General features: G+C 37.2%; 7 protein-coding genes and 9 long non-coding RNA genes across 18 annotated transcripts; 12 read left to right on the top strand and 4 right to left on the bottom strand.

The window, feature by feature from the left end:
• Positions 1 to 13,107: 13,107 nt before the first annotated feature.
• LOC123879990 lies at positions 13,108 to 17,390 on the bottom strand. The gene is made up of 2 exons (XM_045927840.1): positions 17,345 to 17,390; positions 13,108 to 15,185 (listed from the first exon to the last, which is right to left on the bottom strand). The coding sequence occupies exons 1-2, from the start codon at positions 17,363 to 17,365 to the stop codon at positions 14,262 to 14,264; spliced, it is 945 nt and encodes a 314-aa protein (XP_045783796.1). The 5' UTR covers positions 17,366 to 17,390; the 3' UTR covers positions 13,108 to 14,261.
• Positions 17,391 to 26,864: 9,474 nt separating this feature from the next.
• Positions 26,865 to 30,266, bottom strand: LOC123879969. Of its 2 annotated transcripts, none has more exons than XM_045927826.1 (3): positions 29,530 to 30,266; positions 27,344 to 29,197; positions 26,865 to 27,229 (listed from the first exon to the last, which is right to left on the bottom strand). In XM_045927826.1, the coding sequence occupies exons 1-3, from the start codon at positions 29,662 to 29,664 to the stop codon at positions 27,206 to 27,208; spliced, it is 2,013 nt and encodes a 670-aa protein (XP_045783782.1). In that variant the 5' UTR covers positions 29,665 to 30,266; the 3' UTR covers positions 26,865 to 27,205. The 2 variants fall into 2 exon arrangements, with proteins under 2 accessions (XP_045783782.1, XP_045783783.1); XM_045927827.1 differs by having other exon boundaries at positions 26,865 to 27,226; positions 27,341 to 29,197.
• Positions 30,267 to 57,302: 27,036 nt separating this feature from the next.
• Positions 57,303 to 145,600, top strand: LOC123879971 (D-dopachrome decarboxylase-like). The gene is made up of 3 exons (XM_045927829.1): positions 57,303 to 57,498; positions 61,928 to 62,103; positions 145,473 to 145,600. Exons 1-3 carry the CDS (start codon positions 57,391 to 57,393, stop codon positions 145,549 to 145,551), a joined length of 363 nt encoding a protein of 120 aa, XP_045783785.1. The 5' UTR covers positions 57,303 to 57,390; the 3' UTR covers positions 145,552 to 145,600.
• LOC123879970 (protein lethal(2)essential for life-like) lies at positions 62,133 to 138,923 on the bottom strand. Its single transcript, XM_045927828.1, has 2 exons — positions 138,708 to 138,923; positions 62,133 to 62,472 (listed from the first exon to the last, which is right to left on the bottom strand). The coding sequence occupies exons 1-2, from the start codon at positions 138,894 to 138,896 to the stop codon at positions 62,245 to 62,247; spliced, it is 417 nt and encodes a 138-aa protein (XP_045783784.1). The 5' UTR covers positions 138,897 to 138,923; the 3' UTR covers positions 62,133 to 62,244.
• On the top strand, positions 62,817 to 63,758 carry LOC123879975. The gene is made up of 3 exons (XR_006799126.1): positions 62,817 to 62,903; positions 62,982 to 63,033; positions 63,133 to 63,758. It is a non-coding gene; the product is annotated as an uncharacterized LOC123879975 (long non-coding RNA).
• LOC123879972 lies at positions 70,317 to 71,658 on the top strand. The gene is made up of 3 exons (XR_006799123.1): positions 70,317 to 70,403; positions 70,482 to 70,533; positions 70,633 to 71,658. It is a non-coding gene; the product is annotated as an uncharacterized LOC123879972 (long non-coding RNA).
• Positions 78,269 to 79,210, top strand: LOC123879979. The gene is made up of 3 exons (XR_006799131.1): positions 78,269 to 78,355; positions 78,434 to 78,485; positions 78,585 to 79,210. It is a non-coding gene; the product is annotated as an uncharacterized LOC123879979 (long non-coding RNA).
• LOC123879976 lies at positions 88,438 to 95,014 on the top strand. Of its 2 annotated transcripts, none has more exons than XR_006799127.1 (3): positions 88,438 to 88,524; positions 94,238 to 94,289; positions 94,389 to 95,014. It is a non-coding gene; the product is annotated as an uncharacterized LOC123879976 (long non-coding RNA). The 2 variants fall into 2 exon arrangements; XR_006799128.1 differs by having other exon boundaries at positions 88,447 to 88,524; positions 94,160 to 94,289.
• LOC123879980 lies at positions 104,120 to 104,754 on the top strand. The gene is made up of 3 exons (XR_006799132.1): positions 104,120 to 104,206; positions 104,285 to 104,336; positions 104,436 to 104,754. It is a non-coding gene; the product is annotated as an uncharacterized LOC123879980 (long non-coding RNA).
• LOC123879977 lies at positions 112,072 to 113,013 on the top strand. Its single transcript, XR_006799129.1, has 3 exons — positions 112,072 to 112,158; positions 112,237 to 112,288; positions 112,388 to 113,013. It is a non-coding gene; the product is annotated as an uncharacterized LOC123879977 (long non-coding RNA).
• Positions 122,122 to 123,463, top strand: LOC123879973. The gene is made up of 3 exons (XR_006799124.1): positions 122,122 to 122,208; positions 122,287 to 122,338; positions 122,438 to 123,463. It is a non-coding gene; the product is annotated as an uncharacterized LOC123879973 (long non-coding RNA).
• Positions 130,073 to 131,014, top strand: LOC123879978. The gene is made up of 3 exons (XR_006799130.1): positions 130,073 to 130,159; positions 130,238 to 130,289; positions 130,389 to 131,014. It is a non-coding gene; the product is annotated as an uncharacterized LOC123879978 (long non-coding RNA).
• Positions 137,573 to 138,649, top strand: LOC123879974. Its single transcript, XR_006799125.1, has 3 exons — positions 137,573 to 137,659; positions 137,738 to 137,789; positions 137,889 to 138,649. It is a non-coding gene; the product is annotated as an uncharacterized LOC123879974 (long non-coding RNA).
• A 1,638-nt stretch (positions 145,601 to 147,238) lies between the features above and the next one.
• LOC123879926 (probable 3',5'-cyclic phosphodiesterase pde-5) lies at positions 147,239 to 161,295 on the bottom strand. Its single transcript, XM_045927786.1, is given in 15 exon segments — positions 147,239 to 147,626; positions 147,950 to 148,142; positions 148,579 to 148,760; positions 148,878 to 149,036; positions 149,113 to 149,133; positions 149,136 to 149,679; positions 149,896 to 150,177; positions 150,313 to 150,518; positions 150,638 to 150,802; positions 151,081 to 151,242; positions 151,642 to 151,710; positions 152,127 to 152,272; positions 153,059 to 153,131; positions 160,488 to 160,558; positions 161,196 to 161,295. Coding segments are annotated over 14 exon segments (2,451 nt in total). The 5' UTR covers positions 160,557 to 160,558; positions 161,196 to 161,295; the 3' UTR covers positions 147,239 to 147,446.
• A 658-nt stretch (positions 161,296 to 161,953) lies between these two features.
• LOC123879933 (mitochondrial thiamine pyrophosphate carrier-like) lies at positions 161,954 to 170,116 on the top strand. Its single transcript, XM_045927796.1, has 5 exons — positions 161,954 to 162,345; positions 163,112 to 163,203; positions 164,045 to 164,240; positions 167,255 to 167,479; positions 169,815 to 170,116. Exons 1-5 carry the CDS (start codon positions 162,088 to 162,090, stop codon positions 169,947 to 169,949), a joined length of 906 nt encoding a protein of 301 aa, XP_045783752.1. The 5' UTR covers positions 161,954 to 162,087; the 3' UTR covers positions 169,950 to 170,116.
• A 99,416-nt stretch (positions 170,117 to 269,532) lies between these two features.
• On the top strand, positions 269,533 to 287,614 carry LOC123879924. The gene is made up of 3 exons (XM_045927783.1): positions 269,533 to 269,537; positions 286,535 to 286,691; positions 286,971 to 287,614. Exons 2-3 carry the CDS (start codon positions 286,559 to 286,561, stop codon positions 287,378 to 287,380), a joined length of 543 nt encoding a protein of 180 aa, XP_045783739.1. The 5' UTR covers positions 269,533 to 269,537; positions 286,535 to 286,558; the 3' UTR covers positions 287,381 to 287,614.
• The last annotated feature ends 744 nt before the right edge of the window (positions 287,615 to 288,358 follow it).

Consider the following 288,358-nt stretch of genomic DNA (forward strand, 5'->3'; position numbering starts at 1 on the left):
AGTATCAATTGTCTAGCTTTTATAGTTTCAGATTTATTGACAGTCAAAACTTCTAGTCTGTAATTCTAGGGTACTTCCCGAAGTCCTAGAAGGCTGAAATTTGGTATGTAGACTAGAAATTGCATACAAACTACAGGAAAATTAAGAAATTGGCAATGCCCCTCTTCTACGCCTCTTATGAGAAAAGCAAATCTGTAAATTCTATCGCTAGAATGCTGATATTTTCAGGATAAGATGTCCTTGGCAGATTCATTAAACGTACTGAGTATCAATTGTCTAGATTTTATAGTTTCAGATTTATTGACATTCAAAACCTCTAGTCACAAATTCTAGGGTACTTTCTGAAGTCCTAGAAGACTGAAATTTGGCATTAAGTAGGTATTTCAAGAATTATGAACAACAGATAAATTAAGAAATCGGGCCCCCCTTCATCCCCTCGTATATGAGATGCATATCTGTAAAATCTGTTGCTCGAATACTAAAGTTTACAGGATAAGATGTCCGTGGCAGATTTATCAAACGTACCTAGTATCTCTGTGTTTCCTGAAGTCCTAAAAGACTGAAATTTGGTATATCTGCTTCAAAATTGAGTTGCAAGATTCCACCCGAACAAATATACTTACATACGAGTATATTGCAAGTTGAATAAAAGTTTTTAAAAAAAGAGGTAACGATAGAGAGTGGGCCATGAAAATGATGTACCTACAAGAAATAGATCCAAAAAAAATTAAGGGCACCTACCAAAAAGAAGTGAAATCCCACCAAACCGTTTAATGTTCGTAAAACTATTACATGACATAACATATTAAACGTTAAAAGTTATTAAACGGCCAAGCCGTCTTTTTTTTTACCAAGATGTAGGGTTTGTAGAATCAGAGCTTGTAAGTAGAGTGATTTGTTATTTATTGTTATAAATGTGATATAGTCAAGAACTTTTAAGAGCTATATTACTTTGGACTTGGGATAGGTCCCATGGCCAGCACAAATCTAAGATCAGCTAGGGGCTTGGCTCTACTAGAGATCTCATAACTTTTTAACAGTGAAAACATTATGAACTTGTGAGTCTTGGCTAACTTTTTACATGAAATGTTTTTGGTGGGATTGCATATTTTCGGTGTTTAGATCGTGAACTCGTCAGTTCGATCGATAATCATATATTGTGGTCGCAATCACGCTCTAACTAAATTATTTATTTTGCCATTAGTTTGGATAGCTCTACGCGCTGAACCTGTGATTTTCACGTAGGTTTTGGAAGAGCATTCCAATAGTCCAATAAAAATATTTAAATAATATATATGCTTTTTTGAGTGATATTATATTATCAAAATTATTTCCACCTTCCTGTTTTGATACCTCGATATTAACTTGATCAACGTTGTCTATGTATAATATTATGTACAGACTAGTTAGCACATATTATAATAGACAATGTTGATAGGTTTTAAATATTGGGATATTAAAACGATAAAGTAAAAAGCCAATCAAGAGCAAGTCTTTGTGAAATAATTATTTTATTGTGATGTAACTACGAATTCACGGTTTTCAAATTTTCCCCTTTACTTGTTCAATAAAACATTGCTACCTGCCAAATTTCATGATTCTGTCATAACAGAAGAGAGACAGACAACAAAGTGATCCTTTAAGGGTTCCTTACTTCTCTGAAGATACGGTACCCTAAAAATGACCTTAAATGCTTTATTTTTATGGTTCGTATTAGTTATATCCTTGTGATATCTACAGTCAGCGTAGTGGAAATTAGTTACTATTATGATTTTACGACTTAGGACATTTTTTCTCTGACATTTTGGTGTTTGGATACTCGAAGGCTATTAACGTTGTCGAGATGAACAAACTCATGCTAAGGATACAGAAGAAATTACGTAAACAAGGAAACTGCATGTGAGAGGTCACGTTAAGCGTGATGTAAGTAAGGTCGGGACCCGGTAGGATAGCATCGTGATAATCGCAAGCCAGCACTAATTAACCCCCGACCCAAAAAGAGGGGTGTTATAAGTTTGACGTGTGTATTTGTGTCTGTGGCATCGTAACTTCTAAACTAATGAACCAATTTTAATTTAGTTTTTTTTTTGTTTGAAAGGTGGCTTGATCGAGAGTGTTCTTAGCTATAATCCAAGAAAATCGGTTCAGCCGTCTGAAAGTTATCAGCTCTTTTCTAGTTATTACTGTAACCTTCACTTGTTGGGGGTGATATAAATTTTTAATTTACACTTGTTTAACTACTAAGTACTTACATTCGTAGATGCAGGCAATTGTTATTGTTTATCTAAATAGACTAGACTCTAGACTTCATTAGTTATTGCTTCTGTGATATCTCAGCAAAGGACTAACTTGTCATTGAATACAAAAAATGCAGCTTGTTTCTTGCCATTCCTCGCAGGCACTGCTATACAATATTTCAGTCAGATTAGCTATTTTTAATCTAATATATAACCTAATTACCCATCGTTTCCAGTGAGAAAAAATTAAAAGACCATGCCAGCAATAATGATAACCATTGTAAGTGAAAGTACATTTTTACATAAACTAAACGGGAAGTGAGAAACATAGTTATTATTATTTGAAAATATTATAATAACTAGTAGCACCGATTACCCTTTTGAGCCACGGCAATTTGTATACGTAGTGAAACTATGTGAACGCGTTGTGAATAGAAGAATCCCCATTACTATGGCGTACCCGCATTGATGGCTGGAAGGCTTGCCATTGGTAATGATGAAGCAAGCACTTTTGGTGACCTAATGGAGACCAGCGGCAGCATTGCGAGTAAGGTACGAAATGTACGACATTCGTACTTTTTGTCTCACATTCGTACTTTCGTATGGATTTCGTTCTTGTTTTAGTATTCCTTTCAAAGATTTTTTTGTATAAAATCTTTCGTCACGCCTTTGTTATTATCTGCCAAAGCCACGATGATCCAAACTTCATAGCGGCTGACCGTTCCTCCCTGTGTTGGGGAAAATACGCAGAGAAATTTTCAGCTTTTATAAAATAGCGAAGGTCTGGCTCTCACCTGATCTTTCTCTATAATCCTAGAATGTAGATCAACACTACCTAGGTGCAACTTCTGGTTACCGACATGGGCTGTACAAATAATGATGCAATGTGTGAGTATCGGAAAACATCCATGATTTGCGTAACTGTGAGTCGATCCCATTAGTGTAAATCCAACGTGCTTTGCGGAAAGTTGTATGCTTATAGTCGCGGAAATAGATATATATACACACAGTTTTAAATGGCAATCGGGGTATGAGGCGGGTTGATGCCCCGCACACTCGACCCGTCGCGTACTATAGGTAGGAACATTGTAGGTATATTTTGTTGAAGTTGAAAATGAATCAGTGAAAACATGGTCATTATTTTTTATTGACATAAGAAAAATATTTACAATGAAGCAGTTTTATAACCATTTTTTTTAACATAATTATGTTTTTTTAACCCCCGACCCAAAAAGAGGGGTGTTATGAGTTTGGCGTGTGTATCTGTGTATCTGTCTGTGGCATCGTAGCTCCTAAACTAATGAACCGATTTTAATTTGGTTTTTTTTTTTTGTTTGAAAGGTGGCTTGATCGAGAGTGTTCTTAGCTATAATCCAAGAAAATCGGTTCAGCCGCTTGAAAGTTATCAGCTCTTTTCTAGTTATTACTGAAACCTTCACTTGTCGGGGGTGTTATAAATTTTTAATTTACACTTGTTATTTATTTTTTATTTTTAAGGAGGAACGAATAAAACAGATTTAGATAAAAATATGCTTAATATGTAAGACGTAAGTACAATTACTATGTACCCAAGTATAACAATTTCCACGGTATTGCAAAAAAAGGTGAATTAAATTACTTACCTTTTTTCTTAAATACGTTCATGTTCTTAAATGCGGCTGTGTTGCATAACATTTGTTTAACATGAATTGAATAGAGTCCATAAAAATAAATCGACAGAAAGTGGGCTTAGTTTTGGAGAATGACTAGGGTTGCCAACTTTTTTGGTCGAAATCATAATTCCGTACGACAAGAACTTGATGAGATCTGAGAAGGAGAAAAATCTCAATCTGGCTCCACTATTAGTTCATCTCACGAGGTTACCTCATGTGACATGTGAGAACCACTGAAACCACCCCTTTCGTCATATCTAGGAAGGGTTTTAACCCCAGTCACCATCTGAAGCAACTGGGATACTGTGGCAGTTCACTCGTAACCAGGATGCAGAAAGCGATGTTGCTAGGCTAAGCTAGGATAGTTCTCCGATTTCTAAACCAGTCGCCTAGTCTCGCATGCCGGTTTACCTAACCCTCCACCCGCTACAAATATGTACCTATTTATTTAATGTGTATGTGTGGGTATTTATTTTTATGTAGGTAGGTTTATTTATTGCATTCATATTATGTATCAATTTTCTACACGGTCTGGCAGTAAAAGATATAAGAAAATTATAATTTGGATAGGTTCAGTCTAATGCAATAATTTCTAGATGGTAAAATGAGACATACGCCAAAATCGTTTTACCACATCGAAATATAAAAACGGAACGGTATCACGTTATCGAACGGTATCAATTGTTAACTAACTAATTTTATTATTGAATAGACCAGGAGCGAGGTGAGCTACCTAGCTCTGAGCCCTTAGCATGGGTTTGCTTCTGGTTCTAAGGGAGAGACCCATACATTGTACTTTGGCTTACTTAGAGTTAAAATGAGACAGATTTATGTGAGAGATATATAAGTCTGTCTGCTCTAAAGATCTCAGCCCAAATCTCTAGCCTCACTACATAATCATGTGTTCCAATGGGATTTGCCACCCGCTAATTATACCTATTTAAGGGATACTATAACATTAATCTTTACACAAGTATCAAGAATTGTTTAAGTATGAGTATTGTGTGCTTTAATTTAATCTGGTGAACAATGCGTGAACTAATACAAAGATCGGCCGGACAGAAAAATATTAATTTATATAATTTAGACGATTATAAGACTGATTTTAGTCTCACGCTGACCACACGCGCACCGTCAGCGCTGATGGCCGAGATATATAAACTTATGGGAAGCGTTTTTGAAAGGCGCGTGGCTATCAGCGCGCACGGTGGTCAGCGCTGATAGCTACGCGGCCGCGCGCTGACCATTGCACGAGCGCCTCTGCCTTCTATGAGCGTTCTAGTGTCGAGCGGAGCGGATGTAGTCAGCGTGTACAGTCATGGCGAATCGCCGGTTTCTATTCCTTTGGGATAGGTAGTACAAAGCAGCAATAATTACCTAATACACTCCGCATTTTTGTCGTCGTCTATACAGTAAGGCGTTCAGTACAATACTGAAACGAGCCACCCTGAGCCTCAGCGCTGACGAACTACGCGCTGAGCTATGAGCGCTGACGGTGAGCGTGAGACTAAAATCAGCCTAATAAAATAAAGCAAAATAACGTAAGATGTATTATTATAAAGCAAAGGTAGTCAACCCTTACAATGACTCATGTTCCCATTTCAAAGCTACAGTTTAAGGTCGCAGCACATCGTATTGCAAAATTGCGCCAAAGCACATTATGTGGTGCGGCCCGCCTGCGCCGCGATGATTCATACGAAATATACGAAAGTGATGCAGGAGGATTTGTGAAATGCAGTGCATTGTGATGCAGCCCGCTCTTATGAGTGCGAGCCTTTAAATTCACATTTTACCTGCACCGGATGTCACGACCAGTCTCGATTTTTTATTGAGTTGTTTAACTGGGCAAGTAAAATGAAACACTAATTTATTATCCTCAGTACAATCCATACTAATATTATCCATGTAATAATAGTATTATAAATGCATAAGTGCTTCTGTCTGTCTGCCGGCTAAATTTTCATGGCCCATGCGTTCAAACAATTTTGATGAAATTTGATAGAGAGATAGCTTACATCCCATAGGTGGATATAAACTACTTTTTTAATATTGGTTCAAATATGATATAAAAGCTACCTAAACCGTCAACACATATCACCTGTTATTATAAATTATAACCTCTGAATTTTAAAAAATATTCAAAAATTAGGCTGTCAGTGGAGACTATCGAAAGAAGTTATAACTTAAAACAGTGGTTTTGGAATTTCAGATTAATTTAACTAAATATTATAGAACGCGCTTATCATAGATGCAGGCCTTACTTTTAGTTACAGATAGAGCATGTCGCTGACGTGAAAATTTTACCAATCCCAAAATTATCTGACACGCTTTAAGAAGTTTACACTTCAATAAAAACCAAAGAAGCCAATTAAAAGAGAAATTACGGAAAACATATCACTCGTAACTCGTAACTGATTAAAGAGTTAACTGCTAGAGAGGGGATGCGCTAACAATCTCGCCAAGTCTATATCGATAAGCTATTAAGCTGCATAAGGCGTTAACGAATTAGATAATGCCTATTGGTGTTACATAAATAGGTAAACTAGTAGAAAACCACATTACCCGATCCTACTTTGTTACACGTACTATGCGTTTATTAGGGTTCCGTACCTCAAAAGGAAAAACGGAACCCTTAAAGGATCACTCAGTCGATACTAGAATTAATTTCTCAAAATGGACTCTTTCAAGTAAAGTTTTTTATATAAACCTGTGAGGATGATACTGTTATTGTCGCAATTTAAATGCCATAAGCCTACGTTGATGTATTAGTTTACAAAAAATTGCGAAAAACCAAATTAAATTTGAATTTTGCGGGCAGACCCGTCGCTTCCACCTTAAAGGATCTCGCCAGCACATGCATAAGTCGGTATTATACCTCCAATAAAATTTTGGTCTATAGATAACAATCCCTGACTTATACAACCCATTTTGCTTTTATTGACAATAAAAGTTTAACCGTAGCCGTAACGTAACCTTAACCGCCTGTTATGCAATTGGAGCTGATACGTTAAGAAGAATAACAAGACAAAAGAAGAGTGACAATAAGATAACTAAGAATGTGAGGGTCAAAACTACCGTGCTAACGCCCCATAAATACTATGGTGTGTCATTACATAACATATACAACTTATCAAACGCTAACACAAGCTACATTCCCTTCGCAAACATCAATATCTCAACTAATCACTCATTCGTCCTAGACTACAGGCCCATGTTCAAAAATGGATGGGTCATATGAACCACCAGGTGACGTATACAGGACGATATAAGAGCATAAAATAATAAGATTCAGCACTATGCCGTCACTTGTAAGCTGTCCAACAGAGTGCTGGTGAGAATTCAAAAGTGCAGGTAGAGTGAGTACATTTTGGTCATATATTTTTGTACGGCGATTTTACCATCGATAGATCCATGAAAAATAATAAGAAAGCGCGCAGTGCCGTAAAAAAATGGTACGCCACAAAGTCAGTAAATTTTTTGATTTTCTGACAATTTTCAGGATAAATTTGGTCATTTAATTCTGTACGGCATTAGTTTCATACTGTTTCAATACAGCCTCTAATCCATTATTCCGCAACGCCGTACAAAAATCATGCGACAAGGGGAAAAAATTGAGGGTAGCAACCCCCTCTCTTTCCATGGTCCGGGGGATGATTTGAAACAACATAAAATTAATTTATTTTGAAAGTGTTTTATGCATAGATAATATTTTTTTACATGCCGTACATTTTCGTTGGTCCAAAGGTTTGTAGGGGATGTGGATATTATATACACACCCGTTCACTTCAGTTAGACGGCATAGTGATTTTATCATATTACCAATTGTTCTCTTCAAAAATATGTTAATGCCGTACAGTATCAGATGGCCATAAAGTACTACACCCTTAAAATGGTAGCGTCATTTTCATCAGCCTAAAAGATATGGTCTGCATTAAAATGTACGGCATAATTTTTTCCTAATTTATGTATCTTAATACTATTTAAAACAAGGGAAAAGCGTAGATAATTGCTATATTTTATTAATCTATGAATATTTAAACTTTTGCAATAATTTGAAAAATTTCAGTTTTTGTATTTCTCTATAATTTTTTTTTGAACAGTTTCTTTTGAACGGCAATACTATATAACAATAGTATTTTACACTATCATGTTAAAAAAAAAGGTGCCGTACAGAGTCAAATGATTTTACAGCTTTAAAAATCAAGTATACCATGAAATTAAGATAATTATTGATACACATTCAAATGAACACTAATTTTTGACGGCATTAGTTTTAATAGTACTTTTGAGTGCTAGATAATGTTTTGGAACCAAAGCCGTACTTTTTCAAATCACCCCCCGGACCACGGAAAGAGAGGGGGTTGCTACCCTCAATTTTTTCCCCTTGTCGCATGATTTTTGTACGGCGTTGTGGAATAATGGATTAGAGGCTGCATTGAAACAGTATGAAACTAATGCCGTACAGAGTCAAATGACCAAATTTATCCTGGAAATTGTCAGAAAATCAAAAAATTTACTGACTTTGTGGCGCACCATTTTTTTACGGCACTGCCCGCTTTCTTATTATTTTTCATGGATCTATCGATGGTAAAAATGCCGTACAAAAATATATGACCAAAATGTACTCACTCTACCTGCACTTTTGAATTCTCACCAGCACTCTGTTGGACAGCTTACAAGTGACGGCATAGTGCTGAATCTTATTATTTTATGCTCTTATATCGTCCTGTATACGTCACCTGGTGGTTCATATGACCCATCCATTTTGAACATGGGCCTGTAGTCTATCCAGCATTCGGCAAAAATCTCTTAAAATACAAATATCCAGCAAGACCTGACGCAATACTCCAACCATTTGCATGATCTACTCGTTAGCAGCGACCTCGTTGTCTACCATTGTTCCTTTGTGGCATTTTGAACTAATCCTATTTGTTTTTACTTGAACTCTACAGTGTATCTATACCTTTGTATAGCTAATAGTTTTAACCGTCGGACTAAGTTCCAAGTTTTTAAACCGTTTTATTTAGCTCTTTCCGCGTCATATTCCTCATTGCTGAGAATCATAACCTCTTTCCATTAATCACATAACTAGATGTTTTCTGCAGATTCTTCCGCGTGGACTTAGGTTTTTAAAAAGCCCGTGGAAACTATTTGATTTTCCGGAACCAAAAGTATTGGATGTGTGTGATATTCACCAATTATTTTCCTCTACATAACGCTCTAGAAACGGATTCAGCAAAGCTATGTTTTTATATTGAGGGATACGTGCTATGGATGTGAGCTGCGGATGGGGGCTATTGATGGGCGCTACGCTACGGTGGTGAAGCCTTACTTATCGAGTCGCACATCTAACTCCACATCTAATCTAAATCTATACCCGCTCCGCTACACCGTTTAAATTAGTAGAAACTGTCCCGTAGTTGCGTTGCTTTGACATCCTCACAGCATTGCTTCATAGCACAATATCTCTCTGGGAAAAGCAGTTTAAGTCTACTTTGATGCTAACAAAAGGCGTACACCAGTGGCTGTCATCTTCGAAAACACCGTAATGAAAACTGGTGGCACTAACACCATGACGCGAAAATTTTCGATACCAAGACGAGCTAGCCTCAAGGTAACTTATCACTTATCTCCTTTCAGTTACAAGATTTCAAGTCTAACACATTCATGCATAAGTGTGTATTTCGTGTACACAGAATCGAGGAAACAATGCAAATTACTTTGGCTTCCTGTCTTTTTGATTCAAGATTATTTTTGCCTTGGCCGAAAAGTTAGTTAGGTACCTGCTGCTAAAATTCCGTCTATCAAATTAGTCTCTTAACTGTGCATTGTTCTTTTCAGATACATTATTTAGATAAGAATAATTAATTACACACAATGTAAATTGTAACGAATTTGAAAAAACCGAAAGGTTTGTTCGTAAACAACCAACATGTTTACTTAAAAGGTTACCCATGCATTCCATAGTAGTTAAGTAGGTACTACTCATAAGATCAATATCTTAAAACTACTTACGTTTAATTATTTATACTCGTTTTATTCGAGTAGTGAAAGTTATGCAAATAACTCTGACATAATCTTGTGCGTGGGTTATATTCAGGCACTTAATGTACATGCGTTTAGGTTTCTATTGATGCACTAAACGTGACTACAATATTTATATAATGACCCTATTCGGTACAAGCTCTATCATTCTATAAATGATTAAAAATTTGTAAATAAGCAATTAATTAGTAATCAAGATATAAATAATGAAATGAATTATTCCAAAATGAATCTATGAATATTTAAAAAATAATGGTACTTAAACCATGTTTTCCTGATAATAATCTTTTGGTAGTTTTTAAAAATAATTTGTGGAATTTGAAAAACTAGCAGACAGACAGACAGATTAGATACAGTTTTGCATTTGCAATATTTGTAAGTAAAATTCCGTGGAAACTTTTTAATTTTGACATAAAATATTAAGGCTGATCATCTCCAGCATACGAGTTTTTCATCAAAATCAGTCAAATGAATGGACCATGACAAGCTAGAGATAGACAGGCACACGGTGTACATTAGTATACATGTATATATAGCGCTAGCATCTCCACCAGGTAGGCACACCTATCTACAAATGACGTATAACTTATAAAAGGATGATGAATTCGCGGCACACATAAATCATCAGTATAATATCTCTATGATCAGCATAATTATTCACCTGCCATGATCGCATTACATCTACGTCACGAACAAGTGTGTTAAGGTGCCCACGCACTTGAACTGCACTGCAGCGGAACTGCGCGTCGCGTCAGCGCCTAGCACGATATTCTCACCAGCCGCGCCGCGCGGCAGTGACGTACGCGCGTCGCGGCTGGAGAGAATATCGTGCGGGGCGCTGACGCGACGCGCAGTTCCGCTGCAGTGCAGTTCAAGTGCGTGGGCACCTTTACGGTTGCACGACGCGTACGCCATAATTACATCACACCAAACGTAACGTTACGAGCAAGTGTAGTTCTGCCTACGCTTATCTGACGTTATCAGTAATAATATTATGTTCACATAAGACACTCACTTCATGTGACCATTTACCTACTACTCATTCCATGTTACGAAACTTGTTTGGGGAATAAGTTTAAGTGAAATCTTTTGAAATGGCAAACGTAAACACACAGTCCAACCGAAGATATCAAGGAAGAGTTTTGCCGTGTTGGTATTAAAATATTATAGTTTAGGTTATTTTAAAGTTATAGGAATCCATTATTTTCCTGTATTAAAATAATGTTCATGGCACTGTTCTTTTTAAGATTAATAACAATAGTTTATAATAATAGTTGACTGAGTACTCAAATAAACAAACTCAAGCAAACAAGAAACGTGCCAACGGACCAGTTTTCGGAATTTAGTGATATTGATGAAAAGTTGTAAGTGTTACATTGTATTAGATTCTAGATGTTAACAAAAGGGCGTGCAGACTGCAGTAGTCCTGTAAGCCGTAAGTAACGTTGGTTATCGTCAAAGCTGAGCTGATTCCCGATTCTATGGTTATCGTGCTGAAAAGAGTTCGGTGTACGTCTAATAATTACATCGTGCAGACAAACACGAGAAAACTCTCGTATATAATCCAACTACATATATTATAAATGATAAAGAGTGTTCTGTTTGTTTCAAACGCGCCGTAACGGATCAATGAATCGACGTATTTGTTTTGCATGGATAGTGTAAGGTTCCCACGAGATGTTCAAAAACCCAACGCGAACAAAGGCAACCTCAATTACCTATAGTACAAATAATATATCTATATTTATAAATACTAATATTATAAAGAGGAAAGGTTTGTTTGTATCGCTGTACAAGTTACTTTGTCCAGTAGTAACATAGCTATAAATTATTATACATGTACCATCAAAACGCAAAATGTGTATTATTGATGCCAATAAATACACACACACACAGAGAGAGAGAGGGAGGCACACACACGCACACACACATCCACCCAATATGCGTCAATAATATTATGTTTTATTTTATTTATTTACACAGGACAAACTATACCTATTGACCAATACCGTATTTTTACAAATATATCTAAAAAGTTAGCCCACACAGGAAAGTTGGTGCGTAATAAAACATGTTAAATAATAATAGTCAGCTATTATATAAAAATGGTTGGTCAACCGCAAGCGTCCGTATAGAATTTGCATTGCTATTAATTATTATAAGTTATTGGTTTATCTCTTTTAAATACTTGTAGGTCTTTACATATGTATTTTTGATTATTTATTATTAGACCGGAGAGAAATAAGGCACCGAACGATGACTGTTCTCCGAAACGGCATATACGTATTATGCCGCTTTCGTTTAGTGCCCATATCAAATACAAATAAAAATAAAGCATTCTACCATCTCGGAATAATAACAGCACGTTTAATTATAAGACTACATCCTTATTACATCACAAATTCTTATATAAGGATATTAAAGTGACTCTAAAGAAATCTTGTGTAATGGTGAGCCGTCGGAACATAGTTTACATACAATCTTACTTTTGCAATTTCAATATATTTGACTCAGCTACCTGTTCATCTGTAGCCTTTAAAGTCCACACTAGTTCATAGTTTTTTGGGTTCCGTACCTCAAAAGGAAAAACGGAACCCTTACAGGATCACTTTGTTGTCTGTCTTTCTGTCCGTCCGTCCGTCGTGTCTGTCAAGAAAACCTATAGGGTACTTCCCGTTGACATAGAATCATGAAATTTGGCAGGTAGGTAGCTCTTATAGCACAAGTAAAGGAACAAATCTGAAAACCGTGACTTTGTGGTTACATCATAAAAAAAAATTAAATGTAAAAATTAAATTGTCAATTTTCAAAGTAAGATAACTGTACCAAGTGGGGCATCATATGACAGGGCTTTACCTGTACATTCTATAAAAATAGATTTTTATTTATTTATATGCATGATAGTTTTTGATTTATCGTGAAAATGTCGGAAAAATACCTGAGTACGAAACCCTCAGTGCGCGAGTCTGACTCGTACTTGGCCGGTTTTTTTTATATACAATCCCATTCCATCGCTGATTATCTGTACCTATCAATGTATTTTCAAAAATAATTTTAGACCTATTGCTAGCTACGTACTATCTCTACTAATAGGTTAATTTCTGGGTCGATTGCTCTATATTGATTCACGATAAATATCTTAATATTTATACATGAAATAAAAATGCATAGTATGTACTCATCTCCTTTATTTTCTCTAACCTGTATATATTTAAGAAAACATAAAAACAACATTGTACTTTATATCATAATGGTACCAATGAATCACGTTAACGGAGATATGAACTAACAGCGAATAAAAACATAAATAATTATTTTTGGTTCAAAACAACTGTGGCAATGAGAAGTTATTTAAGTACCCTCCAACCATGTCAATAAAAGTCTATACTTAGTTTCTTCAATTTCATTAGAAACTGTTAGTCCACTGTTCACTCCTCTTCTATTAAAAATATTTTCTAAAGCAGTAAAACTCTATTTATATTCATTTATTTCTATTTTACAGTAAAATGAAATTTTATAGCAACACTGCAAAATAGAAACCCTTTACTTTCAAATCTGGAAGATTTATTAGATCAAATGAACAATTCGTTCATCAATCATCATTCAGATATATTTTCAAGCTTTTAATGATGTTAGCCAGAATAGTTAAATTTCAATTTAACATCTAAATTCTTGATAATATATCTCATATTTACTTTAATCATTGTTTTATTTCTGACCATATTTATCCGAGGCGTGCAAGATCTTATCGCGTATCGTCCACGGTAAAATTTCTTTTGAATGATCATTCACTTGTGGTATAAATGTAATAAAATTACTGGTAACATTCCAGTGGGACAAAAATGGGAAATAACTTATCCCAACGTCTTCTTAACGACTGAATATGGTGCAATCATAAATCATTTGTAAAAATCAAATGAATTATGACTGAACGACATTTTCAAATTTTATCCTTAACTATTAATTTAAATAATAATCGGTAAGTAACATTTTATGCCACAGTTAACTTTTAATGGTGTAAAACATTTTTTTTTAAATACAACATTAAAAATCAACCGCCTAAGGCGCACGCAAAAGCCAAATTAACATTTGCAAGCTAAAATCGGAATTTCTCGCAATCGCCGTAAAAGAGAGCATTCGCGTTGGCGTACGCCTAAAGTGTTTGCTTGGCAAATACTTACCAGTATTATTAGTAGATAAAGCAGTCCATAACATTATTTACAAAAACTCAACATCAATATCTTGGGTCTCACCGGTAACAATTAAGTAACAAACGACTATACTGTAATTATCTCTATATGTACAAATAACATAGCCCGAGTGTAAACTACTTATCCCATCCATGGTGTTCGTGATGTTCGTGATGTTCGTGGTGTTCATGGTGATCATGGTGTTCATGATGAACAGAAACCCATACTGGCTTGTATACTTTTTTCCAGGCTGGGACTTGCGTAGTTTTCCATACGGGGACGTTTATTTGATGCCATTTTTCAACCCAAATTTTCTTTTGCACTGGCACCCACACTTCCGTTTTAACAGTTTTCCATATTTGCACTTTCTCTTCAACCCATTCCTCTTTTTTTTGTATGGCCCATTCTTGTTTCTTTTCCCATCGCCATATTTTTTTCCATTCTTCTTTCCATTCTAACTTTTTCTCATCTACCCATTCCTGTTTATGCTCTGTTTTGAACGATTTCGTCCACACAGGTTTCCAGATCAATTTTTTCCTCCATAGATCGTGACTCGTGTACTCCCACCCATGCTCGTCCTTGCCTAGGTATTTTTCTCCTGGCACACCCTCCTTTACCCATTCGGGGACGAATTTTTTATTCCATACGGGAACATGTATAGTTTTCGTTACTGGTACTTGAATGACCTTCCAAACTGGCTTGTATACTTTTTTAACATCGGGAACCTTGATATCTCTCCAAATAGGTACTTTAATTTCCTTCCAAATAGGCTTTTTGATGATTTTCCATGCTGGTACTTGCTTCTCTTCCCACTTTTTAACTTTCTCTGTTACCCATTTCGCAACTTTTTCTTTTTTCCACTCCTGCTTCCAAATTAGATGCTTTTTACTGACCCAAATTTTTTTGTACTCTTCCTTCCAGACTAGTTTTTTGTCCCAAACTCCTTCTGGAGGCGAGTGCCAGTCAGTGGGTGATCGCTTATCTCTTGAAACTTCAACATTTTCTTCATTTTCTTTAAGTGGAATGGCTATTGAAGCCACTACGGCAAGCGCCAACCATAACTGAGAAATAAAAAAGTAATAATTAAAAACAGTTCTGTATCAGAAACTATTCCCTAAAAGAAATTAAACTAAGATAAAATAAGTACTGTAACTAATCTATACTAATAAATAAAATTGGAGTGTCTGTCTGTAATTTCGAAATAACTACCTCATATTAAGCTCATATGGTTATTTGAACGATACCATAACTGAATCACACGTTTTTAAAATTTTTGTCTGTCTGTCTGTCTGTCTGTCTGTCTGTCTGTCTGTCTGTTTGAAAAGGCTAATCTTTGGAACGGCTGAACCGATTTTGACGGGACTTTCACAGGCAAGTAGAGGATTGACCAGGGCGTAAAATAGGCTACTTTTTTAACCGACTTTTAAAAAGGGAGTTGTGTTTTCTACCTATGTACACCGAAATCTCCGAGATTTCTGAACCGATTTGCGTCATTTCTTTTTTAATCGATAGAGGAACTTTGCGACATTGTTTCATAAAAAATTTGGAGTCCAACTCCTCAATCCTGATGCTGCAGGGGATCTGACCAATCCACGCGGGCGAAGCTGCGGGCATCAGCTAGTCTATACTAATAAATAAAATTGGAGTGTCTGTCTGTAATTTTGAAATAACTACCACATATTAAGGTCATATGGTTATTTGAACGATACCATAACTGAATCACACGTTTTTAAAATTTTTGTCTGTCTGTCTGTCTGTCTGTCTGTCTGTCTGTCTGTCTGTCTGTCTGTCTGTCTGTCTGTCTGTCTGTTTGAAAAGGCTAATCTTTGGAACGGCTGAACCGATTTTAACGGGATTTTCACATACAAGTAGAGGATTGACCAGGGTGTAAAATAGGGAGGATTTAAAACGGAAGTACGATTCTTCGCACATTGTAATATCTACTCATTTTGTATTAAAACACCTACTTATCTGAACACTGCCTAATTCAATATTTGCTTAAGTTTTATAATTTTTTCACACTTAACCATAAAGTTGTAAGTGATATAACTCATATACTTACAATTATATTTATAAATTATTATTATTACTGCTCGTATTAATTTTTTTTTAGTATCAACTACACCGACCACTGCTAGTTATTGTAGTTGCGATTATAAAAATATTAAGATATTTAAAACTGTGTTATAATCGCTTTTTACTTCTATTTTTTTCATTTAATTTAAATAATATTCATTTATGATAGAAATGAATACATGAACAATTTTATTTTAAAGTTTTGACTTCAACTGATATTCAGCAAATAAAATATCATTTCATTTCATTTCATTCACAAAACTGTTAATTAATCAATTGTTGAGGTTCCTAAAACAAAATATTTATAATTTAGCCTTTACTAATTTTATTAAAACTTATCCACCAACTACACATGTATTATAAACATTTCTTCGGTAAATTTTGATATCTGTAAGCCCTGTATAAGCCGTCTATAATGTTTACTACTAAGGAGCTTTAGCTTACACTGTATAAGTGCACTTTGCGTTCCAGTACAAGTATAAATAAATGTAGCTGCGGCTAAAGCATATCTTAACAGGGCTCTCTCCGTCACTTACTCCATACAATCGTAGTTCCAATTTCATTTGAATACTAAGCAACTGAAGTCCATGAAATTTTGGAGACATATTCTAGAAACCTCTGAATCTGTACCTGTGGTGTTTTAGATTTTTCTAAAATATGTAGTTTTAAAATTACAGGGGGTTCAAAGATTTGTATGTGAATTTTTAAGACCGCGTAACTTTGAAACCGAATATTTTAACAGAAATCTGGAAAACCACAGGCATAGATTCTAGAGTATGTCTGCAAAATTTCATGGACTTTGGTTGCTTAATATTCAAATGAAATTGGAACTACGTTTGCATGGAGCGAGTGACGGAGAGACCCCTCTTAATTGAATCTAAGCTATTATTTGGTCAGCAAAACTTTTGAGATCCTTTTTGATTCAAAAACTATCACTAGTGTTTCAAACATGAATTATTTCGTGTTAATTAGAGATGAACATCAATTCACTATTAATTATTTTAAAACGTATAAGTGTAGCTTATCCCTAGCTTATCTCACTTTTCTAATAAAATTGAACCTATGATTGTTTATACTTTTGTTTTTAAATCACTGTTTTTAGCTTATAGACAAAACAACAACACAGCACTAGTATGTCACCCACCGTGATCGCCAGCGTCCTCATTTTGAAAGCGAGGTGCACGCTGCCACGACTGTCTTCGGAACGCCCGCGCGATTGTATTTATCAACCAGCCCCTCTCTCATGTGTGTATTCCTTTGCTCAGGATCGTTTATGACGTTTTCTCAATCGTGACCAGAGGTAGGACCAACAGTTCAAAGGTATTATTAACGAGCCGATGAGGTAGAAATCGATACCACCCGGTTGCATGTTAGATCGTGTTAGTTATAATTTATATCCAATCATTAAAATAAAAATGTTGACAATGCTCATTACGTGTAACCAGCCCCGAACGGCTTATTGTTTGTTCTGATAATTAAGATGCAGGCTTTCACTCTGGCTGAGGTGTGCATATTATCAATCTATTTCGATTGTTAAGCAACAGGATGACTAAAATGGTAACTAGATGGGTGACCAGCTTTGGAGGTACAAAGACTGTTTTGTCCGTGCTACGGAGAGTACTTTAAGCCGTCGATCCTTTTTTTTATTCACTATAGGCAAGCGTTTGGCCACAATCACACCTGATCCCAGTCATAACATCTGATAATAACTCTAAAGATCAAATCGAAAAAAGTAGAGTTGCATTTTCTCTCTCTCGGTGGGTTCTCAAGTCTATTTTAGGCTTAACGTGCTCTTCGAGGCTCGGAAGAAATAAAAAGGCCCAACACATCTCATCACAGAGCTGATGGCCAGTGGGGCAGACGTATTCTGAACTGGAAGCGTCAGTGTCGGATGACCTTCTGCTAGCTCGAACGATGACCTGAAAAAGAAGGCAAGAAGCGGTAGGATGAGAAAGCCGGAGGAACCTCCAGCCGTGGATACACGCTCATTGATTTAATTGATTGGATTGGTGCAATCACATAACTTAAACAACTCTATACATTTCACAATGTGGCTTTTGTTAGCATCACATTTGCTATCGGGGTTAAAATATTATATAACGTGACCAAGTTCCAGTAGGTAATTAATATTCAATTAATTGTTCTGTAATGAATACTAATAAAAATCGCCTCGGCTGTCACCTTACTTATGATAAGATAACTTATGACAAGTGTAAATTAAAAATTTATAACACCCCCGTCAAGTGAAGGTTACAGTAACTAGAAAAGAGCTGATAACTTTCAAAAAGCTGAACCGATTTTCTTGGATTATAGCTAAGAACACTCGATCAAGCCACCTTTCAAACGAAAAAAAACTAAATTAAAATCGATTAAGTTTAGGAGCTACGATGCCACAGACAGATACAAACTTATAACATCCCTCTTTTTGGGTCGGGGGTTAAAAATGTTTCTACAAAACTTAAAGCTAGTCTTATCTAATTACAGTAGAAATCATGCCCGCATGGAATAGTGCCAAGAATATTGACTAGATTTCCGTGCAGGACAGCCAGGCTGATCCTTTATGCAAATAATCACAACCTACCTATAGCTATTTGACTTTTACAAATTTACGAAACTAGCGGTCCGCGTCGACTTTGCCTGGGCTGAAAAACACAACAAAGTAATATTTATTATATTATATAAACGAATTTTCTATAGAGATGAAGTGGTAATGATTAATCTCCACACATACACAAACTCACAACATTCTCACTTTTTCTTCATGTCAGTATACCTTTAGGTATGTACTCCAATTAACTAAGTTTTCCGCAGCCTAAATCTAAGCGAACGAAGTTTCAGGCGGTCAGCTAGTATAAAAGAAACCTTCCTTTTGGCTTTGCCGTAATCGAGTTAAAATAATTATTGAAATCAATTCACATTTGACGGAATTATGAAAAACACCGCTAAAAAAAACATACTCCTGGAATTGAGAACCTTTTATTGAATACGTCTATGAGAAAGGTTACTCTAGCTGTTAACCCAACTATGAGACACCAAACGTGTGGCACATAAAAATCGTAGGGCTTAACTTACACTGTGCAATACCAAATCAAATAGTCAACACAAACAGGTCAAGTTCAGTTAGTCAAATAGAAGAGCCGCCTTGAATACCAGTACATATCCCTTTAAGATTCATAGTTCATCCAATTTCGCAAGAGCTCTCGTAGTTGGGCTCCATGTACTTCGTCTGAATGACAATAGCTTTATTGAAAGGTGTAGTCATCGTTCATCGTTTCCGATACAGTACCGACGTATACGTCCGCTGGTCATAGGTCTCTTGCAGGAATTTCCACAGAATATGGTTTTGTGCTGCTTGTCTAGAAGATCCCATAGGCTTAAGGCGATCTGATTGAAACATACACGTACAAATACCTTTTATAATATCCCAAATTTTGAGAGCATGTTTCTGAGAAAGAGCAGTACTAGACTAAGGGGACATGAAATGAAGCTACAATATCAATTGTCATACACTTTCTGACCAACAGAATTATTCATATATGGAACAAATTGCCCAAGGATGTGGTTATATCAAGCTATATTAACCAATTCAAGAATAGACTGGACAAACATTTGGAAAACTCGAAGCACTTCTGATATAATGCATTAGCGAAAGCTGCTTGGTCTATTATAAATAATTATAATAATATAAGAACGCTTGTCTATTAATGAGGCTCCCAACAGGAGTCTTTCAATCCTGCATTTTTTGGTGCAAGCTCAACATTCAATCACCTTGAGACCCCCATGTCTCTCGGTCGGCTTTGTGACTTATTGAGCTATGTCAGTCACTCTGGATCCCCTGATTTCTAATTTCAACGGTCGCAAAAAACAAACGGTTATCTCTACATTTTTCAGGCGCACGTTTTACGCATAGCAGTATTTTGCAAATACCTACTTGAACACTTCATAATGGTTGAGCCCAATCTAATTATTTTTTCGTCTAAAATACAGAAGTGGAATGTGAATAGCGTGAATATGTACTTCGAACAAAAAAATTTTGATTTTTGGATTTAGATGAGATGATTAGAGAACCCCTGGATTTAGGTTTTTAAAAATCCTGTTGGAACTGTATACTCTTATAGAACTCTTAAATACTCTATAGAACTCTTCGGGATAGAAAGTATGTCACTCTACAGATCTATGTTAAGTCTCAATTGAAGGACAAAACAATAGACAAACACACTTTTGCATCTGTATTATTAGTAGGATTTTGAGAGCTTTTTGGCTATAAAAAAAATCGTTCCAGAAATCTTGGAGAAACTGATATTAAAAATCAGTAAGTATTTACCGGCTTTCTTACACATACTATTAGTCAGACTCGCGCACTGAGGGTTCTGTACTCGGGTATTTTTCCAACATTTTGCACGATAAATCAGAAACTCTTATACATATAAATAAATAAAAATCTGTTTTAGAATGTACATGTAAAGCCCTTTCATATGATATACCCCCCTTGGTATAGTTATCTTACTTTGAAAATTGAAACACGTTTTAATGTTTTTTGAAATGATGTAACCACAAATTCGCGGTTTTCAGATTTATTCCTGTACTTGTGCTATTTAAGACCTACCTACCTGTCAAATTTCATGATTCTAGGTCAACGGGAAGTACCCTAGTTTCTTGACAGACACGACGGACAGACAGACAACGAAGTGATCCTATAAGAGTTCTGTTTTTCCTTTTGAGGTACTGAACCCTAAAAACGGATAATACTACATTTTTTTCGAATTGTTGACAAATTTACCAACGCCAAGGAGATTACAAAACTTAATTACTTATTCGACTCTTGCACACTGCAAATATGTAAATTCGTTAGTCAATTATAAACGGTTTAACTAAAACATTATAATTATCTACCCGTACAAAATATTTTTAGTTATGTTTCTTAGAATAAATTTAAAGAATGTGTGATGAAAAAATTACATAACGAACTGTTGGGTGTAATAATTACTAAAAGATACCATCTTCACAGAAGATAAAACCATAGTAAAACTCTTAACATTTTACTGTTTATAGAAGAAAGATCAAAGAGCTATGAGCTTTGATCCACTAAATTGTCCTGCAATCTACAACAATATCGGGCGAGCAACATTACAAGTCCTCGATATCATAATGTAACAGCAGTCTAAATAAAGTTAAGTAACCCTATGCCTTTGCCTTCCTATCCACACAAACAGTAATTAACGCGTCTGCGTCAAGTGTTTCACATGCAAGCAAACACAGAGGTGCCAGTAGATACAAGCAGTTAAAAGCTAACAATATCATAGCTAATTCTGTCATAGATCATGATCTGTCTTTAGATTTTGAACAACCCCTTCTGATCAACCGAAGATTACTCATTGAGTTCCCCTAATTTTTAACCCTCGACCCAAAAAGATGGGTGCTATTAGTTTGACGTGTATATCTGTGGATCTGTCTGTGGCATAAACTAAACTAATGAACCGATTTTAATTTAGTTTTCTTTGTTTGAAAGGTGGCCGAGAGTGTCCTCAGCTATAATCCAAGAAAATCGGTCCAGCTGTTAGAAAGTTATATGGTTAAAGTAACTAGAAAAGAGCTGACTCTGTTCTAGTTACTGTAACCATAACTTGTTGGGGGTGTTATAAATTTTTAATTTACACTTGTTTTAGATAATGTTCAGTAATGCGTTTTGAAGAAGACAGACAAACTCACTTTCGCATTTATCTTATTGTGAAAGTTACGTGATGATAATTACACCATTATCTTCGTTGAAATTTCCATTCTTAGGTTTTCATATTAACCGGAAGGAAATAATTCACACGCTGCGGTACACGCGTTCAACACGCAAATGTTCCATCTTGTCCCTTTGCATTTGATTTCGGTTATGTAACACGTTTGTACTCTACCCAAGTAACACAAAAGTGCTGCATATCAACTGAATCACTGTCCACGTTGGAAACTTTAGCTCCAAAACATGCTATATTAAAGCTGAATAATATCTGAATAATAGCATCCTCAGAAGATATAACTCTGATTTGGGCACAAATTAAACAGCAACTAGCTGATTAACTGCGTTATAATAGCATTTAATAAGCATTAATAAAGGTAACATTCGCCCCAAGAGCTGAACATTGGCTGATAAAGAGAGTGTGTGTTACCTATTGTGCAGCTCAAACAACAAATAAGCACCCTTTTTACGCTTTTATGCAGTTAAAAGAGCACGAGCGGCGAAATTGTGAATAAATATTACTCCATATATTCTATAACATAACACTATCTCGATAATATTCTGCAGCAGTGTTATATTTGTGCACAAATATCATCACCATCATACAATGTGACATGTGTTGTGTACTTAACTGAAGTGCAAAAAGTTAATTCATTTTCGGTAAGTAAAACTTGATCTTATTTGTTACTAGTGCCTGAAATTTGATGGGGAAAGCAAGTTTATTGTCAAATATCATATACTTTTAGACCAAAATTTTCACGCGCCCTCGTAATATAACTGTTTCCTTGGAAATCTTATTATAAAATGCCAGCAATTTTTTTTGAATTAGACGATAAGCTTTTTACGTATTACTAATTAAAAATCTTTTTCAAATCCAATAGATATTTTCATAGACAAAATAAGAATAAATAGTAAATAAATAATAAATATTGTAATTTAGAACATAGAAAATGGTGGGCAAGCAATGTGAACCGTAATAATGCCAAATAAATGCTTTAAGGGCTATAATAAGGTGCTAGGGATATATTAATCAGCAAAAGGCTGATACGAGTAGTTCTTGTGTCTAATAAGTCAGCCATAGATTGATGTACAGCTGAATAGTTGGTAACATTACGCAAATACTTTATACCCAATGAACAGCTGTATAATCTGTCAAGAGTTAGCTATTAGGGGTCCGTGGTGAAAGTTTTTCATGAGCGAATAAGTCGGTACTTATTAATTTATTTCTTTCTTTCTTTCGTTCTTTTATCTTTAGTTTATAATACTTATTATAACTTTATTTCTCAGGTCAATTCCCAAGGGGACTTATTCGACATTTGCACTTCAAGTGCAAATGTATTCTGCTCTCAGCAAGAGCAACAAGCAGCAGAGCAGCTGGCACAAGTGATCAGCTCGAAAACCATGAAGACTCTGATGGCTAATCAAGCTTTAATTTTAGATAAATAAATACCATTTTTAAGCAATTTTTCCATTTCAATTTTCCTTTTCAGTTTGCCTATTCCGAAATAAATACCAGTGACAAAAGTCTGCAAAAAGGATTCTTAAAAACGTTGCAAAGTATAGGCCAAAACTCGTTTTTAGAACTCTTAAAGATTGGCCAATCGTATTTCACTAATTCTTATTCTTTTTTCTACATTTTTTTACAACAACCCCATTATTTACTAGGGTTCCGTACCTCAAAAGGAAAAACGAACCCTTATAGGATCACTTTGTTGTCTGTCTGTCCATCTGTCTGTCTGTCCATCTGTCGTGTCAGTCAAGAAACCCTATAGGGTGCTTTCTATTGACCTAGAACCATGAAATTTGGCAGGTACGAAGGTCTTATAGCACAAATAAAATGTGTTCTAAAACAAACAATTACTTACCTAGTAGATATTTTACATTTACAAAGTAAGATAACTATACCAAGTGGGGTATCATATAAAAGGGGTTTATCTGTACATTCTGAAACAAATTTTTATTTATTTTTAAGCATAATAGTTTTTGATTTACTGTGCAAAATGTAGAAAAATATACCCGAGTATGGAACCCTTGGTGCGCGAGTCTGACTCGCACTTGGCCGGTTTTTATAACGCTGATAATATAAATGATATACAAGTACGGTGAGGCGCTGAAAAAGAACTTTTCAGGATCTTAAATAACTCCATGAGCTGATTAAATGCCTACGGGAGTACAATTATTCAGCCCAAGTAAGGACAAAGGGTTACAAGTGAATAGCTTTATACCTGCTTGCTGTAATTTAACACAATATACGTCCACCCAAAGGGATCATGTGGGCTAGATAAGTGCAGTTATGAGAGTGCGTATAGCAGCTGATTAAAACTGTGAAAGTTCAACTATATGCAGCTTGAAGCGTTAATTGAATTCACGGAGTAACTGATAGCTTTATAATAATTCACATATGTTCAGTTAAAATGCAAACATTTGAAAGATACACTTGTGACCTTTTATTCAGAAAGTAGCTTAGTTTGAGTCCATAAAAATACTTTATTGTAGCTGACAGTACTGAAACTTGCTAAAAGCTGAATAACATGACCTGCGCACCTGATAGTAACGCTCGCAACATTACAGCGGTGAGGTGGGTAATTTAGGAAAAAATATTGTTTATTGCACACCACAAAAACACAAAAGGACATATTACAAAAAGATAAATTGTGCAGGAACCGTCCAGTTACAGTTTTATTATAATACTAGCTGTGCCTGCGACTTCGTTCGCGTGGAATAGTGAATGTTCGCCGTGATTCTTTAAATTGACATAACTTTTTTATTTATGTGAAGCTTACTACAATATATTAGTGAAAATTGTATCTAAATCGAATAAGCCGTTTCTGATATTAGCGTGCACAAACACACAGACAAACAGACAAAAAAAATTAATTACAATTTCGGGTTCGGCATCGATATAATAACAACCCCTGCTACTTTTTTTTATATATTTCCATTGTACAGACACCACTTTTCTACAATTTTATTATATGTATGGATATATTATGTATAGATTTGGTTGCATAGGCATTTTTAGTTCAGTAAAAGTTTTTGTTGCCTAATACCATTAAAGTCGGTATTGTCATAAATTATGTAATTGAACACCTACTTATACATACAAATTTTTTAACGCAGTCTAATTTTACAAAATATTTAACATTCTTACTATGTTCGCGTATAAGCATTAGTTCCATATGGTTTAAATTAAGTAATCTTTACGCCTACATACCATTTCTTACTTTTTAGTATCAAAAAGCCAAAACATTTTATTTACAACTTTATTTTCTACACCATATGTACTAGTTTCGTAGAATTAACAATTTGTTTGTTTTTATTATGTAGGTAAGTATATTCTTTTTTGATGCTGTAACCAAATGATAAGCCTAAAATTATGCGAGTACATTAGTTGAATGGCTTGTTACACACAACAGTCTTATTCATAAAAATTTGTAGAAGCTTTATTAGCTTGTTATAAGCAAAGTTCTCAAAAACATGATTCATAAACGTTCAATAGTGCTAAAAGTGTTCAATAACGGCTCCATAACTTATAACAGGCTGAACCCTACTATAAACCTTTATTAAAGAACAAGATGGCCGCCGTCTTGTCTTAACAGCTGATAATTTGTTTGATATGCAAGATTGAAGTGAGGTTATTTTGTTTTGGTTGATTCTAGTGTCATTGCATTGTAATTATTATTTGTACGTTATTTATTCTGGATTCGAGAGGCTGTGGTAATTAACCAGAGTTGCAAGTTTTAACTGCCATAAAATGTTAGGGACGTCGTGTAGTAGGTACCTAAAAGTTTCTACCTAATTTCGAAGTTTCTTTTCATGTAATCATTCTTTTACATAGGTATGTGATTTCTTCTAACGTAAGAAATATGGCGGTGATGCAGCTCAGTACCTAACTACATAAACCGAGAAGGATTTGGGTAAAAAAAAAGGGCTGGCTCATTTTTTGCGCAACGGATCAGCCTGGCTGTCAAGCGTGGAAATGCAGCCAGTATTCTTGGCACCATTCCACACGGGCATGATTTGTATAGTAATTAGATAAGGCTAGCTTTAAGTTTTATTGTAATATTTTCAATTTAAAAAAAAAGGATTTTATTCCATGAATGTCCAGGTACTGTATCTAAATTCTAATACATACTTTTACCTAATACATCTTTTTTTTTTAATAGTATAATAAATTCCTGTTTCCATTTTTATAATTAAATAAATCGGAACAAAACTCCGAACGATAATACCTAACTATCCTCCCAGAACTCAGACAATCGACCGAAATTCGAAAACAAATGTCACACCTGCGTCACTTTTCTGTGTAGAGCCCAGTTTTTTTGCAATTTTGTCTATGAATTCATCAGAACGACAACATAACAAAGCGAAACTAGCCTATAGCGAGAATTTAGTTGTGAGAGGTTTATTGAACTTTTATAAATAAAGAAAGTTATGAAACGTTTAATAGGCCTAATGAGCATTTTAGCTAATGAACGTTTTAAACCTATATTAAGGGATTTTTATGAATAAGACTGTTACACTATAACCGGGATGGTGTATAAACAACGATACAAATTATACTCAATATTGTAAACTACTAGTTTACATACTACTACAATATAAATAAATTCCAAGTTATATCTATAATTATAAATAATTAATTATCACACTATAATGTTATAAAGGAGAAAGTTTGTATGTGTGTGTGTGTGTATGTTTGTTACTCCTTCACGCAAAAACTACTGGACGGATTGTGATGAAATTTAGGATGGCAATAGATTATACCCTGAATTAGCACATAGGCTACTTTATAATCCGGAAAATCAAAGAGTTCCCACGGGAATTTTAAAAAACCCACATCCACGCGAACGAAGTCGCGGGTATCAGCTAGTGTTAATACAAATGCTAGCTTGCCTGCCGTTTTAAATTTCTGATTTCTGATTACCTTTTTAAAGGAGAACGGTCACGCCCCATACAAAAAAAAACCCAGGCCCGACAGAAACGAGACATATCTCATTTTTTTTGGTATATCGTGTATTGTTAAATTACATATATTTTATATTCTAAATCAATGGCTAACGCCAAAAAATATTGCCGTATGTTTTTGTTCAGGCGATACACAAAAAAATACAAAGTGTCTATTATCTATAAAATTCGCATATTTATTTTTAATTAAATGACAATACAATAGCTATAGGATGTATCTAAATACAGTTAACTTATATGATTAATTAAAATCGTGGCATTTGATGATTTATTGCATAATATTAAGTTAAATGTACAAAAATGGTCACATACTTACTGTCTACATGCTATCATAACGGCTCAGGTAGCCTGGCGGTGACAGAAACCAATCATTGGGTTTCAGGATTGAAACAAATAAAAATAAAACTAATAGGTATCTCGATATTATTGAATTTCTATATCTCTTAAAACATAATCCATACCCATTGCTGGGTGGTCAAAGTGATCTCGATGTCTAGCCCACCCTAGGTAATATACAACACTAATGACGTGTGCGCAACTTCCCAATGTCCTTTTACCATGATAGCATGTGCAATAATATTCCGTTATTGCGTTTCTTCCATTTACATTCTCATCAAACATAATATAAGTATAATATATTTTTGTCGTAACGTGTCGCGAATGGATTCTGCACCTGATTAAAGTATTATTGTTTCTGCCCTCTATTGCCGTTGGATGTCTATATAATTCCATATTATATACTCCCGCGGCTTTCAAATGCTCACTGCAATACGACCGTGCTAACTTCACGTGATAGGTGCCGATTGAGAATTTAATTAACTCTTCAATTGTTAATTGTGGAAAATGTTCAATATCCGGATCATTTCCAGTCATCCTGTGAAACGACACTCTTTGTCGGTTTAGATTATTTTCCTCCACATACTCAAATAATCGATTGGGGCGTTGTATATTTTGATTAATTATTTCAATGAAATCTTCTGTGTATGGACTGTCTCCGTAAGGTTCTTGAAAATAATTAATTAAAGCTGCAGCAATTTTAAAATCTTCAAATATATGCGGCACATGTTTGTTGAATACTCTGTTTTTAAAGATCTTGAAGTCGCGCTTGAATCTCCCGTTTATAGTTTCCACGACCCATCGCACCATTGTAATGAGTCGTGATTTATTAGCTTGTTCGGTGCTTAATTGCGTGTCTTGTGGTTGTTTGGTTGGCGGCATGTGAGCAACATAACCATATGTTTCTATTAAAGGTATTGAATCCCGAAAGCCTCGGTCCAAAATAAATGAGTCTCCTTCATGGAAAAAAAAGTGGAACGGTCCGTCTTCAATGGGTCCATCATGGTTTTGCAATATCATTTTCATTATATCAGCATCGGTAGTCCGTGCAGAGTACGGACCTGTTACATCCAAAATATATCCATCCGCGCACACGATCATGAATGGTTTTATTAAGTTTCTGAACTTATGAAGGCTGTAACTGCGGCGTTGAAATAAAAAGTTAGAACTTTTTTCTATGTATATGTAGGTTCCATCGAATGTAACTATTGCTTTTGGTGACTCTTCGTTACCAAACAAAACATTTGGTAAAACCCGGTTGCGGGCTATTACTTCGTCCCTGGTTATATGGTCTAAACCTAGGTGCAATGGAACAAAGTCAGTAATGAGACACTGCCTGACTTTATGTATTTTTCTTCCAATAGTTCGCTCGGTTATATTAAAAAGTGAAGCGATTCTATTATTCGGCTCCCCTGATCGAATTTTGCACAAGTAGATAGCCAAATCATTTCGTGGAGTACTTGAGGACCGATTAAGGCTTGGTATTTGACTCAGCAAATCGTTGAACGTGGCTCTGTTTCTTCCAGTCCAAAAGCTTAACTCGTCGTCAGAAACGTCATCTACATTGAACTGTGACCTTTGTTCCAAAGCTTGTGTATACATGTTGATGATGTCGCCAACACTCTCCGCATTCAAGTCGGTCATTTGATTTGTTATATTTTCCGGTATCTCTTCTATCGCCATGTGTAGTAAATGCCGTTGGCAAATGCGGGCAAGATTTGGTACGTAAAAGTGATAATAGCTAAGGAGTTGTACCTTCACCGAATTAGGCACTTGAAGCAGAGAACTGTTGTTGCAGTTGTCAATTAAACATCGCCGAGCCGTATTAGGTGCACGTCGAACGCCTTGTACATTTACAACAGCAGCTGGTAGGACAGGAGCTGCTGGGACTTGTCGCTCTTGATTAATTGCAGCGTCGATTCTATGCCGACACGAGTGGCAAATCGACCGAGTCCCATCAAAAGTTATCTGTCACAAAATATAAATACACAACATTAATATAAATACACAACGACTTAATCCCATCATATAGGTAGGTATGGTGAAATCAAACTAAATCTAATTGAGACTGCCAGAGCGCCGATTACCTGCGTCCTGCATGGACCGGTTTCGATAAGCGCTGGCAGATCGGCGCCGCGCCGATAACCAGTTTTCTACGAGTGTACGGACTGTATAATGAGTGATGTAGTCTATTTACCCTAACTAACAAAGGTATCTAACTATCAACACTTGACTTTACATTTTTGACACGCTTTTGTATTGGGAAAGGCTTTAATTACAAATATAAAAATGATACATACCTCACCACCAACGATGCGTAATAGTTGCTCTACGAAATCTCTTCGTGTTTCCAGTAATCGTTCATTGAGAACGTATGGACGACGACGGCGAAGTGTACGTTCACACGCAGCACAATTATTAATATTGTCAGCCATATCAACGAACCACTCACAATACAAAAATCAAGTCCAGTAAAGAGAAAGCCAAAAAACGTCGAAAAAATGTAGCCTTGAATACAAAAACGCACAGATCTCAACACAGAAAGCGAAGAACTGCGCCTGCATCTGCGCTGCGTCGGTGCACCCCGCGGCCCACCCCTACCCTACCCCCTCCGCTCCGCCACTGTGTTTTAATGAAAGAGAGAGACAGCATGATTGGTTTCTGTCACCGCCAGGCTACCTGAGCCGTTATGATAGCATGTAGACAGGAAGTATGTGACCGTTTTTGTACATTTAACTTAATATTATGCAATAAATCATCAAATGCCACGATTTTAATTAATTATATAAGTTAACTGTATCTAGATACATCCTATAGCTATTGTATTGTCATTTAATTAAATAAATATGCGAATTTTATAGATAATATAGACATTTTGTATTTTTTTGTGTGTCGCCTGAACAAAAACATACGGCAATATTTTTTGGTGTTAGCCATTGATTTAGAATATAAAATATATGTAATTTAACAATACACAATATACCAAAAAAAATGAGATATGTCTCGTTTCTGTCGGGCCTGGGTCACAGATGACCGTTCTCCTTTCTTATAAAGATATCAGGCTCTAAATCCCAGAAAAGGACATAGGCTATTTTTTGTGTCGGAAAATCAAGGAGTTCTCACGGGATTTTTAAAGGCCCATCCTTTTTCTTGTTGAGTTTCTTGCTGATTCTTCAAGGTAGGAAAGGCATTCCAAATCAGTGCAGTGGTGGATGAATTTGACGATTCAAAAGTACTTGTAAAAGTTTATTTGAATAAAAATATTTCTATCCTATTATATTAGCTGTGTGAGGTACTAATAACTACTTGATCATAACGTCTCGAGTTTAACAGGGCTCTCTCCGTCACTCGCTTCATACAATCGTAGTTCCAATTTCATTTGAATATTAAGCCACCAAAGTCCATGAAATTTTGCAGACCTATTCTAGAAACTTATATCTGTGTCTGTGGTGTTTTAGATTTTTCTAAAAATATGTAATTTTAAAATTACAGGGGCTCAAAGATTTGTATGTAAATTTTTAAGACCGCGTAACTTTGAAACCGAATATTTTAACAGAAATCTGCAAAACCACAGACATAGATATTAGTTTCTAGAATATGTCTGCAAAATTTCATGAACTTTGGTTACTTAATATTCAAATGAAATTGGAACTACGTTTGTAAGATGCAAGTGACGGAGAAACCCCTTTTAAATATATAAAACGGATGCAAAGATTCTGCAACCTCTCGAGTTTTTTAGAAGTCAGATCTGGACAATAAACAGAAATAGTATTGAAACAGAAATTACAATGTTTACCTATTAATATGGATGATCCCTATACTTACAAATATAGATAATTTTCAGGGGTCCGTACCTCAAAAGTAAAATAGGAACCCTTATAGGATCACTTTGTTATCTGTGTGTTTGTCCGCGAGTCATGGGTATCTAACTCGTAGAAAAAATGAGTTACAAAACTGAAATTTTGTTATTAATAGGGCTCTTTTGGGTAAGAAATCTTAAATATGCCTGTATGGTATGTTCGCTCCAATGGTACTTTCCAGGGACTATTTGAGGGAACACGGGTAAACAATACGCAAAGTGGACCAGAAATCTTAGAGAAATAATGATGGAATACATCTCGAATATAATGATAAATAGTTTAGGATTTAGGTTTTTGAAAAATCCTGCGGGAATTCTTTGATTTTTTGAAACAAAATGTAACCTATGCACTTCCCTGGAATGCGGTCTATCTATATCTCTGCATCAAATTTCAACAAACTCAGTCGGACCATAAGTAGATAGATAGGCAGACATTTTTGTATTTATAATTAAATTCAAATAAAAAACCGGCCAAGTGCGAGTCAGACTTGCGCACCGAGGGTTCCATACTCAGGTATTTTTTCCAACATTTACGGTATTTCACGGTATACATTTTCACGATTAATGTTTTTCTATAAATTACTGAGAAATAACTTAGACTGCCCCAGCTTACTAAATAAAATCAATTTCAGAGCACCAAAAAGATATCCCCGTCACGCTATTACCTACTCCTTTTGTACCTCCACGCACCCGAACTGTCTTCGGTTTAAATCGATCATCCCTCGGTTATGTAAATTGTGTAACAAATTCAGTCAGTCACTCGATATCAACATAAATCCACCTGGTACGTTTCGAAAAATAGTTAATAGTAACTTAATCAACCAATCAAACTAATAGTGTTAACAAAACGTTCTCTGTGTACCTACTAATTAATGGCAGAAATTTCACTTTTTTCAATATATATTTTTTTTTTACTATTCTTACTCCTAGGTTAACTTTACTTTACTTTTAGATTTATTCAATTACCATTGCACCTTGAATATTTTTTTTTATGTTTTCACTATTTCGGAAAGTTTTTAGCTACTTTTTGTATCATGTTGCTAATGTGATTAATATAATTGTTTCAATGTGCATGTAGTGTTTGCTTTAAAATGATTTTACATACAACGTCATGTAATTTAACTTTATTTAATTTAAGATCATTTTTGTAAAAATCGCTAGCGAACCTTATTAATAAAATAAAAATAAAATAAAATTAATCAAAAACTATATACATAAAAATAAATAAAAATCTGTTTTAGGATGTACAGGTAAAGCCCTTTCATATGATACCCCACTTGGTATAGTTATTTTATTTTGAAAATTGAAACACATTTTAATTTTTTTTTAATGATGTAACCACAAATTCACGGTTTTCAGATTTATTCCTGTACTTGTGCTATAAGACCTACCTACCTACTAAATTTCATGATTCTAGGTCAACGGGAAGTACCCTATAGGTTTCTTGACAGACACGACGGACAGACAGACAACAAAGTGATCCTATAAGGGTTCCGTTTTTCCTTTTGATGTACGGAACCCTAAAAATGACTGAATTAAGATTTCATTTCCAGACGAGGAAGGCACGGAGTAAGCTGTTAGTTTTTTGCAAGCTACAGCTGTCTATTATCATAGGAAACGCGAATCGCGGAAATTGCATGATCTGGTGGATCATCTCCACATGGGGTCAAAGGCCGGTGACCAGAGAAAGTAGTTAGTGCGGCTTCATCAACTTGCCGTTGCGAATTATGACGTCGTTTGAGAACAAAGATTATGAAATTTAAATGGCCAAGTATCCACACTTTGTTGTGGGCTTGTAATAGATAAGTAGTCTGCAAATATGTCTGTTTTCGAAATGCCTGTCTTTTATTGCTGCCTGGGTGGTGTGGCCTAGTTACAACAGCGCATATCAATCATTGTTGATATAAGTCGATAACTGGATGGGTGTCCAACTTTGGAGGATTAAAATTAGTGTTTACTTTCCACCTTGTCCCAGCGAGGACGTCCTTCGTGATTATTAAGGTATAGGTACTAGTTGATCCACCCCGGCTCTGCTCAACAGGAGTTTTTCAAAATCAGCGAGGGAATTTCTAGCAATCGTGAAACACTTATAAGCAAAATATTAATAGATATAACCTGAAAACTGACAGACTTTCATACAAACTTTCATCACTTACTTAACCCTCTGGGGTTGGAATTTCCAAAAATCCTTTCTTAGTGAATTGCTACGTCATTTTTGAGACGGGCATGAGACGGGTCTGCCCGCGAAATTTAAATTTAATTTGGTTTTTCGCAATTTGTAAACTAATACGACAACGTAGGCTTATGGCATTTAATTGCGCCAATGGCAGTATCATCCTCACAGGTTTATAAAAAAATCCTTACTTGAAACTTGAAGTTTAAGAAATTAGCTCAAGTATCGACTAATTTGTGAGTTATAGTCGATACTAGAGCTAATTTCTTAAACTGGACCCTTTCAAGTAAAGATTTTTATATAAACCTGTGAGGATGATACTGCCATTGGCGCAATTAAAATGCCATAAGCCTACTTTGTCGTATTAGTTTACAAATTGCGAAAAACCAAATTAAATTTGAATTTCGTGGGCAGACCCTTCGCATCCACCTTAAGTACTTATTAATATGTAATACATAATAATATATCTATGGCTAAGCGTTAATAGATCAGTCAGTCAGGATATGTCTTTTTATAGATAACTAATGGCTGAAAAAGTCATGATGGTCATAAATAGTAAAGCAAATATATAAACAAGTGTAAATTAAAAATTTATTACACCCCCGACAAGTGAAGGTTACAGTAATAACTAGAAAAGAGCTGATAACTTTCAAACGGCTGAACCGATTTTCTTGGATTATAGCTAAGAACACTGGATCAAGCCACCTTTCAAACAAAAAAAAACTAAATTAAAATCGGTTCATTCGTTTAGGCGCTACGATGCCACAGACAGATACACTGATACACACGTCAAACTTATAACACCCCTCTTTTTTGGTCGGGCGTTAAAAAGGAAATCACCAGGCTCTGCAATTATAAGTGTCACGGTCAGCTTACATGCGATGACTTGCAGGTATTAATGAATCAAAAATATAAGTTTTGTAATACGACTAGGTATTTTCTATCGTTATATAATGTAAGGTAGCTCGCGGCGATACACACCTACGAGTAAGTCCACTTAATAGTAGCTATACTTACACCTTTTAGATTGTGTTTTTAGAAACATAAGTGTAAATAGATTTATGAAACCTTTTGCCGCACGTCAAATCCTTGAAATAAGGCATAGGTAATTAGATGATAGATAACCTACTAATGTGAAAATTCAGAGCAACAATTCAGTATTTATTTATATACTAATATACTATCAGCCCGATCTCCTGATATACGTACCTACTGAAAGCCTGATGATTTAGGTCAGCTGTCCTTTATTTATTTTTTTACTAAGAGGGGTCTCTCCGTCACTCGCTCCATACAAACGTAGTTCCAATTTCATTTGAATATTAAGCAACCAAAGTCCATGAAATATTGCAGACATATTGTATTGGACATATTGTGTTGTACCAAGTTGTATTTAAATCCGTTTCAGCGTAAGCATGTACAAAAATTAAAAATACAATTTTGGGCTCTATATTAATATTTTTGCTAATGCAATTAATATTTTCAAAGAAAATGTCAGGTTACAGTTTTATTATATAAGTAATTAGTACTTATAGATTAAAGCTTATACTATTATCACACTAGTAAATTTTTCGGCCATCAACTCCCTGTAGTACCTAAGCCTACATACAGTTTTCCCGGAAGTGCTTAGGTAATTAGACGGTACTTTGGCAATTATTGCACTAACGGAAACAATCTATTAATAAACAGATTCCTCGATACGATGTCAATTGTTTGTCTTGAGTACACTTCGCATGGCACTTTTTCTCGCATTATCGTACAGGTGCAAAATTCTTGCAAACACATCAACAAAAAGCTCGATACAATACACACAAATCTACACGGATAAAGATAAACTACCTATTTGCATTACATTTTTTTGGAGAGAAAATATTGGAATATGGAGGATTGGCTAACTATTTCATGTTTGAAGCATATCCAATCTGATCTCGATTGATAATTATACCTATGTAAAAATAAACAAAATATATGCCTTTTTCGTTCTAGATTATGGTGAAATCCAAGAAGTTAGATCGAATACAAACAGAAAAGCGAATCGAATTCCTATGTCGTTTTATAACATACTTAGTATTATTATAATAGTATTATAATTTTATATGCTTAAGCTACCCTACGTTTTAAAGCTACGATTAAGTTATAAGGTTCATACTCCTTTGAAGTTTCTTATTTTATTTATTTACTTAGCCCAGTTCCAATATTTTACATCATCCGCGCAGTCATAGTAAAGCTCTCAGAAATTCTATGACGTGCGCAAAATGAGAAAACATTCGGCAATCATAACATAATATAAATTATTGACCTAAGCAGATCAAGGTTATACATACTTGTAAATGTAAATTAACTGATCAGGCAGGCTGTCAGTAGAAAATTGTACTTTACGGGTACAGAAATAAAAAAAAATCTTAATTAGACAAGATGAGGACTCAGGTATTTAATAAGATAACCGGTGTGTAATATGTCAACAATAAATATTACCACAAGCTTCTGTGTGAACGCTAGGAGTAGGTACTTTCATTTGAGTAGAGCATTATAAAGAACCCTGTAAACCCAAGTTTTTACTCCTATACTGAAGAGTGCGTGTACGAATTTTTTAGAAATCCAAATAAACCAGTTCTAGGAATCCTGTAGAATAGACCCAAGCATTACTTCAAGGCTTCTGTCATAGGTAGCCACCTAATTCCAATGTAGTTGCAAAGAATGCGAGATCAACTAACTAGTTTCTCTCTCAAAACCATTTATCACGTTTAATTTACTTATGCCTACTTAGGTAAAAAAAAGTTAAATAACCTACCTAGTATACCTTATCAGTTATCACGTAGCATCATACCATCATTATGTCACGTAATATTATGTTATTATACAAATCATTATAAAAATACTGAAGTTGCTACACGACATTTGTTTGTTTGCAGTAAAGTATCGAGTTCCCACAAGAATCAAGATCCTGTTCGGCCTGAAGTCCGATCAGGATCTTGATTTTGATTTCTCGATAACTGCGAGCAAAATGTCGAAAAAAATACCCAAGTTCGGATTCCTCGGTGCGCGAGTCTGACTCGCACTTTTTTTTCTTTTATTTAATTTTTTATCTTCAAGCCAAAATCAAAAGGAAGGGTTATGGTTTTAAGAGTCTATGTATTTAAGTCTGTATGTATGGAAGTATAGACATACACAATGTATGTTTGTATTTATGCATTTTCCTAAACTATTAAGACGATTTTGATGAATGAGGTGTCAATTGATTCGTCCCCCGAGTGAGTTATGCTAAATTTAGTAATTATGAACAGAATTATTAACCCACCAAAAACATTTCATGTAAAAATGTAGCCAAGACTCACAAGTTCATAATGTTTTCACTGTTAAAAAGTTATGAGATCTCTAGTAGAGCCAAGCCCCTAGCTGAGCTTAGATTTGTGCTGGCCATGGGACCTATCCCAAGTCCAAAGTAATATAGCTCTTAAATGTTCTTGACTGTATCACATTTATAACAATAAATAACAAATCACTCTACTTACAAGCTCTGATTCTAAAAACCCTACATCTTGGTAAAAAAAAGGACGGCTTGGCCGTTTAATGTTCGTAAAACTATTACATGACATAACATATTTTAAGGCCTTAAGGAATAGTTTGTTCGACAATTACTAATTTGTATTGTACTGCGTGATGGTCGCAGAAGCTATTCCGGGCTTAAATGTCATTTCAGATAAAAAATCCACGAACTGTAAACGGCCAAGCCGTACTTTTTTTACCAAGATATAGGGTTTGTAGAATCAGAGCTTGTAAGTAGAGTGATTTGTTATTTATTGTTATAAATGTGATAAAGTCAAGAACATTTAAGAGCTATATTACTTTGGACTTGGGATAGGTCCCATGGCCAGCACAAATCTAAGCTCAGCTAGGGGCTTGGCTCTACTAGAGATCTCATAACTTTTTAACAGTGAAAACATTATGAACTTGTGAGTCTTGGCTACATTTTTACATGAAATGTTTTTGGTGGGATTTCATTTCTTTTTGGCAGGTGCCCTAGATTTTTTTGGATCTATTTTTTGTAGGTACATCATTTTCATGGCCCACTCTCTATCGTTACCTCTTTTTTTAAAAGCTTTTATTCAACTTGCAATGTACTCGTATGTAAATATGTTTGTTCGGGTGGAATCTTGCAACTCAATTTTGAAGCAGATATACCAAATTTCAGTCTTTTAGGACTTCAGGAAACACAGATACTTGGTACGTTTGATAAATCTGCCACGGACATCTTATCCTGAAAACTTTAGAATTCGAGCAACAGATTGACAGATATGCATCTCATATACGAGAGGATGAAGGGGGACCCGATTTCTTAATTTATCTGTTGTTCATAATTCTTGAAATTCCTACTTAATGCCAAATTTCAGTCTTCTAGGACTTCAGAAAGTACCCTAGAATTTGTGACTAGAGGTTTTGAATGTCGATAAATCTGAAACTGTAAAAGCTAGACAATTGATACTCAGTGCGTTTAATGAATCTGCCAAGGACATCTTATCCTGAAAATATCAGCATTCTAGCGATAGAATTTACAGATTTGCTTCCCCCATACAGAAGCGTAGAGGGGTGAAATTTCCAATTTCTTAATTTTCCTGTAGTTTGTATGCAATTTCTAGTCTACATACCAAATTTCAGTCTTCTAGGACTTCGGGAAGTACCCTAGAATTACATACTAGAAGTTTTGACTGTCAATTAATCTGAAACTATAAAAGCTAGACAATTGATACTCAGTGCGTTTAATAAATCTGCCAAGGACATCTTATCCTGAAAATATCAGCATTCTAGCGACAGAATTTACAGATTTGCTTTTCTCATAAGAGGCGTAGAGAGAGGGAAATTCCAATTTCTTAATTTTCTTGTAGTTTGTATACAATTTCTAGTTTACATACCAAATTTCAGTCTTCTAGGTCTTTGGGAAGTATCCTAGAATTACAGACTAGAAGTTTTGACTGTCAATAAATCTGAAACTGTAAAAGCTAGACAATCGATACTTAATGCGTTTAATAAATCTGCCAAGGACATCTTATCCTGAAAATATCAGCATTCTAGCGACAGAATTTACAGATTTGCTTTTCTCATAAGAGGCGTAGAGGGGGGGAAATTCCAATTTCTCAATTTTCCTGTAGTTTGTATGCAATTTATAGTCTACATACCAAATTTCAGTCTTCTAGGACTTCGGGAAGTACCCTAGAATTACAGACTAGAAGTTTTGACTGTCAATAAATCTGAAACTATAAAAGATAGACAATTGATACTCAATGCGTTTAATCAATCTGTCAAGGACATCTTATCCTGAAAATATCAGCATTCTAGCGACAGAATTTACAGATTTGCTTTTCTCATAAGAGGCGTAGAGGGGGGGAAATTCCAAAGTCTTAATTTTCCTGTAGTTTGTATGCAATTTCTAGTCTACATACCAAATTTCAGCCTTCTAGGACTTCGGGAAGTACCCTAGAATTACAGACTATGAATTGTGATGATCATCAGTGAGGGACGAAAACGGCGTATTTTAGGTATCAATAAATCTGTAACCATAAAAGCTAGATATTTGATACTTAGTGTATTTGGTAAATTTGCTGAGGACACCTTATACTGAAAATTTCAGCTTTCTAGCGTCATCCAGACCGAAGTTATGACGGGTCGAAAATACGGCGAAACACTTCGAGAAAAAGGTACGTAGCGCCCCGGCCGCCGTTTTGCTCGTCTTGGCGGGGGCACTGCCGTGCCCCCTGATACCAAATTTCAGTCTTTTAGGACTTCAGGAAACACAGATACTTGGTACGTTTGATAAATCTGCCACGGACATCTTATCATGTAAACTTTAGTATTCGAGCAACAGATTTTACAGATATGCATCTCATATACGAGGGGATGAAGGGGGACCCGATTTCTTAATTAATCTGTTGTTCATAATTCTTGAAATTTCTACTTAATGCCAAATTTCAGTCTTCTAGGACTTCAGAAAGTACCCTAGAATTTGTGACTAGAGGTTTTGAATGTCGATAAATCTGAAACTATAAAAGCTAGACAATTGATACTCAGTACGTTTAATGAATCTGCCAAGGACATCTTATCCTGAAAATATCAGCATTCTAGCGATAGAATTTAAAGATTTGCTTCCCCCATACAGAGGCGTAGAGGGGTGAAATTTCCAATTTCTTAATTTTTTTGTAGTTTGTATGCAATTTCTAGTCTACATACCAAATTTCAGCCTTCTAGGACTTCGGGAAGTACCCTAGAATTACAGACTAGAAGTTTTGACTGTCAATAAATCTGAAACTAGAAAAGCTAGATAATTGATACTCAATGCGTTTAATCAATTTGCCAAGGACATCTTATCCTGAAAATATCAGCATTCTACCGACAGAATTTACAGATTTGCTTTTCCCATAAGAGTCGTAGAGGGGGGGCATTGCCAATTTCTTAATTTTCCTGTAGTTTGTATGCTATTTCTAGTCTACATGCCAAATTTCAGCCTTCTAGGACTTCTGGAAGTACCCTAGAATTACAGGCTATGAATTGTGATGATCATCAGTGAGGGACGAAAACGGCGTATTTTAGGTATCAATAAATCTGTAACCATAAAAGCTAGATATTTGATACTTAGTGTATTTGGTAAATTTGCTGAGGACACCTTATACTGAAAATTTCAGCTTTCTAGCGTCATCCAGACCGAAGTTATGACGGGTTGAAAATACGGCGAAACACTTCGAGAAAAAGGTACTACGTAGCGCCCCGGCCGCCGTTTGGCTCGTCTTGGCGGGGGCACTGCCGTGCCCCCTGATATGGCGCATGTTACGTCCAAAAAAGTGAGCGACTTTGAACTTGTGGACAAGGCCAATTGTCAGTGTCCACGTTTCAGCGTCATACGAAATCGCAGGTAGGACACACTCATTATTAGACTTTCGTCTTTAGGTTTTTGGGTATCGACGAATTGAAAACGACGTAATTTTTCAAATGCTGCCCAGCCTAGCTGTATTTTCTGTAAGCTTCCTTCTTGAAATTGTTTCTACCAAGTTGTATTACTTGTCCTAGGCAGTTGTACCTACCATTGACATTTTCGACAGGGATGGATTTCGGAATGACTAACTTCCTCCAATATAACTATGTCGTCTGCAAATCGCAAATGTGAGATGTATTCGCCATAGATTTTTATCCCTCGATTCCAGTCCAATACGTTAAACACGTCTTTTTCAGTTTTGTTCACCGATTGATCATTTGTAATCTATTTAAACTCAAAAGACTAAAACATAAACATTGAAAGGGCATGCACAAGAACAGAGATTTCTTAGAATGTGCGAATAACTAAACTTAGAAAATGCAGAGTAGGTACTTTTCCAAAGAGCCGGAGAAACTGAAAGAAAACAAAATATTACTCGTTCGCTAGACACATAATATATGTAACTTCATCTAGAATATTACAGATACCAAAAGTTGAAGGGTTGATTTTCGACTTCGAATAATATGACTATATTATGATATACTATGATAACTTTCGTGTTATAAAAAAGGGAAATACGCGTAATCTATTAAAAGCACGCGATTCTCTACGAGTAAAATTTAAAAAAATAGGTATTCTTACAGTAGCTTCTCGGTATATTTACATTAATATAATTTTTGTACGACAAAACATTCTTAGTTACAAAAAAAATCGGTGATTTTTACGACAGGCAAACTAGAAACCATAATCGGCTCGCAAATCCTACGCTCCGCCTCAGGAAAGTGGGAAAGTCATTTGTGGGAATAAGTGTAATATTTTATAACAAAATTCCGCATTCTATTTTAGACTTGCCTTTACACAATTTTAAAAAATTGATTAAAATTATGCTCATGAAAAAAAACATATTATACAATCGAAGATTATGTAAATGACAAAAAAGCTTGGATTTGACTCGCTTCAGCAATACACGGGGCTGCAATTGCTTGTATAGTAAAAGTATAGCATATTATTATTATAAATTGAACACTTGAAAAGAGCAACCGCCGAGTTTCTTGCTGGTAGGAACGGCATTCCGAACCAGTGGTAGATTATTTTGACGATTAAAAAGCACTTTTAAAAGTTTAATTAAATTAAAATATTTTGAATTCAAATTTAAATACGAGCGAAGTCGCGGTCACATGGTTCTCAACTGTAACGTCAGAACACATACTATAAACTTATTTATAGGTGACTAGAGGTTGCCCGCGACTTCATCCGCGTGGATTTTGGTTTTTAAAGATGCCGTGGGAACTGTTTGATTTTCTGGGACAAAAAGTTACCTATGTCAATTGCAGGAACGCAAGCTACCTCGGTTCCAAATTTCATGCAAATCGGTTAAGCGGAATTTAGGAGCGGGTATTTAGGAATCCCGTGGGAACTCTTTGATTTTCCGGGATAAAAAGTAGCCTATGTCCATCCCCGGGATATAAGCTAACTCTGTACCAAATTTCGTCAAAATCGGTTAAACTGTTGGGCCCTGAAAAGGTAGCAGACAGACAGATAGACAGACAGACAGACAGACAGACAGACAAACAGACAGACAGACAGATAGACAGACAGACACACTTTCGCATTTATAATATTAGTATGGATAAGGCTACATTTGTTATTATTTTGAACACACCTTTACGCTTCTCACTTACACAATGGACGTAACATGTCGTGGTTTTGTTTAGAAAGTACCTGTTAAGGATCCTTTAACACAGTACCTACCTACTGTTGCGTCATGACATTTGAACCGAAAACTAACCTACTTTTTGATTCGAGTGTGTAATACCGCTACTAATTTTTGTGACAATTAATAACTCGCAATAATTTTTTGATGCTTTATTTTTAGTGCCTATTTTGTTGTATTTACATAATAATATGCTGATTGCATATCATAATGCTATGTATTAATCATGTGTTTTCAAATTTGGAGGTTTCCAAAGCAGAAAACATAGGATATCAAAGTGGACTACATCAATAATAATAATTTTTTTATAAAAATGACTTTACAGAATGATTTCATTGTATTAGGTAAATTATAGTTTAGATTCCATATTTAATTAAAACTTCTATATATCGACAGACCAGTGCATGCTAGCAGAGTGATTCGCTAACTCAGTGATCAAAGAATTTTCATATTGATTATTTTGAAAAAATTATAGCCAGTGTCATTCGGGATGAAGTAAGAATTTAAAGACTCCATACCTGAAAATCTGTTCAGGCATTTAAAAATAAAGTAATAAAAATAAAATCATCTAATAAACTCAAGCAAAGACAGAATAGATTAGCGATATTACTCAAACGAGAAATCACATCAGTAGATACGTGTAAGCACTCTTTAAAATATTCTAAGGCGTAGTTATGCATATTTTTACAATAAAACCAATACTGTTGCATAATATGGCGCCATATGTAAATTGAGCTGAAATTTTTATGGTGGTTAAGGTTTTTAACATATTTTTATTGTGTAAGTTAATAGAATCACGAGTTTTAGGTGCTGTTACAAAACAATAGAATTAATAACTACCATCGACTTACGATTTTTCGCTACGATAACTACTAACTACCGACCAAAGTCAAAAAAAATCCATGCTGTTATTTTTCCAATATACCAGCATCACTATCAGATGTGCCCGTAACTTTGTCCGCGTGGATTGAGGTTTGTAATAAATCCGAAAGGAACCTTTTATTTTCCCAAGATAAAATAAAAGCATACCGTTCATCTCGTTCACGGGTAGCGCTGTGAAAATGTAGGTAGGTAACAGACCGTCAGATAACATAAAATGTCTCTCTGTGTCAAATATATGATACTTTGTGCCAAATTTTGTCAAAATCGGTTAAACGGATAGGAAAAGCTACGAGACACACTTTCCTACACTCAACGTTAGTATGATTGGAAGTATGGATTTAACCTTATATCTTGAGTTCACAATGTTGAGTATTTTCATTGGTATCTGTTGCGTTTATTGCATGCAGAGTGATTTAGCTATAACACAACAATGGCATCAAAGCGATTTTCCGCGATTATAATATAATTTCCTTGTGTTGCAATTGTATTGTGTTATATCGAGTTTATCGAGATAATGTATTTATACCTAGATTATTCACGACACATGTACAAATGCAAAAGATTGTTGTTTTTTCGTTTGTCCTTCAAACACGTCGCAACGGGCAACGAATCGACGAATTTTTTCTATCAACTAGTATATAGTATTATAAAATCAAGCAAATAGGATGATTCAATTTTCTTATTTAGGCACTTGCCTTACCGCGACGAGGAACCAAATTAGCTATCGACTATTTTCTCACTCGAATTAACTAAAAATTAAATTCAGTTTTTAGGGTTCCGTACCTCAAAAGGAAAAAAAAAAGATTGCGACGAATTGAGAACCTCCTCCTTTTTTGGAAGTCGGTTAAAAAGGAACTCTTATAGGGTCTCTTCGCTGTCCGTCGTATCTGACAAGAAACCTATAGAGTAGTTCCCATTGACCTAGAACCATTAGATTCGACAGGTAGCAGTCTTATAGCACAAGTAAAGGAAAAAAATCCGAAAATGGAGAATTTGTGGTTCCATCGCAAAAAAATACAGATTTGTGTTTCCGATATACCTAATTGGTTTACTAAATCACATAAAAAGGTGCTGTACAGTATTGTTATTTTACTGGTTTGAGATTTTTTATGTGATGGTGCGGAACTCTTCGTGTCCGACTCCGATTTGCACTTGGCCGGTTATTTTTTAAATAAGTCCTAAAATGGTACTTGAGAGGCGATTTAGTGTGTGCGTACATATACAGTGCACGCACGTACGACTGTTACGCAAAAAACTTAGAATAGGTATGTAGTACAGTATGTACGTTAAATAGAAGAGGGACGTGACTGAGTGGTGTTTGTAATGAGGATTTATTTAGAAATGCAGTGATAGGGTACAATCGGTACGTTAATCTGTTGGTTATTCTGTAGATGTAGTTTCAAGCTTTATCGAGAAAATGTGCCCGATGGTTAATCTTTCTAATACCCACTGCTAGAATATAAGATGACTTTCCGGCTTCCGCTTTTCGCGTTAGCTATTGGTACCTTCAAAAGAATAGTGAATAGGCACTTTCTGGGCAGGCGCGCTCCAGCTTAGGCATCTTCTCCTGTTTGGTGTGATTATAGTGAATCGCAAGCCTATATAGTTATTAAAAAAATCTGTGCCTAGTAGTTATTTGTCTCGTATCTTTTTAACCCCCGACCCAAAAAGAGGGGTGTTATAAGTTTGACGTGTGTATCTGTCTGTGGCATCGTAGCTCCTAAACTAATGAACCGATTTTACTCTAGTTTTTTTGTTTGTTTGAAAGGTGGCTTGAAACGAGCTGATTTTCTTAGCTATAATCTAAGAAAATCAGGTTTTTTCTAGTTACTGTAACCTTCACTTGTCGAGGGTGTTCAAGTTTGGATCAATGTAGCCTTGGCAGATTACAGGAAACAAAGACGTATAAAATGTTTCATCCACGTAGGTATAAAGTCTAATTTTTTATGTCTTCTTCGGAATAGTATTAGAAATCACAGAAAAAAGTTAGTTTTTATTGTTTGTACGCCATTCACAGGACATAGTTCTTCACGTTCGAATTTGAAATGATTTTTCCACGCTAGCGGCTAAAATGAACTTTTCCACGCAGATTTCTAGCGACAAAGAAAAACCGAACTTGTGAGATGAAAAAATCCTTTATTTTATCCTAGCATGAGGGCTAACATTATCTAGTACTGATAGAATTACAGTACGAATTATATTTTTTTACTATTTATTATCTTAAAAAATAAAGAAATGGGGTCCGGCAAAGACTCGCAATTATTGTCTGGTTTTTATTCATATCAATTCTTTTAAATGTAGCACGACTCCAACAGTTTATTGCTCGTTGGTATTTGCTGAACTAGTGGCATTTATAAAGAAAGTCGCTTGCGTAACTAGGTACTGAGCAGTTATGAAAGGAGATCACTTTTTGACCACATAAATACCACATTGTTAGGATCCTACAGCCAATTATTATATATATCTACCTACTGTATCTTAAACATCTTGGTTATTATTAAAGTAGCAATACGTAATATCTTTTATTGGTATACTATAAGATCGAAGATCATCAGGTGATATAATATTATAAATAGTACCTACCTCTTTATGCCTACAATTTCGTTCACTTATCGTTAGATTTTCATATAATATAAATTTTACATCGTATATATTTCTTTTTCTAATGTTCAGTCGTAAAACCTCAAAATCTTTCAAGCCGATTATACCCCGGAAAATACACTTTTTATGACCAACACAAGAATTGCAATATTATTTTGATATTACAGACAAAAGTTGGACGGGTCGGCACTTCCAATTTAAATAATTCTTTCAATAATATAATATTCGCCCCTGAATTTGGAATATATAAATATTTTAAGAAAAATACAATGTAATTGTCTATTTATATGCTAATGAAAATCACAAGAATAAATTACACAATATTAAAAATATGTAAACTATCAAAAATTAACTGTGAACCTTGTGTAGGTTTTTTTTTGTGAACCCGATAATATTAATTTTATTAGTCCTTGATAAGAATGTTTGATTATTATTTATTATTAATTTTCTGTTTATTCATTTATTTGTGTTGCCACGGTACTTACTTATGACATCGACGCAATAGTTGGCAAACCACCTCTTGCACACATTATTATTAGTAAACGTAATCTTTACTAATACCCATATTTTGGGAATTTACATATTTATTAAAAAATATCAAACTAGATATTTTTTATTTATTTTTGTCATATGTTTGTCCAATATAGCCTGATTGTCCCTTATAGGACTTATTGTGACGTTAGGTATAATAATTATAGCCGAAAGCATACGGGACGCTAAGACAAAGCCAACAGTACACCTGAAACAAAACCAGCCCAATAGGGGCGACGCTACAGTGGAGCATACAAGCTTAACCACATACATGTCTCGTCATCTATTAACCAGGAACAGTTGCTTCCTATATTCTCAGGGTTCTCTCATAACCATGAGCTTGTTCCTACCTACCTACACATTTGTATTTCACTCGAGAATTAGTTATTTCGATTCTCGTTACATTATAATTAGCTGCTCAGTAGGAAAGATTAACTATGGGTTTCTTTTATAAACTATACGATGTTGAAAGAGTGCAAAAGGGCATGAGAAAGGCGCACGCACGGTTCACCATGGGTCACCATATAGTGCCTATTACATACGAAGTATAATAGATCTTTGTTTTTCGGATTGAATATGCTGCGCACTGCCTACTGTGAGCCAGCAAGTAAGCGCGAATCTCAGTCTGAGCGTAAGTCCCAGATCTCGAAGAAATAAGTAAAGAGAGCGGGAAACGAAGTCTTCCAAGGGCGCCTCCTGTGAGGATGATGTTGGGACGCATGGGTTGGTTGGACTAGATTGGTTCATTCGAGGAGACCACATCTCCGCAAGAGTTTATGAGTGCGAAGAGGTTGTAGATGTGTACTGCCCTACTTACAAGTTAGCGAGCATTGGTGGTATTATGAACTTGTTAGTTTATAGGTACTGCGAAAGAAAATTTGACACGAAAAATCGGAATTAACGGAATTGTATATCGGATTGTATATCAAATCTTTGAAAAGAGCAACCGCCCCGTTTCTTGCTGGTTCTTCTCATTAGGAAAGGCATTCAAGTGGCAATTCAAGGCCAGTGGTAGGTGCAAACTTAGCTTGACCAAGTAGTACTAGGTAGGTACACGCACACATTTGAAACTTGCCCAAAATATGGTCGAGTGGGAATTTTTACGGACTCTTAAGATCCAGCTCTGAAATAGCCCCATATTGTAGTTTTTGATATACACATTTCATCAAGACGAGAAGAAGGGTGATGCCATTATAGTATATTTTATGCCACATCTAGTATGTGTAATGTATTCTGTAAATACCGTGAGAAAAACACGAACACGTACTTGAACTTATTATAAGCCATTGTCACTCAACATTGTTTCGGCTGATGGGAAGGCGATAGGTATCAAGAAAAAAAATGTGGAAAGCCTTATGCAAAAATCCTTACAATATTTTGAAAGGAACAGAAATGAAGCAAATGTACGGATTGTTTTGCCAAAAAAGCGCTCCTAGGTTATTTCGGCATGGTTCACTCAAAAGCGCTCTCGCCAACATAAATACTTCTGCACTTATTGAGACGGCAGGAAATAGTAGGGATGATGGCAAGACCTAGGGATCCCTGGAAACTGGAATGGGCCCTTATATGGTATGCAACGCATTGATACTTTGGACCCGTGGTATAACCGATACACCCAATAAGCGGCGCATATGCCTCTCTTATTGGAAGTTACTTTTTGCTCAGTTTGTTGTGGTGACCTTCTGGGCCATGGAGTCTTAGTGCTAAAAACTTTTCGCGAGACATTTTCATTGCTTCATCTGGTGACAAACGGACTGACTCATTTTTTGCTGAAAAGATCGCCATTTCTGGTTGTCCAGCGCGGAAATTCACCAACTATTCTTGCCACCATTCTACGCCAGCTAGATTTGTATAGTTTCATTTTTAAATAATAAATGATTCTAGATCAACGGAAAGTACTCAGGTTTTGATTCCCCCGAATTGGTAGACACGACAGACGGACAAACAACGAAGTGATACTTCTACAAGGGTTCATGTTTTCCTTCTGAATTCTAAAAATAATCGCCTCCATATTTTTAGTGGATGTGTATAATTGAGAAATGATACACTCTCATTCAGGTTGTCCATCTCATTTCCATAACAATCTGTATATGGCCAACTACCAACCCACTAACTTGTAGCGTTATAAAAAGAATCGGTTAACATTACCAAGTGTTATGCAATTAAAAGAAGTTAATGGGATTTTGCATAATTTGAAACTTTATGACTACATGACGATGTATGTAGGTATTAATGTTTATCGGGGCCAGACGAACGGCCATATTACTACGGAAGATACAGTTTTTTATTGTAGAGAACACCATCTCTAATTACTACTCGCTTATTCACTACAGATTTTATCACTCTACATCATCATCTATCCATTACCGGCTCATTCCTGAGCAAAGGTAGAAGGGTTTGGTCACAGTCCACCGCGCTGGCCAATTGCAGATTGGCAGACTTAGAATAGAATAGAATAAATTTTTATTCAAGTAGACTTTTACAAGTGCTTCTGAATCGTCGAAATAAATGCCGTTCCTACCGAGAAGAACCAGCAAGAAATTCGGCGGTTGCTCTTTTCAATTCTTCAATTTACAATAATATTCCATACCATACAAGCAATTGCAGCCCCGCGCATTGCTGGAGCAAGTCAAGTCCATGCTTCACACACCTTTAAGAATATTATGGAGAACTCTCAGGCATGCAGGTTTCCTCGCCGTTAAAACAAGTGATATTTTAATTGCTGTACATAATTTCAAAAGTTTAAGGTGCATGCTCGGGATCGTAGTCCCAACCTCCGGAATAGGAGGCCGACATCTTAAACACTAAACTATCAACGCTCACTATACGCTTTCGCTTGGTTGCAGTCACACTGGGTGGTAAGTGATCATGAACCCTAAAGTGCAACATACCTACTTATAAAGAAGCCTTTGCCTTTATAAGTCCTATGGAAACCGGAAGATGATTTCAAAATCAAAATTTATTTACTTCATTAAGAACACCAGATAAGTGTCTTTAATGCTACGTCCGTGACTCTACACTGATTCGAAATGCAGATTCTACTGAGAAGAGCTGGCAAGAAATTCAGCAGTTTTCAAATCATGAAAAGTTACAATATGTAACAGTACAATTACCTACCTACACCACCATATGGGCAACTGAAAGCTCGGTTGCTTCTGTGGCGATAATACAGAGGACAAAATGATTTGGATATTACGAGACGTAAGTTGTAGCACATTAAATAATATGAAAATGGTGTTATTCCTTGTACGACATTGTACCTAATATTACCTAGTCGTTTCGCCGTGAAATAGGCTGAAATCCCTAAAAGTGGAAACACTCCTGTTAACCAACCAACCGCATAGTATATCATTTCAATTATTTTGGTTTGCCAGCAAAAAACTGGAATTAAACTTGTTTACTAGTCAGATTAAGGCCATTTTGTAGGACGTCACCGGCCACCGCCTCTAGTGGATGGCAACTCTCTGTCTATCATCACCATACTCCTTACCTTTCACTCATGAATGTTCCCTTGATTATAGGCCTCAGGTCAATTGTCAAATGCCGAATAATGCTTGAGCCGACGACGAAAATATGATGTCAGCAATTACATAAATGTTGTTCCTTTAGAAAGCCGGATAGGTAATAGCTACAGCGAATAAATTAATACGCTGTTATTGATAATTGCTATGCTAAAAAATTACAACTCTTATACAATATGCTAACCGGTTTTTTTAAACTCTACGGAGAGTATTTTGATCCTATAATTTCATTTTATTCTGGCCTTGATCGAAATTTGGTAGGAACTTATAATATCCTACTAAAATTACAAACGCGAAGGTTGTATGTATGTTTGGATGTTTGTTACTCTATTTCACGCAAAAACTGACGGATTTGGCTGAACTTTTTTTTTAAGAATATTAGCCATTTTAAATGACTAATATTCCCCTTTCCTCTCCAACTAAGCGTCAGGCTTGTGCTAGGAGTAGGTACGACAATAGTGCAACGGGCGGGGTTTGAACCGTCGACCTTTCGGTTTTCAGTCCACTCCTTTACCGGTTGAGCTATTGAGGCTCTATGGAATGGAGATATACTATTCCCTGGATAGGCTATTTTTCATCCCGGAAAATCAATGAGTTCCCACGGGATTTATAAAAACCTATTTCCAAGGGAACGAAGTCGCGGACATCAGCTTGTATATTTTGACAGGCAATCAATAGTTCCACAAGGTAGGTAATTGGTATCTTTCTTATTTTAAAGGGTCCGTCCCTTAAAAGGAAAAAGAAGTATAAAAATACAATCATATACATAATATACAATCGAGCACCCAAGGACCCATACCTTAAAAGGTTCCGTACCCAAAGGGGAAAAAAGTAGCCCTATACATATATAATATGATGTTCATAATTGTTTACGGAACCCTAAAAGAGCGAGACCCGACTCGAACTTGACCAGGTTTTTTAAAATTATTATTATCCATGCAAATTACTAGCCATTTTTACCCGAATAAGATGACCCTTTTTCCTCCAGCAAAACGTACCTATTGGCTTATTTTCTACCTACCTATACGCTATTTGATACAATTGTTACAATGCTACAATTTGATATTCATTTAATAAAATATTATACACATTTTACACAAATGTGTCTACAGAATCCATACTAATATTATAAATGCGAAAGTGTGTCTGTCTGTCTGTCTGTCTGTCTGTCTGCTACGCTTTCACGGCTCAACCGCTGAACCGATTTTGATGAAATTTGGTACCAACTTAGGATATTTTCCGGGAAGGACATCAATAATAATTACATTGTTAAAGGAATATGTGCGATCGAAAACAAAATTAAATTAAATATATTAATATATGGTAACAATAATAATATTGTATACAGTTTACCTTTTATTTATATGTTAGCTTACAGTGGGAGTCCAGCAAGGAATGAAAGTTGTTTGTAGTATAGATACCTTCTAGGAAATATTTATTTATGGCTTACCGTTGGTTTCACATCGTAAAGGGCAGAGTCGTTGTTACAGGAAGTAAGATAAAAGCTAGATACATTGCTGCAAAGTCATGTGAATAATGCGACCAACTCATAGCACCTCAATGCAGGACCATAAGCGAAGCAGGGTTAGGTGAGATAAGTGAAATTATTGAAAACTAGAGGATGCCCGCGACTTCGTCCGCGTGGATTTAGATTTTTATAGATCCCGTGAGAACTGTTTAATTTTCCGGGATAAAAAGTTGCCTATTTCGATTACAGGGACGCAAGATACCTACTTCGGTACCCATACAAATCGGTTAAGTGGATGAGTCTTTAGGAATCCCGCGGGAACTCTTTGATTTTCCAGGATAAAAAGTAGCCTATGTCTGTCCCCGGGATGTTAGCTAACTCTGTACCAAATTTCATTAAAATCGGTTCAGCGGTTGAGCTGTGAAAACGTAGCAGACAGACAGACAGACACACTTTCGCATTTATAATATTAGTATGGATATACCTACTGTGTAAAGTTCCATGCCCAAATAGCGCCTGGGTGCTAACAATATCCAGTTCCTCAGTCCTCGCAAATTAGTATTTCAAGAAGTTGTATCTATTAAGTAGTTACTTGTTGCCTAAAATATCAATTCACTATCAACATTTCCGGAATTCCTATAGCTTAGCAGTTGGTAAGTTAGGACTTAGAGTTCAATGATCAAGACTTGTTTGGGCCCAACAATATAAATTCACAGTCAACACTTATTGAATCCTTAAATTAAGGTTAATACTTACACTCCTGTAGCATCAGGATTAGGGATTAGAACCAGATATATTTTGGACCATGTCGCAAACTCTCTCTCACTCATCGAATTTCATCGAAAAAAGAAATCACTTAAATCGGTCTCCGTCTTGCAACCGTAACTTAAATTACGAGTATATATTATGTATAGAAACAATGTACGTCTTGCTTTTTAACCCCCGACCCAAAAAGAGGGGTGTTATAAGTTTGACGTGTGTATTTGTCTGTGGCATCGTAGCTCCTAAACTAATGAACCGATTTTTATTTAGTTTTTTTGTTTGAAAGGTGACTTAATCGAGAGTGTTCTTAGCTACAATCCAAGAAAATCGGTTCAGCCGTTTGAAAGTTATCAGCTCTTTTCTAGTTATATTTTTAATATACACTTGTATAAATAAGAAGTGTACTATCTGTGGGCTATCCTGTAAAGTTACCAGCTTGGCTATCTTATTGAACTTACAAATGTGTCTATGAACTTATAAATAACGAGAAAATTATGTAACGTAGTATATACTCAGCTTTTCATTGAGCCCTTTGCTCTATGGAAGCAATATTTTACAGTCAACACTTCATCTTATGTAATTTAGTTAACTGGGTCCCATCGCAGATATACTTCATAAAGAGCATACCTACAGAGTACTCGATATTACGTCCACACTCGACACACTCATGTGCTCGACACATTCGAATTTTCTTGCTAGGCGTTAAAAGGGCTTACACTCACCGAAGTTACATAAACGCGGTTGGACTTTATACACAAGATTTGTTTAAATAATAAATGAGTAAATACCAAGTGAACGCTCATACAACATAAAACCACGAAATTTTGATGAAAATTTTGGTTTGATTTTAATTACCTTTTTATGTCGCTAGAAATTGCACATTTAGGCATCCTGGATAACACAGGTGCCTATTATGTAAGTATATAGAGTTCGCTGGTTTTGCCAGAATACCCTCGAGGAAGGTTTTTATCCTGTTTTAATATGACACATTTATACATGGGATAGGTAAATCCATCCGGGCGGAGCCGGTGCGGGTTAACTAAGAGAAATAAAACTATTAAAAAAATAAAGTTAGCAGTCATAATGGTACCTACTCAGGTTGCTTGATTATGCATGTTCAACATTTAAGAGGGGTTTATTCGTAGTGTGCTCCAAACAAACGTAGTTTAACTATCATTTGAATACTGACCCAATAAATATCAGTGAAATTTTGCAGATACTTTTTAGGAACCCATGTTATTTTCCAGCTACACTCTGCACGGTCTCAAAAATTTACATAAGTTCATATTTTTAAACCAGGGTCCTTAAAACTAGTGATATTTACGGAAAACTGGCAAACCGCAGATATAAAATTATTATTAGTTTCTATACGTTGTCTTTTCAAAATTACGTTTGTATGACTCGGGTGACGGAGAGTCCTCTGTTAGCAGTCCATCAGTAGATATATTTATACCATGCGTCTATTTTCTTGATCACTGGTCACGTAACTCTAACCTCACAAAGACCGGACTTACACAATGACATAACAATGCTATAATAAAAATAAGGCTGTGGCGGCTATTACGGGATCTTTGTTCCAAACCGGGTCACGATAGATTGTTTTCGATAAATTCCAAGAAACTATACCTTATTATTAGCTTTTAAACTAAAATGTTCATCGAATACATAATATATTTAAAAATTGCTATATTCCAGAGATCTTTATATAAGTCGTTTCATTGTCCAATAATAATTACAATATAGGTAAATAATAATAATTTTTCATAATATCTATATGAACAATAGAAATAAGTAAATAATCCATAAGTTAATTATAAAATTATAAATGCGTGTCTGTTTGTCTGTTACAAGGACATTTTTGGGAAAGGCCATTATGCGATATTATACGTGTTAGAACTTGAAGGTTTGAGAAAATGTCAGTTGCAAAAGAAGTTAATTTTATTCTAATAAGGCTACTTTACACAACAGACACTATCCGTGTCAGCACTAAAACAGGGACAACGCTTGTCGCAACTAAGCATTTGAACACGTTTGACCTCTTACTTATTTTTACTATTCCTTAAATCCAAGTATGTATGTATAATATTGTGTAAGAAGTTAATTATCACTTACTTCAACGGTTAAGAAAAACATCGGAAGGAAACCTGTATTTCTAGAAGTTCTCTAGGGCTCTTCTCAGTAGTGCTCAGTAGTGGGCCGGATCATCAGGGGTGTATAAATGAACTATCATGTATATTTCATACGAATATCGTTTAAATATAAAAAAAAAAAAAACAAAAAAACGACTTTAGTAACCTCAAACTAAAAATAAAAAATAATTTGATTTGATGCATCAAGGATTAATGTGATAATAACTAAGTCAGTTTCTCCAAAAGATATAAACATAGAACATACATATTTATATATTTCAGAGAAACTAACTTAGGTACCCACATATCATCGTAGGTCAAAATTCTCCGGGTCTAGAGACTTGAAATCTTGCAGCTTGGTTTTCTTACATTATACACCCCATAAAGGATTTTGAGAAATTCCAAAGGGATTTTCAAATAACCTGAATCCACATGAATGAAGTTACGGAAAAAAAGCTTGTTGTTATTTAAAAAGTTTCACGGCGTATGTGTGTAACGGGCAACGTGATTAACTGGGCATTATTAATAAGGACCGGCCATTATTAATAATGCCCAAGAGCGATGGGCAAAGTGATTAATTTATCACTTTGACCGGCCCTTATTAATAATGCCCGACGGCCCGTGGTCCATGTGATAAATCAGTGTTTGAGAAAGCTTGAATTTATCACTTGGACCGGGCAGTATGAATAATTCCCTACTTGTAGCCGGGCAATGTGATAAATTGGACCGCGGCCGTTGGCAGGGGCGCGTACGTGCGGGGGGAGGGCCTTAGGTTAGGTTAGGTAAGGTTAGGTTAGGTTAGCTCCTCTTCCATCGGCAGAGGAGGCTCGAGTCACCCACTGCTGGTCATAAGATTATCGAAGCTATCCATCCCATCCTCGAGGATTGGACGTAGAGGAAGCATGGAGCACTCACCTCCACCTTGTACAGGGGTACTTTGGAAGATACCTGTGCAGGGTGGCGCGAAGAGAGCCTACAGAGGAATGCCACCAGTGCGGTAGTGTCTCAGACACAGCACAACATACGCTGGCTGAGTGCCCGGCGTGGACGGAGCCTCGCCAGTGACTGATGGATATTATGGGGCAGGACCTCTCATTGCCCGCCATGACTAAATCCATGGTGTACAGTGAGAGGGCCTGGCAAGCGATGGTTTTCAGCAAGGAAGTAATGACGCAGAAGGAGGCAGCGGAGCGGCTGAGAGAGGAAGCCGAAAGCTCTTATCCCATGCGCCGCAAGAGAATCGGGCGCAGGCGAGCTGCACACGACCGTCGCTTGCCCCCTTGAGTAGGGCCTCCGGGTAATAGACAAGGGGAGTCTGTTACCCGCGGGAGAGTAAGTCCTCAAGTTAGAAGGCAAGCCCTTGTTTCCGGCGAGCCTTAAACGGTGTTGGGGCCCCTTTTAGTCCCAGAGCCGAGCCTGCCTTGGCGGGCGCCGTTAGCTGGGTCGCAGTTGAATACGTTCGTGTCCCCGTGCCCAGCAACAACGATTGAGACGGTAAGCCGTGGGGTTTTAGTCGGTAAGAGTCTGACATAACCACCTTGCCTCCCCGAGCACGGTGGTATCCATGAGGATTTTCCCACGTATAAAAAAAAGCTTAGGTTAAGTTCTTTCATTTAATAAACAAAAACACTACAGTTCACCTATTTAATATTACTTTGCCCACGATAGGGTGGGCATTATTCATAATGGCAGGGAAAAGTGATTAATCATGCTGTTTATGGTAAAAAAATTTAGCCCTGATAAACCCCACCGAAATTAACACCTATCCACGACCTTAAAGCTTTATTTGTTAGAATAAAATGTCTGTGACACATAGACACATAAACATGACGAGACTATGAGGATAACTAAAAATAAAAAGGAAGTAAAAATAATTGCACCCGGCACCACGAAGCTATTTGAACTCCATCAAAGTGTCACTTTCGAATGACGAAGTTCATCGTTCTTAAGACAATAGGCAGATCCCGGAATCGATATCAATGTTGCGTGAATAGAACAGTAATTAATCTGTACCGAAAGAAGAAAATAATTATATTAAGTTAGGGCAGTCAGGTTAATAAGCTTTCTCAAGTTTATTCATTTGCTGTAAACTCATGTGTTCATTTAAATGTATTTTGAAATAGAAACACCAAGATTTACTTAAAGTACCTACTATCTTAAATGGAATATTATGCCACAACGTGAACGTATTGTACAAACGTATTTAAAAAGGTGAAAAAATACGTAGGTACAATTACAATCTTTGACAAAAAGCTTGTCGCTTCGATTTTATTTTATTTAAATCAGAGTAAAAAAGTAACTATAAAACTTACTTTTTCAGAAAATATTAAAATATAAATCGCCTAAATTACAAATAATACGCCCAATCGTGTCTAAGCTAATATTATTTTCACAAACATTTTATAACGTCCATAAGCTCCTGTTATAATAATCAAAAATTCGTGTGTCGAAATTTCAAGACACCTGATTGATACAAAGAAAAAAAGTATGACCGATTTTAACAAAATCGATTTCAATATATCTACGAACAAAAAAAAATATACCTGGCAATTAAGTAATACACTGCAGTAACGCCGCTTCGATAAAATGAGCAAATCGATAAATTATATTATTTTATATTATTTTAGATAATTTACACACTTATTTGTAAACAAACAGTATTATTTTGAAGTAAGCAAGGCATATCGCTTCACTATCTATTTATAAACAATGATAAGGGGATTTTCAGGGTTCCTTCGGCTTTCAAGAAATCCTTTGAATTTAGTCGTTAACAGGGCTCTCTCCGTCACTCGTTTATGCTCGTTTCATACAATCGTAGTTCCAATTTTATTTGAATATTAAGCAACCAAAGTCCATAAAATTTTGCAGACATATTCTAGAAACTAATATTATCTGTGTCTGTGGTGTTTTAGATTTTTCTAAAAATATGTAGTTTTAAAATTACAGGGGCTCAAAGGTTTGTATGAAAATTTTTAAGACCGCGTAACCTTGAAACCGAATATTTTAACAGAAATCTGGAAAACCACAGACATAGATATTAGTTTCTAGAATATGTCTGCAAAATTTCATGGACTTTAGTTGCTTAATATTCAAATGAAATTGGAACTACGATTGTATGAAACGAGTGACGGAGAGAGCCCTCTTAACATTTTAAATGTTTTCCGTCTATCAAACTCTCAATCTGTCAGTAGCTAGGTATGGCATTGCCATTTCATTCAGAAAGCTCATAGCCTGAAATTTAATAAAGTTATAGAATAGTCGACCAAGACCATTAAACCAATGTGTAGACGTATTTAGTGTATTTGGAACTTACACTATAATCTCAGAGAAAATTAAAGCACAACCCTTTCTAATATAATTTTTGGGGTTGTATAACAGTAAAAAGCTTATCAGCATTACTACGGAACCCTACATGTCTATTTTCCAGCAAGCACCTATACCTAGTTATTCTATACGTTTATCGCAATCACGAGAATGACATTTTAAAGTTAACAACATATCATGCCAGTTGTTCTTTTATTGAAACTGTTATTAAGAAAAAACAATTGATATATTGTATAAAAATGCCCGTTTTAAAAATTTTCACTAACGTACCTAAATCGCAAGTTACTAAAGATTTTATGGCTAAGGTAATTCCAGTTCTTGTAGATGGAGTCAAAAAGGAAGCTGAAGTAAGTACCTATTACAAAGAAGCTACATACAGACTTAATTCAGATTGCGAGTGTGACTATAATTTTTTGCATAAATACTTAATATTTATTTCAAAAAGATTATGAGCGAGATATTTTGTTCTTATAATAATAGGTATGGACTAAGAGTCCACTCGTGTCAGTCCTTCGTTATTTTATAAAGCCTGAAAAAACTTGTTTGGCAATGCATGATGTGATTTTTAATACTGTTCCGAAGAAAATTCATAAAATTAGACTATACTTTGAAGTAAGATTTTTATACATTTATTACCTGTTATCTTCCAAAATTTGATTTGCACCATTGTGTTGGTACGTGTTCTTTTTTTCCAGTACTAAGTTAAAAGTTTTGCTAGATATCCAACTAGAATAGGCGCTCCTATTTTTACGGCTTCATTTGCGAGTTTGTCTGGTCCTGGGCTCTTTTCAGATTTTAATTTCTTTATATGTCCTAATATCTCTCTTTCGTTTATTGGGTCCACAATTGTTTCAATAGTCTCTTTGCTCTTAGAATTAATTTTTCCGTCTGTTTCTTGCGGTAGTTTTTTGTAAAGGTTTGAGTAGAAGGCAGTTGCACATTTTATTATGTCTTCCCTAGTTCTAGTTTCTCCTTTTCCGTCATTTAAGCACTGTATCCAGTTTTTATGAATTACCAATTCTTTATAGGCTCTTTTCGAACTTCGGTATGTTAGTATGTTTCTTTCTATGACTGTTCTTCTATAATTATCATAATCTTTTCGGATTGCTCTATTAGTTTTTTTGAATAACTCCTTTAATTCTTCCCTCATTTCTTTGGATTTACTTTTTGTGTTCAACAGTTTAGTTCGCTTAGAAATTAAATTCAATGTTTGCTCACTAATAATTTTGTGCTTTTTGTTGGTTATTCCTAATTTTTCATCTAGTTTCAAGCTTTTTTTAATTGTTTCTTCTAGTTTGTCACTGAGAATTTGTACATTTTCAATATTTTCCATAGATTTGTAAAGTGTTGTTGAGTTCTCTATCAAATTTTGTTTGTAGTTCTTTTTATCGCTAGTGGACTTCAACGTGTTGGTTACACCTTTGAATGTTCTTCGACTGACTTTTGGTAATTTAATTTTCAATGAGCACCGTATCATCCTGTGGTCCGATGGGAAATTAATTCTGTTAAGTACCTCTAGATTTATCACTGATTTTGGATTTTGGCTCAGTATAAAGTCAATTTCGTTCTTTGTTTTTTGGTCTGGTGAAACCCATGTCCACTTTCGAGAGTCTTTTTTCTTGAAATATGTATTCATCACTGACAGTTTGTGCTCGTGTGCATATTGTATTAGACGTTCGCCTCTAGAGTTCCGCTTCCCGTATCCATATTTGCCCATTATTATATTTTCGTGAGGCTTTGGAAGTCCTATTTTCGCATTAAAGTCTCCAATAATTAGTAATTTTTTGTCTGCTAGCTCTTGTGCTTTTGTTAAGTCATTATAAAATTTTGTGATTTCTTCTTCGCTTGAGCTCTCAGTTGGAGAATAAACTTGAATTAGGGAAACCCGTACCTCCTCGAAGTTTAGCTTCAGTAGGGCAACTCTTTCTGATATACCAGTGAAGCTCACAATGTTGGCTTTAAGTGTGCTCTTTATAAGGAAACCAACGCCATGAAGTCCAATAGTCTCGCCTATGTAGCAGAAGATATAATCTTTGTGTTCCTCTATTGTGCATCCCATCCTTCTAACTTCTGCGAGCCCTATAATGTCCCAATTTATTTTTTCTATAGCATTGTTCAATTCTAAAATTCTTTCCGCTGTCGATAGTGATCTTACATTGTATGTACAAATTTTTAGGTTTTGTTCTCTTTTAGTTTTATTGGATGGAGGGTAGTGGTCTTCTTCCCCCACGGTGACCAACCGGCTTGGGGTGCAGTTTATTATGGTTTTATTTGACAGTGTTGTGAGATCTTTCTTTTTCAGGTTCCGCTTGTCCGGGGTAGTATTTAGTTTTTTGCCAACTCAGTCATCGATGATGATCTTCCTCGTGTTACATAATTCATAATGTTTGGCTTTAAGGTTCCCTTCATTTTATTGACAGGAGATTCGTTGGGTGTGTTTAGGTTGTGGTCAGTTAACTGCTTTTTGGTATGGTTTGTAACTACTGGCGATTCTGTTTTTTCCCGCTTCCGTTTCTCACGATTACTATCTTTTGATTTTTTCACTACTAGCTTATCATATTTTATATATGCTAAATTCCCTTTATTCTTTTCTTCCTCTAATTTTGGTTGAAGTTTCTTACGTGCCTCGAGTACCTCTTTGGGATAGTCTTCCTTAATAATATAACATTACTGTACAAGAAAGGGAATCCACTAGACATAGGCAACTATAGGCCCATCAGTCTACTATCTACAATTTACAAACTCTTTTCATCAATCCTTCTGAGTAGAATAGCACCAGAAATAGATAAAAACCAATCATTAGAACAGGCAGGTTTTCGACCACAATATTCTACAATAGACCACATACATACTATAGAACAGATAATTGAAAAATTTAAAGAGTTTAACAAACCACTTTATATTGCATTTGTGGACTACTCCAAAGCATTTGACAGTATTACACACTCATCTATCTGGAATGCTTTAAGAAGTAATAACATAAGTGGAAAATATATAAACATTATAAAGAAAATTTACTCCATGAGTGTAAGTAGAGTGAAACTAGAAAGGCAAGGAGAAGAGTTCACGATTGAAAGAGGCGTTAGACAAGGAGACCCGCTTTCTCCCAAGCTATTCATAGCTGTTCTGGAGGACATCTTCAAAAACCTTGATTGGAAAAATAAGGGAATATGGGTGCTACACAAAAGGCTAACACATTTGAGGTTTGCGGACGACATAGCTATTTTTGGCGAGACCGCCAACGATCTGGAGAAAATGCTACAGAGTTTAGATTCAGAAAGTCAAAAAGTTGGTCTGCACATGAATACTACCAAAACTAAAATCATGACAAACAGTCACAAGAAAACAATCAAAATAGAACAAAAGTCAGTAGAGTATGTGGACAGCTATGTCTACTTGGGTAAACTGGTCTCCTTTGAAGCGAACACTAACGAAAAAGAAGTGGACAGAAGAATAAACATAACATGGAAGAAATACTGGGCACAAAAAGAAATTCTAAAAGGAAATTATAACCTAAAAATGAAAAAGATGATAATGGATTCCTGCATCCTCCCAAGCCTAACTTATGCAAGCCAAACATGGGTATTCACCGAAAAAGTCAAAAATAAAATCCTGTCCTGTCAACACGCCATGGAAAGAAGCATATTGAAGCTGAGAAGAATACAAAAAACTAGAAACATAGACATCCGCAAGAAAACTCAGATAATAGATGCTCTTCAGTATGCCCTGGAACAAAAGTGGAAATGGGCAGGACATATATCAAGGTATAAGGACAAAAGGTGGACTTATTTAACAACAAAATGGCAGGGCCCTACAGGCAAAAGGAGTGTAGGAAGGCAGAGGAAAAAGTGGGAAGACGAAATTATAGGTGTCGCAGGAAGAAAATGGATGGAAACCGCAATCGACAGAGAGGCCTGGAAAAGGATGGGGGAGGCTTTTACCCGCAGGGGGCCGCACGCCAAGATTGTTAAAATATTGTAAAAATAAAAAATGTAATAGGTGCTAATTAGTGTGTGGAAAATAAAGCTTTAATAATAATAATAATAATAATCTTCCAAAATTCATAGTCGCAGAACGTTCCTCCCTGTGTTGGAGGCAATACCTACCTACGCAGAGAAACTTTTAGCTTTTATAAAATAACCGAAGGTCTGGAACGCACTGGCTCTCCCATTAGTACTTAATATAATCTATCCTTATTGAAATAAAGTTTAATAAGTGCTTTGAATAGTCCATTTTTACTATTACTACTAGAATGGAATATTAGATCTACTGCTTGGGAATGCTCCAGAAAAAACTTCTGAACCGATGTAGCTGTTTGGAACACATATAATATGTTATGTAATTTCAATGATGATGCGATAATTATATTATGGTACCATGGAGGAGGTCTCACAATGGAGTTGGAAGGTTCCCATAAGAACTCCTCAACTTCTCAGGATAGCTCCATCGTGTTTGGCTCATTGAATTTGTCTGTAGACCTAGATGATTAGGGTCTAATGATGGTAGGTGGACGTAGGAACTCTTCAAGTAGGTAACATTGCCGTGTTTGGGCTCGTTAAATTTGTGTTGACAAGTTATTTAGATATACAGGGTGTTTGGTAATTAGTATATAATGACGACACGTACCCGTGCTACTTTGATCTGATAAATACAATGCTGAAGTAGATGATGGAGCCGGGTGGTGACCATAGGAACTCCCCCAGTATCTTCCCAAGTGCATAACTCAAATTAAAGCTGGTTTTTATGCAAAAAAAAATAATTATTTATTATTTCTAGAAATTCACCTGCATGGTTCAAAGTGACTGCCTACTGTCAATAGACGGTGACTCAACATTACCTGCAGCAACTGCTTCTCTGGAATCTATTGGCCACTTGGGGCCGGAAGAAAACAAACGAATAGCTAAATTACTGTCGGCAGTTATGCAAAGTGAACTCGGCGTGAAACCTGGAAGGTAATACACATTATATTAAATACTTAGAAATCACACTTAGAAAATCTTTTTTTATTATAAAGAACTAAAATTAACATTTATCAGTCTTGAAAAAGAAAATCACTGAAATGAGGAAACGCTTTCTAAACCTAAATAAACTAACTACTGCGCCTTGTCGCCGTTGGACTGGTCGGTGACCTCCTTGCGCACAGGCCCGGTCTGTGCGATGGGCACCTTCCTCTCGCCTTGCACCGCCAGGGGCACCTTCCGCGGCGCCGTCACCGTCAACACGCCGTCCGAAGACAGCCTCGACTCCACAGTCTCAGGCGTACAACCTTCTGGCAACGCATACCTCCTGGTGAACTGACGCGAAATGTACCCGTGCTGGTCCTGTAACGTGTGGTATTTATTGTATATAAATATTAAAAAGAAAACATAACTTCAAATCACTGATCTCCTTACGACTAGCGACATCTGTGCGTAGCGGGTGGAACTAGTTCGGCATCTTGGTGTGATTGCTTGTAACAGCCATCATAAAAGAATTTATTTATGAAATTTACGTTTGTTTAAATATTTGCCTTTTCTTTATAAAAGGATCTATAAAATACATTTGTAAAAATTTCACATGGATTATGGAGTTATTTTGGAAACTGACAGGTGGTCAGGAATCTGGGGCCAGAAGAAAAAAAAAAAAACAAAAAGAAAAAAGAATTTGATGTGACAGCTCTTTCTTTTTTCGATTCGCCTTGCAGGGAGATGGCGTAGTTACAAAAATTTAAAAAGGATAACGATAGTTTAGGCTGGGAGTTTTACTAAAAATGGTATGTGTGAGTTTATTCGTGCGAGATAAATTCGTCCACTCTTCGATGGTGTTGTGAATTTATGATTCCTTGTTCCAGCTTTAGGATAAAGTTTGCCACGCGGCGGGTGGGGGTCGTTCATCACGATGTGGTAAGTAAATTATTACTCTCAAAAATTAATTAGAAAGATGTAAGGCTCCCCTACCCGAAATAAACGTGTCGCCAATTCGCAATTTTATTTTCCTTTTAGGTGGCGACATGGGATTTAAGAAATTCAAACGAATTTAAGAAATTTAAACAGATTTAAGAAATTTCAACAGTTTTCAACAATTTAAACAGATTAGAAAATTTAAACAACTTGATAAGAAAATCATCATCATGGTCCCCTAACAACCTAATAATTTTAAAAACCATGATTGGGTTATAAAATAACGCTGAAATTTGAGATTTAACACGCGTTTTGCTCGCTTCACGTTTGGATTGAGGAAGCGTGCAACGCCAGCAAATCCATAGGAATCTCTTGCATCCTTCACCTTGCTCGTCCGCATGACACACGGCCACCGTCTGTATGAGCCGCGCGTCCGGAGCGAAGCTTGATTTTCGGAACAGGTGTTTTCCTAAATCTTCAGGATTTATAAGGTGGATTCTCTCCAACATATTAACTTTTTTATTTTAAGCTAATTCAACTACTTTTGTATTTTGGTTTACATTTATATTAATTAATGGTTTACACTAGATTGTGACTTATACGTTCCTAAAATCGTAACCTATCATTAAGACGAGTAACCTAAGATCATAGTTGAGGTGCGTTGAATGCGGACAGCACCTTGAGATAGTATAATGCATCTCTCATGTCTCTGTAACTAGTCGAGTTAACTTTAATTGTAAATCTATAACAAACAAAAGAAGAATTAAATAACTATTTCTAAGGTACTCGAGGTTTCAATTTAATAATTATCTTTTTCCACATAAATCCCTGACTGTACAGAGCTGATTCTGTTAGCATGTCTAGGTCCTAGCAACGCACCTAGAGTTCCTGAAAGACCTAGGACCTGGATATGCTACAGTGGCGCTCCAACGGGTATTAACTATATTTTATTTTCCCCTGAGTGCTACAGTGGCACTCAACGGGTATAAATTATACTTTATTTTTCTCCTGAGTGTTATAGTGGCACTCAACAACTTCAAAAATTTTCATATTTAAATTATACACTATATTTTTTCTCCCCAGTGCTACAGTGGCGCTTTTCGGGTTTAAAAACTTTTGTTTCACACAGGCTACAGTGGTCGTCCTGTAATTTAATTTAAATACTATTATTTGTTTATATTTGTTCAAAAATTAACTTAGTTTTTATGAAATCAGTTCAATACACCCAGGGTTGTCATATGACACATAGTAGTTTGAAAATATTGTAGGTAAACCATCAATTTAATTGAAATTTATGGATAATATTGTAATTAATGCTTTCTTTTCAGTGTTACAAATATTTCTTATCAGTTTAAGTTAATAACTGTTTGTCTAATTGTTAACTTAATTGTTATATAATTAACTTAAGTTTTATATTGTAATTGTGTATACCATCAATTACTTAACATGGAAAAGTCCAGAGCTATACAATTTCACTCCCTTAGAAAGGATAAATTAGTCTATGAAGTGTCCATACGTGCGGATACTCCTGGAAATACTGTCGATGCCCTCAGAAGACAGATGCGCAAGCTTATTTTAGAATGTCCTTCTGAGGCCATAATAGAAACACCTTTTAAAGCGGATTCTGAATTTCAAATTATAGGTGAAAAATTAGACGAACTAGTAGCTTTGTTAGATAAATGGGATGTATATAAAGAGAAGGTATCGCTAGCTAGAGCAGAAGCCCTAGCCTACCACCTTTACCATCGATTGAATAGGATTTCAACTGAGGAACCAGCGGTTTAAACACAAAAGACAGAACTCAAAAGTAGGCTTGACCCATTACTTGCAAAAATTGAAACTCCAACAATTACCGTTTCAGAAACTCCTGCTTCAACTTCATCTTCTGCAGCAATAGTTCATGAATCTTCGCTCTTCGAGTGTTCGAGTGACAAGAATGTAGCCAAATGGAACGTTAAGTTCAACGGCACCACGGATCCTCGCTCATTCATTGAACGGATAGAAGAGTTACAGGGTTGCTACGGGGTTTCGGATGCCAAACTGTTCAGGTCTGCAGCACAGTTATTTAGTGACCAAGCTCTCATTTGGTTCCGAGGATTAAAACATCAGATATGTACGTGGTCTGATCTTAAAAATCTAATATTGGAGGAATTTGATCCGGTCGATTATGACTATCGTCTACTGGGTGAAATTCGTGCCAGAACACAGGGGGTAGAAGAGCCTACTCATATTTATTTCTCTGTTATGGCTTGTCTGTTTGCTCGCTTAAGGACACAACTGTCAGAAGCAGCTAAACTAGAGATTTTATTACATAACATACGCCCAAATTTCTCTCAACAGTTAGCACTAGTTCAAATTGATTCAATTTCACAGTTAAAAGAGAGTTGCAAAAAGATAGAAGCTGCTAGCCAGCGTGCTACATTATTCTCAGAGCCTGGAAAACCAACAAATATTATAACTCCTGAGTTTTCTTATAAGCCCAAGAATAAAACAGTGGCTTTTGTGGATAGTAGGGGCAAAAAGCCTAGTATATCAGAACCAAAAATTCAACAAAATAAGGTTCATGATCAGCAACCTCCAAATAAACAATATTTATGTAGGGAAAATGGTAATAAGAACAATAACCATAAAAATCCAAATCCATCGAATAACTGTTGTCATTGTCCATCAAACAATGTTTCTAAACAGTTTGTTAAACGGAAGGTTCATTGCTTTACTTGTAAAACTCCAGGTTTTACAAAGTTGACTTGCCCAAATTGTAATAAAAATAAGAAAACTGATCCAAAAAACTAAACAACTCGAACTGTAACACTTTAAGTAAAAAAATGTCAAAATTCAAAAATTATGATTCGATTTTTACAGTTCGATTTTCCCCACAAAAAGATGATATTAGGCCATATTTGGAATGTAATATAGGAGATATAAAAGTTTATGGTTTGCTAGATTCTGGCGCATGTATATCTATTCTTGGCAACAACTCTCATACATATTTTATCAAATTGGGTTATAACTTTAACAATTTTATTGATAATTCTTGCACTGTTGCAAATGGAATCCAGTTAGAGTCATTAGGACATATGTATATACCTGTGACTTTCAATAGTAAAACTTGTGCTATTAAATTTTATGTTGTGCCTGCAGTAACTTCAGATTTAATACTAGGATGCGATTTCTGGAAGGCGTTTAATGTAGCCCCAGAAATATTTGAAAATATAGACTATATACGTTCACCTGAAAGCTTTTGCAACACAATAACGACGAAAAATGTACATTCCATTCAACCATTCAATAACTTGAACTTTGATCAAAAAGAAATAGCCAAAGCCATAATAGATAAATACAATGATATTTCATTTGACAAGAAGGGTCTAGGTAGGACATCGTTGATAGAGCATGTAATTGACACAGGCAATTCTGCGCCGGTTCGGGTGAAACAATATCCTATGTCCCCGGACAAAAAGTCAGCTTTACAAGCTGAATTAGACAGAATGCTTGCGCTAGATGTCGTCACTACCAGTGAAAGTCCATGGAATAATCCAGCTATTTTGGTCAAGAAAGCAAATGGTGACTGGAGGTTTTGTCTAGATTGCAGGAAGCTAAATGCTATTACTAAGGGTGACTCTTATGCAATTCCTTACATCCCTCAGATCTTGGACAGTTTGAAAGAAGCAAAGTTCTTATCAACCATAGATTTATCCTCTTCGTTTTGGCAGATCCCTCTGTCAAAAAGCTCTCAGGAAAAAACTAGCTTCACCGTCCCAGGTCGCGGGTTATTCAAGTTCAAGGTTATGCCTTTTGGTTTATGCAACGCCCCTGCTCGTCAACAACGACTTATGGACATGTTAATTAACCAAAACTTTTGCAGTGACATTGAAAATGGTTATGTATTTTGTTACATCGACGATATAGTTATTTGCTCGTCTGATTTTTCAACTCACTTGCTATTACTGAACCGAGTTTTGGACAAATTGAAATCGGCTAATTTAACAGTGTCTTTTGACAAATGTAAATTCTTCAGAGAGTCGATCAAATACTTAGGATATGTCGTTGACGAATACGGTTTACGGACTGACCCAGAGAAAATAGCAGCAATCTTAAACTTCCCTACTCCGACAAATGCTCGTGATGTAAAGGTATTTTTAGGTACTTGCTCTTGGTACAGGAGATTTATTCGTAACTTTTCAACTATTGCAGCTCCGCTGAACAAGCTTACCAGCAAAGGAAAAAACGCGCCGAAGTTCCAGTGGACCGACGCCGCAGAGGAAGCCTTCACGGTGCTGAAAAATGCGTTAGTCTCTGCTCCTGTCCTAGCCGTTCCAGACTTTGAAAAGCCTTTCATCGTGCATTGCGACGCATCGTCGTACGGTTTAGGAGGTATGCTGTCTCAGAATATCGATGGTCATGAACATCCGATTGCATACGTAAGTAGGTCCTTGAATAAAAGTGAAAGGAATTATAGCGCTACTGAGCGTGAGGCGTTAGCCGTAATATTCTCAGTAGAAAAATTTCAAGCATATCTAGGTTCTCGAACATTCAAAATCGTAACAGATCATTCATCACTGAAGTGGTTCTTGAATTTAGAAAATCCTTCAGGTAGGTTAGCTCGGTGGGGTTGTCGTCTGTCTCAGTTCAATTTTGAAATCGAACATCGAAAAGGCACCGATAATGTGGTCCCTGATGCCTTATCACGTCTTATGAAGGTAGAGGCCATCCATACGGCTCCATCCACGCCTACAATGAGTACGAGAGATGAATGGTACGATAGAATTTTAAATGGTTGTAGATCTCATCCGACAAACTTTCCAAATTTCATGATTAAAGATAATACTCTTTATCGATTTAGTAAAAGTAAATATAATCTCACTAGTGAATTTGATTGGAAAGAGGTAGTTCCTAAGGGAATGAGATCTAAAATCATTCGAGAAAATCATAGCGAGGCTACAGCAGGTCATTTAGGTATTTTCAAAACACATAGACGTTTATGTCTTAGGTATTTTTGGCCAGGAATGTATAAAGATGTGTTAGAATTTGTGAATGCATGTGATGTATGTAAAGCATATAAACACTCTACACAGGCAACGCCCGGTTTAATGGGTAAACCGAAGGTTTGTTCGCGACCGTTTCAGGTAGTGTCAGTGGATTTGGTTGGTCCGTTGCCACGATCCCGATCCGGTTACACCTTCCTTTTGGTAATTACGTGTTGCTTTTCGAAATATACACTTCTTTTTCCCTTACGTCGTGCAACTTCAGCCTTAGTGGCTAAACATTTCGAAAATGATGTAGTTTTGGTACATGGGACGCCAGAAACCATAATCCTTGACAATGGGAGCCAAATGACAGGTTCAGAATTCAAAAATGTCATTGCGCGCTACAATATACCAAAACTTCATTATACTCCGAAATATACCCCCCAAGTAAATTTGGTAGAACGTTATAATAAAACCATTATGACGGCTGTCGCGTCTTATGTGGAGGACAACCATCGTTCATGGGATCAAAACCTGAATAAGATTCAATTCGCTATAAATAGTGCAATAAACGAATCCACAGGGTTTTCACCATTTTTCTTGGTTCACGGTCGCGAACCTGTCATAAATGGAAACTTCTATCGGGATACAGATAAAGAATATAGAGTGGGTATGCCACGCGAGGAGTATGCAGGGGAATTTAAAAGTTTGGAAGAGATTTTTGATAAGGTACGTGAAAAATTACATCAAGCACATGCTAAAAATGCATCTCATTATAACCTTAGGCGAAGGAACGCCAAGTTTTCAGTTGGAGATCTTGTATGGAAGTCTACTTATACTCAGAGTGACGCTGAAAAATTCAAAATGTCAAAATTAGCTCCGAAGTATGAGAAATGTAGGGTTACAAGAGTTTTATCTCCACTGGTGTATGAATTAGAAAGACTAGATGGTACAAAAATAGGTTCCTGGCATATAAAGGATTTAAAGGTATAAATTGTAACTCAGACATGTTCAATCCCAACCCGTGTGTGAACATTATAAGTGCTCACATACTAAAGTGTAAGGAAGTGGTAAACTTAATTGGAATAAGTTACTACCAAGTATAAATGCGTGATGAATGAAGTAGTATAATGCAAGGAAAGAGTGAGAGTGATAAGTAGAATGCGTGATGTATGTCATAGTATAATGCAAGAGTGATAGGGGTGAGATGGAGGCGGATCGATGACTCATGATTGATCTGAGACAATCAACAAACCTTTCAACCATGGTGTATATATTTCTTCTGAAATACGAATCATATACTCGAAGGTTAGTAATTTTCGTATTTCTCTTTTGCTGTGCATTTTGTTGCACAGAGATTATAGTATTCCTATGTCTTGTTAGCTCATATTGACGCTAGGACCTTGTTCCAGACATTTAGGAAATCAATTCCTCCTTTGCTGTGCTTTGCACAGAGACTATTTTATCCCAGTGTTTTGTTTAGGTAGTATTGATGCTAAGAAGGTATCCACACACTGAGGATAGTCGGTTCTTGTATATACCGAAAAAGTATCCGGAGACTCTGTCTCCTATATCATAACAGTTATACTGTTTAGTATATTGTAAGATCAAGCTGCAAAGACCGTAGGCCTAGATGCATTGCTGTATTATTACGTACGCCGTTTACAGTGAATGATGCCAAGGTCCAAGCAACTTCTGATCGTCCTATAAATAGCAGAATTTGTAGTTGTATAGTTAAATTCCATAGTTATAAAACTAGTATAGAAACATTAGCCTAAAGCATTTCAAAACTCCCAGAAATAGAATAGGTAAGATAAATAGAAATAGTTATTGTAGTCTTCTGTTTGTTTAGGAATCAGTGGTTATATATTTTGTTTTTTTTTTTGACTTTCTTTTAATTTCAGTGCTTCATCGTGATCGCTGAGGGCAGCGAGCGGTTCCCCTTCGTTGAACCTTTTTCCGGGGGAGGGGGTATTGTAACGTGTGGTATTTATTGTATATAAATATTAAAAAGAAAACATATAACTTCAAATCACTGATCTCCTTACGACTAGCGACATCTGTGCGTAGCGGGTGGAACTAGTTCGGCATCTTGGTGTGATTGCTTGTAACAGCCATCATAAAAGAATTTATTTATGAAATTTACGTTTGTTTAAATATTTGCCTTTTCTTTATAAAAGGATCTATAAAATACATTTGTAAAAATTTCACATGGATTATGGAGTTATTTTGGAAACTGACAGGTGGTCAGGAATCTGGGGCCAAAAGAAAAAAAAAAAACAAAAAGAAAAAAGAATTTGATGTGACAGCTCTTTCTTTTTTCGATTCGCCTTGCAGGGAGATGGCGTAGTTACAAAAATTTAAAAAGGATAACGATAGTTTAGGCTGGGAGTTTTACTAAAAATGGTATGTGTGAGTTTATTCGTGCGAGATAAATTCGTCCACTCTTCGATGGTGTTGTGAATTTATGATTCCTTGTTCCAGCTTTAGGATAAAGTTTGCCACGCGGCGGGTGGGGGTCGTTCATCACGATGTGGTAAGTAAATTATTACTCTCAAAAATTAATTAGAAAGATGTAAGGCTCCCCTACCCGAAATAAACGTGTCGCCAATTCGCAATTTTATTTTCCTTTTAGGTGGCGACATGGGATTTAAGAAATTCAAACGAATTTAAGAAATTTAAACAGATTTAAGAAATTTCAACAGTTTTCAACAATTTAAACAGATTAGAAAATTTAAACAACTTGATAAGAAAATCATCATCATGGTCCCCTAACAACCTAATAATTTTAAAAACCATGATTGGGTTATAAAATAACGCTGAAATTTGAGATTTAACACGCGTTTTGCTCGCTTCACGTTTGGATTGAGGAAGCGTGCAACGCCAGCAAATCCATAGGAATCTCTTGCATCCTTCACCTTGCTCGTCCGCATGACACACGGCCACCGTCTGTATGAGCCGCGCGTCCGGAGCGAAGCTTGATTTTCGGAACAGGTGTTTTCCTAAATCTTCAGGATTTATAAGGTGGATTCTCTCCAACATATTAACTTTTTTATTTTAAGCTAATTCAACTACTTTTGTATTTTGGTTTACATTTATATTAATTGATGGTTTACACTAGATTGTGACTTATACGTTCCTAAAATCGTAACCTATCATTAAGACGAGTAACCTAAGATCATAGTTGAGGTGCGTTGAATGCGGACAGCACCTTGAGATAGTATAATGCATCTCTCATGTCTCTGTAACTAGTCGAGTTAACTTTAATTGTAAATCTATAACCAACAAAAGAAGAATTAAATAACTATTTCTAAGGTACTCGAGGTTTCAATTTAATAATTATCTTTTTCCACATAAATCCCTGGCTGTACAGAGCTGATTCTGTTAGCATGTCTAGGTCCTAGCAACGCACCTAGAGTTCCTGAAAGACCTAGGACCTGGATATGCTACAGTGGCGCTCCAACGGGTATTAACTATATTTTATTTTCCCCTGAGTGCTACAGTGGCACTCAACGGGTATAAATTATACTTTATTTTTCTCCTGAGTGTTATAGTGGCACTCAACAACTTCAAAAATTTTCATATTTAAATTATACACTATATTTTTTCTCCCCAGTGCTACAGTGGCGCTTTTCGGGTTTAAAAACTTTTGTTTCACACAGGCTACAGTGGTCGTCCTGTAATTTAATTTAAATACTATTATTTGTTTATATTTGTTCAAAAATTAACTTAGTTTTTATGAAATCAGTTCAATACACCCAGGGTTGTCATATGACACATAGTAGTTTGAAAATATTGTAGGTAAACCATCAATTTAATTGAAATTTATGGATAATATTGTAATTAATGCTTTCTTTTCAGTGTTACAAATATTTCTTATCAGTTTAAGTTAATAACTGTTTGTCTAATTGTTAACTTAATTGTTATATAATTAACTTAAGTTTTATATTGTAATTGTGTATACCATCAATTACTTAACATGGAAAAGTCCAGAGCTATACAATTTCACTCCCTTAGAAAGGATGAATTAGTCTATGAAGTGTCCATACGTGCGGATACTCCTGGAAATACTGTCGATGCCCTCAGAAGACAGATGCGCAAGCTTATTTTAGAATGTCCTTCTGAGGCCATAATAGAAACACCTTTTAAAGCGGATTCTGAATTTCAAATTATAGGTGAAAAATTAGACGAACTAGTAGCTTTGTTAGATAAATGGGATGTATATAAAGAGAAGGTATCGCTAGCTAGAGCAGAAGCCCTAGCCTACCACCTTTACCATCGATTGAATAGGATTTCAACTGAGGAACCAGCGGTTTTAACACAAAAGACAGAACTCAAAAGTAGGCTTGACCCATTACTTGCAAAAATTGAAACTCCAACAATTACCGTTTCAGAAACTCCTGCTTCAACTTCATCTTCTGCAGCAATAGTTCATGAATCTTCGCTCTTCGAGTGTTCGAGTGACAAGAATGTAGCCAAATGGAACGTTAAGTTCAACGGCACCACGGATCCTCGCTCATTCATTGAACGGATAGAAGAGTTACAGGGTTGCTACGGGGTTTCGGATGCCAAACTGTTCAGGTCTGCAGCACAGTTATTTAGTGACCAAGCTCTCATTTGGTTCCGAGGATTAAAACATCAGATATGTACGTGGTCTGATCTTAAAAATCTAATATTGGAGGAATTTGATCCGGTCGATTATGACTATCGTCTACTGGGTGAAATTCTTGCCAGAACACAGGGGGTAGAAGAGCCTACTCATATTTATTTCTCTGTTATGGCTTGTCTGTTTGCTCGCTTAAGGACACAACTGTCAGAAGCAGCTAAACTAGAGATTTTATTACATAACATACGCCCAAATTTCTCTCAACAGTTAGCACTAGTTCAAATTGATTCAATTTCACAGTTAAAAGAGAGTTGCAAAAAGATAGAAGCTGCTAGCCAGCGTGCTACATTATTCTCAGAGCCTGGAAAACCAACAAATATTATAACTCCTGAGTTTTCTTATAAGCCCAAGAATAAAACAGTGGCTTTTGTGGATAGTAGGGGCAAAAAGCCTAGTATATCAGAACCAAAAATTCAACAAAATAAGGTTCATGATCAGCAACCTCCAAATAAACAATATTTATGTAGGGAAAATGGTAATAAGAACAATAACCATAAAAATCCAAATCCATCGAATAACTGTTGTCATTGTCCATCAAACAATGTTTCTAAACAGTTTGTTAAACGGAAGGTTCATTGCTTTACTTGTAAAACTCCAGGTTTTACAAAGTTGACTTGCCCAAATTGTAATAAAAATAAGAAAACTGATCCAAAAAACTAAACAACTCGAACTGTAACACTTTAAGTAAAAAAATGTCAAAATTCAAAAATTATGATTCGATTTTTACAGTTCGATTTTCCCCACAAAAAGATGATATTAGGCCATATTTGGAATGTAATATAGGAGATATAAAAGTTTATGGTTTGCTAGATTCTGGCGCATGTATATCTATTCTTGGCAACAACTCTCATACATATTTTATCAAATTGGGTTATAACTTTAACAATTTTATTGATAATTCTTGCACTGTTGCAAATGGAATCCAGTTAGAGTCATCAGGACATATGTATATACCTGTGACTTTCAATAGTAAAACTTGTGCTATTAAATTTTATGTTGTGCCTGCAGTAACTTCAGATTTAATACTAGGATGCGATTTCTGGAAGGCGTTTAATGTAGCCCCAGAAATATTTGAAAATATAGACTATATACGTTCACCTGAAAGCTTTTGCAACACAATAACGACGAAAAATGTACATTCCATTCAACCATTCAATAACTTGAACTTTGATCAAAAAGAAATAGCCAAAGCCATAATAGATAAATACAATGATATTTCATTTGACAAGAAGGGTCTAGGTAGGACATCGTTGATAGAGCATGTAATTGACACAGGCAATTCTGCGCCGGTTCGGGTGAAACAATATCCTATGTCCCCGGACAAAAAGTCAGCTTTACAAGCTGAATTAGACAGAATGCTTGCGCTAGATGTCGTCACTACCAGTGAAAGTCCATGGAATAATCCAGCTATTTTGGTCAAGAAAGCAAATGGTGACTGGAGGTTTTGTCTAGATTGCAGGAAGCTAAATGCTATTACTAAGGGTGACTCTTATGCAATTCCTTACATCCCTCAGATCTTGGACAGTTTGAAAGAAGCAAAGTTCTTATCAACCATAGATTTATCCTCTTCGTTTTGGCAGATCCCTCTGTCAAAAAGCTCTCAGGAAAAAACTAGCTTCACCGTCCCAGGTCGCGGGTTATTCAAGTTCAAGGTTATGCCTTTTGGTTTATGCAACGCCCCTGCTCGTCAACAACGACTTATGGACATGTTAATTAACCAAAACTTTTGCAGTGACATTGAAAATGGTTATGTATTTTGTTACATCGACGATATAGTTATTTGCTCGTCTGATTTTTCAACTCACTTGCTATTACTGAACCGAGTTTTGGACAAATTGAAATCGGCTAATTTAACAGTGTCTTTTGACAAATGTAAATTCTTCAGAGAGTCGATCAAATACTTAGGATATGTCGTTGACGAATACGGTTTACGGACTGACCCAGAGAAAATAGCAGCAATCTTAAACTTCCCTACTCCGACAAATGCTCGTGATGTAAAGGTATTTTTAGGTACTTGCTCTTGGTACAGGAGATTTATTCGTAACTTTTCAACTATTGCAGCTCCGCTGAACAAGCTTACCAGCAAAGGAAAAAACGCGCCGAAGTTCCAGTGGACCGACGCCGCAGAGGAAGCCTTCACGGTGCTGAAAAATGCGTTAGTCTCTGCTCCTGTCCTAGCCGTTCCAGACTTTGAAAAGCCTTTCATCGTGCATTGCGACGCATCGTCGTACGGTTTAGGAGGTATGCTGTCTCAGAATATCGATGGTCATGAACATCCGATTGCATACGTAAGTAGGTCCTTGAATAAAAGTGAAAGGAATTATAGCGCTACTGAGCGTGAGGCGTTAGCCGTAATATTCTCAGTAGAAAAATTTCAAGCATATCTAGGTTCTCGAACATTCAAAATCGTAACAGATCATTCATCACTGAAGTGGTTCTTGAATTTAGAAAATCCTTCAGGTAGGTTAGCTCGGTGGGGTTGTCGTCTGTCTCAGTTCAATTTTGAAATCGAACATCGAAAAGGCACCGATAATGTGGTCCCTGATGCCTTATCACGTCTTATGAAGGTAGAGGCCATCCATACGGCTCCATCCACGCCTACAATGAGTACGAGAGATGAATGGTACGATAGAATTTTAAATGGTTGTAGATCTCATCCGACAAACTTTCCAAATTTCATGATTAAAGATAATACTCTTTATCGATTTAGTAAAAGTAAATATAATCTCACTAGTGAATTTGATTGGAAAGAGGTAGTTCCTAAGGGAATGAGATCTAAAATCATTCGAGAAAATCATAGCGAGGCTACAGCAGGTCATTTAGGTATTTTCAAAACACATAGACGTTTATGTCTTAGGTATTTTTGGCCAGGAATGTATAAAGATGTGTTAGAATTTGTGAATGCATGTGATGTATGTAAAGCGTATAAACACTCTACACAGGCAACGCCCGGTTTAATGGGTAAACCGAAGGTTTGTTCGCGACCGTTTCAGGTAGTGTCAGTGGATTTGGTTGGTCCGTTGCCACGATCCCGATCCGGTTACACCTTCCTTTTGGTAATTACGTGTTGCTTTTCGAAATATACACTTCTTTTTCCCTTACGTCGTGCAACTTCAGCCTTAGTGGCTAAACATTTCGAAAATGATGTAGTTTTGGTACATGGGACGCCAGAAACCATAATCCTTGACAATGGGAGCCAAATGACAGGTTCAGAATTCAAAAATGTCATTGCGCGCTACAATATACCAAAACTTCATTATACTCCGAAATATACCCCCCAAGTAAATTTGGTAGAACGTTATAATAAAACCATTATTACGGCTGTCGCGTCTTATGTGGAGGACAACCATCGTTCATGGGATCAAAACCTGAATAAGATTCAATTCGCTATAAATAGTGCAATAAACGAATCCACAGGGTTTTCACCATTTTTCTTGGTTCACGGTCGCGAACCTGTCATAAATGGAAACTTCTATCGGGATACAGATAAAGAATATAGAGTGGGTATGCCACGCGAGGAGTATGCAGGGGAATTTAAAAGTTTGGAAGAGATTTTTGATAAGGTACGTGAAAAATTACATCAAGCACATGCTAAAAATGCATCTCATTATAACCTTAGGCGAAGGAACGCCAAGTTTTCAGTTGGAGATCTTGTATGGAAGTCTACTTATACTCAGAGTGACGCTGAAAAATTCAAAATGTCAAAATTAGCTCCGAAGTATGAGAAATGTAGGGTTACAAGAGTTTTATCTCCACTGGTGTATGAATTAGAAAGACTAGATGGTACAAAAATAGGTTCCTGGCATATAAAGGATTTAAAGGTATAAATTGTAACTCAGACATGTTCAATCCCAACCCGTGTGTGAACATTATAAGTGCTCACATACTAAAGTGTAAGGAAGTGGTAAACTTAATTGGAATAAGTTACTACCAAGTATAAATGCGTGATGAATGAAGTAGTATAATGCAAGGAAAGAGTGAGAGTGATAAGTAGAATGCGTGATGTATGTCATAGTATAATGCAAGAGTGATAGGGGTGAGATGGAGGCGGATCGATGACTCATGATTGATCTGAGACAATCAACAAACCTTTCAACCATGGTGTATATATTTCTTCTGAAATACGAATCATATACTCGAAGGTTAGTAATTTTCGTATTTCTCTTTTGCTGTGCATTTTGTTGCACAGAGATTATAGTATTCCTATGTCTTGTTAGCTCATATTGACGCTAGGACCTTGTTCCAGACATTTAGGAAATCAATTCCTCCTTTGCTGTGCTTTGCACAGAGACTATTTTATCCCAGTGTTTTGTTTAGGTAGTATTGATGCTAAGAAGGTATCCACACACTGAGGATAGTCGGTTCTTGTATATACCGAAAAAGTATCCGGAGACTCTGTCTCCTATATCATAACAGTTATACTGTTTAGTATATTGTAAGATCAAGCTGCAAAGACCGTAGGCCTAGATGCATTGCTGTATTATTACGTACGCCGTTTACAGTGAATGATGCCAAGGTCCAAGCAACTTCTGATCGTCCTATAAATAGCAGAATTTGTAGTTGTCGGATCGAGCCGAGGATTGTTTAAGAATTGATGAAGGCAGGCGGAGATCTTTAGGGTCTGCTTCGATCACTAGGCGATCTTCAGACGTGTTAAGAACAATACTTCCGTTTACTGCATGTCACAACTACCAGCGTAACTAGGTAAACCTAACCTAACCTACCTAGACCGGCTCCTCCACCCCTTACACCGGTCCCAAACCAACCATCTAACCTAACCACCACAATAACGACTCGTTTAACCAACAGAACCACTTTAGGTAACCACTACTCTAAAACCTACAGTACGACAGACTATTCCTACTGAGAAGTGTCCTCGGCAACAACCGGACGAATAATGCCTCGCTACGCACAGCGTGTCTGATTTTATAGTCCAACGACGATAGTGGGGAGATGACGTAATGCTCAGTGAGCAAAGTGTTGACAGCTAAAAGTCGGTACCGCCGACATAGTTGTATAGTTAAATTCCATAGTTATAAAACTAGTATAGAAACATTAGCCTAAAGCATTTCAAAACTCCCAGAAATAGAATAGGTAAGATAAATAGAAATAGTTATTGTAGTCTTCTGTTTGTTTAGGAATCAGTGGTTATATATTTTGTTTTTTTTTTTGACTTTCTTTTAATTTCAGTGCTTCATCGTGATCGCTGAGGGCAGCGAGCGGTTCCCCTTCGTTGAACCTTTTTCCGGGGGAGGGGGTATTGTAACGTGTGGTATTTATTGTATATAAATATTAAAAAGAAAACATATAACTTCAAATCACTGATCTCCTTACGACTAGCGACATCTGTGCGTAGCGGGTGGAACTAGTTCGGCATCTTGGTGTGATTGCTTGTAACAGCCATCATAAAAGAATTTATTTATGAAATTTACGTTTGTTTAAATATTTGCCTTTTCTTTATAAAAGGATCTATAAAATACATTTGTAAAAATTTCACATGGATTATGGAGTTATTTTGGAAACTGACAGGTGGTCAGGAATCTGGGGCCAGAAGAAAAAAAAAAAACAAAAAGAAAAAAGAATTTGATGTGACAGCTCTTTCTTTTTTCGATTCGCCTTGCAGGGAGATGGCGTAGTTACAAAAATTTAAAAAGGATAACGATAGTTTAGGCTGGGAGTTTTACTAAAAATGGTATGTGTGAGTTTATTCGTGCGAGATAAATTCGTCCACTCTTCGATGGTGTTGTGAATTTATGATTCCTTGTTCCAGCTTTAGGATAAAGTTTGCCACGCGGCGGGTGGGGGTCGTTCATCACGATGTGGTAAGTAAATTATTACTCTCAAAAATTAATTAGAAAGATGTAAGGCTCCCCTACCCGAAATAAACGTGTCGCCAATTCGCAATTTTATTTTCCTTTTAGGTGGCGACATGGGATTTAAGAAATTCAAACGAATTTAAGAAATTTAAACAGATTTAAGAAATTTCAACAGTTTTCAACAATTTAAACAGATTAGAAAATTTAAACAACTTGATAAGAAAATCATCATCATGGTCCCCTAACAACCTAATAATTTTAAAAACCATGATTGGGTTATAAAATAACGCTGAAATTTGAGATTTAACACGCGTTTTGCTCGCTTCACGTTTGGATTGAGGAAGCGTGCAACGCCAGCAAATCCATAGGAATCTCTTGCATCCTTCACCTTGCTCGTCCGCATGACACACGGCCACCGTCTGTATGAGCCGCGCGTCCGGAGCGAAGCTTGATTTTCGGAACAGGTGTTTTCCTAAATCTTCAGGATTTATAAGGTGGATTCTCTCCAACATATTAACTTTTTTATTTTAAGCTAATTCAACTACTTTTGTATTTTGGTTTACATTTATATTAATTAATGGTTTACACTAGATTGTGACTTATACGTTCCTAAAATCGTAACCTATCATTAAGACGAGTAACCTAAGATCATAGTTGAGGTGCGTTGAATGCGGACAGCACCTTGAGATAGTATAATGCATCTCTCATGTCTCTGTAACTAGTCGAGTTAACTTTAATTGTAAATCTATAACAAACAAAAGAAGAATTAAATAACTATTTCTAAGGTACTCGAGGTTTCAATTTAATAATTATCTTTTTCCACATAAATCCCTGACTGTACAGAGCTGATTCTGTTAGCATGTCTAGGTCCTAGCAACGCACCTAGAGTTCCTGAAAGACCTAGGACCTGGATATGCTACAGTGGCGCTCCAACGGGTATTAACTATATTTTATTTTCCCCTGAGTGCTACAGTGGCACTCAACGGGTATAAATTATACTTTATTTTTCTCCTGAGTGTTATAGTGGCACTCAACAACTTCAAAAATTTTCATATTTAAATTATACACTATATTTTTTCTCCCCAGTGCTACAGTGGCGCTTTTCGGGTTTAAAAACTTTTGTTTCACACAGGCTACAGTGGTCGTCCTGTAATTTAATTTAAATACTATTATTTGTTTATATTTGTTCAAAAATTAACTTAGTTTTTATGAAATCAGTTCAATACACCCAGGGTTGTCATATGACACATAGTAGTTTGAAAATATTGTAGGTAAACCATCAATTTAATTGAAATTTATGGATAATATTGTAATTAATGCTTTCTTTTCAGTGTTACAAATATTTCTTATCAGTTTAAGTTAATAACTGTTTGTCTAATTGTTAACTTAATTGTTATATAATTAACTTAAGTTTTATATTGTAATTGTGTATACCATCAATTACTTAACATGGAAAAGTCCAGAGCTATACAATTTCACTCCCTTAGAAAGGATAAATTAGTCTATGAAGTGTCCATACGTGCGGATACTCCTGGAAATACTGTCGATGCCCTCAGAAGACAGATGCGCAAGCTTATTTTAGAATGTCCTTCTGAGGCCATAATAGAAACACCTTTTAAAGCGGATTCTGAATTTCAAATTATAGGTGAAAAATTAGACGAACTAGTAGCTTTGTTAGATAAATGGGATGTATATAAAGAGAAGGTATCGCTAGCTAGAGCAGAAGCCCTAGCCTACCACCTTTACCATCGATTGAATAGGATTTCAACTGAGGAACCAGCGGTTTTAACACAAAAGACAGAACTCAAAAGTAGGCTTGACCCATTACTTGCAAAAATTGAAACTCCAACAATTACCGTTTCAGAAACTCCTGCTTCAACTTCATCTTCTGCAGCAATAGTTCATGAATCTTCGCTCTTCGAGTGTTCGAGTGACAAGAATGTAGCCAAATGGAACGTTAAGTTCAACGGCACCACGGATCCTCGCTCATTCATTGAACGGATAGAAGAGTTACAGGGTTGCTACGGGGTTTCGGATGCCAAACTGTTCAGGTCTGCAGCACAGTTATTTAGTGACCAAGCTCTCATTTGGTTCCGAGGATTAAAACATCAGATATGTACGTGGTCTGATCTTAAAAATCTAATATTGGAGGAATTTGATCCGGTCGATTATGACTATCGTCTACTGGGTGAAATTCTTGCCAGAACACAGGGGGTAGAAGAGCCTACTCATATTTATTTCTCTGTTATGGCTTGTCTGTTTGCTCGCTTAAGGACACAACTGTCAGAAGCAGCTAAACTAGAGATTTTATTACATAACATACGCCCAAATTTCTCTCAACAGTTAGCACTAGTTCAAATTGATTCAATTTCACAGTTAAAAGAGAGTTGCAAAAAGATAGAAGCTGCTAGCCAGCGTGCTACATTATTCTCAGAGCCTGGAAAACCAACAAATATTATAACTCCTGAGTTTTCTTATAAGCCCAAGAATAAAACAGTGGCTTTTGTGGATAGTAGGGGCAAAAAGCCTAGTATATCAGAACCAAAAATTCAACAAAATAAGGTTCATGATCAGCAACCTCCAAATAAACAATATTTATGTAGGGAAAATGGTAATAAGAACAATAACCATAAAAATCCAAATCCATCGAATAACTGTTGTCATTGTCCATCAAACAATGTTTCTAAACAGTTTGTTAAACGGAAGGTTCATTGCTTTACTTGTAAAACTCCAGGTTTTACAAAGTTGACTTGCCCAAATTGTAATAAAAATAAGAAAACTGATCCAAAAAACTAAACAACTCGAACTGTAACACTTTAAGTAAAAAAATGTCAAAATTCAAAAATTATGATTCGATTTTTACAGTTCGATTTTCCCCACAAAAAGATGATATTAGGCCATATTTGGAATGTAATATAGGAGATATAAAAGTTTATGGTTTGCTAGATTCTGGCGCATGTATATCTATTCTTGGCAACAACTCTCATACATATTTTATCAAATTGGGTTATAACTTTAACAATTTTATTGATAATTCTTGTACTGTTGCAAATGGAATCCAGTTAGAGTCATTAGGACATATGTATATACCTGTGACTTTCAATAGTAAAACTTGTGCTATTAAATTTTATGTTGTGCCTGCAGTAACTTCAGATTTAATACTAGGATGCGATTTCTGGAAGGCGTTTAATGTAGCCCCAGAAATATTTGAAAATATAGACTATATACGTTCACCTGAAAGCTTTTGCAACACAATAACGACGAAAAATGTACATTCCATTCAACCATTCAATAACTTGAACTTTGATCAAAAAGAAATAGCCAAAGCCATAATAGATAAATACAATGATATTTCATTTGACAAGAAGGGTCTAGGTAGGACATCGTTGATAGAGCATGTAATTGACACAGGCAATTCTGCGCCGGTTCGGGTGAAACAATATCCTATGTCCCCGGACAAAAAGTCAGCTTTACAAGCTGAATTAGACAGAATGCTTGCGCTAGATGTCGTCACTACCAGTGAAAGTCCATGGAATAATCCAGCTATTTTGGTCAAGAAAGCAAATGGTGACTGGAGGTTTTGTCTAGATTGCAGGAAGCTAAATGCTATTACTAAGGGTGACTCTTATGCAATTCCTTACATCCCTCAGATCTTGGACAGTTTGAAAGAAGCAAAGTTCTTATCAACCATAGATTTATCCTCTTCGTTTTGGCAGATCCCTCTGTCAAAAAGCTCTCAGGAAAAAACTAGCTTCACCGTCCCAGGTCGCGGGTTATTCAAGTTCAAGGTTATGCCTTTTGGTTTATGCAACGCCCCTGCTCGTCAACAACGACTTATGGACATGTTAATTAACCAAAACTTTTGCAGTGACATTGAAAATGGTTATGTATTTTGTTACATCGACGATATAGTTATTTGCTCGTCTGATTTTTCAACTCACTTGCTATTACTGAACCGAGTTTTGGACAAATTGAAATCGGCTAATTTAACAGTGTCTTTTGACAAATGTAAATTCTTCAGAGAGTCGATCAAATACTTAGGATATGTCGTTGACGAATACGGTTTACGGACTGACCCAGAGAAAATAGCAGCAATCTTAAACTTCCCTACTCCGACAAATGCTCGTGATGTAAAGGTATTTTTAGGTACTTGCTCTTGGTACAGGAGATTTAATCGTAACTTTTCAACTATTGCAGCTCCGCTGAACAAGCTTACCAGCAAAGGAAAAAACGCGCCGAAGTTCCAGTGGACCGACGCCGCAGAGGAAGCCTTCACGGTGCTGAAAAATGCGTTAGTCTCTGCTCCTGTCCTAGCCGTTCCAGACTTTGAAAAGCCTTTCATCGTGCATTGCGACGCATCGTCGTACGGTTTAGGAGGTATGCTGTCTCAGAATATCGATGGTCATGAACATCCGATTGCATACGTAAGTAGGTCCTTGAATAAAAGTGAAAGGAATTATAGCGCTACTGAGCGTGAGGCGTTAGCCGTAATATTCTCAGTAGAAAAATTTCAAGCATATCTAGGTTCTCGAACATTCAAAATCGTAACAGATCATTCATCACTGAAGTGGTTCTTGAATTTAGAAAATCCTTCAGGTAGGTTAGCTCGGTGGGGTTGTCGTCTGTCTCAGTTCAATTTTGAAATCGAACATCGAAAAGGCACCGATAATGTGGTCCCTGATGCCTTATCACGTCTTATGAAGGTAGAGGCCATCCATACGGCTCCATCCACGCCTACAATGAGTACGAGAGATGAATGGTACGATAGAATTTTAAATGGTTGTAGATCTCATCCGACAAACTTTCCAAATTTCATGATTAAAGATAATACTCTTTATCGATTTAGTAAAAGTAAATATAATCTCACTAGTGAATTTGATTGGAAAGAGGTAGTTCCTAAGGGAATGAGATCTAAAATCATTCGAGAAAATCATAGCGAGGCTACAGCAGGTCATTTAGGTATTTTCAAAACACATAGACGTTTATGTCTTAGGTATTTTTGGCCAGGAATGTATAAAGATGTGTTAGAATTTGTGAATGCATGTGATGTATGTAAAGCGTATAAACACTCTACACAGGCAACGCCCGGTTTAATGGGTAAACCGAAGGTTTGTTCGCGACCGTTTCAGGTAGTGTCAGTGGATTTGGTTGGTCCGTTGCCACGATCCCGATCCGGTTACACCTTCCTTTTGGTAATTACGTGTTGCTTTTCGAAATATACACTTCTTTTTCCCTTACGTCGTGCAACTTCAGCCTTAGTGGCTAAACATTTCGAAAATGATGTAGTTTTGGTACATGGGACGCCAGAAACCATAATCCTTGACAATGGGAGCCAAATGACAGGTTCAGAATTCAAAAATGTCATTGCGCGCTACAATATACCAAAACTTCATTATACTCCGAAATATACCCCCCAAGTAAATTTGGTAGAACGTTATAATAAAACCATTATGACGGCTGTCGCGTCTTATGTGGAGGACAACCATCGTTCATGGGATCAAATCCTGAATAAGATTCAATTCGCTATAAATAGTGCAATAAACGAATCCACAGGGTTTTCACCATTTTTCTTGGTTCACGGTCGCGAACCTGTCATAAATGGAAACTTCTATCGGGATACAGATAAAGAATATAGAGTGGGTATGCCACGCGAGGAGTATGCAGGGGAATTTAAAAGTTTGGAAGAGATTTTTGATAAGGTACGTGAAAAATTACATCAAGCACATGCTAAAAATGCATCTCATTATAACCTTAGGCGAAGGAACGCCAAGTTTTCAGTTGGAGATCTTGTATGGAAGTCTACTTATACTCAGAGTGACGCTGAAAAATTCAAAATGTCAAAATTAGCTCCGAAGTATGAGAAATGTAGGGTTACAAGAGTTTTATCTCCACTGGTGTATGAATTAGAAAGACTAGATGGTACAAAAATAGGTTCCTGGCATATAAAGGATTTAAAGGTATAAATTGTAACTCAGACATGTTCAATCCCAACCCGTGTGTGAACATTATAAGTGCTCACATACTAAAGTGTAAGGAAGTGGTAAACTTAATTGGAATAAGTTACTACCAAGTATAAATGCGTGATGAATGAAGTAGTATAATGCAAGGAAAGAGTGAGAGTGATAAGTAGAATGCGTGATGTATGTCATAGTATAATGCAAGAGTGATAGGGGTGAGATGGAGGCGGATCGATGACTCATGATTGATCTGAGACAATCAACAAACCTTTCAACCATGGTGTATATATTTCTTCTGAAATACGAATCATATACTCGAAGGTTAGTAATTTTCGTATTTCTCTTTTGCTGTGCATTTTGTTGCACAGAGATTATAGTATTCCTATGTCTTGTTAGCTCATATTGACGCTAGGACCTTGTTCCAGACATTTAGGAAATCAATTCCTCCTTTGCTGTGCTTTGCACAGAGACTATTTTATCCCAGTGTTTTGTTTAGGTAGTATTGATGCTAAGAAGGTATCCACACACTGAGGATAGTCGGTTCTTGTATATACCGAAAAAGTATCCGGAGACTCTGTCTCCTATATCATAACAGTTATACTGTTTAGTATATTGTAAGATCAAGCTGCAAAGACCGTAGGCCTAGATGCATTGCTGTATTATTACGTACGCCGTTTACAGTGAATGATGCCAAGGTCCAAGCAACTTCTGATCGTCCTATAAATAGCAGAATTTGTAGTTGTCGGATCGAGCCGAGGATTGTTTAAGAATTGATGAAGGCAGGCGGAGATCTTTAGGGTCTGCTTCGATCACTAGGCGATCTTCAGACGTGTTAAGAACAATACTTCCGTTTACTGCATGTCACAACTACCAGCGTAACTAGGTAAACCTAACCTAACCTACCTAGACCGGCTCCTCCACCCCTTACACCGGTCCCAAACCAACCATCTAACCTAACCACCACAATAACGACTCGTTTAACCAACAGAACCACTTTAGGTAACCACTACTCTAAAACCTACAGACGACAGACTATTCCTACTGAGAAGTGTCCTCGGCAACAACCGGACGAATAATGCCTCGCTACGCACAGCGTGTCTGATTTTATAGTCCAACGACGATAGTGGGGAGATGACGTAATGCTCAGTGAGCAAAGTGTTGACAGCTAAAAGTCGGTACCGCCGACACGGCCATTCTGACCTGCGTACGCCCTCGTACGCTAAATGTCACAAAGCATGTGAGGACAAAACCATAACCACAAAATCACTATACCGCTCGTCTATCCTGACTAGCAGTTAACTGTCAATGAACATCTTTCTCATTCTAAACCTGGACATCAATGTCCCCTCAACCACTCAACACTAGTGGACCGGACATCAGCGTCCCCTCAGTCAGTAAACCTCCGTAAACCAGAAACATTACAATAATTAACGTACAATGCTATTGGTTATGATTCTGACCATCACGGCTTTTTCTAGGGCTCTTTGGCTTGACTAATTCATCACATCTCAACACTTAGGAAGTTGACACAACCAACCTAGATTAACAAATCACTTTCAACTGATCATCTGTCTAAAAAATAGGCTAACACTGCGAGAAGAACCAAAACCTAATTACAAGAACTCATCTACTGACATGTCGCGACGCGAAAGTTAGTTGAACCGATTCTAAACTACAGTTCATATGATTAGAGCGCAATTGCTATTGCAACTCTTAATCAATCATGATCTAAACATTATTCAAAACGAATTTACCACTGGTTCGGAATGCCACAACCTAGCGAGAAGAACCAGCAAGAAACTCGGTGGCGTCTAACTGAGTAATTAATTTCTTGGCATCTAACTGAACTTAAAAACAAAATTTTTTTTTTTTTTTGGTTGTTGTTAAGGGTATGTGGTTAACTGTAACTGTGCGGTGTCTATGACAGTAAAACTCTTTTAACATCGTCGCGTCACGGCCATTCTGACGCGCGACCGTCCTCGGGAGCTAGCTGGTGACCGGTCCGTTCCCACCGTCCCTGATTCATGGATTGTCCGATATTGCTCGTGCGCGTTCGTGCTCGCCTTCGTAAATCAGCGCCGACATGGCCATTCTGACCACAGGTCGCCCTCGACCTGCCAAAGAAAAAAAAAAGAACACAGTACCGTTGTACGAAACAGATTACGCACGGAAGCCCTCATCCTCGTTGGACACGACTAATAGTGAAAGTAAGGAGGCCCCTGTCCTCAACTTACGTCACAAAACACAAAAGTAAGGAGACCCCTGTCCTCAACTTACGTCACAAAACACAAAAGTAAGGAGGCCCCTGTCCTCAACTTACGACACAAAACACAGAAGTAAGGAGGCCCCTGTCCTCAACTTACAAAACACAGAAGTAAGGAGGCCCCTGTCCTCAACTTACGTCACACACACAAACGTCACAAAACACAGAAGTAAGGAGGCCCCTGTCCTCAACTTACGTCACACACACAAACGTCACAAAACACAGAAGTAAGGAGGCCCCTGTCCTCAACTTACGTCACACACACAAACGTCACAAAACACAGAAGTAAGGAGGCCCCTGTCCTCAACTTACAAAACACAGAAGTAAGGAGGCCCCTGTCCTCAACTTACGTCACACACACAAACGTCACAAAACACAGAAGTAAGGAGGCCCCTGTCCTCAACTTACAAAACACAGAAGTAAGGAGGCCCCTGTCCTCAACTTACGTCACACACACAAAGCGGCAATATTAAGATTTTGAAAAAGTGCAGATTACCTGTAGCTTTCACCTCCTGGACTTGAATCAGATGTCCTTGTCTTTGTCACCATTAACCACTCGTTTCCAGATATTCCAAGCTTTGGTAATTGATTCACGTATCTCCAAGAGTTTTGGCTCGACCTTGCAACAAGCCAGCTATTTTCTTCGATGTGGTTAGGTGGAGTTGAAGAGGCTCCACGGTTCATCCCGCTTCTGATGTCGGATCGAGCCGAGGATTGTTTAAGAATTGATGAAGGCAGGCGGAGATCTTTAGGGTCTGCTTCGATCACTAGGCGATCTTCAGACGTGTTAAGAACAATACTTCCGTTTACTGCATGTCACAACTACCAGCGTAACTAGGTAAACCTAACCTAACCTACCTAGACCGGCTCCTCCACCCCTTACACCGGTCCCAAACCAACCATCTAACCTAACCACCACAATAACGACTCGTTTAACCAACAGAACCACTTTAGGTAACCACTACTCTAAAACCTACAGTACGACAGACTATTCCTACTGAGAAGTATCCTCGGCAACAACCGGACGAATAATGCCTCGCTACGCACAGCGTGTCTGATTTTATAGTCCAACGACGATAGTGGGGAGATGACGTAATGCTCAGTGAGCAAAGTGTTGACAGCTAAAAGTCGGTACCGCCGACATAGTTGTATAGTTAAATTCCATAGTTATAAAACTAGTATAGAAACATTAGCCTAAAGCATTTCAAAACTCCCAGAAATAGAATAGGTAAGATAAATAGAAATAGTTATTGTAGTCTTCTGTTTGTTTAGGAATCAGTGGTTATATATTTTGTTTTTTTTTTGACTTTCTTTTAATTTCAGTGCTTCATCGTGATCGCTGAGGGCAGCGAGCGGTTCCCCTTCGTTGAACCTTTTTCCGGGGGAGGGGGTATTGTAACGTGTGGTATTTATTGTATATAAATATTAAAAAGAAAACATATAACTTCAAATCACTGATCTCCTTACGACTAGCGACATCTGTGCGTAGCGGGTGGAACTAGTTCGGCATCTTGGTGTGATTGCTTGTAACAGCCATCATAAAAGAATTTATTTATGAAATTTACGTTTGTTTAAATATTTGCCTTTTCTTTATAAAAGGATCTATAAAATACATTTGTAAAAATTTCACATGGATTATGGAGTTATTTTGGAAACTGACAGGTGGTCAGGAATCTGGGGCCAGAAGAAAAAAAAAAAACAAAAAGAAAAAAGAATTTGATGTGACAGCTCTTTCTTTTTTCGATTCGCCTTGCAGGGAGATGGCGTAGTTACAAAAATTTAAAAAGGATAACGATAGTTTAGGCTGGGAGTTTTACTAAAAATGGTATGAAACAGTGGGTTTAAATAAAAAGAGCAAATCAGTATAATCGCACTAATTTATTTTATCACTTCACTCAACACACTAATAATTATAATTACTCTCATATATTTGTCACTACTACACTTATTTACTTATTACACATTTATTACACACTTATTACACTTATTTACAGAGACCGGCAGTATTTCAGCTTATAATGCGTACGATACAATAATAATCCTAAAAATGAGCTCGCATGGCTTTATATGGCGTTATCCCCACCGAAGGCATTTGGCAGTTGTTGCTGAGTGGCATTCGGCTGTCAATGGCGCTGGCGTTGGCGTTCAATGGCCGCTAGGCTATGATTGGCCGGCGTTTGGCTCGGCTTGACTCGGATAGTCTGGTTGGCGTTGGCGCGTTGCGATTGGCTGAGGCGGTGTGGCGTTACATTCGGCCGTCCTGAAACAATGAATTGCTCCCGCAATGGGAAAATGCTTGGTTAGCTTTCTGGTAGGCAATAGCTCAATAAGGTCTTCGGTTTCAAGTTATTTATCGGAACAGTTAGCACTGTTGGATATAAGATCCGTAGGCGCTGTGATATGGCTTTAAAGAGTCTGCTCAGGCATGTACAAGCTTTGTAGCCTCGAAATCCCTTAACACTGCGGGTTCTCGTAATGCCTACCAGCTTGGTTACGAAAATGAACCTGAGTAAATGCTATCAGTGTTTACTTTTGTCGCAATGCTTGTGGGAACTTGCCACTAAATAACTAAATTCCTTTGTTATAATTAAATGAAATATTAATTTTGTCAGTTACATTATCTAGTTAGCTTTATCCTATCGCTTGCTATCCTTTACCGAGCATTTGCCTTGTTACGCATAACCTCCCCGAGTTTACTAATTTAAATAATTAATAGCAACATGGCATCGTGACCTAGGTAAATACCAAATTATGGATAGCACATTCTTTGAGAGTATTGTCAGTAGTCCAAATAATATCAAGTAAGCAGTTTGTCTAATCATTTTATTCGCAGTCTCGCTAGGGCCTGTGGCACAACGCGTTTAACATGGTCTGGCTAGTGCTTGGCTTGGCTTGACTAGGCACTTGGCTCGTGGTAGTATCATGGAGGTCAAAACATACCTAACTATTAATCAGTCGACACTCGAAAACTCTAAAATGTCTACTAGTAAAAGCATTCTTATAGTCACTTTATAAGTTTGCTAGGATGTTCAAATAAGCCAAATTATGTATAATATTCTACGAAACTGATCGTTTTCGGCTAGTAACAAATTTTGCAAAAGCATCTGTAATAATCAAATTGTACCTATACTACTGATGAGCGATATCCTTTCGCTGTCTTACAAAATGGTTTTACAAAATGTGGTCAGTATGAATTCTACAAAATTCTAATCCAATGCTATTGGTCTGTGATCTAAACTGCAATCTTATCCACTTTAAAACCAAGACGAAACAAAAGAACATTATTTAATTTATAAATTATTATTGTTTTTCAGTTGTACTATTTTTCCACGTTTTACTTTAGAGACATTTTTGAAAGAAAAACCGTCAACAGACTGGCTTGTAGAAAGGAAGTGAATAGCTTCTCGTGAAGCTGTGAAAGCTATTACTCTGACTTGAAGAGGAATCTCACTTAAATCCTTGCAGGGAGATTTCTCAACGAGCAACGAGATGAAAGTACTCCTATCGAAAGTAAAACTTGGCTTTCGAAAGTAAAAATTGGCTACCGAAAGTAAAAATTGGCTACCGAAAGTTAAACTTGGCTATCGAAAGTAAAACTTGGCTACCGAAAGTAAAACTTGGCTACCGAAAGTAAAACTTGGCTACCGAAAGTAAAACTTGGCTACCGAAAGTAAAACTTGGCTACCGAAAGTAAAACTTGGCTACCGAAAGTAAAACTTGGCTACCGAAAGTAAAACTTGGCTACCGAAAGTAAAACTTGGCTACCGAAAGTAAAACTTGGCTACCGAAAGTAAAACTTGGCTACCGAAAGTAAAACTTGGCTACCGAAAGTAAAACTTGGCTACCGAAAGTAAAACTTGGCTACCGAAAGTAAAACTTGGCTGCCGAAAATAAAACTTGGCTGCCGAAAGTAAAACCTGGCTGCAGAAAGTAAGACCTGGCTGTAGAAAGTAAGACCTCACTACAGAAATTAAGACCTGGCTGCATGAAGTAAGACTTGGCTGCAGAAAGTAAGACCTGGCTGCAGAAAGTAAGACTTGGCGGCAGAAAGTAAGACTTGGCGGCAGAAAGTAAGACTTGGCGGCAGAAAGTACCTAAGACTTGGCGGCAGAAAGTAAGACTTGGTGGCAGAAAGTAAGACTTGGCGGCAGAAAGTAAGACTTGGCGGCAGAAAGTAAGACTTGGCGGCAGAAAGTAAGACTTGGCTGCAGAAAGTAAGACTTGGCTGCAGAAAGTAAGACTTGGCTACTGTCTTCACTTCGGCATCTATGTAATTCCGAAAACAGTTCACGATTGAATTTAGGTAATACAGGATCATCAGTTAAATAACAGTTTTCTATTCCATTCCTATTCCCTACTATGTAAGCTACATAACCAGGCAGGCATACTAACACCAACTGAACTCAAGATATTATGTAAAATGTCAGTCTAGTCGGCTTAGTGAAAATTCTTACGGTACGTCCGGTCCACCTGACTAACAATGAACGGCACAAAGCTAAATCATGGCTATAATTAAAAGTGCCACTTGAACTTTCTACTTACATTATGATTGGACCGACAATCTAAAGGTAGAATGATAAAATTGACTCGATTGAAAGCTTGTTGGCAAAAGTACGTAACGTACATGCTGCCTACAAGCACTACTTTTTTTCTAAAATGACAAAAGCATTATCAAAATCATAAGGATGTCTAACTGGTAATAATTATTATTACGTTTCCTCCAAGTGCCCGATTCTGCCTACATTACACTACCTATTTGTATTTACTCATACGCTGTGCCACTGGCTTGTATATTATACGAGACAGTCCCAAAGCCGTGAGTAAGATCTACTTACTATGCTCTCAATCATTCAAAGAATATGATTTAAACTACAAGTTACAACATGTACAGACTTCATAAACACTAACTTTTAGTAAAAATAAAAGAACAGTCATACCATACAGCATAAACGCTTAACAGCGCTTATGTGACCCCAAATAGGCGACAATGCGGCGGCTTATAGATACCCATTGGCTGCAACCCTGCATCGTTAGCGCGCCACGATGAGGTGCCTTGCAGTGACGCGCTCGGCATCAGGCACACAGCGCACAGCAAAGCATCAGTGGTGACCATCGTAGGCGATGACGTTTGCACTTCACGAACTCACCAAAAATTCCGAGAAAAGAAAGATAAGCACAATATTATTGTTTGACTACAAGTAGCTCCCAGTCGATTCATAAAGTACGTCTGCCCCAATTATGAAAATCTATATTCATATTACATAACAATCATATAACCACATGAAAATCAATTTCACAAGAAACTCAAAAGTGAACATCATAATTCGATTTTACATTCAAATTGCGATCGCCATGCTATATGCAAAACTGAGTTCGAGCACACGGAAAGTGTTCATCAACCGATTCTGACGTAAATGATATTATTGTACCCTTAAAAATAATTTATAGGTACCCCACACGTACCCAGTGTTGTCTGTATGACTGCAGCGGGAATATCACTGACGACGCGAAAAAAATAACCTTAAAGGTTTATAGAACCTTATACTATGACTGAGCCTTGTGCAAATAAAAACACTAATAGCGTCAAAGCTTGTTTCTTAAAAACTTATGGTTGAAATTTGCGGGTAGTCTGAGAACTATTGTTACCATCCGATATACTAGATTTTTTTTATTTATTAATTGCTGCAAAAGTAGGGATTAAGCGTTTAATCAGTATGTATTTGTGTCAGTTCATAACCTCTCAACAATTTTAACCGATTTTGATAAATGATACGTCATTCGTCTTGATGGCGTGTGTGTCAATGGATACATAAAATTCTTTAAACAATCAATGTGGTGGATTTTATACGATTTAATGTAAGAGCCGAAAAATATGCAGCGCAAACAGCAGTCGGGAGTTTTTATTTTTTACTATTTAACGTATTGAATTACTTGTTAACTTTTTCGTACCGGTAGCACTCTAGAATTAAACTGCGAATTCAAATTGCGGGTATCTCGGCGAGATGCAACGTGAAAAGTGGATGGTTGAGCGGGTTTTTACCTAATTCGATAAAAAGTTGACTTAATAAATTGGTTGAAATTTTAGCATTAGTATTTACCGCCTTTATTTCATCAGTTATATACATACAGCACGTGTATTTTTGTTAGGAAAACTGTAAATAAAACAATACACACGAATATCACATTCACAAAAATTAAAACTAAAACTCGTCGAGCTAGCTACCTTGCCTTACCCAAAACTAGAACAATTTATGGCAGAAAAACCCTTACCTATGAAGGAGCTAAACTGTACAACAAAATACCTGCACACATAAAAAAAATGTACACTCATTCAATCCATTTAAAACTGAATAATTAGCTGCTCACATTATGAGTAATGCGAACTACTTCAGCAAATGCGCTGAATGAGTACTTCATTAAATGGCGAATATTGTAAACTTTATTTTCTCATGTAAATGACCTTTTTTTATGAGAATACGTCTTTAAACCTAAACCTTTATTTGACGGTCAGATATGCCACAAATTATAGTTATATTTTTAGCTTCAGCTATCACTCAAACCATTTACTCTATCCGCGAGCGTATAATGACCACCTATCATAACCCGCGTGCCCTAATACTAATTTCATAACCTCAAACAGGGTGTTAGCAATATTAACCTTTCACGGTCATCTCATCAGTAGAGGTTACAAACACGATCAACCTCATTACACTATGCATCAATATCATTAAAAACGGGATTAAAATTTGAAATGGAATAATGGATGGATCATACCTCAGTTATTACGCGTAGAAGTTGAGGGTAGGTTGCCATCGGGCGTAGAAACCATGCACGCTGCAGATGAATGTACCTCCGGTTCAAAACTCTTCTAAGGACCTTCCGGGCCCCAGAAGTGGACGATCTTCATTGTCGCTTGATTTTTACACGGTGATTCGTTTCCCTCTTGCGGAGGATCAAAGTAGCCGGCATGTATTTGCCGGATCGTTAATTGGCGCGATTATGCATCATAACTTTCTTTATTAATCCCACTTCTGAGATGAAACAGTGGGTTTAAATAAAAAGAGCAAATCAGTATAATCGCACTAATTTATTTTATCACTTCACTCAACACACTAATAATTATAATTACTCTCATATATTTGTTACTACTACACTTATTTACTTATTACACATTTATTACACACTTATTACACTTATTTACAGAGACCGGCAGTATTTCAGCTTATAATGCGTACGATACAATAATAATCCTAAAAATGAGCTCGCATGGCTTTATATGGCGTTATCCCCACCGAAGGCATTTGGCAGTTGTTGCTGAGTGGCATTCGGCTGTCAATGGCGCTGGCGTTGGCGTTCAATGGCCGCTAGGCTATGATTGGCCGGCGTTTGGCTCGGCTTGACTCGGATAGTCTGGTTGGCGTTGGCGCGTTGCGATTGGCTGAGGCGGTGTGGCGTTACAGGTATGTGTGAGTTTATTCGTGCGAGATAAATTCGTCCACTCTTCGATGGTGTTGTGAATTTATGATTCCTTGTTCCAGCTTTAGGATAAAGTTTGCCACGCGGCGGGTGGGGGTCGTTCATCACGATGTGGTAAGTAAATTATTACTCTCAAAAATTAATTAGAAAGATGTAAGGCTCCCCTACCCGAAATAAACGTGTCGCCAATTCGCAATTTTATTTTCCTTTTAGGTGGCGACATGGGATTTAAGAAATTCAAACGAATTTAAGAAATTTAAACAGATTTAAGAAATTTCAACAGTTTTCAACAATTTAAACAGATTAGAAAATTTAAACAACTTGATAAGAAAATCATCATCATGGTCCCCTAACAACCTAATAATTTTAAAAACCATGATTGGGTTATAAAATAACGCTGAAATTTGAGATTTAACACGCGTTTTGCTCGCTTCACGTTTGGATTGAGGAAGCGTGCAACGCCAGCAAATCCATAGGAATCTCTTGCATCCTTCACCTTGCTCGTCCGCATGACACACGGCCACCGTCTGTATGAGCCGCGCGTCCGGAGCGAAGCTTGATTTTCGGAACAGGTGTTTTCCTAAATCTTCAGGATTTATAAGGTGGATTCTCTCCAACATATTAACTTTTTTATTTTAAGCTAATTCAACTACTTTTGTATTTTGGTTTACATTTATATTAATTAATGGTTTACACTAGATTGTGACTTATACGTTCCTAAAATCGTAACCTATCATTAAGACGAGTAACCTAAGATCATAGTTGAGGTGCGTTGAATGCGGACAGCACCTTGAGATAGTATAATGCATCTCTCATGTCTCTGTAACTAGTCGAGTTAACTTTAATTGTAAATCTATAACAAACAAAAGAAGAATTAAATAACTATTTCTAAGGTACTCGAGGTTTCAATTTAATAATTATCTTTTTCCACATAAATCCCTGACTGTACAGAGCTGATTCTGTTAGCATGTCTAGGTCCTAGCAACGCACCTAGAGTTCCTGAAAGACCTAGGACCTGGATATGCTACAGTGGCGCTCCAACGGGTATTAACTATATTTTATTTTCCCCTGAGTGCTACAGTGGCACTCAACGGGTATAAATTATACTTTATTTTTCTCCTGAGTGTTATAGTGGCACTCAACAACTTCAAAAATTTTCATATTTAAATTATACACTATATTTTTTCTCCCCAGTGCTACAGTGGCGCTTTTCGGGTTTAAAAACTTTTGTTTCACACAGGCTACAGTGGTCGTCCTGTAATTTAATTTAAATACTATTATTTGTTTATATTTGTTCAAAAATTAACTTAGTTTTTATGAAATCAGTTCAATACACCCAGGGTTGTCATATGACACATAGTAGTTTGAAAATATTGTAGGTAAACCATCAATTTAATTGAAATTTATGGATAATATTGTAATTAATGCTTTCTTTTCAGTGTTACAAATATTTCTTATCAGTTTAAGTTAATAACTGTTTGTCTAATTGTTAACTTAATTGTTATATAATTAACTTAAGTTTTATATTGTAATTGTGTATACCATCAATTACTTAACATGGAAAAGTCCAGAGCTATACAATTTCACTCCCTTAGAAAGGATGAATTAGTCTATGAAGTGTCCATACGTGCGGATACTCCTGGAAATACTGTCGATGCCCTCAGAAGACAGATGCGCAAGCTTATTTTAGAATGTCCTTCTGAGGCCATAATAGAAACACCTTTTAAAGCGGATTCTGAATTTCAAATTATAGGTGAAAAATTAGACGAACTAGTAGCTTTGTTAGATAAATGGGATGTATATAAAGAGAAGGTATCGCTAGCTAGAGCAGAAGCCCTAGCCTACCACCTTTACCATCGATTGAATAGGATTTCAACTGAGGAACCAGCGGTTTTAACACAAAAGACAGAACTCAAAAGTAGGCTTGACCCATTACTTGCAAAAATTGAAACTCCAACAATTACCGTTTCAGAAACTCCTGCTTCAACTTCATCTTCTGCAGCAATAGTTCATGAATCTTCGCTCTTCGAGTGTTCGAGTGACAAGAATGTAGCCAAATGGAACGTTAAGTTCAACGGCACCACGGATCCTCGCTCATTCATTGAACGGATAGAAGAGTTACAGGGTTGCTACGGGGTTTCGGATGCCAAACTGTTCAGGTCTGCAGCACAGTTATTTAGTGACCAAGCTCTCATTTGGTTCCGAGGATTAAAACATCAGATATGTACGTGGTCTGATCTTAAAAATCTAATATTGGAGGAATTTGATCCGGTCGATTATGACTATCGTCTACTGGGTGAAATTCGTGCCAGAACACAGGGGGTAGAAGAGCCTACTCATATTTATTTCTCTGTTATGGCTTGTCTGTTTGCTCGCTTAAGGACACAACTGTCAGAAGCAGCTAAACTAGAGATTTTATTACATAACATACGCCCAAATTTCTCTCAACAGTTAGCACTAGTTCAAATTGATTCAATTTCACAGTTAAAAGAGAGTTGCAAAAAGATAGAAGCTGCTAGCCAGCGTGCTACATTATTCTCAGAGCCTGGAAAACCAACAAATATTATAACTCCTGAGTTTTCTTATAAGCCCAAGAATAAAACAGTGGCTTTTGTGGATAGTAGGGGCAAAAAGCCTAGTATATCAGAACCAAAAATTCAACAAAATAAGGTTCATGATCAGCAACCTCCAAATAAACAATATTTATGCAGGGAAAATGGTAATAAGAACAATAACCATAAAAATCCAAATCCATCGAATAACTGTTGTCATTGTCCATCAAACAATGTTTCTAAACAGTTTGTTAAACGGAAGGTTCATTGCTTTACTTGTAAAACTCCAGGTTTTACAAAGTTGACTTGCCCAAATTGTAATAAAAATAAGAAAACTGATCCAAAAAACTAAACAACTCGAACTGTAACACTTTAAGTAAAAAAATGTCAAAATTCAAAAATTATGATTCGATTTTTACAGTTCGATTTTCCCCACAAAAAGATGATATTAGGCCATATTTGGAATGTAATATAGGAGATATAAAAGTTTATGGTTTGCTAGATTCTGGCGCATGTATATCTATTCTTGGCAACAACTCTCATACATATTTTATCAAATTGGGTTATAACTTTAACAATTTTATTGATAATTCTTGCACTGTTGCAAATGGAATCCAGTTAGAGTCATCAGGACATATGTATATACCTGTGACTTTCAATAGTAAAACTTGTGCTATTAAATTTTATGTTGTGCCTGCAGTAACTTCAGATTTAATACTAGGATGCGATTTCTGGAAGGCGTTTAATGTAGCCCCAGAAATATTTGAAAATATAGACTATATACGTTCACCTGAAAGCTTTTGCAACACAATAACGACGAAAAATGTACATTCCATTCAACCATTCAATAACTTGAACTTTGATCAAAAAGAAATAGCCAAAGCCATAATAGATAAATACAATGATATTTCATTTGACAAGAAGGGTCTAGGTAGGACATCGTTGATAGAGCATGTAATTGACACAGGCAATTCTGCGCCGGTTCGGGTGAAACAATATCCTATGTCCCCGGACAAAAAGTCAGCTTTACAAGCTGAATTAGACAGAATGCTTGCGCTAGATGTCGTCACTACCAGTGAAAGTCCATGGAATAATCCAGCTATTTTGGTCAAGAAAGCAAATGGTGACTGGAGGTTTTGTCTAGATTGCAGGAAGCTAAATGCTATTACTAAGGGTGACTCTTATGCAATTCCTTACATCCCTCAGATCTTGGACAGTTTGAAAGAAGCAAAGTTCTTATCAACCATAGATTTATCCTCTTCGTTTTGGCAGATCCCTCTGTCAAAAAGCTCTCAGGAAAAAACTAGCTTCACCGTCCCAGGTCGCGGGTTATTCAAGTTCAAGGTTATGCCTTTTGGTTTATGCAACGCCCCTGCTCGTCAACAACGACTTATGGACATGTTAATTAACCAAAACTTTTGCAGTGACATTGAAAATGGTTATGTATTTTGTTACATCGACGATATAGTTATTTGCTCGTCTGATTTTTCAACTCACTTGCTATTACTGAACCGAGTTTTGGACAAATTGAAATCGGCTAATTTAACAGTGTCTTTTGACAAATGTAAATTCTTCAGAGAGTCGATCAAATACTTAGGATATGTCGTTGACGAATACGGTTTACGGACTGACCCAGAGAAAATAGCAGCAATCTTAAACTTCCCTACTCCGACAAATGCTCGTGATGTAAAGGTATTTTTAGGTACTTGCTCTTGGTACAGGAGATTTATTCGTAACTTTTCAACTATTGCAGCTCCGCTGAACAAGCTTACCAGCAAAGGAAAAAACGCGCCGAAGTTCCAGTGGACCGACGCCGCAGAGGAAGCCTTCACGGTGCTGAAAAATGCGTTAGTCTCTGCTCCTGTCCTAGCCGTTCCAGACTTTGAAAAGCCTTTCATCGTGCATTGCGACGCATCGTCGTACGGTTTAGGAGGTATGCTGTCTCAGAATATCGATGGTCATGAACATCCGATTGCATACGTAAGTAGGTCCTTGAATAAAAGTGAAAGGAATTATAGCGCTACTGAGCGTGAGGCGTTAGCCGTAATATTCTCAGTAGAAAAATTTCAAGCATATCTAGGTTCTCGAACATTCAAAATCGTAACAGATCATTCATCACTGAAGTGGTTCTTGAATTTAGAAAATCCTTCAGGTAGGTTAGCTCGGTGGGGTTGTCGTCTGTCTCAGTTCAATTTTGAAATCGAACATCGAAAAGGCACCGATAATGTGGTCCCTGATGCCTTATCACGTCTTATGAAGGTAGAGGCCATCCATACGGCTCCATCCACGCCTACAATGAGTACGAGAGATGAATGGTACGATAGAATTTTAAATGGTTGTAGATCTCATCCGACAAACTTTCCAAATTTCATGATTAAAGATAATACTCTTTATCGATTTAGTAAAAGTAAATATAATCTCACTAGTGAATTTGATTGGAAAGAGGTAGTTCCTAAGGGAATGAGATCTAAAATCATTCGAGAAAATCATAGCGAGGCTACAGCAGGTCATTTAGGTATTTTCAAAACACATAGACGTTTATGTCTTAGGTATTTTTGGCCAGGAATGTATAAAGATGTGTTAGAATTTGTGAATGCATGTGATGTATGTAAAGCGTATAAACACTCTACACAGGCAACGCCCGGTTTAATGGGTAAACCGAAGGTTTGTTCGCGACCGTTTCAGGTAGTGTCAGTGGATTTGGTTGGTCCGTTGCCACGATCCCGATCCGGTTACACCTTCCTTTTGGTAATTACGTGTTGCTTTTCGAAATATACACTTCTTTTTCCCTTACGTCGTGCAACTTCAGCCTTAGTGGCTAAACATTTCGAAAATGATGTAGTTTTGGTACATGGGACGCCAGAAACCATAATCCTTGACAATGGGAGCCAAATGACAGGTTCAGAATTCAAAAATGTCATTGCGCGCTACAATATACCAAAACTTCATTATACTCCGAAATATACCCCCCAAGTAAATTTGGTAGAACGTTATAATAAAACCATTATTACGGCTGTCGCGTCTTATGTGGAGGACAACCATCGTTCATGGGATCAAAACCTGAATAAGATTCAATTCGCTATAAATAGTGCAATAAACGAATCCACAGGGTTTTCACCATTTTTCTTGGTTCACGGTCGCGAACCTGTCATAAATGGAAACTTCTATCGGGATACAGATAAAGAATATAGAGTGGGTATGCCACGCGAGGAGTATGCAGGGGAATTTAAAAGTTTGGAAGAGATTTTTGATAAGGTACGTGAAAAATTACATCAAGCACATGCTAAAAATGCATCTCATTATAACCTTAGGCGAAGGAACGCCAAGTTTTCAGTTGGAGATCTTGTATGGAAGTCTACTTATACTCAGAGTGACGCTGAAAAATTCAAAATGTCAAAATTAGCTCCGAAGTATGAGAAATGTAGGGTTACAAGAGTTTTATCTCCACTGGTGTATGAATTAGAAAAACTAGATGGTACAAAAATAGGTTCCTGGCATATAAAGGATTTAAAGGTATAAATTGTAACTCAGACATGTTCAATCCCAACCCGTGTGTGAACATTATAAGTGCTCACATACTAAAGTGTAAGGAAGTGGTAAACTTAATTGGAATAAGTTACTACCAAGTATAAATGCGTGATGAATGAAGTAGTATAATGCAAGGAAAGAGTGAGAGTGATAAGTAGAATGCGTGATGTATGTCATAGTATAATGCAAGAGTGATAGGGGTGAGATGGAGGCGGATCGATGACTCATGATTGATCTGAGACAATCAACAAACCTTTCAACCATGGTGTATATATTTCTTCTGAAATACGAATCATATACTCGAAGGTTAGTAATTTTCGTATTTCTCTTTTGCTGTGCATTTTGTTGCACAGAGATTATAGTATTCCTATGTCTTGTTAGCTCATATTGACGCTAGGACCTTGTTCCAGACATTTAGGAAATCAATTCCTCCTTTGCTGTGCTTTGCACAGAGACTATTTTATCCCAGTGTTTTGTTTAGGTAGTATTGATGCTAAGAAGGTATCCACACACTGAGGATAGTCGGTTCTTGTATATACCGAAAAAGTATCCGGAGACTCTGTCTCCTATATCATAACAGTTATACTGTTTAGTATATTGTAAGATCAAGCTGCAAAGACCGTAGGCCTAGATGCATTGCTGTATTATTACGTACGCCGTTTACAGTGAATGATGCCAAGGTCCAAGCAACTTCTGATCGTCCTATAAATAGCAGAATTTGTAGTTGTCGGATCGAGCCGAGGATTGTTTAAGAATTGATGAAGGCAGGCGGAGATCTTTAGGGTCTGCTTCGATCACTAGGCGATCTTCAGACGTGTTAAGAACAATACTTCCGTTTACTGCATGTCACAACTACCAGCGTAACTAGGTAAACCTAACCTAACCTACCTAGACCGGCTCCTCCACCCCTTACACCGGTCCCAAACCAACCATCTAACCTAACCACCACAATAACGACTCGTTTAACCAACAGAACCACTTTAGGTAACCACTACTCTAAAACCTACAGTACGACAGACTATTCCTACTGAGAAGTGTCCTCGGCAACAACCGGACGAATAATGCCTCGCTACGCACAGCGTGTCTGATTTTATAGTCCAACGACGATAGTGGGGAGATGACGTAATGCTCAGTGAGCAAAGTGTTGACAGCTAAAAGTCGGTACCGCCGACACGGCCATTCTGACCTGCGTACGCCCTCGTACGCTAAATGTCACAAAGCATGTGAGGACAAAACCATAACCACAAAATCACTATACCGCTCGTCTATCCTGACTAGCAGTTAACTGTCAATGAACATCTTTCTCATTCTAAACCTGGACATCAATGTCCCCTCAACCACTCAACACTAGTGGACCGGACATCAGCGTCCCCTCAGTCAGTAAACCTCCGTAAACCAGAAACATTACAATAATTAACGTACAATGCTATTGGTTATGATTCTGACCATCACGGCTTTTTCTTGGGCTCTTTGGCTTGACTAATTCATCACATCTCAACACTTAGGAAGTTGACACAACCAACCTAGATTAACAAATCACTTTCAACTGATCATCTGTCTAAAAAATAGGCTAACACTGCGAGAAGAACCAAAACCTAATTACAAGAACTCATCTACTGACATGTCGCGACGCGAAAGTTAGTTGAACCGATTCTAAACTACAGTTCATATGATTAGAGCGCAATTGCTATTGCAACTCTTAATCAATCATGATCTAAACATTATTCAAAACGAATTTACCACTGGTTCGGAATGCCACAACCTAGCGAGAAGAACCAGCAAGAAACTCGGTGGCGTCTAACTGAGTAATTAATTTCTTGGCATCTAACTGAACTTAAAAACAAAATTTTTTTTTTTTTTTGGTTGTTGTTAAGGGTATGTGGTTAACTGTAACTGTGCGGTGTCTATGACAGTAAAACTCTTTTAACATCGTCGCGTCACGGCCATTCTGACGCGCGACCGTCCTCGGGAGCTAGCTGGTGACCGGTCCGTCCCCACCGTCCCTGATTCATGGATTGTCCGATATTGCTCGTGCGCGTTCGTGCTCGCCTTCGTAAATCAGCGCCGACATGGCCATTCTGACCACAGGTCGCCCTCGACCTGCCAAAGAAAAAAAAAAGAACACAGTACCGTTGTACGAAACAGATTACGCACGGAAGCCCTCATCCTCGTTGGACACGACTAATAGTGAAAGTAAGGAGGCCCCTGTCCTCAACTTACGTCACAAAACACAAAAGTAAGGAGACCCCTGTCCTCAACTTACGTCACAAAACACAAAAGTAAGGAGGCCCCTGTCCTCAACTTACAAAACACAGAAGTAAGGAGGCCCCTGTCCTCAACTTACAAAACACAGAAGTAAGGAGGCCCCTGTCCTCAACTTACGTCACACACACAAACGTCACAAAACACAGAAGTAAGGAGGCCCCTGTCCTCAACTTACAAAACACAGAAGTAAGGAGGCCCCTGTCCTCAACTTACGTCACACACACAAACGTCACAAAACACAGAAGTAAGGAGGCCCCTGTCCTCAACTTACAAAACACAGAAGTAAGGAGGCCCCTGTCCTCAACTTACGTCACACACACAAAGCGGCAATATTAAGATTTTGAAAAAGTGCAGATTACCTGTAGCTTTCACCTCCTGGACTTGAATCAGATGTCCTTGTCTTTGTCACCATTAACCACTCGTTTCCAGATATTCCAAGCTTTGGTAATTGATTCACGTATCTCCAAGAGTTTTGGCTCGACCTTGCAACAAGCCAGCTATTTTCTTCGATGTGGTTAGGTGGAGTTGAAGAGGCTCCACGGTTCATCCCGCTTCTGATGTCGGATCGAGCCGAGGATTGTTTAAGAATTGATGAAGGCAGGCGGAGATCTTTAGGGTCTGCTTCGATCACTAGGCGATCTTCAGACGTGTTAAGAACAATACTTCCGTTTACTGCATGTCACAACTACCAGCGTAACTAGGTAAACCTAACCTAACCTACCTAGACCGGCTCCTCCACCCCTTACACCGGTCCCAAACCAACCATCTAACCTAACCACCACAATAACGACTCGTTTAACCAACAGAACCACTTTAGGTAACCACTACTCTAAAACCTACAGTACGACAGACTATTCCTACTGAGAAGTGTCCTCGGCAACAACCGGACGAATAATGCCTCGCTACGCACAGCGTGTCTGATTTTATAGTCCAACGACGATAGTGGGGAGATGACGTAATGCTCAGTGAGCAAAGTGTTGACAGCTAAAAGTCGGTACCGCCGACATAGTTGTATAGTTAAATTCCATAGTTATAAAACTAGTATAGAAACATTAGCCTAAAGCATTTCAAAACTCCCAGAAATAGAATAGGTAAGATAAATAGAAATAGTTATTGTAGTCTTCTGTTTGTTTAGGAATCAGTGGTTATATATTTTGTTTTTTTTTTGACTTTCTTTTAATTTCAGTGCTTCATCGTGATCGCTGAGGGCAGCGAGCGGTTCCCCTTCGTTGAACCTTTTTCCGGGGGAGGGGGTATTGTAACGTGTGGTATTTATTGTATATAAATATTAAAAAGAAAACATATAACTTCAAATCACTGATCTCCTTACGACTAGCGACATCTGTGCGTAGCGGGTGGAACTAGTTCGGCATCTTGGTGTGATTGCTTGTAACAGCCATCATAAAAGAATTTATTTATGAAATTTACGTTTGTTTAAATATTTGCCTTTTCTTTATAAAAGGATCTATAAAATACATTTGTAAAAATTTCACATGGATTATGGAGTTATTTTGGAAACTGACAGGTGGTCAGGAATCTGGGGCCAGAAGAAAAAAAAAACAAAAAGAAAAAAGAATTTGATGTGACAGCTCTTTCTTTTTTCGATTCGCCTTGCAGGGAGATGGCGTAGTTACAAAAATTTAAAAAGGATAACGATAGTTTAGGCTGGGAGTTTTACTAAAAATGGTATGTGTGAGTTTATTCGTGCGAGATAAATTCGTCCACTCTTCGATGGTGTTGTGAATTTATGATTCCTTGTTCCAGCTTTAGGATAAAGTTTGCCACGCGGCGGGTGGGGGTCGTTCATCACGATGTGGTAAGTAAATTATTACTCTCAAAAATTAATTAGAAAGATGTAAGGCTCCCCTACCCGAAATAAACGTGTCGCCAATTCGCAATTTTATTTTCCTTTTAGGTGGCGACATGGGATTTAAGAAATTCAAACGAATTTAAGAAATTTAAACAGATTTAAGAAATTTCAACAGTTTTCAACAATTTAAACAGATTAGAAAATTTAAACAACTTGATAAGAAAATCATCATCATGGTCCCCTAACAACCTAATAATTTTAAAAACCATGATTGGGTTATAAAATAACGCTGAAATTTGAGATTTAACACGCGTTTTGCTCGCTTCACGTTTGGATTGAGGAAGCGTGCAACGCCAGCAAATCCATAGGAATCTCTTGCATCCTTCACCTTGCTCGTCCGCATGACACACGGCCACCGTCTGTATGAGCCGCGCGTCCAGAGCGAAGCTTGATTTTCGGAACAGGTGTTTTCCTAAATCTTCAGGATTTATAAGGTGGATTCTCTCCAACATATTAACTTTTTTATTTTAAGCTAATTCAACTACTTTTGTATTTTGGTTTACATTTATATTAATTAATGGTTTACACTAGATTGTGACTTATACGTTCCTAAAATCGTAACCTATCATTAAGACGAGTAACCTAAGATCATAGTTGAGGTGCGTTGAATGCGGACAGCACCTTGAGATAGTATAATGCATCTCTCATGTCTCTGTAACTAGTCGAGTTAACTTTAATTGTAAATCTATAACAAACAAAAGAAGAATTAAATAACTATTTCTAAGGTACTCGAGGTTTCAATTTAATAATTATCTTTTTCCACATAAATCCCTGACTGTACAGAGCTGATTCTGTTAGCATGTCTAGGTCCTAGCAACGCACCTAGAGTTCCTGAAAGACCTAGGACCTGGATATGCTACAGTGGCGCTCCAACGGGTATTAACTATATTTTATTTTCCCCTGAGTGCTATAGTGGCACTCAACGGGTATAAATTATACTTTATTTTTCTCCTGAGTGTTATAGTGGCACTCAACAACTTCAAAAATTTTCATATTTAAATTATACACTATATTTTTTCTCCCCAGTGCTACAGTGGCGCTTTTCGGGTTTAAAAACTTTTGTTTCACACAGGCTACAGTGGTCGTCCTGTAATTTAATTTAAATACTATTATTTGTTTATATTTGTTCAAAAATTAACTTAGTTTTTATGAAATCAGTTCAATACACCCAGGGTTGTCATATGACACATAGTAGTTTGAAAATATTGTAGGTAAACCATCAATTTAATTGAAATTTATGGATAATATTGTAATTAATGCTTTCTTTTCAGTGTTACAAATATTTCTTATCAGTTTAAGTTAATAACTGTTTGTCTAATTGTTAACTTAATTGTTATATAATTAACTTAAGTTTTATATTGTAATTGTGTATACCATCAATTACTTAACATGGAAAAGTCCAGAGCTATACAATTTCACTCCCTTAGAAAGGATAAATTAGTCTATGAAGTGTCCATACGTGCGGATACTCCTGGAAATACTGTCGATGCCCTCAGAAGACAGATGCGCAAGCTTATTTTAGAATGTCCTTCTGAGGCCATAATAGAAACACCTTTTAAAGCGGATTCTGAATTTCAAATTATAGGTGAAAAATTAGACGAACTAGTAGCTTTGTTAGATAAATGGGATGTATATAAAGAGAAGGTATCGCTAGCTAGAGCAGAAGCCCTAGCCTACCACCTTTACCATCGATTGAATAGGATTTCAACTGAGGAACCAGCGGTTTTAACACAAAAGACAGAACTCAAAAGTAGGCTTGACCCATTACTTGCAAAAATTGAAACTCCAACAATTACCGTTTCAGAAACTCCTGCTTCAACTTCATCTTCTGCAGCAATAGTTCATGAATCTTCGCTCTTCGAGTGTTCGAGTGACAAGAATGTAGCCAAATGGAACGTTAAGTTCAACGGCACCACGGATCCTCGCTCATTCATTGAACGGATAGAAGAGTTACAGGGTTGCTACGGGGTTTCGGATGCCAAACTGTTCAGGTCTGCAGCACAGTTATTTAGTGACCAAGCTCTCATTTGGTTCCGAGGATTAAAACATCAGATATGTACGTGGTCTGATCTTAAAAATCTAATATTGGAGGAATTTGATCCGGTCGATTATGACTATCGTCTACTGGGTGAAATTCTTGCCAGAACACAGGGGGTAGAAGAGCCTACTCATATTTATTTCTCTGTTATGGCTTGTCTGTTTGCTCGCTTAAGGACACAACTGTCAGAAGCAGCTAAACTAGAGATTTTATTACATAACATACGCCCAAATTTCTCTCAACAGTTAGCACTAGTTCAAATTGATTCAATTTCACAGTTAAAAGAGAGTTGCAAAAAGATAGAAGCTGCTAGCCAGCGTGCTACATTATTCTCAGAGCCTGGAAAACCAACAAATATTATAACTCCTGAGTTTTCTTATAAGCCCAAGAATAAAACAGTGGCTTTTGTGGATAGTAGGGGCAAAAAGCCTAGTATATCAGAACCAAAAATTCAACAAAATAAGGTTCATGATCAGCAACCTCCAAATAAACAATATTTATGTAGGGAAAATGGTAATAAGAACAATAACCATAAAAATCCAAATCCATCGAATAACTGTTGTCATTGTCCATCAAACAATGTTTCTAAACAGTTTGTTAAACGGAAGGTTCATTGCTTTACTTGTAAAACTCCAGGTTTTACAAAGTTGACTTGCCCAAATTGTAATAAAAATAAGAAAACTGATCCAAAAAACTAAACAACTCGAACTGTAACACTTTAAGTAAAAAAATGTCAAAATTCAAAAATTATGATTCGATTTTTACAGTTCGATTTTCCCCACAAAAAGATGATATTAGGCCATATTTGGAATGTAATATAGGAGATATAAAAGTTTATGGTTTGCTAGATTCTGGCGCATGTATATCTATTCTTGGCAACAACTCTCATACATATTTTATCAAATTGGGTTATAACTTTAACAATTTTATTGATAATTCTTGCACTGTTGCAAATGGAATCCAGTTAGAGTCATCAGGACATATGTATATACCTGTGACTTTCAATAGTAAAACTTGTGCTATTAAATTTTATGTTGTGCCTGCAGTAACTTCAGATTTAATACTAGGATGCGATTTCTGGAAGGCGTTTAATGTAGCCCCAGAAATATTTGAAAATATAGACTATATACGTTCACCTGAAAGCTTTTGCAACACAATAACGACGAAAAATGTACATTCCATTCAACCATTCAATAACTTGAACTTTGATCAAAAAGAAATAGCCAAAGCCATAATAGATAAATACAATGATATTTCATTTGACAAGAAGGGTCTAGGTAGGACATCGTTGATAGAGCATGTAATTGACACAGGCAATTCTGCGCCGGTTCGGGTGAAACAATATCCTATGTCCCCGGACAAAAAGTCAGCTTTACAAGCTGAATTAGACAGAATGCTTGCGCTAGATGTCGTCACTACCAGTGAAAGTCCATGGAATAATCCAGCTATTTTGGTCAAGAAAGCAAATGGTGACTGGAGGTTTTGTCTAGATTGCAGGAAGCTAAATGCTATTACTAAGGGTGACTCTTATGCAATTCCTTACATCCCTCAGATCTTGGACAGTTTGAAAGAAGCAAAGTTCTTATCAACCATAGATTTATCCTCTTCGTTTTGGCAGATCCCTCTGTCAAAAAGCTCTCAGGAAAAAACTAGCTTCACCGTCCCAGGTCGCGGGTTATTCAAGTTCAAGGTTATGCCTTTTGGTTTATGCAACGCCCCTGCTCGTCAACAACGACTTATGGACATGTTAATTAACCAAAACTTTTGCAGTGACATTGAAAATGGTTATGTATTTTGTTACATCGACGATATAGTTATTTGCTCGTCTGATTTTTCAACTCACTTGCTATTACTGAACCGAGTTTTGGACAAATTGAAATCGGCTAATTTAACAGTGTCTTTTGACAAATGTAAATTCTTCAGAGAGTCGATCAAATACTTAGGATATGTCGTTGACGAATACGGTTTACGGACTGACCCAGAGAAAATAGCAGCAATCTTAAACTTCCCTACTCCGACAAATGCTCGTGATGTAAAGGTATTTTTAGGTACTTGCTCTTGGTACAGGAGATTTATTCGTAACTTTTCAACTATTGCAGCTCCGCTGAACAAGCTTACCAGCAAAGGAAAAAACGCGCCGAAGTTCCAGTGGACCGACGCCGCAGAGGAAGCCTTCACGGTGCTGAAAAATGCGTTAGTCTCTGCTCCTGTCCTAGCCGTTCCAGACTTTGAAAAGCCTTTCATCGTGCATTGCGACGCATCGTCGTACGGTTTAGGAGGTATGCTGTCTCAGAATATCGATGGTCATGAACATCCGATTGCATACGTAAGTAGGTCCTTGAATAAAAGTGAAAGGAATTATAGCGCTACTGAGCGTGAGGCGTTAGCCGTAATATTCTCAGTAGAAAAATTTCAAGCATATCTAGGTTCTCGAACATTCAAAATCGTAACAGATCATTCATCACTGAAGTGGTTCTTGAATTTAGAAAATCCTTCAGGTAGGTTAGCTCGGTGGGGTTGTCGTCTGTCTCAGTTCAATTTTGAAATCGAACATCGAAAAGGCACCGATAATGTGGTCCCTGATGCCTTATCACGTCTTATGAAGGTAGAGGCCATCCATACGGCTCCATCCACGCCTACAATGAGTACGAGAGATGAATGGTACGATAGAATTTTAAATGGTTGTAGATCTCATCCGACAAACTTTCCAAATTTCATGATTAAAGATAATACTCTTTATCGATTTAGTAAAAGTAAATATAATCTCACTAGTGAATTTGATTGGAAAGAGGTAGTTCCTAAGGGAATGAGATCTAAAATCATTCGAGAAAATCATAGCGAGGCTACAGCAGGTCATTTAGGTATTTTCAAAACACATAGACGTTTATGTCTTAGGTATTTTTGGCCAGGAATGTATAAAGATGTGTTAGAATTTGTGAATGCATGTGATGTATGTAAAGCGTATAAACACTCTACACAGGCAACGCCCGGTTTAATGGGTAAACCGAAGGTTTGTTCGCGACCGTTTCAGGTAGTGTCAGTGGATTTGGTTGGTCCGTTGCCACGATCCCGATCCGGTTACACCTTCCTTTTGGTAATTACGTGTTGCTTTTCGAAATATACACTTCTTTTTCCCTTACGTCGTGCAACTTCAGCCTTAGTGGCTAAACATTTCGAAAATGATGTAGTTTTGGTACATGGGACGCCAGAAACCATAATCCTTGACAATGGGAGCCAAATGACAGGTTCAGAATTCAAAAATGTCATTGCGCGCTACAATATACCAAAACTTCATTATACTCCGAAATATACCCCCCAAGTAAATTTGGTAGAACGTTATAATAAAACCATTATGACGGCTGTCGCGTCTTATGTGGAGGACAACCATCGTTCATGGGATCAAAACCTGAATAAGATTCAATTCGCTATAAATAGTGCAATAAACGAATCCACAGGGTTTTCACCATTTTTCTTGGTTCACGGTCGCGAACCTGTCATAAATGGAAACTTCTATCGGGATACAGATAAAGAATATAGAGTGGGTATGCCACGCGAGGAGTATGCAGGGGAATTTAAAAGTTTGGAAGAGATTTTTGATAAGGTACGTGAAAAATTACATCAAGCACATGCTAAAAATGCATCTCATTATAACCTTAGGCGAAGGAACGCCAAGTTTTCAGTTGGAGATCTTGTATGGAAGTCTACTTATACTCAGAGTGACGCTGAAAAATTCAAAATGTCAAAATTAGCTCCGAAGTATGAGAAATGTAGGGTTACAAGAGTTTTATCTCCACTGGTGTATGAATTAGAAAGACTAGATGGTACAAAAATAGGTTCCTGGCATATAAAGGATTTAAAGGTATAAATTGTAACTCAGACATGTTCAATCCCAACCCGTGTGTGAACATTATAAGTGCTCACATACTAAAGTGTAAGGAAGTGGTAAACTTAATTGGAATAAGTTACTACCAAGTATAAATGCGTGATGAATGAAGTAGTATAATGCAAGGAAAGAGTGAGAGTGATAAGTAGAATGCGTGATGTATGTCATAGTATAATGCAAGAGTGATAGGGGTGAGATGGAGGCGGATCGATGACTCATGATTGATCTGAGACAATCAACAAACCTTTCAACCATGGTGTATATATTTCTTCTGAAATACGAATCATATACTCGAAGGTTAGTAATTTTCGTATTTCTCTTTTGCTGTGCATTTTGTTGCACAGAGATTATAGTATTCCTATGTCTTGTTAGCTCATATTGACGCTAGGACCTTGTTCCAGACATTTAGGAAATCAATTCCTCCTTTGCTGTGCTTTGCACAGAGACTATTTTATCCCAGTGTTTTGTTTAGGTAGTATTGATGCTAAGAAGGTATCCACACACTGAGGATAGTCGGTTCTTGTATATACCGAAAAAGTATCCGGAGACTCTGTCTCCTATATCATAACAGTTATACTGTTTAGTATATTGTAAGATCAAGCTGCAAAGACCGTAGGCCTAGATGCATTGCTGTATTATTACGTACGCCGTTTACAGTGAATGATGCCAAGGTCCAAGCAACTTCTGATCGTCCTATAAATAGCAGAATTTGTAGTTGTCGGATCGAGCCGAGGATTGTTTAAGAATTGATGAAGGCAGGCGGAGATCTTTAGGGTCTGCTTCGATCACTAGGCGATCTTCAGACGTGTTAAGAACAATACTTCCGTTTACTGCATGTCACAACTACCAGCGTAACTAGGTAAACCTAACCTAACCTACCTAGACCGGCTCCTCCACCCCTTACACCGGTCCCAAACCAACCATCTAACCTAACCACCACAATAACGACTCGTTTAACCAACAGAACCACTTTAGGTAACCACTACTCTAAAACCTACAGTACGACAGACTATTCCTACTGAGAAGTGTCCTCGGCAACAACCGGACGAATAATGCCTCGCTACGCACAGCGTGTCTGATTTTATAGTCCAACGACGATAGTGGGGAGATGACGTAATGCTCAGTGAGCAAAGTGTTGACAGCTAAAAGTCGGTACCGCCGACATAGTTGTATAGTTAAATTCCATAGTTATAAAACTAGTATAGAAACATTAGCCTAAAGCATTTCAAAACTCCCAGAAATAGAATAGGTAAGATAAATAGAAATAGTTATTGTAGTCTTCTGTTTGTTTAGGAATCAGTGGTTATATATTTTGTTTTTTTTTTTGACTTTCTTTTAATTTCAGTGCTTCATCGTGATCGCTGAGGGCAGCGAGCGGTTCCCCTTCGTTGAACCTTTTTCCGGGGGAGGGGGTATTGTAACGTGTGGTATTTATTGTATATAAATATTAAAAAGAAAACATATAACTTCAAATCACTGATCTCCTTACGACTAGCGACATCTGTGCGTAGCGGGTGGAACTAGTTCGGCATCTTGGTGTGATTGCTTGTAACAGCCATCATAAAAGAATTTATTTATGAAATTTACGTTTGTTTAAATATTTGCCTTTTCTTTATAAAAGGATCTATAAAATACATTTGTAAAAATTTCACATGGATTATGGAGTTATTTTGGAAACTGACAGGTGGTCAGGAATCTGGGGCCAGAAGAAAAAAAAAAAACAAAAAGAAAAAAGAATTTGATGTGACAGCTCTTTCTTTTTTCGATTCGCCTTGCAGGGAGATGGCGTAGTTACAAAAATTTAAAAAGGATAACGATAGTTTAGGCTGGGAGTTTTACTAAAAATGGTATGTGTGAGTTTATTCGTGCGAGATAAATTCGTCCACTCTTCGATGGTGTTGTGAATTTATGATTCCTTGTTCCAGCTTTAGGATAAAGTTTGCCACGCGGCGGGTGGGGGTCGTTCATCACGATGTGGTAAGTAAATTATTACTCTCAAAAATTAATTAGAAAGATGTAAGGCTCCCCTACCCGAAATAAACGTGTCGCCAATTCGCAATTTTATTTTCCTTTTAGGTGGCGACATGGGATTTAAGAAATTCAAACGAATTTAAGAAATTTAAACAGATTTAAGAAATTTCAACAGTTTTCAACAATTTAAACAGATTAGAAAATTTAAACAACTTGATAAGAAAATCATCATCATGGTCCCCTAACAACCTAATAATTTTAAAAACCATGATTGGGTTATAAAATAACGCTGAAATTTGAGATTTAACACGCGTTTTGCTCGCTTCACGTTTGGATTGAGGAAGCGTGCAACGCCAGCAAATCCATAGGAATCTCTTGCATCCTTCACCTTGCTCGTCCGCATGACACACGGCCACCGTCTGTATGAGCCGCGCGTCCGGAGCGAAGCTTGATTTTCGGAACAGGTGTTTTCCTAAATCTTCAGGATTTATAAGGTGGATTCTCTCCAACATATTAACTTTTTTATTTTAAGCTAATTCAACTACTTTTGTATTTTGGTTTACATTTATATTAATTAATGGTTTACACTAGATTGTGACTTATACGTTCCTAAAATCGTAACCTATCATTAAGACGAGTAACCTAAGATCATAGTTGAGGTGCGTTGAATGCGGACAGCACCTTGAGATAGTATAATGCATCTCTCATGTCTCTGTAACTAGTCGAGTTAACTTTAATTGTAAATCTATAACAAACAAAAGAAGAATTAAATAACTATTTCTAAGGTACTCGAGGTTTCAATTTAATAATTATCTTTTTCCACATAAATCCCTGACTGTACAGAGCTGATTCTGTTAGCATGTCTAGGTCCTAGCAACGCACCTAGAGTTCCTGAAAGACCTAGGACCTGGATATGCTACAGTGGCGCTCCAACGGGTATTAACTATATTTTATTTTCCCCTGAGTGCTACAGTGGCACTCAACGGGTATAAATTATACTTTATTTTTCTCCTGAGTGTTATAGTGGCACTCAACAACTTCAAAAATTTTCATATTTAAATTATACACTATATTTTTTCTCCCCAGTGCTACAGTGGCGCTTTTCGGGTTTAAAAACTTTTGTTTCACACAGGCTACAGTGGTCGTCCTGTAATTTAATTTAAATACTATTATTTGTTTATATTTGTTCAAAAATTAACTTAGTTTTTATGAAATCAGTTCAATACACCCAGGGTTGTCATATGACACATAGTAGTTTGAAAATATTGTAGGTAAACCATCAATTTAATTGAAATTTATGGATAATATTGTAATTAATGCTTTCTTTTCAGTGTTACAAATATTTCTTATCAGTTTAAGTTAATAACTGTTTGTCTAATTGTTAACTTAATTGTTATATAATTAACTTAAGTTTTATATTGTAATTGTGTATACCATCAATTACTTAACATGGAAAAGTCCAGAGCTATACAATTTCACTCCCTTAGAAAGGATAAATTAGTCTATGAAGTGTCCATACGTGCGGATACTCCTGGAAATACTGTCGATGCCCTCAGAAGACAGATGCGCAAGCTTATTTTAGAATGTCCTTCTGAGGCCATAATAGAAACACCTTTTAAAGCGGATTCTGAATTTCAAATTATAGGTGAAAAATTAGACGAACTAGTAGCTTTGTTAGATAAATGGGATGTATATAAAGAGAAGGTATCGCTAGCTAGAGCAGAAGCCCTAGCCTACCACCTTTACCATCGATTGAATAGGATTTCAACTGAGGAACCAGCGGTTTTAACACAAAAGACAGAACTCAAAAGTAGGCTTGACCCATTACTTGCAAAAATTGAAACTCCAACAATTACCGTTTCAGAAACTCCTGCTTCAACTTCATCTTCTGCAGCAATAGTTCATGAATCTTCGCTCTTCGAGTGTTCGAGTGACAAGAATGTAGCCAAATGGAACGTTAAGTTCAACGGCACCACGGATCCTCGTTCATTCATTGAACGGATAGAAGAGTTACAGGGTTGCTACGGGGTTTCGGATGCCAAACTGTTCAGGTCTGCAGCACAGTTATTTAGTGACCAAGCTCTCATTTGGTTCCGAGGATTAAAACATCAGATATGTACGTGGTCTGATCTTAAAAATCTAATATTGGAGGAATTTGATCCGGTCGATTATGACTATCGTCTACTGGGTGAAATTCGTGCCAGAACACAGGGGGTAGAAGAGCCTACTCATATTTATTTCTCTGTTATGGCTTGTCTGTTTGCTCGCTTAAGGACACAACTGTCAGAAGCAGCTAAACTAGAGATTTTATTACATAACATACGCCCAAATTTCTCTCAACAGTTAGCACTAGTTCAAATTGATTCAATTTCACAGTTAAAAGAGAGTTGCAAAAAGATAGAAGCTGCTAGCCAGCGTGCTACATTATTCTCAGAGCCTGGAAAACCAACAAATATTATAACTCCTGAGTTTTCTTATAAGCCCAAGAATAAAACAGTGGCTTTTGTGGATAGTAGGGGCAAAAAGCCTAGTATATCAGAACCAAAAATTCAACAAAATAAGGTTCATGATCAGCAACCTCCAAATAAACAATATTTATGTAGGGAAAATGGTAATAAGAACAATAACCATAAAAATCCAAATCCATCGAATAACTGTTGTCATTGTCCATCAAACAATGTTTCTAAACAGTTTGTTAAACGGAAGGTTCATTGCTTTACTTGTAAAACTCCAGGTTTTACAAAGTTGACTTGCCCAAATTGTAATAAAAATAAGAAAACTGATCCAAAAAACTAAACAACTCGAACTGTAACACTTTAAGTAAAAAAATGTCAAAATTCAAAAATTATGATTCGATTTTTACAGTTCGATTTTCCCCACAAAAAGATGATATTAGGCCATATTTGGAATGTAATATAGGAGATATAAAAGTTTATGGTTTGCTAGATTCTGGCGCATGTATATCTATTCTTGGCAACAACTCTCATACATATTTTATCAAATTGGGTTATAACTTTAACAATTTTATTGATAATTCTTGTACTGTTGCAAATGGAATCCAGTTAGAGTCATTAGGACATATGTATATACCTGTGACTTTCAATAGTAAAACTTGTGCTATTAAATTTTATGTTGTGCCTGCAGTAACTTCAGATTTAATACTAGGATGCGATTTCTGGAAGGCGTTTAATGTAGCCCCAGAAATATTTGAAAATATAGACTATATACGTTCACCTGAAAGCTTTTGCAACACAATAACGACGAAAAATGTACATTCCATTCAACCATTCAATAACTTGAACTTTGATCAAAAAGAAATAGCCAAAGCCATAATAGATAAATACAATGATATTTCATTTGACAAGAAGGGTCTAGGTAGGACATCGTTGATAGAGCATGTAATTGACACAGGCAATTCTGCGCCGGTTCGGGTGAAACAATATCCTATGTCCCCGGACAAAAAGTCAGCTTTACAAGCTGAATTAGACAGAATGCTTGCGCTAGATGTCGTCACTACCAGTGAAAGTCCATGGAATAATCCAGCTATTTTGGTCAAGAAAGCAAATGGTGACTGGAGGTTTTGTCTAGATTGCAGGAAGCTAAATGCTATTACTAAGGGTGACTCTTATGCAATTCCTTACATCCCTCAGATCTTGGACAGTTTGAAAGAAGCAAAGTTCTTATCAACCATAGATTTGTCCTCTTCGTTTTGGCAGATCCCTCTGTCAAAAAGCTCTCAGGAAAAAACTAGCTTCACCGTCCCAGGTCGCGGGTTATTCAAGTTCAAGGTTATGCCTTTTGGTTTATCCAACGCCCCTGCTCGTCAACAACGACTTATGGACATGTTAATTAACCAAAACTTTTGCAGTGACATTGAAAATGGTTATGTATTTTGTTACATCGACGATATAGTTATTTGCTCGTCTGATTTTTCAACTCACTTGCTATTACTGAACCGAGTTTTGGACAAATTGAAATCGGCTAATTTAACAGTGTCTTTTGACAAATGTAAATTCTTCAGAGAGTCGATCAAATACTTAGGATATGTCGTTGACGAATACGGTTTACGGACTGACCCAGAGAAAATAGCAGCAATCTTAAACTTCCCTACTCCGACAAATGCTCGTGATGTAAAGGTATTTTTAGGTACTTGCTCTTGGTACAGGAGATTTATTCGTAACTTTTCAACTATTGCAGCTCCGCTGAACAAGCTTACCAGCAAAGGAAAAAACGCGCCGAAGTTCCAGTGGACCGACGCCGCAGAGGAAGCCTTCACGGTGCTGAAAAATGCGTTAGTCTCTGCTCCTGTCCTAGCCGTTCCAGACTTTGAAAAACCTTTCATCGTGCATTGCGACGCATCGTCGTACGGTTTAGGAGGTATGCTGTCTCAGAATATCGATGGTCATGAACATCCGATTGCATACGTAAGTAGGTCCTTGAATAAAAGTGAAAGGAATTATAGCGCTACTGAGCGTGAGGCGTTAGCCGTAATATTCTCAGTAGAAAAATTTCAAGCATATCTAGGTTCTCGAACATTCAAAATCGTAACAGATCATTCATCACTGAAGTGGTTCTTGAATTTAGAAAATCCTTCAGGTAGGTTAGCTCGGTGGGGTTGTCGTCTGTCTCAGTTCAATTTTGAAATCGAACATCGAAAAGGCACCGATAATGTGGTCCCTGATGCCTTATCACGTCTTATGAAGGTAGAGGCCATCCATACGGCTCCATCCACGCCTACAATGAGTACGAGAGATGAATGGTACGATAGAATTTTAAATGGTTGTAGATCTCATCCGACAAACTTTCCAAATTTCATGATTAAAGATAATACTCTTTATCGATTTAGTAAAAGTAAATATAATCTCACTAGTGAATTTGATTGGAAAGAGGTAGTTCCTAAGGGAATGAGATCTAAAATCATTCGAGAAAATCATAGCGAGGCTACAGCAGGTCATTTAGGTATTTTCAAAACACATAGACGTTTATGTCTTAGGTATTTTTGGCCAGGAATGTATAAAGATGTGTTAGAATTTGTGAATGCATGTGATGTATGTAAAGCATATAAACACTCTACACAGGCAACGCCCGGTTTAATGGGTAAACCGAAGGTTTGTTCGCGACCGTTTCAGGTAGTGTCAGTGGATTTGGTTGGTCCGTTGCCACGATCCCGATCCGGTTACACCTTCCTTTTGGTAATTACGTGTTGCTTTTCGAAATATACACTTCTTTTTCCCTTACGTCGTGCAACTTCAGCCTTAGTGGCTAAACATTTCGAAAATGATGTAGTTTTGGTACATGGGACGCCAGAAACCATAATCCTTGACAATGGGAGCCAAATGACAGGTTCAGAATTCAAAAATGTCATTGCGCGCTACAATATACCAAAACTTCATTATACTCCGAAATATACCCCCCAAGTAAATTTGGTAGAACGTTATAATAAAACCATTATGACGGCTGTCGCGTCTTATGTGGAGGACAACCATCGTTCATGGGATCAAAACCTGAATAAGATTCAATTCGCTATAAATAGTGCAATAAACGAATCCACAGGGTTTTCACCATTTTTCTTGGTTCACGGTCGCGAACCTGTCATAAATGGAAACTTCTATCGGGATACAGATAAAGAATATAGAGTGGGTATGCCACGCGAGGAGTATGCAGGGGAATTTAAAAGTTTGGAAGAGATTTTTGATAAGGTACGTGAAAAATTACATCAAGCACATGCTAAAAATGCATCTCATTATAACCTTAGGCGAAGGAACGCCAAGTTTTCAGTTGGAGATCTTGTATGGAAGTCTACTTATACTCAGAGTGACGCTGAAAAATTCAAAATGTCAAAATTAGCTCCGAAGTATGAGAAATGTAGGGTTACAAGAGTTTTATCTCCACTGGTGTATGAATTAGAAAGACTAGATGGTACAAAAATAGGTTCCTGGCATATAAAGGATTTAAAGGTATAAATTGTAACTCAGACATGTTCAATCCCAACCCGTGTGTGAACATTATAAGTGCTCACATACTAAAGTGTAAGGAAGTGGTAAACTTAATTGGAATAAGTTACTACCAAGTATAAATGCGTGATGAATGAAGTAGTATAATGCAAGGAAAGAGTGAGAGTGATAAGTAGAATGCGTGATGTATGTCATAGTATAATGCAAGAGTGATAGGGGTGAGATGGAGGCGGATCGATGACTCATGATTGATCTGAGACAATCAACAAACCTTTCAACCATGGTGTATATATTTCTTCTGAAATACGAATCATATACTCGAAGGTTAGTAATTTTCGTATTTCTCTTTTGCTGTGCATTTTGTTGCACAGAGATTATAGTATTCCTATGTCTTGTTAGCTCATATTGACGCTAGGACCTTGTTCCAGACATTTAGGAAATCAATTCCTCCTTTGCTGTGCTTTGCACAGAGACTATTTTATCCCAGTGTTTTGTTTAGGTAGTATTGATGCTAAGAAGGTATCCACACACTGAGGATAGTCGGTTCTTGTATATACCGAAAAAGTATCCGGAGACTCTGTCTCCTATATCATAACAGTTATACTGTTTAGTATATTGTAAGATCAAGCTGCAAAGACCGTAGGCCTAGATGCATTGCTGTATTATTACGTACGCCGTTTACAGTGAATGATGCCAAGGTCCAAGCAACTTCTGATCGTCCTATAAATAGCAGAATTTGTAGTTGTCGGATCGAGCCGAGGATTGTTTAAGAATTGATGAAGGCAGGCGGAGATCTTTAGGGTCTGCTTCGATCACTAGGCGATCTTCAGACGTGTTAAGAACAATACTTCCGTTTACTGCATGTCACAACTACCAGCGTAACTAGGTAAACCTAACCTAACCTACCTAGACCGGCTCCTCCACCCCTTACACCGGTCCCAAACCAACCATCTAACCTAACCACCACAATAACGACTCGTTTAACCAACAGAACCACTTTAGGTAACCACTACTCTAAAACCTACAGTACGACAGACTATTCCTACTGAGAAGTGTCCTCGGCAACAACCGGACGAATAATGCCTCGCTACGCACAGCGTGTCTGATTTTATAGTCCAACGACGATAGTGGGGAGATGACGTAATGCTCAGTGAGCAAAGTGTTGACAGCTAAAAGTCGGTACCGCCGACACGGCCATTCTGACCTGCGTACGCCCTCGTACGCTAAATGTCACAAAGCATGTGAGGACAAAACCATAACCACAAAATCACTATACCGCTCGTCTATCCTGACTAGCAGTTAACTGTCAATGAACATCTTTCTCATTCTAAACCTGGACATCAATGTCCCCTCAACCACTCAACACTAGTGGACCGGACATCAGCGTCCCCTCAGTCAGTAAACCTCCGTAAACCAGAAACATTACAATAATTAACGTACAATGCTATTGGTTATGATTCTGACCATCACGGCTTTTTCTTGGGCTCTTTGGCTTGACTAATTCATCACATCTCAACACTTAGGAAGTTGACACAACCAACCTAGATTAACAAATCACTTTCAACTGATCATCTGTCTAAAAAATAGGCTAACACTGCGAGAAGAACCAAAACCTAATTACAAGAACTCATCTACTGACATGTCGCGACGCGAAAGTTAGTTGAACCGATTCTAAACTACAGTTCATATGATTAGAGCGCAATTGCTATTGCAACTCTTAATCAATCATGATCTAAACATTATTCAAAACGAATTTACCACTGGTTCGGAATGCCACAACCTAGCGAGAAGAACCAGCAAGAAACTCGGTGGCGTCTAACTGAGTAATTAATTTCTTGGCATCTAACTGAACTTAAAAACAAAATTTTTTTTTTTTTTTGGTTGTTGTTAAGGGTATGTGGTTAACTGTAACTGTGCGGTGTCTATGACAGTAAAACTCTTTTAACATCGTCGCGTCACGGCCATTCTGACGCGCGACCGTCCTCGGGAGCTAGCTGGTGACCGGTCCGTCCCCACCGTCCCTGATTCATGGATTGTCCGATATTGCTCGTGCGCGTTCGTGCTCGCCTTCGTAAATCAGCGCCGACATGGCCATTCTGACCACAGGTCGCCCTCGACCTGCCAAAGAAAAAAAAAAGAACACAGTACCGTTGTACGAAACAGATTACGCACGGAAGCCCTCATCCTCGTTGGACACGACTAATAGTGAAAGTAAGGAGGCCCCTGTCCTCAACTTACGTCACAAAACACAAAAGTAAGGAGACCCCTGTCCTCAACTTACGTCACAAAACACAAAAGTAAGGAGGCCCCTGTCCTCAACTTACAAAACACAGAAGTAAGGAGGCCCCTGTCCTCAACTTACAAAACACAGAAGTAAGGAGGCCCCTGTCCTCAACTTACGTCACACACACAAACGTCACAAAACACAGAAGTAAGGAGGCCCCTGTCCTCAACTTACAAAACACAGAAGTAAGGAGGCCCCTGTCCTCAACTTACGTCACACACACAAACGTCACAAAACACAGAAGTAAGGAGGCCCCTGTCCTCAACTTACAAAACACAGAAGTAAGGAGGCCCCTGTCCTCAACTTACGTCACACACACAAAGCGGCAATATTAAGATTTTGAAAAAGTGCAGATTACCTGTAGCTTTCACCTCCTGGACTTGAATCAGATGTCCTTGTCTTTGTCACCATTAACCACTCGTTTCCAGATATTCCAAGCTTTGGTAATTGATTCACGTATCTCCAAGAGTTTTGGCTCGACCTTGCAACAAGCCAGCTATTTTCTTCGATGTGGTTAGGTGGAGTTGAAGAGGCTCCACGGTTCATCCCGCTTCTGATGTCGGATCGAGCCGAGGATTGTTTAAGAATTGATGAAGGCAGGCGGAGATCTTTAGGGTCTGCTTCGATCACTAGGCGATCTTCAGACGTGTTAAGAACAATACTTCCGTTTACTGCATGTCACAACTACCAGCGTAACTAGGTAAACCTAACCTAACCTACCTAGACCGGCTCCTCCACCCCTTACACCGGTCCCAAACCAACCATCTAACCTAACCACCACAATAACGACTCGTTTAACCAACAGAACCACTTTAGGTAACCACTACTCTAAAACCTACAGTACGACAGACTATTCCTACTGAGAAGTGTCCTCGGCAACAACCGGACGAATAATGCCTCGCTACGCACAGCGTGTCTGATTTTATAGTCCAACGACGATAGTGGGGAGATGACGTAATGCTCAGTGAGCAAAGTGTTGACAGCTAAAAGTCGGTACCGCCGACATAGTTGTATAGTTAAATTCCATAGTTATAAAACTAGTATAGAAACATTAGCCTAAAGCATTTCAAAACTCCCAGAAATAGAATAGGTAAGATAAATAGAAATAGTTATTGTAGTCTTCTGTTTGTTTAGGAATCAGTGGTTATATATTTTGTTTTTTTTTTGACTTTCTTTTAATTTCAGTGCTTCATCGTGATCGCTGAGGGCAGCGAGCGGTTCCCCTTCGTTGAACCTTTTTCCGGGGGAGGGGGTATTGTAACGTGTGGTATTTATTGTATATAAATATTAAAAAGAAAACATATAACTTCAAATCACTGATCTCCTTACGACTAGCGACATCTGTGCGTAGCGGGTGGAACTAGTTCGGCATCTTGGTGTGATTGCTTGTAACAGCCATCATAAAAGAATTTATTTATGAAATTTACGTTTGTTTAAATATTTGCCTTTTCTTTATAAAAGGATCTATAAAATACATTTGTAAAAATTTCACATGGATTATGGAGTTATTTTGGAAACTGACAGGTGGTCAGGAATCTGGGGCCAGAAGAAAAAAAAAAAAACAAAAAGAAAAAAGAATTTGATGTGACAGCTCTTTCTTTTTTCGATTCGCCTTGCAGGGAGATGGCGTAGTTACAAAAATTTAAAAAGGATAACGATAGTTTAGGCTGGGAGTTTTACTAAAAATGGTATGTGTGAGTTTATTCGTGCGAGATAAATTCGTCCACTCTTCGATGGTGTTGTGAATTTATGATTCCTTGTTCCAGCTTTAGGATAAAGTTTGCCACGCGGCGGGTGGGGGTCGTTCATCACGATGTGGTAAGTAAATTATTACTCTCAAAAATTAATTAGAAAGATGTAAGGCTCCCCTACCCGAAATAAACGTGTCGCCAATTCGCAATTTTATTTTCCTTTTAGGTGGCGACATGGGATTTAAGAAATTCAAACGAATTTAAGAAATTTAAACAGATTTAAGAAATTTCAACAGTTTTCAACAATTTAAACAGATTAGAAAATTTAAACAACTTGATAAGAAAATCATCATCATGGTCCCCTAACAACCTAATAATTTTAAAAACCATGATTGGGTTATAAAATAACGCTGAAATTTGAGATTTAACACGCGTTTTGCTCGCTTCACGTTTGGATTGAGGAAGCGTGCAACGCCAGCAAATCCATAGGAATCTCTTGCATCCTTCACCTTGCTCGTCCGCATGACACACGGCCACCGTCTGTATGAGCCGCGCGTCCGGAGCGAAGCTTGATTTTCGGAACAGGTGTTTTCCTAAATCTTCAGGATTTATAAGGTGGATTCTCTCCAACATATTAACTTTTTTATTTTAAGCTAATTCAACTACTTTTGTATTTTGGTTTACATTTATATTAATTGATGGTTTACACTAGATTGTGACTTATACGTTCCTAAAATCGTAACCTATCATTAAGACGAGTAACCTAAGATCATAGTTGAGGTGCGTTGAATGCGGACAGCACCTTGAGATAGTATAATGCATCTCTCATGTCTCTGTAACTAGTCGAGTTAACTTTAATTGTAAATCTATAACCAACAAAAGAAGAATTAAATAACTATTTCTAAGGTACTCGAGGTTTCAATTTAATAATTATCTTTTTCCACATAAATCCCTGGCTGTACAGAGCTGATTCTGTTAGCATGTCTAGGTCCTAGCAACGCACCTAGAGTTCCTGAAAGACCTAGGACCTGGATATGCTACAGTGGCGCTCCAACGGGTATTAACTATATTTTATTTTCCCCTGAGTGCTACAGTGGCACTCAACGGGTATAAATTATACTTTATTTTTCTCCTGAGTGTTATAGTGGCACTCAACAACTTCAAAAATTTTCATATTTAAATTATACACTATATTTTTTCTCCCCAGTGCTACAGTGGCGCTTTTCGGGTTTAAAAACTTTTGTTTCACACAGGCTACAGTGGTCGTCCTGTAATTTAATTTAAATACTATTATTTGTTTATATTTGTTCAAAAATTAACTTAGTTTTTATGAAATCAGTTCAATACACCCAGGGTTGTCATATGACACATAGTAGTTTGAAAATATTGTAGGTAAACCATCAATTTAATTGAAATTTATGGATAATATTGTAATTAATGCTTTCTTTTCAGTGTTACAAATATTTCTTATCAGTTTAAGTTAATAACTGTTTGTCTAATTGTTAACTTAATTGTTATATAATTAACTTAAGTTTTATATTGTAATTGTGTATACCATCAATTACTTAACATGGAAAAGTCCAGAGCTATACAATTTCACTCCCTTAGAAAGGATGAATTAGTCTATGAAGTGTCCATACGTGCGGATACTCCTGGAAATACTGTCGATGCCCTCAGAAGACAGATGCGCAAGCTTATTTTAGAATGTCCTTCTGAGGCCATAATAGAAACACCTTTTAAAGCGGATTCTGAATTTCAAATTATAGGTGAAAAATTAGACGAACTAGTAGCTTTGTTAGATAAATGGGATGTATATAAAGAGAAGGTATCGCTAGCTAGAGCAGAAGCCCTAGCCTACCACCTTTACCATCGATTGAATAGGATTTCAACTGAGGAACCAGCGGTTTTAACACAAAAGACAGAACTCAAAAGTAGGCTTGACCCATTACTTGCAAAAATTGAAACTCCAACAATTACCGTTTCAGAAACTCCTGCTTCAACTTCATCTTCTGCAGCAATAGTTCATGAATCTTCGCTCTTCGAGTGTTCGAGTGACAAGAATGTAGCCAAATGGAACGTTAAGTTCAACGGCACCACGGATCCTCGCTCATTCATTGAACGGATAGAAGAGTTACAGGGTTGCTACGGGGTTTCGGATGCCAAACTGTTCAGGTCTGCAGCACAGTTATTTAGTGACCAAGCTCTCATTTGGTTCCGAGGATTAAAACATCAGATATGTACGTGGTCTGATCTTAAAAATCTAATATTGGAGGAATTTGATCCGGTCGATTATGACTATCGTCTACTGGGTGAAATTCTTGCCAGAACACAGGGGGTAGAAGAGCCTACTCATATTTATTTCTCTGTTATGGCTTGTCTGTTTGCTCGCTTAAGGACACAACTGTCAGAAGCAGCTAAACTAGAGATTTTATTACATAACATACGCCCAAATTTCTCTCAACAGTTAGCACTAGTTCAAATTGATTCAATTTCACAGTTAAAAGAGAGTTGCAAAAAGATAGAAGCTGCTAGCCAGCGTGCTACATTATTCTCAGAGCCTGGAAAACCAACAAATATTATAACTCCTGAGTTTTCTTATAAGCCCAAGAATAAAACAGTGGCTTTTGTGGATAGTAGGGGCAAAAAGCCTAGTATATCAGAACCAAAAATTCAACAAAATAAGGTTCATGATCAGCAACCTCCAAATAAACAATATTTATGTAGGGAAAATGGTAATAAGAACAATAACCATAAAAATCCAAATCCATCGAATAACTGTTGTCATTGTCCATCAAACAATGTTTCTAAACAGTTTGTTAAACGGAAGGTTCATTGCTTTACTTGTAAAACTCCAGGTTTTACAAAGTTGACTTGCCCAAATTGTAATAAAAATAAGAAAACTGATCCAAAAAACTAAACAACTCGAACTGTAACACTTTAAGTAAAAAAATGTCAAAATTCAAAAATTATGATTCGATTTTTACAGTTCGATTTTCCCCACAAAAAGATGATATTAGGCCATATTTGGAATGTAATATAGGAGATATAAAAGTTTATGGTTTGCTAGATTCTGGCGCATGTATATCTATTCTTGGCAACAACTCTCATACATATTTTATCAAATTGGGTTATAACTTTAACAATTTTATTGATAATTCTTGCACTGTTGCAAATGGAATCCAGTTAGAGTCATCAGGACATATGTATATACCTGTGACTTTCAATAGTAAAACTTGTGCTATTAAATTTTATGTTGTGCCTGCAGTAACTTCAGATTTAATACTAGGATGCGATTTCTGGAAGGCGTTTAATGTAGCCCCAGAAATATTTGAAAATATAGACTATATACGTTCACCTGAAAGCTTTTGCAACACAATAACGACGAAAAATGTACATTCCATTCAACCATTCAATAACTTGAACTTTGATCAAAAAGAAATAGCCAAAGCCATAATAGATAAATACAATGATATTTCATTTGACAAGAAGGGTCTAGGTAGGACATCGTTGATAGAGCATGTAATTGACACAGGCAATTCTGCGCCGGTTCGGGTGAAACAATATCCTATGTCCCCGGACAAAAAGTCAGCTTTACAAGCTGAATTAGACAGAATGCTTGCGCTAGATGTCGTCACTACCAGTGAAAGTCCATGGAATAATCCAGCTATTTTGGTCAAGAAAGCAAATGGTGACTGGAGGTTTTGTCTAGATTGCAGGAAGCTAAATGCTATTACTAAGGGTGACTCTTATGCAATTCCTTACATCCCTCAGATCTTGGACAGTTTGAAAGAAGCAAAGTTCTTATCAACCATAGATTTATCCTCTTCGTTTTGGCAGATCCCTCTGTCAAAAAGCTCTCAGGAAAAAACTAGCTTCACCGTCCCAGGTCGCGGGTTATTCAAGTTCAAGGTTATGCCTTTTGGTTTATGCAACGCCCCTGCTCGTCAACAACGACTTATGGACATGTTAATTAACCAAAACTTTTGCAGTGACATTGAAAATGGTTATGTATTTTGTTACATCGACGATATAGTTATTTGCTCGTCTGATTTTTCAACTCACTTGCTATTACTGAACCGAGTTTTGGACAAATTGAAATCGGCTAATTTAACAGTGTCTTTTGACAAATGTAAATTCTTCAGAGAGTCGATCAAATACTTAGGATATGTCGTTGACGAATACGGTTTACGGACTGACCCAGAGAAAATAGCAGCAATCTTAAACTTCCCTACTCCGACAAATGCTCGTGATGTAAAGGTATTTTTAGGTACTTGCTCTTGGTACAGGAGATTTATTCGTAACTTTTCAACTATTGCAGCTCCGCTGAACAAGCTTACCAGCAAAGGAAAAAACGCGCCGAAGTTCCAGTGGACCGACGCCGCAGAGGAAGCCTTCACGGTGCTGAAAAATGCGTTAGTCTCTGCTCCTGTCCTAGCCGTTCCAGACTTTGAAAAGCCTTTCATCGTGCATTGCGACGCATCGTCGTACGGTTTAGGAGGTATGCTGTCTCAGAATATCGATGGTCATGAACATCCGATTGCATACGTAAGTAGGTCCTTGAATAAAAGTGAAAGGAATTATAGCGCTACTGAGCGTGAGGCGTTAGCCGTAATATTCTCAGTAGAAAAATTTCAAGCATATCTAGGTTCTCGAACATTCAAAATCGTAACAGATCATTCATCACTGAAGTGGTTCTTGAATTTAGAAAATCCTTCAGGTAGGTTAGCTCGGTGGGGTTGTCGTCTGTCTCAGTTCAATTTTGAAATCGAACATCGAAAAGGCACCGATAATGTGGTCCCTGATGCCTTATCACGTCTTATGAAGGTAGAGGCCATCCATACGGCTCCATCCACGCCTACAATGAGTACGAGAGATGAATGGTACGATAGAATTTTAAATGGTTGTAGATCTCATCCGACAAACTTTCCAAATTTCATGATTAAAGATAATACTCTTTATCGATTTAGTAAAAGTAAATATAATCTCACTAGTGAATTTGATTGGAAAGAGGTAGTTCCTAAGGGAATGAGATCTAAAATCATTCGAGAAAATCATAGCGAGGCTACAGCAGGTCATTTAGGTATTTTCAAAACACATAGACGTTTATGTCTTAGGTATTTTTGGCCAGGAATGTATAAAGATGTGTTAGAATTTGTGAATGCATGTGATGTATGTAAAGCATATAAACACTCTACACAGGCAACGCCCGGTTTAATGGGTAAACCGAAGGTTTGTTCGCGACCGTTTCAGGTAGTGTCAGTGGATTTGGTTGGTCCGTTGCCACGATCCCGATCCGGTTACACCTTCCTTTTGGTAATTACGTGTTGCTTTTCGAAATATACACTTCTTTTTCCCTTACGTCGTGCAACTTCAGCCTTAGTGGCTAAACATTTCGAAAATGATGTAGTTTTGGTACATGGGACGCCAGAAACCATAATCCTTGACAATGGGAGCCAAATGACAGGTTCAGAATTCAAAAATGTCATTGCGCGCTACAATATACCAAAACTTCATTATACTCCGAAATATACCCCCCAAGTAAATTTGGTAGAACGTTATAATAAAACCATTATGACGGCTGTCGCGTCTTATGTGGAGGACAACCATCGTTCATGGGATCAAAACCTGAATAAGATTCAATTCGCTATAAATAGTGCAATAAACGAATCCACAGGGTTTTCACCATTTTTCTTGGTTCACGGTCGCGAACCTGTCATAAATGGAAACTTCTATCGGGATACAGATAAAGAATATAGAGTGGGTATGCCACGCGAGGAGTATGCAGGGGAATTTAAAAGTTTGGAAGAGATTTTTGATAAGGTACGTGAAAAATTACATCAAGCACATGCTAAAAATGCATCTCATTATAACCTTAGGCGAAGGAACGCCAAGTTTTCAGTTGGAGATCTTGTATGGAAGTCTACTTATACTCAGAGTGACGCTGAAAAATTCAAAATGTCAAAATTAGCTCCGAAGTATGAGAAATGTAGGGTTACAAGAGTTTTATCTCCACTGGTGTATGAATTAGAAAGACTAGATGGTACAAAAATAGGTTCCTGGCATATAAAGGATTTAAAGGTATAAATTGTAACTCAGACATGTTCAATCCCAACCCGTGTGTGAACATTATAAGTGCTCACATACTAAAGTGTAAGGAAGTGGTAAACTTAATTGGAATAAGTTACTACCAAGTATAAATGCGTGATGAATGAAGTAGTATAATGCAAGGAAAGAGTGAGAGTGATAAGTAGAATGCGTGATGTATGTCATAGTATAATGCAAGAGTGATAGGGGTGAGATGGAGGCGGATCGATGACTCATGATTGATCTGAGACAATCAACAAACCTTTCAACCATGGTGTATATATTTCTTCTGAAATACGAATCATATACTCGAAGGTTAGTAATTTTCGTATTTCTCTTTTGCTGTGCATTTTGTTGCACAGAGATTATAGTATTCCTATGTCTTGTTAGCTCATATTGACGCTAGGACCTTGTTCCAGACATTTAGGAAATCAATTCCTCCTTTGCTGTGCTTTGCACAGAGACTATTTTATCCCAGTGTTTTGTTTAGGTAGTATTGATGCTAAGAAGGTATCCACACACTGAGGATAGTCGGTTCTTGTATATACCGAAAAAGTATCCGGAGACTCTGTCTCCTATATCATAACAGTTATACTGTTTAGTATATTGTAAGATCAAGCTGCAAAGACCGTAGGCCTAGATGCATTGCTGTATTATTACGTACGCCGTTTACAGTGAATGATGCCAAGGTCCAAGCAACTTCTGATCGTCCTATAAATAGCAGAATTTGTAGTTGTCGGATCGAGCCGAGGATTGTTTAAGAATTGATGAAGGCAGGCGGAGATCTTTAGGGTCTGCTTCGATCACTAGGCGATCTTCAGACGTGTTAAGAACAATACTTCCGTTTACTGCATGTCACAACTACCAGCGTAACTAGGTAAACCTAACCTAACCTACCTAGACCGGCTCCTCCACCCCTTACACCGGTCCCAAACCAACCATCTAACCTAACCACCACAATAACGACTCGTTTAACCAACAGAACCACTTTAGGTAACCACTACTCTAAAACCTACAGTACGACAGACTATTCCTACTGAGAAGTGTCCTCGGCAACAACCGGACGAATAATGCCTCGCTACGCACAGCGTGTCTGATTTTATAGTCCAACGACGATAGTGGGGAGATGACGTAATGCTCAGTGAGCAAAGTGTTGACAGCTAAAAGTCGGTACCGCCGACATAGTTGTATAGTTAAATTCCATAGTTATAAAACTAGTATAGAAACATTAGCCTAAAGCATTTCAAAACTCCCAGAAATAGAATAGGTAAGATAAATAGAAATAGTTATTGTAGTCTTCTGTTTGTTTAGGAATCAGTGGTTATATATTTTGTTTTTTTTTTGACTTTCTTTTAATTTCAGTGCTTCATCGTGATCGCTGAGGGCAGCGAGCGGTTCCCCTTCGTTGAACCTTTTTCCGGGGGAGGGGGTATTGTAACGTGTGGTATTTATTGTATATAAATATTAAAAAGAAAACATATAACTTCAAATCACTGATCTCCTTACGACTAGCGACATCTGTGCGTAGCGGGTGGAACTAGTTCGGCATCTTGGTGTGATTGCTTGTAACAGCCATCATAAAAGAATTTATTTATGAAATTTACGTTTGTTTAAATATTTGCCTTTTCTTTATAAAAGGATCTATAAAATACATTTGTAAAAATTTCACATGGATTATGGAGTTATTTTGGAAACTGACAGGTGGTCAGGAATCTGGGGCCAGAAGAAAAAAAAAAAACAAAAAGAAAAAAGAATTTGATGTGACAGCTCTTTCTTTTTTCGATTCGCCTTGCAGGGAGATGGCGTAGTTACAAAAATTTAAAAAGGATAACGATAGTTTAGGCTGGGAGTTTTACTAAAAATGGTATGTGTGAGTTTATTCGTGCGAGATAAATTCGTCCACTCTTCGATGGTGTTGTGAATTTATGATTCCTTGTTCCAGCTTTAGGATAAAGTTTGCCACGCGGCGGGTGGGGGTCGTTCATCACGATGTGGTAAGTAAATTATTACTCTCAAAAATTAATTAGAAAGATGTAAGGCTCCCCTACCCGAAATAAACGTGTCGCCAATTCGCAATTTTATTTTCCTTTTAGGTGGCGACATGGGATTTAAGAAATTCAAACGAATTTAAGAAATTTAAACAGATTTAAGAAATTTCAACAGTTTTCAACAATTTAAACAGATTAGAAAATTTAAACAACTTGATAAGAAAATCATCATCATGGTCCCCTAACAACCTAATAATTTTAAAAACCATGATTGGGTTATAAAATAACGCTGAAATTTGAGATTTAACACGCGTTTTGCTCGCTTCACGTTTGGATTGAGGAAGCGTGCAACGCCAGCAAATCCATAGGAATCTCTTGCATCCTTCACCTTGCTCGTCCGCATGACACACGGCCACCGTCTGTATGAGCCGCGCGTCCGGAGCGAAGCTTGATTTTCGGAACAGGTGTTTTCCTAAATCTTCAGGATTTATAAGGTGGATTCTCTCCAACATATTAACTTTTTTATTTTAAGCTAATTCAACTACTTTTGTATTTTGGTTTACATTTATATTAATTAATGGTTTACACTAGATTGTGACTTATACGTTCCTAAAATCGTAACCTATCATTAAGACGAGTAACCTAAGATCATAGTTGAGGTGCGTTGAATGCGGACAGCACCTTGAGATAGTATAATGCATCTCTCATGTCTCTGTAACTAGTCGAGTTAACTTTAATTGTAAATCTATAACAAACAAAAGAAGAATTAAATAACTATTTCTAAGGTACTCGAGGTTTCAATTTAATAATTATCTTTTTCCACATAAATCCCTGACTGTACAGAGCTGATTCTGTTAGCATGTCTAGGTCCTAGCAACGCACCTAGAGTTCCTGAAAGACCTAGGACCTGGATATGCTACAGTGGCGCTCCAACGGGTATTAACTATATTTTATTTTCCCCTGAGTGCTACAGTGGCACTCAACGGGTATAAATTATACTTTATTTTTCTCCTGAGTGTTATAGTGGCACTCAACAACTTCAAAAATTTTCATATTTAAATTATACACTATATTTTTTCTCCCCAGTGCTACAGTGGCGCTTTTCGGGTTTAAAAACTTTTGTTTCACACAGGCTACAGTGGTCGTCCTGTAATTTAATTTAAATACTATTATTTGTTTATATTTGTTCAAAAATTAACTTAGTTTTTATGAAATCAGTTCAATACACCCAGGGTTGTCATATGACACATAGTAGTTTGAAAATATTGTAGGTAAACCATCAATTTAATTGAAATTTATGGATAATATTGTAATTAATGCTTTCTTTTCAGTGTTACAAATATTTCTTATCAGTTTAAGTTAATAACTGTTTGTCTAATTGTTAACTTAATTGTTATATAATTAACTTAAGTTTTATATTGTAATTGTGTATACCATCAATTACTTAACATGGAAAAGTCCAGAGCTATACAATTTCACTCCCTTAGAAAGGATAAATTAGTCTATGAAGTGTCCATACGTGCGGATACTCCTGGAAATACTGTCGATGCCCTCAGAAGACAGATGCGCAAGCTTATTTTAGAATGTCCTTCTGAGGCCATAATAGAAACACCTTTTAAAGCGGATTCTGAATTTCAAATTATAGGTGAAAAATTAGACGAACTAGTAGCTTTGTTAGATAAATGGGATGTATATAAAGAGAAGGTATCGCTAGCTAGAGCAGAAGCCCTAGCCTACCACCTTTACCATCGATTGAATAGGATTTCAACTGAGGAACCAGCGGTTTTAACACAAAAGACAGAACTCAAAAGTAGGCTTGACCCATTACTTGCAAAAATTGAAACTCCAACAATTACCGTTTCAGAAACTCCTGCTTCAACTTCATCTTCTGCAGCAATAGTTCATGAATCTTCGCTCTTCGAGTGTTCGAGTGACAAGAATGTAGCCAAATGGAACGTTAAGTTCAACGGCACCACGGATCCTCGCTCATTCATTGAACGGATAGAAGAGTTACAGGGTTGCTACGGGGTTTCGGATGCCAAACTGTTCAGGTCTGCAGCACAGTTATTTAGTGACCAAGCTCTCATTTGGTTCCGAGGATTAAAACATCAGATATGTACGTGGTCTGATCTTAAAAATCTAATATTGGAGGAATTTGATCCGGTCGATTATGACTATCGTCTACTGGGTGAAATTCTTGCCAGAACACAGGGGGTAGAAGAGCCTACTCATATTTATTTCTCTGTTATGGCTTGTCTGTTTGCTCGCTTAAGGACACAACTGTCAGAAGCAGCTAAACTAGAGATTTTATTACATAACATACGCCCAAATTTCTCTCAACAGTTAGCACTAGTTCAAATTGATTCAATTTCACAGTTAAAAGAGAGTTGCAAAAAGATAGAAGCTGCTAGCCAGCGTGCTACATTATTCTCAGAGCCTGGAAAACCAACAAATATTATAACTCCTGAGTTTTCTTATAAGCCCAAGAATAAAACAGTGGCTTTTGTGGATAGTAGGGGCAAAAAGCCTAGTATATCAGAACCAAAAATTCAACAAAATAAGGTTCATGATCAGCAACCTCCAAATAAACAATATTTATGTAGGGAAAATGGTAATAAGAACAATAACCATAAAAATCCAAATCCATCGAATAACTGTTGTCATTGTCCATCAAACAATGTTTCTAAACAGTTTGTTAAACGGAAGGTTCATTGCTTTACTTGTAAAACTCCAGGTTTTACAAAGTTGACTTGCCCAAATTGTAATAAAAATAAGAAAACTGATCCAAAAAACTAAACAACTCGAACTGTAACACTTTAAGTAAAAAAATGTCAAAATTCAAAAATTATGATTCGATTTTTACAGTTCGATTTTCCCCACAAAAAGATGATATTAGGCCATATTTGGAATGTAATATAGGAGATATAAAAGTTTATGGTTTGCTAGATTCTGGCGCATGTATATCTATTCTTGGCAACAACTCTCATACATATTTTATCAAATTGGGTTATAACTTTAACAATTTTATTGATAATTCTTGTACTGTTGCAAATGGAATCCAGTTAGAGTCATTAGGACATATGTATATACCTGTGACTTTCAATAGTAAAACTTGTGCTATTAAATTTTATGTTGTGCCTGCAGTAACTTCAGATTTAATACTAGGATGCGATTTCTGGAAGGCGTTTAATGTAGCCCCAGAAATATTTGAAAATATAGACTATATACGTTCACCTGAAAGCTTTTGCAACACAATAACGACGAAAAATGTACATTCCATTCAACCATTCAATAACTTGAACTTTGATCAAAAAGAAATAGCCAAAGCCATAATAGATAAATACAATGATATTTCATTTGACAAGAAGGGTCTAGGTAGGACATCGTTGATAGAGCATGTAATTGACACAGGCAATTCTGCGCCGGTTCGGGTGAAACAATATCCTATGTCCCCGGACAAAAAGTCAGCTTTACAAGCTGAATTAGACAGAATGCTTGCGCTAGATGTCGTCACTACCAGTGAAAGTCCATGGAATAATCCAGCTATTTTGGTCAAGAAAGCAAATGGTGACTGGAGGTTTTGTCTAGATTGCAGGAAGCTAAATGCTATTACTAAGGGTGACTCTTATGCAATTCCTTACATCCCTCAGATCTTGGACAGTTTGAAAGAAGCAAAGTTCTTATCAACCATAGATTTATCCTCTTCGTTTTGGCAGATCCCTCTGTCAAAAAGCTCTCAGGAAAAAACTAGCTTCACCGTCCCAGGTCGCGGGTTATTCAAGTTCAAGGTTATGCCTTTTGGTTTATGCAACGCCCCTGCTCGTCAACAACGACTTATGGACATGTTAATTAACCAAAACTTTTGCAGTGACATTGAAAATGGTTATGTATTTTGTTACATCGACGATATAGTTATTTGCTCGTCTGATTTTTCAACTCACTTGCTATTACTGAACCGAGTTTTGGACAAATTGAAATCGGCTAATTTAACAGTGTCTTTTGACAAATGTAAATTCTTCAGAGAGTCGATCAAATACTTAGGATATGTCGTTGACGAATACGGTTTACGGACTGACCCAGAGAAAATAGCAGCAATCTTAAACTTCCCTACTCCGACAAATGCTCGTGATGTAAAGGTATTTTTAGGTACTTGCTCTTGGTACAGGAGATTTAATCGTAACTTTTCAACTATTGCAGCTCCGCTGAACAAGCTTACCAGCAAAGGAAAAAACGCGCCGAAGTTCCAGTGGACCGACGCCGCAGAGGAAGCCTTCACGGTGCTGAAAAATGCGTTAGTCTCTGCTCCTGTCCTAGCCGTTCCAGACTTTGAAAAGCCTTTCATCGTGCATTGCGACGCATCGTCGTACGGTTTAGGAGGTATGCTGTCTCAGAATATCGATGGTCATGAACATCCGATTGCATACGTAAGTAGGTCCTTGAATAAAAGTGAAAGGAATTATAGCGCTACTGAGCGTGAGGCGTTAGCCGTAATATTCTCAGTAGAAAAATTTCAAGCATATCTAGGTTCTCGAACATTCAAAATCGTAACAGATCATTCATCACTGAAGTGGTTCTTGAATTTAGAAAATCCTTCAGGTAGGTTAGCTCGGTGGGGTTGTCGTCTGTCTCAGTTCAATTTTGAAATCGAACATCGAAAAGGCACCGATAATGTGGTCCCTGATGCCTTATCACGTCTTATGAAGGTAGAGGCCATCCATACGGCTCCATCCACGCCTACAATGAGTACGAGAGATGAATGGTACGATAGAATTTTAAATGGTTGTAGATCTCATCCGACAAACTTTCCAAATTTCATGATTAAAGATAATACTCTTTATCGATTTAGTAAAAGTAAATATAATCTCACTAGTGAATTTGATTGGAAAGAGGTAGTTCCTAAGGGAATGAGATCTAAAATCATTCGAGAAAATCATAGCGAGGCTACAGCAGGTCATTTAGGTATTTTCAAAACACATAGACGTTTATGTCTTAGGTATTTTTGGCCAGGAATGTATAAAGATGTGTTAGAATTTGTGAATGCATGTGATGTATGTAAAGCGTATAAACACTCTACACAGGCAACGCCCGGTTTAATGGGTAAACCGAAGGTTTGTTCGCGACCGTTTCAGGTAGTGTCAGTGGATTTGGTTGGTCCGTTGCCACGATCCCGATCCGGTTACACCTTCCTTTTGGTAATTACGTGTTGCTTTTCGAAATATACACTTCTTTTTCCCTTACGTCGTGCAACTTCAGCCTTAGTGGCTAAACATTTCGAAAATGATGTAGTTTTGGTACATGGGACGCCAGAAACCATAATCCTTGACAATGGGAGCCAAATGACAGGTTCAGAATTCAAAAATGTCATTGCGCGCTACAATATACCAAAACTTCATTATACTCCGAAATATACCCCCCAAGTAAATTTGGTAGAACGTTATAATAAAACCATTATGACGGCTGTCGCGTCTTATGTGGAGGACAACCATCGTTCATGGGATCAAAACCTGAATAAGATTCAATTCGCTATAAATAGTGCAATAAACGAATCCACAGGGTTTTCACCATTTTTCTTGGTTCACGGTCGCGAACCTGTCATAAATGGAAACTTCTATCGGGATACAGATAAAGAATATAGAGTGGGTATGCCACGCGAGGAGTATGCAGGGGAATTTAAAAGTTTGGAAGAGATTTTTGATAAGGTACGTGAAAAATTACATCAAGCACATGCTAAAAATGCATCTCATTATAACCTTAGGCGAAGGAACGCCAAGTTTTCAGTTGGAGATCTTGTATGGAAGTCTACTTATACTCAGAGTGACGCTGAAAAATTCAAAATGTCAAAATTAGCTCCGAAGTATGAGAAATGTAGGGTTACAAGAGTTTTATCTCCACTGGTGTATGAATTAGAAAGACTAGATGGTACAAAAATAGGTTCCTGGCATATAAAGGATTTAAAGGTATAAATTGTAACTCAGACATGTTCAATCCCAACCCGTGTGTGAACATTATAAGTGCTCACATACTAAAGTGTAAGGAAGTGGTAAACTTAATTGGAATAAGTTACTACCAAGTATAAATGCGTGATGAATGAAGTAGTATAATGCAAGGAAAGAGTGAGAGTGATAAGTAGAATGCGTGATGTATGTCATAGTATAATGCAAGAGTGATAGGGGTGAGATGGAGGCGGATCGATGACTCATGATTGATCTGAGACAATCAACAAACCTTTCAACCATGGTGTATATATTTCTTCTGAAATACGAATCATATACTCGAAGGTTAGTAATTTTCGTATTTCTCTTTTGCTGTGCATTTTGTTGCACAGAGATTATAGTATTCCTATGTCTTGTTAGCTCATATTGACGCTAGGACCTTGTTCCAGACATTTAGGAAATCAATTCCTCCTTTGCTGTGCTTTGCACAGAGACTATTTTATCCCAGTGTTTTGTTTAGGTAGTATTGATGCTAAGAAGGTATCCACACACTGAGGATAGTCGGTTCTTGTATATACCGAAAAAGTATCCGGAGACTCTGTCTCCTATATCATAACAGTTATACTGTTTAGTATATTGTAAGATCAAGCTGCAAAGACCGTAGGCCTAGATGCATTGCTGTATTATTACGTACGCCGTTTACAGTGAATGATGCCAAGGTCCAAGCAACTTCTGATCGTCCTATAAATAGCAGAATTTGTAGTTGTATAGTTAAATTCCATAGTTATAAAACTAGTATAGAAACATTAGCCTAAAGCATTTCAAAACTCCCAGAAATAGAATAGGTAAGATAAATAGAAATAGTTATTGTAGTCTTCTGTTTGTTTAGGAATCAGTGGTTATATATTTTGTTTTTTTTTTTGACTTTCTTTTAATTTCAGTGCTTCATCGTGATCGCTGAGGGCAGCGAGCGGTTCCCCTTCGTTGAACCTTTTTCCGGGGGAGGGGGTATTGTAACGTGTGGTATTTATTGTATATAAATATTAAAAAGAAAACATATAACTTCAAATCACTGATCTCCTTACGACTAGCGACATCTGTGCGTAGCGGGTGGAACTAGTTCGGCATCTTGGTGTGATTGCTTGTAACAGCCATCATAAAAGAATTTATTTATGAAATTTACGTTTGTTTAAATATTTGCCTTTTCTTTATAAAAGGATCTATAAAATACATTTGTAAAAATTTCACATGGATTATGGAGTTATTTTGGAAACTGACAGGTGGTCAGGAATCTGGGGCCAAAAGAAAAAAAAAAAACAAAAAGAAAAAAGAATTTGATGTGACAGCTCTTTCTTTTTTCGATTCGCCTTGCAGGGAGATGGCGTAGTTACAAAAATTTAAAAAGGATAACGATAGTTTAGGCTGGGAGTTTTACTAAAAATGGTATGTGTGAGTTTATTCGTGCGAGATAAATTCGTCCACTCTTCGATGGTGTTGTGAATTTATGATTCCTTGTTCCAGCTTTAGGATAAAGTTTGCCACGCGGCGGGTGGGGGTCGTTCATCACGATGTGGTAAGTAAATTATTACTCTCAAAAATTAATTAGAAAGATGTAAGGCTCCCCTACCCGAAATAAACGTGTCGCCAATTCGCAATTTTATTTTCCTTTTAGGTGGCGACATGGGATTTAAGAAATTCAAACGAATTTAAGAAATTTAAACAGATTTAAGAAATTTCAACAGTTTTCAACAATTTAAACAGATTAGAAAATTTAAACAACTTGATAAGAAAATCATCATCATGGTCCCCTAACAACCTAATAATTTTAAAAACCATGATTGGGTTATAAAATAACGCTGAAATTTGAGATTTAACACGCGTTTTGCTCGCTTCACGTTTGGATTGAGGAAGCGTGCAACGCCAGCAAATCCATAGGAATCTCTTGCATCCTTCACCTTGCTCGTCCGCATGACACACGGCCACCGTCTGTATGAGCCGCGCGTCCGGAGCGAAGCTTGATTTTCGGAACAGGTGTTTTCCTAAATCTTCAGGATTTATAAGGTGGATTCTCTCCAACATATTAACTTTTTTATTTTAAGCTAATTCAACTACTTTTGTATTTTGGTTTACATTTATATTAATTGATGGTTTACACTAGATTGTGACTTATACGTTCCTAAAATCGTAACCTATCATTAAGACGAGTAACCTAAGATCATAGTTGAGGTGCGTTGAATGCGGACAGCACCTTGAGATAGTATAATGCATCTCTCATGTCTCTGTAACTAGTCGAGTTAACTTTAATTGTAAATCTATAACCAACAAAAGAAGAATTAAATAACTATTTCTAAGGTACTCGAGGTTTCAATTTAATAATTATCTTTTTCCACATAAATCCCTGGCTGTACAGAGCTGATTCTGTTAGCATGTCTAGGTCCTAGCAATGCACCTAGAGTTCCTGAAAGACCTAGGACCTGGATATGCTACAGTCCTTCTTCTCCTCATGTTTCTCCTCCACAACGAAGTAACCATCGGCGGTCTTCACGCTGATCTCTTCTGGCGAAAAGTGCTGGACGTCCAGATTAACTTGGAACTTGTCCTTGTCACTCTTGATGCTGGAACCAAGGTCTCTCGCAGCGGCAGCCAAGTGTCTCCATGGGCGATAGTATTCCCGGCTCATAACGGGACCGCCGGCTATCACGCTGCTGGTCCATCAAACGGCGAGGGCGCTCGACTTCGTACCTTCAATACTAGTTGACCTACTCCGGCTTCGTCTAGCTAGGTAGTCTTATGTATTACCCATTTATGAACAGTTTACCAGATTTACATATAGGTATCGTATAAAAATATAAATACCTACGTTTTATCACCTTAATATCGTCGCTTTGGTGGTGAAGAGAGTCAAGCCACAACTTGGTTCAAAATGAGATAAGTATTCTATTATAATTAAAACAATATGATTTTTACGGTGGTGAATAGAGCTAACTGCCTGTAGTTTAGTTACAAAAAATAATCAAAAAGGTGAAAAGATGTTAATAGAACTACTATACATTACTTTTTTTATAAAAAAGAATACAATCCGCATAGATTAGTTAACTTCTTGAAATAGTTCAGTGGTTGTAATCAGTAGTGAACAAAGTCAAGCCGCATAAATCATTAGTTTTTGAACGAACTCTGCATTTAAAGCGCCATTATGTATGGCTTGACATCTGTCATGATCTGTCAAAAATGCCTTATTTCGCGCGTCGGCGTTCCTTGTAATAAGCATTATGTGCTATGAGTTTGCGATTTTACTGTTTTATGTTGTCTATTTTGCTTGTTAAGTTTCTTGGATTTGTATTAAATCTATTGAACAAAAGACGAGACGGCAAAATGTCCAACTATAATAATTATCGCTCAAAGTTAATATTGAACATGGTAAACAATTCCAAGAACTCGAGTGATCGTGATCAAGTATGTAATCAAGACGGCAAGCATGACTTAAATTTGTGCCTGCAGCTCGATCAGTACCAAGAACATTACATTGAAACCCCTGTCTACATGGATCTGGATGTAATCACAACTGGTGAGATACGTAGACCTTTACGTAATTAGAACTTATAATTGTTATTATGCCTTTCTTTTAGTAGCTACTTACATCCTTTTTTTTTTTCAAAACATACCATTCTCTAAAATCAGAATCTCAGTTTTATAATTTCGAGGTAAACCACAAATAATTCAAGAATAATATTTTCACTGCGTCCACCTTGTTCCTGCTAGTATCTTCATGCCATCAAATAAATAAATATATATGTAGTTACATACTTAGTTCAGTTTTAAATTTAAACAGGTAACTGATTGTTTTTCTGTTTTTAGTAAGCGAAGCAGCTTCTTATGAATGTCCTGATACAAAGAAGTCAAGTGACCATGTTCAAGTATGTGATCAAGAAGCCACACATGACTCTTTGTGCCTGAAACTTAGTCAGTGCCAAGAACTTGACGGTGAAACCCCTGTCATGGATCTGAATGTAATTACTACTGGTGAGATTATTACTCTCTTTGAGTGATTATTAAGTTATTATTATTTAAGTATAATAAATAAATTTTGGAAATACTGGTGTGGTTCCAGCTTATTTTAGACCACCCCAAATCTTCTTGTGAGTATTATTTAAGGTGACGAAGGGAATAAAGATTTCTTATGTAGTGTCCTTGTGGGCAAAAAGATAGCTACTTATCTCCACTTGACATGCCATTCCATCCTAATAATTTAATGCTTATTGCATTGCTATAACTTCATTCTTAAACATTGAGCTAGTTGTTGTACCAATGACAAGGGATTACAGTCATGAGTTTATATAATATGCATGTATGTTATTCCGTTAATAAATACTTCATTAATAATTTTATTTTTTGTTTTGTTCTAGCTGCACAGCAGATTGATGTAGATTCAGTTGATCCAGAAACAAAAAGCTCAAACAGACGTAATAATACTCCAGCTTACTCTTTTGTAGATGCTGAACAAGTATTATCAGATTCTGACCCTTTCGCTCAATCAGATTGTTCAGAAAATGATCCATGTTATATACCAGAATCAGAAACTTCACATTACAGTGATAGTGAACCTGAAATAGTACAAAGAGAACAAGAGAATTTAAGAAATAGTAGCCAAGATCTTCAAGAGGTTGAAAATAGTAATAGTGAAACAGTGGAAAACATAAACAGCCAAGAAAATAATACCCTGACACGAAAAAGGAAATGTGAACCTCAAACATGGAAGAGAAACAGAAATAAAATACTGAGACTTGAAGGTAAAGAACATACTTCTCAGTCAGGTAAAAAAGTGAGAGCAAAAGCAGTTAAAGAAGTACTCTGTAAGTGCCATTATAAATGCAATGATACATTTACTTTGAATGATAGACAGAAAATATTTGCAGACTTTTTGACTTTAAAAGAAGATAGAGCCAAATGGGCTTTTATAAACAGCTCAGTTCGTAAAGAGCTACCAAAAAGAAGATACAAGTCAAAAGACTCTAGTTCAATGGCAGTTGATGTTCCCGATAAGAGAAATTATACTCATGTTTACTTTTTGACATTAAATAACAAAGCTCATCAAGTATGCAAGATGTTTTTTCTTGGTACTTTAGACATATCAGCTAAAAAAGTTGAAACTGCTCTCAAAAAGAAAATGGATAGTGGTGTTACTGAGCATGACAAACGTGGATTGAACCCTGCACCAAATAAAATTTCTGAAGAACGTAAGGATATAATCCGTGATCACATCAAGTCCTTACCTGTAGTAGACTCTCACTACTGCCGAAGTTCTTCTATGCGAAAATATCTACCATCTGGCCTGACTGAAAATCGCTTGTATCAAGACTACATCAAGTATTGTGAAGAGAACGGAGCATTACCTGTATCATCTTATTATTATAAACATATTTTTACTACTGAGTTCAATTATGGCTTTCATAGGCCAAAAAAAGACCAATGTGATTACTGCGCCCAATTTAAAAACAAATCACCAGAAGAGAAACTCCAGGAACAAAGTAACTATGACTTACATTTAATCAGAAAAACAGAAGCTAGAGAACAAAAAAGAGAAGACAAGGCAAGAGCTAAGACTGATCCAACGTTTCGTGCTTACACTATGGATTTAGAAAAAATTTTACTTACCCCGCAATTAGAGATTGGTCAACTGTATTATAAGAGAAAATTGAAAACTTATAACTTTACCATATATGATCTTGCTAAAGGCACTGCAATTAACTACATGTGGCATGAAACCAACGGTACAAAAGGAGCATCTGAGATAGCCACATGTATTTGGAATCTTCTTTCTGAACTACCACCAGAGGTGACAGAAGTAACATTTTACTCTGATACTGCTTCAGGGCAAAACAGAAACCATATCATTTCTGCCATGTTCATTAGAGCACTTTGTTCATTTCCAAATCTGAAGATTATAAACCAAAAGTTCATGGAATCTGGACATTCCGAAATGGAATGTGACAGTGTTCACTCTGCCATTGAATCAAGGGGTAGAAAGATTAACATTTTTGTCCCAGATGGATGGTATACTGTAGCAAGAACGGCGAAGACCACTCGACCTTCATACGTCGTAAAGGAGATGGAATTTAGTCAATTTCTTGATTTTAAGTCATACAGCCAAAAATTAATAACAAATAAAAATAAAGGAGATAATGGAATCATGAAATGGCTTCTTGTTAAATGGCTGCAATATAGACGTGAAGAGCCCATGCATATTTATTACAAAACTCAGTTAAGCCAAATTGAATTTGAACGACTATTTATTCGCCTCAAATCAACTCGAAATAATGAAGAAATACTAGCCTCTGAAGTAGCTAATCTGTATACGTGTGGCTTAAAAATAGATGCCAAAAAACTAAAAGACTTACAAGATCTTTGTAAAAAAGGTACAATCCCTACCTCTTACCACGAATATTACATGAACCTTATTGCTTCAGGTGATGATATTGATGTTACAGAAGATGATTGAATTTCTTTATTGCAGATTTTTAACAATAGTGTATTATTTCTGATACAAAAATATTTAAAAAATAAAGCTATTAATCTTTTTTTATGTCTACCAATTACTACCAACCAACCCTGAACCTATCAACTATTTGTATATATAAATAGATCTATGACACTTGTATCTTTTTACCTCCCTGTTAGTAGATTATTTTCAAAATATCTAAATGGTGAAAAGAGCCAAGTGCAAAATAACAATTAACAGAAAAACTAGTTTAATAACAAAAACGATTTATGTACTGAAAATACAAGAATCATGTTAAGCAAAACCGATGCCATTCTTATTAAAATCTAACTTACGGTTTGGAAGATATGGACTAATTATTATTTTTTGTTAAACCTTGCCACTTAATTGCTCATTATTTTGGAACTTGTTATGTGTGGGTTGACTCTCTTCACTACCAAAGCGACGATATACTTACTTAATAATAAATTTTTAAATTTATTAACATAATAGATGAAAGTTTAGATTTACATTGGTGTTTTGTATTCAATTTCGTAATTTTATAGTTTTTTATTTAAAATAAAGTTGGGATGTAATATTATTTAGGTGATTCCATATTGTAATGAGTTAAAAAACTAAAAAAACCACCAATAGAATCAGGAAACACCGATAAAAAATTGCAACGCTGAGTGAGGGACTTAGCCGAAGGCGTTCAATAAATATTTATTTGTACTTATAGTGGAGTAAATAAAGCCGTAAAATAGCCAATCTTAGGAAGTCCTCAGAAACAGCTCCGATTTTGATGATTTTTTTTTTAAATTCTTGTTTTTTATACATTATTTAAAATCAGAAACGTTTTGAAGCGGGGAAATAATTTTTAGTATTTTTTTATCCATATGTGCGATATTTATACACGAAGTCCAGAAAAACGCTACCTTCTCTTTGAGAAGTTGTAGAGGAGGTCAAATGCTATAAATGACCCCTAAACACTTATGGGCAAAAACCACCCGTTTTTGAGTTATTGATCGTTTTCAGAAAAATACGTATTTGTTTCTTTCAAAATTCATTAAAAAAAAAAGTAAGGCATATTGCCGACTTTTTATTTAATTTCTAAGTACTAGATATCTCAATTAATAATTGTGAATACTAAAATAAAAATAATCTTTGTAGGTTCCCCGGTTAGGGATCCAAGACTGTACCAGTTTCATAATTTCTTTTGGGTTACTTTGCCAAAAATGCTATTTTTTTTAAAGTTACAAAAATTTTTGGCCTGCAAATTATTTGCAAAGCTTCTACATATTCTCAGCTATCTAATGATGTATAAAATTTTAAAATAAGTTGAAAATTCGCTAAAAAAACGATAAAATGATAGCACAAGGAAGAAATTTCTTAACGCTTAAATTTTAAACAAATAGTTTTTTCATTGTTTAGAGGTAGTCTCTACTTAGAAAGAGGTAACAGTTTACTGTGAATATGTGATCTGGTCAAGTCTGATCATAAAATCGGCCACGGGATAGCTCAATTGATCGATAAGAACGATTTGTTTAAAATTTAAGCGTTAAGAAATTTCTCCCTTGTGCTATTATTTTATCGTTTTTTTAGCTAATTTTCAACTTATTTTAAAGTTTTGTACATCATTAGATAGCTGAGAATGTGTAGAAGCTTTGCAAATAATTTTCAGGCCAAAAATTTCTGTAACTTTAAAAAAAATTGCATTTTTGGCAAAGTGACCCAATAGAAATTATGAAACTGGTACAGTCTTGGATCCCTAACCGGGGAACCTAAAAAGATTATTTTTATTTTAGTATTTACAATTATTAATTGAGATGTCTAGTACTTATAAATTAAATAAAAAGCCGGCAATATGCCTTACTTTTTTTTAATGAATTTTAAAAGAAACAAATACGTATTTTTCTGAAAACGATCAATAACTCAAAAACGGGCGGTTTTTGCCCATAAGTGTTTAGAGGTCATTTGTAGCATTTAACCTCCTCTACAACTTCTCAAAGAGAAGGTAGCGTTTTTCTGGACTTCGTGTATAAATATCGCACATATGGATAAAAAAATTATTTCCCCGCTTCAAAACGTTTCTGATTTTAAATAATGTATAAAAAACAAGAATTTAAAAAAAAAATCATCAAAATCGGAGCTGTTTCTGAGGACTTCCGACGAAAATGCTTCGTTTACTCCACTATTAATTTACACATTTATTTAATCGTATTTCGTAATATTTACTGAGCGTGTAGACCTGAGTACTGACCGATATTAATACGGATCACAGATTTTCTATTGATGAGATATCTCTCATGTATTGTTGCCAGTTAACAGGGCTCTCTCCGTCACTCGCTTCATACAACCGTAGTTCCAATTTCATTTGAATATTAAGCATCCAAAGTCCATGAAATTTTGCAGACATATTCTAGAAACTAATATCTGTGTCTGTGGTGTTTTAGATTTTTCTAAAAATATGTAGTTTTAAAATTACAGGGGCTCAAAGATTTGTATGTAAATTTTTAAGACCGCGTAACTTTGAAACCGAATATTTTAACAGAAATCTGGAAAACCACAGACATAGACATTAGTTTCTAGAATATGTCTGCAAAATTTCATGGACTTTGGTTGCTTAATATTCAAATGAAATTGGAACTACGTTTGTATGAAGCGAGTGACGAGAGACCCCTCTTAAGCAAAGTGTACTCAATATATTTTATTTATAGGTGCAATTTAGTCAATGTCCTACAAATTGTATGAATAGTTATCGTATTATTCTTTTGTTAACAGATTCCTTCTCACGTTCTACGATCTCGAGCCTCACAACATTGCAAAAAAAGGCACCACTATTGCAACTCTTGAATTTTGAAATCAAATTAGCGAAAAATACATGGAAATACCTATGGCCTTTTGTTTTACTTGTTGTTTTTTTATAGTGTAATTGTATGCGTAATTCATTTTTAAGTAGATGATGTCCGCGGCTTGGCTCGCGTGGATTTGATTTATTAAAAAACCACTGGGAACTCTTTGAATTTCTGAGACAAAAAATAGCCCATGTCCGTTAAGAGAGGTCTTTGAAAAATTCTAGGAAAAGTTTTTGATAATTTGGGACAAGAAATAGCCTATATCTAGCCCGGGTTACAAGCTATTTTTCTACGTCGAAATCGGTTAAACGGAGTGGACCGTAAAAAGCTACCAGACAGACGGATATATACCCTTACACTTTATTATAATATTAATAGGGAATGTGAGCTAGAGGAATGAGGGTTAGTTTTTAACTTCAACACCCGCCGTCTAATAAAGAAGAAGCAATGTCACAATGGTTTGTTTTAGCTTTACTTTTACAACGCATCGCTTCGTAAGTCAATGATATCTACCACATAATACACCTAGTTATCGCTCATCTATTTACTAAGGACTTTTAGCCTAAAATGTAAAATCTAAAAACAAGTTTCGCGTTTTGAAAATTGGTTGAAAAAATGCGTTGTTTAATTTATTACCTAAAGATAACAAGTATAAATCAAAAATTTATAACACCCCCGACAAGTGAAGGTTACAGTAACTAGAAAAGAGAAACTGAGAACTTTCAAACGGCTGAACCGATTTTCTTGGATTATAGCTAAGAACACCTTTCAAAAAAAAACTAAATTAAAATCGGTTCATTAGTTTAGGAGCTACGATGCCACAGACAGATACACAGATACACCCGTCAAACTTATAACACCCCTCTTTTTGGGTCAGGGGTTAAAAAAGATGATTATTAAAATTTACAAATTAAATTTGCAAGATTCATAAATTAATTTACAAGGAACCATAAGCTTGATTCTCTATATGGACCACATACAGCATGCGACACCACCGCACCCGCACTTGGAAATTGTCCATTGTGGAGCATCCTCAGGAGATACCGACGATCTCCCGAGAACGCTCTGGTGTCGGTTCGAAACAATCGAAACGTACGTTGAGCGTGTTTTAGAAGATTTGTGTGGTGTTGTGTGTTGGTGGTGTGTATTGCTCATTTTTTCTGCTTCTTTAGTAGTGGTAGGGCGGGTGGTGCGCACACTGCATACGGATTTTTTTCTGTTTTGGCGGATTAAATCGAATTAAACTTGTGGTTCCTTATATATCAAGTACCTACTTTCGCAAAGTAACGCCTGCCTTTATTAATTTCATTGGAGAGTTTACTTTTAAACCCTCCAATAATAATTCAATAAATGAAACTTCTGAGATGGTTCTTTATTATCTTTAATGATTTTAGTAGGTATTTAATACAATTCAAGGATATCATAATAAACTTACACATAAAAGAGTACGATTTGCTGTCTATTACTTTTTTTTTCTCTTTCGTCTGGCTTTACAAAGATTAGCCAATGTCAAGTTTGTAGTTATTTGTATCAAGTTAGTTAAACTACACAAGTATGGACCCCGTCTGTGCCGGCACTCGCCGACATACGCACAACACCCCTTTAGAACGCTTTCCAGTCAGTTTTAACAAAAAAAACACTGCAAAAAGGCAGAGCACGCCCGCCAGCTAACACCAACACAGACCAAGTCCTGTCTATTACTTAACTATTGCTTCCAGTATACTTGTACCTACCTATCTACATTTTTTATGGCCCGTATTCAAATAGAATTCACCTGAACTTCACCTTTCAGTTTATTATATTATATTAACACTCCCTTGCAACATTGCTATTGCATTACTATTTTCTGCATTTAGAATGTATCTATAAGACTTATTTTTTAATCATTGGACTTGCTGAATCATTCAGATCCCAAACTTAACGTATTATCCTTTTCAAAGTGTTCTGAATCATCATTTACACACCTGGATTGCCAGTTATCACGATTTTGCAACACCATTTCGTACAAAGGCTTCGTTCGCGGAAAGATTTTATAAAGCATACTATAGCAAGGTATGCAAATGTGATTTAAAAATGCGACCTGAGGAAAAACAATGAATGATTTAATTTCTTAACATTTTATCCCCTAATTGATTACACACCCGCCTTTCTACTTGTCTGTCGGTATGTCTGTCTTTAGTCTTTTCACGGCTCAATTGTTCAACCAATTCTAGATGAAATTGTCCATAGACTTTAAGAGACAAAAAAAAAATTCCGACGAATTGAGAACCTCCTCCTTTTTTTGAAGTCGGTTAAAAATATCTTGGTCCTCAAGAAAAGAAAAAGATGTAAAAAAAACAAATTCCATTCATATAGGATCATGGGTAACAGCGTATAATAAAATTAATAGGTATATTTATTTACCTGACTAGTAGGTTTATCGTCTGGTTTGGTTCTATCTATCATAGGTATTGGAGTTTTATTGACTTCCCTTTCTTTATCGCCTTGTAAATAAAATTCTTCAAATATAACTTCCACAGTTTTCATTTGTATCATCCAAGGCTTAGCGGAAGCTGAAAGATCGGACGCAGTCATTGACAGAGCCATAGCTAACTTTCTGAAAAGTTGAAATTTTCATATTTATGAAAAACATATTATTTAAAAGATTTTGTATCTTTTTGAAGAGAATTATGCATCTAAACTAGTGCTCTGAAATAACTGCTCGCGTCCTGTGTTCAAAACACCTGTTTTATTAGGGTCAATAAAACGCGACCCTATGATACAACAACACAAAATTAATTTAAAATTCGCTGTTATCGCCATTTACTAAGCAATTATAAAGTTTAAAAAAAAAAAAAAAATTTTTTTTGATAATTAGCTAAAGTTAATACCTTAGTTAGTTAGTTTGATAGGCTTAAATTAATTAATATTATTTGTGAAATTCCAGAAAAATGTTCCGACAGAAAAACTGACAGACTTACAGATAGGCGTATAGACAAAATTAAAATTCACTAGACTTCGCTCGGTCAAAAAATATTCGTTGAGCATTTTACCTGTTCCTGAGAATTTCCCAATTGAAACTTTGTTGATTTGAATTTTCGGCAAAAATATGTTTGAATTGGGCTAAATTGGTAGAAAAAACAGCAAGATCAGTGGCTAATATGTTCTGTTTTATGTGTTCTAGAACTTCTTTATAATCTTCACGGGATAACTGAGAGAAGATGTTGTGTCCATCCTAATAAAATGGAGTTAGGTAATTAAAATAGCATTTAGTGGCATTAATTTTACACAGGTGTAAATACATTTCAATATAAAGTAAAATCATAATATTTTTACCAATGCTCAAAGTTACCTGTTGCAAAATAGTTACTGTAATACTAAAGTGGTGATGTTCTAGAGGTGATGAGGAGTACATAGCTGCCAACGGTGCTTCTGTTTCTTTCAGGTAGTCGTTATTATAGCCTCGATGATCCAAATCGTGACATAGACACGCCACAAATAACGCTAATTTCTAGGAAAGTCATTATATTTATTAATGTAAGTGTCAGTATATTTCATTTTGTATTTAATTTTATAAATTGACTTACCATTTTGTAGTCAAACCGGTGTGTTCATAGTCATTTTTCAATATTACGTACATGGTGTGTGCTACTGACCATCCATGATCAAAATTATGATAAGGTACCATTCTATAGTTCTTTTTTACCGTCAATATGAATTTTGTTACAGCCGTGGAATCGAATTTCGAAATATCAAATGGAATATCGAACATTTTTAAAGCAGCTTTACATTTCTGTAAATGATCTAATTCGTAGGGATCTAAATAAAAATCATTAAAATTGGTTGGTAAAGCCCAATTTTCATTTTGGACTTCTTGCACTTCATTGTCCTTACAAGTATTGTGATAACTTAACACCTCCATAGCCACTTGAAATCTTTCCTCGTTTCTCTTAACTTTAGCATACAACTTAGCGTTGTGAAGAGCCAGCCCGAAAAATATAGAAAACTTTTGAAAAGCAATCTCATCTTCGTGGTCAAAATTTAAATTATTTATCTTATTTATCATTTCAACCACTCCTATAACTTTTCCTCGAACCTTAATTGGCATGCATAAAATACTTTTTGTCTTATATCCAGTAGCCATATCCACCTTGCTAAAAGTAAATCCTTAGTTGATTTTCGCATTTTTTTCTAGGTCTAGGTTTAATCAATATAGTATCTTCCCAGGCAATAACCTATCAACTATATATGTGATAGTAAATTTAGTACTAATTTCCTATACATAATATAGGAAAATATTATTAAATTAGTAGTAATTTCCTATAGTAACATAATATAGGAAATTATTAGGTACTAAATGATATTCTCACCTGTTGAATCTGTCATCGGAGTATGCATTCGGAATGTTCAATACTTCCCCACTTGACGCAACACATCCAGCTATCCCTTGTTTGATTGACATTCTAACAGGTTGTATTCCATTTCTGTCTTGTTCATGGTCAAGTTTTAGATCAAATACGGTAGAAACAAGTTCAGAGTTATCGTTATCTACAAGGAATAAAGATGCTCTATCCGCGTTAACTAGTCTTTGAGCGGATTTCAATATACTTTTTATTAGTTGATCAAGCGATATCATCTCTTTAAATATAGTCCTGAAACATTTTCATATCTTGAATCACACATTATATTCTTAGCATTAAATGTTTCCTACTATTTCATATACCTACTACTATGCTAATTTACGATCAATTTCAGAGCTTAACTCACTAGTAATATCTTTTACTTACTTTACTACATCTAGTAAGATATCTGACATGTTGCTTTCTCTCTGTTTAACCATGTACAAATTACAATAATGAAAGGCAACTACAATATTAGCACATATTTCTTCGTCTTTATCATCAAATTTGTCTTTAATGCGCCACATTTCAACCACGTATATTGTTTTTCCGATAGTTGTTATAGGTTGGTAAAATAAATGGTTTGCTTCTTTCTATGAAAAATATAAAATCGAGTTTATTTCTTTTTATATCATTTTATGCTCAAGAACAGTAGTTAATTATTAGTAACGAAAGACAAGTTTTAATAAATACTTAATAGAAAGAAATCTACCTCATTTTTAAAGCCAAATGTATGGAGTAAAGTACTGGGTGTTTTGGGAAATCCTGAAAAGTTTTCTCTTGAAAGGCGTAAAGATTTTTGTTTACTTGCCGCTTCTAAAACAAGTTTTACTATATTACCATCTGCTGAAGAAAACTCAGTTTCTAATGTGACGGACTGAAATGAAGAAATATTAGGTTTAAAAACATTCATAAAAAATTGTAAAATATCCATAAAACCCTCGATCATTGAGAGCCACCCCCACTTGATAGCAGATGTATTTGACGATTCAAAAGTACTTATAAAAGTTTGTTTGAATTTAGAATATTTCTATTTCTATAACGTAGTGGTAGAGTGAACTTTTATTTCACTTTAAACTTTTCCTAACATGGCACTTTACAAGATTCCCAGATCGCCAGAAAAGGCATAAAACATTAGTTTTTAAAACTACTTACATTAGGTGAGTCCAATATCAAATATTTTATTGAATTTGAGTCGTTAGGATCTATTTTGTAAATTCTGTATGCATCTATGGTCACTGCCGATGTAATATAATGCAAAAGTTCCAGGATAGAGGACAGTTCATTCCAATTCTGTTTTAATTTAGTTTCACAGTTCTGTAATGAATACTTATGGCCTAGTTATCGAAAAAAATTCTTGTTAACTTTTATAAGAATATATACAAAAAAAAAATTGCATACTTTATCATCATCCTCAGTATCATCATGATCAATCCAGCGCCAGGTCACTACTCAGCACTGGTCTCCTCTCAGCATGAGAAAAGTCTGGGCCATAGTCCACCACGCTGACCACAGTCCACACACATTTCCACATTTATTATAGGATTTAGTATCCACATTTGGTCACACACTTCTGACCTGGCAGACCTTTGAGAACATTATGGAGACTCTCATTGTTTTCCTTCACCGTTAAAGCAAGTGATATTTAATTCCTCAAAATACACTTAACTACCGAAATCAAAAATGATAATAGGCGGTAAAGAAAATCCAGCTTACCATAAAAAAATCTTTTGGAGTGTCCCTCTTTCTTATTAAGCTTTGACTATTGGTAGGATCAGTTTTTTCCTGAAATCGGTAATTTCGTGAAAACTTAAGATTTATTGTTCCTGGTCGTTTTTTCTCGAAATAGTGGGGATGACAACGAACACGACTAGACTGCCTTTCAGATATAGACTTATCTTTCAGACGTTCATAACCAAAAGCACGACACAACAGCAAAAATGTCGCCGGCCCAAATTGTACGTAGGTAAGTAGATAGTCACTACATACATAAGCTTTAATATACTCGGAACGTACTCGATATTTGAAAATGCATAGGTAATATGTTATTACAAAATTTTATTAATTTTCAAAAAATGTTTAACACATTTGTGATAATACAATTTTAAAGATGAAAATATAAAGCAAATCCTATGTTCCTATGGTTAATGTGGACACTACCCAGGGATTGATTAATTCTAAACAAGACTACCACAACTTACAGGTTCAAGGGTCATTTTTTGATCCAGCCAACTTTGCAACTGGTTTGCAGTCACGCTTTTCATGACATAGTCCTTCAACAATTCTTGGTTATGGTCAAGATAGTTTATAACTTTAATGTCGGTGTTTTTGGAATCGCCACGTCTTGCTATTTGGAAAAGTGATATGATCGTTAATAGTCAAATATAGACAAACTACATAGGTATATAATAAGACACTTTATACGACGATTTCCGAATTGTCATCCAAAGTTTTGTTTTGTATATGTCGGCGGTACCGACTTTTAGCTGTCAACACTTTGCTCACTAAGCATTACGTCATCTCCCCACTATCGTCGTTGGACTATAAAAACAGACACGCTGTGCGTAGCGAGGCATTATTCGTCCGGTTGTTGCCGAGAACACTTCTCAGTAGGAATAGTCTGTCGTTCTGTAGGTTTTAGAGTAGTGGTTACCTAAAGTGGTACTGTTGGTTAAACGAGTTGTTATTGTGGTGGTTAGGTTAGATGGTTGGTTTGGGACCGGTGTAAGGGGTGGAGGAGCCGGTCTAGGTAGGTTAGGTTAGGTTTACCTAGTTACGCTGGTAGTTGTGACATGCAGTAAACGGAAGTATTGTTCTTAACACGTCTGAAGATCGCCTAGTGATCGAAGCAGACCCTAAGGATCTTCACCTGCCTTCATCAATTCTTAAACGATCCTCGGCTCGATCCGACATATACCGCTTTTAAAGTACAAAATAACTGGCCAAGTATAATGTAACAGAGTCAGTAGTTGATTTACCATATTATGAATACCTAATTGATCAAATAATATTTTAAATTAAAATGATATAATTAATTTTGGTGATCATTTACTATTTCTGGTAATCCAAGTACATTTTCGTAAATTGTATTATACTACATCCAATGATAAGTTTAATATTTGAGCCAACCTACCAATTCTCGGAATGAACCTTGAAAAAAACTTCCTTCGCTTTTTTTTCAACCCTAGCTGACCGTAATCTGATACCTGAAATCCATAAAAATAGTTAAATTATTTATGCATTAAAAAAACTTTTATGTACACTGGTTTTATATATGAAACATGAGGTTTTTTATGAAATAATAAAGCGGCAGCTTAAAGCGGAGTAAAGGTGCCCACGCATTCGAACTGAACTGCAGCTGAACTTCCGTCCGAGAGAATATCGTGCGGGGCGCTGACGCGACGCACATTTCAGCTGCAGTTCAGTTCAAGTGCGTGGGCACCTTTAAGGGCAACGTGGCCAGCCCCAAAGTTACCCCTAAACTACGGTTCCCTGTGCTTTGAAAAGTCAATCTTTCACCCGAACATAATACATATGTATTTTTTTCCAAACTCAAAACGTATTTAGATAAAGAAATAAATAGGTAAAAATAATAAAGTTAGTAATTATATGACATATCTATATATCATGAGCCACATATACTAACAGTACAAACTTTATAAAGAAAAAGCGTTTCAGCGTGAGGACAAAGACAAATTAAAAAAATACTGTTTTGGGCTTTATATCGATAATGTTTCTTCCGATTAATATTTCAAAATATATTTAACTAGCCGATGCCCGCGACTTCGCCCGCGTGGATTTAGGTTTTCGAAATCCCGTGGGAACTCTTTGATTTTCCGGGACAAAAAGTAGCCTATGTGCTAATCCAGGATATTATCTATCTCCATTCCAAATTTCAGCCAAATCCGTCCAGTAGTTTTTGCGTGAAGGAGTAACAAACATACACACACACACACACACACACACACACACATACAAACTTTTGCCTTTATAATATTAGTGTGATGTTGGTATACAAACCGTCCAATTCCAATTTTATTATACCTACTTAAGTAGAGATTCCTAGTTTATGACATAAGTGATAAATTCAACTAATTGGTATATTAATTATTTATTATTAGTATTAATTAAATAGTTTAAGCTTCCATTTAATTAATCCTAATCATTAATCACCAAGCCACATTGCTGTTGGTGCTTGTATAGGCACCGACAGCAATGTGTCGTCGGCTGACAGCACGCGCGGTCGGTCAGAGGTCCGAGACCTCTAGCGAGATGGATACCTTATCTTGTGACAAGTGCCGGTTGGTCGTGAATGAGTGCCTGAGTTTTTGTGTTAACACCCTAGATTCAATTGATAATGTCAGTTTAGCACTTCTTTGTAGGCAATCCTTCGACGAAGAGGAAATTTACAAGGCGAAACGCTTGCTGTTTGAGGCGATTCCACAGAGACTCGTCAAAAGAAAGGGTGAGGATCGAAAACAGAAAAATATAGAGGATATCATTAGTGTTTTACGAAGTACAGAGCCCGATGATATTCCAACTTTTGTGGCTAAAGACCTACACAAGCTGCCGCCCGTTACTTTCGATCATATCGATGTGACACGCCTTTTGAAGGATATTGTTACCCTGCAGAGTCAGGTGCGGGCTCTTCAAGAGAAGCAGGAGGAGTATATGACAAAAAAAGATTTTGAAATTTCCGTTAGAGACTACGAAAAGAAGAAAATTGTGTCTGAGGCTGAAGCAGGAGAGACTGAACCTTATGTCAATACCAAGAGAGGCGGTTTTTGCTTGCAAGATAGCTACGACTCAACAAGTGGCCCGATGGGGTTAATGACCGGCCTTTCAAATGGCACACCGCCGAACGTGACAATGCAAAAACGAGTTCCCGCGCACCCGTCACCGTCTTACGCGTGTGTGGCAGCGGTGCCGACCAGTAAACCTATCTCTGTCACGCCCGTTCAACGAGTGCAACAAGTAGAAGCGCACGCGTCACCGCCAGCCGATGCGATGATGTCATGTAATGCAATGAATTGCGAACCGAGTGGCGCGGAAACGCAAAATAACAACGAAGGAGAGTGGGTTCGTGTCGTAAGGCGTAAGTCATCGCGATTTAAAGGAACGAGAGGTACAGCGACGGTAGACTCCTCAACAAAACTAAAAGCAGCGGACTTACAAATCCCGTTATATATTTATAATGTTTCGAAGGAAAACACGGAGCGTGATGTCGCGGAATATGTATATGAAAAGACGCAGATAAATATTGTGCCTGAAAAGGTACCTATGAAATCGTCTAGAGATTACAATTCTTTTAAATTTTATATACCTAGAAGTAAATTATTATTATTTACGGACAGTAAATTATGGCCAGAAGGTATATATTTTAGAAGATATATATTATTTAGACATGGAAAAAAGGCCATAGTAAATCCAGAAAAAGTAGACATTAATAATGGATCTAAACAAAATTAGAGGGAACAAACATACACTAAAGCTAGTTAGCTATAACTGTAAGTCCTTGAAGCGGTCGGTGGACAGCGTGAGGAGCCTATGCGGATCTGCGGATGTAGTCGCACTCCAGGAGACCTGGCTGCTGCCGTTTGAACTTACCTACCTTAGCACCATTCACGACGAGTTTGAGTCTACGGGTACATCGGCTGTTGATACGGGAGCCGGCATTCTACGTGGCCGTCCCCACGGAGGAGTCGCGCTGTTATGGCGTAAGAATGTGTTTTCGTCCGTGTCTATAGTGAAGTGCGACAGCGTGAGGTTGTGCGCCCTCAAATGTCAGGTACGTGAGCACTCGATGCTATTTTTTTCTGTGTATATGCCTACAGACTGCCCGGATAATTTAGCGGAATTTACAGAGTGCTTGAGTGAAATTAATGCAATTATTGAAGACTGCGGTATTAGTATGGTTTTTATGCTAGGCGACTTTAACGCACACCCTGGGGAATTATTTTTTAATGAATTGATACAGTTTTGTAGCGAGCAATCGTGGGTGTGTGCCGACTACGAACTGTTGTCAAATAAAAGCGATGTATTTACATATACTAGTGACATTCACGGCTGCTCGCGATGGCTAGACCACTGCCTTGTAACGAGTATGGCTAGAAAATACGTTGATCGTATAAACATAGTGAACAATGTGTCGTGGTCTGATCATTATCCTGTAGAGGTTTATTGTAAACTCAATTTATTTCACACTCGTCTAGAAAGCGCGCAATCGACGGCTTTTAATAAAATAAGTTGGGGACGTAGGGACACTGATCAGATTAGTCTCTATACTGAGTTTTGTAACAATAGGTTGAAGATGGTAGACTTTCCCGTAGAGATGGTAGATTGCTGTAATGAACTATGTAACGACCCGGAACATAAACGGATCTTAGACCGATTGTACGAGGATATTACAAGCATACTACAGGATGCGGCAATATATAGTCATAGAGCTACCCAGCGACATAAAAAACGATATATCACTGGGTGGAACAAACATGTGAGACCGGCTCATGCGAAGGCTCGTCTCTGTTTTCAGTCATGGGTGTGGGCTGGGAGGCCGACTTGTGGAGTCTTGTACGACGAGATGCGGGAATCTCGCAAGGTATTTAAAAATAAACTTAAATGGTGCCAGAACAACGAGGAGCAAATCAAAATGGACATGTTAGCCACATCGTACGAGACTAAGCATTTCGGCAAGTTCTGGCAGCACACCAATAGACTGAATGCAAGGGCGAATCTTCCGAGTGAAGTAGGTGGAGTGAGCGGATCTCAAAAGATTGCTAATATGTTTAGGGAGCAATTTAAAGTGGAGCCTCTTAAAATACCCTTTACGAACAACGATGCTGAGGACATCGTGGTTAACAGGGAAGTCTTGGTGCGTTTTACGCTTACTGAAGTCAAGGGAGCACTAAAGAGTATGAAACATGGAAAGTCACCGGGACACGATGGCCTGAGCATCGAGCACTTAAGGTATGCGGGTTCGCACCTTCCCAGAGTCCTCAAATTGCTCTACAACCTTTGTATTAACCACAGTTACCTGCCAGAAGCCATGATGAAGACAGTAGTAGTGCCCATTGTCAAAAACAGAACAGGTGATGCGGCGGATAGATCCAACTACAGGCCGATATCGCTGGCGACGATAGTGGCTAAGGTGCTGGACAGTTTGCTAGATGCACAGCTAAGTAAATCAATTAAAATACACGACGCTCAGTTCGGCTTTCAGCCTGAACTCTCTACGGAAAGCGCAATCCTGTGCCTCAAGCAAACTGTGCGGTACTATACCGACAGGAAAACTCCTGTTTATGCCTGTTTTTTGGATCTATCCAAAGCATTTGACCTAGTAGCTTACGACGTCTTGTGGCATAAGCTCGAAAAGGAATCAGCTTTGAGACCTGAACTGATTTCATTGTTTAAATACTGGTATGGTAACCAAACTAATGTGGTTAGGTGGGGTAATGAACTTAGTGACCCATATAAAATGGAGTGTGGAGTGAGACAGGGAGGGCTGACGTCCCCTAGGCTGTTTAATTTGTATGTGAACCAGCTGATTGAGAGGCTCGGTGGAGCTGGTGTCGGGTGTTCAATAGATGGCATACGCATGAATAACCTTAGCTACGCCGACGACATGGTTCTACTGAGCCCCTCAGTTGGGGGTCTTAAAAGGTTGCTGCAACTCTGTGAGGAGTATGCCGAGATGAATGGACTCAGTTACAACGCCAAAAAAAGCGAGTTCCTTGTTTTCAGGGGAAAGAACAAACTATCCAGCTTTAAACCAAAGATACAATTATGTGGTAATCCCCTGAAGCAAGTAACTGAGTTCAAGTATCTCGGTCATGTAGTAACCGACAGCCTGAGGGATGATAGTGACATGGAACGAGAGCGCCGGGCTCTGTCGGTCCGAGGCAATATGTTAGCCCGCAGATTTGCGCGCTGTACTGGGCAAGTAAAGCTGACCTTATTCAGGGCTTACTGCCAGTCATTCTACACGTGCAGTCTGTGGACGGACTACAGGCAGCGGACCTACAGTGCCTTGCGTGTTCAATATAACAATGTGCTGAGAGCGGTGTTGAGGAAGCCTCGACACTGCAGTGCGTCGGCGATGTTTGCGGATGCTCGCGTGGATGATTTCTACGCGATCATGCGCAAGCGTGCCGCGTCCATGATGCGCAGGCTAATGAGTAGTACCAACACTCTTCTCAGCGCATTGGCCAGGAAACTAGATAGTCCTCTCTGGAGGTGCTGGGGGGGTGCGCACATAGGCGCCAAGAGGCTCCCTCGGGCTTTTTAGTTATAGTTTTTAGTTATAGAATTAGTTGTTAAGCTAGAAATAAGTACCTACTAACATAGTTTAAGTTATTTGTCATACTAACACAATTATGGGTCTAATGGCCTGAAATAAAAGTTTATTTATTTATTTATTTATTTATAGGTACCTAATGTAAGTTAGATTGCTTGTAAGCTAGTCACGTCAGGCTAAGACAATGGTTAATAAATATAAGTAATAAGTATAGCCATAAATATACCTAACTTTTAGGTGACTTAAATATGGTATGGAGAACTCGATAGAGTTTGCTGCGCTGTACATGTAGGTACTCTATCAACCTACCTATGTCACCTAATAGGAATCGGTAGGAAACGCATTCGAACGTGGTAGATGCGTTTGGCTTTTCAAAAATATTTCTATTCTATTCTATTCTAAATTTCCGACTTTTTTAGTTATTTCCGACTTTTTTAGTTATAAGAATAAATAATATTAATATTGACATTTAATTAAGAGACATGTTATAGTCTCATCAGGATTATTTGTACGGATTATTCCTGATGAGTATTAAATATTTGCATGCTTATGAAGTAGAATATGAAGGTCGCTACTTAGTTATAATTTTGAACTTAACAACTGATATTCAGCAAATAAATAAATTTCATTTCATTTCAATACGCTACCTGTAAGTTAATCAAACCAATAGGTAATAATATATATAACTATTATAAGTAACCGCAGTGCCTGGTAAACCAACTGCGGTTTTTATGGCACTGAATGTAATAAAAGTACCCTGTACATTTATATATATTTTTATATACATTTATATATTCTAATAAATATAAATATAGCTTATATAAAAGCAATTTGTTGTCTTTTACCAGAGCCACCGCATGATACATGCTGAGATATATTTTTTCCGGCGGCCCGCGCCATCGGTAAAATGCCAATTGGTATTGGCCTGGCCTAGTCCAGTTTAAACTTGCCTATTTAGAAATACAACCATTCACAAAAATTTATTTTTAATACAGTTGCTCAAAAAGTGGCGTATTGCAGGGACGTATAGCGTTCGGGATGTGGGCTATTACATAATCGTGCTTTTTTTTTACCATTCCCGCACTCGTGCGTTCTCTTTCCCAACTGTCAAAATAATGTCTATTAAAAAGAAAAACCAACCATGAAGTTTTTACTAAAAAAAATCATAGAAGTTTTTATGATTCAAGCAAATACGTATATTTCTAAAAAGAAGCTACCTAATTTGCTTCAATATCAGATTTAATGATTTGATTGAATGAGTTTGGTTAGGTTTCATTTCATTTCATCTCATTAAATTTCATTTTCATTTCATATAAATAAAAAACCTTTACTGAAGACTTGGCTGTATGGCAGAGTTCCCTTTGCCTACCAGAATGGGTGAAGAAAAAAAAAAAGAAATTTTCTTTGCGAGTTTAGTTGTTTGTTGCACAAAATGAGTAATTTAGACCCTAGTTTTTTTCTATCTATTAACAATAAAGTTGTTTTAAATTAAATTAAATTAAGTTCGTTGAGTTTATTGTGTTTTTATTATTTTATTAAATTGCTTCATTTTTTCGCAACTGTACAATCTCCGCAAGTTGATATTGCGATTGGCGGCCATCTTGATGACGTAGTCGACGTCGCACCGTCAGTACCGTTCGCAAGGTCAGCCCGCCCAGCCCGCGCTTACGTGCTTACGCGCATCGAGTACTTGTTATAGCTTTTTGTTTTTGTTATCCTGTTTTATTGTTATTTTTGAGTTTTGTTGTTTAGTTTTGTAACCTGTTACCCGTTAAAATGAGTAATTAAAACAAAGATAGAATAACTGACGAGTTATTTATCATAAATACGGCAGACGACAGTGAATCTGAAACAACTGATACAGGAAGTAGTTCTGATTCGGAAGACAATATGAGTGGGATTGAAGAATTAGGCTAAGAGTTTAAATAAACATAGATTTTTTTACATAACAACCTGGTTTAAATACAAATAAACCCATAACCCTAGCTTATTTACTTTTTATTAAATTTTTTTGCTATCTGTACTTTTTTGTGACGGATGACGTCACGTAGCTGTTATTGTGACAAGGTTCCATCGCAATATCAACTTGCGGGGCTTGTATTAAAAATAGTCGTTCAGTACACGTCCGGAACCGTCATTGCAACTCGTTCCGACTGTCAACCCTCGCCTTCAGCTACGCCTCGGCTCGGGTAGACATTTGTCGGAACTCTTTGCAATGACAGCCTTTCCACACTTGTAATGAAATATACTATTTCTGCATTATTCTTACCTTATTTCCATCTGCAAATTTTTCTTCAATTTCAGGAGCACGTTCATCTTCTACAGTTTGATCTATCATTTCTGTAAAATAATAAGAAAAGTCTTATTCCAAAAGTTAATAAATACAGTTCAGCGATAATAAATTATTTTTATAAGCTAACTAAAGATATTCTTTGCTAATCCAAATCTCATGTGGTGCATGACTATGATACGTGATACATGATCGGAATTTTGTGTATACTCTGTTTCTATATTGTTCAAAATGTCTTGGCCATGTACACACAGGCGACCTAATACCTACGTAGGCCCATGTTCAGAGAATACATCGACGAATATGTACTGGGCCACTTGGTGCATAGAGCCAACGATGGTGTTTTTTACCCCCGACCCAAAAAGAGGGGTGTTATAAGTTTGACGTGTGTATCTGTGTATCTGTCTGTGGCATCGTAGCTCCTAAACCAATGAACCGATTTTAATTTAGTTTTTTGTTTGAAAGGTGGCTTGATCGAGAGTGTTCTTAGCTATAATCCAAGAAAATCGGTTCAGCCGTTTGAAAGTTATCAGCTCTTTTCTAGTTACTGTAACATTCACTTGTCGGGGTTGTTACAAATTTTTAATTTACACTTATAGTTTATAGGTATTATAGAATTTTGGCTTTCACAAACAACGTTTACACTTTAATAACAACTGTTACACTATCTCAACTGATATTACTTACCTGCACACTACAAATATTAAGTCCGAAAAAATTCTTCATGTAGCTGACCACCGATACAGTTAATAAATCAAGAAGTCGAGAGAAACCTACGACGACATGTTTGCTCTATAGGAAGGCTCAAAAACAATAAGCACTTTGGAATTGTCCGCAACTCTATATTGGTCCTCAATTATTAATATACGAACGACTCTATATCGGCTTACGCGATGCTTACGCGACATATCAAATTTGGACTTATGTACTTATATAATTACGTACAAAGACTTGAGGGCGTGTACGTTTCGTTCAATTGAAACCGTCATAAGTATTTTACAAGTGTAAATTAAAAATTTATAACACCCCCGACAAGTGAAGGTTACAGTAACTAGAAAAAAGCTGATAACTTTCAAACGGCTGAACCGATTTTCTTGGACGATAGCTAAGAACACTCTCGATCAAGCCACCTTTCAAACAAAAAAAACTTTAAATTAAAATTGGTTCATTCGTTTAGGCGCTACGATGCCACAGACAGATACACAGATACACATATACACAGATACACACGTCAAACTTATAACACCCCTCTTTTTGGGTCGGGGGTTAAAAACGTTTAGCGCATGTTTGGCGTAACGCTTTCAATAAGTGTCATGTCAAAAGTACGGGCTTACACCTTTAAAATAAGGACTAAAATCGTACTTGACATTTGACACATAAAGTTAAAATAGCGCGTGAGAAGCCTTTTTTATGCATTATATTTATTTACACAATCAATCATTCAATACCCAATCAATCATCGGTCTGTCAGTAAGACAGAGAATAACACAACATGATAAAAATAAATTAACCAACGTAATACTCTAATATGAATAATGATTGAATTTGTAAACCGAATCGATGCGAAAACTTATCAGGAATGATTTCAAGTAAGCATCCAAAAATGGTTGGCTATAGTCAAGAAGATTCTCTGTCACACAGCCAGAAGTTGATAGCTGGTAGTGTTTCTGGGCTGGTGACCCGCTTTGTAATTCAGCCTTTAGATGTGCTAAAATTAAGGACACAGTTGCAAAAGAAAATGCCTGAAGGCAAATCACTTAATTTACACAGCATGACAAAAAAAATTTTAACGGAAGAGGGCATAACCGCTTTTCGGCAGGGCCACGTTCTTGGACAGGTAAGACTTTATTACACAGACATCGCTGCTTTTTTAGAATTATAGACACTTTTATTATTTGTAGGATAAGTTAGTTTTTTTATTAAACTTTACTTTCGTAAGTAAGATGTTTGTATGAAATCTTACAGCGGATTTTTAATTCGTTTTATTGAACTGATTTTTATGAAACTTCATACCATTTTCATTGCAATGAACCATGACAATAACATTATTGTATACTTTGGGTCCCAAATCCTCAAATATGTTACTAAGCCGCGAGGACTAGAACAGATGCTGGTTGTAAATTAAAGTTGTGGGTACCAGGTACTCATCGTCATCCGATAGGGTTGCAACTTTATACTGTTGTTGTTGGGACTTGCGTAAAGGTTTCTGACATAGAACCATCAACGTGCAATATGTGGTACGTGAGTCGCATTGCAACGCATGATATGTGGCACGGTGGCATTAGGTAGAGATGGCAACCGCGGTGGGGACGCCCGCACACCTGCACAGCCTCCGCGCTCACCCGCGGATAGGCGCGGGTGACGTGGGAGACGTCCCCTTGCCTGATACCTCGATTGCCATCTCAACCTGTCGCGTACTATAGGTAGCTAGGTAGCTAATTAGGTAGGCACCTAGTTTTAAACGACACATTTCCAAAAGCAGCATTAGATATTTAATATAGAATGCCAAGGATAATGATTATACAGTAAATGTGTATAATAGGTACAGTAAAGTGATAACTACCTAGGACTGTGTAAATAACTCGTTTTCTATTTCTTTATAGGCACATTCGATTCTCTCTTCGACGAGCCAATTTTTCGTATACGAAATGACCACAAAACTCATTTCTAGCTATCCTGTAGATCCTAAATACAAGTGAGTTTATATTAACTAATAAATCAAGTAAGTATAGATAGAAAAATGTATATCTATTCTGCATAACCTTTTGTTCCCATTATAAAATGCATTTTCAAAAATCCTGTCTTAGTTCCTTAATTATAATAAGAAACTCCTGTTAAAACATTCCTTCAGACCTACCGTGTTCAGCTCTTCATGTTTCATTGTGCTTTGTATAATTTATGGTATAGGTAAGTCCGTGCAAAGTCGGGACGAGTAAGCTAGTATTTTATACTTTGCTAAATACCCATTCTACAGAGAAAATATTAATAATAATTAGTTAAAATTAATTTAAAAATGAATAAAATAATATTATCGCCTTATGTTTTTAATGAAGAAGGGATGGCTACTCGTTTTTGCTTTATAATAGTTTTAGGCAATTTGTGAGTTTTTACTGTGAAAGTTGACTGAAATGGCTGGAATAATATTATGAGCTTTGAACACTATGAGTACAAACAATAATAGCATTTTTTTGAGTCCATAACAAGTTAGACTTTTTGACTGCGATCCCACCTGGTGGTAAGTGATGATGCAGTCAAAGATAGAAAGGGGCTAACTTGGAAGGGGTATGGTAGTTTTATTAAGCCAGTACCGGAATATTAAACCGCTCGGCGACATGGTTTTACCAATAGAATGGTAACTAGCTAAGGCTGTAGGGCAGAAGCTTCTCACCAAACCAGACCATAGACAATTTAGAAATTATAAATCCCCAAATTGCATCTGGTGGGAATCGAATCCGGGACCTCGCACTAATAAGAGTACGCTGTCACTGTGTCGGGTAGTTTGTCAATTAGGTACAGCCGTATTTTTCTTTTTGTAGATCTGTTCTAGAATTTATGTGTGGCATAACTGCAGGCTTTTGTTGCGCCACGCTCACCATTCCTCTGGAAGTTATCCGAGTACGACAGGCGTTGGTAAAGCAACAATATGGTGGTTTGCTTAATGGTGCCAAGGCGGTGTACGCATCTGGCGGAGTGATGGCCTTTTTTGAAGGCTGGACAGCTAGTGTACTTATGGTAAACTATTTTTGTAGACGTATCTACACTCGTATTAAATCGTTGGCATGCCACTGTTTTACATTCGGTTGTACCTACGCAAATTTTTATACTAAATTCAACGGACAGGTATAGACTAATAGTGCTATTAATTTGTAATAGTGAACGAATTTTTAAAAAAAATATTTTTTTTAATTCGAAAAAGAATATAATTTTAATAATGACCAATATTCCCCTTTTCCCTCCAACTAAGCGTAAAGCTTGTGCTATGAGTAGATATGACAATAGTGCAACGGATGGCGTTTGAACCGTCGCCAGTGGGGCAGATCCAGGAATTAGGCGGCCAATATTATTTTCTCCCATATATGTGTTGTAAATAGGTTAAATTATATTTTTTAGTATTTTGGGAACTTATTTTTTAAAACTAACTGATGCCCGCGGCCCCGCTTGCGTATATTTTGGTTTTAAATCCTGTTTGTCGAAATTCTGATTTAAATCATGTGGAAACCATGGATTTTCTGAGATAAAAAGTAACCTATGTGCTAACCCAGGGCATAATCTATATTCATTCGAAATTTCAGCCAAATCGGTTCAGTAGTTTTACCGCGAAGGAGAAACAAACGTTTTTTGACACGAAAAACAAATAATTCCATAAAGTGCCAAAATAGATTTTATTTCTATATAAAACATAGTAAAAAACTAAAAACACTAAAACTATAATAGTAAATTAAAATCGTGATTATGATAAATTAAGAAAATATAAAAACAAAAACTAAGAAAATAAAGATATAATGGTAAATAAAAAAATACAAAAATAAACATAATGTGATTCAGATCAATCCCAAGTGTCTTCACCAGAGCTAGAGCTCAATTCATCCTTGTCAAGTTGGTCCGGTTCAGATTCCTCATGAGGACATTCTGCTGTGTTGAGTTCAGCGGAAATAAGAATTTCCAACGCTTCTTTGCTATGAGGCACATTTTTTCTTTTAGGTTTTGGCTTTATGCTCGATATTAATGGATCCGAACTTAGCAACAACCTATTAAGGCCGTCATAATTGCATTGCTCCCTTGAGCATTTTCTTGCGAAATACCGATACTGGCGAAAATGTTTGTTTCGTGCCTCTGCTGCTTCTTTGGATAGTAATCCAATAGGCAGAAGTGCATGATCCATTACAGTTGCACAATGTATTAAGATTTTATGCATTGTTGGAGACATAGGGTGCCAGGGATACAACTCAATATAAAGTTTTGTGGTCTGTTTCTATAGTGCTACGCATTTTGATTGTTTTTTGCGTTTACTTCTCTCACTTGAATCTTCAAACGACTTTGATGGTCTACCAGAAGAAGGCTTTTTAGGTCTCGGTATTTCGTATGTTCCTTTTAACCATTCATCATTCTTTTGAATGAAAGTATGGGCCTTTTTATGTGACTCGATCCATTTTTTCTTAAATTGTGACTTTAGACGTGAGAAATTATGTTTAACTTCCTTCTTTTGTTCATCAAAATATTCATCTTGTGATAGAATATATCTCTCAAGATAAATCAATTTTGCATCAAAATCGGGCAAGTCTTGTTATTGCATTTTAGTAAAAAGAAATCCACGTGTTACGGTGCGAGTCCCTAAAGTGCCTTCCTATTCTGGAAGCAAATAAAAACCGGTTTAAACCGAAAAAAAGAAATTTGTGAAATACGGCGATTTTCCGCTATGTACTTCATAGCCTTCAAAATATGGATTCCGCGGGAGACCGCAGCTAATCTCGATGTATTCAATTAGGGATAATAGTCAGTTTTTATTTACAATGAATAAAACCGATGGGACTCGGTGGGAAGTTAAAGTAAAACCTTTTTGTACTCAAAAAGGTTTTACTTTAACTTCCCACCGAGTAACAGGTAACAGGTAAGCGCCCATATATTACATTTATAAAAAAGTTTGAATAACGATAAAATAGATATTTTATGGCACTTGCAAAATAATGCTTCTGTTGCGGTCGAAAAATCTTCTTTTAGATACTTCTAAAAGAAGATTTTTCGACCGCAACAGAAGCATTATTTTGCAAGTGCCATAAAATATCTATTTTATCGTTATTCAAACTTTTTTATAAATGTAATATATGGGCGCTTACCTGTTATATTCGAATCCATTAAGATTTTTTTCAAAAATAACTCACTAATATATAAAAATCACTTTTTAAAAAGTTGTTTTAATTGAATCAGTTAACGCAGTATGAACACTTAGAGTGACGCTCAGGTTTAGACTGATACAAAATGGTGAACACCCCTAATTAGAGGAATGGAGAGGTGGCATTATGTTCGGTGTCTGCTTAATTACCTAAGGTAGTAAGTTTTGTTTGTCAATGGGCATTTTTGAGAAATCGATTTATGGCCAGCTAATTCCCGGAACTGCCCCACCGTGATCGCCCGACCTTTCAGATATCAGTCCGCTCTTGTAACCGTTGAGCTATTGAGGCTATAAAGTTGTAATCCTTCAGGCTCAAAATGTTGAATTCCTAATATATTATATTGTATTGGCAATGAATATCAAGCTCGTAGGTATCATCCTGCATCCTTACAGCAATCCATACTAATATTATGAATGCGAAAGTGCGTCTGTCTGTCTTTCTGCCCACGGCCTAACAGTTTAACCGATTCTGACGAAATTTGGTACAGAGTTAGCTTATATCCCGGGAACGGACATTGGCTACTTTTTATCCCGTAATATCAAAGAATTCCCACGAAAACCTAAAGACTCATCCGCTTAACCGATTTATATGAAAAGTACCGAGCTAGCTTGCGTCCCTGTAATTTACATAGGCAACTTTTATCCCGGAAAATATAAGAGTCCCCACGGGATCTTTAAAAGCTAATTTCCCGCGCGACGAAGTCGCGGGCATGCTCTAAGTAGTTTGTGTATATTTGTGCCTTAATTATTTCTGTAATGAGCGTTAGAAAAAAAGAACTTTTAGTGTTAGTGTGGTCAGCATAACAGCTTCAATCGCATAGCCTTAATATATTCACTAACTATTTACTTATTTCAGTTGGGGCCCCAAGTTGGAATAACGTTTTCCGTATTCAGTTTGATGCAGCCAATGATACTCAGTTATCTCTACAAATGTAACAGTGACTGTAGCCATCCGAAAACAAGTGCTCACAAGCCAGAACATCTAGTTCTGACTTCGTCCATCGCTGGATCTATTTCTGGAATTGTTTCTAAAACGACTACTTATCCTTTAGATCTTGCTAAACGCCGATTGCAAATAGCAGTTAGTAGCTTTATTTATGACTCGCTGATGCCCGCGTCATCATCCGCGTGGATTTAAATTTGTTGATACGTTTGCTCCGTTTCGACGTGATTGGAAAACAAACCAACAAGCAAACACACTTCTGCATTTATAATATGGGTAGTGATGGTAGATGGTAGTAAAACTTGACCACCTACTAAGACGCCAAGCTAAATAAAAGCTCGCAAAATCAGTTTTAATAACCCAAATAGAATGAAATCAAATAAAATGCGAGTTATTATGCTCCGCAGCCGATAACTATATTGTTATGAAACGAATCAAAAAAATGTTTCATAATAATATAAATAATTAAATAGTTACGCCGCAGAGAGTAGTACGCTCGAAAAATAACGGAAACAAACGTACTTTCCTTTCTATTATAATAATTTATTATTTCGCAAAAAGAGAACCGGGCGTGGGTTTAATTAACCCAGTTTAAATTAATGTTCTCATGTCGGATTTACTTGCGCAGCACAAAAATCTCTTAAACCGTAACTGTGAGAGGTTGGTTCTTTATGCGGACCTACTGCATTAGATAAAGAAGGGTTTAAAAATATGGTTTCGCTAATATTACCTACCTATTAAATAAAGCCTAACTAGAATTCCACGTATAATAAACAACCAGGGGGATATTAATTTCATTTTAAATACAGACATAAATAGAAATTGTACCTATCACAACAAGTAGGTACCTTAGTTATGGATACCTACTGATACTTAGTAAAAACTATGTTGCCATCAGTAAGAGCTGTACTGCATATTTATTATATTATAATATAATTGTATATGATGTTTTCAATAACACTGATAAACAGTAAATTTGTTAAACGAAATCAAGTCATATTTTCAAACACTACTACCTACCCGCATATAAACCCCATACTTAGTTTTGTTCAATCACCTTTAGTTTTCATAAAATATCGACTTACTCGATTACGCGAATTTTGCTTATCGACGTGTGTTTCCGAATAAATTAACGAAAAAATATTAAAATTAAAACAGTTTTTTTTTTTAGATTAGTGTTATAAGTACATCATACTAAGATGCCGAGAGTGTGTGTAAACCATCCTGATAACTTCTGTTATATTTGGTGGTCAACTTAATGTTAAAAGTCAACGTCGTAGTTTAACACCATTAGTTAAAAACTGTTATTTTAATTATTTTGGTTTTTCGGCGCAAAATTTGGACAAAACCTGGACTCCTAGTGTTTGCTGTGCACAGTGTGTCACTTTGTTAACATCATGGGCTAAAGGATCTCGTCATATGCCGTTCGCAGTTCCAATGATATGGGCCGAACCGAAAGCCCATGTAACAGATTGTTATTTCTGCCAAACTTCTATAAAAGGTATTAATCACAAATCTGGGCACTCTGTGAACTATCTAAATCTACAATCTGCTCAAAGACCTATCCCACACAGTGATGATTTACCTGTTCCTCAGCCTCCAGTAAACATGGATGACGTGACCGAAGAAAATGTATCCGAGAGTGATGCCAAAATCAGTGATGCCAAAATAAAAGAAGGAATATTTGTAGGGCCACAAATAAGAGACCTACTGGCTGATGAAGAGTTTGAAAAAATCTTAATCCGTTCGAAAAATTCGCATGGACTTGTTTTGAAATATTGTTCGTAATTTTTTGGAAACCACAGGGCCGAAAACTATGAAGAGTTAGTCAACAACTTCTTAGTGGCTTACAAGGACATGGGATGCAATATGTCGCTCAAGATTCATATTTTACACTCGCATTTGGATTTTTTTCCTCAAAATTTGGGAGCCTTTAGCGACGAACACGGTGAGCGGTTCCATCAGCACATATCCAACATGGAAAAAAGGTGCCAAGGCAAGTGGAGTCGGAACATGTTAGCTGACTACTGCTGGACACTCAAAAAGGATGTACCTGACGCTAAATATTCCCGAAAATCCTGAATAAACGCAAATATGAGTTATTTTTTTTCATTTGAAACATTTTTTTAACGTTTTTACTTTTAAAAAAAAATTGATTGTTGTTGCAAAAAAACTGAGGGTGATCGAAATTTTCTAAAAATGCAAATTAGTTACAGATTAGTTGTAGATACAAAATAACCCATTCAATTACATTTAACTTTCAATAAGGTCATTTTTGTCTATCAGTGTAATTATTAATAATAATTTGATGATTATTTTTTCAAGCAATTCTCCTTTTATGAATGATCAGTCAATCACTTATCATTAGAGCTAAATGATGGCTTAATACTTCGCAGAATCAAGCTCGCGGTTTGAACCTGGTTTAGTACCTATATTTCAATGAGTTGATTGATTTTATATTCTTTCCTTTCAGAGCCACAAGCCACAAGAACGATTTCAAGCCCCGACCACGTCCAGAAATCTAATAAAATGTACCGAGCTTATAAAGTGTTTAACAGATACTGTTAAAATCGAAGGTTTCTTTGGATTATATTGTGCCTTTTGGTGACTGTGTATAAAGCTCAAGCTACCAATGTAGTTTTGTTCACAACTTACGAATTTGTATGTTTTCTGTTAAGGAAATAAATAAATAGATAAATAGTTTATCTTGTTCATTATATTGATATTTTGCTCTAAGATTTACGGTGCAGTTTATGGGTAAAATAAAATAACTATTTAAAATATTCGGCTCTTTATTCCTTTCTTTGGTTCTTATGTACTAAATGGTAACATTTGTGAAAATTGACATCAAATATTTACAATACAATCCACTTGACAATATTATTAGGTAGATACAAGTAATAATTTAAGATCTATCTAACGACGCACGAGTTGCTTCACAAAGGAACTTAGTCAGAAGACATTAAGCATGTTACATCACAAGACGACCGCAGGGATGCGCAAGAGCCAACATCTACAAGATAGCTATTACAAACTAACGCAACATAATTTTCAGCACTGAAAATGCATTGTGACGTCACCGAAAGCATAGAAGAAAAGCTGTTGACTATGCCATCTGTATTGACTAAAGGCCGATTCACACCAATTGCGTATGTAGCACGTACACGTGACTCGTGCGAAGCGACGCGCGTGAACCCATAGACATAACTGCACGCATTAAGTCTACGTGAACGTTAACGCCACGCAAGCGGTATGCCATGTCTCATACAGTTCCATACATTAAAACGCAATGCTACACGCTACGCCTACGCTTACGCAGCCTGTATGAACGAGCTCTTAGTGCAATGTCACTCGCATTTTCAATATTGAAAAAAAAATTACAGAAGTGTAATTTTAAAACTATGAAACAATGGTGCATTTTCTTTTAAATTTTAATTTTAATTGAAAAAATTAAAATTTCACAATTTGTGAATTAAAGGCATTTTTTAACATTAGTTTCTACGTCTATCGGCACTTCAATTAACATTTGCATGTCGGTGACGCGACCCTGAAGTTTTTACGCATCCCAAAATCGCCCAACGCGCCTAGAAGTTTTCACTTCAAAAACAATTATTGCAACTCAGGTCAAGCCTGTTGTAGGTCTTGCTTGTGATCGACTATAGCTCGATCACAATATCGGTCGATATTGATAATGCTCTTCAGTCAGTTGGTACTAACTGTCTGAAGCGCATATAACATTATTAGGCATTTTAAACATCCTGTGGGTGTCCAAGTCTATGAGAAACTGGATATCAACCAGACCTAAATGCTTCTTGGATATTTGTTACATAAATCTTTAATTTGTTGACATTATTCTTATGACTAGTCTTAGATTATTTCAACAAACAGAATGCAGAATGGTCTAGCATTTTTTAAATATGCTATAAATACTATGAATTCAATAAATGTGGCAGGTGGATGATTTCTGAAAATATTTATATTCAAAATTTTATTTTAACTATCAGCTACTTATTATGTACCTGTAAACAATAAGAAACAAAAAATAAATTAGTAAAACTGTAAAGTAATTTTTGAATTGTACTGAAAGAGGAATGCTTAGACATAATAAATAACAATACTAGGACAAAACGAAGTGCATACGTAAGCATAACAAAGCCATATTCTGTTTCTTTTATTTACGATCATTATAATAATAAACTAGTGTTTTGCTCGGTGCGCGAGCTGCTAAAGCAGCTCGCGTGACGTGGTTGGGTTGACAAGTATTAAAACGATAGTATTTATTAAGATACAAAATTAACCGCGAAAACACAATAAAACGACACCCATATCGATTTTTTTCTTAAAAAATGCATGTCCGCCATCTTGGATTTCAAAATAAATGTCGTTATCAAAATGAGCAACCTGGAAAACTCTGAAAACGACATCCATATCATTTTTTGTAAAAACGGGGTAGTTGAGGTTAATAAAGTAGGGTGCGTGGGTGCGCGGACCACTAAAGTGGTCCGCGAGCATGCAGGATTTGTTCCACCGAGTAGACCTTCGGACCCTAATCATCTTTTGCCAAGAAACCAGTCTTCCATCTTTTATATTCTCCGAGATAGACACCGACGAAATTTGTACGGCGGCCATCTTGTTTTTCCAAAATTTTCCATTTTTTCTATTAATCGTTTACTACATTCTTTAAAGATTGCGAGTTTCAACGAAATCGGTTGGAAAACAAAAGAGTTGCAAAAATCATATAGGCCGCCATCTTGTTTTTCTGAAATGTCATAATTTTTCCCTACTCATATCGCGCACCAAAACATATCTCCCTTACATTATCGTATCGTTATCCGTCTCTTTCTAGGAGAATGAGACATTCAATATTCGCCATACAAAATGTATGTAAAAATAAATTCCGCCATTTTGAATTTTTTTTCTATTCATCGAGTAGACCGTCGGACCCTGATCATCTCTTGCCAAGAAACCACACTTCCATCTTTTATACCCTCCGAGCTGGACACCGGCGAAATTTGTATGGCGGCCATCTTTTCTTCGCCATTTTGAATTTTTTTCCAGCTATTTGGCAATTGGATGACGTCATGAATGACATTTGCTCGAGCACCCCCAACCTATCTTCAATACCTTAAGCGGGCCTTCCACCCGTCTCCGAAACCCTCAATCATCAGCTCTCTCCATAATTTTGGCTTACTAACTTTTTGTTTTCTATACGACACCATCAGTGAAAAAAAAATTTTTCATACAAAATTTTACAGGAGTTTCTTAGTTGAAAATCTCGAAAATCTCCCCAATAGTGGCAACACCGTTTCTATATTTCGATATTGCCGGCTGAGTCACACAATCGATTCATACATATCGACTTTCCAAAATGTTGCCAACTGCCTCAAAAACGTGATCAAAATTTTGAAAAATTAAAAAAAATACAAAATGGCCGCCAACTCGTTTTGCAGAAATAAATTACATCGTAAAACAACTTTTCCAATAACTACAGGATATACCGCTCCCGATGATGTTTCAATCTCTCCTCTCGCTCGCACCCACGCGAAACGATCGCTCCTAAAAAAAGACCACGTCGAAAATCACTTTTTCTTTGATAAATTCCAGTGTTGCCAGTCTCCGGCGACAAAAATACCGAAATGTCATTTGTATGATCAAAACACATAATCGCTCATACTCGGATTTTGCGAAAAGTCCGTATTTCGATTTTTTTCAATTTCCCGAAAATCTTGAAATTTCCCCAAAAAATGGGGTAATTTTTTTCCTCCAATCTATACCTCGAGCCTATACGTACAATCGCTTCATAAAAGCCGAATCGCTCCGATGTTGTAAACCTTGGGATATTTAACTTTTAAAATTGCGTTTTTTCGTACCTCTAACATAACGGCCGCCACGACAGCCGCCATCTTGAATTTTTGAAAACCACTCCCGTTTTGTCAAAATACAGGATAATCGTGGGCGAAACAAGAAAAAATAATTATCATCAATTACCCAGTTTCGGATATGTGGCGCCGCGGTTCGGGGTCGAAAAATCAAAATGTTTAAAACGCTACGGCTCGGCCGCCATCTTGTTTTTCCAATTTTTTCTACTTTTTCTGTTAACCGTTTACTACATTCTTTAATAGTTGCGAGTTTGAACGGAGTCCCTTAAAAAACAAAGGAGCTGCAAAAATCACGTCGGCCGCCATCTTGTTTTTCCGAAATGTCATAATTTTTCCCCAGTCGACTCCCCCATCCGAACACAACTCCCCTACATCATTATATCATTTGCCGTCTCTTTCTAGGAGAACAATTATGTCAATGAGTCAGTCAGTGGTAATCGAGCTATATATAGTATAATAATAACTAGCTTTTGCTCGGTGCGCGAGCTGCTAAAGCAGCTCGCGTGACGTGGTAAGGTTAATTTAATTATATAAAACCAAATTGATTTATTAAGATACAAAATTCACCCCGAAAACACCATAAAACGACACCCACATCGATTTTTTTCTTAAAAAATGCATGTCCGCCATCTTGGATTTCAAAATAAATGTCGTTATCAAAATCAGCACCGTGGAAAACTCTGAAAACGACATCCATATCATTTTTTGTAAAAAACGGGGTAGTTGAGGTTAATAAAGTAGGGTGCGTGGGTGCGCGGACCACTAAAGTGGTCCGCGAGCATGCAGAGATTGTTCCACCGAGTAGACCTTCGGACCCTGATCATCTTTTGCCAAGAAACCACTCTTCCATCTTTTATAGCCTCCGAGATAGACACCGACGAAATTTGTACGGCGGCCATCTTGTTTTTCCAAAATTTTCCACTTTTTCTATTAATCGTTTAGTACATTCTTCAAAGATTGCGAGTTTAAACGAAATCGGTTGGAAAACAAAAGAGTTGCGAAAATCACGTCGGTCGCCATCTTGTTTTTTTAAAATGTCATAATTTTTCCCGACTCCCATCCCGCACCCGAACATATCTTCCAAACATCATCGTATCGTTTCTTGTCTCTTTCTAGGAGAATGAGGCATTCAATATTCGCCATACAAAATGTATGGAAAATTAAATTCCGCCATTTTGAATTTTTTTTCTATTCATCGAGTAAACCTTCGGATCCTGATCCTCTCTTGCCACGAAACCGCACCTCCATCTTTTATACCCTCCGAGCTGGACGCCGGCGAAATTTGTATGGCGGCCATCTTTTCTTCGGCATTTTGAATTGTTTTTCAGCTTTTTGGCAATTGGATGACGTCACGAATGACATTTGCTCGAGCACCCCCCACCTATCTTCAATACCTTAAGCGGGCCCTCCACCCGTCTCCGAAACCCTCTATCATCAGCTCTCTCCATAATTTTGGCTTACTAACTTTTTGTTTTCTATACGACACCATCAGTGAAAAAAAAAATTTTCATACAAAATTTTACAGGAGTTTCTTAGTTGAAAATCTCGAAAATCTCCCCAAAAGTGGCAACACCGGTTGCATATCTCGATACTGCCAGCCGAGATACACAATCGATTCATACATGTTAACTTTCCACAATGTTGCCAACTGCCTCAAAAACGTGATCAAAATTTCGAAAAATGAAAAAAAATACAAAATGGCTGCCAACTCGTTTCACAGAAAGATTTTACACGGTTTCATAATTTTCCTATTAACTACAGGATATACCGCTCCCGATGACGTTTCAATCTCTCATCTCGCTCGCACCCAGGCGAACCGATCGCCCCTAAAAAAGACCATGTCAAAAATCACTTTTTCTTTGATAAATTCCAGTGTTGCCAGTCTCTGGCAACAAAAATACCAAAATGTCATTTGTACAAAAAAAACACGTAATCGCTCATACTGGGATTTTGCGAAAAGTGCGTATTTCGATTTTTTACAATTTCCCGAAAATCTCGAAATTTCCCGAAAAATGGGGTAATTTTTTTCCTCCAATCTATACTTCGAGCCTATACGTACAATCGCTTGATAGAAGCTAAATCACTTTGATGTTAACAACTTTGAGATATTCGAATTTTAAAATTGCGTTTTTTCGTACCTCGAACAAAACGGCCGTCATGACAGCCGCCATCTTGAATTTTCAAAAACCACTCCCGTTTTGTCAAAATACAGGATAATCGTGGGCGAAACCAAAAAAAATAATTATCCTCGATTACCCCGTCTCGGATCTGTGGCACCGCGGTTCGGGGTCGAAAAATCAAAATTTTCAAAACGCTATGGCTCGGCCGCCATCTTGTTTTTTCAATTTTTTCGACATTGCCCATTAATCGTTTACTATTTTCTTCAAAGGTTGCAAAATTCAACGAAATCGGTTGGAAAACAACGGAGCTGCAAAAATCTCCTCGGCCGCCATCTTGTTTTTCTGAAATGTCATAATTTTTCCCCAGAGGACTCCCGAATCCGAACACAACTCCCCCACATCATTATATCATTTTCCGTCTCCTTCTAGGAGAACAATTATGTCAATGAGTGAGTGAGTCAGTCAGTGGTAATCGAGCTATATATAGTATAACTAGTTTTTGCTCGGTGCGCGAGCTGCTAAAGCAGCTCACGTGACGTGGTAAGGTTAACTTTATTATATAAAACCAAATTGATTTATTAAGATACATAATTCACCCCGAAAAACCCCATAAAATGACAGGCATTTCTATTTTTTGTAGAAAATGTAAGTCCGCCATCTTGGATTTGAAAATAAATGTCATTATCAAAATCAGCACCCTGAAAAACCCTGAAAACGATATCCATATTATTTTTTGTAAATTAGGATAATAATTTAGTAGAGTGCGTGGGTGCGCGGACCACTAAAGTGGTCCGCGAGCATGCAGAGTTTGTTTCACCGAGTAGACCTTCGGATCCTGATCATCTTTTGCCATCAAACCACTCTTCCATCTTTTATAGCCTCCGAGATAGACACCGACGAAATTTGTACGGCGGCCATCTTGTTTTTCCAAAAAATTCCACTTTTTCTATCAATCGTTTACTACTTTCTTCAAAGATTGTGAGTTTCAACGAAATCGGTTGGAAAACAAAAGAGTTGCAAAAATCACGTCGGTCGCCATCTTGTTTTTCTGAAATGTCATAATTTTTCCCTACTTGCTTCCACCAGCCAAACACATCTGTCCTACATTATCGTATCGTTTTCCGTCTCTTTCTAGGAGAATGAGACATTCAATATTCGCCATACATTTTCTATGGGGAAAAAAAATCCGCCATTTTGAATTTTTTTTCTATTCATCGAGTAGACCTTCGGACCCTGATCATCTCTTGCCAAGAAACCACACTTCCATCTTTTATACCCTCCGAGCTGGACACCAGCAAAATTTGTATGGCGGCCATCTTTTCTTCGCCATTTTGAATTTTTTTTCAGCTTTTTGGCAATTGGATGACGTCGTGAATGACATTTGCTCGAGCACCCCCTACCTATCTTCAATACCTTAAGCGGGCCCTTCACCCGTCTCCGATATCCTCAATTATCAGCTCTCTCCATAATTTTGGCTTACTAAGTTTTTGTTTTCTATATAACACCATCAGTGAAAAAAAAAATTTTCATACAAAATTTTACAGGAGTTTCTTAGTTGAAAATCTCGAAAATCTCCCCAAAAGTGGCAACACTGGTTGCATATCTCCATATTGCCAGCCGAGATACACAATCGATTCGTACATATTGACTTTCCAAAATGTTGCCAACTGCCTCAAAAACGTGATCAAAATTTCGAAAAATTCAAAAAATTACAAAATGGCCGCCAACTCGTTTTGCAGAAATAAATTACATCGTTGTACAACTTTCCCATTAACTACAGGATATACCGCTCCCGTCATCGTTTCAATCTTTCATCTCGCTCGCACCCACGCGAAATGATCGTCCCTGAAAAAAGACAATGTCGAAAATCACTTTTGCTTCGATAAATTCCAGTGTTGCCAGTCCTCGGCGACGAAAATACCTAAATGTCATTTGCACGAGCAAAACACGTAATCGCTCATACTCGAATTTTGCTAAAAGTGCGTATTTCGATTTTTTATAATTTCCCGAAAATCTTGAAATTTCCCCAAAAAATGGGGTAATTTTTTTCCTTCAATCTATACCTCGAAACTATACGTACAATCGCTTCATAGAAGCCGAATTGCTCCGATGTTGCCAACTTTGAGATATTTAACTTTTAAAATTGCGTTTTTTCGTACCTCTAACATAATGGCCGCCACAACAGCCGCCATCTTGAATTTTTAAAAACCACTCCCATTCCGTCAAAATTCAGGATAATCGTAGACAAAACCAAAAAAAAATTATTAGTTTCAATTTCCCGTTTTGGATCTGTGGCGCCGCGGTTCGGGGTCGAAAAATCGAAATTTTCAAAACGCTACGGCTCGGCCGCCATCTTGTTTTTCCAATTTTTTCCACATTTCCCATTAATCGTTTACTATTTTTTTCAAAGATTGCAAAATTCAACGAAATCGGTTGGAAAACAACGGAGCTGCAAAAATCACCTCGGCCGCCATCTTGTTTTTCCGAAATGTCATAATTTTTCCCCAGAGGGTTCCCGAAACCGAACACAACTCCCCCACATCATTATATCATTTTCCGTCTCCTTCTAGGAGAACCATTATGTCAATGAGTGAGTGAGTCAGTCAGTGGTAATCGAGCTATATATAGTATAACTAGTATTTTGCTCGGTGCGCGAGCTGCTAAAGCAGCTCGCGTGACGTGGTAAGATTAACTTTATTATATTAAACCAAATTTATTTATTAAGAGACACAATTCACCCCGAAAACCCCCATAAAATGACAGGCATTTCTATTTTTTGTAGAAAATGTAAGTCCGCCATCTTGGATTTCAAAATAAATGTCATTATCAAAATCAGCACCCTGGAAAACCCTGAAAACGACATCCATATCATTTTTTGTAAAAACGGGGTGGTTGAGGTTAATAAAGTAGGTTGCGTGGGTGCGCGGACCACTAAAGTGGTCCGCGAGCATGCGGGGTTTGTTCCACCGAGTAGACCTTCGGACTCTGATCATCTTTTGCCAAGAAACCACTCTTCCATCTTTTATAGCCTCCGAGATAGACACCGACGAAATTTGTACGGCGGCCATCTTGTTTTTCCAAAATTTTCCACTTTTTCTATTAATCGTTTACTACATTCTTCAAAGATTGTGAGTTTCAACGAAATCGGTTGGAAAACAAAAGAGTTGCAAAAATCACGTCGGTCGCCATCTTGTTTTTCTGAAATGTCATAATTTTTCCCTACTCGCCTCCCCCACCCGAACACATCTCCCCTACATTATCGTATCGTTTTCCGTCTCTTTCTAGGAGAATGAGACATTCAATATTCGCCATACAAAATGTATGGGAAAAAAAAATCCGCCATTTTGAATTTTTTTTCTATTCATCGAGTAGACCTTCGGATCCTGATCACCTTTTGCCAAGAAACCGCACCTCCATCTTTTATACCCTCCGAGCTGGACGCCGGCGAAATTTGTATGGCGGCCATCTTTTCTTCGCCATTTTGAATTTTTTTTCAGCTTTTTGGCAATTGGATGACGTCATGAATGACATTTGGTCGAGCACCCCCTACCTATCTTCAATACCTTGAGCGGACCCTTCACCCGTCTCCGACATCCTCGATCATCAGCTATTTCCAAATTTTTCCTCGATTTTTTTTTGTTTTCTATACGAAACCATCAGTGAAAAAAAATAATTTCATACAAAATTTTACAGGAGGAGATTTTGGGGAAAATCTCGAAAATCTCCCCAAAAGTGGCAACACTGTTTACATATTTCGATACTGCTGGTTGAGTCACACAATCGATTGATATATGTCGACTTTCCAAAATGTTGCCAACTGCCTCAAAAACGTGGTCAAAATTTCGAAAAATAAAAAAAAATACAAAATGGCCGCCAACTCGTTTCACAGAAAAATTTTACACGGTTTCATAATTTTCCTATTAACTACAGGATATACCGCTACCGATGACGTTTCAATCTTTCCTCTCGCTCGCACCCACGCGAAAGGGGATACCGTGAAAAAGACCGTGTCGAAAATCACTTTTTCTTTGATAAATTCCAGTGTTGCCAGTCTCCGGCGACAAAATTACCCAAATGTCATTTGTACGAGCAAAACACGTAATCGCTCATACTCGGATTTTGCTAAAAGTGCGTATTTCGATTTTTTACAATTTCCCGAAAATCTTGAAATTTCCCTAAAAGTGGGGTAATTTTTTTCCTCCAATCTATACCCCGAGTCTATACGTACAATCGCTTCATAGAAACCGAATCGCTCCGATGTTGCCAACTTTGAGATATTTAACTTTTAAAATTGCGTTTTTTCGTACCTCGAACAAAACGGCCTCCATGACAGCCGCCATCTTGAATTTTTAAAAACCACTCCCGTTCTGTCAAAATACAGGATAATCGTGGGCGAAACCAGAAAAAATAATTATCCTCGATTACCCCGTTTCGGATCTGTGGCGCCGCGGTTCGGGGTCGAAAAATCAAAAATTTTAAAACGCTACGGCTCGGCCGCCATCTTGTTTTTCCAATTTTTTCCACATTTTTTGTTAACCGTTTACTACATTCTTTAATAGTTGCGAATTTGAACGGAGTCTCTTAAAAAACAAAGGAGCTGCAAAAATCACACCGGCCGCCATCTTGTTTTTCTGAAATGTCATAATTTTTCCCCAGAGGGTTCCCGAAACCGAACACAACTCCCTTACATCACTATATCATTTTCCGTCTCCTTCTAGGAGAACAATTATGTCAATGAGTGAGTGAGTCAGTGAGTGGTAATCGAGCTATATATAGTATAACTAGTGTTTTGCTCGGTGCGTGAGCTGCTAAAGCAGCTCACGTGACGTGGTTAGGTTTATGAGTTGTATTAAACCGATTTTTTTTATTAAGATACACAAATTACCCCGAAAACCCCATAAAACGACACCTATATCAATTTTTTTCTTAAAAAGTGCACGCCCGCCATCTTGGATTTCAAAATAAATGTCGTTATCAAAATCAGCACCCTGGAAAACTCTGAAAACGACCTTCACATTATTATTTTTAAAAACAGAGTAGTTGAGGATAATAATTTAGTAGGGTGCGTGGGTGCGCGGATCACTAAAGTGGTCCGCGAGCATGCAGAGTTTGTTCCACCGAGTAGACCTTCCGATCCTGATCATCTTTTGCCAAGAAACCACTCTTCCATCTTTTATAGCCTCCGAGATAGACACCGACGAAATTTGTACGGCGGCCATCTTGTTTTTCCAAAATTTTCCACTTTTTCTATAAATGGTTTACTACATTCTTCAAAGATTGCGAGTTTCAACGAAATCAGTTGGAAAACAAAAGAGTTGCAAAAATCATATAGGCCGCCATCTTGTTTTTCTGAAATGACATAATTTTCCCCTACTCATATCGCGCATCCGAACATATCTCCCATACATCAATGTATCGTTTTCTGTCTCTTTCTAGGAAAATGAGGCATTCAATATTCGCCATACAAAATGTATGGAAAAAAAAATTCCGCCATTTTGGATTTTTTTTCTATTCATCGAGTAGACCTTCGGATCCTGATCATCTCTTGCCAAGAAACCCCACTTCCATCTTTTATACCCTCCGAGCTGGAGACCGGCAAAATTTGTATGGCGGCCATCTTTTCTTCACCATTTTGAATTTTTTTTCAGCTTTTTGGCAATTGGATGTCGTCATGAATGACATTTGCTCGAGCACCCCCCACCTATCTTCAATACCTTAAGCGGGCCCTTCACCCGTCTCCAATATCCTCAATCATCAGCTCTCTCCATAATTTTGGCTTACTAAGTTTTTGTTTTCTATACGACAGCATCAGTGAAAAAAAAATTTTTCATACAAAATTTTACAGGAGTTTCTTAGTCTCGAATCTCGAAAATCTCCCCAAAAGTGGCAACACCGGTTGCATATCTCCATACTGCCAGCCGAGATACACAATCGGTTCATACATATTGACTTTCCAAAATGTTGCCAACTGCCTCAAAAACGTGATCAAAATTTCGAAAAATTAAAAAAAATACAAAATGGCCGCCAACTCGTTTTGCAGGTAAATAAATTACATCGTTTTACAACTTTTCCAATAACTAAAGGATATACCGCTCTCGATGACGTTGCAATCTCTCCTCTCGCTCGCACCCACGTGAAACGATCGCCCCTGAAAATACACCACGTCGAAAATCACTTTTTCTTTGATAAATTCCAGTGTTGCCAGTCTTCGGCGACAAAAATACCCAAATGTCATTTGTACGAGCAAAACACATAATCGCTCATACTCGGATTTTGCAAAAAGTCCGTATTTCGATTTTTTACAATTTCCCGAAAATCTTGAAATTTCCCTAAAAAATGGGGTAATTTTTCCCCACCAATCTATACCTCAAGTTCATACGTACAATCGCTTCATAGAAGCCAAACCGCTCCGATGTTGTCAACTTTGAGATATTCGAATTTTAAAATTGCGTTTTTTCGTACCTCGAACAAAACGGCCGCCATGACAGCCGCCATCTTGAATTTTTAAAAACCACTCCCTTTCTGTCAAAATACAGGATAATCGTGGGCGAAATAGGAAAAAATAATTTTCCTCGACTACCCCGTCTTGGATCTGTGGCGCCGCGGTTCGGGGTCGAAAAATCAAAATTTTGAAAACGCTACGGTTCGGCCGCCATTTTGTTTTTTCAATTTTTTCGACATTTCCCATTAATCGTTTACTCCTTTCTTCAAAGTTAGCAAAATTCGACGAAATCAGTTGGAAAACAACGGAGCTGCAAAAATCACGTCGGCCGCCATCTTGTTTTTCTGAAATGTCATAATTTTTCCCCAGAGGGTTCCCGAAACCGAACACAACTCCCCTACATCATTATATCATTTTCCGTCTCCTTCTAGGAGAACAATTATGTCAATGAGTCAGTGGTAATTGAGCTATATATAGTATAACTAGTGTTTTGCTCGGTGCGCGAGCTGCTAAAGCAGCTCGCGTGACGTGGTAATGTTTAGCTTTATTGTATTCAACCGAATCGAGTTATTAAGATGCAAAATTCACCGCGAAAACACCATAAAACGACACCCATATCGATTTTTTTCTTAAAAAAGGCATGTCCGCCATCTTGGATTTCAAAATAAATGTCTTTATCAAAATCAGCACCCTGGAAAACTCTGAAAACGACATCCATATCATTTTTTGTAAAAACGGGGTAGTTGAGGGTAATAAAGTAGGGTGCGTGGGTGCGCGGACCACTAAAGTGGTCCGCGCACCCACCGATAGACACCGACGAAATTTGTACGGCGGCCATCTTGTTTTTCCAAAATTTTCCACTTTTTCTAATAATCGTTTACTACATTCTTCAAAGATTGCGAGTTTCAACGAAATCGGTTGGAAAACAAAAGAGTTGCAAAAATCACGTCGGTCGCCATCTTGTTTTTCTGAAATGTCATAATTATTTTTCCCTACTCGCCTCCTCCACCCAAACACATCTCCCCTACATTATCGTATCGTTTTCTGTCTCTTTCTATGAGAATGAGACATCCAATATTCACCATACATTTTCTATGGGAAAATAAATTCCGCCATTTTGAATTTTTTTTCTATTCATCGAGTAGACCTTCGGATCCTGATCCTCTTTTGCCACGAAACCACACTTCCATCTTTTATACCCTCCGAGCTGGACACCGGCGAAATTTGTATGGCGGCCATCTTTTCTTCGCCATTTTGAATTTTTTTTCAGCTTTTTGGCAATTGGATGACGTCATGAATGACATTTGCTCGAGCACCCCCCACCTATCTTCAATACCTTAAGCGGGCCCTTCACCCGTCTCCGATATCCTCAATCATCAGCTCTCTCCATAATTTTGGCTTACTAAGTTTTTGTTTTTTACATAACACCATCAGTGAAAAAAAAATTTTTCATACAAAATTTTACAGGAGGTTCTTAGTTGAAAATCTCGAAAATCTCCGCAAAAGTGGCAACACCGGTTGCATATTTCTATACTGCCAGCCGAGATACACAATCGATTCATACATATTGACTTTCCAAAATGTTGCCAACTGCCTCAAAAACGTGATCAAAATTTCGAAAAATGAAAAAAAATACAAAATGGCCGCCAACTCGTTTCATAGAAAAATTTGACACGGTTTCATAATTTTCCTATTAACTACATGATATACCGCGCCCGATGACGTTTCAATCTTTCCTCTCGCTCGCACCCACGCGAAAGGGGATACCGTGAAAAAGACCGTGTCGAAAATCACTTTTACTTTGATAAATTCCAGTGTTGCCAGTCTTCGGTGACAAAAATACCCAAATGTCATTTGTACGAGCAAAACACGTAATCACTCATACTCGGATTTTGCTTAAAGTGCGTATTTCTATTTTTTACAATTTCCCGAAAATCTTGAAATTTCCCTAAAAGTGGGGTAATTTTTTTCCTCCAATCTATACCCCGAGTCTATACGTACAATCGCTTCATAGAAGCCGAATCGCTCCGATGTTGCCAACTTTGAGATATTCGAATTTTAAAATTGCGTTTTTTCGTACCTCGAACAAAATGGCCGCTATGACAGCCGCCATCTTGAATTTTTAAAAACCATTCCCGTTTTGTCAAAATACAGGATGATCGTGGGCGAAACACGAAAAAATAATTATCCTCGACTTCTCCGTCTTGGATCAGTGGCGCCGCGGTTAGGGATCGAAAAATGAAAATTTTGAAAACTCTCCAGCTCGGCCGCCATCTTGTTTTTTCAATTTTTTCGACATTTCCCATTAATCGTTTACTATTTTCTTCAAAGATTGCAAAATTTAACGAAATCGGTTGGAAAACAACGGAGCTGCAAAAATCACGTCGGCCGCCATCTTGTTTTTCCGAAAAGTCATAATTTTTCCCCAGAGGGTTCCCGAATCCAAACACATCTTCCCTACATCACTATATCATTTTCCTTCTCTTTCTAGGAGAACAATTATGTCAATGAGTGAGTGAGTCAGTGAGTGGTAATTGAGCTATATATAGTATAATATAATAACACCATCAGTGAAAAAAAAATTTTTCATACAAAATTTTACAGGAGTTTCTTAGTTGAAAATCTCGAAAATCTCCCCAAAACTGGCAACACCGGTTGCACATCTCCATACTGCCAGCCGAGATACACAATCGATTCATACATACTGACTTTCCAAAATGTTGCCAACTGCCTCAAAAACGTGATCAAAATTTCGAAAAATTAAAAAAAATACAAAATGGCCGCCAACTCGTTTCACAGAAAGATTTTACACGGTTTCATAATTTTCCTATTAACTACAGGATATACCGCGCCCGATGACGTTTCAATCTTTCCTCTCGCTCGCACCCACGCGAAAGGGGATACCGTGAAAAAGACCGTGTCGAAAATCACTTTTACTTTGATAAATTCCAGTGTTGCCAGTCTCCGGTGACAAAAATACCCAAATGTCATTTGTTCGAGCAAAACACGTAATCACTCATACTCGGATTTTGCTAAAAGTGCGTATTTCGATTTTTTACAATTTCCCGAAAATCTTGAAATTTCCCTAAAAATGGGGTAATTTTTTCCCACCGATCTATACCTCGAGCCTATACGTACAACCGCTTCATAGAAGCCGAACCGCTCCGATGTTGCCAACTTTGAGATATTTAACTTTTAAAATTGCGTTTTTTCGTACCTCGAACAAAACGGCCGCCATGACAGCCGCCATCTTGAATTTTTAAAAACCACTCCCGTTCTGTGAAAATACAGGATAATCGTGGGAGAAACCAAGAAAAATAATTATCCTCGATTACCCCGTTTCGGATCTGTGGCGCCGCGGTTCGGGGTCGAAAAATGAAAATTTTGAAAACGCTACGGCTCGGCCGCCATCTTGTTTTTCCAATTTTTTCGACATTTCCCATTAATCGTTTACTACTTTCTTTAAAGATTGTAAAATTCGACGAAATCGGTTGGAAAACAACGGAGCTGCAAAAATCACGTCGGCCGCCATCTTGTTTTTCCGAAATGTCATAATTTTTCCCCAGTAGACTCCCCCATCCGAACACAACTCCCCTACATCACTATATCATTTTCCTTCTCTTTCTAGGAGAACAATTATGTCAATGAGTCAGTCAGTCAGTGGTAATCGAGCTATATATAGTATAACTAGTTTTTGCTCGGTGCGCGAGCTGCTAAAGCAGCTCACGTGACGTGGTTGGGTTAACTTTATTATACTAAACCAAATTTATTTATTAAGATACACGATTCACCTCAAAAAACCCACAAAACGACACCCATATCAATTTTTTTCTTAAAAAGTGCATGTCCACCATCTTGGATTTGAAAATGAATATTGTTATCAAAACCAGCACACTGGAAAACTCTGAAAACGACATCCATATCATTTTTTGTAAAAACGGGGTAGTTGAGGTTAATAAAGTAGGGTGCGTGGGTGCGCGGACCACTAAAGTGGTCCGCGAGCATGCAGAGATTGTTTCGCAATTAGACCTTCAGATCCCGATCATTTTTTGCCAAGAAACCACTCTTCCATCTTTTATAGCCTCCGAGATAGACACCGACGAAATTTGTACGGCGGCCATCTTATTTTTCCAAAATTTTCCACTTTTTTTATTAATCGTTTACTACATTCTTCAAAGATTGCGAGTTTCAACGAAATCGGTTGGAAAACAAAAGAGTTGCAAAAATCATATAGGCCGCCATCTTGTTTTTCTGAAATGTCATAATTTTCCCCTACTCATATCGCGCATCCGAACATATCTCCCATACATCAATGTATCGTTTTCTGTCTCTTTCTAGGAGAATGAGACATTCAATATTCGCCATACAAAATGTATGGAAAAATAAATTCCGCCATTTTGAATTTTTTTTTTGTTCATCGAGTAGACCTTCAGATCCTGATCCTCTTTTGCCAAGAAACCACACTTCCATCTTTTATACCCTCCGAGCTGGACACCGGCGAAATATGTATGGCGGCCATCTTTTCTTCGCCATTTTGAATTTTTTTTCAGCTTTTTGGCAATTGGATGACGTCATGAATGACATTTGCTCGAGCACCCCCCACCTATCTTCAATACCTTAAGCGGGCCCTTCACCCGTCTCCGATATCCTCAATCATCAGCTCTCTCCATAATTTTGGCTTACTAAGTTTTTGTTTTCTATATAACACCATCAGTGAAAAAAAATTTTTCATACAAAATTTTACAGGAGTTTCTTAGTTGAAAATCTCGTAAATCTCCCCAAAAGTGGCAACACTGTTTCTATATTTCGATATTGCCGGCTGAGTCACACAATCGATTCATACATATTGACTTTCCAAAATGTTGCCAACTGCCTCAAAAACGTGATCAAAATTTCGAAAAATTAAAAAAAATACAAAATGGCCGCCAACTTGTTTCACAGAAAGATTGTACACGGTTTCATAATTTTCCTATTAACTACAGAATATACCGCTCCCGATAACTTTTCAATATTTCCTCTCGCTCGCACCCACGCGAAAGGGGATACCGTGAAAAAGACCGTGTCGAAAATCACTTTTACTTTGATAAATTCCAGTGTTGCCAGTCTCCGGTGACAAAAATACCCAAATGTCATTTGTACGAGCAAAACACGTAATCACTCATACTCGGATTTTGCTAAAAGTGCGTATTTCGATTTTTTACAATTTCCCGAAAATCTTGAAATTTCCCTTAAAATGGGGTAATTTTTTCCCACCGATCTATACCTCGAGTCTATACGTACAACCGCTTCATAGAAGCCGAATCAATCCGATGTTACCAACTTTGAGATATTTAACTTTTAAAATTGCGTTTTTTCGTACCTCGAACAAAACGGCCGCCACGACAGCCGCCATCTTGAATTTTTTGAAACCACTCGCGTTATGTCAAAATACAGGATAATCGTGGGCGAAATCAAAAAAAAAAATTATCCTCGATTACCCCGTTTCGGATCTGTGGCGCCGCGGTTCGGGGTCGAAAAATCAAAATTTTCAAAACGCTACGGCTCGGCCGCCATCTTGTTTTTACAATTTTTTCCACATTTTTTGTTAACCATTTACTACATTCTTTAATAGTTGCGAGTTTGAACGGAATCCCTTAAAAAATAAAGGAGCCGCAAAAATCACGGCGGCTGCCATCTTGTTTTTCCGAAATGTCATAATTTTTCCCCAGTCGACTCCCCCACCCAAACACATCTCCCCTACATTATTATATCATTTTCCTTCTCTTTCTAGGAGAACAATTATGTCAATGAGTGAGTGAGTGGTAATTGAGCTATATATAGTATAATATAATATAATAACTAGTTTTTGCTCGGTGCGCGAGCTGCTAAAGCAGCTCACGTGACGTGGTAAGGTAAACTTTATTATATAAAACCAAATTGATTTATTAAGATACATAATTCACCCCGAAAAACCCCATAAAATGACAGGCATTTCTATTTTTTGTAGAAAATGTAAGTCCGCCATCTTGGATTTGAAAATAAATGTCGTTATCAAAATCAGCACCCAGAAAAACCCTGAAAACGATATCCATATTATTTTTTGTAAATTAGGATAATAATTTAGTAGGGTGCGTGGGTGCGCGGACCACTAAAGTGGTCCGCGAGCATGCAGAGTTTGTTTCACCGAGTAGACCTTCGGATCCTGATCATCTTTTGCCAAGAAACCACTCTTCCATCTTTTATAGCCTCCGAGATAGACACCGACGAAATTTGTACGGCGGCCATCTTGTTTTTTCAAAATTTTCCACTTTTTCTATTAATCGTTTACTACATTCTTCAAAGATTGCGAGTTTCAGCGAAATCAGTTGGAAAACAATAGAGTTGCAAAAATCACGTCGGTCGCCATCTTGTTTTTCTGAAATGTCATAATTTTTCCCTACTCGCCTCCCCCACCCGAACACATCTCCCCTACATTATTGTATCGTTTTCCGGCTCTTTCTAGGAGAATGAGACATTCAATATTCGCCATACATTTTCTATGGGAAAAAAAAAATCCGCCATTTTGATTTTTTTTTCTAATTATCGAGTAGACCTTCAGATCCTGATCATCTTCTTCCCAGAAACCACACTTCCATCTTTTATACCCTCCGAGCTGGACACCGGCGAAATTTGTATGGCGGCCATCTTTTCTTCGCCATTTTGAAATTTTTTTCAGCTTTTTGGCAATTGGATGATGTCATAAATGACATTTGCTCGAGCACCCCCCACCTATCCTCAATACCTTAAGCGGGCCCTTCACCCGTCTCCGATATCCTCAATCATCAGCTCTCTCCATAATTTTGGCTTACTAAGTTTTTGTTTTCTATACGACACCATCAGTGAAAAAAAAATTTTTCATACAAAATTTTACAGGAGTTTCTTAGTTGAAAATCTCGAAAATCTCTCCAAAAGTGGCAACACCGGTTGCATATCTTCATACTGCCAGCCGAGTTACACAATCGATTCATACATATTGACTTTCCAAAATGTTGCCAACTGCCTCAAAAACGTGATCAAAATTTCGAAAAATTAAAAAAAATACAAAATGGCCGCCAACTCATTTCACAGAAAGATTTTACACGGTTTCATAATTTTCCTATTAACTACAGGATATACCGCTCCCGATAACGTTTCAATCTCTCATCTCGCTCGCACCCACGCGAACCGATCGCCCCTAAAAAAGACCGTGTCGAAAATCACTTTTACTTTGATAAATTCCAGTGTTGCCAGTCTCCGGTGACAAAAATACCCAAATGTCATTTGTACGAGCAAAACACGTAATCACTCATACTCGGATTTTGCTAAAAGTGCGTATTTCGATTTTTTACAATTTCCCGAAAATCTTGAAATTTCCCTAAAAACGGGGTAATTTTTTCCCACCGATCTATACCTAGAGTCTATACGTACAACCGCTTCATAGAAGCCGAATCGCTCCGATGTTGCCAACTTTGAGATATTTAACTTTTAAAATGGCGTTTTTTCGTACCTCGAACAAAACGGCCGCCACGACAGCCGCCATCTTGAATTTTTAAAAACCACTTTCATTCCGTCAAAATTCAGGATAATCGTAGACGAAACCAGAAAAAAATTATTAGTTTCAATTTCCCGTTTCGGATCTGTGGCGCCGCGGTTAGGGGTCGAAAAATGAAAATTTTGAAAACGCTCCAGCTCGGCCGCCATCTTGTTTTTTAAATTTTTTCGACATTGCCCATTAATCGTTTACTATTTTCTTCAAAGATTGCAAAATTCAACGAAGTCGGTTGGAATACAAAAGAGCTGCAAAAATCACGTCGGCCGCCATCTTGTTTTTCCGAAATGTCATAATTTTTCCCCAGAGGGTTCCTGAATCCGAACACATCTCCCCTACATCATTATATCATTTTCCTTCTCTTTCTAGGAGAACAATTATGTCAATGAGTCAGTGAGTGAGTGGTAATCGAGCTATATATAGTATAACTAGTGTTTTGCTCGGTGCGCGAGCTGCTAAAGCAGCTCGCGTGACGTGGTTATGTTGACTTTATTATATTTAACCAAATTTATTTATTAAGATACACAATTCACCACAAAAACACATAAAACCCACACCCATATCAATTTTTTCTTAAAAAGTGCATGTCCACCAGCTTGGATCTAAAAATGAATGTCATTATCAAAATCAGCACCCTGGAAAACTCTGAAAACGACATCCATATCATTTTTTGTAAAAACGGGGTAGTTGAGTTTAATAAAGTAGGGTGCGTGGGTGCGCGGACCACTAAAGTGGTCCGCGAGCATGTAGAGTTTGTTTCACTGAGTAGACCTCCGGATCCTGATCATATTTTGCCAAGAAACCACTCTTCCATCTTTTATAGCCTCCGAGATAGACACCGACGAAATTTGTACGGCGGCCATCTTGTTTTTCCAAAATTTTCCACTTTTTCTATTAATCATTTACTACTTTCTTCAAAGATTGCGAGTTTCAACGAAATCGGTTGGAAAACAAAAGAGTTGCAAAAATCATATAGGCCGCCATCTTGTTTTTCTGAAATGTCATAATTTTTCCGTACTCATATCGCGCATCCGAACATATCTCCCATACATCAATGTATCGTTTTCCGTCTCTTTCTAGGAGAATGAGACATTCAATATTCGCCATACATTTTCTATGGGAAAATAAATTCCGCCATTTTGAATTTTTTTTCTATTCATCAAGTAGACCTTCGGACCCTGATCATCTCATGCCAGGAAACCGCACCTCCATCTTTTATACCCTCCGAGCTGGACGCCGGCGAAATTTGTATGGCGGCCATCTTTTTTTCGCCATTTTGAATTTTTTTTCAGCTTTTTGGCAATTGGATGACGTCATGAATGACATTTGCTCGAGCACCTCCCACCTATCTTCAATACCTTAAGCGGGCCCTCCACCCGTCTCCGAAACCCTCAATCATCAGCTCTCTCCATAATTTTGGCTTACTAACTTCTTGTTTTCTATACGACATCATCAGTGAAAAAAAAATTTTTCATACAAAATTTTACAGGAGTTTATTAGTTGAAAATCTCGAAAATCTCCCCAAAAGTGGCAACACCGGTTGCATATCTCCATACTGCCAGCCGAGATACACAATCGATTCATACATATCGACTTTCCAAAATGTTGCCAACTGCGTCAAAAACGTGATCAAAATTTCGAAAAATTTAAAAAAATACAAAATGGCCGCCAACTCGTTTCACAGAAAGATTTTACATGGTTTCATAATTTTCCTATTAACTACAGGATATACCGCTCCCGATGACGTTTCAATCTTTCCTCTCGCTCGCACCCACGCGAAAGAGGATACCGTGAAAAAGACCGTGTCGAAAATCACTTTTAATTTGATAAATTCCAGTGTTGCCAGTCTCCGGTGACAAAAATACCCAAATGTCATTTGTACGAGCAAAACACGTAATCGCTCATACTCGGATTTTGCTAAAAGTGCGTATTTCGATTTTTTACAATTTCCCGAAAATCTCAAAATTTCCCTGAAAATGGGGTAATTTTTTCCCTTCGATCTTTACCCCGAGTCTATACGTACAACCGCTTCATAGAAGCCGAATCGCTCCGATGTTGCCAGCTTTGAGATATTTAACTTTTAAAATTGCGTTTTTTCGTACTTCGAACAAAACGACCGCCATGACAGCCGCCATCTTGAATTTTGAAAAACCACTCCCATTCTGTCAAAATACGGGATAATCGTAGACGAAACCAGAAAAAAAATATTAGTTTCAATTTCCCGTTTCGGATCTGTGGCGCTGCGGTTAGGGGTCGAAAAATGAAAATTTTCAAAACGCTCCATCTCGGCCGCCATTTTGTTTTTCCAATTTTTTCTACATTTTCTGGTAACCGTTTACTACTTTCTACAAAGTTTGCAAAATTCAAAAAAATCGGTTGGAAAACAACGGAGCTGCAAAAATCACCTCGGCCGCCATCTTGTTTTTCTGAAATGTCATAATTTTTCCCCAGAGGACTCCCGAATCCGACCACATCTCTACTACATCATTATATTATTTTCCGTCTCTTTCTAGGAGAACAATTATGTCAATGAGTGAGTGGTAATTGAGCTATATATAGTATAAAATAATATAATAATAACTAGTTTTTGCTCGGTGCGCGAGCTGCTAAAGCAGCTCACGTGACGTGGTAAGGTAAACTTTATTATATAAAACCAAATTGATTTATTAAGATACATAATTCACCCCGAAAAACCCCACAAAATGACAGGCATTTCTATTTTTTGTAGAAAATGTAAGTCCGCCATCTTGGATTTGAAAATAAATGTCAGTATCAAAATCAGCACCCTGAAAAACCCTGAAAACGATATCCATATTATTTTTTGTAAATTAGGATAATAATTTAGTAGGGTGCGTGGGTGCGCGGACCACTAAAGTGGTCCACGAGCATGCAGAGTTTGTTTCACCGAGTAGACCTTCGGATCCTGATCATCTTTTGCCATGAAACCACTCTTCCATCTTTTATAGCCTCCGAGATAGACACCGACGAAATTTGTACGGCGGCCATCTTGTTTTTCCAAAAAATTCAACTTTTTCTATCAATTGTTTACTACTTTCTTCAAAGATTGTGAGTTTCAACGAAATCGGTTGGAAAACAAAAGAGTTGCAAAAATCATATAGGCCGCCATCTTGTTTTTCTGAAATGTCATAATTTTTCCCTACTCATATCGCGCACCAAAACATATCTCCCATATATCAATGTATCGTTTTCTGTCTCTTTCTAGGAGAATGAGACATTCAATATTCGCCATACAAAATGTATGTAAAAATAAATTCCGCCATTTTGATTTTTTTTTCTATTCATCGAGTAGACTTTCGGACCCTGATCATCTCTTGCCATAAAACCACACTTCCATCTTTTATACCCTCCGAGCTGGACACCGGCGAAATTTGTATGGCGGCCATCTTTTCTTCGCCATTTTGATTTTTTTTTCAGCTTTTTGGCAATTGGATGACGTCATGAATGACATTTGCTCAAGCACCCCCCACCTATCTTCAATACCTTAAGCGGGCCCTTCACCCGTCTCCGACATCCTCAATCATCAGCTGTCTCCATAATTTTGGCTTACTAAGTTTTTGTTTTCTATACGACAGCATCAGTAAAAAAAAAATTTTCATACAAAATTTTACAGGAGTTTCTTAGTTGAAAATCTCGAAAATCTCCCCAAAAGTGGCAACACTGTTTCTATATTTCGATATTGCCGGCTGAGTCACACAATCGATTCATACATATTGACTTTCCAAAATGTTGCCAACTGCCTCAAAAACGTGATCAAAATTTCGAAAAATTAAAAAAAATACAAAATGGCCGCCAACTCGTTTCACAGAAAGATTTTACACGGTTTCATAAATTTCCTATTAACTACAGGATATACTGCTCCCGATGACGTTTCAATCTTTCCTCTCGCTCGCACCCACACGAAAGGGGATACCGTGAAAAAGACCGTGTCGAAAATCACTTTTACTTTGATAAGTTCCAGTGTTGCCAGTCTCCGGTGACAAAAATACCCAAATGTCATTTTTACGAGCAAAACACGTAATCACTCATACTCGGATTTTGCTAAAAGTGCGTATTTCTATTTTTTAGAATTTCCCGAAAATCTTGAAATTTCCCTAAAAGTGGGGTAATTTTTTTCCTCCAATCTATACCCCGAGTCTATACGTACAATCGCTTCATAGAAGCCGAATCGCTCCGATGTTCCCAACTTTGAGATATTCGAATTTTAAAATTGCGTTTTTTCGTACCTCGAACAAAATGGCCGCCATGACAGCCGTTATCTTGAATTTTTAAAAACCATTCCCGTTCTGTCAAAATACAGGATAATCGTGGGCGAAACACGAAAAAATAATTATCCTCGATTACCCCGTTTTGGATCTGTGATGCCGCAGTTTGGGGTCGAAAAATCAAAATTTTGAAAACGCTACAGCTCGGCTGCCATCTTGTTTTTCCAATTTTTTCTACATTTTCTGTTAATCGTTTACTACTTTCTTCAAAGTTTGCAAAATTCAACGAAATCGGTTGGAAAACAACGGAGCTGCAACCACACCGGCCGCCATCTTGTTTTTCTGAAATGTCATAATTTTTCCCCAGAGGGTTCCCGAAACCGAACACAACTCCCTTACATCACTATATCATTTTCCGTCTCCTTCTAGGAGAACAATTATGTCAATGAGTGAGTGAGTCAGTGAGTGGTAATTGAGCTATATATAGTATAATAACTAGCTTTTGCTCGGTGCGCGAGCTGCTAAAGCAGCTCGCGTGACGTGGTAATGTTTAGCTTTATTGTATTCAACCGAATCGAGTTATTAAAATACACAATTCACCCCGAAATTCACCATAAAAAGACACCCATATCGATTTTTTTCTTAAAAAAGGCATGTCCGCCATCTTGGATTTCAAAATAAATGTCGTTATCAAAATCAGCCCCTGGAAAACTCTGAAAACGACATCCATATCATTTTTTGTAAAAACGGGGTAGTTGAGGGTAATATAGTAGGGTGCGTGGGTGCGCGGACCACTAAAGTGGTCCGCGAGCATGCAGAGTTTGTTCCATCGAGTAGACTTTCGGACCCTGATCATCTTTTGCCAAGAAACCATTCTTCCATCTTTTATAGCCTCCGAGATAGACACCGACGAAATTCGTACGGCGGCCATCTTGTTTTTCCAAAATTTTCCACTTTTTCTATTAATCGTTTACTACATTCTTCAAAGATTGCAAGTTTCAACGAAATCGGTTGGAAAACAAAAGAGTTGCAAAAATCATATAGGCCGCCATCTTGTTTTTCTGAAATGTCATAATTTTTCCCTACTCATATCGCGCTTCAAAACATATCTCCCCTACATTATCGTATCGTTTTCCGTCTCTTTCTAGGAGAATGAGACATTCAATATTCGCCATACAAAATGTATGAGAAAATAAATTCCGCCATTTTGAATTTTTTTTCAGCTTTTTGGCAATTGGATGATGTCATGAATGACATTTGGTCGAGCACCCCCCACCTATCTTCAGTACCTTGAGCGGACCTTTCACCCGTCTCCGACATCCTCGATCATCAGCTATTTCCAAATTTTTCCTCGATTTTTTTTTTGTTTTCTATACGAAACCATCAGTGAAAAAAAAAAATTTCATACAAAATTTTACAGGAGAAGTTTTTGGGGAAAATCTCGAAAATCTCCCCAAATGTGGCAACACTGTTTACATATTTCGATACTGCTGGTTGAGTCACACAATCGATTGATACATGTCGACTTTCCAAAATGTTGCCAACTGCCTCAAAAACGTGATCAAAATTTCGGAAAATTTGAAGAAAATACAAAATGGCCACCAACTCTTTTTGCAGAAGCAAATTAGATAATTTTACAAGTTTCCTATTAACTACAGGATATACCGCTCCCGATGACGTTTCAATCTCTCCTCTCGCTCGCACCCACGCGAAATGATCGTCCCTGAAAAAAGACAATGTCGAAAATCACTTTTATTTTGATAAATTCCAGTGTTGCCAGTCTCCGGTGACAAAAATACCCAAATGTCATTTGTACGGGCAAAACACATAATCGCTCATACTCGGATTTTGCACAAAGTCCTTATTTCGATTTTTTACAATTTCCCGAAAATCTTGAAATTCCCCTAAAAATGGGGTAATTTTTTCCCACCGATATATACCTCGAGTCTATACGTACAACCGCTTCATAGAAACCGAAACGGTCCGACGTCGTCGACTGGGAAAAAATTTAATTTTAAAATTGGGATTTTTGGTACCTCTAACTTAACGGCCGCCATGACAGCCGCCATCTTGAATTTTTAAAAACCACTCCCGTTTTGTCAAAATACAGGATAATCGTGGGCGAAACACGAAAAAATAATTATCCTCGACTTCTCCGTTTCGGATCAGTGGCGCCGCGGTTAGGGATCGAAAAATGAAAATTTTGAAAACGCTCCAGCTCGGCCGCCATCTTGTTTTTTCAATTTTTTCGACATTTCCTATTAATCGTTTACTATTTTCTTCAAATATTGCAAAATTCAACGAAATCGGTTGGAAAACAACGGAGCTGCAAAAATCACGTCGGCCGCCATCTTGTTTTTCTGAAATGTCATAATTTTTCCCCAGAGGACTCCCGAATCCGACCACATCTCCCCTACATCATTATATCATTTTCCGTCTCTTTCTAGGAGAACAATTATGTCAATGAGTCAGTCAGTCAGTGGTAATTGAGCTATATATAGTATACTAGTTTTTGCTCGGTGCGCGAGCTGCTAAAGCAGCTCGCGTGACGTGGTTGGGTTAACTGAACCAAATTTATTTATTAAGATATTCACCACGAAAACCCATAAAACGACACCCATATCAATTTTTTTCTTAAAAAGTGCATGTCCGCCATCTTGGATTTCAAAATAAATGTCGTTATCAAAATCAGCGCCCTGGAAAACTCTGAAAACGACATCCATATCATTTTTTGTAAAAATGGGGTGGTTGAGGTTAATAAAGTAGGGTGCGTGGGTGCGCGGACCACTAAAGTGGTCCGCGAGCATGCAGAGTTTGTTCCACCGAGTAGACCTTCGGACCCTGATCATCTTTTGCCAAGAAACCCCTCTTCCATCTTTTATAGCCTCCGAGATAGACACCGACGAATTTTGTACGGCGGCCATCTTGTTTTTCCAAAATTTTCCACTTTTTCTATTAATCGTTTACTACATTCTTCAAAAATTGCGAGTTTCAACGAAATCGGTTGGAAAACAAAAGAGTTGCAAAAATCATATAGGCCGCCATCTTGTTTTTTTGAAATGTCATAATTTTTCCCGACTCCCATCCCGCACCCGAACATATCTTCCAAACATCATCGTATCATTTCTTGTCTCTTTCTAGGAGAATGAGGCATTCAATATTCGCCATACAAAATGTATGGAAAATTAAATTCCGCCATTTTGAATTTTTTTTCTATTCATCGAGTAAACCTTTGGATCTTGATCCTCTTTTGCCAAGAAACCGCACCTCCATCTTTTATACCCTCCGAGCTGGACACCGGCGAAATTTGTATGGCGGCCATCTTTTCTTCGCCATTTTGAATTTTTTTTCAGCTTTTTGGCAATTGGATGACGTCATTAATGACATTTGCTCGAGCACCCCCCACCTATCTTCAATACCTTAAGCGGACCCTTCACCCGTCTCCGAAATCCTCAATCATCAGCTGTCTCCATAATTTTGGCTTACTAAGTTTTTGTTTTCTATACGACACCACCAGTGAAAAAAAAATTTTTCATACAAAATTTTACAGGAGTTTCTTAGTTAAAAATCTCGAAAATCTCCCCAAAAGTGGCAACACCGGTTGCATATCTCCATACTGCCAGCCGAGATACACAATCGATTCATAAATATTCACTTTCCAAAATGTTGCCAACTGCCTCAAAAACGTGATCAAAATTTCGAAAAATTCAAAAAATTACAAAATGGCCGCCAACTCGTTTTGCAGAAATAAATTACATCGTTGTACAACTTTTCCAATAACTTAAGGATATACCGCTCCCGATGACGTTTCAATCTCTCCTCTCGCTCGCACCCACGCGAAACGATCGCCCCTGAAAAAAGACCACGTCGAAAATCACTTTTTCTTTGATAAATTCCAGTGTTGCCAGTCGACGGCGACGAAAATACCCAAATGTCATTTGTACGAGTAAAACACGTAATCGCTCATACTCGGATTTTGCTAAAAGTGCGTATTTCGATTTTTTACAATTTCCCGAAAATCTTGAAATTTCCCTAAAAATGGGGTAATTTTTTCCCACCGATCTATACCTCGAGTCCATACGTACAATCGCTTCATAAAAACCGAATCGCTCCGATGTTGCCAACTTTGAGATATTTGAATTTTAAAATTGCGATTTTTTGTACGTCTAACTTAACGGCCGCCATGACAGCCGCCATCTTGAATTTTTAAAAACTACTCCCATTTTATCAAAATTCAGGATCATTGTGAGCGAAACAAGAAAAAAATAATTATTATCGATTTCCCGTTTCGGATGTGTGGCGCCGCGGTTCGGGGTCGAAAAATCAAAATTTTGAAAACGCTACGGTTCGGCCGCCATCTTGTTTTTTCAATTTTTTCGACATTTCCCATTCATCGTTCACTACTTTCTTCAAAGATTGCAAAATTCAACGAAATCGGTTGGAAAACAAAAGAGTTGCAAAAATCACGTCGGCCGCCATCTTGTTTTTCTGAAATGTCATAATTTTTCCCCAGAGGGTTTCCGAATCCGAACACATCTCCCCCACATCACTATATCATTTTCCGTCTCTTTCTAGGAGAACAATTATGTCAATGAGTGAGTCAGTGAGTCAGTGAGTGGTAATCGAGCTATATATAGTATAATATACTAGTGTTTTGCTCGGTGCGCGAGCTGCTAAAGCAGCTCGCGTGACGTGGTTAGGTTGATAAGTATTAAAACGAATTTATTTATTAAGATTCAAAATTCACCCCAAAAACACCATAAAACGACATCCATATCGATTTTTTTCTTAAAAAATGCATGACCGCCATCTTGGATTTCAAAATAAATGTCGTTATCAAAATCAGCACCCTGGGAAACTCTGAAAACGACATCCATATCATTTTTTATAAAAACGGGGTAGTTGAGGTTAATAAAGTAGGGTGCGTGGGTGCGCGGACCACTAAAGTGGTCCGCGAGCATGCAGAGTTTGTTCCATTGAGTAGACCTCCGGACCCTGATCATCTTTTGCGAAGAAACCACTCTTCCATCTTTTATAGCCTCCGAGATAGACACCGACGAAATTTGTACGGCGGCCATCTTGTTTTTCCAAAATTTTCCACTTTTTCTATTAATCGTTTACTACGTTCTTCAAAGATTGCGAGTTTCAACGAAATCGGTTGGAAAACAAAAGAGTTGCAAAAATCATATAGGCCGCCATCTTGTTTTTCTGAAATGTCATAATTTTTCCCTACTCGCCTCCCCCACCCGAACACATCTCCCCTACATTATTGTATCGTTTTCTGTCTCTTTCTAGGAGAATGAGACATTCAATATTCGCCATACAAAATGTATGGGAAAATAAATTCCGCCATTTTGAATTTTTTTTCTATTCATCGAGTAGACCTTTCGATCCTAATCCTCTTTTGCCAAGAAACCACACCTCCATCTTTTATACCCTCCAAGCTGGACGCCGGCGAAATTTGTATGGCGGCCATCTTTTCTTCGCCATTTTGAATTTTTTTTCAGCTTTTTGGCAATTGGATGATGTCATGAATGACATTTGGTCGAGCACCCCCCACCTATCTTCAATACCTTGAGCGGACCCTTCACCCGTCTCCGACATCCTCGATCATCAGCTATTTCCAAATTTTTCCTTGATTTTTTTTTTGTTTTCTATACGAAACCATCAGTGAAAAAAAAAAATTTCATACAAAATTTTACAGGAGGAGTTTTTGGGGAGAATCTCGAAAATTTCCCCAAATGTGGCAGCACTGTTTACATATTTTGATACTGCTGGTTGAGCCACACAATCGATTGATACATGTCGACTTTCCAAAATGTTGCCAACTGCCTCAAAAACGTGATCAAAATTTCGAAAAATTAAAAAAAATACAAAATGGCCGCCAACTCGTTTCACAGAAAGATTTTACACGGTTTCATAATTTTCCTATTAACTACAGGATATACCGCTCCCGATGACGTTTCAATCTTTCCTCTCGCTCGCACCCACGCGAAAGGGGATACCGTGAAAAAGAACGTGTCGAAAATCACTTTTACTTTGAGATTAGGATAATAATTTAGTAGGGTGCGTGGGTGCGCGGACCACTAAAGTGGTCCGCGAGCATGCAGAGTTTGTTCCACCGAGTAGACCTTCGGACCCTGATCATCTTTTGCCAAGAAACCACTCTTCCATCTTTTATAGCCTCCGAGATAGACACCGACGAAATTTGTACGGCGGCCATCTTGTTTTTTCGAAATTTTCCACTTTTTCTATTAATCGTTTACTACATTCTTCAAAGATTGCGAGTTTCAACGAAATCGGTTGGAAAACAAAAGAGTTGCAAAAATCACGTCGGCCGCCATCTTGTTTTTCTGAAATGTCATAATTTTTCCCTACTCATATCGTGTACTTGAATACATCTCCCTTACATTATCGTATCGTTTTCCGTCTCTTTCTAGGAGAATGAGACATTCAATATTCGCCATACAAAATGTATGGAAAAATAAATTCCGCCATTTTGAATTTTTTTTCTATTCATCGAATAGACCTTTGGATCCTGATTCACTTTTGCCAAGAAACCACACTTCCATCTTTTATACCCTCCGAGCTGGACACCGGCGAAATTTGTATGGCGGCCATCTTTTCTTCGCCATTTTGAATTTTTTTTCAGCTTTTTGGCAATTGGATGACGTCATGAATGACATTTGCTCGAGCACCCCCCACCTATCTTCAATACCTTGAGCGGACCCTTCACCCGTCTCCGACATCCTTGATCATCAGCTCTCTCCATAATTTTGGCTTACTAAGTTTTTGTTTTCTATACGACACCATCAGTGAAAAAAAAATTTTTCATACAAAATTTCACAGGAGTTTCCTTTCTAGTTGAAAATCTCGAAAATCTCCCCAAAAGTGGCAACACCGGTTGCATATCTTCATACTGCCAGCCGAGATACACAATCGATTCATACATACTGACTTTCCAAAATGTTGCCAACTGCCTCAAAAACGTGATCAAAATTTCGAAAAATTAAAAAAAATACAAAATGGCCGCCAACTCGTTTTGCAGAAATAAATTACATCGTTGTACAACTTTTCCAATAACTACAGGATATACCACTCCCGATGACGTTTCAATCTCTCCTCTTGCTCGCACCCACGCGAAACGATCGCCCCTAAAATAAGACCACGTCGAAAATCATTTTTTCTTTGATTAATTCCAGTGTTGCCAGTCTCCGGCGACAAAAATACCCAAATGTCATTTGTACAAGCAAAACACATAATCGCTCATACTCAGATTTTGCGAAAAGTCCGTATTTCGATTTTTTTCAATTTCCCGAAAATCTTGAAATTTCCCCAAAAAATGGGGTAATTTTTTTCCTCCAATCTATACCTCGAGCCTATACGTACAATCGCTTCATAGAAGCCGAATCGCTCCGATGTTGCCAACTTTGAGATACTTAACTTTTAAAATTGCGTTTTTTCGTACCTCTAACAAAACGGCCGCCACGACAGCCGCCATCTCGAATTTTTAAAAACCACTCCCATTCCGTCAAATTTCAGGATAATCATAGACGAAACCAGAAAAAAATAATTATTATCGATTTCCCGTTTCGGATCTGTGGCGCCGCGGTTCGGGGTCGAAAAATCAAAATTTTGAAAACGCTACGGCTCGGCCGCCATCTTGTTTTTCCAATTTTTTCCACATTTTCTGTTAATCATTTACTATTTTCTTCAAAGTTTGCTAAATTCAACAAAATCGGTTGGAAAACAACGGAGCTGCAAAAATCACCTCGACCGCCATCTTGTTTTTCCGAAATGTCATAATTTTTCCCCAGAGGGTTCCCGAATCTGAACACAACTCCCCTACATCACTATATCATTTTCCGTCTCTTTCTAGGAGAACAATTATGTCAATGAGTGAGTCAGTGAGTCAGTGGTAATCGAGCTATATATAGTATAAATAATAACTAGTGTTTTGCTCGGTGCGCGAGCTGCTAAAGCAGCTCGCGTGACGTGGTTAGGTTGACAAGTATTAAAACGAATTTATTTATTAAGATACGCAATTCACCACAAAAATCCACAAAACGACACCCATATCGATTTTTTTCTTAAAAAGTGCATGTCCGCCATCTTGGATTTCAAAATAAATGTCGTTATCAAAATCAGCACCCTGAAAAACCCTGAAAACGATATCCATATCATTTTTTGTAAAAACGGGGTAGTTGAGGTTAATAAGGTAGGGTGCGTGCTTGCGCGGACCACTAAAGTGGTCCGCGAGCATGCAGAGTTTGTTCCACCGAGTAGACCTTCGGACCCTGATCATCTTTTGCCAAGAAACCACTCTTCCATCTTTTATACTTTCCGAGATAGACACCGACAAAGTTTGTATGGCGGCCATCTTGTTTTTCCAAATTTTTCCACTTTTTCTATTAATCGTTTACTACTTTCTTCAAAGATTGTGAGTTTCAACGAAATCGGTTGGAAAACAAAAGAGTTGCAAAAATCACGTCGGTCGCCATCTTGTTTTTCTGAAATGTCATAATTTTTCCCTACTTGCCTCCCCCACCCGAACATATCTCCTCTACATTATCGTATCGTTTTCCGTCTCTTTCTAGGAGAATGAGACATTCAATACTCGCCATACAAAATGTATGGGAAAATAAATTCCGCCATTTTGAATTTTTTTCTATTCATCGAGTAGACCTTTCGATCCTGATCCTCTTTTGCCACGAAACCGCACCTCCATCTTTTATACCCTCCGAGCTGGACGCCGGCGAAATTTGTATGGCGGCCATCTTTTCTTCGCCATTTTGAATTTTTTTTCAGCTTTTTGGCAATTGGATGATGTCATGAATGACATTTGGTCGAGCACCCCCCACCTATCTTCAATACCTTGAGCGGACCCTTCACCCGTCTCCGACATCCTCGATCATCAGCTATTTCCAAATTTTTCCTCGATTTTTTTTTGTTTTCTATACGAAACCATCAGTGAAAAAAAAAAATTCATACAAAATTTTACAGGAGGAGTTTTTGGGGAAAATCTCGAAAATCTCCCCAAATGTGGCAACACTGTTTAAATATTTCGATACTGCTGGTTGAGTCACACAATCGATTCATACATGTCGACTTTCCAAAATGTTGCCAACTGCCTCAAAAACGTGATCAAAATTTCGGAAAATTTAAGGAAAATACAAAATGGCCACCAACTCTTTTTGCAGAAGCAAATTAGATTATTTTACAACTTTCCCATTAACTAAAGGATATACCGCTCCGGATAACGTTTCAATCTCTCATCTCGCTCGCACCCATGCGAACCTATCGTCCCTGAAAAAAGACCATGTCGAAAATCACTTTTTCTTTGATGAATTCCAGTGTTGCCAGTCTCCGGCGACAAAAATACCCAAATGTCATTTGTACCAGCAAAACACATAATCGCTCATACTCGGATTTTGCACAAAGTCCTTATTTCGATTTTTTACAATTTCCCGAAAATCTTGAAATTTCCCTAAAAATGGGGTAATTTTTTCCCACCGATATATACCTCGAGTCTATACGTACAACCGCTTCATAGAAACCAAAACGGTCCGACGTCGTCGACTGGGAAAAAATTTAATTTTAAAATTGGGATTTTTGGTACCTCTAACTTAACGGCCGCCATGACAGCCGCCATCTTGAATTTTTAAAAACCACTCCCGTTTTGTCAAAATACAGGATAATCGTGGGCGAAACCAGAAAAAATAATTATCCTCGATTACCCCGTTTCGGATCTGTGGCGCCGCGGTTCGGGGTCGAAAAATGAAAATTTTGAAAACTCTCCAGCTCAGCCGCCATTTTGTTTTTCCAATTTTTTCTACCTTTTCTATTAACCGTTTACTACTTTCCTAAATAGTTGCGAGTTTAAACAAAATCGGTTGGAAAACAAAAGAGCTGCAAAAATCACGTCAGCCGCCATCTTGTTCTTTCGAAATGTCATAATTTTTCCCCAGTCATCTCCCTCACCTGAACACATCTCCCCTGCATCACTATATCATTTTCCGTCTCTTTCTAGGAGAACAATTGTATCAATGAGTCAGTGAGTCAGTGAGTGGTAATCGAGCTATATATAGTATAACTAGTTTTTGCTCGGTGCGCGAGCTGCTAAAGCAGCTCACGTGACGTGGTAAGGTTAACTTTATTATATAAAACCAAATTGATTTATTAAGATACAGAATTCACCCCGAAAATCCCCATAAAATGACAGGCATTTCTATTTTTTGTAGAAAATGTAAGTCCGCCATCTTGGATTTGAAAATAAATGTCATTATCAAAATCAGCACCCTGGAAAACCCTGAAAACGATATCCATATTATTTTTTGTAAATTAGGATAATAATTTAGTAGGGTGCGTGGGTGCGCGGACCACTAAAGTGGTCCGCGAGCATGCAGAGTTTGTTCCATTGAGTAGACCTTCGGAACCTGATCATCTTTTGCCAAGAAACCACTTTTCCATCTTTTATACCCTCCGAGATGGACACCGACGAAGTTTGTGTGGCGGCCATCTTGTTTTTCCAAATTTTTCCACTATTTTCATTAATCGTTTACTACTTTCTTCAAAGATTGTGAGTTTCAACGAAATCGGTTGGAAAACAAAAGAGTTACAAAAATCACTTAGGCCGCCATCTTGTTTTTCTGAAATGTCATAATTTTTTCCGACTCCCATCTTGCACCCGAACATATCTCCCGAACATCATCGTATCGTTTTCTGTTTTTTTCTAGGAGAATGAGACATTCGATATTCGCCATACAAAATGTATGGAAAAATAAATTCCGCCATTTTGAATTTTTTTTCTATTCATCGAGTAGACTTCTGGATCCTGATCCTCTTTTGCCAAGAAACCACACTTCCATCTTTTATACCCTCCGAGCTGGACACCGGCGAAATTTGTATGGCGGCCATCTTTTCTTCGCCATTTTGAATTTTTTTTCAGCTTTTTGGCAATTGGATGACGTCGTGAATGACATTTGCTCGAGCACCCCCCACCTATCTTCAATACCTTAAGCGGGCCCTCCACCCGTCTCCGAAACCCTCAATCATCAGCTCTCTCCATAATTTTGGATTACTAACTTTTTGTTTTCTATACGACACCATCAGTGAAAAAAAAAATTTTCATACAAAATTTTACAGGAGTTTCTTAGTTGAAAATCTCGAAAATCTCCCCAAAAGTGGCAACACCGGTTGCATATCTCCATACTGCCAGCCGAGATACACAATCGATTCATACATATTGACTTTCCAAAATGTTGCCAACTGCCTCAAAAACGTGGTCAAAATTTCGAAAAACTAAAAAAAATACAAAATGGCCGCCAACTCGTTTCACAGAAAGATTTTAGTCGGTTTCATAATTTTCCTATTAACTACAGGATATACCGCTCCCGATGACGTTTCAATCTCTCATCTCGTTCGCACCCAGGCGAACCGATCGCCCCTAAAAAAGACCATGCCGAAAATCACTTTTTCTTTTATAAATTCCAGTGTTGCTAGTCTCCGGCGACAAAAATACCCAAATGTCATTTGTACGAGCAAAACACGTAATCGCTCATACTGGGATTTTGCGAAAAGTGCGTATTTCGATTTTTTACAATTTCCCGAAAATCTCGAAATTTCCCGAAAAATGGGGTAATTTTTTTCCTCCAATCTATACTTCGAGCCTATACGTACAATCGCTTGATAAAAGCCGAATCGCTCCGATGTTGCCAACTTTGAGATATTTAACTTTTAAAATTGCGTTTTTTCGTACCTCAAACAAAACGGCCGCCATGACAGCCGCCATCTTGAATTTTTAAAAACCACTCCCGTTTTGTCAAAATACAGGATAATCGTGGGCGAAACCAAAAAAAATAATTATCCTCGATTACCCCGTCTCGGATCTGTGGCGCCGCGGTTCGGGGTCGAAAAATCAAAAATTTTAAAACGCTACGGCTCGGCCGCCATTTTGTTTTTCCAATTTTTTCCACATTTTCTTTTAACCGTTTACTACTTTCTTCAAAGTTTGCAAAATTCAACAAAATCGGTTGAAAAACAACGGAGCTGCAAAAATCCATTCGGCCGCCATCTTGTTTTTCCGAAATGTCATAATTTTTCCCCAGAGGGTTCCTGAAACCGAACACAACTCCCCTACATCACTATATCATTTTCCTTCTCTTTCTAGGAGAACAATTATGTCAATGAGTGAGTCAGTGAGTGAGTGGTAATCGAGCTATATATAGTATAATAATAACTAGAGAGTATAAACTCTCCAGCTCAGCCGCCATTTTGTTTTTCCAATTTTTTCTACATTTTCTATTAACCGTTTACTACTTTCCTAAATAGTTGCGAGTTTAAACAAAATCGGTTGGAAAACAAAAGAGCTGCAAAAATCACGTCAGCCGCCATCTTGTTCTTTCGAAATGTCATAATTTTTCCCCAGTCATCTCCCTCACCTGAACACATCTCCCCTGCATCACTATATCATTTTCCGTCTCTTTCTAGGAGAACAATTGTATCAATGAGTCAGTGAGTCAGTGAGTGGTAATCGAGCTATATATAGTATAACTAGGTTTTGCTCGGTGCGCGAGCTGCTAAAGCAGCTCACGTGACGTGGTAAGGTTAATTTAATTATATAAAACCAAATTGATTTATTAAGATACAAAATTCACCCCGAAAACACCATAAAACGACACCCACATCGATTTTTTTCTTAAAAAATGCATGTCCGCCATCTTGGATTTCAAAATAAATGTCGTTATCAAAATCAGCACCGTGGAAAACTCAGAAAACGACATCCATATCATTTTTTGTAAAAAACGGGGTAGTTGAGGTTAATAAAGTAGGGTGCGTGGGTGCGCGGACCACTAAAGTGGTCCGCGAGCCATCTTGTTTTTCCAAAATTTTCCACTTTTTCTATTAATCGTTTAGTACATTCTTCAAAGATTGCAAGTTTAAACGAAATCGGTTGGAAAACAAAAGAGTTGCAAAAATCACGTCGGTCGCCATCTTGTTTTTCTGAAATGTCATAATTTTTCCCTACTCATATCGTGCACCCGAACATATCTCCCGAACATCATCGTATCGTTTATTGTTTCTTTCTAGGAGAATAAAACATAAAATATTCGCCATACAAAATGTATGGAAAAATAAATTCCGCCATTTTGAATTTTTTTTCTATTCATCGAGTAGACCTTCGGATCCTGGTCCTCTTTTGCCAAGAAACCACACTTCCATCTTTTATACCCTCCGAGCTGGACACCGGCGAAATTTGTATGGCGGCCATCTTTTCTTCGCCATTTTGAATTTTTTTTCAGCTTTTTGGCAATTGGATGACGTCATGAATGACATTTGCTGGAGCACCCCCCACCTATCTTCAATACCTTAAGCGGGCCCTTCACCCGTCTCCGATATCCTCAATCATCAGCTCTCTCCATAATTTTGGCTTACTAAGTTTTTGTTTTCTATATAACACCATCAGTGACAAAAAAAATTTCATACAAAATTTTACAGGAGATTCTTAGTTGAAAATCTCGAAAATCTCCGCAAAAGTGGCAACACCGGTTGCATATTTCTATACTGCCAGCCGAGATACACAATCGATTCATACATATTGACTTTCCAAAATGTTGCAAACTACCTCAAAAACGTGATCAAAATTTCGAAAAATGAAAAAAAAATACAAAATGGCCGCCAACTCGTTTCACAGAAAGATTTTACACGGTTTCATAATTTTCCTATTAACTACAGGATATACCGCGCCCGATGACGTTTCAATCTTTCCTCTCGCTCGCACCCACGCGAAAGGGGATACCGTGAAAAAGACCGTGTCGAAAATCACTTTTACTTTGATAAATTCCAGTGTTGCCAGTCTCCGGTGACAAAAATACCCAAATGTCATTTGTACGAGCAAAACACGTAATCACTGATACTCGGATTTTGCTTAAAGTGCGTATTTCTATTTTTTACAATTTCCCGAAAATCTTGAAATTTCCCTAAAAGTGGGGTAATTTTTTTCCTCCAATCTATACCCCGAGTCTATACGTACAATCGCTTCATAGAAGCCGAATCGCTCCGATGTTGCCAACTTTGAGATATTCGAATTTTAAAATTGCGTTTTTTCGTACCTCGAACAAAATGGCCGCTATGACAGCCGCCATCTTGAATTTTTAAAAACCAGTCCCGTTTTGTCAAAACACAGGATAATCGTGGGCGAAACACGAAAAAATAATTATCCTCGACTACCCCGTTTTGGATCTGTGACGCCGCGGTTTGGGGTCGAAAAATCAAAATTTTGAAAACGCTACAGCTCGGCCGCCATCTTGTTTTTCCAATTTTTTCTACATTTTCTGTTAATCGTTTACTATTTTCTTCAAAGTTTGCAAAATTCAACGAAATCGGTTGGAAAACAACGGAGCTGCAAAAATCATACCGGCCGCCATCTTGTTTTTCTGAAATGTCATAATTTTTCCCCAGAGGGTTCCCGAAACCAAACACAACTCCCTTACATCACTATATCATTTTCCGTCTCCTTCTAGGAGAACAATTATGTCAATGAGTGAGTGAGTCAGTGAGTGGTAATCGAGCTATATATAGTATAACTAGTGTTTCGCTCGGTGCGCGAGCTGCTAAAGCAGCTCGCGTGACGTGGTTAGGTTGAATTTATTTATTAGGATACACAATTCACCCCGAAAAACCCGTAAAACGACACCCATATCGATTTTTTTCTTAAAAAGTGCATGTCCGCCATTTTGGATTTCAAAATAAATGTCATCATCAAAATCAGCACTCTGGAAAATCCTTAAAACGACACCCATATTATTTTTTTGTAAAAACGGGGTAGTAAAAGATAATAATTTAGTAGGGTGCGTGGGTGCGCGGACCACTAAAGTGGTCCGCGAGCATGCAGAGTTTGTTCCACCGAGTAGACCTTCGGACCCTGATCATCTTTTGCCAAGAAACTACTCTTCCATCTTTTATAGCCTCCGAGATAGACACCGACGAAGTTTGTACGGCGGCCATCTTGTTTTTTCAAAATTTTCCACGTTTTCTATTAATCGTTTACTACATTCTTCAAAGATTGTGAGTTTCAACGAAATCGGTTGGAAAACAAAAGAGTTGCAAAAATCACGTCGGTCGCCATCTTGTTTTTCTGAAATGTCATAATTTTTCCCTACTCGCCTCCTCCACCCGAACACATTTCCACTACATTATTGTATCGTTTTCTGTTTCTTTCTAGGAGAATGAGACATTCATAATCGCCATACAAAATGAATGGAAAAATAAATTCCGCCATTTTGAATTTTTTTTCTATTCATCGAGTAGACCTTCGGATCCTGATTCTTTTTTGCCACGAAACCACACCTCCATCTTTTATACCCTCCGAGCTGGACACCGGCGAAATTTGTATGGCGGCCATCTTTTCTTCGCCATTTTGAATTTCTTTTCAGCTTTTTGGCAATTGGATGACGTCATGAATGACATTTGCTCGAGCACCCCCCACCTATCTTCAATACCTTAAGCGGGCCCTCCACCCGTCTCCGAAACCCTCAATCATCAGCTCTCTCCATAATTTTGGCTTACTAACTTTTTGTTTTCTATATGACACCATCAGTGAAAAAAAAAAATTTCATACAAAATTTTACAGGAGTTTCTTAGTTGAAAATCTTGAAAATCTCCCCAAAAGTGGCAACACCGGTTGCATATCTCCATACTGCCAGCAGAGATACACAATCGATTCATACATGTTAACTTTCCAAAATGTTGCCAACTGCCTCAAAAACGTGATCAAAATTTCGAAAAATAAAAAAAAATACAAAATGGCCGCCAACTCGTTTCACAGAAAAATTTTACACGGTTTCATAATTTTCCTATTAACTACAGGATATACTGCGCCCGATGACGTTTCAATCTTTCCTCTCGCTCGCACCCACGCGAAAGGGGATACCGTGAAAAAGACAGTGTCGAAAATCACTTTTACTTTGATAAATTCCAGTGTTGCCAGTCTCCGGTGACAAAAATACCTAAATGTCATTTGTACGAGCAAAACACGTAATTACTCATACTCGGATTTTGCTTAAAGTGCGTATTTCTATTTTTTACAATTTCCCGAAAATCTTGAAATTTCCCTAAAAGTGGGGTAATTTTTTTCCTCCAATCTATACCCCGAGTCTATACGTACAATCGCTTCATAGAAGCCGAATCGCTCCGATGTTGCCAACTTTGAGATATTCGAATTTTAAAATTGCGTTTTTTCGTACCTCGAACAAAATGGCCGCTATGACAGCCGCCATCTTGAATTTTTAAAAACCATTCCCGTTTTGTCAAAATACAGGATAATCGTGGGCGAAACACGAAAAAATAATTATCCTCGACTACCCCGTTTTGGATCTGTGACGCCGCGGTTTGGGGTCGAAAAATCAAAATTTTGAAAACACTACAGCTCGGCCGCCATCTTGTTTTTCCAATTTTTTCTACATTTTCTGTTAATCGTTTACTATTTTCTTCAAAGTTTGCAAAATTCAACGAAATCGGTTGGAAAACAACGGAGCTGCAAAAATCACACCGGCCGCCATCTTGTTTTTCTGAAATGTCATAATTTTTCCCCAGAGGGTTCCCGAAACCGAACGCAACTCCCTTACATCACTATATCATTTTCCGTCTCCTTCTAGGAGAACAATTATGTCAATGAGTGAGTGAGTCAGTGAGTGGTAATCGAGCTATATATAGTATAACTAGTGTTTTGCTCGGTGCGCGAGCTGCTAAAGCAGCTCGCGTGACGTGGTTAGGTTAACTTTATAATATAAAACCAAATTTATTTATTAAGATACACAATTCACTCCGAAAAACCCATAAAATGACACCCATTTCTATTTTTTCTAAAAAATGTAAGTACGCCATCTTGGATTTGAAAATGAATGTCATAATCATAATCAGCACCCTAGAAAACCCTGAAAACGACCTTCATATTATTATTTTTTAAAACAGAGTAGTTGAGGATAATAATTTAGTAGGGTGCGTGGGTGCGCGGACCACTGAAGTGGTCCGCGAGCATACAGAGATTGTTTCACAATTAGACCTTCAGATCCTGATCATCTTTTGCCAAGAAACCACTCTTCCATCTTTTATAGCCTCCGAGATATACACCGACGAAATTTGTACGGCGGCCATCTTGTTTTTCCAAAATTTTCCATTTTTTTTATTAATCGTTTACTACATTCTTCAAAGATTGCGAGTTTCAGCGAAATCGGTTAGAAAACAAAAGAGTTGCAAAAATCATATAGGCCGCCATCTTGTTTTTCTGAAATGTCATAATTTTCCCCTACTCATATCGCGCATTCAAACATATCTCCCATACATCAATGTATCGTTTTCTGTCTCTTTCTAGGAGAATGAGACATTCAATATTCGCCATACAAAATGTATGGAAAATTAAATTCCGCCATTTTGAATTTTTTTTCTGTTCATCGAGTAGACCTTCGGATCCTGATCCTCTTTTGCCAAGAAACCACACTTCCATTTTTGATACCCTCCGAGCTGGAGACCGGCAAAATTTGTATGGCGGCCATTTTTTCTTCGCCATTTTGAATTTTTTTTCAGCTTTTTGGCAATTGGATGACGTCATGAATGACATTTGGTCGAGCACCCCCCACCTATCTTCAATACCTTGAGCGGACCCTTCACCCGTCTCCGACATCCTCGATCATCAGCTATTTCCAAATTTTTCCTCGATTTTTTTTTTTGTTTTCTATATGAAACCATCAGTGAAAAAAAATAATTTCATACAAAATTTTACAGGAGGAGTTTTTGGGGAAAATCTCGAAAATTTCCCCAAATGTGGCAACACTGTTTACATATTTCGATACGGCTGGTTGAGTCACACAGTCGATTCACACATGTCGACTATCCAAAATGTTGCCAATTGCCTCAAAAACGTGATCAAAATATCGGAAAATTTAAAAAAAATACAAAATTGCCACCAACTCTTTTTGCAGAAGCAAATTAGATAATTTTACAACTTTCCCATTAACTACAGGATATACCGCTCCTGATAACGTTTCAATCTCTCATCTCGCTCGCATCCACGCGAAATGATCGTCCCTGAAAAAAGACAATGTCGAAAATCACTTTTGCTTCGATAAATTCCAGTGTTGCCAGTCCTCGGTGACGAAAATACTCAAATGTCATTTGTACGAGCAAAACACGTAATCGTTCATACTCGGATTTTGCAAAAAGTCCGTATTTCGATTTTTTACATTTTCCCAAAAACCTTGAAATTTCCCGAAAAATGGGGTAATTTTTCCCCACCAATCTATACCTCGAGTCTATACGTACAACCGCTTCATAGAAGCCGAATCGCTCCGATGTCGCCAACTTTGAGATATTTAACTTTTAAAATTGCGATTTTTCGTACCTCTAACATAATGGCCGCCATGACAACCGCCATCTTGAATTTTTAAAAACTACTCCCGTTCTGTCAAAATTCAGGATAATCCTAGACAAAACCAGAAAAAAATAATTATTATCAATTTCCCGTTTCGGATCTGTGGCGCCGCGGTTCGGGGTCGAAAATTCAAAATTTTCAAAACGCTACGGTTCGGCCGCCATCTTGTTTTTCCAATTTTTTTCACATTTTTTATTAACCGTTTACTACTTTCTTTAAAGATTGTAAAATTCGATGAAATCGGTTGGAAAACAACGGAGCTGCAAAAATCACATCGGCCGCCATCTTGTTTTTCCGAAATGTCATAATTTTTCCCCAGTTGACTCCCCCATCCGAACACAACTCCCATTCATCACTATATCATTTTCCGTCTCTTTCTAGGAGAACAATTATGTCAATGAGTCAGTGAGTGAGTGGTAATCGAGCTATATATAGTATAACTAGTTTTTGCTCGGTGCGCGAGCTGCTAAAGCAGCTCTCGTGACGTGGTTAGGTTAACTTTATTATATAAAAACAAATTTATTTATTAAGATACACAATTCACCCTGAAAATCCCATAAAATGACACCCATTTCTATTTTTTGTAGAAAATGTAAGTCCGCCATCTTGCATTTTAAAATAAATGTCGTTATCAAAATCAGCGAAAACGACATCCATATCATTTTTTGTAAAAACGGGGCAGTTGAGGTTAATAAAGTAGGGTGCGTGGGTGCGCGGACCACTAAAGTGGTCCGCGAGCATGCAGAGTTTGTTCCACCGAGTAGACCTTCGGACCCTGATCATCTTTTGCCAAGAAACCACTCTTCCATCTTTTATAGTCTCCGAGATAGACACCGACGAAATTTGTACGGCGGCCATCTTGTTTTTCCAAAATTTTCCACTTTTTCTATTAATCGTTTACTAAATTCTTCAAAGATTGCGAGTTTCAACGAAATCGGTTGGAAAACAAAAGAGTTGCAAAAATCACGTCGGCCGCCATCTTGTTTTTCTGAAATATCATAATTTTTCCCTACTCATATCGTGCACCCGAACATATCTCCCGAACATCATTGTATCGTTTATTGTTTCTTTCTAGGAGAATAAAACATAAAATATTCGCCATACAAAATGTATGGAAAATTAAATTCCGCCATTTTGAATTTTTTTTCTATTCATCGAGTAGACCTTCGGATCCTGATCCTCTTTTGCCACGAAACCACACTTCCATCTTTTATACCCTCCGAGCTGGACACCGGCGAAATTTGTATGGCGGCCATCTTTTCTTTGCCATTTTGAATTTTTTTTCAGCTTTTTGGCAATTGGATGACGTCATGAATGACATTTGGTCGAGCACCCCCCACCTATCTTCAATACCTTGAGCGGACCCTTCACCCGTCTCCGACATCTTCGATCATCAGCTATTTCCAAATTTTTCCTCGATTTTTTTTTTTTGTTTTCTATACGAAACCATCAGTGGGAAAAAAAAATTTCATACAAAATTTTACAGGAGGAGTTTTTGGGGAGAATCTCGAAAATCTCCCCAAATGTGGCTACACTGTTAACATATTTCGATACTGCTGGTTGAGTCACACAATCGATTGATACATGTCGACTTTCCAAAATGTTGCCAACTGCCTCAAAAACGTGATCAAAATTTCGGAAAATTTGAAGAAAATACAAAATGGCCACCAACTTTTTTTGCAGAAGCAAATTAGATAATTTTACAACTTTCCCATTAACTACAGGATATACCGCTCCCGATGACGGTTCAATCTCTCCTCTCGCTTGCACCCACGCGAAACGATCGCCCCTAAAAAAAAACCACGTCGAAAATAACTTTTTTTTTGATAAATTCCAGTGTTGCCAGTCTCCGGCGACGAAAATACTCAAATGTCATTTGTACGAGCAAAACACGTAATCGTTCATACTCGGATTTTGCAAAAAGTCCGTATTTCGATTTTTTACATTTTCCCAAAAACCTTGAAATTTCCCGAAAAATGGGGTAATTTTTCCCCACCAATCTATACCTCGAGTCTATACGTACAACCGCTTCATAGAAGCCGAATCGCTCCGATGTTGGCAACTTTGAGATATTTAACTTTTAAAATTGCGATTTTTCGTGTCTCTAACATAATGGCCGCCACGACAGCCGCCATCTTGAATTTTTAAAAACTACTCCCGTTCTGTCAAAATTCAGGATAATCGTAGACGAAACCAGAAAAAAATAATTATTATCGATTTCCCGTTTCGGATCTGTGGCGCCGCGGTTCGGGGTCGAAAAATCAAAATTTTGAAAACGCTACGGCTCGGCCGCCATCTTGTTTTTCCAATTTTTTCTACTTTTTTTATCAATCATTTACTACTTTCTTCAAAGATTGCAAAATTCAACGAAATCGGTTGGAAAACAACGGAGCTGCAAAAATCACGTCGGCCGCCATCTTGTTTTTCCGAAAAGTCATAATTTTTCCCCAGAGGGTTCCCGAATCCAAACACATCTCCTCTACATCACTATATCATTTTCCTTCTCTTTCTAGGAGAACAATTATGTCAATGAGTCAGTCAGTCAGTGGTAATCGAGCTATATATAGTATAACTAGTTTTTGCTCGGTGCGCGAGCTGCTAAAGCAGCTCACGTGACGTGGTAAGGTAAACTTTATTATATAAAACCAAATTGATTTATTAAGATACATAATTCACCCCGAAAAACCCCATAAAATGACAGGCATTTCTATTTTTTGTAGAAAATGTAAGTCCGCCATCTTGGATTTGAAAATAAATGTCATTATCAAAATCAGCACCCAGGAAAACCCTGAAAACGATATCCATATTATTTTTTGTAAATTAGGATAATAATTTAGTAGGGTGCGTGGGTGCGCGGACCACTAAAGTGGTCCGCGAGCATGCAGAGTTTGTTTCACCGAGTAGACCTTCGGATCCTGATCATCTTTTGCCAAGAAACCACTCTTCCATCTTTTATTGCCTCCGAGATAGACACCGACGAAATTTGTACGGCGGCATCTTGTTTTTCCAAAAAATTCCACTTTTTCTATCAATCGTTTACTACTTTCTTCAAAGATTGCGAGTTTCAACGAAATCGGTTGGAAAACAAAAGAGTCACAAAAATCACATAGGCCGCCATCTTGTTTTTCTGAAATGTCATAATTTTTCCCTACTCGCCTCCCCCACCCGAACACATCTCCCCTACATTATCGTATCGTTTTCCGTCTCTTTCCAGGAGAATGAGACATTCAATATTCGCCATACAAAATGTATGGAAAAATAAATTCCGCCATTTTGAATTTTTTTTCTATTCATCGAGTAGACCTTCGGATCTTGATTCTCTTTTGCCACGAAACCACAGCTCCATCTTTTATACCCTCCGAGCTGGACACCAGCGAAATTTGTATGGCAGCCATCTTTTTTTTGCCATTTTGAATTTTTTTCCAGCTTTTTGGCAATTGGATGACGTCATGAATGACATTTGCTCGAGCACCCCCCACCTATCTTCAATACCTTGAGCGGGCCCTCCACCCGTCTCCGAAACCCTCAATCATCAGCTCTCTCCAAAATTTTGGCTTACTAACTTTTTGTTTTCTATACGACACCATCAGCGAAAAAAAAAATTTTCATACAAAATTTTACAGGAGTTTTCTAGTTGAAAATCTCGAAAATCTCCCCAAATGTGGCAACACCGGTTGCATATCTCCATACTGCCAGCCGAGATACACAATCGATTCATACATATTGACTTTCCAAAATGTTGCCAACTGCCTCAAAAAAATGATCAAACTTTCGAAAAATTAAAAAAAATACAAAATGGCCGCCAACTCGTTTTATAGAAATAAATTACATCGTTGTACAACTTTTCCAATAACTACAGGGTATACCGCTCCCGATGACGTTGCAATCTCTCCTCTCGCTTGCACCCACGCGAAACGATCGCCCCTGGAAAAACACCACGTCGAAAATCACGTTTTCTTTGATAAATTCCAGTGTTGCCAGTCTTTGGCGACAAAAATACCCAAATGTCATTTGTACGAGCAAAACACGTAATCGCTCATACTCAGATTTTTCAAAAAGCCCGTATTTCGATTTTTTACAATTTCCCGAAAATCTTGAAATTTCCCGAAAAATGGGGTAATTTTTTTCCTCCAATCTATACCTCGAGCCTATACGTACAATCGCTTCATAGAAGCCGAATCGCTCCGATGTTGCCAACTTTGAGATATTTAACTTTTAAAATGGCGTTTTTTCGTACCTCTAACATAACGGCCGCCACGACAGCCGCCATCTTGAATTTTTAAAAACCACTCCCATTCCGTCAAAATTCAGGATAACCATAGACGAAACCAGAAAAAAATAATTATTATCGATTTCCCGTTTCGGATCTGTGGCGCCGCGGTTCGGGGTCGAAAAATCAAAATATTGAAAACGCTACGGTTCGGCCGCCATCTTGTTTTTTCAATTTTTTCGACATTTCCCATTAATCGTTTACTATTTTCTTCAAAGATTGCAAAATTCGACGAAATCGGTTGGAAAACAACGGAGCTGCAAAAATCACGTCGGCCGCCATCTTGTTTTTCCGAAAAGTCATAATTTTTCCCCAGAGGGTTCCCAAATCCGAACACATCTCCCCTACATCATTATATCATTTTCCTTCTCTTTCTAGGAGAACAATTATGTCAATGAGTCAGTGGTAATTGAGCTATATATAGTATAATAACTAGTTTTTGCTCGGTGCGCGAGCTGCTAAAGCAGCTCACGTGACGTGGTAAGGTTAACTTTATTATATAAAACCAAATTGATTTATTAAGATACATAATTCACCCCGAAAAACCCCATAAAATGACAGGCATTTCTATTTTTTGTAGAAAATGTAAGTCCGCCATCTTGGATTTGAAAATAAATGTCATTATCAAAATCAGCACCCTGAAAAACCCTGAAAACGATATCCATATTATTTTTTGTAAATTAGGATAATAATTTAGTAGAGTGCGTGGGTGCGCGGACCACTAAAGTGGTCCGCGAGCATGCAGAGTTTGTTTCACCGAGTAGACCTTCGGATCCTGATCATCTTTTGCCATCAAACCACTCTTCCATCTTTTATAGCCTCCGAGATAGACACCGACGAAATTTGTACGGCGGCCATCTTGTTTTTCCAAAAAATTCCACTTTTTCTATCAATCGTTTACTACTTTCTTCAAAGATTGTGAGTTTCAACGAAATCGGTTGGAAAACAAAAGAGTTGCAAAAATCACGTCGGTCGCCATCTTGTTTTTCTGAAATGTCATAATTTTTCCCTACTTGCTTCCACCAGCCAAACACATCTGTCCTACATTATCGTATCGTTTTCCGTCTCTTTCTAGGAGAATGAGACATTCAATATTCGCCATACATTTTCTATGGGAAAAAAAAATACGCCATTTTGAATTTTTTTTCTATTCATCGAGTAGACCTTCGGACCCTGATCATCTCTTGCCAAGAAACCACACTTCCATCTTTTATACCCTCCGAGCTGGACACCAGCAAAATTTGTATGGCGGCCATCTTTTCTTCGCCATTTTGAATTTTTTTTCAGCTTTTTGGCAATTGGATGACGTCGTGAATGACATTTGCTCGAGCACCCCCCACCTATCTTCAATACCTTAAGCGGGCCCTTCACCCGTCTCCGATATCCTCAATTATCAGCTCTCTCCATAATTTTGGCTTACTAAGTTTTTGTTTTCTATATAACACCATCAGTGAAAAAAAAAATTTTCATACAAAATTTTACAGGAGTTTCTTAGTTGAAAATCTCGAAAATCTCCCCAAAAGTGGCAACACTGGTTGCATATCTCCATATTGCCAGCCGAGATACACAATCGATTCGTACATATTGACTTTCCAAAATGTTGCCAACTGCCTCAAAAACGTGATCAAAATTTCGAAAAATTCAAAAAATTACAAAATGGCCGCCAACTCGTTTTGCAGAAATAAATTACATCGTTGTACAACTTTCCCATTAACTACAGGATATACCGCTCCCGTCATCGTTTCAATCTTTCATCTCGCTCGCACCCACGCGAAATGATCGTCCCTGAAAAAAGACAATGTCGAAAATCACTTTTGCTTCGATAAATTCCAGTGTTGCCAGTCCTCGGCGACGAAAATACCTAAATGTCATTTGCACGAGCAAAACACGTAATCGCTCATACTCGAATTTTGCTAAAAGTGCGTATTTCGATTTTTTATAATTTCCCGAAAATCTTGAAATTTCCCCAAAAAATGGGGTAATTTTTTTCCTTCAATCTATACCTCGAAACTATACGTACAATCGCTTCATAGAAGCCGAATCGCTCCGATGTTGCCAACTTTGAGATATTTAACTTTTAAAATTGCGTTTTTTCGTACCTCTAACATAATGGCCGCCACAACAGCCGCCATCTTGAATTTTTAAAAACCACTCCCATTCCGTCAAAATTCAGGATAATCGTAGACAAAACCAAAAAAAAATTATTAGTTTCAATTTCCCGTTTTGGATCTGTGGCGCCGCGGTTCGGGGTCGAAAAATCAAAATTTTCAAAACGCTACGGCTCGGCCGCCATCTTGTTTTTCCAATTTTTTCCACATTTCCCCATTAATCGTTTACTATTTTTTTCAAAGATTGCAAAATTCAACGAAATCGGTTGGAAAACAACGGAGCTGCAAAAATCACCTCGGCCGCCATCTTGTTTTTCCGAAATGTCATAATTTTTCCCCAGAGGGTTCCCGAAACCGAACACAACTCCCCCACATCATTATATCATTTTCCGTCTCCTTCTAGGAGAACAATTATGTCAATGAGTGAGTGAGTCAGTCAGTGGTAATCGAGCTATATATAGTATAACTAGTGTTTTGCTCGGTGCGCGAGCTGCTAAAGCAGCTCGCGTGACGTGGTAATGTTTAGCTTTATTGTATTAAACCGAATCGAGTTATTAAGATGCAAAATTCACCGCGAAAACACCATAAAACGACACCCATATCGATTTTTTTCTTAAAAAAGGCATGTCCGCCATCTTGGATTTCAAAATAAATGTCTTTATCAAAATCAGCACCCTGGAAAACTCTGAAAACGACATCCATATCATTTTTTGTAAAAACGGGGTAGTTGAGGGTAATAAAGTAGGGTGCGTGGGTGCGCGGACCACTGAAGTGGTCCGCGAGCATGCAGAGTTTGTTCCACCGAGTAGACCTTCGGACCCTGATCATCTTTTGCCAAGAAACCACTCTTCCATCTTTTATAGCCTCCGAGATAGACACCGACGAAATTTGTACGGCGGCCATCTTGTTTTTCCAAAATTTTCCACTTTTTCTATTAATCGTTTACTACATTCTTCAAAGATTGCGAGTTTCAACGAAATCGGTTGGAAAACAAAAGAGTTGCAAAAATCATATAGGCCGCCATCTTGTTTTTCTGAAATGTCATAATTTTTCCCTACTCATATCGCGCTTCAAAACATATCTCCCCTACATTATCGTATCGTTTTCCGTCTCTTTCTAGGAGAATGAGACATTCAATATTCGCCATACAAAATGTATGGGAAAATAAATTCCGCCATTTTGAATTTTTTTTCTATTCATCGAGTAGACCTTTGGATCCTGATCCTCTTTTGCCAAGAAACCACACCTCCATCTTTTATACCCTCCGAGCTGGACGCCGGCGAAATTTGTATGGCGGCCATCTTTTCTTCGCCATTTTGAATTTTTTTTCAGCTTTTTGGCAATTGGATGATGTCATGAATGACATTTGGTCGAGCACCCCCCACCTATCTTCAATACCTTGAGCGGACCCTTCACCCGTCTCCGAAACCCTCAATCATCAGCTCTCTCCATAATTTTGGCTTACTAAGTTTTTGTTTTCTATACGACACCATCAGTGAAAAAAAAATTTTTCATACAAAATTTTACAGGAGTTTTCTAGTTGAAAATCTCGAAAATCTCCCCAAAAGTGGCAACACCGGTTGCATATCTTCATACTGCCAGCCGAGATACACAATCGATTCATACATACTGACTTTCCAAAATGTTGCCAACTGCCTCAAAAACGTGATCAAAATTTCGAAAAATTAAAAAAAATACAAAATGGCCGCCAACTCGTTTTGCAGAAATAAATTACATCGTTGTACAACTTTTCCAATAACTACAGGATATACCGCTCCCGATGACGTTTCAATCTCTCCTCTCGCTCACACCCACGCGAAACGATCGCCCTTAAAAAAAGACCACGTCGAAAATCATTTTTTCTTTGATAAATTCCAGTGTTGCCAGTCTCCGGCGACAAAAATACCCAAATGTCATTTGTATGATCAAAACACATAATCGCTCATACTCGGATTTTGCGAAAAGTCCGTATTTCGATTTTTTACATTTTCCCGAAAATCTCGAAATTTCCCGAAAAATGGGGTAATTTTTTTCCTTCAATCTATACCTCGAGTGTATACGTATAATCGCTTCATAGAAATTGAATCGCTCCGATGTTGCCAACTTTGGGATATTTAACTTTTAAAATTGCGTTTTTTCGTACCTCTAACATAACGGCCGCCATGACAGCCGCCATCTTGAATTTTTAAAAACCACTCCCGTTCTGTCAAAATACAGGATAATCGTGGGCGAAACCAGAAAAAATAATTATCCTCGATTACCCCGTTTCGGATCTGTGGCGCCGCGGTTCGGGGTCGAAAAATCAAAATTTTCAAAACACTACGGTTCGGCCGCCATCTTGTTTTTTCAATTTTTTTTACATTTTCTATTAACCGTTTCCTACTTTCTTTTAAGATTGTAAAATTCGACGAAATCGGTTGGAAAACAACGGAGCTGCAAAAATCACCTCGGCCGCCATCTTGTTTTTCCGAAATGTCATAATTTTTCCCCAGAGGGTTCCCGAAACCAAACACAACTCCCCTACATCATTATATCATTTTCCGTCTCTTTCTAGGAGAACAATTATGTCAATGAGTGAGTCAGTGAGTCAGTGGTAATCGAGCTATATATAGTATAATAACTAGTATTTTGCTCGGTGCGCGAGCTGCTAAAGCAGCTCGCGTGACGTGGTTAGGTTTATGAGTTGTATTAAACCGATTTTTTTTATTAAGATACACAAATTACCCCGAAAACCCCATAAAACGACACTTATATCAATTTTTTTCTTAAAAAGTGCACGCCCGCCATCTTGGATTTAAAAATAAATGTCGTTATCAAAATCAGCACCCTGGAAAACTCTGAAAACAACATCCATATCATTTTTTGTAAAAACGGGGTAGTTGAGGTTAATAAAGTAGGGTGCGTGGGTGCGCGGACCACTAAAGTGGTCCGCGAGCATGCAGAGTTTGTTTCACCGAGTAGACCTTCGGACCCTGATCATCTTTTGCCAAGAAACCACTCTTCCATCTTTTATAGCCTCCGAGATAGACACCGACGAAATTTGTACGGCGGCCATCTTGTTTTTCCAAAATTTTCCACTTTTTCTATTAATCGTTTACTACATTCTTCAAAGATTGCGAGTTTCAACGAAATCGGTTGGAAAACAAAAGAGTCGCAAAAATCATACAGGCCGCCATCTTGTTTTTCTGAAATGTCATAATTTTTGCCCTACTCGCCTCCCCCACCCAAACACATCTCCCCTACATTATTGTATCGTTTTCCGTCTCTTTCTAGGAGAATGAGACATTCAATATTCGCCATACAAAATGTATGTAAAAATAAATTCCGCCATTTTGAATTTTTTTTCTATTAATCGAGTAGACCTTCGGACCCTGATCATCTCTTGCCAAGAAACCACACTTCCATCTTTTATACCCTCCGAGCTGGACGCCGGCAAAATTTGTATGGCGGCCATCTTTTTTTCGCCATTTTGAATTTTTTTTCAGCTTTTTGGCAATTGGATGACGTCATAAATGACATTTGGTCGAGCACCCCCCACCTATCTTCAATACCTTGAGCGGACCCATCACCCGTCTCCGACATCCTCGATCATCAGCTATTTCCAAATTTTTCCTCGATTTTTTTTTTGTTTTCTATACGAAACCATCAGTGGGAAAAAAAATTTCATACAAAATTTTACAGGAGGAGTTTTTGGGGAGAATCTCGAAAATCTCCCCAAATGTGGCAACACTGTTTACATATTTCGATACTGCTGGTTGAGTCACACAATCGATTGATACATGTCGACTTTCCAAAATGTTGCCAACTGCCTCAAAAACGTGATCAAAATTTCGAAAAATTAAAAAAAATACAAAATGGCCGCCAACTCGTTTCACAGAAAGATTTTACACGGTTTCATAATTTTCCTATTAACTACAGGATATACCGCGCCCGATGACGTTTCAATCTTTCCTCTCGCTCGCACCCACGCGAAAGGGGATACCGTGAAAAAGACCGTGTCGAAAATCACTTTTACTTTGATAAATTCCAGTGTTGCCAGCCTCCGGCAGTAAAAATACCCAAATGTAATTTGTACGAGCAAAACACGTAATCACTCATACTTGAGTTTTGCTAAAAGTGCGTATTTCGATTTTTTACAATTTCCCGAAAATCTTGAAATTTCCCTAAAAATGGGGTAATTTTTTCCCACCGATCTATACCTCGAATCTATACGTACAACCGCTTCATAGAAGTCGAATCGCTCCGATGTTGCCAACTTTGAGATATATAACTTTTAAAATTGCATTTTTTCGTACCTCGAACAAAACGGCCGCCATGACAGCCGCCATCTTGAATTTTTTAAAACCACTCCCGTTCTGTCAAAATACAGGATAAACGTGGGCGAAACACGAAAAAATAGTTATCCTCGACTACCCCGTCTTGGATCTGTGGCGCCGCGGTTCGGGGTCGAAAATTCAAAATTTTCAAAACGCTACGGTTCGGCCGCCATCTTGTTTTTCCAATTTTTTTCACATTTTCTATTAACCGTTTACTACTTTCTTCAAAGATTGCAAAATTCAACGAAATCGGTTGGAAAACAACGGAGCTGCAAAAATCACGTCGGCCGCCATCTTGTTTTTCCGAAATGTCATAATTTTTCCCCAGAGGGTTCCCGAAACCGAACACAACTCCCTTACATCATTATATCATTTTCCGTCTCTTTCTAGGAGAACAATTATGTCAATGAGTCAGTCAGTGAGTGGTAATCGAGCTATATATAGTATAATAACTAGTTTTTGCTCGGTGCGCGAGCTGCTAAAGCAGCTCACGTGACGTGGTAAGGTAAACTTTATTATATAAAACCAAATTGATTTATTAAGATACATAATTCACCCCGAAAAACCCCATAAAATGACAGGCATTTCTATTTTTTGTAGAAAATGTAAGTCCGCCATCTTGGATTTGAAAATAAATGTCGTTATCAAAATCAGCACCCAGAAAAACCCTGAAAACGATATCCATATTATTTTTTGTAAATTAGGATAATAATTTAGTAGGGTGCGTGGGTGCGCGGACCACTAAAGTGGTCCCCGAGCATGCAGAGTTTGTTTCACCGAGTAGACCTTCGGATCCTGATCATCTTTTGCCAAGAAACCACTCTTCCATCTTTTATAGCCTCCGAGATAGACACCGACGAAATTTGTACGGCGGCCATCTTGTTTTTTCAAAATTTTCCACTTTTTCTATTAATCGTTTACTACATTCTTCAAAGATTGCGAGTTTCAGCGAAATCAGTTGGAAAACAATAGAGTTGCAAAAATCACGTCGGTCGCCATCTTGTTTTTCTGAAATGTCATAATTTTTCCCTACTCGCCTCCCCCACCCGAACACATCTCCCCTACATTATTGTATCGTTTTCCGGCTCTTTCTAGGAGAATGAGACATTCAATATTCGCCATACATTTTCTATGGGAAAAAAAAAATCCGCCATTTTGATTTTTTTTTCTAATTATCGAGTAGACCTTCAGATCCTGATCATCTTCTTCCCAGAAACCACACTTCCATCTTTTATACCCTCCGAGCTGGACACCGGCGAAATTTGTATGGCGGCCATCTTTTCTTCGCCATTTTGAAATTTTTTTCAGCTTTTTGGCAATTGGATGATGTCATAAATGACATTTGCTCGAGCAACCCCCACCTATCCTCAATACCTTAAGCGGGCCCTTCACCCGTCTCCGATATCCTCAATCATCAGCTCTCTCCATAATTTTGGCTTACTAAGTTTTTGTTTTCTATACGACACCATCAGTGAAAAAAAAATTTTTCATACAAAATTTTACAGGAGTTTCTTAGTTGAAAATCTCGAAAATCTCTCCAAAAGTGGCAACACCGGTTGCATATCTTCATACTGCCAGCCGAGTTACACAATCGATTCATACATATTGACTTTCCAAAATGTTGCCAACTGCCTCAAAAACGTGATCAAAATTTCGAAAAATTAAAAAAAATACAAAATGGCCGCCAACTCATTTCACAGAAAGATTTTACACGGTTTCATAATTTTCCTATTAACTACAGGATATACCGCTCCCGATAACGTTTCAATCTCTCATCTCGCTCGCACCCACGCGAACCGATCGCCCCTAAAAAAGACCGTGTCGAAAATCACTTTTACTTTGATAAATTCCAGTGTTGCCAGTCTCCGGTGACAAAAATACCCAAATGTCATTTGTACGAGCAAAACACGTAATCACTCATACTCGGATTTTGCTAAAAGTGCGTATTTCGATTTTTTACAATTTCCCGAAAATCTTGAAATTTCCCTAAAAACGGGGTAATTTTTTCCCACCGATCTATACCTAGAGTCTATACGTACAACCGCTTCATAGAAGCCGAATCGCTCCGATCTTGCCAACTTTGAGATATTTAACTTTTAAAATTGCGTTTTTTCGTACCTCGAACAAAACGGCCGCCACGACAGCCGCCATCTTGAATTTTTAAAAACCACTTTCATTCCGTCAAAATTCAGGATAATCGTAGACGAAACCAGAAAAAAATTATTAGTTTCAATTTCCCGTTTCGGATCTGTGGCGCCGCGGTTAGGGGTCGAAAAATGAAAATTTTGAAAACGCTCCAGCTCGGCCGCCATCTTGTTTTTTCAATTTTTTCGACATTGCCCATTAATCGTTTACTATTTTCTTCAAAGATTGCAAAATTCAACGAAGTCGGTTGGAATACAAAAGAGCTGCAAAAATCACGTCGGCCGCCATCTTGTTTTTCCGAAATGTCATAATTTTTCCCCAGAGGGTTCCCGAATCCGAACACATCTCCCCTACATCATTATATCATTTTCCTTCTCTTTCTAGGAGAACAATTATGTCAATGAGTCAGTGAGTGAGTGGTAATCGAGCTATATATAGTATAAATAATAAAATAACTAGTGTTTTGCTCGGTACGCGAGCTGCTAAAGCAGCTCACGTGACGTGGTTATGTTAACTTTATTATATTTAACCAAATTTATTTATTAAAGATACACAATTCACCACAAAAACCCACAAAACGACACCCATATCAATTTTTTTCTTAAAAAGTGCATGTCCGCCATCTTGGATTTCAAAATAAATGTCGTTATCAAAATCAGCACGCCGGAAAACTCTGAAAACGACATCCATATCATTTTTTGTAAAAACGGGGTAGTTGAGGTTAATAAATCGAGCTATATATAGTATAACTAGTTTTTGCTCGGTGCGCGAGCTGCTAAAGCAGCTCACGTGACGTGGTAAGGTTAACTTTATTATATAAAACCAAATTGATTTATTAAGATACATAATTCACCCCGAAAAACCCCATAAAATGACAGGCATTTCTATTTTTTGTAGAAAATGTAAGTCCGCCATCTTGGATTTGAAAATAAATGTCATTATCAAAATCAGCACCCTGAAAAACCCTGAAAACGATATCCATATTATTTTTTGTAAATTAGGATAATAATTTAGTAGAGTGCGTGGGTGCGCGGACCACTAAAGTGGTCCGCGAGCATGCAGAGTTTGTTTCACCGAGTAGACCTTCGGATCCTGATCATCTTTTGCCATCAAACCACTCTTCCATCTTTTATAGCCTCCGAGATAGACACCGACGAAATTTGTACGGCGGCCATCTTGTTTTTCCAAAAAATTCCACTTTTTCTATCAATCGTTTACTACTTTCTTCAAAGATTGTGAGTTTCAACGAAATCGGTTGGAAAACAAAAGAGTTGCAAAAATCACGTCGGTCGCCATCTTGTTTTTCTGAAATGTCATAATTTTTCCCTACTTGCTTCCACCAGCCAAACACATCTGTCCTACATTATCGTATCGTTTTCCGTCTCTTTCTAGGAGAATGAGACATTCAATATTCGCCATACATTTTCTATGGGGAAAAAAAATCCGCCATTTTGAATTTTTTTTCTATTCATCGAGTAGACCTTCGGACCCTGATCATCTCTTGCCAAGAAACCACACTTCCATCTTTTATACCCTCCGAGCTGGACACCAGCAAAATTTGTATGGCGGCCATCTTTTCTTCGCCATTTTGAATTTTTTTTCAGCTTTTTGGCAATTGGATGACGTCGTGAATGACATTTGCTCGAGCACCCCCTACCTATCTTCAATACCTTAAGCGGGCCCTTCACCCGTCTCCGATATCCTCAATTATCAGCTCTCTCCATAATTTTGGCTTACTAAGTTTTTGTTTTCTATATAACACCATCAGTGAAAAAAAAAATTTTCATACAAAATTTTACAGGAGTTTCTTAGTTGAAAATCTCGAAAATCTCCCCAAAAGTGGCAACACTGGTTGCATATCTCCATATTGCCAGCCGAGATACACAATCGATTCGTACATATTGACTTTCCAAAATGTTGCCAACTGCCTCAAAAACGTGATCAAAATTTCGAAAAATTCAAAAAATTACAAAATGGCCGCCAACTCGTTTTGCAGAAATAAATTACATCGTTGTACAACTTTCCCATTAACTACAGGATATACCGCTCCCGTCATCGTTTCAATCTTTCATCTCGCTCGCACCCACGCGAAATGATCGTCCCTGAAAAAAGACAATGTCGAAAATCACTTTTGCTTCGATAAATTCCAGTGTTGCCAGTCCTCGGCGACGAAAATACCTAAATGTCATTTGCACGAGCAAAACACGTAATCGCTCATACTCGAATTTTGCTAAAAGTGCGTATTTCGATTTTTTATAATTTCCCGAAAATCTTGAAATTTCCCCAAAAAATGGGGTAATTTTTTTCCTTCAATCTATACCTCGAAACTATACGTACAATCGCTTCATAGAAGCCGAATTGCTCCGATGTTGCCAACTTTGAGATATTTAACTTTTAAAATTGCGTTTTTTCGTACCTCTAACATAATGGCCGCCACAACAGCCGCCATCTTGAATTTTTAAAAACCACTCCCATTCCGTCAAAATTCAGGATAATCGTAGACAAAACCAAAAAAAAATTATTAGTTTCAATTTCCCGTTTTGGATCTGTGGCGCCGCGGTTCGGGGTCGAAAAATCGAAATTTTCAAAACGCTACGGCTCGGCCGCCATCTTGTTTTTCCAATTTTTTCCACATTTCCCATTAATCGTTTACTATTTTTTTCAAAGATTGCAAAATTCAACGAAATCGGTTGGAAAACAACGGAGCTGCAAAAATCACCTCGGCCGCCATCTTGTTTTTCCGAAATGTCATAATTTTTCCCCAGAGGGTTCCCGAAACCGAACACAACTCCCCCACATCATTATATCATTTTCCGTCTCCTTCTAGGAGAACAATTATGTCAATGAGTGAGTGAGTCAGTCAGTGGTAATCGAGCTATATATAGTATAACTAGTATTTTGCTCGGTGCGCGAGCTGCTAAAGCAGCTCGCGTGACGTGGTAAGATTAACTTTATTATATTAAACCAAATTTATTTATTAAGAGACACAATTCACCCCGAAAACCCCCATAAAATGACAGGCATTTCTATTTTTTGTAGAAAATGTAAGTCCGCCATCTTGGATTTCAAAATAAATGTCATTATCAAAATCAGCACCCTGGAAAACCCTGAAAACGACATCCATATCATTTTTTGTAAAAACGGGGTGGTTGAGGTTAATAAAGTAGGTTGCGTGGGTGCGCGGACCACTAAAGTGGTCCGCGAGCATGCGGGGTTTGTTCCACCGAGTAGACCTTCGGACTCTGATCATCTTTTGCCAAGAAACCACTCTTCCATCTTTTATAGCCTCCGAGATAGACACCGACGAAATTTGTACGGCGGCCATCTTGTTTTTCCAAAATTTTCCACTTTTTCTATTAATCGTTTACTACATTCTTCAAAGATTGTGAGTTTCAACGAAATCGGTTGGAAAACAAAAGAGTTGCAAAAATCACGTCGGTCGCCATCTTGTTTTTCTGAAATGTCATAATTTTTCCCTACTCGCCTCCCCCACCCGAACACATCTCCCCTACATTATCGTATCGTTTTCCGTCTCTTTCTAGGAGAATGAGACATTCAATATTCGCCATACAAAATGTATGGGAAAAAAAAATCCCACCAAAAACATTTCATGTAAAAAGTTAGCCAAGACTCACAAGTTCATAATGTTTTCACTGTTAAAAAGTTATGAGATCTCTAGTAGAGCCAAGCCCCTAGCTGATCTTAGATTTGTGCTGGCCATGGGACCTATCCCAAGTCCAAAGTAATATAGCTCTTAAATGTTCTTGACTATATCACATTTATAACAATAAATAACAAATCACTCTACTTACAAGCTCTGATTCTACAAACCCTATATCTTGGTAAAAAAAGTACGGCTTGGCCGTTTAATGTTCGTAAAACTATTACATGACATAACATATTAAACGTTAAAAGTTATTAAACGGCCAAACCGTACTTTTTTTACCAAGATATATGGTTTGTAGAATCAGAGCTTGTAAGTAGAGTGATTTGTTATTTATTGTTATAAATGTGATATAGTCAAGAACATTTAAGAGCTATATTACTTTGGACTTGGGATAGGTCCCATGGCCAGCACAAATCTAAGATCAGCTAGGGGCTTGGCTCTACTAGAGATCTCATAACTTTTTAACAGTGAAAACATTATGAACTTGTGAGTCTTGGCTAACTTTTTACATGAAATGTTTTTGGTGGGATTTCATTTCTTTTTGGCAGGTGCCCTAAATTTTTTTTGGATCTATTTCTTGTAGGTACATCATTTTCATGGCCCACTCTCTATCGTTACCTCTTTTTTTAAAAGCTTTTATTCAACTTGCAATGTACTCGTATGTAAGTATATTTGTTCGGGTGGAATCTTGCAACTCAATTTTGAAGCAGATATACCAAATTTCAGTCTTTTAGGACTTCAGGAAACACAGATACTTGGTACGTTTGATAAATCTGCCACGGACATCTTATCATGTAAACTTTAGTATTCGAGCAACAGATTTTACAGATATGCATCTCATATACGAGGGGATGAAGGGGGACCCGATTTCTTAATTTATCTGTTGTTCATAATTCTTGAAATTTGTACTTAATGCCAAATTTCAGTCTTCTAGGACTTCGGGAAGTACCCTAGAATTACAGACTAGAAGTTTTGACTGTCAATAAATCTGAAACTATAAAAGTTAGACAATTGATACTCAATGCGTTTAATCAATTTGCCAAGGACATCTTATCCTGAAAATATCAGCATTCTAGCGACAGAATTTACAGATTTGCTTTTCTCATAAGAGGCGTAGAGGGGGGAAAATTCCAATTTCTCAATTTTTCTGTAGTTTGTATGCAATTTCTAGTCTACACACCAAATTTCAGTCTTCTAGGACTTCGGGAATCACCCTAGAATTACAGACTAGAAGTTTTGACTGTCAATAAATCTGAAACTATAAAAGCTAGACAATTGATACTCAATGCGTTTAATCAATCTGCCAAAGACATCTTCTCCTGAAAATATCAGCATTCTAGCGACAGAATTTACAGATTTGCTTTACTCATAAGAGGCGTAGAGGGGGGGCATTGCCAATTTCTTAATTTTCCTGTAGTTTGTATGCAATTTCTAGTCTACACACCAAATTTCAGCCTTCTAGGACTTCGGGAAGTACCCTAGAATTACAGACTAGAAGTTTTGACTGTCAATAAATCTGAAACTATAAAAGCTAGACAATTGATACTCAATGAGTTTAATCAATTTGCCAAGGTCATCTTATCCTGAAAATATCAGAATTCTAGCGACAGAATTTACAGATTTGCTTTACTCATAAGAGGCGTAGAGGGGGGGCATTGCCAATTTCTTAATTTTCCTGTAGTTTGTATGCAATTTCTAGTCTACTTACCAAATTTCAGCCTTCTAGGACTTCGGGAAGTACCCTAGAATTACAGACTAGAAGTTTTGACTGTCAATAAATCTGAAACTATAAAAGCTAGACAATTGATACTCAATGAGTTTAATCAATTTGCCAAGGACATCTTATCCTGAAAATATCAGAATTCTAGCGACAGAATTTACAGATTTGCTTTACTCATAAGAGGCGTAGAGGGGGGGCATTGCCAATTTCTTAATTTTCCTGTAGTTTGTATGCAATTTCTAGTCTACATACCAAATTTCAGCCTTCTAGGACTTCTGGAAGTACCCTAGAATTACAGACTATGAATTGTGATGATCATCAGTGAGGGACGAAAACGGCGTATTTTAGGTATCAATAAATCTATAACCATAAAAGCTAGATATTTGATACTTAGTATATTTGGTAAATTTGCTGAGGACACCTTATACTGAAAATTTCAGCTTTCTAGCGTCATCCAGACCGAAGTTATGACGGGTCGAAAATACGGCGAAACACTTCGAGAAAAAGGTACTACGTAGCGCCCCGGCCGCCGTTTGGCTCGTCTTGGCGGGGGCACTGCCGTGCCCCCTGATCCGCCATTTTGAATTTTTATTCTATTCATCGAGTAGACCTTCGGATCCTGATCACCTTTTGCCAAGAAACCGCACCTCCATCTTTTATACCCTCCGAGCTGGACGCCGGCGAAATTTGTATGGCGGCCATCTTTTCTTCGCCATTTTGAATTTTTTTTCAGCTTTTTGGCAATTGGATGACGTCATGAATGACATTTGGTCGAGCACCCCCTACCTATCTTCAATACCTTGAGCGGACCCTTCACCCGTCTCCGACATCCTCGATCATCAGCTATTTCCAAATTTTTCCTCGATTTTTTTTTGTTTTCTATACGAAACCATCAGTGAAAAAAAATAATTTCATACAAAATTTTACAGGAGGAGATTTTGGGGAAAATCTCGAAAATCTCCCCAAAAGTGGCAACACTGTTTACATATTTCGATACTGCTGGTTGAGTCACACAATCGATTGATATATGTCGACTTTCCAAAATGTTGCCAACTGCCTCAAAAACGTGGTCAAAATTTCGAAAAATAAAAAAAAATACAAAATGGCCGCCAACTCGTTTCACAGAAAAATTTTACACGGTTTCATAATTTTCCTATTAACTACAGGATATACCGCTACCGATGACGTTTCAATCTTTCCTCTCGCTCGCACCCACGCGAAAGGGGATACCGTGAAAAAGACCGTGTCGAAAATCACTCTTTCTTTGATAAATTCCAGTGTTGCCAGTCTCCGGCGACAAAATTACCCAAATGTCATTTGTACGAGCAAAACACGTAATCGCTCATACTCGGATTTTGCTAAAAGTGCGTATTTCGATTTTTTACAATTTCCCGAAAATCTTGAAATTTCCCTAAAAGTGGGGTAATTTTTTTCCTCCAATCTATACCCCGAGTCTATACGTACAATCGCTTCATAGAAACCGAATCGCTCCGATGTTGCCAACTTTGAGATATTTAACTTTTAAAATTGCGTTTTTTCGTACCTCGAACAAAACGGCCTCCATGACAGCCGCCATCTTGAATTTTTAAAAACCACTCCCGTTCTGTCAAAATACAGGATAATCGTGGGCGAAACCAGAAAAAATAATTATCCTCGATTACCCCGTTTCGGATCTGTGGCGCCGCGGTTCGGGGTCGAAAAATCAAAAATTTTAAAACGCTACGGCTCGGCCGCCATCTTGTTTTTCCAATTTTTTCCACATTTTTTGTTAACCGTTTACTACATTCTTTAATAGTTGCGAATTTGAACGGAGTCTCTTAAAAAACAAAGGAGCTGCAAAAATCACACCGGCCGCCATCTTGTTTTTCTGAAATGTCATAATTTTTCCCCAGAGGGTTCCCGAAACCGAACACAACTCCCTTACATCACTATATCATTTTCCGTCTCCTTCTAGGAGAACAATTATGTCAATGAGTGAGTGAGTCAGTGAGTGGTAATCGAGCTATATATAGTATAACTAGTGTTTTGCTCGGTGCGTGAGCTGCTAAAGCAGCTCACGTGACGTGGTTAGGTTTATGAGTTGTATTAAACCGATTTTTTTTATTAAGATACACAAATTACCCCGAAAACCCCATAAAACGACACCTATATCAATTTTTTTCTTAAAAAGTGCACGCCCGCCATCTTGGATTTCAAAATAAATGTCGTTATCAAAATCAGCACCCTGGAAAACTCTGAAAACGACCTTCACATTATTATTTTTAAAAACAGAGTAGTTGAGGATAATAATTTAGTAGGGTGCGTGGGTGCGCGGATCACTAAAGTGGTCCGCGAGCATGCAGAGTTTGTTCCACCGAGTAGACCTTCCGATCCTGATCATCTTTTGCCAAGAAACCACTCTTCCATCTTTTATAGCCTCCGAGATAGACACCGACGAAATTTGTACGGCGGCCATCTTGTTTTTCCAAAATTTTCCACTTTTTCTATAAATGGTTTACTACATTCTTCAAAGATTGCGAGTTTCAACGAAATCAGTTGGAAAACAAAAGAGTTGCAAAAATCATATAGGCCGCCATCTTGTTTTTCTGAAATGACATAATTTTCCCCTACTCATATCGCGCATCCGAACATATCTCCCATACATCAATGTATCGTTTTCTGTCTCTTTCTAGGAAAATGAGGCATTCAATATTCGCCATACAAAATGTATGGAAAAAAAAATTCCGCCATTTTGGATTTTTTTTCTATTCATCGAGTAGACCTTCGGATCCTGATCATCTCTTGCCAAGAAACCCCACTTCCATCTTTTATACCCTCCGAGCTGGAGACCGGCAAAATTTGTATGGCGGCCATCTTTTCTTCACCATTTTGAATTTTTTTTCAGCTTTTTGGCAATTGGATGTCGTCATGAATGACATTTGCTCGAGCACCCCCCACCTATCTTCAATACCTTAAGCGGGCCCTTCACCCGTCTCCAATATCCTCAATCATCAGCTCTCTCCATAATTTTGGCTTACTAAGTTTTTGTTTTCTATACGACAGCATCAGTGAAAAAAAAATTTTTCATACAAAATTTTACAGGAGTTTCTTAGTCTCGAATCTCGAAAATCTCCCCAAAAGTGGCAACACCGGTTGCATATCTCCATACTGCCAGCCGAGATACACAATCGGTTCATACATATTGACTTTCCAAAATGTTGCCAACTGCCTCAAAAACGTGATCAAAATTTCGAAAAATTAAAAAAAATACAAAATGGCCGCCAACTCGTTTTGCAGGTAAATAAATTACATCGTTTTACAACTTTTCCAATAACTAAAGGATATACCGCTCTCGATGACGTTGCAATCTCTCCTCTCGCTCGCACCCACGTGAAACGATCGCCCCTGAAAATACACCACGTCGAAAATCACTTTTTCTTTGATAAATTCCAGTGTTGCCAGTCTTCGGCGACAAAAATACCCAAATGTCATTTGTACGAGCAAAACACATAATCGCTCATACTCGGATTTTGCAAAAAGTCCGTATTTCGATTTTTTACAATTTCCCGAAAATCTTGAAATTTCCCTAAAAAATGGGGTAATTTTTCCCCACCAATCTATACCTCAAGTTCATACGTACAATCGCTTCATAGAAGCCAAACCGCTCCGATGTTGTCAACTTTGAGATATTCGAATTTTAAAATTGCGTTTTTTCGTACCTCGAACAAAACGGCCGCCATGACAGCCGCCATCTTGAATTTTTAAAAACCACTCCCTTTCTGTCAAAATACAGGATAATCGTGGGCGAAATAGGAAAAAATAATTTTCCTCGACTACCCCGTCTTGGATCTGTGGCGCCGCGGTTCGGGGTCGAAAAATCAAAATTTTGAAAACGCTACGGTTCGGCCGCCATTTTGTTTTTTCAATTTTTTCGACATTTCCCATTAATCGTTTACTCCTTTCTTCAAAGTTAGCAAAATTCGACGAAATCAGTTGGAAAACAACGGAGCTGCAAAAATCACGTCGGCCGCCATCTTGTTTTTCTGAAATGTCATAATTTTTCCCCAGAGGGTTCCCGAAACCGAACACAACTCCCCTACATCATTATATCATTTTCCGTCTCCTTCTAGGAGAACAATTATGTCAATGAGTCAGTGGTAATTGAGCTATATATAGTATAATAACTAGTGTTTTGCTCGGTGCGCGAGCTGCTAAAGCAGCTCGCGTGACGTGGTAATGTTTAGCTTTATTGTATTCAACCGAATCGAGTTATTAAGATGCAAAATTCACCGCGAAAACACCATAAAACGACACCCATATCGATTTTTTTCTTAAAAAAGGCATGTCCGCCATCTTGGATTTCAAAATAAATGTCTTTATCAAAATCAGCACCCTGGAAAACTCTGAAAACGACATCCATATCATTTTTTGTAAAAACGGGGTAGTTGAGGGTAATAAAGTAGGGTGCGTGGGTGCGCGGACCACTAAAGTGGTCCGCGCACCCACCGATAGACACCGACGAAATTTGTACGGCGGCCATCTTGTTTTTCCAAAATTTTCCACTTTTTCTAATAATCGTTTACTACATTCTTCAAAGATTGCGAGTTTCAACGAAATCGGTTGGAAAACAAAAGAGTTGCAAAAATCACGTCGGTCGCCATCTTGTTTTTCTGAAATGTCATAATTATTTTTCCCTACTCGCCTCCTCCACCCAAACACATCTCCCCTACATTATCGTATCGTTTTCTGTCTCTTTCTATGAGAATGAGACATCCAATATTCACCATACATTTTCTATGGGAAAATAAATTCCGCCATTTTGAATTTTTTTTCTATTCATCGAGTAGACCTTCGGATCCTGATCCTCTTTTGCCACGAAACCACACTTCCATCTTTTATACCCTCCGAGCTGGACACCGGCGAAATTTGTATGGCGGCCATCTTTTCTTCGCCATTTTGAATTTTTTTTCAGCTTTTTGGCAATTGGATGACGTCATGAATGACATTTGCTCGAGCACCCCCCACCTATCTTCAATACCTTAAGCGGGCCCTTCACCCGTCTCCGATATCCTCAATCATCAGCTCTCTCCATAATTTTGGCTTACTAAGTTTTTGTTTTTTACATAACACCATCAGTGAAAAAAAAATTTTTCATACAAAATTTTACAGGAGGTTCTTAGTTGAAAATCTCGAAAATCTCCGCAAAAGTGGCAACACCGGTTGCATATTTCTATACTGCCAGCCGAGATACACAATCGATTCATACATATTGACTTTCCAAAATGTTGCCAACTGCCTCAAAAACGTGATCAAAATTTCGAAAAATGAAAAAAAATACAAAATGGCCGCCAACTCGTTTCATAGAAAAATTTGACACGGTTTCATAATTTTCCTATTAACTACATGATATACCGCGCCCGATGACGTTTCAATCTTTCCTCTCGCTCGCACCCACGCGAAAGGGGATACCGTGAAAAAGACCGTGTCGAAAATCACTTTTACTTTGATAAATTCCAGTGTTGCCAGTCTTCGGTGACAAAAATACCCAAATGTCATTTGTACGAGCAAAACACGTAATCACTCATACTCGGATTTTGCTTAAAGTGCGTATTTCTATTTTTTACAATTTCCCGAAAATCTTGAAATTTCCCTAAAAGTGGGGTAATTTTTTTCCTCCAATCTATACCCCGAGTCTATACGTACAATCGCTTCATAGAAGCCGAATCGCTCCGATGTTGCCAACTTTGAGATATTCGAATTTTAAAATTGCGTTTTTTCGTACCTCGAACAAAATGGCCGCTATGACAGCCGCCATCTTGAATTTTTAAAAACCATTCCCGTTTTGTCAAAATACAGGATGATCGTGGGCGAAACACGAAAAAATAATTATCCTCGACTTCTCCGTCTTGGATCAGTGGCGCCGCGGTTAGGGATCGAAAAATGAAAATTTTGAAAACTCTCCAGCTCGGCCGCCATCTTGTTTTTTCAATTTTTTCGACATTTCCCATTAATCGTTTACTATTTTCTTCAAAGATTGCAAAATTTAACGAAATCGGTTGGAAAACAACGGAGCTGCAAAAATCACGTCGGCCGCCATCTTGTTTTTCCGAAAAGTCATAATTTTTCCCCAGAGGGTTCCCGAATCCAAACACATCTTCCCTACATCACTATATCATTTTCCTTCTCTTTCTAGGAGAACAATTATGTCAATGAGTGAGTGAGTCAGTGAGTGGTAATTGAGCTATATATAGTATAACTAGTGTTTTGCTCGGTGCGCGAGCTGCTAAAGCAGCTCACGTGACGTGGTTATGTTAACTTTATTATATTTAACCAAATTTATTTATTAAAGATACACAATTCACCCCAAAAACCCACAAAACGACACCCATATCAATTTTTTTCTTAAAAAGTGCATGTCCGCCATCTTGGATTTCAAAATAATTGTCGTTATCAAAATCAGCACGCCGGAAAACTCTGAAAACGACATCCATATAATTTTTTGTAAAAACGGGGTAGTTGAGGTTAATAAAGTAGGGGTGCGTGGGTGCGCGGACCACTAAAGTGGTCCGCGAGCATGCAGAATTTGTTCCACCGAGTAGACCTTCGGATCCTGATAATCTTTTGCCGAGAAACCACTCTTCCATCTTTTATACCCTCCGAGATAGACACCGACGAAGTTTGTGTGGCGGCCATCTTGTTTTTCCAAAATTTTCCACTTTTCCTATTAATCGTTTACTACATTCTTCAAAGATTGCGAGTTTCAACGAAATCGGTTGGAAAACAAAAGAGTTGCAAAAATCACGTCGGCCGCCATCTTGTTTTTCTGAAATATCATAATTTTTCCCTACTCATATCGTGCACCCCAACATATCTCCCGAACATCATCGTATCGTTTATTGTTTCTTTCTAGGAGAATGAGACATTCAATATTCGCCATACATTTCCTATGGGGGAAAAAAAATCCGCCATTTTGAATTTTTTTTCTATTCATCGAGTAGACCTTTGGATCCTGATCCTCTTTTGCCAAGAAACCGCACCTCCATCTTTTATACCCTCCGAGCTGGACGCCGGCGAAATTTGTATGGCGGCCATCTTTTCTTCGCCATTTTGAATTTTTTTTCAGCTTTTTGGCAATTGGATGATGTCATGAATGACATTTGGTCGAGCACCCCCCACCTATCTTCAATACCTTGAGCGGACCCTTCACCCGTCTCCAACATCCTCGATCATCAGCTATTTCCAAATTTTTCCTCGATTTTTTTTTTGTTTCCTATACGAAACCATCAGTGAAAAAAAAAAATTCATACAAAATTTTACAGGAGGAGTTTTTGGGGAAAATCTCGAAAATCTCCCCAAATGTGGCAACACTGTGTACATATTTCGATACTGCTGGTTGAGTCACACAATCGATTGACACATGTCGACTTTCCAAAATGTTGCCAACTGCCTCAAAAACGTGGTCAAAATTTCGAAAAATAAAAAAAAATACAAAATGGCCGCCAACTCGTTTCACAGAAAGATTTTACACGGTTTCATAATTTTCCTATTAACTACAGGATATACCGCTTCCGATGACGTTTCAATCTTGCCTCTCGCTCGCACCCACGCGAAAGGGGATACCGTGAAAAAGACCGTGTCGAAAATCACTTTTACTTTGATAAATTCCAGTGTTGCCAGTCTCTGGTGACAAAAGTACCTAAATGTCATTTGCACGAGCAAAACACATAATCGCTCATACTCGGATTTTGCTAAAAGTGCGTATTTCGATTTTTTACAATTTCCCGAAAATCTTGAAATTTCCCTAAAAGTGGGGTAATTTTTTTCCTCCAATCTATACTTCGAGCCTATACGTACAATCGCTTGATAGAAGCTAAATCGCTCCGATGTTGCCAACTTTGGGATATTTAACTTTTAAAATTGCGTTTTTTCGTACCTCGAACAAAACAGCCGCCATGACAGCCGCCATCTTGAATTTTTAAAAACCACTCCCTTTCTGTCAAAATACAGGATAATCGTGGGCGAAATAGGAAAAAATAATTATCCTCGACTACCCCGCCTTGGATCTGTGGCGCCGCGGTTCGGGGTCGAAAAATCAAAATTTTGAAAACGCTACGGTTCGGCCGCCATCTTGTTTTTTCAATTTTTTCGACATTTCCCATTAATCGTTTACTACTTTCTTCAAAGTTTGCAAAATTCGACGAAATCGGTTGGAAAACAACGGAGCTGCAAAAATCACGTCGGCCGCCATCTTGTTTTTCCGAAATGTCATAATTTTTCCCCAGTCGACTTCCCCACCCGAACACATTTCCCCTACATCATTATATCATTTTCCTTCTCTTTCTAGGAGAACAATTATGTCAATGAGTGAGTCAGTGGTAATTGAGCTATATATAGTATAACTAGTTTTTGCTCGGTGCGCGAGCTGCTAAAGCAGCTCACGTGACGTGGAAAGGTTAACTTTATTATATAAAACCAAATTGATTTATTAAGATACATAATTCACCCCGAAAAACCCCATAAAATGACAGGCATTTCTATTTTTTGTAGAAAATGTAAGTCCGCCATCTTGGATTTGAAAATAAATGTCATTCTCAAAATCAGCACCCTGGAAAACCCTGAAAACGATATCCATATTATTTTTTGTAAATTAGGATAATAATTTAGTAGGGTGCGTGGGTGCGCGGACCACTAAAGTGGTCCGCGAGCATGCAGAGTTTGTTTCACCGAGTAGACCTTCGGACCCTGATCATCTTTTGCCAAGAAACCACTCTTCCATCTTTCATAGCCTCCGAGATAGACACCGACGAAATTTGTACGGCGGCCATCTTGTTTTTCCAAAATTTTCCGCTTTTTCTATTAATCGTTTACTACATTCTTTAAAGATTGCGAGTTTCAACGAAATCGGTTGGAAAACAAAAGAGTTGCAAAAATCATATAGGCCGCCATCTTGTTTTTCCGAAATGTCATAATTTTTCCCTACTCATATCGCGCACCAAAACATATCTCCCCTACATTATCGCATCGTTATCCGTCTCTTTCTAGGAGAATGAGGCATTCAATATTCACCATACAAAATGTATGGAAAATTAAATTCCGCCATTTTGAATTTTTTTTCTATTCATCGAGTAAACCTTTGGATCCTGATCCTCTTTTGCCAAGAAACCGCACCTTGGTGTCGTTTTATGGGGTTTTCGGGGTAATTTGTGTATCTTAATAAAAAAAATCGGTTTAATACAACTCATAAACCTAACCACGTCACGTGGTAAGGTAGACTTAATTATATAAAATAAATTTATTTATTAACCCCGATTAATTCACCCCGAAAAAACCCATAAAATGACAGGCATTTCTATTTTTTGTAGAAAATGTAAATCCACCATCTTGGATTTGAAATTGAATGTCATTATCAAAATCAGCACCCTGGAAAACCCTGAAAACGACATCATGTTTTTCTGAAATGTCATAATTTTCCCCTACTCATATTATTGCGCATCTGAACATATCTCCCATACATTAACGTATCGTTTTCTGTCTCTTTCTAGGAGAATGAGACATTCAATATTCGCCATACAAAATGTATGGGAAAATAAATTCCGCCATTTTGAATTTTTTTTCTATTCATCGATTAGACCTTTGGATCCTGATCCTCTTTTGCCAAGAAACCGCACCTCCATCTTTTATACCCTCCGAGCTGGACGCCGGCGAAATTTGTATGGCGGCCATCTTTTCTTCGCCATTTTGAATTTTTTTTCAGCTTTTTGGCAATTGGATGACGTCATGAATGACATTTGGTCGAGCACCCCCCACCTATCTTCAATACCTTGAGCGGACCCTTCACCCGTCTCCGACATCCTTGATCATCAGCTATTTCCAAATTTTTCAATTTATTAAGATACATAATTCACCCCGAAAAACCCCATAAAATGACAGGCATTTCTATTTTTTGTAGAAAATGTAAGTCCGCCATCTTGGATTTGAAAATAAATGTCGTTATCAAAATCAGCACCCAGAAAAACCCTGAAAACGATATCCATATTATTTTTTGTAAATTAGGATAATAATTTAGTAGGGTGCGTGGGTGCGCGGACCACTAAAGTGGTCCGCGAGCATGCAGAGTTTGTTTCACCGAGTAGACCTTCGGATCCTGATCATCTTTTGCCAAGAAACCACTCTTCCATCTTTTATAGCCTCCGAGATAGACACCGACGAAATTTGTACGGCGGCCATCTTGTTTTTTCAAAATTTTCCACTTTTTCTATTAATCGTTTACTACATTCTTCAAAGATTGCGAGTTTAAGCGAAATCGGTTGGAAAACAATAGAGTTGCAAAAATCACGTCGGTCGCCATCTTGTTTTTCTGAAATGTCATAATTTTTCCCTACTCGCCTCCCCCACCCGAACACATCTCCCCTACATTATCGTATCGTTTTCCGGCTCTTTCTAGGAGAATGAGACATTCAATATTCGCCATACATTTTCTATGGGAAAAAAAAATCCGCCATTTTGATTTTTTTTTTCTAATTATCGAGTAGACCTTCAGATCCTGATCATCTTCTTCCCAGAAACCACACTTCCATCTTTTATACCCTCCGAGCTGGACACCGGCGAAATTTGTATGGCGGCCATCTTTTCTTCGCCATTTTGAAATTTTTTTCAGCTTTTTGGCAATTGGATGATGTCATGAATGACATTTGCTCGAGCACCCCCCACCTATCCTCAATACCTTAAGCGGGCCCTCCACCCGTCTCCGATATCCTCAATCATCAGCTCTCTCCATAATTTTGGCTTACTAAGTTTTTGTTTTCTATACGACACCATCAGTGAAAAAAAAATTTTTCATACAAAATTTTACAGGAGTTTCTTAGTTGAAAATCTCGAAAATCTCCCCAAAAGTGGCAACACCGGTTGCATATCTTCATACTGCCAGCCGAGATACACAATCGATTCATACATTCTGACTTTCCAAAATGTTGCCAACTGCCTCAAAAACGTGATCAAAATTTCGAAAAGTAAAGAAAAATACAAAATGGCCGCCAACTCGTTTCACAGAAAGATTTTACACGGTTTCATAATTTTCCTATTAACTACAGGATATACCGCTTCCGATGACGTTTCAATCTTTCCTCTCGCTCGCACCCACGCGAAAGGGGATACCGTGAAAAAGACAGTGTCGAAAATCACATTTACTTTGATAAATTCCAGTGTTGCCAGTCTCCGGCGACAAAAATACCCAAATGTCATTTGTACGAGCAAAACACATAATCGCTCATACTCGTATTTTGCGAAAAGTCCGTATTTCGATTTTTTACAATTTCCCGAAAATCTTGAAATTTCCCTAAAAATGGGGTAATTTTTTCCCACCGATCTATACCCCGAGCCTACACGTACAATCGCTTCATAGAAGCCGAATCACTCCGATGTTGCCAACTTTGAGATATTTAACTTTTAAAATTGCGTTTTTTCGTACCTCTAACATAATGGCCGCCACGACAGCCGCCATCTTGAATTTTTAAAAATCACTCCCATTTTGTCAAAATAGAGGATAATCGTCGGCGAAACCAAAAAAAAAATATTATCCTCGATTACCCCGTCTCGGATCTGTGGCGCCGCGGTTCGGGGTCGAAAAATCAAAATTTTCAAAACGCTGCGGCTCGGCCGCCATCTTGTTTTTCCAATTTTTTCTACATTTTCTATTAACCGTTTACTACTTTCTTTAAAGATTGCAAAACTCAACGAAATCGGTTGGAAAACAACGGAGCTGCAAAAATCACCTCGGCCGCCATCTTGTTTTTCTGAAATGTCATAATTTTTCCCCAGAGGGTTCCCCAAACCGAACACAATTCCCCTACATCATTATATCATTTTCCGTCTCTTTCTAGGAGAACAATTATGTCAATGAGTCAGTCAGTGAGTCAGTGGTAATCGAGCTATATATAGTATAATATAATAAATTTGCAGCACGAGAGAAACCACCATTGCTGGATTTAACAAGTTGTAGGAAAATAAGGTGTCCAGGCGCAGTCATTTCCTTCCAATGACATCCAGAGCCCTTTTTACCTTACGGCATCTTTATGCGATCACAGTAGGTTGATTTCTTTAAATGAAACTACGAGAAGATGGTGGTCACGACTTCGTCCGTGTGGGTTTAGGTATTTTATAAATCCCCTGGAACTGCCATACCCTTCTAGCCCACTATAATCTTAGTCTGCATCATCACTTACCACCAGGTGCGATTGCTGTCAAGAGTTAACTTGTAATGGAATTGAAACAAACTCCGTTTTCAGTATGAAAGCTATCTCTATAGTATATAGTGCACCAATTAATAGGTGATGCCTGCTAATTTGATATAAGTTTTTTTAAAATCCCCTGGAAACTCTGATTTTCCGAGATGAAAAATAGCCCATGTCCGTCTCTGGGATGCTATCTCTGTACCGAATTTCATCAAAATGGGTTAAATAGATGGGCCGTGAAAACTTAGCACTTAGACAGACAGACATTTCCCATTTAATTGATTAGTATGGATTATACTTATATTGTGACGGGCAACAGACAGGGCAAAGTAGGGTAAAATTGGGAGTTGTAGCTCACGTCTCTAGATAAAGCGCGGCGCGTCTAGCGGTGTAGCTGCGCCGCGCCGCGCATCGTATAGACGTGAGCTACAACTTCCAATTTCACGATCGATGTTAAATATAATCAGTAACAAGAGAATGATCAGGTTGTCAGAAACTCCTCGAAGATGATTCAATGGTGATATTATTCTTGGATAGCCTACTTATCACTATTGACATCTCATTTTAGAATTATTTGGATTTATATAAGTAATCGTTTATTTTAAATCGTTCAACAAATTACTTTTAATGTGTCAATTTCAGATAAATCCTAATGACTCAGCTTTATAAGGTTATTTATGAAAATCAGCCGATTTTAGTTACACATTAATCAGCTGATGGTATCAAGTCAACATACTTATTATTTATTCTTAATACGCGTGCGGAAACTTTAAGACCTTTATAATAAATGTTGGATTTCTTTGAGATCGTTGATATCAGAATACCATCGTATTCCTTATAGTTTAATATATGTACATGATGCAGCCCACACAAATTCCATTTTACAATAACAACGTCAACTAAATCATTAACTTTTAATATCATTTTTATTTGTTTATAATTATGATGATAACTTTGAGTTTTTGAAAAGGAATGACTTCCTTAGACCATGTACATGAATAAACTAAAGTCGTATTGATCAACAGCTAATAAAAATATTGACTATACTTTGCTAGTCATACTTATATTACTAATCAACCCTTAACAAAAGGAAAGTAAATAAAACTACTAGATATATATTTTTTAGAAAATTTTATTATCGAGACACCATTTTCTTAAAACAAGCACGTTTTTTAATGCACATATTGAAGGATGGTATAAACAACTAAACACATCACTATTCGTTTCGTATTGTTCATACAAACTTAATAAGCTAGGGCAAGATTTATCTTCCAAATTATAAACACTATCGCAACCAAACATTTTCGATATCCACTGCACTTTTTCTACACCTTTAGCATAAACACGTTTATTATTTAAATAATTATTCATGTTTACATATCCTTTGTAGTTTAAGTATGAAATAAAACCTTCTTTCCAATGTATTCCTCTGTTTCTTTCTATCCAACAAACTTGTTTTCTTTCCGTTTTCGTTAAATTATAAAATGGGTATGGTGGCTTGATTAAATAAGTCTGGATATGGTTATTACATAATATAGCTATTTCTTTTACTATAAACTCATTGGAATCCGTCTTGAATCCTTGTACATCAATGATGACATTCATGACAACTTGCGGACAATATTACTTAAGGGTTTATATTCAAAGAGGCGATCGTTTATTATAAGACAATATGCTGATGTTTTATCCGGGATTTCTTGCGAACTTTCAATTTCCAAACGTACGTCTACAGGTCCTGTCTTTAAATTCTCGTTTTGTCTTGAACAGTCAATTACAAACAGTGGTGCCTTTTCTTTAAATGTGATCAGATCAAACAACGGGTCAACAGGAAGATTATAATAAGACTGACGAAATTGAGTGTACATTTCGTATAATATATTGTATTTATTTTCATCAAATTTCAAATTAAGTGAATCGTATGGGTAATATTGTGAATTTAAAAACAGTGTTACATTTGTTAATTTGCAATGATCAAATATAGAACTATCATTAGTCTTACTGTTTTTCCTATTAGTTTGTAGACCAAAAATAACATATCGAGGCTTTTCAAGTTGAGAAGTAGTTTTAATTGACCACGAATGTTTTGTAGTTTTAGGAAGTAAAGGATATTCATATAAATCCCAATTTCTGAATGCTATTTGAATAGGTTTGTCTTTTTCTAAATACTTAAGTAGTGAGAGTCTTTCACGATCCGAAACTTTTATATGCGGCACACGCCACTGAATTGTTCGTACTTCTATATGTATATTATCATCCTTGTGAATTGTTACACTATTTAAATTACTATTACTTCTATTCAGAATAAGTTCATGTTTACAGTTTATAATAATTTTATTATAATCCTCGGCAAATCCCATTATTTTATTCAATGGTATAACAGCATTAAAATATCCCTCTGTCATTTTAAAACCATCCATTTGCCAACCCCACAATGCTGCGACTTTGCTATCCCCCTCATTCATCGATATGTATGATTTTAATGTTGTGGTTATTCCAGGGTTTCTTACGCGATCTATTTCAATACCGTTCATTTCATACCTAATGTCTTGAAATAGAAACATAACAGGGTTATTAGTAAAATTTACAGGTTTCTTTATTTCTTTCCCCGATTGATCTTTTCCAGTCACTGTGGCAAAGCCTTCAACATAAATTGAACTATTACATGGTAATATGTATATGTCTTGCTGATGTATTGGAATGCGAATTTCATCATTTTCTTTAAAGCTGTTATTGTATGGATTGTACGTGTGGATCTCATAACTTTCGATAGAATTATCGAATACTGGGGTGTTATTAATATTTAGAATATTCATACTTTGAATCCGAGTGATCGGAGAAAATCTTTGTTTCTTTTTGTTACAATATTACGATTTGCTTTAATACGTGTACGCGCTTTAGTAGCAGGCAAATGATTGATTCTTTTCACCTCATATCCAAGTGTTTTATTAAACACTATCATTTTGCTCTACGTAAATGAAGCCTCAGTTGGATATTTTCTTCTCTAAAATCAATATTGTTACCGTTTTCGTCAATGATTTTAACAGTTATGGATGATATATTACTCTTATTAACAGGAAGATAAATAATATTTTTTGGAATTTCTATATATCGATATCCTGGAGGAACGTTAGGAATAAATTCATGAATAATATGTGATGCAAACCCATTATTAAATGATCCGAATATAAGATCACATTCGATCCTGATGACAGACAAGGGAAGAATGTTAACTGGATTAACAGACTCATGCCATTTATTTGCTTCAAGTTTTACATTTGGGAAACCAAGTAAGCGTCCTAAACTGTTTTCTACGTCAAAATGTACAGTTTTGGAACAAAAAAGCGAGCATGTTAAAGTATTATTATTTGGTTTTATTTCAATTTCACAGTTGTCTAACTTACTCGCAAGATATTCTCTTATGTCATATAAATCATAAGTACCATATGGAATTTTTAAATATTTACATTCATCACCATATGCAAATATGTTATTGCTATGATTTATGTTTGGTATTGAGTTCAGAGCAGAAAAATATAATAAACCGCATTCATATTCACCATCGAGAATAAGAGGAGGTTGAAAAAATGATTCCAACACAGATTTGTGCCCGGTAATAGTGATTGTTACAGACATGATCGTAAACTAAATATTTACTGATTTTACTGAACTATTTATACATTTTATTTTGTGTATTCCAAAAACTTCTTAAAAACTTTATACATAGATGACCACAGTTATAAGGATGACTACCTTGAAAATTTTTGTAATTATAACTCATACCAGTTCCTAAATATTGAATTAACTCTTTAGGTGGTTTTAAATTTCCATAGCTGTCAAAGTATTGAATTTCATTATTTACTTTTGCATAGGCTACCCAATGAGAGCCAGGATTATTGGAGCTATCCAAATTAACTATACCACATTCTTTTCGAAAAGGATGTTTTGGCATCTCATCTCTCATAAATACCCCTCGAAAGTAAGGAATGTCTTGCGAATGGTTGATGATGTCAATATTGGTGAGCGCTCGTTTGGGTAGCCTTTCTCTTAGTTTTTTTCATTTGAAATGTAAATTCCTAAACTACCTCTATGCGGTTTGATATGTAAACCTTTGCCTATATGGAGGGTTTCCATTTTTTCATGATGCCTCTTTAATTCTGTAAAACGTTTTTTAGCGTCTTTCAAATCATTTATAACTTTAGCGATTCCTGCAGCACCACCAGCTAAGCTACCCGCAGCAGATAATCCGGCAAAAATAGGTATCAAAGGAAGTACTCCACCAGTTTTTGGAATTGGTATAATTCGAGGAAGTTTTATTGACGAGTCTTTAGTCAATTCTTTAGCTGCTGCTATGGCTAATTCTATAGCCATTTTCTTACATTTGGGTTTCATTTTTTGCACATGCTTTTTTGCATGAGCAACAACATGTTTAAAGTGTTTTTTCAAACCAGTGCCTGAAGCGGATTTTTTTGGCGACACTGTTTTAGAATTGTTGGCTTTACTAGTCAGTCCCGACCCGGTATACAATTTAGCTATCATAGCTTTATTAACTAATTTTGCTGCTATCTTTTCTCCCAAAGTTGCATCAGATGCTAAAGCACGTTGCTTAGCCCTTTTCATCAATATTTTATCAGCCTTATGACGATCACTTAATGAAGTTGACAAGTCGTATGCAATATCGTGTTGTTTACAATATTCATCCAATTTATTTACACCTTGATCTCCCCGTGCAAGCCTTTTATACAATTTTGTACCAGCACCACAGTAATTATATCCAGGTAGATGAAGTTCAAATGGTAAATGATTTATAAACCAATTCAGAATACTGCTCTCTTTCATTACTTTTATTACAATGAATGAAAAATAACTATACTATCACTTAAATAACAATAAATAAATTGGGAACTGGTTAGTTATAAAATATTCGTTCTATCTATCCAACTATTTTCACTCGATGGAAATCCTAACCACTTTACAAATATCTTGTTTCCTTTTCTTTTTAAAACTTTTTCAATAAGATAGACATTAGGATTTTCTGTTTTTTGAAGTTCTTCTGCATAAAATGAGCCCAAAATTGGCTGATGTTTAGCATCTTCTATAAGGTAAGTAACAGGATTCGTTTTCTGTACTTTTTTAATTTGGAATATTTCGGTGGACCAATTAGGAGTATAACCTTTTTCAAAAACACCTTTATACTTACTAATGCGCACAAAATCTCCAACTTTTAAATTTCTCTTCTTCAGGATTTTTAACTGTTTTCCTACATTAAATCTTTGAAGTATAAGTTTCTTATTATTTTCATTAACTTCGTTAGGAGATAAACCGATCGTTCTGTGTTTAGAGGTGTTATAATTTTCAACTATTTCTTCTAGCACACCTTTAGTCCAAGTGTAGTTTCCTTGGAAACTGAATTGTTTATACATTTTATTTTTTAAAGTTCTTATAAGTCTTTCAACTATAGAAGCTTTTTTAGTGGAATATGTAGAATAATGATTGATGTTAAATTTTTTGACTATCTTTTTAAAATTTTCGTTGTAAAACTCAGTTCCAAAATCTGTTTGAAGGTTTTTTGGAATACGTCCTTTCTTTAATATAGATTCAAACGCTTTAGAGACCTGATCTTTATTTTTAAACTTTAGTGGAAATGCCCGAGCATATTTTGAGAATGTATCAATTATAACTAAAATATATTTATAACCTGAATTTTGTTTCGAAAGAGATTTCATATCAATCAAGTCAGCTTGCCATAAATCGTCTATATCTCTCATGACAACATGTCGACGAGGAAAGTTTACTCTTGCATTTTTATGTATTTCATTTACGACGCTGTTTTTGCTCATGTTTTACTTTACTAGCCTCGGTGATTTCGATCAAATTACTTACTTTAATATTTATTTCTGTAATAAACTGATTAATTGATGATATTTTTTTTGAAAGATTGTCTGCCAAAACATCAACGTATTCTTTTGTTACACAATCGTTAGAATCTACCGGTTGCGCAAGATTTTTTACTCTTTTATGCTGAGCATCCAAATTATTGTTTGTACACTTCAAAGCGCATTCTAATAACACTCCTTTCATTCTTCGCATCTTATTAACATGATGTCCAAACTTATCAACTTTCATGTTCATACTGAACACGCTCCATAAATGTGCTTTCTTTTATTCTTTTATTATACCCGCTTCTTTTAACTCTTCAATAATCGAAAGAATTTCATTATCATGATTAGTGTTGCCAGCGTCTCTGGACGCAATAATCAATCTTAATCTTTCAATTAACTCATTAGGATCATCCCAATAGATGAGATCAGTATCAGTTTTGTATTTCTTTAAAACTGGTAGCCTACCACCGTACTTTAATTTGTTTGTTTCACACATATCCTTTTCATAAAATAATGGTTTGATGATTTGAGAATATTTTTTTCCTTTGTCACCTTTAATTTGATTAGCAGGATTGTAATCCCTTTTATGAGCACTAGTACTAATTAAGATATCTTTATATGTGATTTTATCACTTTCGGTTACTTTATTCAAGTTTGGTTTATTTCTTAATAAAAGTTCTATTAAACCACCAGTTAGTTCATAACTTTTATCATCAATAGTAATAAAAGTTAATTTGTTTGAAGACATATCATCTACAGTTGAAAATTTGACGGGGGTATTTCCTATCATCAATTTTTTGTTAATGCGACGTATACCAAATGGTATAGATACATTGCTTTGCTCGCCAAACAGATCATTGTCTGCCAGTGTTTCGGAAATGTTGACTTCATCATTTAGAAATTCCAAAGGTTCAGACATTTCCTCTTGTTTTTTCGGATTTTCTTCAAAGTTATTATCGTTGTGAGTAATTTCAATATCACCATCTTGTTTTGAGTTTATATTTGGAATTTCAGGCGATTGATTATTTCCAACACTTGCGTTGTTACAATTAGTTTCGTGATAAGATTTGTTTGTAGCATATTTACTTAGTGTAACAATTGCTTTCAAAGGATCAGACAGTGGTTTAAATATTTTTTTCCGCCTCAGTTCTAACTCTTCATCTTCATCACGTAATCTTTTTACTTTACTTTTAATAGCCTTTACTGATTTAATTAACTCTTTTTTCAAACTTGTTTCCATTTCTTTTTTTAATTATTTTACACAACCATTGAACTATGTAGTAAAAATTAAAATGAAACTAATTTTAAATTACAATCTGTTTAAATAATTTCATTCAAAATTTTACAAAAACGTCGAAAGATTTTCTATATCTACCGTTGTTTAATTCACAATCTTTGTTAATTATTAAACATGTGTATGGATCTTTCCATATATCTGAACATAATTTTTTGAAGTCTGACCAAGTCATGTCAGAATTGACATGTTCGTTATAGATGTGTTTCAAATTTATATCATCTTGTTTAAAAATTATTAAAAAATTTACGTTATCTCGAATTAATTGTTTTGGTATCTTAGAATATGTTTGAGTCAAATAAAAACAGTCGATGTTCTTATGTCTACCCATTGAAAAATAATCTCGGATATTTACTTGGTTCTCGCAAGTAACATCATCAAAAATAAATACAGAATTTTTCAAGGCTTCAGTAGGAGGAATAACCTCTTTATCATCTTTGAAGGTAAAGAGCTTAACAGCTGGAACCATGCTTAAAACTTTATTCAAAAAACAATATTTTGGTTGAAATGTTGTTTTAGAATATAGGTAAACATTTTGAAACTTGAGACCATTTTGATGTAGTAATAAGCTTAACATTGTGTTTGTTTTGCCACAATTTGACGGTCCACATATTATACAGCGAATCGTATCGGGCAACAGCAAACTATGCCTTTTTTGGATTGATGACGCTTCTATATTTAAATTGTTAATTTCCAATGTTACTGGTTGTTTGATCAACTTCATTGTGTTTTCTGTTAAAAAAGATAAAATCCTGTTATAAAGTCTTCACATTATATTCTATATAATTTTATAACTAAAATGTAACATAATGTTAATAACCAATTTAAAGAAATGACACCATACACGTGTAAACTCGGAATGCGTTGCTGTGTCACTAAAGATTTGTTTTCACTTTGCTCAAATTACCCATTTGAGAATACAAGATTATATAAGATTTTACTATCGATGCATGTTCATTCCTGTTACAGCTCTCGGGAAAAACTTGGAATGTGATGCTGTGTCACTAAAGCATTATGTTTTCGTTTTGCTCAAATTACATCGTTTTAGATCGCAAGACAGTATTAGATTAATTATTATTTATTAAAGCTTCATTCCTGCTACAGCTCCCGAAGAAAACAGTAGCCGCGCTCATAATTTTATCATAATAAATATCGAGTATTTTACTTGGTAAGTTATTATAATTATTTTATAACAATGTGCTGACTTTTAATAAAGCATGTATTTTTTTACCGTTATTTATTAATTATTTTTCTTTTTGTTTCAGAATTATGTCGACTCCTATCTTACCCAACGAAAATCTAACAAATCCTTTTTACTACGCACAAGATGTAAACGGGTTCGCGGAAACTGAATTTCAGAGACTTTGCGAGGATTTAGCTCAAAAACAAGCAGCAGAACCAGTTCAAGCATCTAGTAAGGAGATGAAAAAAAAGAAAAAATGCAGTTTATCACTATTGAAGCCTGTTTCACCCCCGACTTCTACATCAACATCCTATGTTATTCGCAAAGCAACTGGAAGACGGCTTCATTTAATAAAAATAAATATTTATGGACTAAATGGAGGAGAACAAGATGAAAATATAAATGGTGATACTCCTAGTGTTAGTGCACAGTATGTAGTCAAGGATAATTACGATGAAGTTATGGATGCTACAGAAAATTTGATAGGTAAAATAATGTCAAAAATTACTCACTCCATATAAATGTGAACTATTGTTGAAATGTAATTTGCTTATTTTTAAATATCATCATATTTTTTGTTTATAAAAATAGTGTTTTTTAGAGTAAGGAGCTGTAGCATGAATTCATTATTTATGAAATAAACGTGGTTTAAAGAATAAAATTGTTTTTTTAAATTTTAAATTATTAATTGAAAACATTATGATTGTACTAAGTACCTAATAATATTAACGTATTCCATGTAAATATTAGGTAGTACAATCAAGTTTTTTCAAATATTTCAAGGGTTCGATTCCCTTAAATGTAAAGGTTTTTTTAATTTTGCTTAATGTTTGCTTACTGCATTTTCATTTCTTGACCAAGGTGATAAGGATATAATGTTGAAATTGAAGGTCTATATAAACAAACGTAAAGGTCAGTAAGCAAACATTATCACCTGCTATGATATCATTATAACTCAAGTTATTGATCTCGATAAATATAAAAATAAAAAACTGAAAGGTAAAATAATAAAATGTCAGTTATGATGAGTAGTAAATATTTATTTCAATATTTGCATGCATACATGAACAATCAAAATTGCACAGTAATAAATAACATAAAATCTAGTACAAATTAACAACTAAAAAATTGTACTGTAGTGCCCCCACGGCAACGTTTTAAATTGCTCCTTTAAAATTTGTCTTTTATCATCTTCACTATTTAAAACTAACTTATTAATTTTTTGGGTATATACATTATGATTTTTAGATCTAATAACACACATATTCTTTCTGACTGATTGATTGTAGTATAACACATTTTTGTATTTATCTATATCCAACCTTTTGGTAACAGATGTTGTCACTCCTTTTGCCTTTTTAATAGACATTTTTTGTGATTCAATACAATACAATTTTGCTCGTAAGCCAACAAATTCAACAATAACATCTCCACCCATCTCATCTTTAAAAAACCCCGGAATTTTCATATTTGCTTGAGGGATATTGTAAACATTTTTATCGCTAAAATTGCTGGTATCGAAAAACTTAATATTCTTTTTCATGTCTGAATAAAAATCATCAGTATATATGCGATATAGTAAGCTATCAGTATCAGTATAACAAAGTTCAATATTTTCTTTATATAATGGTTTCATTATAGAATAGTGAAAGTTATATAAATGTGTTTTAGCTAACTCTAAAACAGTAAACCCCACATAAATTGGTCTATCCAAAATTAATTTCGTTTGTTCTAATTGGATTGCCACCAAATTATCTGTAAATATCGACAAACATTTAAAGTTAGGCGCACTTACATACTTTTCTGCTCCAATAATCCTGTTTGTCTTATTATTCTTATCTGTCCATGTATTAACAAGTTTTACATTTACTTGTTTTCTTTTATTTTCTATGGTTTTACCAAAAATAGCATTATTTTGTTTTTTGAAAAAGTCTTTTTCAAATTCAGACTCTGCTTTTTGCCTCAAAGAGGTATTCAATTCAATATATGGTTTCAAAAATTCTTTTTGTTCAAATGATAGAATTCTATGAATTTTTAACAATTTTAGACCGTTTTTAAGACATTCTTTTAAATGGATGTAGTGAATAACATAGGAACATTTGTCGTATAAATTTGCAATAAGCTTGGCATTTCTATGACCAAAAGGTGTAAATTTTTCAGCAGCAAATGGTAAATCTGAGTGAGCGTCATGTATTTCAGATGGATAACTAAGATCTACTTCAAGTATATAACCAATGTTACTATCAACAGTAATAGAATCAATTTCAAATGTCTCAATTTGGTCTTTGTTCAAAAATTTAAAATTACTTGTAGGAAGTTTCATCATCATTGCATAACCATACAGGTTCACACAGTCTAAATATACCAAAAAGCTACTTGATTTGTTGATATCATAGTCAGACATATATTTATTGTTAGCTTTAGCATATCTTAAAGAACACTGAGCTAGACCACCTCGTATACCTTTTTCAATCATTTGATACATCTCCACATCAGTTATAAGGTCTAATTTTACATTGGTATGCAAAAGCATTGCATCCCAACTTAAAGAAGGTGAAGAAACATAATAGCACGGATCTAAGCAATAGGTTGCTAAGCTAATTTTCCTGAATTTTTCGAAACTATCTGCTAGTAATAGTACATCACATTTTAAATATAAATCTGTATATTCGCCTAAATTTTTTATTTTAAAAGTTTTCCAAACTTTCATTGCATGTTTATAATCTTCTTCCGAAATAAGTTCTGCAGTAAGTTTATTAAAAAAATGTTTTCGTTTTGGTAACTCAGTTTCATCGTAACGTTTTAAAGAGTCTATATAATCATAGCAGTAGACACCCTTTCTGCAAATCAAATCAAATAAATACTGATCACTGTAATACCTACGCAAGTTTACGAAGTCGTCTTGATGTAAAGATCTAGCTAATTTATCTAAGCTACAACTGAGAAAATTAAAAGAATCGATGAATTTCAATTGAGCAGCAGTTTTTGAATCAACTGATATAAATTTTGTGAACGATATGTATTTTTCTTTATTTTTTGGAATAATATTTATACGACCGTTAATACTCGCTAACTCTTTAATAAAAAGATGGCAATCGTAATTACTTAAATTATGAAATATAATAGGTATAAAAGGACATTTCTTTGCACTCAAGTTGCAAATGTTGTGAGCCGCGCCTCTATATTCCCCTGTAAAATGATCATGATCTGCTACAATTTTATCTGTGGATGTAAATTTTTGTTTACATATACAGCAAACTTTTGCATTATGAAAACATTTCTTTTCAGTTTCAGTAAGTAGTTTCATGGGATTATTTTCTAACAAAATTGCATGTAATCGTTTGACATCATTTGAAATTGTTTCTACAAATTTTTGAGCACAGTTAGCTCCTATGTATGAAACCAGTTCATTAAGTTCAGGTTTAGACTCACAACAAATATAGTACGCGAAAGATGTGGCTTCATGAACCTGTATGGTTTCAGTATGCCCAGATTTACTTTTATCAGAATATTCTCTTAATAAACTTTCAAAATCACCATAAATCACAATTGGTATTCTTTGAGTTCTTTCATAATTATCAAAATATAATTTACTATTTTTCTCTGGAAGAACAGTTTTAATTCTAGCACAATTATGTTTGCATAATTTTTCTTCTGAATTGAAATAAATGAAGCACTCCTCACATAAAAAAATTTTAGACTTATTTTTAGTAAGTTGACTATGAACCAACCGTTCAAAGTTTCTTATCAAACAAAAATGTCTTTTATTGTTTTTAGTAATGTAAAGCAAATTAACATGAGCAAGTTTACGCTTGCTGGTTTTGTACAGAGGTCCATTAATATCACCATTTTTTTCTAAACTGTATATATTAACACTTATGTCAGAATTATTATTTTCAAATAATGTGATATCCTCAAAAGATGGTGGAAACGACATACCATCTATTTTTAAAACTTTTGAATAATGAGGATATGAAGATACTCTATTACAGTTTTTATTGGTGGGATACATATGTGCTAATATACTCCACAGAAAACACTTATCATCACTATTTTTAATATTTACACAAGATCTAGTTTTCAGAATTTTTATTGGTAGTGGAATATAGGAGCCTGTCCTTAAAGGATTGTATTTATTAATGTTTACTTCTAAATTATTCAAAGAGTCAAAAGACCAGCCTGATTCTGAATGTTCAAACTCTGATAATTTGTTAAGCAGGCTTTTTACACACTCTAAATATATATTTTTTATGTTTGTGGATTGAAAAATTTGTACATATTTAGTATTAAACGACTTCAAAGATTTTTCATTATTTTTTGGCAAAGTAAAAGTCGCAAATAGTTCAAAATTTATTTTAAGAGCATTATGTTTCTCAAGACTTCTTTTTACTAAATTACATATCGTATTTACAACTTCAGATAAAAATTGCTCAGGTAACAAAAATTTTTTTGATGGACATACACGATAGCTTAGTATTCTGTTCTTAAAAGCAGTTCCAATTATTTGAACATTATCGAATTCTGTGCGAAGTAAACAATTAGACTTATGAATATAACTTTTTTTGTGTGAAAAGTATTTTGGCACTGTTATATTACAAATATCACAAAAAGTCATTATGAGATTATACTAAGTAAGAGTACTTATTATTTGAAGTTAGTAAAATACAGTTAAAATTTTCATGCTGGGTATAGTGTAGGTTTAACCCCTTTAAAATCTTCCTTAGCAGCAGCGACCAAGCGATTCGTTGCCTGCCAAATTTCTGAGTTGGTATCCATACATGACTTATAAGTAAAAAGGGCGTGACGCCATCGATTACCCGGGCTTATCTTTGATGCTTCAGCAGCGTTATAGATGCGGAGTTCTAAGTAATAATCGCCTTCCGTTATTAATTTCTCTGGTTTTCGCTGGGTAGAATACCCTGATGCTATTTTCTTGGTGATAAAATTTTTAAGTGGTTCAAGCTTTTGCACCACTTCTTCTTCGTACTGAAAAGACAAAAATAATATTTTTAGTTATTAAAAAATATTAACTCACTTAATAAAATGTTTATAGGTTTCCATCAATAAATTCAACAACCCAGAGTTGAGTTGCGAAACCTCTCCTAAAGCTAACAATTTATTTGATCCAGCTCAAGAATCGAACTTTAGACCTTAGGCTCCATATTCAAACGTGCGAAACTAATATTAACTAATAATTAAATAATTAAATATAATGATGTAAAAAACCATTAATATCTTCTCAAAGAGTTTAGTTGATGCTTATATTCAGTCAGAATTCTAATATTTCTTGAAAACAATTGTAATAATATTATATTTACCGTAAAAATAAAGTGTAATAACTCACCTCAGACTCCCATGAAGGACGTACAGCCTTGACAGGCTTTTTTTGAAGCGCTTTCTTACGCTTTACAGGTGGTTCCGGTTCAGATTCTGAATCTGACTGCCGCCTTTTTGATTTCTTCGTTTTATTGAGTGATTTACTCTTTGAAGTTGAATTTGAAGCTATAGGTAATTCGTCATCCGAATCAAAAGGATTATTACTAAAGCTCGAAGCCCTGTTATAGAAAAAACATTTTTTTAATGTTGTTACATCATACTATTAACTAGTTCTGAAACAATTAAAGATTTTTTTGGTGAAATGAAATTTAAACATGTATGTACTTAATGTAACTTTTTAAAATACTATTAGGTAAGAAGTTAATATTAAAAAATATATTATTTTTCTGTAGATGCAACAACTCTTTCATTAAAATATGTAAAAAAATAAAAATAAAAAAATACATACATACTGAAGCTAAACAACTGCTTATTTGAAATTTAAAAAATGATTTTTTAAGTGAATTAAGTAAACGTTTGCTCGTTGAAGTGCTCACAAAAGAAATGCGTAGTGAAAACAGTGCTTACAGAATTTAGGTTCTTCTAATAGTCAATCAATAAAGTCAAAAGTTCATAGTATTTGCATAGAATAATGACTCTTAAACATAAAAGTAATTAGAATGACATTCAAAGATCTCATTATTACACACATACATAAGATGCCGCATGCATGTTTAGGATTCCCTATTAGGAAGCAAACTGCAAAAATGCAATCCTGCAATACGAGTCATTAGACACCGAAAAGAATCACTTTTAGTTAACACATGATGTATCCCGACTATACCTACTTTGATATTATTTTTTAACACTCATGGCGTCTGTTCTGTATTTCTACATTAGATAAGTATATGCATATTATGCACTATGTAGGTAATGTTTACAGCAGTTGAAATAGTGTAATGCCAAAATACAATATAGTATTTAATTAGTTACTTACCAAAAGCGGATCGATTAATAATAATAATTTTATAAAAATTATCGCCTATTTAGAGAATAAAAAGTACTTATACTTACTTATATGAAATATGATTTTATCGACAAAAATAGTTAGGTAGAAAAGTGTTAATGTAAGTATTTTATGGAATAGTAGGTCTATCAACCGAACTCGATCTACTCTATGAGTCATGATAGCATAGTGATTAAGACGTCCGCTGCCTCCGGTTATAAGTCGGGCAGGGGTTCGATCCCAGGCATGCACCTCTGACTCGGACACTTGCTTTAGTGGGATACCATAACACTAGAATGAATGAATGAATGAATTGGATGAAAATTAATGCTACAACACTTGAATTTTAACCTTCTATTATAAGAGTGTGGTTAGTAATTATTATTGATACTTATATACCGACATACTTACCTGTTCCGGCATAGCGTGCTTTCCATCCTAAACTGACACACCACTTACCATGTTTTGAATACTTGAATAAATGAATGAATGAATGATTGAACGATCGTCTTTGAACCTTTATACCGCAACACTTGAATTTTCGATAAGGGAGTGTGGTTACTAATTATACTTATATTAATAAACTGACAAACGTACCTGTTCCGGTTTAGTATGCTTCCATCTTAAACTGACACACCACTTACCATGAATTGAATACTTGAATAAATGAATGAATGAATGATTGAATGATTGATCGATTGTCTTTGAACCTTTATAGCGCAACATTTGAATGTTCGGTAAGGGAGTGTGGTCACTAATTATACTTATATTAATAAACTGACAAACGTACCTGTTCCGGTTTAGTATGCTTCCATCTTAAACTGACACACCACTTACCATGAATTGAATACTTGAATAAATGAATAAATGAATGATTGAATAATTGAACGATCGTGTTTGAACCTTTATACCGCAACACTTGAATTTTGACTTTACGATAAAGGAGTGTGGTTACTAATTACTTATATTAATAAACTGACATACCTGTTCCGCTTTAACATGCTCCCATCTTAAACGGAACCTCTGCTTAACATAAATTTAAGATGAGTGCTACATTAATTGCATTAGGTAGGTTCTTAAGGGTTCCAGTACAAAATATAAATTATTCTAAATAATCTAATCGATGCTTAAGAATAGATTTTCTATAAAATATTCCAACTCAGTATCGTAACTAGTTGCATCACTTGAGAATGTGCTAAATCAACCATTGAATCATCTTTCTACATGAGTTAGTAACAATAACCTGATCATTCTCTTGTAACTGATATCTATTGTGAAAATATTGTGTGTTCTAGCTTAAGTCTTATAGATCCGGCGCGCGCTGGCGCGCCGCGTCATCTAGAGACTTGAGCTAGAACACACAATATTACCCTACTGGGCAATCGAGAGGCCGCTCACCAACCAGATGGGCAGACCAGCTGAGGGACACGATCTTCAGAAATGAAGGAACGACTAGAGAGAGGGATACTTACATTAATCTAGGATGATGTATGTAAAAAATCAGTGCCAGCCGTGCGACAGCGCCTCGCTCTCCCATCCATGGTGATGTTCCTCCTCGTGATGGACGGGCACGAACACTTGCTTCTCAACCACCTCCTTCTTGTACACCGGGAATGGAACGTGCTGGATTACAGGTACAGGTACATGCTTCACTACAGGGACCTCTTTGATGACCTGTACCTCTTTCACAACCGGCACGTGAACCGGGTAAGGTACTTTCGATACGTGGTGATGGTGGATGGTGTGAACCTTGTACGGTACGTGGATTATTACCTTTTTGCTGGAAAGAAAAAAAACATTCATTTAAACTGTCCTAATTATCTTAATTATCTTCTAAGTAACTGTCTCATATTTAGTTTTGTATTCTCATATATATTTTTATTGAATTTAATAAAGAAATGGGGAGGCTGTCATAGTTGTCAGTTCTAGGCATTATTTTTGTGACGGTGGTCCATCTAAAAAACACCGCCAAATGCTAGTCAGACGTAACCACAATATCTGCTTTTCATGATTCTAGGTCAACAGGAAATAATTATCCTATAGATTTCTAGACAGACACGACAGACAGACAATTAAGTGATCCTATACGGGTTCCTTTTTTCCTTTTTAGGTACGAACCCTAAAACTAAACTATTTAGGAATACGCAAATTATTATTGTTCCATAATACTATAATGTATTTAAACAAAGAATATTGCAAACAACAATTCGTAAAGTAATTTGTAAGCTGTGACCAAATAATAATTTTTATATTACATATATATTAAAAAATACAGAATCTTAAAAGAGCGAGGCCCCACTCGCGCTTGGCTGGTTTCTTGTATGGCTTTTGACGTTGTTATTAGCTTTGATCACACTCATTACTGAGAAAGTACGCCGTCGTTGATATACCATTATTTTATTGCTAACTTGATATACCTACTTGACATTTTGAGTAAGTGCGTGAACTAAAGTGGAACGAAAGGAACTGATGTCCAAATTGAATAGGTTTTCAAGCCCATGTACTGTTTACTATGAAAGAGAGTTATAAAATCATGTTTATCGGTCACATAAATACAACAGATCTTAAGAGCCTTTACATGTCCATTTTAGTGCAAAATACTCATTTGATTTTAATAAATGAGGTGTCGTCTCGTTAGTTTCAACTTAGCTTGTCCTAACAAATCTAGTAGGACAAAGTCTCGACACTAGACTACAGCTCAAGTGTAAATGCTTACAATATAACTTAAGAATAACGCAGACAACCGCTTTTGTGTGTGGCCTATTTTTAGTGGGCAACGGATGACGGCACGAAGCTGGATACCACCGATTTTATAGACTCAACGAATCGATTGCGTTATCCCATGTTCACTCGTATGTTGGTGATGAGAGATCCATCAACATAATATCAATATGAAGACCATTTGATACTAACAGTCAACTTTACAGGCGTAACATTGGGCGTAACGCATAACTGAGTAGGTTTCTACGGTTGTGGAGCGGAGCGAGAGGGGTGTGATGACGTGACGGGAGAACTCAGTGATTCGTCAACTCACTCTCCTGCACCACTCCACTACCGCAGGAGCCTACCCAGTTATGCGCTACAAGGCGCTACACCTTTTCCCGGTCGCTCAACCCACTCGGCGGGTCACTAAAGAAACGATACACAAAATTACTGTCATTTTGTAGAGCAGACTTCTTCGAATGTACTTGTATATCACACTAATATTATAAAGGAGAAAGTTTGTATGTGTGTGTGTGTGTGTGTGTGTGTGTGTGTGTGTGTGTGTATGTTTGTTACTCCTTCACGCTAAAACTACTGAACGGATTGGGCTGAAATTTAGAATGGAGATAGATTATACCCTGGATTAGCACATAGGCTACTTTTTATCCCGGAAAATCAAAGAGTTCCCACGGGAATTTTAAAAAACCTACATCCACGCGAACGAAGTCGCGGGTATCAGCCAGTTATGTCTATAAAAGAACGAACGTCGACTTTAGTTGGACCAAGTACTTTATCAGACGTCTGCGATAGGCGTTAGGTATAGGTACTTCAATTACATAATGGCGGGAAGGAGCCAGCGGGTTTAATGAGATTTATGATACTTGCATCTAACGTTTGGCCTTTCACTGGGAATACCTCAATATTATGCCGATCAAAGTTTGCTTCTCAACGTTTGTTATTTTATACTGTACCTACCTCCTCGTACTGAAGCATATAGATACTAATGACTTATGACTATTCTCTTTCAATTAAAGATAAATACGTATAAATAACATTATTTCACTAGAATAACAATTATTAACAACTCTATTTGGCTGGATAAGCGATAGAGAGCCTAAAGATATTCTATAAAAACGAATATTCCCACATTATATCTAAAATACCTACATATAATCCGTAAGTGAAAAATTTCCGTACATCAACTATATTTTTAAAATTTTAATTTTAGTAAACGTTAAAATCGATATAGATCCCAAAACAGTATTTTTTTATATATTTTTCCTGTTTAACTATGACGTCTGCGTGTGCATCGCGCTTAAATGACTGAACAGACCAAAGAACGGGCTTGATTGCAACTTATCATATATTTTATACTCGTAGCTAAATATCTTTGATAAGATTTAGGATAGTTTTTATCCCGTAAAACAACAGAGGTCTTTCGTGATAGGAATGAAAGTGAATAGAAAAGTTTTGAGTTATCATATAGACTGCAGAAACACTATTAGTAGATAGACTGTGGAATGAGTACCTAGTTAGAATTGTTGATTATTTATTATACTCTTCATTCTATCAAGAGAATTTTGTAAAATGGATATTATATAAAATTGAATTTATCTTTATAGATTTTTTAAATTTCTAAATACTTTCTTATGGATTTGTTTTTTTTTTTTAATTCGAGGCAGATAATATTCTAATGAAGATGATATTACATGATTGTATACTTTATATATTTATCTAGAGAAGTCTAGAATGTTATATGGAAAGCCTTCTTCGGTAACAGTAACCGTAAAGGTAATGACGCAATTTCCCAAGAACTCTTGCACAAAAAAACTCAAGGAAATTTCACTGCTTTTTCTGCAACCACTGACATTATTATTACTACATCGAGTAAGTACCATAAGTTATATAAAATAACAGTATACGGTCACACTTCCTCGAATATTTCCATACCCATTGTTTGTGTGACTTATGTAGATCAGAGATCAAGTATTTTATTTTTGTTAAAGTAAACCATATAGACAAAATTATTATAGTAAAATAATTAAAGGATGAGGTGTGTCGTATTGACAGAGATAAAACGATTATCATAATAATTATATGCCTACCTAGGTACATAATATGAGAAGAAGTATAAGAAGAAGAGATATATTACATAAACGGGTAATGTAACTAAATCATACGTAATAAATCGCAATAACTCGCAATAAATCCTTCTTACTACTGACTGATAGTTAGGTCCGGTATTTTATTTACAATTGTTAATTAGTAAAAATATCACAGAACTGCACACATTATATACCTAGGTAAATAAAGGTTGTAAACTAGGTAGATAAAGACCAAGGAATCATATTATATCACTTGTGAGTATTATATTATTTAATTTTGTTTGTAATTATTTAAGTATGTTCGATGAGCGAGAACTGTAGTGCCTTTGTGTGTCCACAATAATATTTAAAATCATCAAAAATTGGCAATGTATCATTTTTCAAATTTAAACTCAATCGGTAACCGTCCAAATCAAACGATCATTTTGTACCTACATTTATTTCAATGACCCCTCAATCAATCACACTAATATTATAAAGGAGAAATTTTGTATGTGTGTGTGTGTGTGTGTGTGTGTGTATGTTTGTTACTCCTTCACGCTAAAACTACTGAACGGATTGGGCTGAAATTTAGAATGGAGATAGATTATACCCTGGATTAGCACATAGGCTACTTTTTATCCCGAAAAATCAAAGAGTTCTCATGGGAATTTTAAAAAACCTACATCCACGCGAACGAAGTCACGGGTATCAGCTAGTCAATTACTAAACACGGTGGATACTAGGTATATACATGTATAAATCTGGAGCATACTCCTAGCATCAACAGTTGTTTGTAGAATTACATAACGCGTTATAGATTTTACAAACATTAGAATGATTACTGATGTTAACTTTTACGAGTCGTACACATTTCGGATCATGCTCTATTACATTCCCTACATTTGAGATACTTTCTTTTGTTTTCGATAACTGGTCACGTAAGCACGCTGCAATAGCGAAGCCACTGTCTATTATCCGACAGACAAATAGAACTGTGGTACGGAGATTTTCAAAATTACTAAAGCTTACATTTAACTATATCCCGTAGCGGGGCGATATATTCCTAATAATTTTAAACAGATCAGCTTCTTGCGTAAATAAATTACGTAAGTAAAAAATAGAATACTGCGTAATTAACAATGTTTAGGAATACTTTAATTAAATACCTATTATTACAAATATATTTAGTTCGTTGAAAAAAATTGATTAGTTTTGCAAAAAATAAGGTAATACCAAACGTTATTTTGCGTTGTAAAAGTATCACAAAATAGCATGTTCGCGCCCGGGTTAAAGCTACTGAAACCAGTGTACCAGCTCACTACTGAGCACGGGTCTCCTCTCAAAATGAGAAGAATTTGGCCATAGTCTACCACGTTGGGCAAGTGTGGATTGGCAGAATTCACACACCTTTGAAAACATCATGGAGAACTCTCAGGCATGCAGGTTTCCTCGTGATGTTCTCCTTCACCGTTAAAAGCTAAGTGTTTTTTACTTAGAACTCCGAAAAATTAGAGGTCCATACCCAGAACTGACCCCCGGACCTCCGATTAAAAGTTCGATGTCTTAACCACTAGGCTATCACCTAGGCAAGGCATTGCAGCCGAAAAAGGTAAATATTATTTTTATAGAAAGTATGGAAGGTTTATTGTATGAATATCTCGGATCGAGCCGAGGATCGTTGGAGAATTGGTGAAGGCGGGCGAAGATCCTCAGGGTTCGCTTCGTTCCCTGAGCGATCTTCCGACATGTTAAAACAATATGTCGGATCGAGCCGAGGATCGTTTAAGAATAGATGAAGGCAGGCGGAGATCCTTAGGGTCTGCTTCGATCACTAGGCGATCTTCAGACGTGTTAAGAACAATACTTCCGTTTACTGCATGTCACAACTACCAGCGTAACTAGGTAAACCTAACCTAACCTAACCTACCTAGACCGGCTCCTCCACCCCTTACACCGGTCCCAAACCAACCATCTAACCTAACCGCCATAATAACAACTCGTTTAACCAACAGTACCACTTTAGGTAACCACTACTCTAAAACCTACAGTACGACAGACTATTCCTACTGAGAAGTGTCCTCGGCAACAACCGGACGAATAATGCCTCGCTACGCACAGCGTGTCTGATTTTATAGTCCAACGACGACAGTGGGGAGATGACGTAATGCTCAGTGAGCAAAGTATTGACAGCTAAAAGTCGGTACCGCCGACACGGCCATTCTGACCTGCGTACGTCCTCGTACGCTAAATGTCACAAAGCATGTGAGGACAAAACCATAACCACAAAATCACTATACCGCTCGTCTATCCTGACTAGCAGTTAACTGTCAATGAACATCTTTCTCATTCTAAACCTGGACATCAATGTCCCCTCAACCACTCAACACTAGTGGACCGGACATCAGCGTCCCCTCAGTCAGTAAACCTCCGTAAACCAGAAACATTACAATAATTAACGTACAATGCTATTGGTTATGATTCTGACCATCACGGCTTTTTCTAGGGCTCTTTGGGTTGACTAATTCATCACATCTCAACACTTAGGAAGTTGACACAACCAACCTAGGTTAAGAAATCACTTTCAACTGATCATCTGTCTAAAAAATAGGCTAACACTGCGAGAAGAATCAAAACCTAATTACAAGAACCTATCTACTGACATGTCGCGACGCGAAAGTTAGTTGAACCGATTCTAAACTACAGTTCATATGATTAGAGCGCAATTGCTATTGCAACTCTTAATCAATCATGATCTAAACATTATTCAAAACGAATTTACCACTGGTTCGGAATGCCACAACCTAGCGAGAAGAACCAGCAAGAAACTCGGTGGCGTCTAACTGAGTCATTAATTTCTTGGCATCTAACTGAACTTAAAAACAAAATTTTTTTTTTTTTTTTGTTTGTTGTCAAGGATATGTGGTTAACTGTAACTGTGCGGTGTCTATGACAGTAAAACTCTTTTAACATCGTCGCGTCACGGCCATTCTGACGCGCGACCGTCCTCGGGAGCTAGCTGGTGACCGGTCCGTCCCTACCGTCCCTGATTCATGGATTGTCCGATATTGTTCGTGCTCGCCTTCGTTAATCAGCGCCGACATGGCCATTCTGACCACAGGTCGCCCTCGACCTGCCAAAGAAAAAAAAAAAGAACACAGTACCGTTGTACGAAACAGATTACGCACGGAAGCCCTCATCCTCGTTGGACACGACTAATAGTGAAAGTAAGGAGGCCCCTGTCCTCAACTTACGTCACAAAACACAAAAGTAAGGAGGCCCCTGTCCTCAACTTACGTCACAAAACACAAAAGTAAGGAGGCCCCTGTCCTCAACTTACGTCACAAAACACAAAAGTAAGGAGGCCCCTGTCCTCAACTTACGTCACAAAACACAAAAGTAAGGAGGCCCCTGTCCTCAACTTACGACACAAAACACAGAAGTAAGGAGGCCCCTGTCCTCAACTTACAAAACACAGAAGTAAGGAGGCCCCTGTCCTCAACTTACGTCACACACACAAACGTCACAAAACACAGAAGTAAGGAGGCCCCTGTCCTCAACTTACGTCACACACACAAACGTCACAAAACACAGAAGTAAGGAGGCCCCTGTCCTCAACTTACAAAACACAGAAGTAAGGAGGCCCCTGTCCTCAACTTACAAAACACAGAAGTAAGGAGGCCCCTGTCCTCAACTTACATCACACACACAAAGCGGCAATATTAAGATTTTGAAAAAGTGCAGATTACCTGTTGCTTTCACCTCCTGGACTTGAATCAGATGTCCTTGTCTTTGTCACCATTAACCACTCGTTTCCAGATATTCCAAGCTTTGGTAATTGATTCACGTATCTCCAAGAGTTTTGGCTCGACCTTGCAATAAGCCAGCTATTTTCTTCGATGTGGTTAGGTGGAGCTGAAGAGGCTCCACGGTTCATCCCGCTTCTGATGTCGGATCGAGCCGAGGATCGTTTAAGAATAGATGAAGGCAGGCGGAGATCCTTAGGGTCTGCTTCGATCACTAGGCGATCTTCAGACGTGTTAAGAACAATACTTCCGTTTACTGCATGTCACAACTACCAGCGTAACTAGGTAAACCTAACCTAACCTAACCTACCTAGACCGGCTCCTCCACCCCTTACACCGGTCCCAAACCAACCATCTAACCTAACCGCCATAATAACAACTCGTTTAACCAACAGTACCACTTTAGGTAACCACTACTCTAAAACCTACAGTACGACAGACTATTCCTACTGAGAAGTGTCCTCGGCAACAACCGGACGAATAATGCCTCGCTACGCACAGCGTGTCTGATTTTATAGTCCAACGACGACAGTGGGGAGATGACGTAATGCTCAGTGAGCAAAGTATTGACAGCTAAAAGTCGGTACCGCCGACAAATACTTCAGTTTTTATATAGAAACTAGTTTATTGATTTAAACTTTTGGTAAATCAGATAATGGTTAATTTACACACAATAATTATTATTACAAAGAGTCAGGCGTGAACCGTGTCACAATTACGAGGTGTTGTCGGAACGAGCGCCTCGACAATAATGCGCGTGGCTTCGCAACGCACTGTTTTATAACGCTGGCGACCGGTCCGTCCCCACCGTCCCTGATTCATGGATTGTCCGATATTGCTCGTGCGCGTTCGTGCTCGCCTTCGTAATCAGCGCCGACACGGCCATTCTGACCACAGGTCGCCCTCGACCTGCCAAAGAAAAAAAAGAACACAGTACCATTGTACGAAACACATTACGCACGGAAGCCCTCATCCTCGTTGGATACGACTAATAGTGAAAGTAAGGAGGCTCCTGTCCTCAACTTACGTCACAAAACACAGAAGTAAGGAGGCCCCTGTCCTCAACTTACAAAACACGGAAGTAAGGAGGCCCCTGTCCTCAACTTACGTCACAAAACACAAACGTCACAAAACACAGAAGTAAGGAGGCCCCTGTCCTCAACTTACGTCACAAAACACAAACGTCACAAAACACAGAAGTAAGGAGGCCCCTGTCCTCAACTTACAAAACACAGAAGTAAGGAGGCCCCTGTCCTCAACTTACAAAACACAGAAGTAAGGAGGCCCCTGTCCTCAACTTACGTCACAAAACACAAACGTCACAAAACACAGAAGTAAGGAGGCCCCTGTCCTCAACTTACGTCACAAAACACAAACGTCACAAAACACAGAAGTAAGGAGGCCCCTGTCCTCAACTTACGTCACAAAACACAAACGTCACAAAACACAGAAGTAAGGAGGCCCCTGTCCTCAACTTACGTCACAAAACACAAACGTCACAAAACACAGAAGTAAGGAGGCAGTGCAGATTACCTTTATTACTGTATAGTTTCCTCCTCCTGGACTTGAACAAGGTCATCGAGAGTTACATTAGATTCGTCCAGCGCCGACATAGAATCCTGAATTACACCCTCATTTGGTTTGGGTGCAAGCCGTAGTTGGTCATGTGCTACCTTGTTAGGGCGTCCGCGTCCTGTTATCCTTTTTACTTGGTAACGGTCATTGGGTAATATTTTCCAAATTACATAAGCATCCGGGTATTTGAGGTCCAGACCAATTTGAGACCTAGGGTTAGTTTTGAATAAAACAATATCTTCCTTTTGGAATCTTCTCACTTTGGCTTTACCCTGGTCGAATCTTGCCTTGTCTTTTTTTCCTCGTGTGTCAATTTTCCTTTGTATGTAATTATCGAGTTGACTTCTGTTTACTGTCCCCTCTTCCTCGTCAATCAAGGATACTAATTCTGGCGGTACGGCACATTGTCTTCCGGTGAGAACTTTAATAGGGCTCACATTTGTTGTTTTGTTCTTGGTACAGTTAATTGCTAACTGGAGTGCTTCCAGACCCTTCTTCCAGTCCCGAGTTTCATAATTGCGAATGATAGTTAGCCCATTTTTTACGACAGCCATCATACGTTCCACCTGTCCGTTAGTTCGACTAACTCCTGGAGCTATAAAGTGCTGGTGAATGTTATGATTTTTACAAAACTCTTCAAATTCGGCTTTAAATGCAGTATCCTGGTCGCTTATGATTTGTTTTGGGGCTCCAAACAGAGATACAACATGTTCCAGGGCGCGCAGCATTGCGCTGGCAGTTTTATTAGTTGCGTAAGTCAATGTCACAAATTTAGTGTAGGCGTCTATAATTACGATAACGTATTCGTACTTGTTGTTTCTTTTAGTAAGATGGCCAGTCATATCTATGTGGATAGTGTCGAAAGGAATGGGTTTCTTCTCTATAGGATACATTTGTACCTGTTTAGCTCTAGAAGGACCTTTACTAGTTTTGCATATAACACAGTTGTCTGTGAATCGCTTTACTGTCGTGGACATTTCAGGAAACCAGTAATTTTCTCGGATCTTGCTGAGAGTCTTTTCCCACCCGAAATGTTTTAATGCGGTATGGTAAGCATTGATAATACTCCATTGATACGATTTTGGAACCACCTTTTTCCATTTTTTGCATCCAGGTTCTTCCTCTTCGTGGAAGTGTTCTAAAACAAGTTCATTCATGCGGTACTCACTCATTTCCTCATTGCGTTCCAACTTCTTAATAATTTGGGCTAACTCTGCATCGCGCCTTTGCTCAATTTTTAACCATGAATCAACATTTTGCGCCAAATTAACGCAGGCTATGGGATTGCGGCTAAAGAAATCTGCGTGTTTCATTCGACAGCCTTGGCGGTACTCGATCTTGAAGTCGTAATGCTGAAGAAATGACCACCATCTATGGATTCTGGGTAAGAGTTCGTGTTTGTTTGACGAAGATTTAATTTTTCTTTGTATTTGTATTTTGTATTTATTTATTCTTCGTTTCAGACTTATAAAAGCACTTACGAAAGTCACAATACACTGAAAAAATAAGTCTACCAAATATGTAGGATCTAAATAATATCAAAATAACAATAGTAACAATAGTAAACTAATATTACGGGTACACAAGTAGGTACATAATTTTTAGCTTAGCTCGTTGAATAGCTTGTGCAGGGCTACATTTTCCATGCGTTTTTATCATCTATATAATCATTAATCTTATAATAACTTTTTTTAATTAAAATTTCTTTTATTTTACTTTTGAATTGCCTGTCAGAAAGATCGGTTATATCCTTTGGAATCATGTTGTAGAAGCGTATCGAACTGCCCATAAATGATTTAGTCGTTTTAGATAACCTGTATTTGTGTCCACTTAACTTATGTTTATTTCGTGTATTATAGTGATGAGAGTCAGAGTTCTTCTTATACGATGGTAGATGTTTTCTAATGTACATAATGTTCTCAAATATATAAAGTGAAGGCATGGTCAGAATGCCGATATCTTTAAACAAATGTCTTAGAGAATCTCTGGGCTTCATCTTATAAATGGCGCGAATAGCTCTTTTTTGGAGTATAAAAATTGTTTTCCAATCCGCAGCAGAACCCCACAACAGAATTCCGTAAGACATCAAGCTTTGAAAATATGCAAAGTACACTATTTTAGCCGTTTGAACATCTGTTAACTGCCTTATTTTACGAATTGCAAATACTGCTGAACTGAGTCTACTTGACAGAATATTAATATGCGGTCCCCATTGTAAACTAGAATCAATAGTTAGTCCAAGGAAAAGAGCTTCGTCGACAATTTCTAATTTTTCATTGTTGAGAAATATCTCAACATTTCTTTCACCACGAAAGTTCGATGAGGCAAAATATACACACTTTGTTTTTTTACTATTTAATGCTAAGTTATTGACCGAAAACCATTGCGAAAGCTTGGTTAGTGCTTTATTAAGGTTGCCCAAATCACAGGTTTTTCTGTTAACTTTAAATACGAGAGAAGTGTCATCAGCAAATAATACGATATCTGCTAGTTCTTTTACTATATTAGGAAGATCGTTAATATAGACTAGGAACAAAAATGGACCGAGAATTGATCCTTGTGGCACTCCTAATTTGACCTTAGTTCCTACAGATGTTCCTTTATTGACATATACTCTCATTTCTCGGTCAGTTAAGTATGATGAAATAAGTTTTAGGGCCTCATCAGTAACTCCATAGTACTTCAGCTTTCGGACTAGAATTTCGTGGTTTACGCAATCGAAGGCCTTTGAAAGATCGCAAAAGATGCCAATTGCGTTTTGCGATTTTTCCCAGGCCTCTAAAATATTCTGTATTAAGTCAGCTCCAGCGTGAGTTGTAGATCTGCCTTTCGTGAACCCAAATTGTTGTTTGTGTAGAAATCCATTGATGTTAAAATGAGCACTTAATTGCGTTAGTAATACTTTTTCAAATATTTTACTAAGAACTGGCAATATCGACACAGGTCTGTAGTTGGTTGGATCATATTTACAACCAGATTTATAAATTGGAACTACTTTGCTTAATTTCATCAAATCCGGGAATACACCTTCGTCAATACTAATATTAAATATGTGTGCCAATATAGGAGCAATTTCATAAATAATTGATTTGATTGCTTTAACCGACATTCCCCATAGATCTTCACTTTTTTTTACATTGATTAAATTAAAAGATTTTACAATATCTTTATACGTAATGTGCTCAAATTTAAAATTAGGAGCTACGATTTCTAAACTATCCTTTAAGAGAAACTCTGCGTCATCAGGTGAAGATATTAAGTTTTTGGTAGTCTCGATAGGAATACTAGCAAACGTTGATTCAAAAGTGTTAGCAACACTCACACTAATAGCGTTGCAATCAGTAACAATTGTAAAAGACCTGCCATAGAGATACTGTCGAAAGTGTTTTATCGCTCTTACTATAGCGAGTGTCTCCAATTCATAAGAGTGGTAGTGGCTTTCTGGTTCAGTAGTTCTCATACTCATATAGGCAATCACGTGCTGTTGGCCGTCCTGTATTTGAATCAGCACTGCACCCAGTCCAGAGCTGCTAGCGTCTGTATGGAGTTCAATAGGAAGTCCTTCTTGAAAGATGGTTAGGACTGGTGCTGAGGTTAGCCGACGAATTATATCAAGTCTAATGTTTTCACATTCCGCGGTCCATTCAAATTTAGCATCCTTCTTGGTTAAGTTGTAGAGTGGAATCAAGCGTTCAGAGAAGGATGGTATAAAACGCCTAAAGTAGCCGGCCAAGCCACAGAATTGACGTACTTGTTTTACGTTCGTAGGTACAGGAGACTTTTCTAAGGCCTCAACTTTTCTTGGGCTTGGGCGAACTGTACCCTTTGTGATTAGATTACCAAGATATTCAATCGATGTCTTGAAAAACGAGCACTTTTTCGCATTCACCGTAAACCCAGCTTCGGTTAAGGCTGCTAGAACCTTGCCTAGAGTTTGGCATCCTTCGGCGAATGTTTTGCATTTTATCAACACATCATCCATGTATACCAAAATGTCGTCCAGAAAGGGTCGCAACGCAGTCATTATAGCGCGTTGAAATACAGCCGGTGCGTTCATTAGTCCGAACGGCATTCTTACATATTCATACAAGCCATCTGGTGTAATGAAGGCAGTTTTTGATATAGAATCTTCTTCAATTGGAATTTGATAAAAACCCTGAGCCATATCCAAACTGATGAAATAGGTAGCATCTGATAAACGATCGATTTGATCGGAAATGATCGGAAGTGGGAACTTGATGGGTACAGTATTTTTATTCAGTTCTCGATAGTCAGTGCACATTCGATCTTCTCCATTTTTCTTTTTAACGAGAATTACAGGACTGGCAAAATTCGACGTACTTTCTCTGACAATTCCGTTAACCATTAGATCGTCGATAATGTGCTTCAATTTTTGTCGTTCACACGGAGCCATCCGATAAGGTCGTCGAGATACTGTTTTTGTCGGATCTTTCAACTGAATTTCCAAACTTCCTGTGGTAACTTGGGTTTTCGGGATACCAGTAGCAAATGTCTCACTATATTTTAATAATAACTTTTTCAACTTGTATATTTCATCTGTATCGGTCAAATCAGTGTCCAGGTTTCCGAAGGGATCTTCGCATTCGTTGGTATTTGAAATAGTTGATTGTCCTATCAACGAAGCGCCCGTCTCAGTAACAAGTACACTCAAACCTGTACCTTTCACTATTTCTGCTCCTATCAAAAAGTTGCAAGGTATTTCGTGGTCTTCTACAACGTGGAAGGAAACTTCTACAAAAATGCTATCTATTTTACACATTGCATTAACTTTTTGGCAGGAAAGGATTGGAATGCTTTCATTTCCTATGCCCTTCAGCATCACGGTGCAATCTTCACGTTTTCCAGGGATAGATCGACCAGTTGAACGTCTTACTAAGGAACGCGCTGCACCGCTATCATAAAGTGCTTTATATGTGTGGTTATTGATGTTGACGATCATTGGTGTTAATATATCTTCTTTTTCTCTAGCCAAATTAACCTTTTCAGCTTCGTCTCCTATCTTCTTGAAACAGGTGGATTCATTGTGGCCAATTTTGTTGCAGTAACTGCATTTGGATTTAGGGCGTTCCGTACGGTTCAAAGGTTCATTAGTATCAGTTGTACTCAGCAATGTTGTAGGATTACTCGTCTTGCCGTTATCTTTATTACATTGTGCTTGTTTGTGGCCAGCTTTCCCACATTTGAAACAAAATATAGTGTCATCCTTATGGTTTCTTAGCCTCGGTCGTTTAGCGGGTGGTTCACCTTGCCAATGTTCTCGCTGTTTGATTGTAGCTGCCATGGAAATTAATTCAGGAACAGAAGAACACTTACTGGATATTAGACGTAACCGAAGGAACTTATCGTCTATGCAGCCAATTATAGCTTCCACAGCGTCTTTGTCTTTATCACCACTAATTACTCGTTTCCAGATGTTCCAAGCTTTGGTAATCGATTCAGCTGGGTTTGTTATATCAAATTTAAAACTTCGTAACTTCGCTATATCGTTTGAATATCGTGCTTCAGGCTCAAAGGTTTGTATCAACGCTTCTCGCATGTCAGACCATACTGGTGATTTTACTAACCATGTATCTCCAAGAGTTTTGGCTCGACCTTGCAACAAGCCAGCTATTTTCGTGCATACTTCATAATCGGTCAGTTTCCAGTGAGTTTTTGCTCTGTCCACGTGTTCGCACCAGTCTTGTATTGGTACATCACCATCAGGGTCAAACGATGCGATATAGATATCACTGAGTCTCGGCCGTTTTATTGGGTTCACGGCCTGGCTTAGTAGCCCTGAAAGAAACTCATGATTAGCTTGCATACTTGCTTGTTGCTGTCGTGTTAGGTTCTCTATGATACTGGCCAATGCATTTAGCGTTTGGTTGGTCCCAAAATTATTGCCATTTTCTTCTATGTGGTTAGGTGGAGCTGAAGAGGCTCCACGGTTCATCCCGCTTCTGATCTCGGATCGAGCCGAGGATCGTTGGAGAATTGGTGAAGGCGGGCGAAGATCCTCAGGGTTCGCTTCGTTCCCTGAGCGATCTTCCGACATGTTAAAACAATACTTCAGTTTTTATATAGAAACTAGTTTATTGATTTAAACTTTTGGTAAATCAGATAATGGTTAATTTACACACAATAATTATTATTACAAAGAATCAGGCGTGAACCGTGTCACAATTACGAGGTGTTGTCGGAACGAGCGCCTCGACAATAATGCGCGTGGCCCGGTATGTGAGCTCGCGCGCCCGCAAGGGCGCGGGAGAGGCACGTCCGAGGCAATGGCCTCCTGCATGCGGGATCTTCCGCCTGGCGTGACTACGCCAGGGTCCTTGGGTTGGCCCATGGGCCTACGGGCTTTCCTCCTCAGTGAGGAAGAGGGAGTTGAGAGCGGTCCTCACGCCGTCGTGGTCCGACCTAGCCGGGTGGAACCCGCTTGTGGGAAGCCCAGCTGGGTGGTCGACGTGTGCGGAGGACGCGCTCCGAGGCATCTATGTGGCGCGGTTCTCTTCTTCCTCCTGTCTGGCGTCCTTGGTAGGCTGGGCCTCACCGGTGAAGGCGGCGAGTCGTCGCAGTCCCTCCAGGATGCGCAGGAGTGGGTCTTCCCCGCCATTTTTAATGGCGTGGAAAACGTCCTCTAGGGTCTCAAACGCCACGGCTTTGATGGCCGCGACGCTTGGTTCGGCGGTCCTCTTGGGCTGGGGCGGGATCCCCTCGGCAGGTCTAGGTTTCTGCACAGGCGGCGGCGAGGGTGCGCGGGTTGGCGATGTCGCCTTCCTGCGCCGACGGCCTCTCCTCTTCCTGGCAGGAGCTCTCTCCGTGGCCTCTCGTGGCTTCGGGTCGTTTGCAGGCGTCCGTACCCTGGAGCCGGTGGTCTCGGTGCGCGGCGGCGGTCTTGGGACTGTAGCCGCGACAGTGCCCGCGCGTCTGTTCCGTGCCTCCTTGCGGAAGACGGGACAGCCCACGTGGTTTGCGGGGTGGCTGCCTCCGCAGTTTGCGCAGGTCGCCGGGTCCTCTCGGGGTCTTGGGCAGTCCCGTGCGCTGTGCTCCTGCGAGCAGATCACACAGGCCTGGCGCCTGTGGCAGTGCGTTGAGGCATGGCGGAAACCCTGGCATCTGTGGCACTGAGCGGGACCCTTCTTCCCTCTCCAATGCGCGTGGCTTCGCAACGCACTGTTTTATAACGCTGGCGACCGGTCCGTCCCCACCGTCCCTGATTCATGGATTGTCCGATATTGCTCGTGCGCGTTCGTGCTCGCCTTCGTAATCAGCGCCGACACTGTAATCAGCGCCGACAAATATCAATACATACAAATTAAATAAAATATTTATTTATAATTTCAAAGTCCAAAATGGATTATTTAATTTTTTTCCTGCCTTTCTCTCTATTTGGCCGAGCTTAGCTTTTAAACAGTTTAACCAATTTTATATTCATACGCATAGGCAAAGAGTGATCTAAACTAATTTTTATCCCAAAAAAACCATCCTACATCATTATCATTACAGGATTGATTTTAAAAAACCTAAACCCAGGCGGATGAAGTCACGGGCAAAAGATGATAAAAAATATAATTTAATAAAACGCTCACATCTTTTGTAAGCAAGCAACGTTTTAATAGCTAGTTAAACCTAGCTAAACATTTCAAATAAAAATAAACGCCTTGCAATCATCAATAAGAAACCATGATTTGCAAAACCAATAAAAAGTTTGCTCATTCAGTCAAATAAACGTAAAAAGAAAAAAACGAACCTTTAATGAATGAGTTGCGGTTATAAAATCTTTCTTATTTTTATTTATTGTCTTTTGATCTTGAATTGAAACTGGCTTAAATCAAAGCTGACTGAATGGATTAATTAGTACTTAGGTTAATTAATTGATCCGTTACATTTTGTTTACAATTATTAAGTACGGCTGACTCAAAATGGAAGATTTAGGGTTAAATGTCTAGATTTTCATCTATGCGTAAGAATTACCTAATCGTGGGCAGGGAATAAGTAAAACGGAAATTAATGATATAGGTACTTACTATCCGTGGCCTCCAGGAGTAGGTATAGCTACAACTGCAGCGACCATGATGGCAACAAGCTGAAAAAAATAAAGTTATTACATTTCTGCTGGCCTAAGTCAAAACAAATCATTCATTAACATTGAAACTTACAGCGAGGTTGGCGTACATCTTGCTTGGTTTGCTGGACTGATTCAATGTATCACTTGGCCTGCTGAGACTTGCTGGCTTTCTACTTACTTCAATCCTTCCTCAAGCTTATATACGCCATTCGTGTGTCCAAGAATTGCATAATCCTTCCCCCATGTTCCCTACTAGCCCGGTTAACCCGACCATATTAGAAAGGTGATACAGATTGAACAGTTTGGAGTAGAAAGGCGCCTTTTGATTTTGGTGGGGCACTCACAGGTGGGGTGAAATGAAGAGTAATTCTAAAAGTACTCGACGTAAGTATATTTACTACCATTAAAGTGTAACAAGTCGGCATGCGTGTGATAGTTTATTGAGTGCACAAACTTTTCTTAGTGAATAGGATTCCACGGAATGCTTTTATATCAATCCTGGTGACCTATATGTAACTGTATTTTATAAATTAAAGGGATTTTATATGTAATTATTTTTTGTATGTATGGATTGAAAAATTGTGGATAAAATTAAACGAAATTATCTATGCGTAATGGTAATATCGAGGAGGACGCGAGCTATAGGAAGTCAGCTATTTTATAAAGTATTACGTATTCATCTAGTTTAAATGGGGACCATCAGAATATTCTAGAGCTTTAGTGCATAAGACTGTGATGCAATCATGGATAATACCTGTTACTTATGTTTTAGGCTTAAAGAAATAATATCTTCATTATAATTTATTATGATTGCCTACGGTGTCATGGGTTTCTATCATTAAGTGCTTGGCGACTTTAACTACTACGTGTTATATGCCATATTATTTATTCAATTTATTTATTTTCTGCTGAGCGTACGAATACAAAATAAATAACTACTACGTGTTATATGCCATATTATTTATTCAATTTATTTATTTTCTGCTGAGCGTACGAATCTATACTTATCTATACTTATAAATAAAATTGGAGTGTCTGTCTGTAATTTCGAAATAACTACCTCATATTAAGCTCATATGGTTATTTGAACGATACCATAACTGAATCACACGTTTTTAATATTTTTGTCTGTCTGTCTGTCTGTCTGTCTGTCTGTCTGTCTGTCTGTCTGTCTGTCTGTCTGTCTGTCTGTTTGAAAAGGCTAATCTTTGGAACGGCTGAACCGATTTTGACGGGACTTTCACAAGCAAGTAGAGGATTGACCAGGGCGTAAAATAGGCTACTTTTTTAACCGACTTTCAAAAAGGGAGTTGTGTTTTTCTACCTATGTACACCGAAATCTCCGAGATTTCTGAACCGATTTGCGTCATTTCTTTTTTAATCGATAGAGGAACTTTGCGACATTGTTTCATAAAAAATTTGGAGTCCAACTCCTCAATCCTGATGCTGCAGGGGATCTGACCAATCCACGCGGGCGAAGCTGCGGGCATCAGCTAGTACAAAATAAATTTCAATAATTTTACTTTAGATACGAATACTGTATTATTCTATTAATTGTACTGTAGGTAAGATTACTTTGTTGAAACTTAATATTACTTTTATGGTAGGTACTCTACTTACACCTATTATAAATGCGAAGGTATGTCTGTTAATCTGTTACCTTTCACGGCTCAACCGCTAAACTGAACCACGGTAATATTATCTAACGATATTTATCACACAGATAGCATGCACCCTGGAGACGGTCATAGGACTCATTTTATATCGGGAAATCAAAGAATTCCCACGGAGTTTTTAGCTGGGAAACCTTTTTTCAGATAGGTTGACTAACCCTTATCTTATAGCAATAGCTGTCTACTGTAAATTATGACAATGTTGGTGCATATTCACTTAAACTTTGAAGTTTTATAAGAAAATTAATCCAGTCGCCTCCGCGCTTCCGAAGTGCACACGGCCTAAGCTTAGGAACCTCATGCGCTAGAAGTCAAAGTCTAACCCTGGCCCCATATGCTGATGTTCTATGAAACACGCAACTGAACGAAATCCAAAATAGAATGAAGAGTTTCATACAACACCTGGTCTAATACAACCAGTATTCTTGGATAGTACCAGTACTCTAATAGTGCAACTATTAGAGCGCGAGATCCCTTACGAATATCTGGTAGATTAATTCGATCAAGATTTCAGTAACAATTTTTATATAGAAGGCGTGTCAATTTCAATTTCTGTAAGTTTTTAAGTTACAAAACTTGCCTGCAAAATTACAAAAATTGACTTGCGGCGAGAGTTTACACATTACAAGAACTTCCGTAAGAAATTGCGGAAATTTCTTGCCAGTGTGCCTTGCATTTACAAAAGCCCACATTAATCGATATATGCTCGGTCATCATGTTTTATTTAGACATTACCAGGTGTGTGTTCCAATTTGAAGATTTGGAACCCCGAGTTCAGTGATGACAAACCATTTAGTATCAATACTATCCACAGATCTTTAGCCCTCAAGATTAACATGGACAGGATTTACCATTGCAGCATCAGTGCAGCTTACATTACTACGTACCTACTTACCTAGCCAGTGTTATTTTTTCTCTAAACTTAATAATATAAATTTATGTATGTAAGTAAGTAGTTTACAGTAGGTAGGTAGTATATTATTTACATACATAAATTATAATATACCATCCTCATAAAAAAAAATTTAGTTGAATAGCGCATCAGAATATACTCAGATAGTACCTGGATAGTTTACAAGTTATAAGCTAATATAAGTATAAACACGCAGATTGCAACTTAATTTTGCAATTTTTTAGAGATATTGCCGTAAAACTTTGCAATAAACAACATAAGAAATTTATACATATTTACATATCTATTATACGAAAAAAATTCCACTCCGTCGGCTCAATTTGTTAACTACCAACGACTTAATTACTGGTTTACGTCTAAGGCGTAACGTTAAACGTTATGTCGTTTTTTATTATGACTCCAGTTCACGTTGGCGCAAACGGCGAGTGCCTAACTACCTATTGAGCCACTTTTGTCGCTTTATTTGTTTCACTGGTTTTCAAGAATAATATGATGTCTACACTCTACACTGACCTCTTCCATAGTGAAAACCATTTCAATGGTTGACTAAAACGAGAGACAGATCAGGAGAAATTCATATTGAGAAACTTCAAGTCAGGAGGGGTAAAAGTTAGCTAGCTGCAAATGAAGTTATCGAAAACTATTGTTACCTACACCTACAAAGAGTAAGTGAAAATTTTGTTCAATGCCATTTAGTTCTTTTATAGAATTAGTAGCGAGCCCGCGTGGATTTAGATTTTTAAAAATCCCGTGGGAAATTTTTGATTTTCCAAGATAAAAAGTAGATTTTAAAGTTTGATTCAGAGATACCGGAAACAGACAATTCGACTTTTTATCTCGTTAATCAAAGAGTTTACATGGTATTTTCAAAATCTAAATCCATACGAACGTTCTAGTCGTTGGAACCATTGTTTTGGTGTTTTTCCAATTCAATTTAATAGAGATATTAAAATCCATATAATTATAACAATCTCCCTCGCCAAACTTAATTATACTAAGCAGTTTACACTCTAAAAACGCCACTTGAGCAATCACCTCTTAATTTTACTGATTACCACCGAATTAATTCAATAAACTTTATGTAATGAAGTGTACCTATTTCTTTAATTTTTGTGCTCTACATAATATGGAGGTTTTTTTATAAAATCTGTAAGTTATACCTATGACATACCTAGCGGGTGGTTCTTCCGGTAAATGGTTGTAGGTACCTAATTTGTCACACATTATTTATTTTTTCACGGATTGCCCGTCTCTGCCACACCGCAGAGAACGTTGATCAAATTCACGTCAAAAATCATAATAATATCTCGAAAACCTACGCAATCGGTATTGGTTCAGGGCAAAGTGTAAACCATAGACAGCAGAGTACATCTTACTAATACATGGTGTGAGAACGTGAGTTGTAGAAGAGGCTCTCCCTCAACGCTCAATGGTTTGATCAGCTGAAGCAATTTCATGCAAGTTCTACACAACCGCTAAAATAACCAACGACCGAACAGCTATCCATTCGAGAATATATTGCCAGGACAACGATCTTTATTCTTCAGTAATGAGGGAACGACCAGATTCTCTCCGATTGTAGACGTTCACCGCTGAACATACGAGTAGGTCTCTCGTAGGGACTTCCACACGCTACGGACTTGCGCTAGCTGAATGCCGCGGCCCCCTACGACTTGTTTGACGCACCTGGGGATCTCAACGTCTAACGGTTTTTCAAAGTATGTCTCCTGCCCATTGCCACTTCAGCTTCTTAACCGCTCTCCATCGCCCGTCAAGTGACTGAGCTTTCTTAATCGCCATAAAAAAGAGCCCTATGAACGCAAAATTGTTGTAAAGTTTCCTGATAAAGGCGCTGGCCATTAAGGAATAATCGTGGGAAATAGAAATGCATACCAATTTGTTCACGTAACTGCAACGCTAACATATTATAGAGATTATACGCATCATAATTACTTAAGAGTGGAAATAATAGGGGAATTTCATAACGTGTATATTGCTCATGTTTATCTCGGTCAGTGGACGCGGTTTGCTAACTGAAAGATATAAGATACACGAGTAGGTTGATACAAGATCCTCGCGTTTCGTGATTTTTATAAATCCATATCCATGTCCATATTAATATTGCAAAAGCGAAAGTGTGTCTATATGTTTCTTTTTTACGGCCATCAGTTAGATGAAAGGCACAAAGTTACTTGTAGCTTACATCCTAGAGATGAAAATAAGTTACTTTTCCGGAAATCAATGCGAACCCACGAGATCTTTAAAAATCCTAAACTTACGCGGATGATGTCGGGTTCATCATCTAATACTAGACCTCTAGGTATCCAATAATTATATAAAATAAAAAAACTGACGGACTATCAATTACACATTATTCAAACACATTAAATTTGAATAATTGAAATTATGCCTAGAAATTAGCGATTGAAAATAAGCCACAATTATCGTACTTGCGGAAAAGATCAAACGATAACATAATATTTTCAATTGAAAAATTTAAAAACCCCCGACACAAAACTTCTAGTAACTTTCAAACGGCTGAACCGATATTCTTGGATTATAGCTATTGAATACTCTCGATCAAGCCACCTTTCAAACAAAAAAAGCTTTTAGTTTAGGAGCTACGATGTCACTTATAACCCCCTCTTTTTGGGTCGGGGGTTAAAAACAGTCACTATAGCTGCATATGCTGCAGTGTCAGAGTATTACCCGCCAATCAGGCGTAGCTCATGTCACTTTCGTTGGATCAGCATGGGCGTCATATGATATGCTTTAAATACTTTTAAAACTAGTTAAATATTTAGGTATTTCATTTAGTTGTAATTTAATCTAGCACTTATAGGTTTTCAAAAAGCTTTTGGGACTTTTAAGATTGCATTTCCCGAACAAAAAGGACATAACCGCACTTATGGCCACATAGAAACGATTCGGTCCCGTGATAGTAAGTAGTAACCCTAAAACCCTTATTAACATTGTAAACTATAAGGTCGCATACATATGCATTGGTATTAAAATAAAATACAAAATTGCTCCTTTTGAAAAGTAAACTTTTTTAACAGTGTCATTCGAAGGATACGACGGTATTTTGAACCCCGCAAATAAGTATATCATTAGTATGCATAAAATGCAAAAATTGAGCGTAGCGGAACTCAACTAAGTTACAACAAAGTTTGGGAAGGTAAAATTTATCATCTACTATTAAACCAGTAAGTAAATAGCAGATTCATAACGAAAAATTGGGATTAAGTGTATAGACACAACAATCGGTATAAACTCGACTCTCCGAATAGGGACGTATCTGACAACTTGATGATAGAGTATGATGCCTATGTCTTCCCTTAAGAGTCGCAGGCGATCACAAGTACCTTCATCTTGTTTGGCATTTAGTAAACACACATTACCTACATGTAACATAATAATGATTTCTGCTAACCTTTGGCCTACTCGTCTTAATAACATTCACCATATTAATCATATATTAAGTAATATACATTCAAAGAGATTGGACGAGAAACCTCATTTCCTAAACCTGATTTATTCGGATTCAGTGACTTGATAATCTTACATAACAAAATAATATGTAATTAAAAACAATCACCAACGTACAGTAAGTACTTACGCGCAGACGACGTAAAGGCGTTCGGTAGATCAAGCACTCTGTGCTTAGGTAGGTACCTACCTACCTTGCCGAACTCCTTTTACCCGTTTATCGACGATCGACAACGACCATGTATAATATAGCGGTGTATACGCCGCTACATTAGGAGGAGAACTGTAATTTACCAAGCCTATGTTGGTGCAAGCGTCACAGGATAAAATGCAACTAACTCTCTGATGCCAAATCATATGTCTGTCTGCCTGTGCTAGACCTGAAAATTGAGTTATAGTGACCAAAAAAAGAGATCCAAATGACCATCACAATAAACGTTGAGACCCGCTAATACCCTCCCTGTTTCCCTACTATTAGTTTTTCATGTAGTAGGTACTCCACTACACCACAACTAATAATAGCAAAACACTAAATAAAAATCGGTCAAGTGTGAGTCGGACTCGCACACGAAAGGTTCCGTACTATCGTACAAGATATAACAGAGGGACGAGGAAATAATACTTTTTAATTTTATTTTTTTATTTGTTGTTATAGCGGCAATAGAAATGAACATTCTGTGAACAATCGACTCTTTATCTACATGTTATGGTTCACTGGTTACAGCCAACTGACAGACAGACGGACGAGCGCACGCACAGCGGAGGCTTAGGAAAGGGTCCCGTTGTTGGCACCCTTCCGGTAACAGTTGGTCGATTTCACACACATTTGAGGACATTATGGAGAACTCTCAGGCATACAGGTTTCACGATGTTTTCCTTCACCATTAAAGCTGTATTTAATTGTTCAAAACACACATAACACTGAAAAGTTAGAGGTGCGTGCAGGGGATTGACCCCCAGACTCCTCGACTGGAAAGCCGACGACGCTTAAACATATTATAAGATATCACCGCTAACACTATTTTGATGATGAATACCGCATCGCACCGCACTTGGATATTTACAAGTGTAAGGTTATTTTTAAAAATTGATTTGAGTTGTCAAAAATAATATAAAATTATTAATTTATCTAATGCAGGTAGTTTGATAAAATCGATATTTGGCTCATTCGATGTCATACAATCTGTTGCTAGGCGGCCAACAAGATTGAACTTGCATAAATACGGGTGTTTCGAAAGTTTTAGTTTAGTCTCCTCCTGAGATTCGGAGCGATATCGCATATTTTCGGATTTTTGATTGTGAACTGAATAATTAGATGTTGTGATAGCAATCACGCTCTAATTAAATTATTTATTTTGGCATTAGTTTGTTTAGATTAAAACTCTCGGATAACCTCTACACATTTAACTTGTGTTTTTTGTGTTGGTTATGGGAGGACATTCCAATAATTCGATAAAAATATTTAAATAATACCTGCTTTTCTGAGTGACGCCAATACAAGCTATAGTATATTATAGACGTATGCACAGACATACCGAGACGCGGAGGGTAACTTTGTTTTGCAAGTACAATTAGCGATCATTATCAATTTGTCAATTTGACCATACTTAAACGTTAAATTAGAAAAGAGTGAAATCGTAGCTATGAATATAATATTATATATCTACTTACCTGATAAATTATAATATATTATTATTAATTATTATTAATTATTGGATTAAATAAAGATATTTTATGAAAATGCAATTGAAAAAGTTTTGAATCACGCACACACCACGTAACGAAACATTTCTGTACAATGATATTTTATAGTGAAACTGTAATAAGTATTAATTTATCCATAGGTACCATATTATTATAAGAGCAAAAGGGACTCTGTCTCTATAGGACCTATTTGTATATTTATTACCTATTCACTGCTCAAGCCATCTTGACACAGAGATAGCTTGCAATCTGGGGCTACGACTTTGTATGTATCTCGGATTTTTTTAAAACCGTCCAAGTGCGCGTCACACTCGCGCACCGAGGGTTTTGTAGGTAGGTACTACAGAAGAAGTAAAGCGGTAAGAATTAACTTTGTTAGTGATCTGCAAAACTAACTTTGTTTGTAGAGATTTATTGTTATAAAAAAAACTATGCTAAACGTTGGATTCATTTTTCCAGTTACATATCAACAGTTAACCATAATTATTTAAAAATTTCCGATTGATGATCTTCGGAGATAAGGTTTTAAGAGTTACTGAAATAATCGACGTGACAGATCACAGACGAACGGACAGGCAGATAAAGTAAGATAAAGGCACTATTAGGGTTCCATTTTTATCATTTATGGTAGGGAACCCTACAAACGTAAATCCACTCGGGCGAAGTAGCGCTGAGTCGACGCCACAAATCTCCCAGGTTTGAAATCAGCAATATTCACAGTATCTTGTGTTTGTTGATCAGTATTTTTTCACCAGGCGGTTGGTGCGGTCTAGGTGCAACCACCCCTCAGCATAGGTATAGATATCTATCTACCTATTGTATATGACAACGTTGATCTTCTGAAGTCCAACGCATTGTCTTACCGAGAGAATTACCACCACTATAAATTATAAGTAAAGATTCAATAATTCAGTACACTAGTTAGTAGTTACACTTATTGAATATCAATACACTGGAGGTAAAGTATAGTAGGTACTTACGCGACAGGTTGAAATGGCAAACGGGGAGGGAACGTCCCGCACACCCGCACAGCCCCCGCGCTAGCCTGATACGGGTGTGACGTGCGAGGGTGCGGTCCCCCCCCCCCCCCCCCCCCCCGCCTCATACCCCAATTGCCATCTCAACCTGTCGCGGGCTATACTTAATCGTATGGTAATAGAGACAATTATATTATTTACATCAACGTGACTTCATGTATAATCAAAAGGGGTCACGAACTTCAACAATTAACGAACGCGGAGAGCAAGTTTTAGCAGAAGAGACTCAGGTGCAATCTAGTAATTTCACAACTGCACAATAAAATGTTGCGCACAAGTTAACATTTCTCCACCTTGTCGCAATACTACACTACTGAGAATATTAATTACATTAAAGGAAAAAAACTGTTTCGCATTCCCCACGTGGTCACCTAACCACGCACGATCGCGGAATCTACATTCTGCACCTCGCTTAAAAACAACTTTGTCGTTTATTTGGCCCGCTTTGGACTCAATTGAACAAACCGTCATAGTTTTAAATTTTTGTCACGCATGACGCATCTTGCAAATATTGTTAAAGAAAACAACAATATGAAAATCTGGTCAAGTGCGAGTCGGACTCGCACACGAAGGGTTCCGTACCATCTACAAGATATACCTAACACCTAATATATGTACTTACTTGTGCTCTAAGACCTACCTACCTGCCAAATTTCATGATTCTAGGTCAACGGGATGTACCCTAAAGGTTTTCTTGACAGACACAACAGACGGATAGACGGACAGACAGACAGCAGAGTGACAATAATTATAGGGCTCAGTGAATTACATAAAATACGTACTTATGCAAGGGCAATTTCGAAAATCGTGTTCTATGAAGCATCAAGCAAGTACGAAGTCAAGAAGCTGTCAAAAAGTATGAAACTGGATTACACTTGGATGAATGATTATCTCTATGTTATTAAGATTACAGGTAGATTATCCGCAAACATTTTTGTGCATAGATTTTCAAAAAAAAAAAAACAGACTTCAATCATCACAAGCACTAAAAATTAAAATCGATGTACATAATTTATTACCAAAATACATTATAAGTTATTTTAGTTTAGATCGTTTAGTTATTATTCCAGTTTAAGAAATTAGTTATGGTATCGACTAATTTGTGAGCATGCCAAAATCATTATTTCGACTAACTAATTTCTTAAACTGACACACTTTCAAGTAAAGATTTTTATGTAATCCTGTGAAGATGATACTGCAATTGGCGGAATTAGAATGCCATAAGGCTACTTGATGAGGCGAGGCTGTTGGAGCCGGAAAGTCCTCGAGTGGAGACCGCGTTTAAGCAAACGTAGTGTGGGACGCCCTCCAGCACGATGGACTGATGATATCAAGCGGCTGGCGGGAAGTGGCTGGATGAGGAAGGCTGAGGACCGGGTATGGTGGCGCTCTTTAGGGAAGGCCTATGTCCAGCCGTGGACGTCCACAGGCTGATGATTATGATGATGATGATGAAGGCTACTTTATCGTATTAATTTACAAATTGCGAAAAACCAATTAAATTTGAATTTCGCGGGCAGACCCGTGTCATGCACCTTAACAAGGATCTTTTGGCACTTGGTACCAAAAGATCGGACTGTACAGTTCGACAAAGACCTTTTAGCATTTATTATGACATTGACAGAGAAGCGTAGTTGAAGAACAAAGACTGCCAGCAAATAACATCTCCTTAATTTTAGAGAATATGTTGAAAATGGTAATGTTGAAAACCGAATAAGTTTTATCTAATTTTAACTGAATGAGAAATTGGGAAAGGCGTCCTTGTTTCCACATAGGTGAAAAACAATAAAAATCATTAATATGCAATGGACTTGCAACCTAACTATTACGTCAACCTGCTTAAAACTGTATTTACTTAGTGCTAAATATAGTTTTAAGATGCAGACATATTAATGCTTATCTATTTACTACTCTTAATCGTGATGTTAATGCATATGGAATGGCCCTAGTTAATATTAAAAAAAAATAGTGAATTTCAGATTTTTTACTTAGTAACACCACATACTAGGGCCAGCGTGACACTTCACAACATGGCGACGTTAGTTCCGATTTGGGCCACGCGCCAAAAGATCCTTGTCGCACGCCAGCGCTATTTTAAACTATTGTTTACTTTTATGGACACTTTTTTAACTTTTCCCTCGAAGATCTCGTTCTTCTTACTTCTTTACTGCATAAAAATAATACTTCCTGCATCCATCGTATTTTATTAGAGAACAAGATTTCGACTAACTTTTATAACCACAGACTAATTTTTATGACAGAATCAAATAAACCCATTTTTTGTGAGTTATTAATCTGTGGTTACTGTTTGACTGTTCCCATCTATCTAACTAATACCTAATCTGTGCATCTCATACAATATTTTTTCTGTATGAAGCTTATGTTTAGAAAATATTTAATTTTCTAAATAAAATGCCGAAAAATATTACAAATGAAGTACGTGAAATAATTTTAAAAATCAAAGAGTTTATGGACGATGAAAAACGGATGCAAGTACCAATAATACCGCTCAGCAAAGTATACGTAAGGGTGTCTGCTGCCACAGGTTTGTTCTTGTTGCAATTTAGCACATTACTTAGAAGTCTAATATACTCTTCCGCAGCTTATCTGTAGCAGAAAATATAAATTGCATTGAATTAAAGTTAAACAGCGAAATTCATTCATTATACATTTGAAGGAGTAGGTACTTATCATTTTATTTTTTTCTTTTTACACTACCAATACAATACTATAACTACACATGTTCACAAATGCTTTTCTATATAAAACAAATTTTCTGTTAATTGACATAAATAAAAGTATTTAATTTTATATTTTATTACAGGTGTATCAGAAAGAACAGTGCTTAATATAGTGAAAGAAGCCAGGCTAGTAGAGCAAGGATTATTAGATCCTGATACATTCAAGAGGGCACCTAAGAAAAGAGTTCGAACCAAAGGAAAAATAGAAGTTGATGAATATGATTTGCAAGTTATCAGACGAAAGATTCATGAGTTTTATGCATTCAAAAAAGAAGTGCCAACTATAAATAAACTTTTACAAATCTTGAAAGAGGAAATAAACTTCAAAGGTTCGAGAGAAACACTAAGAAAAATCCTTCGTAAAAATGGGTTTCAATTCAGAAAAACAAAAAATAATAAAGAGAAAGAGCATGCACCAGAATCAACCTCATCTGTCCCTCCGATGGTTACACCATATATTCACTCCATGTTCAATCATAAAAATATTCAGTAATAAATCTTACTTTATTTAGGTTGATAAGAAATTAATGTTAGGTGTTATCCTCCAGTAACAATTTGTGTGCATACAAATAAGAATTAGCTTTTTAATCTGCTAGGATTCCCAATTTTATAATCAGGGCTGATCAGTATTTTAATTTAAACCATTTTTGGCAGGTTACAAGTTTATATGGTTTCACAACATATTATTATAAATAAGAGTCCCCCATTGCTCTGCGTTTGTGTGGGTTGAAGCTAATCTTACAGATTTTCAACAATATTAAGATTAATATGGAGATTTTTTTAAGGTGATATAATATAAGCCAGAACATTTACGAAAATGATCTACCAGTGTGATGATTATTGTGAATTAAGCCATAAAAAATCATCACAGTGGAAAGCCTTGGCCTAAAATTTGAGAATGGAGAAACTATTGTCAAAATTTAATTTCTGTAGACCATTCATTCGTGAAGTAATTTATACTTGGCCGTGCAGTGTTCAGAGAAATATGAAATTATATGATCTGCAACAACTAGGCACAGCATGTGTAAGTTTGTAGTATAATATTATAGTGATCTATCTAGACATTGTTTAGGTGTGGGACTTACCTTAGGTTGTTTTGTGAATTTTGTCAAATTGTTCTGTAGTTATTGTAAATACTATGGGTCTAGCGCTTGACTGAGATGGTTCATAGGGTAGAGTTCGGGTTGCAAAAGGGTGACGATGTCATAGCCCCCGCTCCTGCCGCGCCCACAGCTATCGATGAAGCTGGGGACTAACATATAAGATATATATTGTAACCTATATTGATGATTGTAACAGACAATGTGAAGGTTTTAGGAAGCATTTTTTCTGTACTTGACAATACCATGTCCATCATATCTCATCACTCATCAGCTAAACTGATTTCTGTGGATAAGGATGTGGTTGTGTTATTTGTTTCTCACAAAACGTCAATTTGTATTTGTACAGAATTATTGCAATTATTTACTTG

This window comes from Maniola jurtina, chromosome W (genome assembly GCF_905333055.1).
Source record: "Maniola jurtina chromosome W, ilManJurt1.1, whole genome shotgun sequence".
In the NCBI taxonomy this organism is placed as follows: Eukaryota; Metazoa; Arthropoda; class Insecta; order Lepidoptera; family Nymphalidae; genus Maniola; species Maniola jurtina.

Coding starts and splice junctions, on each gene's coding strand:
- LOC123879990 (XM_045927840.1), bottom strand. CDS start 17,365: ATGAGGACGCTGGCGATCACG. Junction 15,186..17,344: donor TGAGGACGCTGGCGATCACG/GTGGGTGACATA, acceptor TTTATTTCTCAG/TTATGGTTGGCGCTTGCCGT.
- LOC123879969 (XM_045927826.1), bottom strand. CDS start 29,664: ATGGCTGACAATATTAATAATTGTGCTGCGTGTGAACGTACACTTCGC. Junction 29,198..29,529: donor TACGCATCGTTGGTGGTGAG/GTATGTATCATT, acceptor ATTTTGTGACAG/ATAACTTTTGATGGGACTCG. Junction 27,230..27,343: donor CAGCAATGGGTATGGATTAT/GTTTTAAGAGAT, acceptor GCTACCTGAGCC/GTTATGATAGCATGTAGACA.
- LOC123879971 (XM_045927829.1), top strand. CDS start 57,391: ATGCCCGTTTTAAAAATTTTCACTAACGTACCTAAATCGCAAGTTACT. Junction 57,499..61,927: donor GAGTCAAAAAGGAAGCTGAA/GTAAGTACCTAT, acceptor TATTATTTCTAG/AAATTCACCTGCATGGTTCA. Junction 62,104..145,472: donor CTCGGCGTGAAACCTGGAAG/GTAATACACATT, acceptor TTTTGTTAACAG/ATTCCTTCTCACGTTCTACG.
- LOC123879970 (XM_045927828.1), bottom strand. CDS start 138,896: ATGAGCCGGGAATACTATCGCCCATGGAGACACTTGGCTGCCGCTGCG. Junction 62,473..138,707: donor AGAAACATGAGGAGAAGAAG/GACTGTAGCATA, acceptor CACACGTTACAG/GACCAGCACGGGTACATTTC.
- LOC123879933 (XM_045927796.1), top strand. CDS start 162,088: ATGATTTCAAGTAAGCATCCAAAAATGGTTGGCTATAGTCAAGAAGAT. Junction 164,241..167,254: donor GGACAGCTAGTGTACTTATG/GTAAACTATTTT, acceptor TACTTATTTCAG/TTGGGGCCCCAAGTTGGAAT. Junction 167,480..169,814: donor AACGCCGATTGCAAATAGCA/GTTAGTAGCTTT, acceptor CTTTCCTTTCAG/AGCCACAAGCCACAAGAACG.
- LOC123879924 (XM_045927783.1), top strand. CDS start 286,559: ATGCCGAAAAATATTACAAATGAAGTACGTGAAATAATTTTAAAAATC. Junction 286,692..286,970: donor AAGGGTGTCTGCTGCCACAG/GTTTGTTCTTGT, acceptor ATTTTATTACAG/GTGTATCAGAAAGAACAGTG.